At 47.9% G+C, this 287103-nt stretch overlaps 2 protein-coding genes across 2 annotated transcripts; both read left to right on the top strand.

Annotated features, from left to right (window-relative positions):
- The first annotated feature begins 99547 nt into the window (after nucleotides 1-99547).
- Nucleotides 99548-143740, top strand: si:dkey-43p13.5 (paired mesoderm homeobox protein 1). Its single transcript, XM_059981140.1, has 4 exons — nucleotides 99548-99559; nucleotides 99799-100063; nucleotides 125932-126089; nucleotides 143142-143740. Exons 1-4 carry the CDS (start codon nucleotides 99548-99550, stop codon nucleotides 143556-143558), a joined length of 852 nt encoding a protein of 283 aa, XP_059837123.1. The 3' UTR covers nucleotides 143559-143740.
- Nucleotides 143741-146441: 2701 nt separating this feature from the next.
- micall2a (mical-like 2a) lies at nucleotides 146442-260937 on the top strand. The gene is made up of 15 exons (XM_059979776.1): nucleotides 146442-146793; nucleotides 169314-169362; nucleotides 184737-184878; nucleotides 188654-188817; nucleotides 191691-191833; nucleotides 198889-199805; nucleotides 213036-213135; nucleotides 236642-237129; nucleotides 243317-243405; nucleotides 247594-247720; nucleotides 248836-248926; nucleotides 249777-249850; nucleotides 250409-250523; nucleotides 255033-255079; nucleotides 255540-260937. The coding sequence occupies exons 1-15, from the start codon at nucleotides 146651-146653 to the stop codon at nucleotides 255638-255640; spliced, it is 2790 nt and encodes a 929-aa protein (XP_059835759.1). The 5' UTR covers nucleotides 146442-146650; the 3' UTR covers nucleotides 255641-260937.
- The last annotated feature ends 26166 nt before the right edge of the window (nucleotides 260938-287103 follow it).

Genomic DNA, 287103 nt, shown 5'->3' with positions numbered 1-287103 from the left:
CATTGTCTGGGCCATGCTGGATTTCTTCTGGGCCATTGTCTGTGCCATGCTGGATTCCTTCTGGGCTGTTGTCTGGGCCATGCTGGATTCCTTCTGGGCCTTTGTCTAGGCCATGCTGGATTCCTTCTGGGCCATTGTCTGGGCCATGCTCGATTCCCTCTGGACCGTTGTCTGGGCCATGCTGGATTGCTTCTGGGCCGTTGTCTGGGTAGTGCTGCATTCCTTCTGGGCTGTTGTCTGTGTAGTGCTGGATTTCTTCTGGGCCATTGTCTGGGCCATGCTGGATTCCTTCTGGGCCGTTGTCTGGTTAGTGCTGGATTCCTTGTGGGCCGTTGTCTGGGCCATGCTGGATTCCTTCTGTGCCATTGTCTGGTTAGTGCTGGATACCTTCTGGGCCGTTGTCTGGGTAGTGCTGGATTTCTTCTGGGCCATTGACTGGGCCATGCTGGATTCCTTCAGGGCCGTTGTCTGGGCCAGGCTGGATTCCTTCTGGGCCGTTGTCTGGGCCATGCTGGATTCCATCTGTGCTTTTGTCTGGGCAATGCTGGATTCCTTCTGGGCCGTTGTCTGGGTAGTGCTGCATTCCTTCTGGGCCGTTGTCTGGGCCATGCTGGATTCCTTCTGGGCCGTTGTCTGGGTAGTGCTGGATTCCTTCTGGGCCGTTGTCTGGGCTATGCTGGATTCCTTCTGGGCCTTTGTCTGGTTAGTGCTGGATTCCTTCTGGGCTGTTGTCTGGGTAGTGCTGGATTCCTTCTGGGCTGTTGTCTGGGTAGTGCTGGTTTCCTTCTGGTCTGTAGTCTGGGCCATGCTGGATTCCTTCTGGGCCTTTGTCTGGGCCATGCTGGATTCCTTCTGGGCCGTTATCTGGGCCATGCAGGATTCTTTCTGGGTTTTTGTCTGGGCCATGCTGGATTCCTTCTGGGCCGTGGTCTGGGTAGTGCTGGATTCCTTCTGGGCCATTGTTTGGGTAGTGCTGGATTCCTTCTGGGCCGTTGTCTGGGTAGTGCTGGATTCCTTCTGGGCTGTTGTCTGGGTAGTGCTGGATTCCTTCTGGGCTGTTGTCTGGGCCATGCTGGATTCCTTCTGGGCTGTTGTCTGGGCCATGCTGGATTCCTCTTGGGCTGTTGTCTGGGTAGCGCTGGATTCCTTCTGTGCCGTTGTCTGGTTAGTTCTGGATTCCTTCTGGGCCGTTGTCTGGGCCATGCTGGATTCCTCTTGGGCTGTTGTCTGGGTAGCGCTGGATTCCTTCTGTGCCGTTGTCTGGTTAGTGCTGGATTCCTTCTGGGCCGTTGTCTGGGTAGTGCTGGATTTCTTCTGGGCCATTGACTGGGCCATGCTGGATTCCTTCAGGGCCGTTGTCTGGGCCATGCTGGATTCCTTCTGGGCCGTTGTCTGGGCCATGCTGGATTCCAACTGTGCCTTTGTCTGGGCAATGCTGGATTCCTTCAGGGCCGTTGTCTGGGTAGTGCTGCATTCCTTCTGGGCCGTTGTCTGGGCCATGCTGGATTCCTTCTGGGCCGTTGTCTGGGTAGTGCTGGATTCCTTCTGGGCCGTTGTCTGGGCTATGCTGGATTCCTTCTGGGCCTTTGTCTGGTTAGTGCTGGATTCCTTCTGGGCTGTTGTCTGGGTAGTGCTGGATTCCTTCTGGGCTGTTGTCTGGGTAGTACTGGTTTCCTTCTGGGCTGTAGTCTGGGCCATGCTGGATTCCTTCTGGGCCTTTGTCTGGGCCATGCTGGATTCCTTCTGGGCCGTTATCTGGGCCATGCTGGATTCTTTCTGGGTTTTTGTCTGGGCCATGCTGGATTCCTTCTGGGCCGTGGTCTGGGTAGTGCTGGATTCCTTCTGGGCCATTGTTTGGGTAGTGCTGGATTCCTTCTGGGCCGTTGTCTGGGTAGTGCTGGATTCCTTCTTGGCTGTTGTCTGGGTAGTGCTGGATTCCTTCTGGGCTGTTGTCTGGGCCATGCTGGATTCCTTCTGGGCTGTTGTCTGGGCCATGCTGGATTCCTTCTGGGCTGTTATCTGGGCCATGCTGGATTCCTCTTGGGCTGTTGTCTGGGTAGCGCTGGATTCCTTCTGTGCCGTTGTCTGGGCCATGCTGGAATCCTTCTGGGCCATTGTCTGGGCCATGCTGGATTCCTTCTGGGCCATTGTCTGTGCCATGCTGGATTCCTTCTGGGAGGTTGTCTGGGCCATGCTGGATTCCTTCTCGGCCGTTGTCTGTTTAGTGCTGGATTCCTTCTGGGCTGTTGTCTGGGTATTGCTGGATTTCTTCTGGGCCATTGTCTGGGCCATGCTGGATTCCTTCTGGGCTGTAGTCTGGGTCATGCTGGATTCCTTCTGGGCCGTTATCTAGGGCCATGCTGGATTCCTTCTGGGCCGTTGTCTGGGCCATGCTGGATTCCTTCTGGGCCGTTGTCTGGGTAGTGCTGCATTCCTTCTGGGCCGTTGTCTGGGCCATGCTGGATTCCTTCTGGGCCGTTGTATGGGCCATGCTGGATTCCTTCTGGGCCGTTGTCTGGGTAGTGCTGCATTCCTTCTGGGCCGTTTTCTGGGCCAAGCTGGATTCCTTCTGGGCCGTTGTCTGGTTAGTGCTGGATTCCTTCTGGGCTGTTGTCTGGGTAGTGCTGGATTTCTTCTGGGCCATTGACTGGGCCATGCTGGATTCCTTCTGGGCCGTTGTCTGGTTAGTGCTGGATTCCTTGTGGGCCGTTGTCTGGGCCATGCTGAATTCCTTCTGGGCCATTGTCTGGTTAGTGCTGGATTCCTTCTGGGCCGTTGTCTGGGTAGTGCTGGATTTCTTCTGGGCCATTGAATGGGCCATACTGTATTCCTTCAGGGCCCTTGTCTGGGCCATGCTGGATTCTTTCTGGGCCGTTGTCTGGGCCATGCTCGATTCCCCATGGACCGTTGTCTGGGCCATGCTGGATTCTTTCTGGGCCGTTGTCTGGGTAGTGCTGGATTTCTTCTGGGCCATTGACTGGGCCATGCTGGATTCCTTCAGGGACGTTGTCTGGGCCATGCTGGATTCCTTCTGGGCCGTTGTCTGGGCCATGCTGGATTCCTTCTGGGCCGTTGTCTGGGCCATGCTGGATTCCTTCTGGGCCGTTGTCTGGGTAGTGCTGCATTCCTTCTGGGCCGTTGTCTGGGCCATGCTGGATTCCTTCTGGGCCGTTGTATGGGCCATGCTGGATTCCTTCTGGGCCGTTGTCAGGGTAGTGCTGCATTCCTTCTGGGCCGTTGTCTGGGCTATGCTGGATTCCTTCTGTGCCTTTGTCTGGGCAAAGCTGGATTCCTTCTGGGACGTTGTCTGGGTAGTGCTGCATTCCTTCTGGGCCGTTGTCTGGGCCATGCTGGATTCCTTCTGGGCAGTTGTCTGGGTAGTGCTGGATTCCTTCTGGGCCGTTGTCTTGGCCATGCTGGATTCCTTCTGGGCCGTTGTCTGGTTAGTGCTGGATTCCTTCTGGGCTGTTGTCTGGGTAGTGCTGGATTTCTTCTGGGCCATTGTCTGGGCCATGCTGGATTCCTTCTGGGCCGTTGTTTGGGCCATGATGAATTCCTTCTGGGCCTTTGTCTGGGCCATGCTGGATTCCTTCTGGGCCGTTATCTGTGCCATGCTGGATTCTTTCTGGGTTTTTGTCTGTGCCATGCTGGATTCCTTCTGGGCCGTGGTCCGGGTAGTGCTGGATTCCTTCTGGGCCATTGTCTGGGTAGTGCTGGATTCCTTCTGGGCCGTTGTCTGGGTAGTGCAGGATTCCTTCTGGGTTGTTGTCTGGGCCATGCTGGATTCCTCTTGGGCTGTTGTCTGGGTAGTGCTGGATTCCTTCTGGGCCATTGTCTGGGCCATGCTGGTTTCCTTCTGGGCTGTTGTCTGGGACATTCTGGATTCCTTCTGGCCTGTTGTCTGGGCCATGCTGGATTCCTTCTGGGCTGTTGTCTGGGCCATGCTGGATTCCTCTTGGGCTGTTGTCTGGGTAGCGCTGGATTCCTTCTGTGCCGTTGTCTGGGCCATGCTGGATTCCTTCTGGGCCATTGTCTGGGCCATGCTGGATTTCTTCTGGGCCATTGTCTGTGCCATGCTGGATTCCTTCTGGGCTGTTGTCTGGGCCATGCTGGATTCCTTCTGGGCCTTTGTCTAGGCCATGCTGGATTCCTTCTGGGCCATTGTCTGGGCCATGCTCGATTCCCTCTGGACCGTTGTCTGGGCCATGCTGGATTCTTTCTGGGCCGTTATCTGGGCCATGCTGGATTCTTTCTGGGATTTTGTCTGGGCCATGCTGGATTCCTACTGTGCCATTGTCTGGTTAGTGCTGGATTCCTTCTGGGCCGTTGTCTGGGTAGTGCTGGATTTCTTCTGGGCCATTGTCTCGGCCATGCTGGATTCCTTCAGGGCCGTTGTCTGGGCCAGGCTGGATTCCTTCTGGGCCGTTGTCTGGGCCATGCTGGATTCCATCTGTGCCTTTGTCTGGGCAATGCTGGATTCCTTCTGGGCCGTTGTCTGGGTAGTGCTGCATTCCTTCTGGGCCGTTGTCTGGGCCATGCTGGATTCCTTCTGGGCCGTTGTCTGGGTAGTGCTGGATTCCTTCTGGGCCGTTGTCTGGGCTATGCTGGATTCCTTCTGGGCCTTTGTCTGGTTAGTGCTGGATTCCTTCTGGGCTGTTGTCTGGGTAGTGCTGGATTCCTTCTGGGCTGTTGTCTGGGTAGTGCTGGTTTCCTTCTGGGCTGTAGTCTGGGCCATGCTGGATTCCTTCTGGGCCTTTGTCTGGGCCATGCTGGATTCCTTCTGGGCCGTTATCTGGGCCATGCTGGATTCTTTCTGGGTTTTTGTCTGGGCCATGCTGGATTCCTTCTGGGCCGTGGTCTGGGTAGTGCTGGATTCCTTCTGGGCCATTGTTTGGGTAGTGCTGGATTCCTTCTGGGCTGTTGTCTGGGTAGTGCTGGATTCCTTCTGGGCTGTTGTCTGGGCCATGCTGGATTCCTTCTGGGCTGTTGTCTGGGCCATGCTGGATTCCTCTTGGGCTGTTGTCTGGGTAGCGCTGGATTCCTTCTGTGCCGTTGTCTGGTTAGTGCTGGATTCTTTCTGGGCCGTTGTCTGGGCCATGCTGGATTCCTCTTGGGCTGTTGTCTGGGTAGCGCTGGATTCCTTCTGTGCCGTTGTCTGGTTAGTGCTGGATTCCTTCTGGGCCGTTGTCTGGGTAGTGCTGGATTTCTTCTGGGCCATTGACTGGGCCATGCTGGATTCCTTCAGGGCCGTTGTCTGGGCCATGCTGGATTCCTTCTGGGCCGTTGTCTGGGCCATGCTGGATTCCATCTGTGCCTTTGTCTGGGCAATGCTGGATTCCTTCAGGGCCGTTGTCTGGGTAGTGCTGCATTCCTTCTGGGCCGTTGTCTGGGCCATGCTGGATTCCTTCTGGGCCGTTGTCTGGGTAGTGCTGGATTCCTTCTAGGCCGTTGTCTGGGCTATGCTGGATTACTTCTGGGCCTTTGTCTGGTTAGTGCTGGATTCGTTCTGGGCTGTTGTCTGGGTAGTGCTGGATTCCTTCTGGGCTGTTGTCTGGGTAGTGCTGGTTTCCTTCTGGGCTGTAGTCTGGGCCATGCTGGATTCCTTCTGGGCCTTTGTCTGGGCCATGCTGGATTCCTTCTGGGCCGTTATCTGGTCCATGCTGGATTCTTTCTGGGTTTTTGTCTGGGCCATGCTGGATTCCTTCTGGGCCGTGGTCTGGGTAGTGCTGGATTCCTTCTGGGCCATTGTTTGGGTAGTGCTGGATTCCTTCTGGGCCGTTGTCTGGGTAGTGCTGGATTCCTTCTGGGCTGTTGTCTGGGTAGTGCTGGATTCCTTCTGGGCTGTTGTCTGGGCCATGCTGGATTCCTTCTGGGCTGTTGTCTGGGCCATGCTGGATTCCTTCTGGGCTGTTATCTGGGCCATGCTGGATTCCTCTTGGGCTGTTGTCTGGGTAGCGCTGGATTCCTTCTGTGCCGTTGTCTGGGCCATGCTGGATTCCTTCTGGGCCACTGTCTGGGCCATGCTGGATTCCTTCTGGGCCATTGTCTGTGCCATGCTGGATTCCTTCTGGGAGGTTGTCTGGGCCATGCTGGATTCCTTCTCGGCCGTTGTCTGTTTAGTGCTGGATTCCTTCTGGGCTGTTGTCTGGGTAGTGCTGGATTTCTTCTGGGCCATTGTCTGGGCCATGCTGGATTCCTTCTGGGCCGTTGTCTGGGTAGTGCTGGATTCCTTCTGGGCTGTAGTCTGGGTCATGCTGGATTCCTTCTTTGCCGTTATCTGGGCCATGCTGGATTCCTTCTGGGCCGTTGTCTGGGCCATGCTGGATTCCTTCTGGGCCGTTGTCTGGGCCATGCTGGATTCCTTCTGGGCCATTGTCTGGGTAGTGCTGCATTCCTTCTGGGCCGTTGTCTGGGCCATGCTGGATTCCTTCTGGGCCGTTGTATGGGCCATGCTGGATTCCTTCTGGGCCGTTGTCTGGGTAGTGCTGCATTCCTTCTGGGCCGTTTTCTGGGCCAAGCTAGATTCCTTCTGGGCCGTTGTATGGGCCATGCTGGATTCCTTCTGGGCCGTTGTCTGGGTAGTGCTGCATTCCTTCTGGGCCGTTGTCTGGGCCATGCTGAATTCCTTCTGGGCCGTTGTCTGGGCCATGCTGGATTCCTTCTGGGCCGTTGTCTGGGCCATGCTGGATTCCTTCTGGGCCATTGTCTGGGTAGTGCTGCATTCCTTCTGGGCCGTTGTCTGGGCCATGCTGGATTCCTTCTGGGCCGTTGTATGGGCCATGCTGGATTCCTTCTGGGCCGTTGTCTGGGTAGTGCTGCATTCCTTCTGGGCCGTTTTCTGGGCCAAGCTAGATTCCTTCTGGGCCGTTGTATGGGCCATGCTGGATTCCTTCTGGGCCGTTGTCTGGGTAGTGCTGCATTCCTTCTGGGCCGTTGTCTGGGCCATGCTGAATTCCTTCTGGGCCATTGTCTGGTTAGTGCTGGATTCCTTCTGGGCCGTTGTCTGGGTAGTGCTGGATTTCTTCTGGGCCGTTGACTGGGCCATGCTGGATTCCTTCAGGGCCGTTGTCTGGGCCATGCTGGATTCCTTCTGGGCCGTTGTCTGGGCCATGCTGGATTCCTTCTGGGCCGTTGACTGGGCCATGCTGGATTCCTTCTGGGCCGTTGTCTGGGTAGTGCTGCATTCCTTCTGGGCCGTTGTCTGGGCCATGCTGGATTCCTTCTGGGCCGTTGTATGGGCCATGCTGGATTCCTTCTGGGCCGTTGTCAGGGTAGTGCTGCATTCCTTCTGGGCCGTTGTCTGGGCCATGCTGGATTCCTTCTGGGCCGTTGTATGGGCCATGCTGGATTCCTTCTGGGCCGTTGTCTGGGTTGTGCTGGATTCCTTCTGTGCCTTTGTCTGGGCCATGCTGGATTCCTTCTGGGCCGTTGTCTGGGTAGTGCTGTATTCCTTCTGGGCCGTTTTCTGGGCCGTTTTCTGGGCCATGCTGGATTCCTTCTGGGCCGCTGTCTGGTTAGTGCTGGATTCCTTCTGGGCTGTTGTCTGGGTGGTGCTGGATTTCTTCTGGGCCATTGACTGGGCCATGCTGGATTCCTTCTGGGCCGTTGTCTGGTTAGTGCTGGATTCCTTGTGGGCCTTTGTCTGGGCCATGCTGAATTCCTTCTGGGCCATTGTCTGGTTAGTGCTGGATTCCGTCTGGGCCGTTGTCTGGGTAGTGCTGGATTTCTTCTGGGCCATTGACTGGGCCATGCTGTATTCCTTCAGGGCCGATGTCTGGGCCATGCTGGATTCTTTCTGGGCCGTTGTCTGGGCCATGCTGGATTCCTTCTTTGCCTTTGTCTGGGCCATGCTGGATTCCTTCTGGGCCGTTGTCTGGGTAGTGCTGGATTTCTTCTGGGCCATTGACTGGGCCATGCTGGATTCCTTTTGGGCCGTTGTCTGGTTAGTGCCGGATTCCTTCTGGGCCGTTGTCTGGGTAGTGCTGGATTTCTTCTGGGCCATTGACAGGGCCATTCTGGATTCCTTCAGGGCCGTTGTCTGGGCCATGATGGATTCCTTCTGGGCCGCTGTCTGGGTAGTGCTGCATTCCTTCTGGGCCGTTGTCTGGGCCATGCTGGATTCCTTCAGGGCCGTTGTCTGGGTAGTGCTGGATTCCTTCTGGGCCGTTGTCTGGGCCATGCTGGATTCCTTCTGCGCCGTTGTCTGGTTAGTGCTGGATTCCTTCTGGGCCGTTGTCTGGGTAGTGCTGGATTTCTTCTGGGCCATTGTCTGGGCCATGCTGGATTCCTTCCGGGCCGTTGTCTGGGCCATGCTGGATTCCTTCTGGGCTGTTGTCTTTGCCATGCTGGATTCCTTCTGGGCCTTTGTCTGGGCCATGCTGGATTCCTTCTGGGCCGTTAACTGGTCCATGCTGGATTCTTTCTGGGGTTTTGTCTGGGCCATGCTGGATTCCTTCTGGGCCGTGGTCTGGTTAGTGCTGGATTCCTTCTGGGCCGTTGTCTGGGCCATGCTGGATTCCTTCTGGGCCGTTGTCTGGGTAGTGCTGGATTCCTTCTGGGCCGTTGTCTGGGCCATGCTGGATTCCTTCTGGGCCGTTGTCTGGGCCATGCTGGATTCCTTCTGGGCCGTTGTCTGGGCCATGCTTTATTCCTTCTGGGCCATTGTCTGGGCCATGCTGGATTCCTTCTGGGCTGTTGTCTGGGCCATGCTGGATTTCTTCTGGGCCATTGACTGGGCCATGCTGGATTCCTTCAGGGCCATTGTCTGGGCCATGCTGGATTCCTTCTGGGCCATTGTCTGGGTAGTGCTGGATTCCTTCTGGGCTGTAGTCTGGGTCATGCTGGATTCCTTCTGGGCCGTTATCTGGGCCGTGCTGGATTCCTTCTGGGCCGTTGTCTGGGCCATGCTGGATTCCTTCTGGGCCGTTGTCTGGGCCATGCTGGATTCCTTCTGGGCCGTTGTCTGGGTAGTGCTGCATTCCTTCTGGGCCGTTGTCTGGGCCATGCTGGATTCCTTCTGGGCCGTTGTATGGGCCATGCTGGATTCCTTCTGGGCCGTTGTCTGGGTAGTGCTGCATTCCTTCTGGGCCGTTTTCTGGGCCAAGCTGGATTCCTTCTGGGCCGTTGTCTGGTTAGTGCTGGATTCCTTCTGGGCTGTTGTCTGGGTAGTGCTGGATTTCTTCTGGGCCATTGACTGGGCCATGCTGGATTCCTTCTGGGCCGTTGTCTGGTTAGTGCTGGATTCCTTGTGGGCCGTTGTCTGGGCCATGCTGAATTCCTTCTGGGCCATTGTCTGGTTAGTGCTGGATTCCTTCTGGTCCGTTGTCTGGGTAGTGCTGGATTTCTTCTGGGCCATTGACTGGGCCATGCTGTATTCCTTCAGGGCCCTTGTCTGGGCCATGCTGGATTCTTTCTGGGCCGTTGTCTGGGCCATGCTCGATTCCCCATGGACCGTTGTCTGGGCCATGCTGGATTCTTTCTGGGCCGTTGTCTGGGTAGTGCTGGATTTCTTCTGGGCCGTTGACTGGGCCATGCTGGATTCCTTCAGGGCCGTTGTCTGGGCCATGCTGGATTCCTTCTGGGCCGTTGTCTGGGCCATGCTGGATTCCTTCTGGGCCGTTGACTGGGCCATGCTGGATTCCTTCTGGGCCGTTGTCTGGGTAGTGCTGCATTCCTTCTGGGCCGTTGTCTGGGCCATGCTGGATTCCTTCTGGGCCGTTGTATGGGCCATGCTGGATTCCTTCTGGGCCGTTGTCAGGGTAGTGCTGCATTCCTTCTGGGCCGTTGTCTGGGCCATGCTGGATTCCTTCTGGGCCGTTGTATGGGCCATGCTGGATTCCTTCTGGGCCGTTGTCTGGGTTGTGCTGGATTCCTTCTGTGCCTTTGTCTGGGCCATGCTGGATTCCTTCTGGGCCGTTGTCTGGGTAGTGCTGTATTCCTTCTGGGCCGTTTTCTGGGCCGTTTTCTGGGCCATGCTGGATTCCTTCTGGGCCGCTGTCTGGTTAGTGCTGGATTCCTTCTGGGCTGTTGTCTGGGTGGTGCTGGATTTCTTCTGGGCCATTGACTGGGCCATGCTGGATTCCTTCAGGGCCGTTGTCTGGTTAGTGCTGGATTCCTTGTGGGCCGTTGTCTGGGCCATGCTGAATTCCTTCTGGGCCGTTGTCTGGGCCATGCTGGATTCTTTCTGGGGTTTTGTCTGGGCCATGCTGGATTCCTTCTGGGCCGTGGTCTGGTTAGTGCTGGATTCCTTCTGGGCCGTTGTCTGGGCCATGCTGGATTCCTTCTGGGCCGTTGTCTGGGTAGTGCTGGATTCCTTCTGGGCCGTTGTCTGGGCCATGCTGGATTCCTTCTGGGCCGTTGTCTGGGCCATGCTGGATTCCTTCTGGGCCGTTGTCTGGGCCATGCTTTATTCCTTCTGGGCCATTGTCTGGGCCATGCTGGATTCCTTCTGGGCTGTTGTCTGGGCCATGCTGGATTTCTTCTGGGCCATTGACTGGGCCATGCTGGATTCCTTCAGGGCCATTGTCTGGGCCATGCTGGATTCCTTCTGGGCCATTGTCTGGGTAGTGCTGGATTCCTTCTGGGCTGTAGTCTGGGTCATGCTGGATTCCTTCTGGGCCGTTATCTGGGCCGTGCTGGATTCCTTCTGGGCCGTTGTCTGGGCCATGTTGCATTCTGTCTGGGCCATGCTGGATTCCTTCTGGGCCATTGTCTGGGCCATGCTGGATTCCTTCTGTGCCTTTGTCTGGGCCATGCTGGATTCCTTCTGGGCCGTTGTCTGGGTAGTGCTGTATTCCTTCTGGGCCGTTTTCTGGGCCGTTTTCTGGGCCATGCTGGATTCCTTCTGGGCCGCTGTCTGGTTAGTGCTGGATTCCTTCTGGGCTGTTGTCTGGGTGGTGCTGGATTTCTTCTGGGCCATTGACTGGGCCATGCTGGATTCCTTCAGGGCCGTTGTCTGGTTAGTGCTGGATTCCTTGTGGGCCGTTGTCTGGGCCATGCTGAATTCCTTCTGGGCCGTTGTCTGGGCCATGCTGGATTCTTTCTGGGGTTTTGTCTGGGCCATGCTGGATTCCTTCTGGGCCGTGGTCTGGTTAGTGCTGGATTCCTTCTGGGCCGTTGTCTGGGCCATGCTGGATTCCTTCTGGGCCGTTGTCTGGGTAGTGCTGGATTCCTTCTGGGCCGTTGTCTGGGCCATGCTGGATTCCTTCTGGGCCGTTGTCTGGGCCATGCTGGATTCCTTCTGGGCCGTTGTCTGGGCCATGCTTTATTCCTTCTGGGCCATTGTCTGGGCCATGCTGGATTCCTTCTGGGCTGTTGTCTGGGCCATGCTGGATTTCTTCTGGGCCATTGACTGGGCCATGCTGGATTCCTTCAGGGCCATTGTCTGGGCCATGCTGGATTCCTTCTGGGCCATTGTCTGGGTAGTGCTGGATTCCTTCTGGGCTGTAGTCTGGGTCATGCTGGATTCCTTCTGGGCCGTTATCTGGGCCGTGCTGGATTCCTTCTGGGCCGTTGTCTGGGCCATGCTGGATTCCTTCTGGGCCGTTGTCTGGGCCATGCTGGATTCCTTCTGGGCCGTTGTCTGGGTAGTACTGCATTCCTTCTGGGCCGTTGTCTGGGCCATGCTGGATTCCTTCTGGGCCGTTGTATGGGCCATGCTGGATTCCTTCTGGGCCGTTGTCTGGGTAGTGCTGCATTCCTTCTGGGCCGTTTTCTGGGCCAAGCTGGATTCCTTCTGGGCCGTTGTCTGGTTAGTGCTGGATTCCTTCTGGGCTGTTGTCTGGGTAGTGCTGGATTTCTTCTGGGCCATTGACTGGGCCATGCTGGATTCCTTCTGGGCCGTTGTCTGGTTAGTGCTGGATTCCTTGTGGGCCGTTGTCTGGGCCATGCTGAATTCCTTCTGGGCCATTGTCTGGTTAGTGCTGGATTCCTTCTGGTCCGTTGTCTGGGTAGTGCTGGATTTCTTCTGGGCCATTGACTGGGCCATGCTGTATTCCTTCAGGGCCCTTGTCTGGGCCATGCTGGATTCTTTCTGGGCCGTTGTCTGGGCCATGCTCGATTCCCCATGGACCGTTGTCTGGGCCATGCTGGATTCTTTCTGGGCCGTTGTCTGGGTAGTGCTGGATTTCTTCTGGGCCGTTGACTGGGCCATGCTGGATTCCTTCAGGGCCGTTGTCTGGGCCATGCTGGATTCCTTCTGGGCCGTTGTCTGGGCCATGCTGGATTCCTTCTGGGCCGTTGACTGGGCCATGCTGGATTCCTTCTGGGCCGTTGTCTGGGTAGTGCTGCATTCCTTCTGGGCCGTTGTCTGGGCCATGCTGGATTCCTTCTGGGCCGTTGTATGGGCCATGCTGGATTCCTTCTGGGCCGTTGTCAGGGTAGTGCTGCATTCCTTCTGGGCCGTTGTCTGGGCCATGCTGGATTCCTTCTGGGCCGTTGTATGGGCCATGCTGGATTCCTTCTGGGCCGTTGTCTGGGTTGTGCTGGATTCCTTCTGTGCCTTTGTCTGGGCCATGCTGGATTCCTTCTGGGCCGTTGTCTGGGTAGTGCTGTATTCCTTCTGGGCCGTTTTCTGGGCCGTTTTCTGGGCCATGCTGGATTCCTTCTGGGCCGCTGTCTGGTTAGTGCTGGATTCCTTCTGGGCTGTTGTCTGGGTGGTGCTGGATTTCTTCTGGGCCATTGACTGGGCCATGCTGGATTCCTTCTGGGCCGTTGTCTGGTTAGTGCTGGATTCCTTGTGGGCCGTTGTCTGGGCCATGCTGAATTCCTTCTGGGCCATTGTCTGGTTAGTGCTGGATTCCTTCTGGGCCGTTGTCTGGGTAGTGCTGGATTTCTTCTGGGCCATTGACTGGGCCATGCTGTATTCCTTCAGGGCCGATGTCTGGGCCATGCTGGATTCTTTCTGGGCCGTTGTCTGGGCCATGCTGGATTCCTTCTTTGCCTTTGTCTGGGCCATGCTGGATTCCTTCTGGGCCGTTGTCTGGGTAGTGCTGGATTTCTTCTGGGCCATTGACTGGGCCATGCTGGATTCCTTTTGGGCCGTTGTCTGGTTAGTGCCGGATTCCTTCTGGGCCGTTGTCTGGGTAGTGGTGGATTTCTTCTGGGCCATTGACAGGGCCATGCTGAATTCCTTCAGGGCCGTTGTCTGGGCCATGATGGATTCCTTCTGGGCCGCTGTCTGGGTAGTGCTGCATTCCTTCTGGGCCGTTGTCTGGGCCATGCTGGATTCCTTCAGGGCCGTTGTCTGGGTAGTGCTGGATTCCTTCTGGGCCGTTGTCTGGGCCATGCTGGATTCCTTCTGCGCCGTTGTCTGGTTAGTGCTGGATTCCTTCTGGGCCGTTGTCTGGGTAGTGCTGGATTTCTTCTGGGCCACTGTCTGGGCCATGCTGGATTCCTTCTGGGCCGTTGTCTGGGCCATGCTGGATTCCTTCTGGGCTGTTGTCTTTGCCATGCTGGATTCCTTCTGGGCCTTTGTCTGGGCCATGCTGGATTCCTTCTGGGCCGTTAACTGGTCCATGCTGGATTCTTTCTGGGGTTTTGTCTGGGCCATGCTGGATTCCTTCTGGGCCGTGGTCTGGTTAGTGCTGGATTCCTTCTGGGCCGTTGTCTGGGCCATGCTGGATTCCTTCTGGGCCGTTGTCTGGGTAGTGCTGGATTCCTTCTGGGCCGTTGTCTGGGCCATGCTGGATTCCTTCTGGGCCGTTGTCTGGGCCATGCTGGATTCCTTCTGGGCCATTTGTCTGGGCCAGGCTGGATTCCTTCTGGGCTGTTGTCTGGGCCATGCTGGATTTCTTCTGGGCCATTGACTGGGCCATGCTGGATTCCTTCAGGGCCGTTGTCTGGGCCATGCTGGATTCCTTCTGGGCCGTTGTCTGGGTAGTGCTGGATTCCTTCTGGGCCGTTGTCTGGGTAGTGCTGGATTCCTTCTGGGCCGTTGTCTGGGCCATGTTGGATTCTGTCTGGGCCATGCTGGATTCCTCCTGGGCCGTTATCTGGGCCATGCTGGATTCCTTCTGGGCCGTTGTCTGGGCCACGCTGGATTCCGTCAGGGCAGTTGTCTGGGCCATGCTGGATTCCTTCTGGGCCGTTGTCTGGGTAGTGCTGCATCCTTTCCGAGCCGTTGTCTGGGTAGTCCTGGATTCCTTCTGGGCCATTGTCTGGGCCATGCTGGATTCCTTCTGGCAGTTGTCTGGGTAGTGCTGGATTCCTTCTGGGCCGTTGTCTGGGCCATGCTGGATTCCTCTTGGGCCGTTGTCTGGGCCATGCTGGATTCCTTCCGGGCCGTTGTCTGGGTTGTGCTGGATTCCTTCTGGGCCGTTGTCTGGGTCATGCTGGATTCCTTCTGGGCCCTAGTCTGGGCCATGCTGGATTCCTTCTGGGCCGTTGTCTGGGCCATGCTGGATTCCTTCTGGGCCGTTGTCTGGTCCATGCTGGATTCCTTCTGGGCCGTTGTCTGTGCCATGCTGGATTCCTTCTGGGCCGTATTCTGGGCCGTGCTGGATTCCTTCTACGCCGTTGTCTGTGCGATGCTGGATTCCTTCAGGGCTGTTGTCTGGGCCATCCAGGATTCCTCTTGGGCCGTTGTCTGGGTAGTGCTGGATTTCTTCTGGGCCGTTGTCTTGGCCATGCTGGATTCCTTCTGGGCCATTGTCTGAGCCATGCTTCATTCCTTCTGGGCCGTTGTATGGGTAGTGCTGGATTTCTCTGCCGTTGTCTGGGCCATGCTGGATTCCTTCTGGGCCGTTGTCTGGGCCATGCAGGATTCCTTCTGGGCCATTGTCTGGGCCATGCTGGATTTCTTCTGGGCCATTGACTGGGCCATGCTGGATTCCTTCAGGGCCGTTGTCTGGGCCATGCTGGATTCCTTCTGGGCCGTTGTCTGGGTAGTGCTGGATTCCTTCAGGGCCGTTGTCTGGGTAGTGCTGGATTTCTTCTGGGCCGTTGTCTTGGCCATGCTGGATTCCTTCTGGGCCATTGTCTGAGCCATGCTTCATTCCTTCTGGGCCGTTGTATGGGTAGTGCTGGATTTCTCTGCCATTGTCTGGGCCATGCTGGATTCCTTCTGGGCCGTTATCTAGGCCATGCTGGATTCCTTCAGGGCCGTTGTCTGGGCCATGCTGGCTTCCTTCTGGGCCGTTGTCTGGCCATGCTGGATTCCTTCTAGGCCGTTGTCTGTGCGATGCTGGATTTTTTCAGGGCCGTTGTCTGGGTAGTGCTGGATTTCTTCTGGGCCATTGACTGGGCCATGCTGGATTCCTTCTGGGCCGTTGTCTGGGCCATGCTGGATTCCTTCTGGGCCGTTGTCTGGGCCATGCTGGATTCCTTCTTTGCCTTTGTCTGGGCCATGCTGGATTCCTTCTGGGCCGTTGTCTGGGTAGTGCTGGATTTCTTCTGGGCCATTGACTGGGCCATGCTGGATTCCTTCTGGGCCGTTGTCTGGGCCATGCTGGATTCCTTCTGGGCCGTTGTCTGGGCCATGCTGGATTCCTTCTTTGCCTTTGTCTGGGCCATGCTGGATTCCTTCTGGGCCGTTGTCTGGGTAGTGCTGGATTTCTGCTGGGCCATTGACTGGGCCATGCTGGATTCCTTCTGGGCCGTTGTCTGGTTACTGCCGGATTCCTTCTGGGCCGTTGTCTGGGTAGTGCTGGATTTCTTCTGGGCCATTGACAGGGCCATGCTGGATTCCTTCAGGGCCGTTGTCTGGGCCATGATGGATTCCTTCTGGGCCGTTGTCTGGGTAGTGCTGCATTCCTTCTGGGCCGTTGTCTGGGCCATGCTGGATTCCTTCAGGGCCGTTGTCTGGGTAGTGCTGGATTCCTTCTGGGCCGTTGTCTGGGCCATGCAGGATTCCTTCTGCGCCGTTGTCTGGTTAGTGCTGGTATCCTTCTGGGCCGTTGTTTGGGTAGTGCTGGATTTCTTCTGGGCCATTGTCTGGGCCATGCTGGATTCCTTCTGGGCCGTTGTCTGGGTTGTGCTGGATTCCTTCTGTGCCTTTGTCTGGGCCATGCTGGATTCCTTCTGGGCCGTTGTCTGGGTAGGGCTGCATTCCTTCTGGGCCGTTTTCTGGGCCATGTTGGATTCCTTCTGGGCCGTTGTCTGGTTAGTGCTGGATTCCTTCTGGGCTGTTGTCTGGGTAGTGCTGGATTACTTCTGGGCCATTGACTGGGCCATGCTGGATTCCTTCTGGGCCGTTGTCTGGTTAGTGCTGGATTCCTTGTGGGCCGTTGTCTGGGCCATGCTGAATTCCTTCTGGGCCATTGTCTGGTTAGTGCTGGATTCCTTCTGGGCCGTTGTCTGGGTAGTGCTGGATTTTTTCAGGGCCGTCGTCTGGGTAGTGCTGGATTTCTTCTGGGCCATTGACTGGGCCATGCTGGATTCCTTCTGGCCCGTTGTCTGGGTCATGCTGGATTCCTTCTGGGCCGTTGTCTGGGCCATGCTGGATTCCTTCTGTGCCTTTGTCTGGGCCATGCTGCATTCCTTCTGGGCCGTTGACTGGGCCATGCTGGATTCCTTCTGGGCCGTATTCTGGGCCGTGCTGGATTCCTTCTGGGCCGTTGTCTTGGCCATTCTGGATTCCTTCTGGGCCATTGTCTGGGCCATGATGCATTCCTTCTGGGCCGTTGTATTGGTAGTGCTGGATTTCTCTGCCATTGTCTGTGCCATGCTTGATTCCTTCTGGGCCGTTATCTGGACAATGCTGGATTCCTTCAGGGCCGTTGTCTGGGCCATGCTGGATTCCTTCTAGGCCGTTGTCTGTGCGATGCTGGATTTTTTCAGGGCCGTTGTCTGGGTAGTGCTGGATTCCTTCTGGGCTGTTGTTTGGGTAGTGCTGCATTCCTTCTGGGCCGTTGTCTGGGCCATGCTGGATTCCTTCTGGGCCGTTGTCTGGGTTGTGCTGGATTCCTTCTGTGCCTTTGTCTGGGCCATGCTGGATTCCTTCTGGGCCGTTGTCTGGGTAGGGCTGCATTCCTTCTGGGCCGTTTTCTGGGCCATGTTGGATTCCTTCTGGGCCGTTGTCTGGTTAGTGCTGGATTCCTTCTGGGCTGTTGTCTGGGTAGTGCTGGATTTCTTCTGGGCCATTGACTGGGCCATGCTGGATTCCTTCTGGGCCGTTGTCTGGTTAGTGCTGGATTCCTTGTGGGCCGTTGTCTGGGCCATGCTGAATTCCTTCTGGGCCATTGTCTGGTTAGTGCTGGATTCCTTCTGGGCCGTTGTCTGGGTAGTGCTGGATTTCTTCTGGGCCATTGAATGGGCCATGCTGTATTCCTTCAGGGCCGTTGTCTGGGCCATGCTGGATTCTTTCTGGGCCGTTGTCTGGGCCATGCACGATTCCCCATGGATCGTTGTCTGGGCCATGCTGGATTCTTTCTGGGCCGTTGTCTGGGTAGTGCTGGATTTCTTCTGGGCCATTGACTGGGCCATGCTGGATTCCTTCAGGGCCGTTGTCTGGGCCATGCTGGATTCCTTCTGGGCCGCTGTCTGGGCCATGCTGGATTCCTTCTGGGCCGTTGTCTGGGCCATGCTGGATTCCTTCTGGGCCGTTGTCTGGGCCATGCTGGATTCCTTCTGGGCCGTTGTATGGGCCATGCTGGATTCCTTCTGGGCCGTTGTCTGGGTAGTGCTGCATTCCTTCTGGGCCGTTGTCTGGGCCATGCTGGATTCCTTCTGGGCCGTTGTATGGGCCATGCTGGATTCCTTCTGGGCCGTTGTCTGGGTTGTGCTGGATTCCTTCTGTGCCATTGTCTGGGCCATGCTGGATTCCTTCTGGGCCGTTGTCTGGGTAGTGCTGCATTCCTTCTGGGCCGTTTTCTGGGCCATGCTGGATTCCTTCTTTGCCGTTGTCTGGTTAGTGCTGGATTCCTTCTGGGCAGTTGTCTGGGTAGTGCTGGATTTCTTCTGGGCCATTGACTGGGCCATGCTGGATTCCTTCTGGGCCGTTGTCTGGTTAGTGCTGGATTCCTTGTGGGCCGTTGTCTGGGCCATGCTGGATTCCTTCAGGGCCGTTGTCTGGGTAGTGCTGGATTCCTTCTGGGCCGTTGTCTGGGCCATGCTAGATTCCTTCTGGGCCGTTGTCTGGTTAGTGCTGGATTCCTTCTGGGCCGTTGTCTGGGTAGTGCTGGATTTCTTCTGGGCCATTGTCTGGGCCATGCTGGATTCCTTCTGGGCCGTTGTCTGGGCCATGCTGGATTCCTTCTGGGCTGTTGTCTTTGCCATGCTGGATTCCTTCTGGGCCGTTAACTGGTCCATGCTGGATTCTTTCTGGGATTTTGTCTGGGCCATGCTGGATTCCTTCTGGGCCGTGGTCTGGTTAGTGCTGGATTCCTTCTGGGCCGTTGTCTGGGCCATGCTGGATTCCTTCTGGGCCGTTGGCTGGTTAGTGCTGGATTCCTTCTTGGTCGTTGTCTGGGCCATGCTGGATTCCTCTTGGGCTGTTGTCTGGGTATTGCTGGATTCCTTCTGGGCCGTTGTCTGGGCCATGCTGGATTCCTTCTGGGCCGTTGTCTGGGCCATGCAGGATTCCTTCTGGGCCATTGTCTGGGCCATGCTGGATTTCTTCTGGGCCATTGACTGGGCCATGCTGGATTCCTTCAGGGCCGTTGTCTGGGCCATGCTGGATTCCTTCTGGGCCGTTGTCTGGGTAGTGCTGGATTCCTTCAGGGCCGTTGTCTGGGTAGTGCTGGATTTCTTCTGGGCCGTTGTCTTGGCCATGCTGGATTCCTTCTGGGCCATTGTCTGAGCCATGCTTCATTCCTTCTGGGCCGTTGTATGGGTAGTGCTGGATTTCTCTGCCATTGTCTGGGCCATGCTGGATTCCTTCTGGGCCGTTATCTAGGCCATGCTGGATTCCTTCAGGGCCGTTGTCTGGGCCATGCTGGCTTCCTTCTGGGCCGTTGTCTGGCCATGCTGGATTCCTTCTAGGCCGTTGTCTGTGCGATGCTGGATTTTTTCAGGGCCGTTGTCTGGGTAGTGCTGGATTTCTTCTGGGCCATTGACTGGGCCATGCTGGATTCCTTCTGGGCCGTTGTCTGGGCCATGCTGGATTCCTTCTGGGCCGTTGTCTGGGCCATGCTGGATTCCTTCTTTGCCTTTGTCTGGGCCATGCTGGATTCCTTCTGGGCCGTTGTCTGGGTAGTGCTGGATTTCTTCTGGGCCATTGACTGGGCCATGCTGGATTCCTTCTGGGCCGTTGTCTGGGCCATGCTGGATTCCTTCTGGGCCGTTGTCTGGGCCATGCTGGATTCCTTCTTTGCCTTTGTCTGGGCCATGCTGGATTCCTTCTGGGCCGTTGTCTGGGTAGTGCTGGATTTCTGCTGGGCCATTGACTGGGCCATGCTGGATTCCTTCTGGGCCGTTGTCTGGTTACTGCCGGATTCCTTCTGGGCCGTTGTCTGGGTAGTGCTGGATTTCTTCTGGGCCATTGACAGGGCCATGCTGGATTCCTTCAGGGCCGTTGTCTGGGCCATGATGGATTCCTTCTGGGCCGTTGTCTGGGTAGTGCTGCATTCCTTCTGGGCCGTTGTCTGGGCCATGCTGGATTCCTTCAGGGCCGTTGTCTGGGTAGTGCTGGATTCCTTCTGGGCCGTTGTCTGGGCCATGCAGGATTCCTTCTGCGCCGTTGTCTGGTTAGTGCTGGTATCCTTCTGGGCCGTTGTTTGGGTAGTGCTGGATTTCTTCTGGGCCATTGTCTGGGCCATGCTGGATTCCTTCTGGGCCGTTGTCTGGGCCATGCTGGATTCCTTCTGGGCTGTTGTCTTTGCCATGCTGGATTCCTTCTGGGCCTTTGTCTGGGCCATGCTGGATTCCTTCTGGGCCGTTAACTGGTCCATGCTGGATTCTTTTTGGGATTTTGTCTGGGCCATGCTGGATTCCTTCTGGGCCGTGGTCTGGTTAGTGCTGGATTCCTTCTGGCCGTTGTCTGGGTAGTGCTGGATTCCTTCTGGGACGTTGTCTGGGCCATGCTGGATTCCTCTTGGGCCGTTGTCTGGGCCATGCTGGATTCTTTCCGGGCCGTTGTCTGGGTTGTGCTGGATTCCTTCTGGGCCGTTGTCTGGGTCATGCTGGATTCCTTCTGGGCCATAGTCTGGGCCATGCTGGATTCCTTCTGGGCCGTTGTCTGGGCCATGCTGGATTCCTTCTGGGCCGTTGTCTGGTCCATGCTGGATTCCTTCTGGGCCGTTGTCTGTGCCATGCTGGATTCCTTCTGGGCCGTATTCTGGGCCGTGCTGGATTCCTTCTAGGCCATTGTCTGTGCGATGCTGGATTCCTTCAGGGCTGTTGTCTGGGTCATCCAGGATTCCTCTAGGGCCGTTGTCTGGGTAGTGCTGGATTTCTTCTGGGCCGTTGTCTTGGCCATGCTGGATTCCTTCTGGGCCATTGTCTGGGCCATGCTGCATTCCTTCTGGGCCGTTGTATGGGTAGTGCTGAATTTCTCTGCCATTGTCTGGGCCATGCTGGATTCCTTCTGGGCCGTTATCTGGGCCATGCTGGATTCCTTCAGGGCCGTTGTCTGGGCCATGCTGGCTTCCTTCTGGGCCGTTGTCTGGCCATGCTGGATTCCGTCTAGGCCGTTGTCTGTGCGATGCTGGATTTTTTCAGGGCCGTTGTCTGGGTAGTGCTGGATTTCTTCTGGGCCATTGACTGGGCCATGCTGGATTCCTTCTGGCCCGTTGTCTGGGTCATGCTGGATTCCTTCTGGGCCGTTGTCTGGGCCATGCTGGATTCCTTCTGTGCCTTTGTCTGGGCCATGCTGCATTCCTTCTGGGCCGTTGTCTGGGCCATGCTGGATTCCTTCTGGGCCGTATTCTGGGCCGTGCTGGATTCCTTCTGGGCCGTTGTCTTGGCCATTCTGGATTCCTTCTGGGCCATTGTCTGGGCCATGATGCATTCCTTCTGGGCCGTTGTATTGGTAGTGCTGGATTTCTCTGCCATTGTCTGTGCCATGCTGGATTCCTTCTGGGCCGTTATCTGGACAATGCTGGATTCCTTCAGGGCCGTTGTCTGGGCCATGCTGGATTCCTTCTAGGCCGTTGTCTGTGCGATGCTGGATTTTTTCAGGGCCGTTGTCTGGGTAGTGCTGGATTCCTTCTGGGCTGTTGTTTGGGTAGTGCTGCATTCCTTCTGGGCCGTTGTCTGGGCCATGCTGGATTCCTTCTGGGCCGTTGTCTGGGTTGTGCTGGATTCCTTCTGTGCCTTTGTCTGGGCCATGCTGGATTCCTTCTGGGCCGTTGTCTGGGTAGGGCTGCATTCCTTCTGGGCCGTTTTCTGGGCCATGTTGGATTCGTTCTGGGCCGTTGTCTGGTTAGTGCTGGATTCCTTCTGGGCTGTTGTCTGGGTAGTGCTGGATTTCTTCTGGGCCATTGACTGGGCCATGCTGGATTCCTTCTGGGCCGTTGTCTGGTTAGTGCTGGATTCCTTGTGGGCCGTTGTCTGGGCCATGCTGAATTCCTTCTGGGCCATTGTCTGGTTAGTGCTGGATTCCTTCTGGGCCGTTGTCTGGGTAGTGCTGGATTTTTTCAGGGCCGTTGTCTGGGTAGTGCTGGATTTCTTCTGGGCCATTGACTGGGCCATGCTGGATTCCTTCTGGCCCGTTGTCTGGGTCATGCTGGATTCCTTCTGGGCCGTTGTCTGGGCCATGCTGGATTCCTTCTGTGCCTTTGTCTGGGCCATGCTGCATTCCTTCTGGGCCGTTGTCTGGGCCATGCTGGATTCCTTCTGGGCCGTATTCTGGGCCGTGCTGGATTCCTTCTGGGCCGTTGTCTTGGCCATTCTGGATTCCTTCTGGGCCATTGTCTGGGCCATGATGCATTCCTTCTGGGCCGTTGTATTGGTAGAGCTGGATTTCTCTGCCATTGTCTGTGCCATGCTGGATTCCTTCTGGGCCGTTATCTGGTCAATGCTGGATTCCTTCAGGGCCGTTGTCTGGGCCATGCTGGATTCCTTCTAGGCCGTTGTCTGTGCGATGCTGGATTTTTTCAGGGCCGTTGTCTGGGTAGTGCTGGATTCCTTCTGGGCTGTTGTTTGGGTAGTGCTGCATTCCTTCTGGGCCGTTGTCTGGGCCATGCTGGATTCCTTCTGGGCCGTTGTCTGGGTTGTGCTGGATTCCTTCTGTGCCTTTGTCTGGGCCATGCTGGATTCCTTCTGGGCCGTTGTCTGGGTAGTGCTGCATTCCTTCTGGGCCGTTGTCTGGGTAGTGCTGGATTCCTTCTGGGCTGTTGTTTGGGTAGTGCTGCATTCCTTCTGGGCCGTTGTCTGGGCCATGCTGGATTCCTTCTGGGCCGTTGTCTGGGTTGTGCTGGATTCCTTCTGTGCCTTTGTCTGGGCCATGCTGGATTCCTTCTGGGCCGTTGTCTGGGTAGGGCTGCATTCCTTCTGGGCCGTTTTCTGGGCCATGTTGGATTCCTTCTGGGCCGTTGTCTGGTTAGTGCTGGATTCCTTCTGGGCTGTTGTCTGGGTAGTGCTGGATTACTTCTGGGCCATTGACTGGGCCATGCTGGATTCCTTCTGGGCCGTTGTCTGGTTAGTGCTGGATTCCTTGTGGGCCGTTGTCTGGGCCATGCTGAATTCCTTCTGGGCCATTGTCTGGTTAGTGCTGGATTCCTTCTGGGCCGTTGTCTGGGTAGTGCTGGATTTTTTCAGGGCCGTCGTCTGGGTAGTGCTGGATTTCTTCTGGGCCATTGACTGGGCCATGCTGGATTCCTTCTGGCCCGTTGTCTGGGTCATGCTGGATTCCTTCTGGGCCGTTGTCTGGGCCATGCTGGATTCCTTCTGTGCCTTTGTCTGGGCCATGCTGCATTCCTTCTGGGCCGTTGACTGGGCCATGCTGGATTCCTTCTGGGCCGTATTCTGGGCCGTGCTGGATTCCTTCTGGGCCGTTGTCTTGGCCATTCTGGATTCCTTCTGGGCCATTGTCTGGGCCATGATGCATTCCTTCTGGGCCGTTGTATTGGTAGTGCTGGATTTCTCTGCCATTGTCTGTGCCATGCTTGATTCCTTCTGGGCCGTTATCTGGACAATGCTGGATTCCTTCAGGGCCGTTGTCTGGGCCATGCTGGATTCCTTCTAGGCCGTTGTCTGTGCGATGCTGGATTTTTTCAGGGCCGTTGTCTGGGTAGTGCTGGATTCCTTCTGGGCTGTTGTTTGGGTAGTGCTGCATTCCTTCTGGGCCGTTGTCTGGGCCATGCTGGATTCCTTCTGGGCCGTTGTCTGGGTTGTGCTGGATTCCTTCTGTGCCTTTGTCTGGGCCATGCTGGATTCCTTCTGGGCCGTTGTCTGGGTAGGGCTGCATTCCTTCTGGGCCGTTTTCTGGGCCATGTTGGATTCCTTCTGGGCCGTTGTCTGGTTAGTGCTGGATTCCTTCTGGGCTGTTGTCTGGGTAGTGCTGGATTTCTTCTGGGCCATTGACTGGGCCATGCTGGATTCCTTCTGGGCCGTTGTCTGGTTAGTGCTGGATTCCTTGTGGGCCGTTGTCTGGGCCATGCTGAATTCCTTCTGGGCCATTGTCTGGTTAGTGCTGGATTCCTTCTGGGCCGTTGTCTGGGTAGTGCTGGATTTCTTCTGGGCCATTGAATGGGCCATGCTGTATTCCTTCAGGGCCGTTGTCTGGGCCATGCTGGATTCTTTCTGGGCCGTTGTCTGGGCCATGCACGATTCCCCATGGATCGTTGTCTGGGCCATGCTGGATTCTTTCTGGGCCGTTGTCTGGGTAGTGCTGGATTTCTTCTGGGCCATTGACTGGGCCATGCTGGATTCCTTCAGGGCCGTTGTCTGGGCCATGCTGGATTCCTTCTGGGCCGTTGTCTGGGCCATGCTGGATTCCTTCTGGGCCGTTGTCTGGGCCATGCTGGATTCCTTCTGGGCCGTTGTCTGGGCCATGCTGGATTCCTTCTGGGCCGTTGTATGGGCCATGCTGGATTCCTTCTGGGCCGTTGTCTGGGTAGTGCTGCATTCCTTCTGGGCCGTTGTCTGGGCCATGCTGGATTCCTTCTGGGCCGTTGTATGGGCCATGCTGGATTCCTTCTGGGCCGTTGTCTGGGTTGTGCTGGATTCCTTCTGTGCCATTGTCTGGGCCATGCTGCATTCCTTCTGGGCCGTTTTCTGGGCCATGCTGGATTCCTTCTTTGCCGTTGTCTGGTTAGTGCTGGATTCCTTCTGGGCAGTTGTCTGGGTAGTGCTGGATTTCTTCTGGGCCATTGACTGGGCCATGCTGGATTCCTTCTGGGCCGTTGTCTGGTTAGTGCTGGATTCCTTGTGGGCCGTTGTCTGGGCCATGCTGGATTCCTTCAGGGCCGTTGTCTGGGTAGTGCTGGATTCCTTCTGGGCCGTTGTCTGGGCCATGCTAGATTCCTTCTGGGCCGTTGTCTGGTTAGTGCTGGATTCCTTCTGGGCCGTTGTCTGGGTAGTGCTGGATTTCTTCTGGGCCATTGTCTGGGCCATGCTGGATTCCTTCTGGGCCGTTGTCTGGGCCATGCTGGATTCCTTCTGGGCTGTTGTCTTTGCCATGCTGGATTCCTTCTGGGCCGTTAACTGGTCCATGCTGGATTCTTTCTGGGATTTTGTCTGGGCCATGCTGGATTCCTTCTGGGCCGTGGTCTGGTTAGTGCTGGATTCCTTCTGGGCCGTTGTCTGGGCCATGCTGGATTCCTTCTGGGCCGTTGGCTGGTTAGTGCTGGATTCCTTCTTGGTCGTTGTCTGGGCCATGCTGGATTCCTCTTGGGCTGTTGTCTGGGTATTGCTGGATTCCTTCTGGGCCGTTGTCTGGGCCATGCTGGATTCCTTCTGGGCCGTTGTCTGGGCCATGCAGGATTCCTTCTGGGCCATTGTCTGGGCCATGCTGGATTTCTTCTGGGCCATTGACTGGGCCATGCTGGATTCCTTCAGGGCCGTTGTCTGGGCCATGCTGGATTCCTTCTGGGCCGTTGTCTGGTTAGTGCTGGATTCCTTCTGGGCCGTTGTCTGGGTAGTGCTGGATTTCTTCTGGGCCATTGTCTGGGCCATGCTGGATTCCTTCTGGGCCGTTGTCTGGGCCATGCTGGATTCCTTCTGGGCTGTTGTCTTTGCCATGCTGGATTCCTTCTGGGCCGTTAACTGGTCCATGCTGGATTCTTTCTGGGATTTTGTCTGGGCCATGCTGGATTCCTTCTGGGCCGTGGTCTGGTTAGTGCTGGATTCCTTCTGGGCCGTTGTCTGGGCCATGCTGGATTCCTTCTGGGCCGTTGGCTGGTTAGTGCTGGATTCCTTCTTGGTCGTTGTCTGGGCCATGCTGGATTCCTCTTGGGCTGTTGTCTGGGTATTGCTGGATTCCTTCTGGGCCGTTGTCTGGGCCATGCTGGATTCCTTCTGGGCCGTTGTCTGGGCCATGCAGGATTCCTTCTGGGCCATTGTCTGGGCCATGCTGGATTTCTTCTGGGCCATTGACTGGGCCATGCTGGATTCCTTCAGGGCCGTTGTCTGGGCCATGCTGGATTCCTTCTGGGCCGTTGTCTGGGTAGTGCTGGATTCCTTCAGGGCCGTTGTCTGGGTAGTGCTGGATTTCTTCTGGGCCGTTGTCTTGGCCATGCTGGATTCCTTCTGGGCCATTGTCTGAGCCATGCTTCATTCCTTCTGGGCCGTTGTATGGGTAGTGCTGGATTTCTCTGCCATTGTCTGGGCCATGCTGGATTCCTTCTGGGCCGTTATCTAGGCCATGCTGGATTCCTTCAGGGCCGTTGTCTGGGCCATGCTGGCTTCCTTCTGGGCCGTTGTCTGGCCATGCTGGATTCCTTCTAGGCCGTTGTCTGTGCGATGCTGGATTTTTTCAGGGCCGTTGTCTGGGTAGTGCTGGATTTCTTCTGGGCCATTGACTGGGCCATGCTGGATTCCTTCTGGGCCGTTGTCTGGGCCATGCTGGATTCCTTCTGGGCCGTTGTCTGGGCCATGCTGGATTCCTTCTTTGCCTTTGTCTGGGCCATGCTGGATTCCTTCTGGCCGTTGTCTGGGTAGTGCTGGATTCCTTCTGGGCCGTTGTCTGGGCCATGCTGGATTCCTCTTGGGCCGTTGTCTGGGCCATGCTGGATTCCTTCTGGGCCGTTGTCTGGGTTGTGCTGGATTCCTTCTGTGCCTTTGTCTGGGCCATGCTGGATTCCTTCTGGGCCGTTGTCTGGGTTGTGCTGGATTCCTTCTGTGCCTTTGTCTGGGCCATGCTGCATTCTTTCTGGGCCGTTTTCTGGGCCATGTTGGATTCCTTCTGGGCCGTTGTCTGGTTAGTGCTGGATTCCTTCTGGGCTGTTGTCTGGGTAGTGCTGGATTTCTTCTGGGCCATTGACTGGGCCATGCTGGATTCCTTCTGGGCCGTTGTCTGGTTAGTGCTGGATTCCTTGTGGGCCGTTGTTTGGGCCATGCTGAATTCCTTCTGGGCCATTGTCTGGTTAGTGCTGGATTCCTTCTGGACCGTTGTCTGGGCCATGCTGGATTCCTTCTGGGCCGTTGTCTGGGCCATGCTGGATTCCTTCTGGGCCGTTGTCTGGGTAGTGCTGCATTCCTTCTGGGCCGTTGTCTGGGCCATGCTGGATTCCTTCTGGGCCGTTGCATGGGCCATGCTGGATTCCTTCTGGGCCGTTGTCTGGGTAGTGCTGCATTCCTTCTGGGCCGTTGTCTGAGCCATGCTGGATTCCTTCTGGGCCGTTGTATGGGCCATGCTGGATTCCTTCTGGGCCGTTGTCTGGGTTGTGCTGGATTCCTTCTGTGCCTTTGTCTGGGCCATGCTGGATTCCTTCTGGGCCGTTGTCTGGGTAGTGCTGCATTCCTTCTGGGCCGTTTTCTGGGCCGTTTTCTGGGCCATGCTGGATTCCTTCTTTGCCGTTGTCTGGTTAGTGCTGGATTCCTTCTGGGCTGTTGTCTGGGTAGTGCTGGATTTCTTCTGGGCCATTGACTGGGCCATGCTGGATTCCTTCAGGGCCGTTGTCTGGTTAGTGCTGGATTCCTTGTGGGCCGTTGTCTGGGCCATGCTGGATTCCTTCAGGGCCGTTGTCTGGGTAGTGCTGGATTCCTTCTGGGCCGTTGTCTGGGCCATGCTGGATTCCTTCTGGGCCGTTGTCTGGTTAGTGCTGGATTCCTTCTGGGCCGTTGTCTGGGTAGTGCTGGATTTCTTCTGGGCCATTGTCTGGGCCATGCTGGATTCCTTCTGGGCCGTTGTCTGGGCCATGCTGGATTCCTTCTGGGCTGTTGTCTTTGCCATGCTGGATTCCTTCTGGGCCTTTGTCTGGGCCATGCTGGATTCCTTCTGGGCCGTTAACTGGTCCATGCTGGATTCTTTCTGGGATTTTGTCTGGGCCATGCTGGATTCCTTCTGGGCCGTGGTCTGGTTAGTGCTGGATTCCTTCTGGGCCGTTGTCTGGGCCATGCTGGATTCCTTCTGGGCCGTTGGCTGGTTAGTGCTGGATTCCTTCTTGATCGTTGTCTGGGCCATGCTGGATTCCTCTTGGGCTGTTGTCTGGGTATTGTTGGATTCCTTCTGGGCCGTTGTCTGGGCCATGCTGGATTCCTTCTGGGCCCTTGTCTGGGCCATGCTGGATTCCTTCTGGGCCATTGTCTGGGCCATGCTGGATTTCTTCTGGGCCATTGACTGGGCCATGCTGGATTCCTTCAGGGCCGTTGTCTGGGCCATGCTGGATTCCTTCTGGGCCGTTGTCTGGGCAGTGCTGGATTCCTTCTGGGCTGTTGTCTGGGTAGTGCTGGATTCCTTCTGGGCCGTTGTCTGGGCCTTGTTGGGTTTCTGTCTGGGCCATGCTGGATTCCTCCTGGGCCGTTATCTGGGCCATGCTGGATTCCTTCTGGGCCGTTGTCTGGGCCACGCTGGATTCCGTCAGGGCAGTTGTCTGGGCCATGCTGGATTCCTTCTGGGCCGTTGTCTGGGTAGTGCTGCCTCCTTTCTGGGCCGTTGTCTGGGTAGTGCTGGATTCCTTCTGGGCCATTGTTGGGCCATGCTGGATTCCTTCTGGGCCGTTGTCTGGGCCATTGTCTGGGCCATGCTGGATTCCTTCTGGCCGTTGTCTGGTTAGTGCTGCATTCCTTCTGGGCCGTTGTCTGGGCCATGCTGGATTCCTCTTGGGCCGTTGTCTGGGCCATGCTGGATTCCTTCTGGCCGTTGTCTGGGTAGTGCTGGATTCCTTCTGGGCCGTTCTCTGGGACATGCTGGATTCCTCTTGGGCCGTTGTCTGGGCCATGCTGGATTCCTTCTGGGCCGTTGTCTGGGCCATGCTGGATTCCTCTTGGGCCGTTGTCTGGGCCATGCTGGATTCCTTCCGGGCCGTTGTCTGGGTTGTGCTGGATTCCTTCTGGGCAGTTGTCTGGGTCATGCTGGATTCCTTCTGGGCCATAGTCTGGGCCATGCTGGATTCCTTCTGGGCCGTTGTCTGGGCCATGCTGGATTCCTTCTGGGCCGTTGTCTGGTCCATGCTGGATTCCTTCTGGGCAGTTGTCTGTGCCATGCTGGATTCCTTCTGGGCCGTTGTCTGGGCCATGTTGGATTCTGTCTGGGCCATGCTGGATTCCTCCTGGGCCGTTATCTGGGCCATGCTGGATTCCTTCTGGGCCGTTGTCTGGGCCACGCTGGATTCCGTCAGGGCAGTTGTCTGGGCCATGCTGGATTCCTTCTGGGCCGTTGTCTGGGTAGTGCTGCATCCTTTCTGGGCCGTTGTCTGGGTAGTGCTGGATTCCTTCTGGGCCATTGTTGGGCCATTCTGGATTCCTTCTGGGCCGTTGTCTGGGCCATTGTCTGGGCCATGCTGGATTCCTTCTGGCCGTTGTCTGGGTAGTGCTGGATTCCTTCTGGGCCGTTGTCTGGGCCATGCTGGATTCCTCTTGGGCCGTTGTCTGGGCCATGCTGGATTCCTTCCGGGCCGTTGTCTGGGTTGTGCTGGATTCCTTCTGGGCCGTTGTCTGGGTCATGCTGGATTCCTTCTGGGCCATAGTCTGGGCCATGCTGGATTCCTTCTGGGCCGTTGTCTGGGCCATGCTGGATTCCTTCTGGGCCGTTGTCTGGTCCATGCTGGATTCCTTCTGGGCAGTTGTCTGTGCCATGCTGGATTCCTTCTGGGCCGTATTCTGGGCCGTGCTGGATTCCTTCTAGGCCGTTGTCTGTGCGATGCTGGATTCCTTCAGGGCTGTTGTCTGGGGCATCCAGGATTCCTCTTGGGCCGTTGTCTGGGTAGTGCTGGATTTCTTCTGGGCCGTTGTCTTGGCCATGCTGGATTCCTACTGGGCCATTGTCTGGGCCATGTTGCATTCCTTCTGGGCCGTTGTATGGGTAGTGCTGGATTTCTCTGCCATTGTCTGGGCCATGCTGGATTATTTCTGGGCCGTTATCTGGGCCATGCTGGATTCCTTCAGGGCCGTTGTCTGGGCCATGCTGGCTTCCTTCTGGGCCGTTGTCTGGGCCATGCTGGATTCCTTCTAGGCCGTTGTCTGTGTGATGCTGGATTCCTTCTGGGCCGTTGTCTGGTTAGTGCTGGATTCTTTCTGGGCTGTTCTCTGGGTAGTGCTGGATTTCATCTGGGCCATTGACTGGGCCAAGCTGGATTCCTTCTGGGCCGTTGTCTGGTTAGTGCTGGATTCCTTCTGGGCCGTTGGCTGGGCCATGCTGGATTCCTTCAGGGCCGTTGTCTGGGCCATGCTGGATTCCTTCTGGGCCGTTGTCTGGGCCATGCTGGATTCCTTCTGGGCCTTTGTCTGGGCCATGCTGGATTCCTTCTGGGCTGTTGTCTTTGCCATGCTGGATTCCTTCTGGGCCTTTGTCTGGGCCATGCTGGATTCCTTCTGGGCCGTTAACTGGTCTATGCTGGATTCTTTCTGGGAATTTGTCTGGGCCATGCTGGATTCCTTTTGGGCTGTGGTCTGGGTCGTGCTGGATTCCTTCTGGGCCATTGTCTGGGTAGTGCTGGATTCCTTCTGGGCCATTGTCTGGGCCATGCTGGATTCCTTCTGGGCCATTGTCTGGGCCATGCTCGATTCCCCCTGGACCGTTGTCTGGGCCATGCTGGATTCTTTCTGGGCCGTTGTCTGGGTAGTGCTGGATTTCGTCTGGGCCATTGACTGGGCCATGCTGGATTCCTTCAGGGCCGTTGTCTGGGCCATGCTGGATTCCTTCTGGGCCGTTGTCTGGGCCATGCTGGATTCCTTCTGGGCCATTGTCTGGGTAGCGCTGGATTACTTCTGGGCCGTTGTCTGGGTAGTGCTGGATTCCTTCTGGGTCGTTGTCTGGGCCATGCTGGATTCCTCTTGGTCTGTTGTCTGGGTAGTGCTGGATTCCATCTGGGCCGTTGTCTGGGCCATGCTGGATTCCTCTTGGGCCGTTGTCTGGGCCATGCTGGATTCCTTCCGGGCCGTTGTCTGGGTTGTGCTGGATTTCTTCTGGGCCGTTGTCTGGGTCATGCTGGATTCCATCTTGGCCATTGTCTGGGCCATGCTGGATTCCTTCTGGGCCATTGTCTGGGCCATGCTGGATTCCTTCTGGGCCGTTGTCTGGGTCATGCTGGATTCCATCTTGGCCATTGTCTGGGCCATGCTGGATTCCTTCTGGGCCGTTGTCTGGGCCATGCTGGATTCCATCTGGGCCGTTGTCTGGTTAGTGCTGGATTCCTTCTGGGCTGTTGTCTGGGCAGTGCTGGATTCCTTCCGGGCCGTTGTCTGGGTTGTGCTGGATTTCTTCTGGGCCGTTGTCTGGGTCATGCTGGATTCCATCTTGGCCATTGTCTGGGCCATGCTGGATTCCTTCTGGGCCATTGTCTGGGCCATGCTGGATTCCTTCTGGGCCGTTGTCTGGGTCATGCTGGATTCCATCTTGGCCATTGTCTGGGCCATGCTGGATTCCTTCTGGGCCGTTGTCTGGGCCATGCTGGATTCCATCTGGGCCGTTGTCTGGTTAGTGCTGGATTCCTTCTGGGCTGTTGTCTGGGCAGTGCAGGATTTCTTCTGGGCCATTGACAGGGCCATGCTGGATTCCTTCTGGGCCGTTGTCTGGTTAGTGCTGGATTCCTTCTGGGCCGTTGTCTGGGTAGTGCTGGATTTCTTCTGGGCCGTTGCCTGGGCCATGCTGGATTCCTTCTGGGCTGTTGTCTTTGCCATGCTGGATTCCTTCTGGGCCTTTGTCTGGGCCATGCTGGATTCCTTCTGGACCGTTAACTGGTCCATGCTGGATTCTTTCTGGGATTTTGTCTGGGCCATGCTGGATTCCTTCTGGGCCGTTGTCTGGTTAGTGCTGGATTCCTTCTGGGCCGTGGTCTGGGTAGTGCTGGATTCCTTCTGGGCCATTGTCTGGGTAGTGCTGGATTCCTTCTGGGTCGTTGTCTGGGTAGTGCTGGATTCCTTCTGGGTTGTTGTCTGGGCCATGCTGGATTCCTCTTGGGCTGTTGTCTGGGCAGTGCTGGATTCCTTCTGGGCCGTTGTCTGGGCAGAGCTGGATTCCTTCTGGGCCGTTGTCTGGGCCATGCTGGATTCCTTCTGAGCCGTTGTCTGGGCCATGCTGGATTCCTTCTGGGCCATTGTCTGGGCCATGCTCGATTCCCCCTGGACCGTTGTCTGGGACATGTTGGATTCTTTCTGGGCCGTTGTCTGGGTAGTGCTGGATTTCTTCTGGGCCATTGACTGGGCCATGCTGGATTCCTTCAGGGCCGTTGTCTGGGCCATGCTGGATTCCTTCTGGGCCGTTGTCTGGGCCATGCTGGATTCCTTCTGGGCCATTGTCTGGGTAGTGCTGGATTACTTCTGGGCCGTTGTCTGGGTAGTGCTGGATTCCTTCTGGGTCGTTGTCTGGGCCATGCTGGATTCCTCTTGGTCTGTTGTCTGGGTAGTGCTGGATTCCTTCTGGGCCGTTGTCTGGGCCATGTTGGATTCTGTCTGGGCCATGGTGGATTCCTCCTGGGCCGTTATCTGGGCCATGCTGGATTCCTTCTGGGCCGTTGTCTGCGCCATGCTGGATTCCTTCTGTGCCTTTGTCTGGGCCATGCTGGATTCCTTCTGGCCCGTTGTCTGGGTAGTGCTGCATTCCTTCTGGGCCGTTGTCTGGGCCATGCTGGATTCCTTCTGGGCCGTATTCTGGGCCGTGCTGGATTCCTTCTAGGCCGTTGTCTGTGCGATGATGGACTCCTTCAGGGCTGTTGTCTGGGCCATCCAGGATTCCTCTTGGGCCGTTGTCTGGGTAGTGCTGGATTTCTTCTGGGCCGTTGTCTTGGCCATGCTGGATTCCTTCTGGGCCATTGTCTGGGCCATGCTGCATTCCTTCTGGGCCGTTGTATGGGTAGTGCTGGATTTCTCTGCCATTGTCTGGGCCATGCTGGATTCCTTCTGGGCCGTTATCTGGGCCATGCTGGATTCCTTCAGGGCCGTTGTCTGGGCCATGCTGGCTTCCTTCTGGGCCGTTGTCTGGGCCATGCTGGATTCCTTCTAGGCCGTTGTCTGTGTGATGCTGGATTCCTTCTGGGCCGTTGTCTGGTTAGTGCTGGATTCTTTCTGGGCTGTTCTCTGGGTAGTGCTGGATTTCATCTGGGCCATTGACTGGGCCAAGCTGGATTCCTTCTGGGCCGTTGTCTGGTTAGTGCTGGATTCCTTCTGGGCCGTTGGCTGGGCCATGCTGGATTCCTTCAGGGCCGTTGTCTGGGCCATGCTGGATTCCTTCTGGGCCGTTGTCTGGGCCATGCTGGATTCCTTCTGGGCCTTTGTCTGGGCCATGCTGGATTCCTTCTGGGCTGTTGTCTTTGCCATGCTGGATTCCTTCTGGGCCTTTGTCTGGGCCATGCTGGATTCCTTCTGGGCCGTTAACTGGTCTATGCTGGATTCTTTCTGGGAATTTGTCTGGGCCATGCTGGATTCCTTTTGGGCTGTGGTCTGGGTCGTGCTGGATTCCTTCTGGGCCATTGTCTGGGTAGTGCTGGATTCCTTCTGGGCCATTGTCTGGGCCATGCTGGATTCCTTCTGGGCCATTGTCTGGGCCAGGCTCGATTCCCCCTGGACCGTTGTCTGGGCCATGCTGGATTCTTTCTGGGCCGTTGTCTGGGTAGTGCTGGATTTCGTCTGGGCCATTGACTGGGCCATGCTGGATTCCTTCAGGGCCGTTGTCTGGGCCATGCTGGATTCCTTCTGGGCCGTTGTCTGGGTAGTGCTGGATTCCTTCTGGGCCGTTGTCTGGGCCATGCTGGATTCCTTCTGGGCCGTTGTCTGGTTAGTGCTGGATTCCTTCTGGGCCGTTGTCTGGGTAGTGCTGGATTTCTTCTGGGCCATTGTCTGGGCCATGCTGGATTCCTTCTGGGCCGTTGTCTGGGCCATGCTGGATTCCTTCTGGGCTGTTGTCTTTGCCATGCTGGATTCCTTCTGGGCCGTTAACTGGTCCATGCTGGATTCTTTCTGGGATTTTGTCTGGGCCATGCTGGATTCCTTCTGGGCCGTGGTCTGGTTAGTGCTGGATTCCTTCTGGGCCGTTGTCTGGGCCATGCTGGATTCCTTCTGGGCCGTTGGCTGGTTAGTGCTGGATTCCTTCTTGGTCGTTGTCTGGGCCATGCTGGATTCCTCTTGGGCTGTTGTCTGGGTATTGCTGGATTCCTTCTGGGCCGTTGTCTGGGCCATGCTGGATTCCTTCTGGGCCGTTGTCTGGGCCATGCTGGATTCCTTCTGGGCCATTGTCTGGGCCATGCTGGATTTCTTCTGGGCCATTGACTGGGCCATGCTGGATTCCTTCAGGGCCGTTGTCTGGGCCATGCTGGATTCCTTCTGGGCCGTTGTCTGGGTAGTGCTCGATTCCTTCTGGGCCGTTGTCTGGGTAGTGCTGGATTCCTTCTGGGCCGTTGTCTGGGCCATGTTGGATTCTGTCTGGGCCATGCTGGATTCCTCCTGGGCCGTTATCTGGGCCATGCTGGATTCCTTCTGGGCCGTTGTCTGGGCCACGCTGTATTCCGTCAGGGCAGTTGTCTGGGCCATGCTGGATTCCTTCTGGGCCGTTGTCTGGGTAGTGCTGCATCCTTTCTGGGCCGTTGTCTGGGTAGTGCTGGATTCCTTCTGGGCCATTGTTGGGCCATGCTAGATTCCTTCTGGGCTGTTGTCTGGGCCATTGTCTGGGCCATGCTGGATTCCTTCTGGCCGTTGTCTGGGTAGTGCTGGATTCCTTCTGGGCCGTTTTCTGGGCCATGCTGGATTCCTCTTGGGCCGTTGTCTGGGCCATGCTGGATTCCTTCTGGGCCGTTGTCTGGGTTGTGCTGGATTCCTTCTGTGCCTTTGTCTGGGCCATGCTGGATTCCTTCTGGGCCGTTGTCTGGGTAGGGCTGCATTCCTTCTGGGCCGTTTTCTGGGCCATGTTGGATTCCTTCTGGGCCGTTGTCTGGTTAGTGCTGGATTCCTTCTGGGCTGTTGTCTGGGTAGTGCTGGATTTCTTCTGGGCCATTGACTGGGCCATGCTGGATTCCTTCTGGGCCGTTGTCTGGTTAGTGCTGGATTCCTTGTGGGCCGTTGTTTGGGCCATGCTGAATTCCTTCTGGGCCATTGTCTGGTTAGTGCTGGATTCCTTCTGGAGCGTTGTCTGGGCCATGCTGGATTCCTTCTGGGCCGTTGTCTGGGCCATGCTGGATTCCTTCTGGGCCGTTGTCTGGGTAGTGCTGCATTCCTTCTGGGCCGTTGTCTGGGCCATGCTGGATTCCTTCTGGGCCGTTGCATGGGCCATGCTGGATTCCTTCTGGGCCGTTGTCTGGGTAGTGCTGCATTCCTTCTGGGCCGTTGTCTGAGCCATGCTGGATTCCTTCTGGGCCGTTGTATGGGCCATGCTGGATTCCTTCTGGGCCGTTGTCTGGGTTGTGCTGGATTCCTTCTGTGCCTTTGTCTGGGCCATGCTGGATTCCTTCTGGGCCGTTGTCTGGGTAGTGCTGCATTCCTTCTGGGCCGTTTTCTGGGCCGTTTTCTGGGCCATGCTGGATTCCTTCTTTGCCATTGTCTGGTTAGTGCTGGATTCCTTCTGGGCTGTTGTCTGGGTAGTGCTGGATTTCTTCTGGGCCATTGACTGGGCCATGCTGGATTCCTTCTGGGCCGTTGTCTGGTTAGTGCTGGATTCCTTGTGGGCCGTTGTCTGGGCCATGCTGGATTCCTTCAGGGCCGTTGTCTGGGTAGTGCTGGATTCCTTCTGGGCCGTTGTCTGGGCCATGCTGGATTCCTTCTGGGCCGTTGTCTGGTTAGTGCTGGATTCCTTCTGGGCCGTTGTCTGGGCCATGCTGGATTCCTTCTGGGCCGTTGGCTGGTTAGTGCTGGATTCCTTCTTGATCGTTGTCTGGGCCATGCTGGATTCCTCTTGGGCTGTTGTCTGGGTATTGTTGGATTCCTTCTGGGCCGTTGTCTGGGCCATGCTGGATTCCTTCTGGGCCCTTGTCTGGGCCATGCTGGATTCCTTCTGGGCCATTGTCTGGGCCATGCTGGATTTCTTCTGGGCCATTGACTGGGCCATGCTGGATTCCTTCAGGGCCGTTGTCTGGGCCATGCTGGATTCCTTCTGGGCCGTTGTCTGGGCAGTGCTGGATTCCTTCTGGGCCGTTGTCTGGGTAGTGCTGGATTCCTTCTGGGCCGTTGTCTGGGCCATGTTGGGTTTCTGTCTGGGCCATGCTGGATTCCTCCTGGGCCGTTATCTGGGCCATGCTGGATTCCTTCTGGGCCGTTGTCTGGTCCACGCTGGATTCCGTCAGGGCAGTTGTCTGGGCCATGCTGGATTCCTTCTGGGCCGTTGTCTGGGTAGTGCTGCATCCTTTCTGGGCCGTTGTCTGGGTAGTGCTGGATTCCTTCTGGGCCATTGTTGGGCCATGCTGGATTCCTTCTGGGCCGTTGTCTGGTTAGTGCTGGATTCCTTCTGGGCCGTTGGCTGGGCCATGCTGGATTCCTTCAGGGCCGTTGTCTGGGCCATGCTGGATTCCTTCTGGGCCGTTGTCTGGGCCATGCTGGATTCCTTCTGGGCCTTTGTCTGGGCCATGCTGGATTCCTTCTGGGCTGTTGTCTTTGCCATGCTGGATTCCTTCCGGGCCTTTGTCTGGGCCATGCTGGATTCCTTCTGGGCCGTTAACTGGTCTATGCTGGATTCTTTCTGGGAATTTGTCTGGGCCATGCTGGATTCCTTTTGGGCTGTGGTCTGGGTCGTGCTGGATTCCTTCTGGGCCATTGTCTGGGTAGTGCTGGATTCCTTCTGGGCCATTGTCTGGGCCATGCTGGATTCCTTCTGGGCCATTGTCTGGGCCATGCTCGATTCCCCCTGGACCGTTGTCTGGGCCATGCTGGATTCTTTCTGGGCCGTTGTCTGGGTAGTGCTGGATTTCGTCTGGGCCATTGACTGGGCCATGCTGGATTCCTTCAGGGCCGTTGTCTGGGCCATGCTGGATTCCTTCTGGGCCGTTGTCTGGGCCATGCTGGATTCCTTCTGGGCCATTGTCTGGGTAGTGCTGGATTACTTCTGGGCCGTTGTCTGGGTAGTGCTGGATTCCTTCTGGGTCGTTGTCTGGGCCATGCTGGATTCCTCTTGGTCTGTTGTCTGGGTAGTGCTGGATTCCATCTGGGCCGTTGTCTGGGCCATGCTGGATTCCTCTTGGGCCGTTGTCTGGGCCATGCTGGATTCCTTCCGGGCCGTTGTCTGGGTTGTGCTGGATTTCTTCTGGGCCGTTGTCTGGGTCATGCTGGATTCCATCTTGGCCATTGTCTGGGCCATGCTGGATTCCTTCTGGGCCATTGTCTGGGCCATGCTGGATTCCTTCTGGGCCGTTGTCTGGGTCATGCTGGATTCCATCTTGGCCATTGTCTGGGCCATGCTGGATTCCTTCTGGGCCGTTGTCTGGGCCATGCTGGATTCCATCTGGGCCGTTGTCTGGTTAGTGCTGGATTCCTTCTGGACTGTTGTCTGGGCAGTGCTGGATTTCTTCTGGGCCATTGACAGGGCCATGCTGGATTCCTTCTGGGCCGTTGTCTGGTTAGTGCTGGATTCCTTCTGGGCCGTTGTCTGGGTAGTGCTGGATTTCTTCTGGGCCATTGTCTGGGCCATGCTGGATTCCTTCTGGGCCGTTGCCTGGGCCATGCTGGATTCCTTCTGGGCTGTTGTCTTTGCCATGCTGGATTCCTTCTGGGCCTTTGTCTGGGCCATGCTGGATTCCTTCTGGACCGTTAACTGGTCCATGCTGGATTCTTTCTGGGATTTTGTCTGGGCCATGCTGGATTCCTTCTGGGCCGTTGTCTGGTTAGTGCTCGATTCCTTCTGGGCCGTGGTCTGGGTAGTGCTGGATTCCTTCTGGGTCGTTGTCTGGGTAGTGCTGGATTCCTTCTGGGTTGTTGTCTGGGCCATGCTGGATTCCTCTTGGGCTGTTGTCTGGGCAGTGCTGGATTCCTTCTGGGCCGTTGTCTGGGCAGAGCTGGATTCCTTCTGGGCCGTTGTCTGGGCCATGCTGGATTCCTTCTGAGCCGTTGTCTGGGCCATGCTGGATTCCTTCTGGGCCATTGTCTGGGCCATGCTCGATTCCCCCTGGACCGTTGTCTGGGACATGTTGGATTCTTTCTGGGCCGTTGTCTGGGTAGTGCTGGATTTCTTCTGGGCCATTGACTGGGCCATGCTGGATTCCTTCAGGGCCGTTGTCTGGGCCATGCTGGATTCCTTCTGGGCCGTTGTCTGGGCCATGCTGGATTCCTTCTGGGCCATTGTCTGGGTAGTGCTGGATTACTTCTGGGCCGTTGTCTGGGTAGTGCTGGATTCCTTCTGGGTCGTTGTCTGGGCCATGCTGGATTCCTCTTGGTCTGTTGTCTGGGTAGTGCTGGATTCCTTCTGGGCCGTTGTCTGGGCCATGTTGGATTCCTTCTGGGCCGTTGTCTGGTTAGTGCTGGATTCCTTCTGGGCCGTTGTCTGGGTAGTGCTGGATTTCTTCTGGGCCATTGACTGGGCCATGCTGGATTCCTTCTGGGCCGTTGTCTGGTTAGTGCTGGATTCCTTGTGGGCCGTTGTCTGGGCCATGCTGGATTCCTTCAGGGCCGTTGTCTGGGTAGTGCTGGATTCCTTCTGGGCCGTTGTCTGGGCCATGCTGGATTCCTTCTGGGCCGTTGTCTGGTTAGTGCTGGATTCCTTCTGGGCCGTTGTCTGGGTAGTGCTGGATTTCTTCTGGGCCATTGTCTGGGCCATGCTGGATTCCTTCTGGGCCGTTGTCTGGGCCATGCTGGATTCCTTCTGGGCCGTTGTCTGGGCCATGCTGGATTCCTTCTGGGCCGTTAACTGGTCCATGCTGGATTCTTTCTGGGATTTTGTCTGGGCCATGCTGGATTCCTTCTGGGCCGTGGTCTGGTTAGTGCTGGATTCCTTCTGGGCCGTTGTCTGGGCCATGCTGGATTCCTTCTGGGCCGTTGGCTGGTTAGTGCTGGATTCCTTCTTGATCGTTGTCTGGGCCATGCTGGATTCCTCTTGGGCTGTTGTCTGGGTATTGTTGGATTCCTTCTGGGCCGTTGTCTGGGCCATGCTGGATTCCTTCTGGGCCCTTGTCTGGGCCATGCTGGATTCCTTCTGGGCCATTGTCTGGGCCATGCTGGATTTCTTCTGGGCCATTGACTGGGCCATGCTGGATTCCTTCAGGGCCGTTGTCTGGGCCATGCTGGATTCCTTCTGGGCCGTTGTCTGGGCAGTGCTGGATTCCTTCTGGGCCGTTGTCTGGGTAGTGCTGGATTCCTTCTGGGCCGTTGTCTGGGCCATGTTGGGTTTCTGTCTGGGCCATGCTGGATTCCTCCTGGGCCGTTATCTGGGCCATGCTGGATTCCTTCTGGGCCGTTGTCTGGGCCACGCTGGATTCCGTCAGGGCAGTTGTCTGGGCCATGCTGGATTCCTTCTGGGCCGTTGTCTGGGTAGTGCTGCATCCTTTCTGGGCCGTTGTCTGGGTAGTGCTGGATTCCTTCTGGGCCATTGTTGGGCCATGCTGGATTCCTTCTGGGCCGTTGTCTGGTTAGTGCTGGATTCCTTCTGGGCCGTTGGCTGGGCCATGCTGGATTCCTTCAGGGCCGTTGTCTGGGCCATGCTGGATTCCTTCTGGGCCGTTGTCTGGGCCATGCTGGATTCCTTCTGGGCCTTTGTCTGGGCCATGCTGGATTCCTTCTGGGCTGTTGTCTTTGCCATGCTGGATTCCTTCCGGGCCTTTGTCTGGGCCATGCTGGATTCCTTCTGGGCCGTTAACTGGTCTATGCTGGATTCTTTCTGGGAATTTGTCTGGGCCATGCTGGATTCCTTTTGGGCTGTGGTCTGGGTCGTGCTGGATTCCTTCTGGGCCATTGTCTGGGTAGTGCTGGATTCCTTCTGGGCCATTGTCTGGGCCATGCTGGATTCCTTCTGGGCCATTGTCTGGGCCATGCTCGATTCCCCCTGGACCGTTGTCTGGGCCATGCTGGATTCTTTCTGGGCCGTTGTCTGGGTAGTGCTGGATTTCGTCTGGGCCATTGACTGGGCCATGCTGGATTCCTTCAGGGCCGTTGTCTGGGCCATGCTGGATTCCTTCTGGGCCGTTGTCTGGGCCATGCTGGATTCCTTCTGGGCCATTGTCTGGGTAGTGCTGGATTACTTCTGGGCCGTTGTCTGGGTAGTGCTGGATTCCTTCTGGGTCGTTGTCTGGGCCATGCTGGATTCCTCTTGGTCTGTTGTCTGGGTAGTGCTGGATTCCATCTGGGCCGTTGTCTGGGCCATGCTGGATTCCTCTTGGGCCGTTGTCTGGGCCATGCTGGATTCCTTCCGGGCCGTTGTCTGGGTTGTGCTGGATTTCTTCTGGGCCGTTGTCTGGGTCATGCTGGATTCCATCTTGGCCATTGTCTGGGCCATGCTGGATTCCTTCTGGGCCATTGTCTGGGCCATGCTGGATTCCTTCTGGGCCGTTGTCTGGGTCATGCTGGATTCCATCTTGGCCATTGTCTGGGCCATGCTGGATTCCTTCTGGGCCGTTGTCTGGGCCATGCTGGATTCCATCTGGGCCGTTGTCTGGGTCATGCTGGATTCCATCTTGGCCATTGTCTGGGCCATGCTGGATTCCTTCTGGGCCGTTGTCTGGGCCATGCTGGATTCCATCTGGGCCGTTGTCTGGTTAGTGCTGGATTCCTTCTGGGCTGTTGTCTGGGCAGTGCTGGATTTCTTCTGGGCCATTGACAGGGCCATGCTGGATTCCTTCTGGGCCGTTGTCTGGTTAGTGCTGGATTCCTTCTGGGCCGTTGTCTGGGTAGTGCTGGATTTCTTCTGGGCCATTGTCTGGGCCATGCTGGATTCCTTCTGGGCCGTTGCCTGGGCCATGCTGGATTCCTTCTGGGCTGTTGTCTTTGCCATGCTGGATTCCTTCTGGGCCTTTGTCTGGGCCATGCTGGATTCCTTCTGGACCGTTAACTGGTCCATGCTGGATTCTTTCTGGGATTTTGTCTGGGCCATGCTGGATTCCTTCTGGGCCGTTGTCTGGTTAGTGCTGGATTCCTTCTGGGCCGTGGTCTGGGTAGTGCTGGATTCCTTCTGGGTCGTTGTCTGGGTAGTGCTGGATTCCTTCTGGGTTGTTGTCTGGGCCATGCTGGATTCCTCTTGGGCTGTTGTCTGGGCAGTGCTGGATTCCTTCTGGGCCGTTGTCTGGGCAGAGCTGGATTCCTTCTGGGCCGTTGTCTGGGCCATGCTGGATTCCTTCTGAGCCGTTGTCTGGGCCATGCTGGATTCCTTCTGGGCCATTGTCTGGGCCATGCTCGATTCCCCCTGGACCGTTGTCTGGGACATGTTGGATTCTTTCTGGGCCGTTGTCTGGGTAGTGCTGGATTTCTTCTGGGCCATTGACTGGGCCATGCTGGATTCCTTCAGGGCCGTTGTCTGGGCCATGCTGGATTCCTTCTGGGCCGTTGTCTGGGCCATGCTGGATTCCTTCTGGGCCATTGTCTGGGTAGTGCTGGATTACTTCTGGGCCGTTGTCTGGGTAGTGCTGGATTCCTTCTGGGTCGTTGTCTGGGCCATGCTGGATTCCTCTTGGTCTGTTGTCTGGGTAGTGCTGGATTCCTTCTGGGCCGTTGTCTGGGCCATGTTGGATTCTGTCTGGGCCATGGTGGATTCCTCCTGGGCCGTTATCTGGGCCATGCTGGATTCCTTCTGGGCCGTTGTCTGCGCCATGCTGGATTCCTTCTGTGCCTTTGTCTGGGCCATGCTGGATTCCTTCTGGCCCGTTGTCTGGGTAGTGCTGCATTCCTTCTGGGCCGTTGTCTGGGCCATGCTGGATTCCTTCTGGGCCGTATTCTGGGCCGTGCTGGATTCCTTCTAGGCCGTTGTCTGTGCGATGATGGATTCCTTCAGGGCTGTTGTCTGGGCCATCCAGGATTCCTCTTGGGCCGTTGTCTGGGTAGTGCTGGATTTCTTCTGGGCCGTTGTCTTGGCCATGCTGGATTCCTTCTGGGCCATTGTCTGGGCCATGCTGCATTCCTTCTGGGCCGTTGTATGGGTAGTGCTGGATTTCTCTGCCATTGTCTGGGCCATGCTGGATTCCTTCTGGGCCGTTATCTGGGCCATGCTGGATTCCTTCAGGGCCGTTGTCTGGGCCATGCTAGCTTCCTTCTGGGCCGTTGTCTGGGTCATGCTGGATTCCTTCTAGGCCGTTGTCTGTGTGATGCTGGATTCCTTCTGGGCCGTTGTCTGGTTAGTGCTGGATTCTTTCTGGGCTGTTCTCTGGGTAGTGCTGGATTTCATCTGGGCCATTGACTGGGCCAAGCTGGATTCCTTCTGGGCCGTTGTCTGGTTAGTGCTGGATTCCTTCTGGGCCGTTGGCTGGGCCATGCTGGATTCCTTCAGGGCCGTTGTCTGGGCCATGCTGGATTCCTTCTGGGCCGTTGTCTGGGCCATGCTGGATTCCTTCTGGGCCTTTGTCTGGGCCATGCTGGATTCCTTCTGGGCTGTTGTCTTTGCCATGCTGGATTCCTTCTGGGCCTTTGTCTGGGCCATGCTGGATTCCTTCTGGGCCGTTAACTGGTCTATGCTGGATTCTTTCTGGGAATTTGTCTGGGCCATGCTGGATTCCTTTTGGGCTGTGGTCTGGGTCGTGCTGGATTCCTTCTGGGCCATTGTCTGGGTAGTGCTGGATTCCTTCTGGGCCATTGTCTGGGCCATGCTGGATTCCTTCTGGGCCATTGTCTGGGCCATGCTCGATTCCCCCTGGACCGTTGTCTGGGCCATGCTGGATTCTTTCTGGGCCGTTGTCTGGGTAGTGCTGGATTTCGTCTGGGCCATTGACTGGGCCATGCTGGATTCCTTCAGGGCCGTTGTCTGGGCCATGCTGGATTCCTTCTGGGCCGTTGTCTGGGCCATGCTGGATTCCTTCTGGGCCATTGTCTGGGTAGTGCTGGATTACTTCTGGGCCGTTGTCTGGGTAGTGCTGGATTCCTTCTGGGTCGTTGTCTGGGCTATGCTGGATTCCTCTTGGTCTGTTGTCTGGGTAGTGCTGGATTCCTTCTGGGCCGTTGTCTGGGCCATGCTGGATTCCTCTTGGGCCGTTGTCTGGGGCATGCTGGATTCCTTCCGGGCCGTTGTCTGGGTTGTGCTGGATTTCTTCTGGGCCGTTGTCTGGGTCATGCTGGATTCCATCTTGGCCATTGTCTGGGCCATGCTGGATTCCTTCTGGGCCGTTGTCTGGGCCATGCTGGATTCCTTCTGGGCCGTTGTCTGGTCCATGCTGGATTCCTTCTGGGCCGTTGTCTGTGCCATGCTGGATTCCTTCTGGGCCGTATTCTGGGCCGTGCTGGATTCCTTCTAGGCCGTTGTCTGTGCGATGCTGGATTCCTTCAGGGCTGTTGTCTGGGCCATCCAGGATTCCTCTTGGGCCGTTGTCTGGGTAGTGCTGGATTTCTTCTGGGCCGTTGTCTTGGCCATGCTGGATTCCTTCTGGGCCATTGTCCGGGCCATGCTGCATTCCTTCTGTGCCGTTGTATGGCTAGTGCTGGATTGCTCTGCCATTGTCTGGGCCATGCTGGATTCCTTCTGGGCCGTTATCTGGGCCATGCTGGATTCCTTCAGGGCCGTTGTCTGGGCCATGCTGGCTTCCTACTGGGCCGTTGTCTGGGCCATGCTGGATTCCTTCTAGGCCGTTGTCTGTGCGATGCTGGATTTCTTCAGGGCCGTTGTCTAGGTAGTGCTGGATTTCTTCTGGGCCATTGACTGGGCCATGCTGGATCCCTTCAGGGCCGTTGTCTGGGCCATGCTGGATTCCTTCTGGGCCGTTGTCTGGGCCATGCTGGATTCCTTCTGTGCCTTTGTCTGGGCCATGCTGGATTCCTTCTGGCCCGTTGTCTGGGTAGTGCTGCATTCCTTCTGGGCCGTTGTCTGGGCCATGCTGGATTCCTTCTGGGCCGTATTCTGGGCCGTGCTGGATTCCTTCAAGGCCGTTGTCTGTGCAATGCTGGATTCCTTCAGGGCTGTTGTCTGGGCCATCCAGGATTCCTCTTTGGCCGTTGTCTGGGCAGTGCTGGATTTCTTTTGGGCCGTTGTCTTGGCCATGCTGGATTCCTTCTGGGCCATTGTCTGGGCCATGCTGCATTCCTTCTGGGCCGTTGTATGGGTAGTGCAGGATTTCTCTGCCATTGTCTGGGCCATGCTGTATTCCTTGGGGGCCGTTATCTGGGCCATGCTGGATTTTTTCAGGGCCCGTTGTCTGGGTAGTGCTGGATTCCGCCTGGGCCGTTGTCTGGGCCATGCTGGATTCCTTCTGGGCTGTTGTCTGGGTAGTGCTGGATTCCTTCTGGGCCGTTGACTGGGCCATCCAGGATTCCTCTTGGGCCGTTCTCTGAGTAGTGCTGGATTTCTTCTGGGCCGTTGTCTTGGCCATGCTGGATTCCTTCTGGGCCATTGTCTGGGCCTTGCTGCATTCCTTCTGGGCCGTTGTATGGGTAGTGCTGGATTTCTGTGCCATTGTCTGGGCCATGCTGGATTCCTTCTGGGCCGTTATCTGGGCCATGCTGGATTCCTTCTGGGCCGTTGTCTGGGCCATGCTGGATTCCTTCTGGGCCGTTGTCTGGGCCATGCTGGATTCCTTCTGGGCCGTTGTCTGGGTAGTGCTGCATTCCTTCTGGGCCGTTGTCTGGGCCATGCTTGATTCCTTCTGTGCCGTTGTCTGGGTAGTGCTGGATTCCATCTGGGCCGTTGTCTGGGCCATGTTGGATTCCTTCTGGGCCGTTGTCTGGTTAGTGCTGGATCCCTTCTGGGCCGTTGTCTGGGCCATGCTGGATTCCTTCTGGGCCGTTGTCTGGTTAGTGCTGGATTCCTTCTGGGCTGTTGTCTGGGTAGTGCTGGATTTCTTCTGGGCCATTGACTGGGCCATGCTGGATTCCTTCAGGGCCGTTGTCTGGGCCATGCTGGATTCCTTCAGGGCCATTGTCTGGGCCATGCTGGATTCCTTCTGGGCCGTAATCTGGGCCATGCTGGATTCCTTCTGGGCCGTTGTCTGGGCCATGCTGGATTACTTCTGGGCCGTTGTCTGGTTAGTGCTGGATTCCTTCTGGGCCGTTGTCTGGGCCATGCTGGATTTCTTTTGGGCGGTTGTCTGGTTAGTGCTGAATTCCTTCTGGGCCGTTGTCTGGGTAGTGCTGGATTTCTTCTGGGCCATTGAGTGGGCCATGCTGGATTCCTTCAGGGCCGTTGTCTGGGCCATGCTGGATTCCTTCTGGGCCGTTGTCTGGGCCATGCTGGTTTCCTTCTGTGCCTTTGTCTGGGCCATGCTGTATTCCTTCTGGGCCATTGTCTGGGTAGTGCTGGATTCCTTCTGGGCCGTTGTCTGGGTAGTGCTGGATTCCTTCTGGGTCGTTGTCTGGGCCATGCTGTATTCCTCTTGGTCTGTTGTCTTGGTAGTGCTGGATTCCTTCTGGGCCGTTGTCTGGGCCATGCTGAATTCCTTCTGGGCCGTTGTCTGGGCCGTGCTGGATTCCTTCTGGGACGTTGTGTGTGCCATGCTGGATTCCTTCAGGGCCGTTGTCTGGGTAGTGCTGGATTTCTTCTGGGCCGTTGTCTGGGTAGTGCTGTAATCCTTCTGGGCCGTTGTCTGGGCCATGTTGGATTCTGTCTGGGCCATGCTGGATTCCTCTTGGGCTCTTATCTGGGCCATGCTGGATTCCTTCTGGGCCGTTGTCTGGGCCACGCTGGATTCCGTCAGGGCCGTTGTCTGGGCCATGCTGGAGTCCTTCTGGGCCGTTGTCTGGGTAGTGCTGCATCCCTTCTGGGCCGTTGTCTGGGTAGTGCTGGATTCCTTCTGGGCCACTGTCTGGGCCATGCTGGATTCCTTCTGGGCCGTTGTCTGGGCCATTGTCTGGGCCATGCTGGATTCCTTCTGGCCGTTGTCTGGGTAGTGCTGGATTCCTTCTGGGCCGTTGTCTGGGCCATGCTGGATTCCTTCTGGGCCGTATTCTGGGCCGTGCTGGATTCCTTCTAGGCCGTTGTCTGTGCGATGATGGATTCCTTCAGGGCTGTTGTCTGGGCCATCCAGGATTCCTCTTGGGCCGTTGTCTGGGTAGTGCTGGATTTCTTCTGGGCCGTTGTCTTGGCCATGCTGGATTCCTTCTGGGCCATTGTCTGGGCCATGCTGCATTCCTTCTGGGCCGTTGTATGGGTAGTGCTGGATTTCTCTGCCATTGTCTGGGCCATGCTGGATTCCTTCTGGGCCGTTATCTGGGCCATGCTGGATTCCTTCAGGGCCGTTGTCTGGGCCATGCTAGCTTCCTTCTGGGCCGTTGTCTGGGTCATGCTGGATTCCTTCTAGGCCGTTGTCTGTGTGATGCTGGATTCCTTCTGGGCCGTTGTCTGGTTAGTGCTGGATTCTTTCTGGGCTGTTCTCTGGGTAGTGCTGGATTTCATCTGGGCCATTGACTGGGCCAAGCTGGATTCCTTCTGGGCCGTTGTCTGGTTAGTGCTGGATTCCTTCTGGGCCGTTGGCTGGGCCATGCTGGATTCCTTCAGGGCCGTTGTCTGGGCCATGCTGGATTCCTTCTGGGCCGTTGTCTGGGCCATGCTGGATTCCTTCTGGGCCTTTGTCTGGGCCATGCTGGATTCCTTCTGGGCTGTTGTCTTTGCCATGCTGGATTCCTTCTGGGCCTTTGTCTGGGCCATGCTGGATTCCTTCTGGGCCGTTAACTGGTCTATGCTGGATTCTTTCTGGGAATTTGTCTGGGCCATGCTGGATTCCTTTTGGGCTGTGGTCTGGGTCGTGCTGGATTCCTTCTGGGCCATTGTCTGGGTAGTGCTGGATTCCTTCTGGGCCATTGTCTGGGCCATGCTGGATTCCTTCTGGGCCATTGTCTGGGCCATGCTCGATTCCCCCTGGACCGTTGTCTGGGCCATGCTGGATTCTTTCTGGGCCGTTGTCTGGGTAGTGCTGGATTTCGTCTGGGCCATTGACTGGGCCATGCTGGATTCCTTCAGGGCCGTTGTCTGGGCCATGCTGGATTCCTTCTGGGCCGTTGTCTGGGCCATGCTGGATTCCTTCTGGGCCATTGTCTGGGTAGTGCTGGATTACTTCTGGGCCGTTGTCTGGGTAGTGCTGGATTCCTTCTGGGTCGTTGTCTGGGCTATGCTGGATTCCTCTTGGTCTGTTGTCTGGGTAGTGCTGGATTCCTTCTGGGCCGTTGTCTGGGCCATGCTGGATTCCTCTTGGGCCGTTGTCTGGGGCATGCTGGATTCCTTCCGGGCCGTTGTCTGGGTTGTGCTGGATTTCTTCTGGGCCGTTGTCTGGGTCATGCTGGATTCCATCTTGGCCATTGTCTGGGCCATGCTGGATTCCTTCTGGGCCGTTGTCTGGGCCATGCTGGATTCCTTCTGGGCCGTTGTCTGGTCCATGCTGGATTCCTTCTGGGCCGTTGTCTGTGCCATGCTGGATTCCTTCTGGGCCGTATTCTGGGCCGTGCTGGATTCCTTCTAGGCCGTTGTCTGTGCGATGCTGGATTCCTTCAGGGCTGTTGTCTGGGCCATCCAGGATTCCTCTTGGGCCGTTGTCTGGGTAGTGCTGGATTTCTTCTGGGCCGTTGTCTTGGCCATGCTGGATTCCTTCTGGGCCATTGTCCGGGCCATGCTGCATTCCTTCTGTGCCGTTGTATGGCTAGTGCTGGATTGCTCTGCCATTGTCTGGGCCATGCTGGATTCCTTCTGGGCCGTTATCTGGGCCATGCTGGATTCCTTCAGGGCCGTTGTCTGGGCCATGCTGGCTTCCTACTGGGCCGTTGTCTGGGCCATGCTGGATTCCTTCTAGGCCGTTGTCTGTGCGATGCTGGATTTCTTCAGGGCCGTTGTCTAGGTAGTGCTGGATTTCTTCTGGGCCATTGACTGGGCCATGCTGGATCCCTTCAGGGCCGTTGTCTGGGCCATGCTGGATTCCTTCTGGGCCGTTGTCTGGGCCATGCTGGATTCCTTCTGTGCCTTTGTCTGGGCCATGCTGGATTCCTTCTGGCCCGTTGTCTGGGTAGTGCTGCATTCCTTCTGGGCCGTTGTCTGGGCCATGCTGGATTCCTTCTGGGCCGTATTCTGGGCCGTGCTGGATTCCTTCAAGGCCGTTGTCTGTGCAATGCTGGATTCCTTCAGGGCTGTTGTCTGGGCCATCCAGGATTCCTCTTTGGCCGTTGTCTGGGCAGTGCTGGATTTCTTCTGGGCCGTTGTCTTGGCCATGCTGGATTCCTTCTGGGCCATTGTCTGGGCCATGCTGCATTCCTTCTGGGCCGTTGTCTGGTTAGTGCTGGATCCCTTCTGGGCCGTTGTCTGGGCCATGCTGGATTCCTTCTGGGCCGTTGTCTGGTTAGTGCTGGATTCCTTCTGGGCTGTTGTCTGGGTAGTGCTGGATTTCTTCTGGGCCATTGACTGGGCCATGCTGGATTCCTTCAGGGCCGTTGTCTGGGCCATGCTGGATTCCTTCAGGGCCATTGTCTGGGCCATGCTGGATTCCTTCTGGGCCGTAATCTGGGCCATGCTGGATTCCTTCTGGGCCGTTGTCTGGGCCATGCTGGATTACTTCTGGGCCGTTGTCTGGTTAGTGCTGGATTCCTTCTGGGCCGTTGTCTGGGCCATGCTGGATTTCTTTTGGGCGGTTGTCTGGTTAGTGCTGAATTCCTTCTGGGCCGTTGTCTGGGTAGTGCTGGATTTCTTCTGGGCCATTGAGTGGGCCATGCTGGATTCCTTCAGGGCCGTTGTCTGGGCCATGCTGGATTCCTTCTGGGCCGTTGTCTGGGCCATGCTGGTTTCCTTCTGTGCCTTTGTCTGGGCCATGCTGTATTCCTTCTGGGCCATTGTCTGGGTAGTGCTGGATTCCTTCTGGGCCGTTGTCTGGGTAGTGCTGGATTCCTTCTGGGTCGTTGTCTGGGCCATGCTGTATTCCTCTTGGTCTGTTGTCTTGGTAGTGCTGGATTCCTTCTGGGCCGTTGTCTGGGCCATGCTGAATTCCTTCTGGGCCGTTGTCTGGGCCGTGCTGGATTCCTTCTGGGACGTTGTGTGTGCCATGCTGGATTCCTTCAGGGCCGTTGTCTGGGTAGTGCTGGATTTCTTCTGGGCCGTTGTCTGGGTAGTGCTGTAATCCTTCTGGGCCGTTGTCTGGGCCATGTTGGATTCTGTCTGGGCCATGCTGGATTCCTCTTGGGCTCTTATCTGGGCCATGCTGGATTCCTTCTGGGCCGTTGTCTGGGCCACGCTGGATTCCGTCAGGGCCGTTGTCTGGGCCATGCTGGAGTCCTTCTGGGCCGTTGTCTGGGTAGTGCTGCATCCCTTCTGGGCCGTTGTCTGGGTAGTGCTGGATTCCTTCTGGGCCACTGTCTGGGCCATGCTGGATTCCTTCTGGGCCGTTGTCTGGGCCATTGTCTGGGCCATGCTGGATTCCTTCTGGCCGTTGTCTGGGTAGTGCTGGATTCCTTCTGGGCCGTTGTCTGGGCCATGCTGGATTACTCTTGGGCCGTTGTCTGGGCCATGCTGGATTCCTTCCGGGCCGTTGTCTGGGTTGTGCTGGATTCCTTCTGGGCCGTTGTCTGGGTCATGATGGATTCCTTCTGGGCCATTGTCTGGGCCATGCTGGATTCCTTCTGGGCCGTTGTGTGGGCCATGCTGGATTCCTTCTGGGCCGTTGTCTGGTCCATGCTGGATTCCTTCTGGGCCGTTGTCTGTGCCATGCTGGATTCCTTCTGGGCCGTATTCTGGGCCGTGCTGGATTCCTTCTAGGCCGTTGTCTGTGCGATGCTGGATTCCTTCAGGGCTGTTGTCTGGGCCATCCAGGATTCCTCTTGGGCCGTTGTCTGGGTAGTGCTGGATTTCTTCTGGGCCGTTGTCTTGGCCATGCTGGATTCCTTCTGTGCCTTTGTCTGGGCCATGCTGTATTCCTTCTGGGCCATTGTCTGGGTAGTGCTGGATTCCTTCTGGGCCGTTGTCTGGGTAGTGCTGGATTCCTTCTGGGTCGTTGTCTGGGCCATGCTGTATTCCTCTTGGTCTGTTGTCTTGGTAGTGCTGGATTCCTTCTGGGCCGTTGTCTGGGCCATGCTGAATTCCTTCTGGGCCGTTGTCTGGGCCGTGCTGGATTCCTTCTGGGACGTTGTGTGTGCCATGCTGGATTCCTTCAGGGCCGTTGTCTGGGTAGTGCTGGATTTCTTCTGGGCCGTTGTCTGGGTAGTGCTGTAATCCTTCTGGGCCGTTGTCTGGGCCATGTTGGATTCTGTCTGGGCCATGCTGGATTCCTCTTGGGCTCTTATCTGGGCCATGCTGGATTCCTTCTGGGCCGTTGTCTGGGCCACGCTGGATTCCGTCAGGGCCGTTGTCTGGGCCATGCTGGAGTCCTTCTGGGCCGTTGTCTGGGTAGTGCTGCATCCCTTCTGGGCCGTTGTCTGGGTAGTGCTGGATTCCTTCTGGGCCACTGTCTGGGCCATGCTGGATTCCTTCTGGGCCGTTGTCTGGGCCATTGTCTGGGCCATGCTGGATTCCTTCTGGCCGTTGTCTGGGTAGTGCTGGATTCCTCTGGGCCGTTGTCTGGGCCATGCTGGATTACTCTTGGGCCGTTGTCTGGGCCATGCTGGATTCCTTCCGGGCCGTTGTCTGGGTTGTGCTGGATTCCTTCTGGGCCGTTGTCTGGGTCATGATGGATTCCTTCTGGGCCATTGTCTGGGCCATGCTGGATTCCTTCTGGGCCGTTGTGTGGGCCATGCTGGATTCCTTCTGGGCCGTTGTCTGGTCCATGCTGGATTCCTTCTGGGCCATTGTCTGTGCCATGCTGGATTCCTTCTGGGCCGTATTCTGGGCCGTGCTGGATTCCTTCTAGGCCGTTGTCTGGTCCATGCTGGATTCCTTCTGGGCCGTTGTCTGTGCCATGCTGGATTCCTTCTGGGCCGTATTCTGGGCCATGCTGGAGTCCTTCTGGGCCGTTGTCTGGGTAGTGCTGCATCCCTTCTGGGCCGTTGTCTGGGTAGTGCTGGATTTTTTCTGGGCCGTTGTCTTGGCCATGCTGGATTCCTTCTGGGCCATTGTCTGGGCCATGCTGCATTCCTTCTGGGCCGTTGTATGGGTAGTGCTGGATTTGTCTGCCATTGTCTGGGCCATGCTGGATTCCTTCTGTGCCGTTATCTGGGCCATGCTGGATTCCTTCAGGGCCATTGTCTGGGCCATGCTGCATTCCTTCTGGGCCGTTGTCTGGGTAGTGCTGGATTCCGCCTGGGCCGTTGTCTGGGCCATGCTGGATTCCTTCTGGGCTGTTGTCTGGGTAGTGCAGGATTCCTTCTGGGCCGTTGTCTGGGCCATCCAGGATTCCTCTTGGGCCGTTCTCTGGGTAGTGCTGGATTTCTTCTGTGCCGTTGTCTTGGCCATGCTGGATTCCTTCTGGGCCATTGTCTTGGCCATGCTGCATACTTTCTGGGCCGTTGTATGGGTAGTGCTGGGTTTCTGTGCCATTGTGTGGGCCATGCTGGATTCCTTCTGGGCCGTTATCTGGGCCATGCTGGATTCCTTCTGGGCCGTTGTCTGGGCCATGCTGGATTCCTTCTGGGCCGTTGTCTGGGCCATGCTGGATTCCTTCTGTGCCGTTGTCTGGTTAGTGATGGATCCCTTCTGGGCCGTTGTCTGGGCAATGCTGGATTCCTTCTGGGCCGTTGTCTGGGACATGCTGGATTCCTTCTGGGCCGTTGTCTGGTTAGTGCTGGATTCCTTCTGGGCCGTTGTCTGGGTAGTGCTGGATTTCTTCTGGGCCATTGACTGGGCCATGCTGGATTCCTTCATGGCCGTTGTCTGGGCCATGCTGGATTCCTTCTGGGCCGTTGTCTGGGCCATGCTGGATTCCTTCTGTGCCTTTGTCTGGGCCATGCTGCATTCCTTCTGGGCCGTTGTCTGGGCCATGCTGGATTCCTTCTGGGCCGTGGTCTGGGTAGTGCTGGATTCCTTCTGGGCCGTTGTCTGGGCCATGCTGGATTCCTTCTGTGCCGTTGTCTGGTTAGTGCTGGATTCCTTCTGGGCCGTTGTCTTGGCCATGCTGGATTCCTTCTGGGCCATTGTCTGGGCCTTGCTGCATTCCTGCTGGGCCGTTGTATGGGTAGTGCTGGATTTCTGTGCCATTGTCTGGGCCATGCTGGATTCCTTCTGGGCCGTTATCTGGGCCATGCTGGATTCCATCTGGGCCGTTGTCTGGGCCATGCTGGATTCCTTCTGCGCCGTTGTCTGGTCCATCCAGGATTCCTCTTGGGCCGTTCTCTGGGTAGTGCTGGATTTCTTCTGGGCCGTTGTCTTGGCCATGCTGGATTCCTTCTGGGCCATTGTCTGGGCCTTGCTGCATTCCTTCTGGGCCATTGTATGGGTCGTGCTGGATTTCTGTGCCATTGTCTGGGCCATGCTGGATTCCTTCTGGGCCGTTATCTGGGCCATGCTGGATTCCTTCTGGGCCGTTGTCTGGGCCATGCTGGATTCCTTCTGCGCCGTTGTCTGGGCCATGCTGGATTCCTTCTGGGCCGTTGTCTGGGTAGTGCTGCATTCCTTCTGGGCCGTTGTCTGGGCCATGCTGGATTCCTTCTGTGCCGTTGTCTGGGTAGTGCTGGATTTCATCTGGGCCGTTGTCTGGGCCATGCTGGATTCCTTCTGGGCCGTTGTCTGGTTAGTGCTGGATCCCTTCTGGGCCGTTGTCTGGGCCATGCTGGATTCCTTCTGGGCCATTGTCTGGTTAGTGCTGGATTCCTTCTGGGCTGTTGTCTGGGTAGTGCTGGATTTCTTCTGGGCCATTGACTGGGCCATGCTGGATTCCTTCAGGGCCGTTGACTGGGCCATGCTGGATTCCTTCTGTGCCTTTGTCTGGGCCATGCTGGTTTCCTTCTGGGCCATTGTCTGGGCCTTGCTGCATTCCTTCTGGGCCTTTGTATGGGTAGTGCTGGATTTCTGTGCCATTGTCTGGGCCATGCTGGATTCCTTCTGGGCCGTTGTCTGGGCCATGCTGGATTCCTTCTGGGCCGTTGTCTGGTTAGTGCTGGATTCTTTCTGGGCCGTTGTCTGGGCCATGCTGGATTCCTTCTGGGCCGTTGTCTGGGCCATGCTGGATTCCTTCTGTGCCGTTGTCTGGTTAGTGATGGATCCCTTCTGGGCCGTTGTCTGGGCAATGCTGGATTCCTTCTGGGCCGTTGTCTGGGACATGCTGGATTCCTTCTGGGCCGTTGTCTGGTTAGTGCTGGATTCCTTCTGGGCCGTTGTCTGGGTAGTGCTGGATTTCTTCTGGGCCATTGACTGGGCCATGCTGGATTCCTTCATGGCCGTTGTCTGGGCCATGCTGGATTCCTTCTGGGCCGTTGTCTGGGCCATGCTGGATTCCTTCTGTGCCTTTGTCTGGGCCATGCTGCATTCCTTCTGGGCCGTTGTCTGGGCCATGCTGGATTCCTTCTGGGCCGTTGTCTGGGTAGTGCTGGATTCCTTCTGGGCCGTTGTCTGGGCCATGCTGGATTCCTTCTGGGCCGTTGTCTGGTTAGTGCTGGATTCTTTCTGGGCCGTTGTCTGGGCCATGCTGGATTCCTTCTGGGCCGTTGTCTGGGCCATGCTGGATTCCTTCTGTGCCGTTGTCTGGTTAGTGATGGATCCCTTCTGGGCCGTTGTCTGGGCAATGCTGGATTCCTTCTGGGCCGTTGTCTGGGACATGCTGGATTCCTTCTGGGCCGTTGTCTGGTTAGTGCTGGATTCCTTCTGGGCCGTTGTCTGGGTAGTGCTGGATTTCTTCTGGGCCATTGACTGGGCCATGCTGGATTCCTTCATGGCCGTTGTCTGGGCCATGCTGGATTCCTTCTGGGCCGTTGTCTGGGCCATGCTGGATTCCTTCTGTGCCTTTGTCTGGGCCATGCTGCATTCCTTCTGGGCCGTTGTCTGGGCCATGCTGGATTCCTTCTGGGCCGTTGTCTGGGTAGTGCTGGATTCCTTCTGGGCCGTTGTCTGGGCCATGCTGGATTCCTTCTGGTCCGTTGTCTGGTTAGTGCTGGATTCCTTCTGGGCCGTTGTCTTGGCCATGCTGGATTCCTTCTGGGCCATTGTCTGGGCCTTGCTGCATTCCTGCTGGGCCGTTGTATGGGTAGTGCTGGATTTCTGTGCCATTGTCTGGGCCATGCTGGATTCCTTCTGGGCCGTTATCTGGGCCATGCTGGATTCCATCTGGGCCGTTGTCTGGGCCATGCTGGATTCCTTCTGCGCCGTTGTCTGGGCCATCCAGGATTCCTCTTGGGCCGTTCTCTGGGTAGTGCTGGATTTCTTCTGGGCCGTTGTCTTGGCCATGCTGGATTCCTTCTGGGCCATTGTCTGGGCCTTGCTGCATTCCTTCTGGGCCATTGTATGGGTGGTGCTGGATTTCTGTGCCATTGTCTGGGCCATGATGGATTCCTTCTGGGCCGTTATCTGGGCCATGCTGGATTCCTTCTGGGCCGTTGTCTGGGCCATGCTGGATTCCTTCTGCGCCGTTGTCTGGGCCATGCTGGATTCCTTCTGGGGCGTTGTCTGGGTAGTGCTGCATTCCTTCTGGGCCGTTGTCTGGGCCATGCTGGATTCCTTCTGTGCCGTTGTCTGGGTAGTGCTGGATTTCATCTGGGCCGTTGTCTGGGCCATGCTGGATTCCTTCTGGGCCGTTGTCTGGTTAGTGCTGGATCCCTTCTGGGCCGTTGTCTGGGCCATGCTGGATTCCTTCTGGGCCATTGTCTGGTTAGTGCTGGATTCCTTCTGGGCTGTTGTCTGGGTAGTGCTGGATTTTTTCTGGGCCATTGACTGGGCCATGCTGGATTCCTTCAGGGCCGTTGTCTGGGCCATGCTGGATTCCTTCTGTGCCTTTGTCTGGGCCATGCTGGTTTCCTTCTGGGCCATTGTCTGGGCCTTACTGCATTCCTTCTGGGCCTTTGTATGGGTAGTGCTGGATTTCTGTGCCATTGTCTGGGCCATGCTGGATTCCTTCTGGGCCGTTGTCTGGGCCATGCTGGATTCCTTCTGGGCCGTTGTCTGGTTAGTGCTGGATTATTTCTGGGCCGTTGTCTGGGCCATGCTGGATTTCTTCTGGGCCGTTGTCTGGTTAGTGCTGAATTCCTTCTGGGCCGTTGTCTGGGTAGTGCTGGATTTCTTCTGGGCCATTGACTGGGCCATGCTGGATTCCTTCAGGGCCGTTGTCTGGGCCATGCTGGATTCCTTCTGGGCCGTTGTCTGGGCCATGCTGGATTCCTTCTGTGCCTTTGTCTGGGCCATGCTGGATTCCTTCTGGGCCATTGTCTGGGTAGTGCTGGATTCCTTCTGGGCCGTTGTCTGGGCCATGCTGGATTCCTCTTGGTCTGTTGTCTTGGTAGTGCTGGATTCCTTCTGTGCCGTTGTCTGGGCCATGCTGGATTCCTTCTGGGCCGTTGTCTGGGCCGTGCTGGATTCCTTCTGGGACGTTGTGTGTGCCATGCTGGATTCCTTCAGGGCCGTTGTCTGGGTAGTGCTGGATTCCTTCTGGGCCGTTGTCTGGGTAGTGCTGTAATCCTTCTGGGCCGTTGTCTGGGCCATGTTGGATTCTGTCTGGGCCATGCTGGATTCCTCTTGGGCTCTTATCTGGGCCATGCTGGAAAAATTCTGGGCCGTTGTCTGGGTAGTGCTGCATCCCTTCTGGGCCGTTGTCTGGGTAGTGCTGGATTCCTTCTGGGCCACTGTCTGGGCCATGCTGGATTCCTTCTGGGCCGTTGTCTGGGCCATTGTCTGGGCCATGCTGGATTCCTTCTGGCCGTTGTCTGGGTAGTGCTGGATTCCTTCTGGGCCGTTGTCTGGGCCATGCTGTATTCCTCTTGGGCCGTTGTCTGGGCCATGCTGGATTCCTTCCGGGCCGTTGTCTGGGTTGTGCTGGATTCCTTCTGGGCCATTGTCTGGGTCATGATGGATTCCTTCTGGGCCATTGTCTGGGCCATGCTGGATTCCTTCTGGGCCGTTGTCTGGGCCATGCTGGATTCCTTCCGGGCCGTTGTCTGGGTTGTGCTGGATTCCTTCTGGGCCGTTGTCTGGGTCATGATGGATTCCTTCTGGGCCATTGTCTGGGCCATGCTGGATTCCTTCTGGGCCGTTGTGTGGGCCATGCTGGATTCCTTCTGGGCCGTTGTCTGGTTAGTGCTGGATCCCTTCTGGGCCGTTGTCTGGGCCATGCTGGATTCCTTCTGGGCCATTGTCTGGTTAGTGCTGGATTCCTTCTGGGCTGTTGTCTGGGTAGTGCTGGATTTCTTCTGGGCCATTGACTGGGCCATGCTGGATTCCTTCAGGGCCGTTGTCTGGGCCATGCTGGATTCCTTCTGTGCCTTTGTCTGGGCCATGCTGGTTTCCTTCTGGGCCATTGTCTGGGCCTTACTGCATTCCTTCTGGGCCTTTGTATGGGTAGTGCTGGATTTCAGTGCCATTGTCTGGGCCATGCTGGATTCCTTCTGGGCCGTTGTCTGGGCCATGCTGGATTCCTTCTGGGCCGTTGTCTGGTTAGTGCTGGATTATTTCTGGGCCGTTGTCTGGGCCATGCTGGATTCCTTCTGGGCCATTGTCTGGTTAGTGCTGGATTCCTTCTGGGCTGTTGTCTGGGTAGTGCTGGATTTCTTCTGGGCCATTGACTGGGCCATGCTGGATTCCTTCAGTGCCGTTGTCTGGTTAGTGCTGGATTATTTCTGGGCCGTTGTCTGGGCCATGCTGGATTCCTTCTGGGCCGTTGTCTGGTTAGTGCTGGATTATTTCTGGGCCGTTGTCTGGGCCATGCTGGATTTCTTCTGGGCCGTTGTCTGGTTAGTGCTGAATTCCTTCTGGGCCGTTGTCTGGGTAGTGCTGGATTTCTTCTGGGCCATTGACTGGGCCATGCTGGATTCCTTCTGGGCCGTTGTCTGGGCCATGCTGGATTCCTTCTGGGCCGTTGTCTGGTTAGTGCTGGATTATTTCTGGGCCGTTGTCTGGGCCATGCTGGATTCCTTCTGGGCCATTGTCTGGTTAGTGCTGGATTCCTTCTGGGCTGTTGTCTGGGTAGTGCTGGATTTCTTCTGGGCCATTGACTGGGCCATGCTGGATTCCTTCAGGGCCGTTGTCTGGGCCATGCTGGATTCCTTCTGTGCCTTTGTCTGGGCCATGCTGGTTTCCTTCTGGGCCATTGTCTGGGCCTTACTGCATTCCTTCTGGGCCTTTGTATGGGTAGTGCTGGATATCTGTGCCATTGTCTGGGCCATGCTGGATTCCTTCTGGGCCGTTGTCTGGGCCATGCTGGATTCCTTCTGGGCCGTTGTCTGGTTAGTGCTGGATTATTTCTGGGCCGTTGTCTGGGCCATGCTGGATTCCTTCTGGGCCATTGTCTGGTTAGTGCTGGATTCCTTCTGGGCCGTTGTCTGGTTAGTGCTGGATTATTTCTGGGCCGTTGTCTGGGCCATGCTGGATTTCTTCTGGGCCGTTGTCTGGTTAGTGCTGAATTCCTTCTGGGCCGTTGTCTGGGTAGTGCTGGATTCCTTCTAGGCCGTTGTCTGTGCGATGCTGGATTCCTTCAGGGCTGTTGTCTGGGCCATCCAGGATTCCTCTTGGGCCGTTGTCTGGGTAGTGCTGGATTTTTTCTGGGCCGTTGTCTTGGCCATGCTGGATTCCTTCTGGGCCATTGTCTGGGCCATGCTGCATTCCTTCTGGGCCGTTGTTTGGGTAGTGCTGGATTTGTCTGCCATTGTCTGGGCCATGCTGGATTCCTTCTGTGCCGTTATCTGGGCCATGCCGGATTCCTTCAGGGCCATTGTCTGGGCCATGCTGCATTCCTTCTGGGCCGTTGTCTGGGTAGTGCTGGATTCCGCCTGGGCCGTTGTCTGGGCCATGCTGGATTCCTTCTGGGCTGTTGTCTGGGTAGTGCAGGATTCCTTCTGTGCCGTTGTCTGGTTAGTGATGGATCCCTTCTGGGCCGTTGTCTGGGCAATGCTGGATTCCTTCTGGGCCGTTGTCTGGGCCATGCTGGATTCCTTCTGGGCCGTTGTCTGGTTAGTGCTGGATTCCTTCTGGGCCGTTGTCTGGGTAGTGCTGGATTTCTTCTGGGCCATTGACTGGGCCATGCTGGATTCCTTCATGGCCGTTGTCTGGGCCATGCTGGATTCCTTCTGGGCCGTTGTCTGAGCCATGCTGGATTCCTTCTGTGCCTTTGTCTGGGCCATGCTGGATTCCTTCTGGGCCGTTGTCTGGGTAGTGCTGCATTCCTTCTGGGCCGTTGTCTGGGTAGTGCTGGATTCCGCCTGGGCCGTTGTCTGGGCCATGCTGGATTCCTTCTGGGCTGTTGTCTGGGTAGTGCAGGATTCCTTCTGTGCCGTTGTCTGGTTAGTGATGGATCCCTTCTGGGCCGTTGTCTGGGCAATGCTGGATTCCTTCTGGGCCGTTGTCTGGGCCATGCTGGATTCCTTCTGGGCCGTTGTCTGGTTAGTGCTGGATTCCTTCTGGGCCGTTGTCTGGGTAGTGCTGGATTTCTTCTGGGCCATTGACTGGGCCATGCTGGATTCCTTCATGGCCGTTGTCTGGGCCATGCTGGATTCCTTCTGGGCCGTTGTCTGAGCCATGCTGGATTCCTTCTGTGCCTTTGTCTGGGCCATGCTGGATTCCTTCTGGGCCGTTGTCTGGGTAGTGCTGCATTCCTTCTGGGCCGTTGTCTGGGCCATGCTGGATTCCTTCTGGGCCGTTGTCTGGGTAGTGCTGGATTCCTTCTGGGCCGTTGTCTGGGCCATGCTGGATTCCTTCTGGGCCGTTGTCTGGTTAGTGCTGGATTCCTTCTGGGCCGTTGTCTTGGCCATGCTGGATTCCTTCTGTGCCTTTGTCTGGGCCATGCTGGATTCCTTCTGGGCCGTTATCTGGGCCATGCTGGATTCCTTCTGGGCCGTTGTCTGGGCCATGCTGGATTCCTTCTGGGCCGTTGTCTGGTTAGTGCTGGATTCTTTCTGGGCCGTTGTCTGGGCCATGCTGGATTTCTTCTGGGCCGTTGTCTGGTTAGTGCTGAATTCCTTCTGGGCCGTTGTCTGGGTAGTGCTGGATTTCTTCTGGGCCATTGACTGGGCCATGCTGGATTCCTTCAGGGCCGTTGTCTGGGCCATGCTGGATTCCTTCTGGGCCGTTGTCTGGGCCATGCTGGATTCCTTCTGTGCCTTTGTCTGGGCCATGCTGGATTCCTTCTGGGCCGTTGTCTGGGTAGTGCTGGATTCCTTCTGGGTCGTTGTCTGGGCCATGCTGGATTCCTCTTGGTCTGTTGTCTTGGTAGTGCTGGATTCCTTCTGGGCCGTTGTCTGGGCCATGCTGGATTCCTTCTGGGCCGTTGTCTGGGCCGTGCTGGATTCCTTCTGGGACGTTGTGTGTGCCATGCTGGATTCCTTCAGGGCCGTTGTCTGGGTAGTGCTGGATTCCTTCTGGGCCTTTGTCAGGGTAGTGCTGTAATCCTTCTGGGCCGTTGTCTGGGCCATGTTGGATTCTGTCTGGGCCATGCTGGATTCCTCTTGGGCTCTTATCTGGGCCATGCTGGATTCCTTCTGGGCCGTTGTCTGGGCCACGCTGGATTCCGTCAGGGCCGTTGTCTGGGCCATGCTGGAGTCCTTCTGGGCCGTTGTCTGGGTAGTGCTGCATCCCTTCTGGGCCGTTGTCTGGGTAGTGCTGGATTCCTTCTGGGCCACTGTCTGGGCCATGCTGGATTCCTTCTGGGCCGTTGTCTGGGCCATTGTCTGGGCCATGCTGGATTCCTTCTGGCCGTTGTCTGGGTAGTGCTGGATTCCTTCTGGGCCGTTGTCTGGGCCATGCTGGATTCCTCTTGGGCCGTTGTCTGGGCCATGCTGGATTCCTTCCGGGCCGTTGTCTGGGTTGTGCTGGATTCCTTCTGGGCCGTTGTCTGGGTCATGATGGATTCCTTCTGGGCCATTGTCTGGGCCATGCTGGATTCCTTCTGGGCCGTTGTCTGGGCCATGCTGGATTCCTTCTGGGCCGTTGTCTGTTCCATGCTGGATTCCTTCTGGGCCGTTGTCTGTGCCATGCTGGATTCCTTCTGGGCCGTAATCTGGGCCGTGCTGGATTCGTTCTAGGCCGTTGTCTAGGCGATGCTGGATTCCTTCAGGGCTGTTGTCTGGGCCATCCAGGATTCCTCTTGGGCCGTTGTCTGGGTAGTGCTGGATTTTTTCTGGGCCGTTGTCTTGGCCATGCTGGATTCCTTCTGGGCCATTGTCTGGGCCATGCTGTATTCCTTCTGTGCCGTTGTATGGGTAGTGCTGGATTTGTCTGCCATTGTCTGGGCCATGCTGGATTCCTTCTGGGCCGTTATCTGGGCCATGCTGGATTCCTTCTGGGCCGTTGTCTGGGCCATCCAGGATTCCTCTTGAGCCGTTCTCTGGGTAGTGCTGGATTTCTTCTGTGCCGTTGTCTTGGCCATGCTGGATTCCTTCTGGGCCATTGTCTTGGCCATGCTGCATTCCTTCTGGGCCGTTGTATGGGTAGTGCTGGATTTCTGTGCCATTGTGTGGGCCATGCTGGATTCCTTCTGGGCCGTTTTCTGGGCCATGCTGGATTCCTTCTGGGCCGTTGTCTGGGCCATGCTGGATTCCTTCTGGGCCGTTGTCTGGGCCATGCTGGATTCCTTCTGGGCCGTTGTCTGGTTAGTGATGGATACCTTCTGGGCCATTGACTGGGCCATGCTGGATTCCTTCATGGCCGTTGTCTGGGCCATGCTGGATTCCTTCTGGGCCGTTGTCTGGGCCATGCTGGATTCCTTCTGTGCCTTTGTCTGGGCCATGCTGGATTCCTTCTGGGCCGTTGTCTGGGTAGTGCTGCATTCCTTCTGGGCCGTTGTCTGGGCCATGCTGGATTCCTTCTGGTCCTTTGCCTGGGTAGTGCTGGATTCCTTCTGGGTCATTGTCTGGGCCATGCTGGATTCCTCTTGGGCTGTTTTCTGGGTAGTGCTGGATTCCTTCTGGGCCGTTGTCTGGGCCATGCTGGATTCCTTCTGGGCCATTGTCTGGGCCATGCTGGATTCCTTCTGGGCCATTGTCTGGGCCATGCTGGATTCCTTCTGGGCTGTTGTCTGGGCCATGCTGGATTCCTTCTGGGCCATTGTCTGGGCCATGCTTGATACCCCTGGACCGTTGTCTGGGCCATGCTGGATTCCTTCTGGGCCGTTGTCTGCGCCATGCTGGATTCCTTCTGGGCCGCTGTCTGGGTAGTGCTGCATTCCTTCTGGGCAGTTGTCTGGGCCATGCTGGATTCGTTCCGGGCCGCTGTCTGGGTAGTGCTGCATTCCTTCTGGGCCGTTGTCTGGGCCATGCTGGATTCCTTCTGGGCCGTTGTCTGGGCCATGCTGGATTCCTTCTGGGCTGTTGTCTGGGCCATGCTGGATTCCTTCTGGGCCGTTTTCTGGGCCATGCTGGATTCCTTCTGGGCCATTGTCTGGGCCATGCTCGATTCCTTCTGGGCCGCTGTCTGGGTAGTGCTGCATTCCTTCTGGGCCGTTGTCTGGGCCATGCTGGATTTTTTCTGGGCCGTTGTCTGGGTAGTGCTGGATTCCTTCTGGGCCGTTGTCTGGGCCATGCTGGATTCCTTCTGGGCCGTTGTCTGTTTAGTGCTGGATTCCTTCTGGGCCGTTGTCTGGGTAGTGCTGGATTTCTTCTGGGCCATTGTCTGGGCCATGCTGGATTCCTTCTGGGCTGTTGTCTGGGACATGCTGTATTCCTTCTGGGCCTTTGTCTGGGCCATGCTGGATTCCTTCTGGGATTTTGTCTGGGCCATGCTGGATTCCTTCTGGGCCAATGTCTGGGTAGCACTGGATTCCTTCTGGGACATTGTCTGGGTAGCGCTGGATTCCTTCTGGGCCATTGTCTGGGCCATGCTGGATTCCTTCTGGGCCGTTGTCTGGGCCATGCTGGATTCCTCTTGGGCTGTTGTCTGGGCCATGCTGGAATCCTTCTGGGCCGTTGTCTGGGTAGAGCTGGATTGCTTCTGGGCCGTTGTCTGGGCCATGCTGGATTCCTTCTGGGACGTTGTCTGGGCCATGCTAGATTCCTTCTGGGCTGTTGTCTGGGCCATGCTGGATTCCTTCTGGGCCATTGTCTGGGTAGTGCTGGATTCCTTCTGGTCCTTTGCCTGGGTAGTGCTGGATTCCTTCTGGGTCGTTGTCTGGGCCATGCTGGATTCCTCTTGGGCTGTTTTCTGGGTAGTGCTGGATTCCTTCTGGGCCGTTGTCTGGGCCATGCTGGATTCCTTCTGGGCCATTGTCTGGGCCATGCTGGATTCCTTCTGGGCCATTGTCTGGGCCATGGTGGATTCCTTCTGGGCTGTTGTCTGGGCCATGCTGGATTCCTTCTGGGCCATTGTCTGGGCCATGCTTGATTCCCCCTGGACCGTTGTCTGGGCCATGCTGGATTCCTTCTGGGCCGTTGTCTGCGCCATGCTGGATTCCTTCTGGGCCGCTGTCTGGGTAGTGCTGCATTCCTTCTGGGCAGTTGTCTGGGCCATGCTGGATTCCTTCCGGGCCGCTGTCTGGGTAGTGCTGCATTCCTTCTGGGCCGTTGTCTGGGCCATGCTGGATTCCTTCTGGGCCGTTGTCTGGGCCATGCTGGATTCCTTCTGGGCTGTTGTCTGGGCCATGCTGGATTCCTTCTGGGCCGTTTTCTGGGCCATGCTGGATTCCTTCTGGGCCATTGTCTGGGCCATGCTCGATTCCTTCTGGGCCGCTGTCTGGGTAGTGCTGCATTCCTTCTGGGCCGTTGTCTGGGCCATGCTGGATTTTTTCTGGGCCGTTGTCTGGGTAGTGCTGGATTCCTTCTGGGCCGTTGTCTGGGCCATGCTGGATTCCTTCTGGGCCGTTGTCTGTTTAGTGCTGGATTCCTTCTGGGCCGTTGTCTGGGTAGTGCTGGATTTCTTCTGGGCCATTGTCTGGGCCATGCTGGATTCCTTCTGGGCTGTTGTCTGGGACATGCTGGATTCCTTCTGGGCCTTTGTCTGGGCCATGCTGGATTCCTTCTGGGATTTTGTCTGGGCCATGCTGGATTCCTTCTGGGCCAATGTCTGGGTAGCACTGGATTCCTTCTGGGACATTGTCTGGGTAGCGCTGGATTCCTTCTGGGCCATTGTCTGGGCCATGCTGGATTCCTTCTGGGCCATTGTCTGGGCCATGCTGGATTCCTCTTGGGCTGTTGTCTGGGCCATGCTGGAATCCTTCTGGGCCGTTGTCTGGGTAGAGCTGGATTGCTTCTGGGCCGTTGTCTGGGTCATGCTGGATTCCTTCTGGGCCATTGTCTGGGCCATGCTGGATTCCTTCTGGGCCGTTGTCTGTGCCATGCTGGATTCCTTCTGGGCCGCTGTCTGGGTAGTGCTGCATTCCTTCTGGGCCGTTGTCTGGGCCATGCTGGATTTTTTCTGGGCCGTTGTCTGGGTAGTGCTGGATTCCTTCTGGGCCGTTGTCTGGGCCATGCTGGATTCCTTCTGGGCCGTTGTCTTTTTAGTGCTGGATTCCTTCTGGGCCGTTGTCTGGGTAGTGCTGGATTTCTTCTGGGCCATTGTCTGGGCCATGCTGGATTCCTTCTGGGCTGTTGTCTGGGACATGCTGGATTCCTTCTGGGCCTTTGTCTGGGCCATGCTGGATTCCTTCTGGGATTTTGTCTGGGCCATGCTGGATTCCTTCTGGGCCAATGTCTGGGTAGCACTGGATTCCTTCTGGGACATTGTCTGGGTAGCGCTGGATTCCTTCTGGGCCATTGTCTGGGCCATGCTGGATTCCTTCTGGGCCATTGTCTGGGCCATGCTGGATTCCTCTTGGGCTGTTGTCTGGGCCATGCTGGAATCCTTCTGGGCCGTTGTCTGGGTAGAGCTGGATTGCTTCTGGGCCGTTGTCTGGGTCATGCTGGATTCCTTCTGGGCCATTGTCTGGGCCATGCTGGATTCCTTCTGGGCCGTTGTCTGTGCCATGCTGGATTCCTTCTGGGCCGTTGTCTGGGTAGTGCTGGATTTTTTCTGGGCCATTGTCTGGTTAGTGCTGGATTCCTTCTGGGCCGTTGTCTGGGTAGTGCTGGATTTCTTCTGGGCCATTGACTGGGCCATGCTGGATTCCTTCTGTGCCTTTGTCTGGGCAATGCTGGATTCCTTCTGGGCCGTAATCTGGGCCGTGCTGGATTCCTTCTAGGCCGTTGTCTGGGCCATCCAGGATTCCTCTTGGGCCGTTGTCTGGGTAGTGCTGGATTTCTTCTGGGCCGTTGTCTTGGCCATGCTGGATTCCTTCTGGGCCTTTGTCTGGGCCATGCTGCATTCCTTCTGTGCCGTTGTATGGGTAGTGCTGGATTTGGCTGCCATTGTCTGGGCCATGCTGGATTCCTTCTGGGCCGTTATCTGGGCCATGCTGGATTCCTTCTGGGCCATTGTCTGGGCCATGCTGGATTCCTTCTGGACCGTTGTCTGGGCCATTGTCTGGGCCATGCTGGATTCCTTCTGGCCGTTGTCTTGGTAGTGCTGGATTCCTTCTGGGCAATTGTCTGGGCCATGCTGGATTCCTCTTGGGCCATTGTCTGGGTTGTGCTGGATTCCTTCTGGGCGGTTCCCTGGGTAGTGCTGGATTCTTTCTGGGCCGTTGTCTGGGCCATGCTGGATTCCTCTTGGGCCATTGTCTGGGCCATGCTGGATTCCTTCAGGGCCGTTGTCTGGTCCATGCTGGATTCCTTCTGTGCCTTTGTCTGTGCCATGCTGGATTCCTTCTGGGCCGTTGTCTGGGCCGTGCTGGATTCCTTCTGGGCCGTTGTCTGTGCCATGCTGGATTCCTTCTGGGCCGTTGTCTGGGTAGTGTTGGATTCCTACTGGGCCGTTGTCTGGGTAGTGCTGTATTCCTTCTGGGCCGTTGTCTGGGCCATGTTGGATTCCGCCTGGGCCGTTGTCTGGACCATGCTGGATTCCTTCCTGGCTGTTGTCTGGGTAGTGCTGGATTCCTTCTGGGCCATTGTCTGGGCCATCCAGGATTCCTCTTGGGCCGTTGTCTGGGTAGTGCTGGATTTCTTCTGGGCCATTGTCTGGGCCATGCTGGATTCCTTCTGGGCCATTGTCTGGGCCATGCTGCATTCCTTCTGGGCCGTTGTATGGGTAGTGCTGGATTTCTGGGCCATTGTCTGTGCCATGCTGGATTCCTTCTGGGCCGTTATCTGTGCCATGCTGGATTCCTTCTGGGCCGTTGTCTGGGCCAGGCTGGATTCCTTCTGGGCCGTTGTCTTGGCCATGCTGGATTCCTTCTGGGCCTTTGTCTGGGTAGTGCAGCATTCCTTCTGGGCCGTTGTCTGGGCAATGCTGGATTCCTTCTGGGCCGTTGTCTGGGTAGTGCTGGATTCCTTCTGGGCCGTTGTCTGTGCCATGCTGGATTCCTTCTGGGCCGTTGTCTGGGCCATGCTGGATTCCTTCTGGGCCGTTATCTGGGCCATGCTGGATTCTTTCTGGGATTTTGTCTGGGCCATGCTGGATTCCTTCTGGGCCAATGTCTGGGTAGCACTGGATTCCTTCTGGGACATTGTCTGGGTAGCGCTGGATTCCTTCCGGGCCGTTGTCTGGGCCATGCTGGATTCCTTCTGGGCCGTTGTCTGGGCCATGCTGGATTCCTCTTGGGCTGTTGTCTGGGCCATGCTGGAATCCTTCTGGGCCGTTGTCTGGGTAGAGCTGGATTCCTTCTGGGCCGTTGTCTGGGTCATGCTGTTTTCCTTCTGGGCCATTGTCTGGGCCATGCTGGATTCCTTCTGGGCCGTTGTCTGTGCCATGCTGGATTCCTTCTGGGCCGATGTCTGGGTAGTGCTGGATTTTTTCTGGACCATTGACTGCGCCATGCTGGATTCCTTTTGGGCTGTTGTCTGGACCTTGCTGGATTCCTTCTGGGCCGATGTCTGGGCCATGCTGGATTCCTTCTGGGCCGCTGTCTGGGTAGTGCTGGATTCCTTCTGGGCCATTGTCTGGGCCATGCTGGTTTCCTTCTGGGCCGTTGTCTGAGCCATGGTCTGGGCCATGCTGGATTACTTCTGGCCGTTGACTGGGTAGTGCTGGATTCCTTCTGGGCCATTGTCTGGGCCATGCTGGATTCCTTCTGGGCCGTTGTCTGGGTTGTGCTGGATTCCTTCTGTGCCGTTGTCTGGGTAATGCTGGATTCCTTCTGGGCCATTGTCTGGGCCATGCAGGATTACTTCTGCGCCAATGTCTGGGTCTTGCTGGATTCCTTCTGGGCCGTTGTCTGGTCCATGCTGGATTCCTTCTGGGCCGTTGTCTGTGCCATGCTGGATTCCTTCTGGGCCGTTGCCTGGACCGTGCTGGATTCTGTCTGGCCCGTTGACTGTGCCATGCTGGATTCCTTCAGGTCCGTTGTCTGGATAGAGCTGGATTCCTTCTGGGCCGTTGTCTGGGTAGTGCTGAATTCCTTCTGGGCCGTTGTCTGGGCCATGTTGGATTTTGTCTGGGCCGTTGACTAGGCCATCCAGGACTCCTCTTGGGCCGTTGCCTGGGTAGCGCTGGATTTCTTCTGGGCCGTTGTCTGGGCCATGCGGGATTCCTTCTGGGCCATTGTTTTAGCCATGCTGCATTCCTTCTGGGCCGTTGTATGGGAACTGCTGGATTTCTTCTGGGCCATTGTCTGGACCATGCAGGATTCCTTCTGGGCCGTTATCTGGGCCATGCTGGATTCCTTCTGGGCCGTTGTCTGGGGAGTGCTGCATTCCTTCTGGGCCGTTGTCTGGGTCGTGCTGGATTCATTCTGGGCCATTGTCTGGGCCATGCTGGATTCCTTCTGGACCGTTGTCTGGGCCATTGTCTGGGCCATGCTGGATTCCTTCTGGCCGTTGTCTGGGTAGTGCTGGATTCCTTCTGGGCCATTGTCTGGGCCATGCTGGATTCCTCTTGGGCCATTGTCTGGGTTGTGCTGGATTCCTTCTGGGCGGTTGCCTGGGTAGTGCTGGATTCTTTCTGGGCCGTTGTCTGGGCCATGCTGGATTCCTCTTGGGCCATTGTCTGGGCCATGCTGGATTCCTTCTGGGCCGTTGTCTGGTCCATGCTGGATTCCTTCTGTGCCTTTGTCTGTGCCATGCTGGATTCCTTCTGGGCCGTTGTCTGGGCCGTGCTGGATTCCTTCTGGGCCGTTGTCTGTGCCATGCTGGATTCCTTCTGGGCCGTTGTCTGGGTAGTGTTGGATTCCTTCTGGGCCGTTGTCTGGGTAGTGCTGTATTCCTTCTGGGCCGTTGTCTGGGCCATGTTGGATTCCGCCTGGGCCGTTGTCTGGGCCATGCTGGATTCCATCCTGGCTGTTGTCTGGGTAGTGCTGGATTCCTTCTGGGCCATTGTCTGGGCCATCCAGGATTCCTCTTGGGCCGTTGTCTGGGTAGTGCTGGATTTCTTCTGGGCCATTGTCTGGGCCATGCTGGATTCCTTCTGGGCCATTGTCTGGGCCATGCTGCATTCCTTCTGGGCCGTTGTATGGGTAGTGCTGGATTTCTGGGCTATTGTCTGGGCCATGCTGGATTCCTTCTGGGCCGTTATCTGTGCCATGCTGGATTCCTTCTGGGCCGTTGTCTGGGCCAGGCTGGATTCCTTCTGGGCCGTTGTCTTGGCCATGCTGGATTCCTTCTGGGCCTTTGTCTGGGTAGTGCTGCATTCCTTCTGGGCCGTTGTCTGGGCAATGCTGGATTCCTTCTGGGCCGTTGTCTGGGTAGTGCTGGATTCCTTCTGGGCCGTTGTCTGGGCCATGCTGGATTCCTTCTGGGCCGTTGTCTGGTTAGTGCTGGATTCCTTCTGGGCCGCTATCTGGGCCATGTTGCATTCTGTCTAGGCCATGCTGGATTCCTCCTGGGCTGTTATCTGGGCCATGCTGGATTCCGTCAGGGCCGTTGTCTGGGCCATGCTGGAGTCCTTCTGGGCCGTTGTCTGGGTAGTGCTGCATCCCTTCTGGGCCGTTGTCTGGGTAGTGCTGGATTCCTTCTGGGCCACTGTATGGGCCATGATGGATTCCTTCTGGCCGTTGTCTGGGTAGTGCTGGATTCCTTCTGGGCCGTTGTCTGGGCCATGCTGGATTCCACTTGTGCCGTTGTCTGGGCCATGCTGGATTCCGTCCGGGCCGTTGTCTGGGTTGTGCTGGATTCCTTCTGGGCCGTTGTCTGGGCCATGCTGGATTCCTTCTGGGCCATTGTCTGGGCCATGCTGGATTCCTTCTGGGCCGTTGTCTGGTCCATGCTGGATTCCTTCTGGGTCGTTGTCTGTGCCATGCAGGATTCCTTCTGGGCCGTATTCTGGGCCGTGCTGGATTCCTTCTAGGCCGTTGTCTGTGCGATGCTGGATTCCTTCAGGGCTGTTGTCTGGGCCATTCAGGATTCCTCTTGGGCCGTTGTCTGGGTAGTGCTGGATTTTTTCTGCGCCTTTGTCTTGGCCATGCTGGATTCCTTCTGAGCCATTGTCTGGGCCATGCTGCATTCCTTCTGGGCCGTTGTATGGGTAGTGCTGGATTTCTCTGCCATTGTCTGGGCCATGCTCGATTCCTTCTGGGCCGTTATCTGGGCCATGCTGGATTCCTTCAGGGCCGTTATCTGTGCCATGCTGGATTCCTTCTGGGCCAGGCTGGATTCCTTCTGGGCCGTTGTCTTGGCCATGCTGGATTCCTTCTGGGCCTTTGTCTGGGTAGTGCTGCATTCCTTCTGGGCCTTTGTCTGGGCAATGCTGGATTCCTTCTGGGCCGTTGTCTGGGTACTGCTGGATTCCTTCTGGGCCGTTGTCTGGGCCATGCTGGATTCCTTCTGGGCCGTTGTCTGGGCCATGCTGGATTCCTTCTGGGCCGTTATCTGGGCCATGCTGGATTCTTTCTGGGATTTTGTCTGGGCCATGCTGGATTCCTTCTGGGCCAATGTCTGGGTAGCACTGGATTCCTTCTGGGTCATTGTCTGGGTAGCGCTGGATTCCTTCTGGGCCGTTGTCTGGGCCATGCTAAATTCCTTCTGGGCCGTTGTCTGGGCCATGCTGGATTCCTCTTGGGCTGTTGTCTGGGCCATGCTGGAATCCTTCTGGGCCATTGTCTGGGTAGAGCTGGATTCCTTCTGGGCCGTTGTCTGGGTCATGCTGTTTTCCTTCTGGGCCATTGTCTGGGCCATGCTGGATTCCTTCTGGGCCGTTGTCTGTGCCATGCTGGATTCCTTCTGGGCCGTTGTCTGGGTAGTGCTGGATTTTTTCTGGACCATTGACTGCGCTATGCTGGATTCCTTTTGGGCTGTTGTCTGGACCTTGCTGGATTCCTTCTGGGCCGTTGTCTGGGCCATGCTGGATTCCTTCTGGGCCGTTGTCTGGGTAGTACTGGATTCCTTCTGGGCCATTGTCTGGGCCATGCTGGTTTCCTTCTGGGCCGTTGTCTGAGCCATGGTCTGGGCCATGCTGGATTACTTCTGGCCGTTGACTGTGTAGTGCTGGATTCCTTCTGGGCCATTGTCTGGGCCATGCTGGATTCCTTCTGTGCCGTTGTCTGGGTAATGCTGGATTCCTTCTGGGCCGTTGTCTGGTCCATGCTGGATTCCTTCTGGGTCGTTGTCTGTGCCATGCAGGATTCCTTCTGGGCCGTATTCTGGGCCGTGCTGGATTCCTTCTAGGCCGTTGTCTGTGCGATGCTGGATTCCTTCAGGGCTGTTGTCTGGGCCATTCAGGATTCCTCTTGGGCCGTTGTCTGGGTAGTGCTGGATTTTTTCTGCGCCGTTGTCTTGGCCATGCTGGATTCCTTCTGGGCCATTGTCTGGGCCATGCTGCATTCCTTCTGGGCCGTTGTATGGGTAGTGCTGGATTTCTCTGCCATTGTCTCGGCCATGCTCGATTCCTTCTGGGCCGTTATCTGGGACATGCTGGATTCCTTCTGGGCCGTTGTCTGGGCCATGCTGGATTCCTTCTGGGCCGTTGTCTGGGCCATGCTCTTTTCCTTCTGGGCCGTTGTCTGAGCCATGGTCTGGGCCATGCTGGATTACTTCTGGCCGTTGACTGGGTAGTGCTGGATTCCTTCTGGGCCATTGTCTGGGCCATGCTGGATTCCTTCTGGGCCGTTGTCTGGGTTGTGCTGGATTCCATCTGTGCCGTTGTCTGGGTAATGCTGGATTCCTTCTGGGCCATTGTCTGGGCCATGCAGGATTACTTCTGCGCCATTGTCTGGGTCTTGCTGGATTCCTTCTGGGCCGTTGTCTGGTCCATGCTGGATTCCTTCTGGGCCGTTGTCTGTGCCATGCTGGATTCCTTCTGGGCCGTTGCCTGGACCGTGCTGGATTCTGTCTGGCCCGTTGACTGTGCCATGCTGGATTCCTTCAGGTCCGTTGTCTGGATAGAGCTGGATTCCTTCTGGGCCGTTGCCTGGGTAGTGCTGGATTCCTTCTGGGCCGTTGTCTGGGCCATGTTGGATTTTGTCTGGGCCGTTGTCTGGGCCATGCTGGATTCCTTCTGGGCTGTTCTCTGGGTAGTGCTGGATTCCTTCTGGGCCATTGACTAGGCCATCCAGGACTCCTCTTGGGCCGTTGCCTGGGTAGCGCTGGACTTCTTCTGCTCCGTTGTCTGGGCCATGCTGGATTCCTTCTGGGCCGTTGTATGTGAAGTGCTGGATTTCTTCTGGGCCATTGTCTGGACCATGCAGGATTCCTTCTGGGCAGTTATCTGGGCCATGCTGGATTCCTTCTGGGCCATTGTCTGGGCCAGGCTGGATTCCTTCTGGGCCATTGTCTGGGCTATGCTGGATTCCTTCTGGGCCGTTGTCTGGGGAGTGCTGCATTCCTTCTGGGCCGTTGTCTGGGTCGTGCTGGATTCATTCTGGGCCATTGTCTGGGCCATGCTGGATTCCTTCTGGCCGTTGTCTGGGTCGTGCTGGATTCCTTCTGGACCGTTGTCTGGGCCATTGTCTGGGCCATGCTGGATTCCTTCTGGCCGTTGTCTGGGTAGTGCTGGATTCCTTCTGGGCCATTGTCTGGGCCATGCTGGATTCCTCTTGGGCCATTGTCTGGGTTGTGCTGGATTCCTTCTGGGCGGTTGCCTGGGTAGTGCTGGATTCTTTCTGGGCCGTTGTCTGGGCCATGCTGGATTCCTCTTGGGCCATTGTCTGGGCCATGCTGGATTCCTTCTGGGCCGTTCTCTGGTCCATGCTGGATTCCTTCTGTGCCTTTGTCTGTGCCATGCTGGATTCCTTCTGGGCCGTTGTCTGGGCCGTGCTGGATTCCTTCTGGGCCGTTGTCTGTGCCATGCTGGATTCCTTCTGGGCCGTTGTCTGGGTAGTGTTGGATTCCTTCTGGGCCGTTGTCTGGGTAGTGCTGTATTCCTTCTGGGCCGTTGTCTGGGCCATGTTGGATTCCGCCTGGGCCGTTGTCTGGGCCATGCTGGATTCCTTCCTGGCTGTTGTCTTGGTAGTGCTGGATTCCTTCTGGGCCATTGTCTGGGCCATCCAGGATTCCTCTTGGGCCGTTGTCTGGGTAGTGCTGGATTTCTTCTGGGCCATTGTCTGGGCCATGCTGCATTCCTTCTGGGCCGTTGTATGGGTAGTGCTGGATTTCTGGGCCATTGTCTGGGCCATGCTGGATTCCTTCTGGGCCGTTATCTGTGCCATGCTGGATTCCTTCTGGGCCGTTGTCTGGGCCAGGCTGGATTCCTTCTGGGCCGTTGTCTTGGCCATGCTGGATTCCTTCTGGGCCTTTGTCTGGGTAGTGCTGCATTCCTTCTGGGCCGTTGTCTGGGCAATGCTGGATTCCTTCTGGGCCGTTGTCTGGGTAGTGCTGGATTCCTTCTGGGCCGTTGTCTGGGCCATGCTGGATTCCTTCTGGGCCGTTGTCTGGTTAGTGCTGGATTCCTTCTGGGCCGCAGTCTGGGCCATGTTGCATTCTGTCTGGGCCATGCTGGATTCCTCCTGGGCTGTTATCTGGGCCATGATGGATTCCTTCTGGGCCGTTGTCTGGGCCACGCTGGATTCCGTCAGGGCCGTTGTCTGGTCCATGCTGGAGTCCTTCTGGGCCGTTGTCTGGGTAGTGCTGCATCCCTTCTGGGCCGTTGTCTGGGTAGTGCTGGATTCCTTCTGGGCCACTGTCTGGGCCATGCTGGATTCCTTCTGGGCCGTTGTCTGGGCCATTGTCTGGGCCATGCTGGATTCCTTCTGGCCGTTGTCTGGGTAGTGCTGGATTCCTTCTGGGCCGTTGTCTGGGCCATGCTGGATTCCTCTTGGGCCGTTGTCTGGGCCATGCTGGATTCCGTCCGGGCCGTTGTCTGGGTTGTGCTGGATTCCTCTTGGGCCGTTGTCTGGGCCATGCTGGATTCCTTCTGGGCCATTGTCTGGGCCATGCTGGATTCCTTCTGGGCCGTTGTCTGGTCCATGCTGGATTCCTTCTGGGTCGTTGTCTGTGCCATGCAGGATTCCTTCTGGGCCGTATTCTGGGCCGTGCTGGATTCCTTCTGGGCCGTTGTCTGGGTAGTGCTGGATTCCTTCTGGGCAGTTGTCTGGGCCATGCTGGATTCCTTCTGGGCCGTTGTCTGGTTAGTGCTGGATTCCTTCTGGGCCGCTGTCTGGGCCATGTTGCATTCTGTCTGGGCCATGCTGGATTCCTCCTGGGCTGTTATCTGGGCCATGCTGGATTCCTTCTGGGCCGTTGTCTGGGCCACGCTGGAGTCCTTCTGGGCCGTTGTCTGGGTAGTGCTGCATCCCTTCTGGGCCGTTGTCTGGGTAGTGCTGGATTCCTTCTGGGCCACTGTCTGGGCCATGCTGGATTCCTTCTGGGCCGTTGTCTGGGCCATTGTCTGGGCCATGATGGATTCCTTCTGGCCGTTGTCTGGGTAGTGCTGGATTCCTTCTGGGCCGTTGTCTGGGCCATGCTGGATTCCTCTTGGGCCGTTGTCTGGGCCATGCTGGATTCCATCCGGGCCGTTGTCTGGGTTGTGCTGGATTCCTCTTGGGCCGTTGTCTGGGCCATGCTGGATTCCTTCCGGGCCGTTGTCTGGGTTGTGCTGGATTCCTTCTGGGCCGTTGTCTGGGCCATGCTGGATTCCTTCTGGGCCATTGTCTGGGCCATGCTGGATTCCTTCTGGGCCATTGTCTGGGCCATCCAGGATTCCTCTTGGGCCGTTGTCTGGGTAGTGCTGGATTTTTTCTGCGCCGTTGTCTTGGCCATGCTGGATTCCTTCTGGGCCATTCTCTGGGCCATGCTGCATTCCTTCTGGGCCGTTGTATGGGTAGTGCTGGATTTCTCTGCCATTGTCAGGGCCATGCTGGATTCCTTCTGGGCCGTTATCTGGGCCATGCTGGATTCCTTCAGGGCGATTGTCTGGGCCATGCTGGATTCCTTCTGGGCTGTTGTCTGGGTAGTGCTGGACTCCTTCTGGGCCGTTTTCTGGGCCATCCAGGATTCCTTCTGGGCCGTTGTCTGGGTAGTGCTGGATTCCTTCTGGGCCACTGTCTGGGCCTTGCTGGATTACTTCTGGGCCTTTGTCTGGGCCATTCTGGATTCTTTCTGGGCCGTTGTCTGGGTAGTTCTGCATTCCTTCTGGGCCATTGTCTGGGCCATGCTGGATTCCTTCTGGGCCGTTGTCTGGGCCATGCTGGATTCCTTCTGGGCCGTTGTCTGGGTAGTGCTGGATTTCTTCTGGGCCATTGTCTGGGCCATGCTGGATTCCTTCTGGGCCGTTGTCTGGGCCATGCTGGATTCCTTCTGGGCCGTTGTCTGGGCCATGCTGGATTCCTTCTGGACCGTTATCTGGGCCATGCTGGATTCTTTCTGGGCCTTTGTCTGCGCCATGCTGGATTCCTTCTGGTCCGTTGTCTGGGTAGTGCTGGGTTCCTTCTGGGCCTTTGTCTGGGTAGTGCTGGATTCCTTCTGGGTCGTTGTCTGGGCCATGTTGGATTGCTCTTGGGCTGTTGTCTGGGTAGTGCTGGATTCCTTCTGGGCCATTGTCTGGGCCATGCTGGATTCCTTCTGGGCCATTGTTTTAGCCATGCTGCATTCCTTCTGGGCCGTTGTATGGGAAGTGCTGGATTTCTTCTGGGCCATTGTCTGGACCATGCAGGATTCCTTCTGGGCCGTTATCTGGGCCATGCTGGATTCCTTCTGGGCCATTGTCTGGGCCAGGCTGGATTCCTTCTGGGCCATTGTCTGGGCTATGCTGGATTCCTTCTGGGCCGTTGTCTGGGGAGTGCTGCATTCCTTCTGGGCCGTTGTCTGGGTCGTGCTGGATTCATTCTGGGCCGTTGTCTGGGCCATGCTGGATTCCTTCTGGACCGTTGTCTGGGCCATTGTCTGGGCCATGCTGGATTCCTTCTGGCCGTTGTCTGGGTAGTGCTGGATTCCTTCTGGGCCATTGTCTGGGCCATGCTGGATTCCTCTTGGGCCATTGTCTGGGTTGTGCTGGATTCCTTCTGGGCGGTTGCCTGGGTAGTGCTGGATTCTTTCTGGGCCGTTGTCTGGGCCATGCTGGATTCCTCTTGGGCCATTGTCTGGGCCATGCTGGATTCCTTCTGGGCCGTTGTCTGGTCCATGCTGGATTCCTTCTGTGCCTTTGTCTGTGCCATGCTGGATTCCTTCTGGGCCGTTGTCTGGGCCGTGCTGGATTCCTTCTGGGCCGTTGTCTGTGCCATGCTGGATTCCTTCTGGGCCGTTGTCTGGGTAGTGTTGGATTCCTTCTGGGCCGTTGTCTGGGTAGTGCTGTATTCCTTCTGGGCCGTTGTCTGTGCCATGTTGGATTCCGCCTGGGCCGTTGTCTGGGCCATGCTGGATTCCTTCCTGGCTGTTGTCTGGGTAGTGCTGGATTCCTTCTGGGCCATTGTCTGGGCCATCCAGGATTCCTCTTGGGCCGTTGTCTGGGTAGTGCTGGATTTCTTCTGGGCCATTGTCTGGGCCATGCTGGATTCCTTCTGGGCCATTGTCTGGGCCATGCTGCATTCCTTCTGGGCCGTTGTATGGGTAGTGCTGGATTTCTGGGCCATTGTCTGCGCCATGCTGGATTCCTTCTGGGCCGTTATCTGTGCCATGCTGGATTCCTTCTGGGCCGTTGTCTGGGCCAGGCTGGATTCCTTCTGGGCCGTTGTCTTGGCCATGCTGGATTCCTTCTGGGCCTTTGTCTGGGTAGTGCTGCATTCCTTCTGGGCCGTTGTCTGGGCAATGCTGGATTCCTTCTGGGCCGTTGTCTGGGTAGTGCTGGATTCCTTCTGGGCCGTTGTCTGGGGCATGCTGGATTCCTTCTGGGCCGTTGTCTGGTTAGTGCTGGATTCCTTCTGGGCCGCTGTCTGGGCCATGTTGCATTCTGTCTGGGCCATGCTGGATTCCTCCTGGGCTGTTATCTGGGCCATGCTGGATTCCTTCTGGGCCGTTGTCTGGGCCACGCTGGATTCCGTCAGGGCCGTTGTCTGGGCCATGCTGGAATCCTTCTGGGCCGTTGTCTGGGTAGTGCTGCATCCCTTTTGGGCCGTTGTCTGGGTAGTGCTGGATTCCTTCTGGGCCACTGTCTGGGCCATGCTGGATTCCTTCTGGGCCGTTGTCTGGGCCATTGTCTGGGCCATGCTGGATTCCTTCTGGCCGTTGTCTGGGTAGTGCTGGATTCCTTCTGGGCCGTTGTCTGGGCCATGCTGGTTTCCTCTTGGGCCGTTGTCTGGGCCATGCTGGATTCCGTCCGGGCCGTTGTCCGGGTTGTGCTGGATTCCTCTTGGGCCGTTGCCTGGGCCATGCTGGATTCCTTCCGGGCCGTTGTCTGGGTTGTGCTGGATTCCTTCTGGGCCGTTGTCTGGGCCATGCTGGATTCCTTCTGGGCCATTGTCTGGGCCATGCTGGATTCCTTCTGGGCCGTTGTCTGGTCCATGCTGGATTCCTTCTGGGTCGTTGTCTGTGCCATGCAGGATTCCTTCTGGGCCGTATTCTGGGCCGTGTTGGATTCCTTCTAGGCCGTTGTCTGTGCGATGCTGGATTCCTTCAGGGCTGTTGTCTGGGCCATCCAGGATTCCTCTTGGGCCGTTGTCTGGGTAGTGCTGGATTTTTTCTGCGCCGTTGTCTTGGCCATGCTGGATTCCTTCTGGGCCATTGTCTGGGCCATGCTGCATTCCTTCTGGGCCGTTGTATGGGTAGTGCTGGATTTCTCTGCCATTGTCTGGGCCATGCTGGATTCCTTCTGGGCCGTTGTCTGGGTAGTGCTGGATTCCTTCTGGGCCGTTTTCTGGGCCATCCAGGATTCCTTCTGGGCCTTTGTCTGGGTAGTGCTGGATTCCTTCTGGGCCGTTGTCTGGGCCACGCTGGATTCCGTCAGGGCCGTTGTCTGTGCCATGCTGGAGTCCTTCTGGGCCGTTGTCTGGTTAGTGCTGGATTCCTTCTGGGCCGCTGTATGGGCCATGTTGCATTCTGTCTGGGCCTTGCTGGATTACTTCTGGGCCTTTGTCTGGGCCATTCTGGATTCTTTCTGGGCCGTAGTCTGGGTAGTTCTGCATTCCTTCTGGGCCATTGTCTGGGCCATGCTGGATTCCTTCTGGGCCGTTGTCTGGGGCATGCTGGATTCCTTCTGGGCCGTTGTCTGGGTAGTGCTGGATTTCTTCTGGGCCATTGTCTGGGCCATGCTGGATTCCTTCTGGGCCGTTGTCTGGGCCATGCTGGATTCCTTCTGGGCCGTTGTCTGGGCCATGCTGGATTCCTTCTGGACCGTTATCTGGGCCATGCTGGATTCTTTCTGGGCCTTTGTCTGCGCCATGCTGGATTCCTTCTGGTCCGTTGTCTGGGTAGTGCTGGGTTCCTTCTGGGCCTTTGTCTTGGTAGTGCTGGATTCCTTCTGGGTCGTTGTCTGGGCCATGTTGGATTGCTCTTGGGCTGTTGTCTGGGTAGTGCTGGATTCCTTCTGGGCCATTGTCTGGGCCATGCTTGATTCCTTCTGGGCCATTGTCTGGGCCATGCTGGATTCCTTCTGGGCCGTTGTCTGGGCCATGCTGGATTCCTTCTGGGCCGCTGTCTGGGCCATGTTGCATTCTGTCTGGGCCATGCTGGATTCCTTCTGGGCCATTGTCTGGGCCATGCTGGATTCCTTCTGGGCCATTGTCTGGGCCATGCTGGATTCCTTCTGGGCCGTTGTCTGGTTAGTGCTGGATTCCTTCTGGGCCGCTGTATGGGCCATGTTGCATTCTGTCTGGGCCATGCTGGATTCCTCCTGGGCTGTTATCTGGGCCATGCTGGATTCCTTCTGGGCCGTTGTCTGGGCCACGCTGGATTCCGTCAGGGCCGTTGTCTGTGCCATGCTGGAGTCCTTCTGGGCCGTTGTCTGGGTAGTGCTGCATCCCTTCTGGCCGTTGTCTGGGTAGTGCTGGATTCCTTCTGGGCCGTTGTCTGGGCCATGCTGGATTCCTCTTGGGCCGTTGTCTGGGCCATGCTGGATTCCGTCCGGGCCGTTGTCCGGGTTGTGCTGGATTCCTCTTGGGCCGTTGTCTGGGCCATGCTGGATTCCTTCCGGGCCGTTGTCTGGGCCATGCTGGATTCCTTCTGGGCCGCTGTCTGGGCCATGTTGCATTCTGTCTGGGCCATGCTGGATTCCTCCTGGGCTGTTATCTGGGCCATGCTGGATTCCTTCTGGGCCGTTGTCTGGGCCACGCTGGATTCCGTCAGGGCCGTTGTCTGTGCCATGCTGGAGTCCTTCTGGGCCGTTGTCTGGTTAGTGCTGGATTCCTTCTGGGCCGCTGTATGGGCCATGTTGCATTCTGTCTGGGCCATGCTGGATTCCTCCTGGGCTGTTATCTGGGCCATGCTGGATTCCTTCTGGGCCGTTGTCTGGGCCACGCTGGATTCCGTCAGGGCCGTTGTCTGTGCCATGCTGGAGTCCTTCTGGGCCGTTGTCTGGGTAGTGCTGCATCCCTTCTGGCCGTTGTCTGGGTAGTGCTGGATTCCTTCTGGGCCGTTGTCTGGGCCATGCTGGATTCCTCTTGGGCCGTTGTCTGGGCCATGCTGGATTCCGTCCGGGCCGTTGTCCGGGTTGTGCTGGATTCCTCTTCGGCCGTTGTCTGGGCCATGCTGGATTCCTTCTGGGCCGTTGTCTGGGCCATGCTGGATTCCTTCTGGGCCGCTGTCTGGGCCATGTTGCATTCTGTCTGGGCCATGCTGGATTCCTTCTGGGCCATTGTCTGGGCCATGCTGGATTCCTTCTGGGCCATTGTCTGGGCCATGCTGGATTCCTTCTGGGCCGTTGTCTGGTTAGTGCTGGATTCCTTCTGGGCCGCTGTATGGGCCATGTTGCATTCTGTCTGGGCCATGCTGGATTCCTCCTGGGTTGTTATCTGGGCCATGCTGGATTCCTTCTGGGCCGTTGTCTGGGCCACGCTGGATTCCGTCAGGGCCGTTGTCTGTGCCATGCTGGAGTCCTTCTGGGCCGTTGTCTGGGTAGTGCTGCATCCCTTCTGGCCGTTGTCTGGGCCATGCTGGATTCCTCTTGGGCCGTTGTCTGGGCCATGCTGGATTCCGTCCGGGCCGTTGTCCGGGTTGTGCTGGATTCCTCTTGGGCCGTTGTCTGGGTCATGCTGGATTCCTTCCGGGCCGTTGTCTGGGTTGTGCTGGATTCCTTCTGGGCCGTTGTCTGGGCCATGCTGGATTCCTTCTGGGCCATTGTCTGGGCCATGCTGGATTCCTTCTGGGCCGTTGTCTGGTCCATGCTGGATTCCTTCTGGGTCGTTGTCTGTGCCATGCAGGATTCCTTCTGGGCCGTATTCTGGGCCGTGCTGGATTCCTTCTAGGCCGTTGTCTGTGCGATGCTGGATTCCTTCAGGGCTGTTGTCTGGGCCATCCAGGATTCCTCTTGGGCCGTTGTCTGGGTAGTGCTGGATTTTTTCTGCGCCGTTGTCTTGGCCATGCTGGATTCCTTCTGGGCCATTGTCTGGGCCATGCTGCATTCCTTCTGGGCCGTTGTATGGGTAGTGCTGGATTTCTCTGCCATTCTCTGGGCCATGCTGGATTCCTTCTGGGCCGTTGTCTGGGCCATGCTGGATTCCTTCTGGGCTGTTGTCTGGGTAGTGCTGGATTCCTTCTGGGCCGTTTTCTGGGCCATCCAGGATTCCTTCTGGGCCTTTGTCTGGGTAATGCTGGATTCCTTCTGGGCCGTTGTCTGGGCCTTGCTGGATTACTTCTGGGCCTTTGTCTGGGCCATTCTGGATTCTTTCTGGGCCGTTGTCTGGGTAGTTCTGCATTCCTTCTGGGCCATTGTCTGGGCCATGCTGGATTCCTTCTGGGCCGTTGTCTGGGGCATGCTGGATTCCTTCTGGGCCGTTGACTGGGTAGTGCTGGATTTCTTCTGGGCCATTGTCTGGGCCATGCTGGATTCCTTCTGGGCCGTTGTATGGGCCATGCTGGATTCCTTCTGGGCCGTTGTCTGGGCCATGCTGGATTCCTTCTGGACCGTTATCTGGGCCATGCTGGATTCTTTCTGGGCCTTTGTCTGCGCCATGCTGGATTCCTTCTGGTCCGTTGTCTGGGTAGTGCTGGGTTCCTTCTGGGCCTTTGTCTTGGTAGTGCTGGATTCCTTCTGGGTCGTTGTCTGGGCCATGTTGGATTGCTCTTGGGCTGTTGTCTGGGTAGTGCTGGATTCCTTCTGGGCCATTGTCTGGGCCATGCTTGATTCCTTCTGGGCCATTGTCTGGGCCATGCTGGATTCCTTCTGGGCCGTTGTCTGGGCCATGCTGGATTCCTTCTGGGCCGCTGTCTGGGCCATGTTGCATTCTGTCTGGGCCATGCTGGATTCCTTCTGGGCCATTGTCTGGGCCATGCTGGATTCCTTCTGGGCCATTGTCTGGGCCATGCTGGATTCCTTCTGGGCCGTTGTCTGGTTAGTGCTGGATTCCTTCTGGGCCGCTGTATGGGCCATGTTGCATTCTGTCTGGGCCATGCTGGATTCCTTCAGGGCTGTTGTCTGGGCCATCCAGGATTCCTCTTGGGCCGTTGTCTGGGTAGTGCTGGATTTTTTCTGCGCCGTTGTCTTGGCCATGCCTGATTCCTTCTGGGCCATTGTCTGGGCCATGCTGCATTCCTTCTGGGCCGTTGTATGGGTAGTGCTGGATTTCTCTGCCATTGTCTGGGCCATGCTGGATTCCTTCTGGGCCGTTGTCTGGGTAGTGCTGGATTCCTTCTGGGCCGTTTTCTGGGCCATGCTGGATTCCTTCTGGGCCATTGTCTGGGCCATGCTGGATTCCTTCTGGGCCGTTGTCTGGTCCATGCTGGATTCCTTCTGGGTCTTTGTCTGTGCCATGCAGGATTCCTTCTGGGCCGTATTCTGGGCCGTGCTGGATTCCTTCTAGGCCGTTGTCTGTGCGATGCTGGATTCCTTCAGGGCTGTTGTCTGGGCCATCCAGGATTCCTCTTGGGCCGTTGTCTGGGTAGTGCTGGATTTTTTCTGCGCCGTTGTCTTGGCCATGCTGGATTCCTTCTGGGCCATTGTCTGGGCCATGCTGCATTCCTTCTGGGCCGTTGTATGGGTAGTGCTGGATTTCTCTGCCATTGTCTGGGCCACGCTGGATTCCTTCTGGGCCGTTGTCTGGGTAGTGCTGGATTCCTTCTGGGCCGTTTTCTGGGCCATCCAGGATTCCTTCTGGGCCTTTGTCTGGGTAGTGCTGGATTCCTTCTGGGCCGTTGTCTGGGCCACGCTGGATTCCGTCAGGGCCGTTGTCTGTGCCATGCTGGAGTCCTTCTGGGCCGTTGTCTGGTTAGTGCTGGATTCCTTCTGGGCCGCTGTATGGGCCATGTTGCATTCTGTCTGGGCCTTGCTGGATTACTTCTGGTCCTTTGTCTGGGCCATTCTGGATTCTTTCTGGGCCGTTGTCTGGGTAGTTCTGCATTCCTTCTGGGCCATTGTCTGGGCCATGCTGGATTCCTTCTGGGCCGTTGTCTGGGGCATGCTGGATTCCTTCTGGGCCGTTGTCTGGGTAGTGCTGGATTTCTTCTGGGCCATTGTCTGGGCCATGCTGGATTCCTTCTGGGCCGTTGTCTGGGCCATGCTGGATTCCTTCTGGGCCGTTGTCTGGGCCATGCTGGATTCCTTCTGGACCGTTATCTGGGCCATGCTGGATTCTTTCTGGGCCTTTGTCTGCGCCATGCTGGATTCCTTCTGGTCCGTTGTCTGGGTAGTGCTGGGTTCCTTCTGGGCCTTTGTCTTGGTAGTGCTGGATTCCTTCTGGGTCGTTGTCTGGGCCATGTTGGATTGCTCTTGTGCTGTTGTCTGGGTAGTGCTGGATTCCTTCTGGGCCATTGTCTGGGCCATGCTTGATTCCTTCTGGGCCATTGTCTGGGCCATGCTGGATTCCTTCTGGGCCGTTGTCTGGGCCATGCTGGATTCCTTCTGGGCCGCTGTCTGGGCCATGTTGCATTCTGTCTGGGCCATGCTGGATTCCTTCTGGGCCATTGTCTGGGCCATGCTGGATTCCTTCTGGGCCATTGTCTGGGCCATGCTGGATTCCTTCTGGGCCGTTGTCTGGTTAGTGCTGGATTCCTTCTGGGCCGCTGTATGGGCCATGTTGCATTCTGTCTGGGCCATGCTGGATTCCTCCTGGGCTGTTATCTGGGCCATGCTGGATTCCTTCTGGGCCGTTGTCTGGGCCACGCTGGATTCCGTCAGGGCCGTTGTCTGTGCCATGCTGGAGTCCTTCTGGGCCGTTGTCTGGGTAGTGCTGCATCCCTTCTGGCCGTTGTCTGGGTAGTGCTGGATTCCTTCTGGGCCGTTGTCTGGGCCATGCTGGATTCCTCTTGGGCCGTTGTCTGGGCCATGCTGGATTCCGTCCGGGCCGTTGTCCGGGTTGTGCTGGATTCCTCTTGGGCCGTTGTCTGGGCCATGCTGGATTCCTTCCGGGCCGTTGTCTGGGCCATGCTGGATTCCTTCTGGGCCGCTGTCTGGGCCATGTTGCATTCTGTCTGGGCCATGCTGGATTCCTCCTGGGCTGTTATCTGGGCCATGCTGGATTCCTTCTGGGCCGTTGTCTGGGCCACGCTGGATTCCGTCAGGGCCGTTGTCTGTGCCATGCTGGAGTCCGTCTGGGCCGTTGTCTGGTTAGTGCTGGATTCCTTCTGGGCCGCTGTATGGGCCATGTTGCATTCTGTCTGGGCCATGCTGGATTCCTCCTGGGCTGTTATCTGGGCCATGCTGGATTCCTTCTGGGCCGTTGTCTGGGCCACGCTGGATTCCGTCAGGGCCGTTGTCTGTGCCATGCTGGAGTCCTTCTGGGCCGTTGTCTGGGTAGTGCTGCATCCCTTCTGGCCGTTGTCTGGGTAGTGCTGGATTCCTTCTGGGCCGTTGTCTGGGCCATGCTGGATTCCTCTTGGGCCGTTGTCTGGGCCATGCTGGATTCCGTCCGGGCCGTTGTCCGGGTTGTGCTGGATTCCTCTTCGGCCGTTGTCTGGGCCATGCTGGATTCCTTCTGGGCCGTTGTCTGGGCCATGCTGGATTCCTTCTGGGCCGCTGTCTGGGCCATGTTGCATTCTGTCTGGGCCATGCTGGATTCCTTCTGGGCCATTGTCTGGGCCATGCTGGATTCCTTCTGGGCCATTGTCTGGGCCATGCTGGATTCCTTCTGGGCCGTTGTCTGGTTAGTGCTGGATTCCTTCTGGGCCGCTGTATGGGCCATGTTGCATTCTGTCTGGGCCATGCTGGATTCCTCCTGGGTTGTTATCTGGGCCATGCTGGATTCCTTCTGGGCCGTTGTCTGGGCCACGCTGGATTCCGTCAGGGCCGTTGTCTGTGCCATGCTGGAGTCCTTCTGGGCCGTTGTCTGGGTAGTGCTGCATCCCTTCTGGCCGTTGTCTGGGCCATGCTGGATTCCTCTTGGGCCGTTGTCTGGGCCATGCTGGATTCCGTCCGGGCCGTTGTCCGGGTTGTGCTGGATTCCTCTTGGGCCGTTGTCTGGGTCATGCTGGATTCCTTCCGGGCCGTTGTCTGGGTTGTGCTGGATTCCTTCTGGGCCGTTGTCTGGGCCATGCTGGATTCCTTCTGGGCCATTGTCTGGGCCATGCTGGATTCCTTCTGGGCCGTTGTCTGGTCCATGCTGGATTCCTTCTGGGTCGTTGTCTGTGCCATGCAGGATTCCTTCTGGGCCGTATTCTGGGCCGTGCTGGATTCCTTCTAGGCCGTTGTCTGTGCGATGCTGGATTCCTTCAGGGCTGTTGTCTGGGCCATCCAGGATTCCTCTTGGGCCGTTGTCTGGGTAGTGCTGGATTTTTTCTGCGCCGTTGTCTTGGCCATGCTGGATTCCTTCTGGGCCATTGTCTGGGCCATGCTGCATTCCTTCTGGGCCGTTGTATGGGTAGTGCTGGATTTCTCTGCCATTCTCTGGGCCATGCTGGATTCCTTCTGGGCCGTTGTCTGGGCCATGCTGGATTCCTTCTGGGCTGTTGTCTGGGTAGTGCTGGATTCCTTCTGGGCCGTTTTCTGGGCCATCCAGGATTCCTTCTGGGCCTTTGTCTGGGTAGTGCTGGATTCCTTCTGGGCCGTTGTCTGGGCCATGCTGGATTCCTTCTGGGCCGTTGTCTGGGCCTTGCTGGATTACTTCTGGGCCTTTGTCTGGGCCATTCTGGATTCTTTCTGGGCCGTTGTCTGGGTAGTTCTGCATTCCTTCTGGGCCATTGTCTGGGCCATGCTGGATTCCTTCTGGGCCGTTGTCTGGGGCATGCTGGATTCCTTCTGGGCCGTTGACTGGGTAGTGCTGGATTTCTTCTGGGCCATTGTCTGGGCCATGCTGGATTCCTTCTGGGCCGTTGTCTGGGCCATGCTGGATTCCTTCTGGGCCGTTGTCTGGGCCATGCTGGATTCCTTCTGGACCGTTATCTGGGCCATGCTGGATTCTTTCTGGGCCTTTGTCTGCGCCATGCTGGATTCCTTCTGGTCCGTTGTCTGGGTAGTGCTGGGTTCCTTCTGGGCCTTTGTCTTGGTAGTGCTGGATTCCTTCTGGGTCGTTGTCTGGGCCATGTTGGATTGCTCTTGGGCTGTTGTCTGGGTAGTGCTGGATTCCTTCTGGGCCATTGTCTGGGCCATGCTTGATTCCTTCTGGGCCATTGTCTGGGCCATGCTGGATTCCTTCTGGGCCGTTGTCTGGGCCATGCTGGATTCCTTCTGGGCCGCTGTCTGGGCCATGTTGCATTCTGTCTGGGCCATGCTGGATTCCTTCTGGGCCATTGTCTGGGCCATGCTGGATTCCTTCTGGGCCATTGTCTGGGCCATGCTGGATTCCTTCTGGGCCGTTGTCTGGTTAGTGCTGGATTCCTTCTGGGCCGCTGTATGGGCCATGTTGCATTCTGTCTGGGCCATGCTGGATTCCTTCAGGGCTGTTGTCTGGGCCATCCAGGATTCCTCTTGGGCCGTTGTCTGGGTAGTGCTGGATTTTTTCTGCGCCGTTGTCTTGGCCATGCTGGATTCCTTCTGGGCCATTGTCTGGGCCATGCTGCATTCCTTCTGGGCCGTTGTATGGGTAGTGCTGGATTTCTCTGCCATTCTCTGGGCCATGCTGGATTCCTTCTGGGCCGTTGTCTGGGCCATGCTGGATTCCTTCTGGGCTGTTGTCTGGGTAGTGCTGGATTCCTTCTGGGCCGTTTTCTGGGCCATCCAGGATTCCTTCTGGGCCTTTGTCTGGGTAGTGCTGGATTCCTTCTGGGCCGTTGTCTGGGCCATGCTGGATTCCTTCTGGGCCGTTGTCTGGGCCTTGCTGGATTACTTCTGGGCCTTTGTCTGGGCCATTCTGGATTCTTTCTGGGCCGTTGTCTGGGTAGTTCTGCATTCCTTCTGGGCCATTGTCTGGGCCATGCTGGATTCCTTCTGGGCCGTTGTCTGGGGCATGCTGGATTCCTTCTGGGCCGTTGTCTGGGTAGTGCTGGATTTCTTCTGGGCCATTGTCTGGGCCATGCTGGATTCCTTCTGGGCCGTTGTCTGGGCCATGCTGGATTCCTTCTGGGCCGTTGTCTGGGCCATGCTGGATTCCTTCTGGACCGTTATCTGGGCCATGCTGGATTCTTTCTGGGCCTTTGTCTGCGCCATGCTGGATTCCTTCTGGTCCGTTGTCTGGGTAGTGCTGGGTTCCTTCTGGGCCTTTGTCTTGGTAGTGCTGGATTCCTTCTGGGTCGTTGTCTGGGCCATGTTGGATTGCTCTTGGGCTGTTGTCTGGGTAGTGCTGGATTCCTTCTGGGCCATTTTCTGGGCCATGCTTGATTCCTTCTGGGCCATTGTCTGGGCCATGCTGGATTCCTTCTGGGCCGTTGTCTGGGCCATGCTGGATTCCTTCTGGGCCGCTGTCTGGGCCATGTTGCATTCTGTCTGGGCCATGCTGGATTCCTTCTGGGCCATTGTCTGGGCCATGCTGAATTCCTTCTGGGCCATTGTCTGGGCCATGCTGGATTCCTTCTGGGCCGTTGTCTGGTTAGTGCTGGATTCCTTCTGGGCCGCTGTATGGGCCATGTTGCATTCTGTCTGGGCCATGCTGGATTCCTCCTGGGCTGTTATCTGGGCCATGCTGGATTCCTTCTGGGCCGTTGTCTGGGCCACGCTGGATTCCGTCAGGGCCGTTGTCTGTGCCATGCTGGAGTCCTTCTGGGCCGTTGTCTGGGTAGTGCTGCATCCCTTCTGGCCGTTGTCTGGGTAGTGCTGGATTCCTTCTGGGCCGTTGTCTGGGCCATGCTGGATTCCTCTTTGGCCGTTGTCTGGGCCATGCTGGATTCCGTCCGGGCCGTTGTCCGGGTTGTGCTGGATTCCTCTTGGGCCGTTGTCTGGGCCATGCTGGATTCCTTCCGGGCCGTTGTCTGGGTTGTGCTGGATTCCTTCTGGGCCGTTGTCTGGGCCATGCTGGATTCCTTCTGGGCCGTTGTCTGGGTAGTGCTGGATTTCTTCTGGGCCATTGTCTGGGCCATGCTGGATTCCTTCTGGGCCGTTGTCTGGGCCATGCTGGATTCCTTCTGGGCCGTTGTCTGGGCCATGCTGGATTCCTTCTGGACCGTTATCTGGGCCATGCTGGATTCTTTCTGGGCCTTTGTCTGCGCCATGCTGGATTCCTTCTGGTCCGTTGTCTGGGTAGTGCTGGGTTCCTTCTGGGCCTTTGTCTTGGTAGTGCTGGATTCCTTCTGGGTCGTTGTCTGGGCCATGTTGGATTGCTCTTGGGCTGTTGTCTGGGTAGTGCTGGATTCCTTCTGGGCCATTTTCTGGGCCATGCTTGATTCCTTCTGGGCCATTGTCTGGGCCATGCTGGATTCCTTCTGGGCCGTTGTCTGGGCCATGCTGGATTCCTTCTGGGCCGCTGTCTGGGCCATGTTGCATTCTGTCTGGGCCATGCTGGATTCCTTCTGGGCCATTGTCTGGGCCATGCTGAATTCCTTCTGGGCCATTGTCTGGGCCATGCTGGATTCCTTCTGGGCCGTTGTCTGGTTAGTGCTGGATTCCTTCTGGGCCGCTGTATGGGCCATGTTGCATTCTGTCTGGGCCATGCTGGATTCCTCCTGGGCTGTTATCTGGGCCATGCTGGATTCCTTCTGGGCCGTTGTCTGGGCCACGCTGGATTCCGTCAGGGCCGTTGTCTGTGCCATGCTGGAGTCCTTCTGGGCCGTTGTCTGGGTAGTGCTGCATCCCTTCTGGCCGTTGTCTGGGTAGTGCTGGATTCCTTCTGGGCCGTTGTCTGGGCCATGCTGGATTCCTCTTTGGCCGTTGTCTGGGCCATGCTGGATTCCGTCCGGGCCGTTGTCCGGGTTGTGCTGGATTCCTCTTGGGCCGTTGTCTGGGCCATGCTGGATTCCTTCCGGGCCGTTGTCTGGGTTGTGCTGGATTCCTTCTGGGCCGTTGTCTGGGCCATGCTGGATTCCTTCTGGGCCATTGTCTGGGCCATGCTGGATTCCTTCTGGGCCGTTGTCTGGTCCATGCTGGATTCCTTCTGGGTCGTTGTCTGTGCCATGCAGGATTCCTTCTGGGCCGTATTCTGGGCCGTGCTGGATTCCTTCTAGGCCGTTGTCTGTGCGATGCTGGATTCCTTCAGGGCTGTTGTCTGGGCCATCCAGGATTCCTCTTGGGCCGTTGTCTGGGTAGTGCTGGATTTTTTCTGCGCCGTTGTCTTGGCCATGCTGGATTCCTTCTGGGCCATTGTCTGGGCCATGCTGCATTCCTTCTGGGCCGTTGTATGGGTAGTGCTGAATTTCTCTGCCATTGTCTGGGCCATGCTGGATTCCTTCTGGGCCGTTATCTGGGCCATGCTGGATTCCTTCAGGGCCATTGTCTGGGCCATGCTGGATTCCTTCTGGGTTGTTGTCTGGGTAGTGCTGGATTCCTTCTGGGCCGTTTTCTGGGCCATCCAGGATTCCTTCTGGGCCTTTGTCTGGGTAGTGCTGGATTCCTTCTGGGCCGTTGTCTGGGCCATGCTGGATTCCTTCTGGGCCGTTGTCTGGGCCTTGCTGGATTACTTCTGGGCCTTTGTCTGGGCCATTCTGGATTCTTTCTGGGCCGTTGTCTGGGTAGTTCTGCATTCCTTCTGGGCCATTGTCTGGGCCATGCTGGATTCCTTCTGGGCCGTTGTCTGGGCCATGCTGGATTCCTTCTGGGCCGTTGTCTGGGTAGTGCTGGATTTCTTCTGGGCCATTGTCTGGGCCATGCTGGATTCCTTCTGGGCCGTTGTCTGGGGCATGCTGGATTCCTTCTGGGCCGTTGTCTGGGCCATGCTGGATTCCTTCTGGACCGTTATCTGGGCCATGCTGGATTCTTTCTGGGCCTTTGTCTGCGCCATGCTGGATTCCTTCTGGTCCGTTGTCTGGGTAGTGCTGGGTTCCTTCTGGGCCTTTGTCTTGGTAGTGCTGGATTCCTTCTGGGTCGTTGTCTGGGCCATGTTGGATTGCTCTTGGGCTGTTGTCTGGGTAGTGCTGGATTCCTTCTGGGCCATTGTCTGGGCCATGCTGGATTCCTTCTGGGCCGTTGTCTGGGCCATGCTGGATTCCTTCTGGGCCGTTGTCTGTGACATGCTGGATTCCTTCTGGGCCGTTGTCTGGGCCATGCTGGATTCCTTCTGGGCCGTTGTCTGGGCCATGCTGGATTCCTTCTGGGCCGTTATCTGGGCCATGCTGGATTCTTTCTGGGCCTTTGTCTGCGCCATGATGGATTCCTTCTGGGCCGTTGTCTGGGCCATGCTGGATTCCTTCTGGTCCGTTGTCTGGGTAGTGCTGGATTCCTTCTGGGCCTTTCTCTGGGTAGTGCTGGATTCCTTCTGGGTCGTTGTCTGGGCCATGTTGGATTGCTCTTGGTCTGTTGTCTGGGTAGTGCTGGATTCCTTCTGGGCCGTTGTCTGGGCCATGCTGGATTCCTTCTGGGCCATTGTCTGGGCCATGCTGGATTCCTTCTGGGCCGTTGTCTGGGCCATGCTGGATTCCTTCTGGGCCGTTGTCTGTGCCATGCTGGATTCCTTCTGGGCCGTTGTCTGGGACATGCTGGATTCCTTCTGGGCCGTTGTCTGTGCCATGCTGGATTTCTTCAGGGCCATTGTCTGGGCCATGCTGGATTCCTTCTGGGCCGTTGTCTGGGTAGTGCTGGATTCCTTCTAGGCCTTTGTCTGGGTAGTGCTGGATTCCTTCTGGGCCGTTGTCTGGGACATGCTGGATTCCGTCTGTGGGCCGTTGTCTGGGCCATGCTGGATTCCTTCTGGGCCGTTGTCTGGGTAGTGCTGGATTCCTTCTGGGCCGTTGTCTGGGCCATGCTGGATTCCTCTTGGGCCGTTGTCTGGGTGGTGCTGGATTCCTTCTGGGCCGTTGTGTGGGCCATGCTGGATTCCTTCTGGGCCGTTGTCTGTTTAGTGCTGGATTCCTCCTGGACAATGCTGCTGAAACCCTGCAGGTAGCACACAACGGTCTTCAGTGGTAGACAGCAAACTGACTGATGTCCTGCTGGCCAACTTCCAGCAGCCTCCAGCAGCAATCTTCCAGTTATACTGGAAGATGGGCACAGGGGACTTTGCAGCTTCATAGTACCATTTCTGGGCAGTTTCTCTCTTTGTCAGCTAATATTACACAAAATAAACCCAGAATTCAGTAGCTTCAGAAGGATGCGAAGCTGACTGCCATGCTGAGTGCTGAATCGTTCAATTTGATAAGTTAATGGGAGGAAAGAATAGAAGAGCGAAGTATGTCTGCACCGGTTCAGATTAACATCGTGTGAGTCCACGTGTGGAGCAGTCACTGGACGGTGCAGCCGGGCTGTATGGATTGTTCCTTCTGCACACACACACATACACACACACACACACACACACACACACACACACACACACATACACACACACACACACACACACACACACACACGCACACACACATACACACACTCACACATGCACACACACATACACAAACACACACACTCATTCACACACACACACTCATACACACACTCACGCATGCACACACTCATACACACACTCACAAATGCACACGCACATACGCAAACACACACACTCATACACACACATACACTCCTCTCACACACTCACTCATAAACACACACTTGAACACACATTCATATGCTCGTAAACATGAACTCTCTCTCTCAGACACACACTCTCAAATACACCCACAAACATGTACACTTGCATAAACAAAACTGCACCAAACTCTCTCACACACACACAATTCAGCTGATAACCTCTTGCCACTCTCTCAATAACCAGGCCAGAGATTTTTGTACCTTGGCTGCTGAGATGCTGTTGGTCAAGCACACAAAGTTTTTGGGTTGCCAGATAGTCTTTACAATTACTTGTGAACTTCATTCTTTTATTTCTCATACTTCAAATTCTTCCTTTTCCAGAGACATGGGAGTAAAACCCCAGGTCAATACTGGGTAGGGCTGGTTTTCAGATGACAGTTCAAACTGAGGAGTGATCCGATTTGTCAGACAGATGTCAAAGGTACCAGGGTAGTACTTGAAGGGAAAAATCCCTGGTCTTAATAAATAAATGATCATCTAATTAACACAGCTAAAGCAGTTCTTCTGGCAATCAAGGCAGTTTGCAGGCAAAAGTGTTCTCTTGAAGGTGGGGTGGTTGAAATATTTAAGCTGGGACTGGGGATGCAAAGGGAGCACTAAAGTAAGGAGGTGTGTGTTAGAAATTAGAGGTCAAAGTTCTTGCATTCCAGAGAGGGGTGACCAAGGAAAGGTTTGTATACAAGGTGGGTTAATTTGGCAGGAAGAGATGGCATTTAACATGAGTGTGACTCAGCACACAGTTACTTCGATACAAAACATTGGAGAGAGCTGCATCTGGAATATTGTGTGCATTTCTGGTTTGTCACAAAAGATGTGTGTACAGAAAAGATTCACAAGGATATCGCTGGGGCTGGAGGACTTGAGTTATGAGAGATTGGATAAGGTGGGATTGTGTTTTCTGGAGCAAGAGAGGCTGAGGGGTGACTGTAGAGGTTTAAAAAGTTTTAAAAAAAGGGCAAGAATTCTGTAGGAGAGGGAAATGAGGAATAGTTGTGTTCTGTATTTCATGGAGACGTGGCTGACTCTGAACATGACAAACTTGGTGATCAGACCAAAGGGCTTCTTGATACACAGCTGGAACTGAACTGTTGATTCAGAGAAGGTGAAAGGTGAGGGTTTGTGTTTTATGATAAACTCTCTATGGTACTTAGACTCAGCAGCCTTGGTCTTATTGTACTCTTGTTGTCCCGATCGTTAACATCTAACAATTTAATGCCAACCATTCTACTTCACAAGAAACTTCTCCTCCATGGTCCTAACCGCAGTATATATACCACCAAAAACCAATGTTAACCAGGCACTCCAGATACTGAATGCACTCATCACCCAACAAGAAACTGCTCACCCCGACAGATTTCAAATCATAGTTGGGGACTATCAGGCTTGTTTGAAGGAATCTCTGCCCGATTATCATTAGCATATAACCTGTAGCACCTGTAACCAGTTTCAACACACTTGACCACTGCTGTGCTATGATTAGGAATGCCTACCATTCCATGCCGAGACTGCATATCGGAAAATCTGACCATCTGGCTGTCCTCCTCCTACATGTGTAGAGGCAGAGGCTAAAGAGTTGGGATCCAGAGAAATGGACAACAGAGAGGGAGTCGTCTGAGGCAGAGGAGGGATTATGGGATTGCTTCAAGTCAGGGGACTGGTCTGTGTTCAAGGACTCATTGGAGGATCTGAATGAATTCACCACAGTGGTCATAGACTTAATTAAAGCAGTAGTGCATGAGTGTGTCTCCACAAAATCATTTACTGTCTTCCCCAACCAGAAGCCGTGGATGAAACATGAGATGAACATGTGCCAGATCAGTGACATTCAGGACTTATGAGATAGTAAGATACAAGAGGTCCAGGTACGATCTCCAGGAAGCCAACTTACATGCGAGGTGGCAATTCCAGATCAAACTTGTGTCATTGGAGGTTGCTTGACAGCCTGGCAGGGTTTGAATGTATTACCTCTTACAAAATGAATCCAAGTGACACAGGTGACAACAAGGCTTTGCTCCCAGATAAACTCAATGCCTCTTATGCTTGTTTTAACTGTCACCTGGAGGAGGAGCTTAGAAGAATTAATAGTGCCTACAGCGACTCCTTTGCTTCCATCTCCGGAAAAAGCTCTATTTTTCCCTTTCAGGGGTTCTTTTGAAGACCCTGACCTAGAGTTACACGCTGACTTCGGTTCTTTGCGGGAATGGGACCCGCTCTCGGGGTCTCACGACTGGCCGTTATTCGACGTGCCAAGGATGCGGCCTAAGAGGTCCGAGATCTGGTGGCTCTGGAGACGGGGGGATCGGAGGTTGCTGTCCGGGCAGGAGATCAGTGTGTTGTGGGAGATGGAAGATCTAAGGCTGTTTGCCTAGAGGCCTGAGATCTTTTGGCACAGAGCTTGTAAAAAGTGATGCAACAGACTTTTAACATCGTAAACCAGCAAGCTGTTTGTTATGTCTTCCCTCTCGCTGTGAAACGGAGACACCTCTTTCTCCCTTATTAGGGAAAAAGAGAGCCTGTGGTATGTCAAGTTACCAGGTGAACGAGTAGTCGTTGGGGTACTGCAAATCTGTGTCTTTGCTGTTGCTTTGCTCATGCCTGAGTGCTCAGTGGGGGGTGCCAATGCTTTTTTTACTGGTGGGGGGAGGGGGTAGTTGCTTGCTGCCGCTTACGTGTGGGAGGGAGGGGAGCTGGGGGGACTTTGGGGTTCTGACATTTAACTATCATTCATTTTTTGGGGGCACTCTGTTTTTCATGCATGGTTGTGAAGAAAAAGCATTTTGGATGTATATTGTATACATTTTTCTGACATTAAATGTACCTTAGAAACCTTTGAACTTCCACAGCCCCCGATGACTCTGTGATTTCAGTCTCTGGAGCCGACACGAGAGTACCCTTCATGAGGATGAACCCAGGTGGGTGCTGGAGTGCTCACCAATATCTTTAACCTCTCACCGGCAGTCTGAGGTACCCACCTGCTTCCAGCAGGCTTTAATTCTACCGGTGCCTAAGAAGAATGTGGTAACTTGCCTCTATCATCCAATATCACATACATCCACTGTGAGGAGGCTCTTTGAGAGGTTGCTGATGAAACATATCAACTCCTGCCCAAGAAGCAGCTTGGATCCACTCCATTTTGCCTACTGGCACAGCAGGTCCACAGCAGTTACCGTCTCACTGGCTCTCCACTCAACCCTGGTACATCTGGGCAGCAAACCTGGACATCAGATGCTCTCTATTGATCACAGCTTGGCATTCAGTACTATCATCCTCTGAAAACAAATCAGTAAGACATTGGCCTCAATACCTCCTTGTGCAACTGGATACCCGATTTCCTCACTTGCAGACCCCACTCAGTTCAGACTGGCAACAACATCTCCTCCAGAATCTCCATCAGCACGGGCGCACCAGGCTGGGTGCTTACCCTCCGGCTCTACTCTCTTTATGCTGATAACTGTGAGGCTAAATGCAGCTCCGATGCTGTAATGAAGTTTGCTGACAACACCCTTGTCACTATCGAAGGTGGTGATGAATCAGCATTAGGAGGGAGATGGAAAATCTGAGTGGTGCCTCAACACCAACCTCTCACTCAATGTCAGCAAGGCCAAGGAGATGATTATTGAGTTCAGGAACAGAAAACCAGAGGTCCATGAGCCAGTCCTCATTGGGGGATCAGAGGTGGAGAGGGTCAGCAGTTTTAAATTCCTTGGATTCCTTGAATCCTTCAGAGGATCTGTCTTAGGCCCAATACATAACTGCAATTAGATAGACACTTGATTGATCCCAAAGCAAACTACAGAGTCACAGTAGCATTACAGGTGCACAGATATATTAGAAGTAGAAAGAATAAAAAATAAGTTACCACAAACAGCCTAACAGGAGGGGACCATCACTTCCCTGGCTATAGGTTGACACATTATAGAGCCTAATAGCCGAGGGTAAGAATGACCTTGTATGCTGCTCTTTAGAGCAGCACGATTGTCTTTGTCTGTTACTAAAAGTGCTCCTACGTTCAGCCAAGGAGGCATGCAGAGGCTGGGAAACATTGTCCAGAATTGTCAGGATTTTCCATAAGGTCCTTTGTTCTACCACAGCCTCCAGTGTGTCCAGTTGGACTCCTATAACAGAGCCAGGCTTTCAAATCAGTTTACTGAGCCTTCTTCTTTTTCAATCTTTTTATTATTGTTATTAATATCAACAAAATACAATTGATACATAGATAATGGGATTACAAATGTACACATTTCAACTGTACATGAAAGAATACATAAGCAATGATTACAGTATAAATGAGTATTCTCAAATCATGAACGATACAATATATAAATAAACAAGGCAAATCTAGGTATATCCTAATAAGTAATTAAAAATAAACAGAAAAAAGAAAAAGAAAAAAATGCAAAAAAAACTAATCTAATAATCTAATAGCTAATAAGGAGAAAAAAATGGAAAAAAGAAAAAAAGAAAAACTGAAAAAAAAGGCTGTTTATAATGTCTCACAAAAATACAGAATCATCAGTGTCGTGAACTCGGATCCTCTCAACATATATAAAATCAAAACTGGAAAAACAAATAGGCTTGAAACAGGGTCATATTACATCATATGAAAATATTAAATAAATGGTCTCCATATCTTTTCAAATTTAATAGAAGTATCAAATACACTTACTGAGCCTTTTGGTGTCACAAAGAAAGCATGGCAACATCTCTACTTCCTTTGTGAAGACTCTAACACTTTGACAAACTTCTACAAATGTGTGATGGAGAGTATATTGACTGGTTGCTTCGCAGCCTGGTATGGAAACATCAATGTCCCTGAATGAAAAATCCTACAAAAAATAGTGGATAATGGCCATCATGGGTAAAGCCCTCCCACCACTGAGTACTTCCATATGGAGCACTGTCACATGAAAGCAACATCCATCATCAAGGACCCCCATCACCAAGGCCATGGGCAGGAAGAAGGTACAGGAACCTCAGGATTCACACCTCCTGGTTCAGGAACAGCTATTATCTTTCAACCAGCAGGTTCCTGAACCAGAGGGAATAACTTCACTTGCCCCATCACTCAACCTATGGACTCACTTTCAATGGCTCTTCCTCTCATGTTCTCAATATTTATTGCTTATTTATTTATTATTTTTCTTTTGTATTTGCCCTTTTTGGTGTCCTTTTCATGTTGGTTGTTTGCCTGTCTTGTTGGGGGCAGTATTTCATTGATTCTATTGTGTTTCTTCTATTTACTGCGTATGCCCACAAGAAAATCAATCTGAGGGTTGTTTATGTAGGTTAATAATAAATAATAAATAGGCTTTGTACTTTGTTTAAACCTAGAGAGGAAAGATTTAAAAATGTCTTGAGGAGAAAGTTTTTTTGCACAGAAGGTGCTATGTATATGGAGTGAGATGTCAGAGGTTGTGGAGTCAGGTACAATGAGAAGGCACATATGGTTAGAGGATGTTCAGAGGAATATAGGCAAATGAAACTAGATCACGGTCGACATGCTCAAGTCGGGTCGAAGCGCCTGTTTCTATGGCGCCTATTCTGAATGTCACCGGAATGACGCTCTGTGAACCGGGCCACAGGGAAGGAGGATTTCACTGGTCAGCACAATGCTTATTGTTGGAACCACACAAAGAGTTTTGCAAGGAAGACTCGTGTCGCATTTTGAGAGGGCGCCCTGGCCTTTAACGTGTTGCATTACCTAGAAACCGTCCTGTAAATCAAGTTCATTAAAAGCTAAATATAGGGTATGACAGATGAAATAATTTACTGCACATGATCTTCCCGCGACGCTACTTCACCCAATCAGAGTCTGATTCTGATTGATTACATCTAATAACTGTGTTAGGGTTCGGGACGATCCCGCTTCGAAAGTTAGGAGAGCGCGCTCCTCACCGAACTTCCAGCGTCGTTTGTTAGTAACACTGATTCAACTACTTCTCCAAAGTCACAGAACAGAGCGAATCCCCAAAAATAATCTGGTTAAAATGCACACTTCCTGAGCTCCAAGTAGTTAAAATTGTCAAAGTCTCGGCTTTTGAGAGTGGTGGCAGTCAAATGGATCTGCTTTATTTAATTTTACTCTCCAACTCGATAACACCTTCTCTCGCTTGACCATGTTTTTGGGTGGGGCTAAAGTGCATAAAAAGACGCGCAAAAATATAGCCGGGATTTGGGAGCCTGGTGATAGCTAACTGCACCGAACTCCAGCGAACCAACAGCGATCTGCGCCCCGATATGCATTTGAACGCAGAATTACAGTATACTTTTTAAAACTATTGCTTGAAGCATGCAGTTCATGCAATCGGATTTAAAACTACTGACTGAAATTGATAATGAGAGCTAAAGCCCTGTTACATCAGTCGAACCGTCTTGATCGTGAACTAATCAAACAATAGCAACGCTCTTAAGGTCTGAGTTTAAGATTGAGACTTAAATTCGAAATGGCAAAAGTTCAAAAAGCGGAGCCACAATTCCTCTTGAAGAGCAAAAAAACCAAGAGATTGGATACAAAACTAAAATCTGAATGCGGTTTTACGAATGTAATCTGATATATTTCAGCCGAATTCTTTGAAGACCTACACCTATGTCAAAACCTAACTTGTAATTAATAGCTTACAATCTGCTACATTGCCAATCCAATCCACGCTTGTAAATCTGCCACTGCATGATACAATATAACCCAGTTCATAAAACAAAACACGGCAGTTCAGAGGTCAGGGCAGTAAGATCATGATAAACTAAATTAAAGGGCAGCTGTAACACTGGTTCCTTGTCCCACACGGAAAGATTGAATAGGTTGCAAGTTTTATTACTTAGAACGTAGAATAGTGGAGATTATTTAATAGAGGTACACACAATTATGAGGTGTATAGGTAGGGAAAATACAAGCAGGCTTTTCCCACTGAGGCTGGGTTAAGGGTGAAAGGTGAAAGGTTTATGGGAACAGTGGGTCGTGAGAGTGTGGAACGAGCTGCCAACGCAAATGGTGAATGCGAGCTCGATTTCAACGTTTCAAAGAAAGAGGTCATGGATGCTAGCCGTATGGAGGTCTATGGTCCAGGTGCAGGTCAATGGGAGTGGCTCGGCTCGGACCATTCTCTTTTCCATAGATGCTGCCAGGCCTGCTGAGTTCCTCCAGTATTTTGTCTGCGCTGATTGGACTTCCAGCATCGGCAGATTCTCTCCTATTTGTGATGGGCCGAAGGGCCTGTTTCTGTGCTGTATTTTTCTATGACTCCCAGGGTGACCAAACCCAGCATAACTCCGGGTCAATGTAAACTCACCTTGAGATGCTATAACAATGGATTGGTATTTTCTATGTAATCAGGAGCACCTTCGATTATTTTACGATCACCCAGCGGCAGTAATGTAACAACTGTCCAGGGGGCAATCGACAGGGTTTCTCAGCCTAACGCCCAAGAGTAAGTTTGTTACAATGAGCGCTTTTAATGACCAGGGGATATTTTAGAAATGTAGTCAATCATTCAGTAAAGCAAGATCACAAACAGCGAGTTACGATAACTGTTCTTCTTTAATGGTGATAAGTAGCTGTACAGAATATCGAGAAGACACCGTGGGCCAGAAGATCCGTTTCCTTGCGAAATAACTTTCCGGCAATCTCCTCCTTCAAACTCCTTAGATAAACGACGGGCCTCCCACACAGCTGAATCGTTGCTGTAACCACCAGCTCACATCCCACTGAAACCTTGGCCGTGGGACCGGGTACCTTTAGGATTGAGATCCAGCGGTGGGAGTCCTACTGCTGAAGTGATTGCAACTTCAGAGAATACATTTGACGGTGATAAATACTTCAGGTACCACAAAAATAAAGGGGAAATGACAGCAAACAGTGGAAATCTGAAATAAGAACACAACACAGCAAGTCAGGCAGTGTTTGTGGGAGATTGTAATTTGGGAAGTTAGGACAGGGCAAGTTTTATATAGTGAGTGGTGGGGCTCTTGGGAGAGTTGCAGACAGAGAGACCTGGGGTGTCCTGAAAGTAGAGACGTCAGGGATGAAGAAGGCGTTTCCTCTCGCGTTCATCCTGCGGGTTATTGAGCGCAGGAGTCAGGATGTCAGGTTGTAACTGGACGAGTCGACGGCGTGTGCGGCGCGGGTCTTTAACCGTAAACCAGAAACGGCACAGGAAAAGGTTTACGAGGGTGTTACCTGGAATTGTGTGTGTGTGTGTGTGTGTGGGGGGGGGGGTGGCTTGAAAAGAAAAGAGACTGCATTGAATCAGAATCAGATTTAATACCACTGGCATATGTCGTGAAAATTGTTAACTTTGCGCCAGCAGTACAATGAAATATATGATAAATAAATACAGTTAAAATTGAATTGCAGCAAGTATTTATGTCTATTAAATAGTTAAGTTTAAATAAGCAATGTTAAAAACAGAAATAAATTAAAAAAGTAGTGAGGTACTGTTCATGGGTTCAGTGTCCATTTAGTTGGCAGAGGGGAAGAAGCTGTTCCTGAATCACTCAGTGTATGTCTTCAGGCTCCTGTACCTCCTTCCTGATAATAATGATGAAAAGAGGACATGTCCTGGGTGAGGGTGGTTGCCGCCTTACTAGGGCATCGCTTCTTGAAGATGTCTTGGATACTACGCGGCCGGTGCCAATGATGGAGCTGACTAATTTTACAAGTTTGTGCAACTTATTTCCATCCTGTGCAGTCGCCCCCCCCCCCCTACTCAACTATACCAGACGGTGATTCAGCCAGTCCGAATGGTCTCCGGGTACTGTACAATCGTGGGAGTTGTACACTTGCAGACTGGGACTTTTTCCCTGGACCACTGCAGGCTGAAAGGTGACCTTAGAGTGTTTTACTAAACAATGGTCACAGTCTTTTTCCAAGGGTAGGACAGTTTAAAACTAGAGGACATAGGTTTAAGGTGAGAAGGGTAAAAGTTAAAAGGGATCTGAAGGGCAGCGTTTTCACACAGAGGATGGTGGGTAAATGGAACGAGCTCCCTGCGGATGTGACTGCGATAGGTACAATTACAACGTGTAAAGGACATTTACGCAGATGCATTGATATGGGTTAAATGCAAGAAAATGGGAGGACGGTAGATTTGTATTTTGGTCGGCATGGGAGGGCTGGGATGAAGGACTTGTTTCCGGGCGCATAACTCTACAAGAGGAAAAATAACATTTCGAGCCGATGATTTGAAAGAAGTTAGAAATAGGGCAGATTTCAGTAACAGACAAGAGAAAATCTGAAGATGCCGGAAATCCCATCAACATATACAAGATGCTGGAGGAACTCAGCAGGCCAGGCAGCATCTATGGAGAAGAGTACAGTCGGCGTTTCGGGCTGAGGCCTTTCGGCAGGACTGGAGAGAAAAAAAAAGCCGAGGAGTCCTCAAAGCTCTCCGTTTGTTTCTGAAAACTAACTGATAGACCCACACTGGAGCAAAAACCTTAGCGAGATGAACCTGCCAGTGATAGAATGGGTTAGCCGAGTTGGATAATTTCTTCAACAGGGATTGTTCCAATATCGAGGATGGCGGGTGTGTGTGTGTGTGTGTGTGTGTGTGTGTGTGTGTGTGTGTGTGTGTGTGTGTGTGTGTGTGTCTGTGTGTGTCTGTGTGTGTGTGTGTGTGTGCGTGTGTCTGCGTGTGTGTGTGTCTGTGTGTGTGTCTGTGTGTGTCTGTGTGTGTGTGTCTGTGTGTGTGTGTGTGTGTGTGTCTGTGTGTGTCTGTGTGTGTGTGTCTGTGTGTGTGTCCGTGTGTGTGTGTGTGTGTGTGTGTCTGTGTGTGTGTGTGTGTGTCTGTATGTGTCTGTGTGTGTGTGTGTGTCTGTGTGTGTGTGTGTGTGTCTGTGTGTGTGTGTGTCTGTGTGTGTCTGTGTGTGTGTGTCTGTGTGTGTCTGTGTGTGTGTGTGTGTGTGTCTGTGTGTGTGTGTGTGTGTGTGTGTGTCTGTGTGTGTGTGTCTGTGTGTGTGTGTGTCTGTGTGTGTGTGTGTGTCTGTGTGTGTGTGTCTGTTTGTGTGTGTGTCTGTGTGTGTGTGTGTCTGTGTGTGTCTGTGTGTGTGTGTGTGTGTGTGTGTGTCTGTGTGTGTGTGTGTGTGTGTGTGTGTGTGTGTGTGTGTGTGTGTGTGTGTCTGTGTGTGTGTGTGTGTGTGTGTGTGTGTGTGTTGGTTGGTGGGGGGGATGGTTGCCCTCGCCGGCATTGTCTTGGGTGCAGAGCTCAGGATTAAACCCAGATTGAGTTGAGGATTCAAACAACACACACACACACACACACACACACACACAATATGCTGCAGGAATTCAGCAGGTCGGGCAGCACCTATGGAAAAGAGCAAACGGTCGACGTTTCGGGCCGAGACCTTCCATCACGACTGCAGATTCTCGCTCACATAGGTGGTGGCGAGCGGTCCCGACACGGGGCCGGGCCAGTGGAACCTCGTGGGAGCTGGTCCCTGTCTGAACGGGATGTTCAGCGACCCATTGACAAAGCTGGGCAGAGCACAGCCGGGATTGGTAGAAAACATCGACCATTGAACATCTTGGTAGTGACCAAGGTAACAAGGGCAAGTGGGTGAGGTGATGGGAAACAGGCGTGGAGCTGTGGGACGTTATTAAATCTAGCAGGGCGGGAGATTCGGGGCTGCTTTGACCTGGACAGGGGTTGGATGAGGTGGGGTACCGGGAGGGTTGGGGTGAACGCTATGGCGATGGCTGTGAGTGGATTCGGGGGAGAGGAGAGTTCGCCGGGGTCTTTGCAAAGACGGGAGATGGAGCTGGCGCTATTGACAAAGAAACCCAAGACTCTCAGTTGATTGAAGACTGCTTTGAAGTGTGTAGGAGCCGCGGACTCCGGGCATGACGTGTACCAGAGGGAGTTCACTCCCTGAAGTTAGTTTCAGGTGAATTTCAGTCCCGCCACCCGCTGTCTCCAACACATACCCACCTTGGGCAGGTGGAGCGCAGTCGCACCTCCAGCATGTTCCGTCCCGGACACTCACTGCCCCAGATTCCAGTCGGGATCTTCTCCCAGCACGCGGGGCACATCTGTCCCGTTTTCCCGACCCGAGTCGCCTCTTCCCTGTCGAACGTTCTCTTGCCGCCCGCTCCCATCTTCAGCTATGGGCTGCTCCAAGGCTGTGTACCGCCCGAGCCCTGCAAGCAGGCTCTTCTCCTCGCCACGCAGGCGGCGGGATTGGCCGGAATTACCGACTACCCCGGTAAGAGTGCGGGTTTATGAGAGAGAGGCAGAGGGAGGGGGAAAGAGAGAGAGAGAGAGACAGACAGACAGAGAAAAGGGAGGGGGAGGCAGGTGGGAAAGAGAGAGAGAGGCAGAGTGAAATAGAATCAGGGAGACTGCTAGGGACTATTGGAGTATGCATTTATTAGCATGTCGCTTTAGAGAGAGTGAGTGTTAATACGTGTTCGAGGAAGAAGGAGCGTTAGAGGGTGGATGAGCGCCTTGGAGTGTGACGAGAGTTTTGGGGAGAGTTTAATACAGTGTTTTTGAGTGTTACCGACTTAGAGCTCCTGAATGTTAGAGGGGGTGAAAATTAAAGGGTGTGTATCTTTGGGGGGGGGGGGGAAGGGAGAAGGAGGCTATGGGATTCGGAGAATTTAGGAGTGTGTGAGCTTTATAAATTGATAGAGTATTAGAGTGGTGAAAGAGGGAGTATGTATGTTAGAGAAGGAGGCTACATGAATTTTATAGAGAGACTGAAAGGGCATCGGGAAATATTTTGATAGTGTGCTGTTGAGAGGGGATGTACTGTAAATACCAGGAATCCGTGTTTGCGAATGTGGGTTTGAGAGAGAAGGCGTGAGAATGAGAACGAGAGAAAGGGAGGGAGGGGAGGGGAATGTGCTACCCTTACCCTGCGAATGAGAGACCCGTTTGTGCAAATGTGAAAAGTTGGAGAGATTGGATGAAATATGTGTGTAACTGAGGTGTTTGATGGAGGGGCGGAAATATGTATGTGTGTTTGTATGTATGTGTGTGTATGTGTGTTTGTATGTGAGTGTGTTTGTGTGTATATGTAGTGTGTGTTTGTGACTGTGTGCATTTCATTATGCATGTGTTTGTATGTCTGTATATGTGTGTGTGTGTGTGTGTGTGTGTGTGTGTGTGTGTGTTTGTTGGGTTGGGTGTATTTGTGTGACTATATGGACGTCTCTGTACACATGCATGTGTATGCGTGTGAGGCCGTGTGTTTGAATGTTTGTGACTCTCTGTGAGTGAATATGAGAAAATGTGCCTATGTGTAAATGTGTCAGTGTATATGTGTGAGAGAGAATGTGTAGGGGTGTTCAAATGAGCTTTAAGTGATCAGGGTGGGTAAAGAGATTGTGGGTGAGTGAGGGAGATGGGATATATGTGTGGACTAGTGAGGAGAGAGAGCACTGGAGTGGAAATATATGTGAACGAGAGGAAAATGTAGAGCAGGGATGTTAAGGAATCAGACAACACAAGACATTAACTGCAGAGACAAAGGAGAAAGTGTGGGATGTAGCAACAAAAGGTCAGGAGGTTTGAGAAACTAATGGCCCAGGCGGTGAAGTGTGGATCTCAAGGACGAAGGGCTGGAGTACAGGAGATGTAAAAACTGAAGCATAGAGAGAGAGAGAGAGAGAGAGAGAGAGAGAGAGAGAGAGAGAGAGAAGAAACAAACTTCAAATGACGAGGATGAATGATGAGCTATTGAGGGAGAGCAGAGTGAGTTTTGAGTGAGTGAACTGAGCAGAGAGTGGAGTGAGTTTTGAGTGAGTGAACTGAGCAGAAAGTGGAGTGAGTCTTGAGTGAGTGAACTGAGCAGAAAGTGGAGTGAGTTCTGAGTGAGGGAACTGAGCAGAGAGTGGAGTGAGTTCTGAGTGAGTGAACTGAGCAGAGAGAGGAGTGATTTCTGAGTGAGTGAACTGAGCAGAGAGTGGAGTGAGTTCTGAGTGAGTTTTGAGTGAGTGAACGGAGCAGACAGCAGAGTGAGTTCCGAGTGGGGGAACTGAGCAGAGAGTGGAGTGAGTTCCGAGTGGGGGAACTGAGCAGAGAGTGGAGTGAGTTCTGAGTGAGGGAACTGAGCAGAGAGTGGAGTGAGTTCTGAGTGTGTGAACTGAGAGAGAGTGGAGTGAGTTCTGATTGAGGGAACTGAGCAGAGAGTGGAGTGAGTTCTGAGTGAGGGAACTGAGCAGAGAGTGGAGTGAGTTCTGAGTGAGGGAACTGAGCAGAGAGTGGAGTAAGTTCTGAGTGAGGGAACTGAGTAGAGAGTGGAGTGAGTTCTGAGTGAGGGAACTGAGCCGAGAGTGGAGTGAGTTCTGAGTGAGTGAACTGAGCAGAGAGTGGAGTGAGTTCTGAGTGAGGGAACTGAGCCGAGAGTGGAGTGAGTTCTGAGTGAGTGAACTGAGCAGAGAGTGGAGTGAGTTCTGAGTGTGTGAACTGAGCCGAGAGTGGAGTGAGTTCTGAGTGAGTGAACTGAGCTGAGAGTGGAGTGAGTTCTGAGTGTGTGAACTGAGCCGAGAGTGGAGTGAGTTCTGATTGAGGGAACTGAGCAGAGAGTGGAGTGAGTTCTGAATGAGTGAACTGAGCAGAGAGTGGAGTGAGTTCTGAGTGAGTGAACTGAGCCGAGAGTGTTCTGATTGAGGGAACTGAGCAGAGAGTGGAGTGAGTTCTGAGTGAGGGAACTGAGCAGAGAGTGGAGTGAGTTCTGAGTGAGTGAACTGAGCCGAGAGTGGAGTGAGATCTGATTGAGGGAACTGAGCAGAGAGTGGAGTGAGTTCTGAGTGAGGGAACTGAGCAGAGAGTGGAGTGAGTTCTGAGTGAGGGAACTGAGCAGAGAGTGGAGTGAGTTCTGAGTGAGTGAACTGAGCCGAGAGTGTTCTGATTGAGGGAACTGAGCAGAGAGTGGAGTGAGTTCTGAGTGAGGGAACTGAGCCGAGAGTGGAGTGAGTTCTGAGTGAGTGAACTGAGCCGAGAGTGGAGTGAGTTCTGAGTGAGTGAACTGAGCCGAGAGTGGAGTGAGTTCTGAGTGAGTGAACTGAGCCGAGAGTGGAGTGAGTTCTGAGTGAGTGAACTGAGCCGAGAGTGGAGTGAGTTCTGATTGAGGGAACTGAGCAGAGAGTGGAGTGAGTTCTGAGTGAGGGAACTGAGCGGAGAGTGGAGTGATTTCCGAGTGAGTTCTGAGAGAGTGAACTGAGCAGAGAGTGGAGTGATTTCCGAGTGGGGGAACTGAGCAGAGAGTGGAGTGAGTTCTGATTGAGGGAACTGAGTAGAGAGTGGAGTGAGTTCTGATTGAGGGAACTGAGCAGAGAGTGGAGTGAGTTCTGAGTGAGGGAACTGAGCAGAGAGTGGAGTGAGTTCTGAGTGAGTGAACTGAGCAGAGAGTGGAGTGAGTTCTGAGTGAGTGTACTGAGCAGAGAGTGGAGTGAGTTCTGAATGAGTGAACTGAGCAGAGAGTGGAGTGAGTTCTGATTGAGGGAACTGAGCAGAGAGTGGAGTGAGTTCTGAGTGAGTGTACTGAGCAGAGAGTGGAGTGAGTTCTGAGTGAGTGAACTGAGCCGAGAGTGGAGTGAGTTCTGATTGAGGGAACTGAGCAGAGAGTGGAGTGAGTTCTGATTGAGGGAACTGAGCAGAGAGTGGAGTGAGTTCTGATTGAGGGAACTGAGCAGAGAGTGGAGTGAGTTCTGAGTGAGGGAACTGAGCAGAGAGTGGAGTGAGTTCTGATTGAGTGAACTGAGCAGAGAGTGGAGTGAGTTCTGAGTGTGTGAACTGAGCCGAGAGTGGAGTGAGTTCTGAGTGAGTGAACTGAGCTGAGAGTGGAGTGAGTTCTGAGTGTGTGAACTGAGAGAGAGTGGAGTGAGTTTTGAGTGAGTGAACTGAGCAGAGAGTGGAGTGAGTTCTGATTGAGGGAACTGAGCAGAGAGTGGAGTGAGTTCTGAGTGAGGGAACTGAGCAGAGAGTGGAGTGAGTTCTGAGTGAGTGAACTGAGCTGAGAGTGGAGTGAGTTCTGAGTGTGTGAACTGAGCCGAGAGTGTTCTGATTGAGGGAACTGAGCAGAGAGTGGAGTGAGTTCTGATTGAGGGAACGGAGCCGAGAGTGGAGTGAGTTCTGAGTGAGTGAACTGAGCCGAGAGTGTTCTGATTGAGGGAACTGAGCAGAGAGTGGAGTGAGTTCTGAGTGAGGGAACGGAGCCGAGAGTGGAGTGAGTTCTGAGTGAGTGAACTGAGCCGAGAGTGGAGTGAGTTCTGAGTGAGTGAACTGAGCCGAGAGTGGAGTGAGTTCTGATTGAGGGAACTGAGCAGAGAGTGGAGTGAGTTCTGAGTGAGGGAACTGAGCGGAGAGTGGAGTGATTTCCGAGTGAGTTCTGAGAGAGTGAACTGAGCAGAGAGTGGAGTGATTTCCGAGTGGGGGAACTGAGCAGAGAGTGGAGTGAGTTCTGATTGAGGGAACTGAGCAGAGAGTGGAGTGAGTTCTGATTGAGGGAACTGAGCAGAGAGTGGAGTGAGTTCTGATTGAGGGAACTGAGCAGAGAGTGGAGTGAGTTCTGATTGAGTGAACTGAGCAGAGAGTGGAGTGAGTTCTGATTGAGGGAACTGAGCAGAGAGTGGAGTGAGTTCTGAGTGAGGGAACTGAGCAGAGAGTGGAGTGAGTTCTGAGTGAGGGAACTGAGCAGAGAGTGGAGTGAGTTCTGAGTGAGGGAACTGAGCAGAGAGTGGAGTGAGTTCTGAGTGAGTGAACTGAGCAGAGAGTGGAGTGAGTTCTGAGTGAGGGAACTGAGCAGAGAGTGGAGTGAGTTCTGATTGAGGGAACTGAGCAGAGAGTGGAGTGAGTTCTGATTGAGGGAACTGAGCAGAGAGTGGAGTGAGTTCTGAGTGAGGGAACTGAGCAGAGAGTGGAGTGAGTTCTGAGTGAGTGAACTGAGCCGAGAGTGTTCTGATTGAGGGAACTGAGCAGAGAGTGGAGTGAGTTCTGAGTGAGGGAACTGAGCAGAGAGTGGAGTGAGTTCTGAGTGAGGGAACTGAGCAGAGAGTGGAGTGAGTTCTGAGTGAGTGAACTGAGCCGAGAGTGGAGTGAGTTCTGAGTGAGGGAACTGAGCAGAGAGCGGAGTGAGTTCTGAGTGAGTGTACTGAGCAGAGAGTGGAGTGAGTTCTGAGTGAGGGAACTGAGCAGAGAGTGGAGTGAGTTCTGAGTGAGGGAACTGAGCAGAGAGTGGAGTGAGTTCTGAGTGAGTGAACTGAGCCGAGAGTGGAGTGAGTTCTGAGTGAGGGAACTGAGCAGAAAGCGGAGTGAGTTCTGAGTGAGTGAACTGAGCAGAGAGTGGAGTGAGTTCTGAGTGAGTGAACTGAGCCGAGAGTGGAGTGAGTTCTGATTGAGGGAACTGAGCAGAGAGTGGAGTGAGTTCTGAGTGAGTGTACTGAGCAGAGAGTGGAGTGAGTTCTGATTGAGTGAACTGAGCAGAGAGTGGAGTGAGTTCTGAGTGAGTGAACTGAGCCGAGAGTGGAGTGAGTTCTGATTGAGGGAACTGAGCAGAGAGTGGAGTGAGTTCTGAGTGAGGGAACTGAGCAGAGAGTGGAGTGAGTTCTGAGTGAGTGAACTGAGCCGAGAGTGTTCTGAGTGAGTGAACTGAGCCGAGAGTGGAGTGAGTTCTGATTGAGGGAACTGAGCAGAGAGTGGAGTGAGTTCTGATTGAGGGAACTGAGCAGAGAGTGGAGTGAGTTCTGATTGAGGGAACTGAGCAGAGAGTGGAGTGAGTTCTGAGTGAGGGAACTGAGCAGAGAGTGGAGTGAGTTCTGAGTGAGTGAACTGAGCCGAGAGTGTTCTGATTGAGGGAACTGAGCAGAGAGTGGAGTGAGTTCTGAGTGAGGGAACTGAGCAGAGAGTGGAGTGAGTTCTGAGTGAGGGAACTGAGCAGAGAGTGGAGTGAGTTCTGAGTGAGTGAACTGAGCCGAGAGTGGAGTGAGTTCTGAGTGAGGGAACTGAGCAGAGAGTGGAGTGAGTTCTGAGTGAGTGAACTGAGCAGAGAGTGGAGTGAGTTCTGAGTGAGTGAACTGAGCCGAGAGTGGAGTGAGTTCTGAGTGAGTGAACTGAGCCGAGAGTGGAGTGATTTCCGAGTGAGTTCTGAGAGAGTGAACTGAGCCGAGAGTGGAGTGAGTTCTGAGTGGGGGAACTGAGCCGAGAGTGGAGTGAGTTCTGAGTGAGGGAACTGAGCAGAAAGCGGAGTGAGTTCTGAGTGAGTGAACTGAGCAGAGAGTGGAGTGAGTTCTGAGTGAGTGAACTGAGCCGAGAGTGGAGTGAGTTCTGAGTGAGTGAACTGAGCCGAGAGTGGAGTGAGTTCTGAGTGAGGGAACTGAGCAGAGAGTGGAGTGAGTTCTGAGTGAGGGAACTGAGCAGAGAGCGGAGTGAGTTCTGAGTGAGTGTACTGAGCAGAGAGCGGAGTGAGTTCTGAGTGAGTGAACTGAGCCGAGAGTGGAGTGAGTTCTGAGTGAGGGAACTGAGCAGAGAGCGGAGTGAGTTCTGAGTGAGTGTACTGAGCAGAGAGTGGAGTGAGTTCTGAGTGAGTGAACTGAGCCGAGAGTGGAGTGAGTTCTGAGTGAGGGAACTGAGCAGAGAGCGGAGTGAGTTCTGAGTGAGTGTACTGAGCAGAGAGCGGAGTGAGTTCTGAGTGAGGGAACTGAGCAGAGAGTGGAGTGAGTTCTGAGTGAGTGAACTGAGCCGAGAGAGGAGTGAGTTCTGAGTGAGTGAACTGAGCCGAGAGTGGAGTGAGTTCTGATTGAGGGAACTGAGCAGAGAGTGGAGTGAGTTCTGATTGAGGGAACTGAGTAGAGAGTGGAGTGAGTTCTGATTGAGGGAACTGAGTAGAGAGTGGAGTGAGTTCTGATTGAGGGAACTGAGCCGAGAGTGGAGTGAGTTCTGAGTGAGGGAACTGAGCCGAGAGTGGAGTGAGTTCTGAGTGAGGGAACTGAGCAGAGAGCGGAGTGAGTTCTGAGTGAGTGTACTGAGCAGAGAGCGGAGTGAGTTCTGAGTGAGGGAACTGAGCAGAGAGTGGAGTGAGTTCTGAGTGAGTGAACTGAGCCGAGAGAGGAGTGAGTTCTGAGTGAGTGAACTGAGCCGAGAGTGGAGTGAGTTCTGATTGAGGGAACTGAGCAGAGAGTGGAGTGAGTTCTGATTGAGGGAACTGAGTAGAGAGTGGAGTGAGTTCTGATTGAGGGAACTGAGCAGAAAGTGGAGTGAGTTCTGAGTGAGTTCTGAGAGAGTGAACTGAGCAGAGAGTGTGGTGAACGTCCTGTGGATAAACAGACAAGTCTTTACCCAGTGGGTGGTAGGTGCCAGGACCTGGCTGCCAAGGTTAGTGGTGGAAGCAGATGGATTAGAGGCTTTTAAGAGGGACTCGATGCTGCCGTGATTTGTGGGTATGTGATCTAAGGAAACATTGACAAACTTGAGTTGTTCTCCCTAGACCATTGGAGCCTGAGTGCAGACCTGATAGAGATCCATGAAATGCTGTGAGACTATAGAGAATCAGAATCTTTTCTGCAGGCCAGAAATATTTCTTGGTTGAGGGTAGGTGGAAGGTTAAAGATCAGAATCAGGTTTCATATTACTGGCATATGTCATAATATTTTTTGTTTTGTGGCAGAAAAACATTGCAGTACATAATAAAAACTGTAAAATTACATTATGTATATATAAAAAAATCCCATTAAATACATATTGCAAAAAGAGAGGGCAAAATACTGAGGTATTCAGATATTTGATGGCAGAGGGAAAGAAACTGTTTCTGAACCACTGATTGTGTGTCTTTAGGCCTCTGTTCCTTCTCCTTGATGGTATCAATGAGACGAGGACATGTCCCGATTGATAGGTGTCCTTAATGATCGATGCCACCTTTTTGAGGCATCACCTTTTGAAGATGTCCTCGAAGCTGGGGAGGCTGGTGCCCATGATAGAGCTGGCAGAGTTTACAACTTTCTATAGCCTTTTCTGATCCTCTGTAATGGGCCTTCCTTACCAGAGGGTGTTACGGCCTGTTAGAATAACCCTCCACAGTACACCTGTCAAAATTTGCAAGTGTCTTCAGTGATAAACCAGTTCTCCACAAGTTCCTAATGAAATATAGCTGCTGTCACACCTTCTTTGTAATTGCATTGATATGTTGGGCCCAGGATAGACCCTCAGAAATGTTGACACACAAGAACTTGAAACTACTGATCCTTTCCTCTTCTGATCCATCAATGAGGGCTGGTGTCTATTCCCTTGATTTCTCCTTCCTGGAGTCCACTATCACTCCTTGGTCTTACTGACATTGACTGCAAGGTTGTTTCTGTGATCTATCCCACTCCTTCTCATCACCATCAAAAATTCTGCCAACTATAGCTGTGTCATTGGAATATTTATAGATGGCATTTGAGCTGTGCCCAGCCACACAATCACGAGGTGGGCCAGTGTTGATTGTCATTAATGAGGAGATGTTGTTTCTGATCTGAACTGACTGTTCTCCCAGTGAGGAAGTCAAGGAACTGTTTGCAGAGGGAGGTACAGATGCCCAGGTTTTGGAACTTGTTGGTTAGAACTAAGGGTATGATTGTGTTGAACACTGAGCTGTAATCAATAAAGAGCAGCCTGATGTAAGAATTACTACTGTCCAGGTGATCCAAAGCTGAGTGGAGAGCCAGTGAGATTGCATCCGCTGTAGACCTAGGTAAATTGTAGCTGATCCATGTCCTTACTTAGGCAGGAGTTGGTTCTATCCATGGCCAAGCTCTCCAAGTGTTTCAAAGCAGAGGGTATGAGAGCCACTGGGTGATAGTCATTGAGGCAGCTCACCCTGCTCTTCTTGGGCACTGGTATGATTGTCAGTCTTTTAAAGAGGGTGGGAACCTCCAACTGCAGTAGTGAGAAACTGAAGATGTCCTTGAACACTCCTGCCGGTTGGTTGGCACATCTTTTCAGTGCCCTAACAGGTACATACATCATTGGGGCCTGATGCCTTGTGAGGCTTCACCTTCTTGAAAGATGTTCTGACGTCGACCTCCATGACAGAGATCACAGGTCACCAAATGCTGCAGGGATCCTCATAGCTGTAGTTTTATTTTCCCTTTCAAAGTGTAAATAAAAGGCTTTGAGCTCATTTCGGAGTGAAGCATCATAGCCATTCACAATGTTTGGTTTTGCTTTGTAGGAAGTAATGGCCTGCAAACCCTAGCAGAGCCGACATACATCGATCCTGTCTCTAACCTCAATTGGAACTGTTTTCTCGCCCTTAAAATAGACTTCCTTAGGTCATACCTGGACTTCTTGTACAGTTCCGGATCACCAGTCTTGAATGCCGTAGATCAAGCCCTCAGCAGACTGCAAATCTCCTCGCTCAACCATGGCTTTTGGTTTGGGTATGTCCAGTATGTTCTCGAAGGCACGGATTCATCCACACAGGTCTTGATATTGGTGAAGTCAGTGACAACTGTGGTGTATTCATTCTGACTAGAAGCTGACTAGCCAATAATATAAAGCAGGATACCAAAAGTTTTTTTTTCAGTTATATATAAAGTAAAAGGGAGGTGAGAGTTGATATTGGACCACTGGAAAATGATGCTGGTGAGATAGTAACGGCGGATGAAGACATGGCAGATGAACTTAATGGGTACTTTAGATCTGTCTTCACTGTGGAAGACACTAGCAGTGTGCTAGAGGTCCGTGATTGTCGGGGAGCAGGAGTGAGTGCCATTACTATTACAAAGGAAAATGTGCTAGGCAAATTCCAAGGTCTTAAGGTGGATAAGTCATCTGGACCAGATGGACTACATACCAGGATCCTGAGAATGGTTACTGAAGAGATAACAGATGCATTCGTCATGATATTTCAAGAATTGCTTGATTCTGGCATGGTCCTGGAAGACTGGAAGATTACAAGTATCACTCCACTCTTTAAGAAGGCAAAAGAAAGGAAATTATAGGCTAATTAGCCTAACCACAGAGGTTGGGAAAGTGTTGGAGACTATTATTAAGGATGAGGTTTTGAGGTACTTGGAGACTAATGATAAAATAAGTCAAAGTCAGCATGGTTTCTGTGAAGGGAAATCTTGCCTGACAAATCTGTTGGAGTTCTTTGAGGACGTAACAAGCAGAATGGACAAAGGAGAGGTAGTGGATGCCATTTACTTGGATTTTCAGAAGGCATTTGATAAGGTGCCACACGAGGCTGCTTAACAAGATAAAATCCTATCATGTTACAGGAAAGATGCTGGCATGGATAGTAGACTGGCTGATGAGCAGGAGGCAGCAAGTGGGAATAAAGGGGACCTTTTCTGGTTGGCTGTCGGTGACTAGTGGTGTTCGTCGGGGGTTAGCTTTTCACCTTGTTTTTTTCACCAATTCAGAGAATGGAATTGATGACTTTGTGGTAAGGTTTGCCTATGATATGAAGACAGGTGGAGGGGTAGGTAGTGCTGACGAAGCAATGCAATTGCAGCAGGACTTAGACAAATTGGAAGAATGGGCAAAAAGGTGTCAGCTGTTTTGGGCCTCATATCTCAGGACATGTTGTCATTGGAGAGAGTCCAGAGGAGCCTCACGATGATGATTGCAAAAATGAAGGGGTTAACAATGAGGAGTGTTTGGTAGCTTTGCGTGGCTGTGGGGGTATCCAGAACAAGAGGGCACAGCCTCAAAATTGAGGGGTGACCCTCTTGATCAGAGGTAAGGAGGAATTTTTTTAGCCAGAGGGTAGTAAATGTGTGGAATGCTATGGCACAGACTGTGGTGGAGGCCAAGTCTGTGTGCATTTTTAAGGCGGAAGTTGATCGCTTCCTGATCGGTTGGGGCATCAAAACAAATGACAAGAAACAGGTGTATGGGGTTGAGCGGGATCCGGGATCAGCCATTGCAGACTCAATGGGCTGAATGGCCTAATTCTGCCTTTATGCCTTATGGTCTTATAATGGGTAGGGCAAGCTTTTATTTTGCAAAGATGGGTGGGTGTCTGAAATGGGTTTCCGGGGTAGTAGTGGAAGAAGGCATTTTAGGTGGAGTTTAAGAGGCTTTGAGAAGGACACATGAAGATGAAGGGATTGGAGGGATATGGATGATACACGGGTTAGTATAAATTGTCATCAAGGTAGGCACAATATCGTGGGCTGAAGGGTCTGTTCAGAGCTGCTCTGTTCTATGTTCAGTGTAGAACGAGGGAATGAAGGTACAGTATAGGGATCATGTATCGGCAGAAGAGACTTAGCTGAATTTGATATTGTTTGGCACAGTCATTGTGAGCTGAAGGGTCGTACGGTTCTACATTCTACCAGTGTAGAGAACAGCAGGGGACAGGAAAGAGGGAACAGGAAGCGGGTGAACCAAGTGAACAAATAGCAGAAAGGGAATGGAGTGAGACAACAGAGAATACAATGCGGAGAAAGAGAGTCAATAGGTGGGGTGAAATTGATGGAGGCTGGAGTGGTAGGAGTCAGGTGAACGCAAAATTACGTGAAAATAGAGTTGAAAGGACAGAAAGTAAGGATGTGGCCATTAGGAGAGAGCTCAGTGAACAGACATGGGTAAACAGAGAGAAGAACAAAGAAAGAGGGTACTGAACGATGAAGGGGGTGAATGGAGAGGGCATGGAAATGGAGTGAGAAAAAGGTTAGTGAGTGGAGGGTGGTCAGAATGGTTGGGATTTTAGAATGAGCAAAACCAGGAGTGAGCAGAACAGGGTGTGAGCAGAGAGGGGACTGGGCAGAAAGAGGATACAGATTGTGTATTGAACGGAGAACAGAGTGAACCCAAAGTATGCGAATGAAGCTGTGTGTGAATACCGAGGAGAATAAATAGTGAATGGAATGAGAGGGAAAAGAGTGGAGAATGGAGAAATTAGTTTATTGTCTGCAGACACCAGTTCTTCTCGAGCAGGGGTTCCCAACCCTTTTTGTGCCGTGGACCCTCACCATTATCCGAGGAGTCTGTGGACCCCATCCTAGACCTTTAAAGACTTCTGTTATCCAGAATTATGATAGGTGTGCGAATGAAATACGGCAAATCATTTACTGTGAGCTCTTTCCCTTAATGACTACTGATATAATTTTGTACCATTTCAAATCCATTTCCAAAACGTTTCAGGTCAACAGCATTTTATTAGAACTTTATACCCCTGTCTGATGTTTTCTTTTCCTTTGGCTTCAATGGAAAATAAAATTGGGCCAGTAATAAATGGGCTTTCCATTTGCTGTTGTGTGTTGTGCATTACCAGACAAAGAAAAACTTACAGTGTCTGGTTTAAGCAGTGCAGACTCTTCTCTGTCTGTTTTATTTTCTTTTATGCTCATTTTTCATTTTTTGCACCTTATCTGTTGTGTATCCTATCTCTGTACTTTACATTTTAATAATAGTTTTCTTTTAAGTATGGTTTATATTTTGTTTCCAGTGCTTTTCACCTTTGATCAGTTTAATTTCTGCTGGAGAATGTAAGTGTTTTTATTTGTTGTGATAAAGTCAGAATTTTCTGCAAGTTTCAGTTCAGTATGTTAAGCAGCATCTGTGGAGAGAGAGGCAGAATTAACATTTGGATCTGACCCAAAATGTTAACTCTTTCTTTCTCTACAGATGCTACTTGACCTGCCGAGTGTTTCAAGCATTTTCTGCTTTTTTTATTAGGTTTCTGTTATACGCATTTTTTACTTTAGATTTATTTCCGAAAGTGAGTTCGTATCTGTTTGAAGTTTCATGCGTTGCCTGCCTCATGTTTACATCTCTTGGTCCATTTGGTCTAATGCATTTTATTGGATGTTTCATTCTTCACGAACCTGTAATATATTTCATTCAGTATATATCTCTTCTATCTTTTCACTTTAATCTTACTTACTGTTCTCTCTGTTTATTTCTTGCAGCTGATCGACTATATTTTACTTCCTTTTTTATTCAATCAATTCTCCACTTCATCAGCTCCATATTATTTTGATCACTATATTATAACTAATTCATACAATACCTGAATCTGATATTTTATCACAGTTTATATTTCCTTTTTTTTAACACTTTAGTCTTAAAATATATCGCTTGATGAGTGTTATATGAATTATATTTTGCATTTTGATCATTGTGTTTGAATGTTTTATCTTTTGTATTAAAGAATATAGAACATTACAACAGAGTACAGTCCCTTCAGCCCATGATGTTGTACCAAACTTTTAACCTATTCTAAGATTAATCTAACCTTTCTTTCATCTAAGTGCCAGTCTGAGAATATGTTAAAGTCCCTAATCTATCTGCCTCTACCACCATGCCCAACAGTGTGTTCCTTGCACCCACCACTCTCTATGTAAAAACTCTACCTCTGACATCCCCATTATACTTTCTTCCAATCACCTTGAAACACCTTAACCGCCTTGTATTAGCCATTTCTACTCCTGGGAAAACATCTCTAGATGTCCACTTTACCTTTGCCTCTTATCATCTTGTGCACCTCCATCAAGCCATCTTTCATTCAACTTTTCTCCAAGGGGAAAAGCCTTAGGTCATTCAACCTACACTCACAAGACATGCTCTTTAATCCAGGCAACCTCCTGGTAAATCTCCTCTGCATCTACATCCTACTATAATGAGGCAACCAGAAATGAACCACAGTTTGATAGATCTGCAACTTTACTTCCTGGCTCTTGAACTCAATCCCCCCAACTAATGAAGGCCAACACACTATATGCCTTCTTAAGCACCCTCTCATCTTTGTGGGACAACCTTGAGGAATCTATGGACATGGATCCCAAGATCTATCTGTTCCTCCATACTGTTAGAATCCTATCTGTAACACTTAACCAACAGGCTGGTATATGTCTAGGGGAAAAGGAGATCCAGCCACACACCAATCCCACCTCCCATACACGCAGGTGCTGTGAGAATCAAGTTTATGTCTCGTGCCCGCACACAGTATCAAATTCACACCAGATACCATTATGAAATACACTTTAAAGAGTTTACTAAAACTAAAAGAGTACTAGGCAATACAATATATAGGAAAAAAAAGAAAAAGCAAAAGGCGCCAACTTATCAAAGTTCAGTCAGTTTAGTGCACATTGTTGGAGCACAACCATCGAACCATTCGACCCCTCGTCGCTTGCCTCCGACCTCCAAGTCTTCGCACCCGGGACCACCCCTGGTGGTCAACCAAGCAGTGCAGCGCACGTCCACCTTCCTCGGCGTCTTCCTCTTGACTCTCTCGAAAACCTGCGAAACCCCCCCCCAAGTTCCCAGCCTCACAAGACAAAATAACATTCCCCATTGGTTAACAAATGAATACAATCCCCATATCAGCAAGTCTAAAGCTAAACAACTGCGAGAGAAACACTTATCAGACAAAGAAGCATTCCTACTCATAACAAACCAAAGAAGCCATTTTGAGTCACATACACAAGACATTGTACATATCATTAAGCTTTTAAAATGTGTCACATCACATGTCTCCAGTGTGAACTCCATCTGTAAATTTTCAACCCAATTCTGCATCCTATCAATGTTCCGTTGTATCCTACGACAACCAGAGGTTCCCGTGGTCACTGATCTCCAGGCAGAATAATCTCCATCTACTACACATTCTACCTTATATGGGCAAGCCAATGCCAAATCCATATAGTTAAGTTTCCCTGTATGATATTCTCTTGATTTTCTTATGAGCTCTCATGGCAAACCTTATCAAAAGCCTTACCAAAGTCCATACACACCACATCCACTGCTCTAGCTTCATCAATTTGTTTTGTTGCTTCTTCAAAGTATTCAATCAGGCTGCCTCTCACAAAGCCATGCTGGCTAACCCTCATCACACTATGCTTCTCTAAATGCTTGTAAATTCTTTCCAATAGCTTTCCCACCAATGAAATAAGACTCATTGTCTATAATTCCCAAGGTTATCAGTATTATCTTCCTGAACAAAGGAATAATATTTGGAATTACTCTTGTGGCCAGTGAGGACGCAAAGATTAATACCAAAGGTGCAGCAGTCTCACACAGCAACCTGGAGTACATGCCATTCGGCCCCAGGGCTATCCTAATGCTTCTCGAGCACATCCTCCTTTCTGCTGGGACTGGGACAAACAGTCCATGAGCGGGGTGGGTGGGATCTTTCATGATAATGCTAGCCTTTTTCTGTACGCATGCCCTTGATGGTGCCTAGATTGGTATTGGTGATGTGCCGGGCAGTTCTGGCAGCCTGTTGCGGAGCTTTCCTATCCGCTGCATGCGTTATGGTTCTACACAGCGATGCAGGATGTTCAGATGCTCTGTGTATATATAGAAAGATATAAGTATTGCTTTGCATACTCCAGCTCTCTTCTGCTTCCTCAGAAAGTAGAGGCGTTGGTGACATTTTTTGATTGTGTAGGACATAGAACATAGAACATAAAACATGGAAATTTACAGCACATCACAGGCCCTTCGGCCCATAATGTTGTGCCAGCCATGTAACCTACTCACGAAGCTGCCTAGAATTTTCCATCTTCTGGGACCACGAGAGGTTGTGCGCGATGTGCACTCCCAGGAGTTTGAAACTGTTCACAGTTTCCTCTGCAGTACCACTGATGTAAAGAGGGGTAGGAGTGGAGCGGGTTCTCCTGAATTTGATATCCATCTCCTTTGTCTTGTTGACTTTGAGGAAGAGCTGATCAGCCTGGCGCCAGGCCTCGAAATCTTCCACCTCACCTCCTTTGGCCTTCTCATCGTTGGTGATGACCCCACCACTGTCGTGTCATCAGCAAACTCGGCAGTACAATTACTCAGCTGCTTGGCTGTTTGGCCGTGCAGTCATGTGTGAGCAGGGTGTGCAGCAATGGGCTCAGCAAACAGCCCGGGGGGGGGGCAGCCATGCTGAGGATCATGGGGAGGGAGGAGCTGTTGCTAGAAAGTCCAACACCCAGCTGTGCAGTGGAGAGGAGTTTGTTCACCAAGCTTTGTTTGTCCAATAGTTTTGAATGCTGAACTGAAATCCAGAATCAGCATTCTGACCAAAGAGTACTTGTTTTCTCAGTGTGTCAGATCCAGGTGTATGACAAATGCTATAACATCTGTTGTAGAGTGGTTCTGTTGGTAAGCAAGTTGATGAGCGTCCATTGCTGCAGGAAAGGAGTTTTTGATGTGTGTCATTACCAGCTGTTGAAAGCACTTCCTGATGACTGGCATCAATGCCACTGGGCAGCAGTTGGCAGGTTCTGAAGGTGTCGGGTTCCTTGGTACAGGGATGGTTGTGGCTGATTTAAAACAGGTGGGTACAGCAGTCTGGATGAGTGAAGTGTTGAAGATGTCAGTGAGCTGGTTTGCACACTCAGCCTGGGAAGTTGTCTGGCCTGGCAGCCTTACTGGGGTTGAATCTCTGCAGAGTCATTCTACAGAGGGGGCAGCTTTTGTGGCCAGCGTTGTGTTGCATGCCTCAAAGTGTGCATAAAGGATGTTTGGAGTGACAGGGAGGGAGGCGTCGCTGATGCAGTTAACACTGTTTCTCCTTGCATAGTCAGTCGTGTCCTTGATCCCCAGCCACAAACGCCTGGGGTCATGTGTTCTAGAACTTGTTGTGCGTAGGGAATCTTTGCCCTCGAAAGGCCTAAGATGAGGCTTTGCCTGGGTGCTCTGAGAGCTGTTCTGTCTCCAAACTTGAAGGCAGTGTCCCAGGCTTTTAGTAAGGAGCACACCTCTGTTCTTGAGGTATTGACATAGTCCACACACTTACCAGTGTAGCTGATGACAGATAGGGCGTATTCCTCAAGGTCTATGTCTTTTCCATTTGTGGCGGCCTCCTTGTACATCTACCGGTTAGTCCATTCAAACAGTCCTGAAACACAGACGTGGCCTCATTAGGCCATAAGCAATGGCCCTCTTGACTGGTTTCTCCATTTTCAGCACGTTGGTATGCTGGGATTAACATTATGGAGATGTGGTCAGAGCGGCCAAGGTGAGGACATGGGATGGCTTTGTAAGTATCATGTCTGTTTGTATAAACGTGGTACAGTTTGTTTGTTCCCCAGTAACCATGGCGACATGCTGGTGGAATTCGGATAAAATACCTTGCAGGTTAACATGATCGAAATCTCCTGTAATTCTGAACAGACCATCCGGATGTTTGATTTGTAGAGGGCTGATGATATTGTAAAACTTTCCCAGTGGATCCTTGGTATTCGTATTCTACCCTCACTCTAGTAAACATCCTGTTCTTCACATTCATATAGAACACCTTGGAGTTTTCGTTAATCCTGCTCACCAAGGACTTCTCATGTCCTCTCCTAGCTTTCCTAAACCCATTCTTAAGCTCCTTTGTGACTACCTTGTAACTCCCTAGAGCCTTTCTATCTTCCTCTAGATAGTTGTTCTACATCTCTTCTCAACACCTATTCAGCCTGCCGTGCTCCTTAAACAATCTCCACATTTCTGTTTTGCATTTCCCTGAGTAAATTTGTTCCCAATTTATACTCCCAAATTCCTGCCTCATTCCTGCATCATTCATCCTCCCCCAGTTAAATACTTCCACATACTGTCTGTTTCTACCCCTGTCTGAGGCTATAGTAAAGGAACTGTGGTTGCCGTCTCTGAAATGCTCTCTCACTAGGAGATCTGTCATCTGACCAGGTTCATTGCCCCGTACCTGATCTAGTATGGCTTCTCCTCTAGTCAGCCTGTCAGAAAGGTCATGTCAGGAATCCTTTCTGGACACACCTAACAAATTCTGTCCTCACTCTAAGGAGGTATCAATCAATATCTGGAAAACTGAAGTCACCCATGACAACAACCCTGTTATTTTTGTACCTTTCCACAATCTGCCTCCTGCTCTGCTCCCGAGTGTCGGTTACTATTGGAGGTGTCTAGAGAACACTCCCAATAGTGTGATTACTCCCTTCCTGTTCCTGACTTCCATCCATACTGACTCAGTAGTCAATCCCTCCACTACTTGCTGCAGTTGTGATACTATCTCTGATTAGCAATGCTACTCCTCATCTTGTTTTCCTCTTACTCTGTCCCTTTAGAAACACCTTAAATTTAGAACATCTAGCAACTATTCCTGCCCTTCTGACAGCCAAGTCTTTGTAAAGGCCACAGCGTCATAGTTCTATGCACTGATCCATGCTCTAGGTTTATCACCCTTGTTCCTGATACTTGTCACATTAAAATGGATAGGTTGCAACCCATCCAACTGACTGTAAGGAAGTCCAATCCACTGTCCTCCGTCCCTCACAGTCACTTTACATGCTGCAACTACCTTTACACCAACTGCTCCGTTCTGTAACCATCACTCAGATTCCCATCCCCCTATCAAATAAACCCTCCCTAAAAGCTCTATCAAACCAGACCACAACGATATTGAGCTCCTTCAAGTTTAGGTGTAACCTGCCCCTTTTGTACAGATCACACCTTCCCCAGTAGAGATCCCAGTGATCCACAAATTTGAAACCCTGCTCCATGCACCAATTCCTCAGCCACACATATCATATTATTCCTGCCCTCACTGGCTCATGGCACAGGAAGTAATCTGGCGAGTACCATCCTTGAGGTCCTGCTTTTCTGCGTCCTACCTCACTCTCCATATTATCTCCTGAGGAACTCTTCCCTTTTCCTATCTATGTTGTTGGTCTCAACATGTACCATGACTTCCAGTTGCTCATCCCCCCACTTTGGAATGCTTTGCACCTGACCTGAAACGTCTCTGACCCTGGGACCTGAGAGAATGCAACTTAAAATCTGTGTTTTATACTTTATTTTCTCTGTATTTATTTACTCTGTTTTTGTTGCTTTATATTTTTGGTACAACATATATTTGATATGTTGACATTTCATGTGTTTACTGTTTCGACATTTATTTCTTATGCTGAAGCTACTTAACGGTGAAAAATCAGAATGCTGCAGATGCTGAAAACCTGAGTTAAAAATCAGAAAGTGCTGGAAACACTCAACAAGTCAAGTAGCACTGGTGGAAAATGAATGGTTAACATTTCAGGTCTAAGATCCTTTGTCTGAAGTAGGAAAGAAAGTAGTTACTTTTTATTTGCAGAGCAGATGATGAGGGATGGATAGGACAAAGGGAATATCTGTGATAGTAATGGTTGCCTCTCGGGGTCCGAGGAAGACTACATTGTGTAGGGTGGCAGTGTTTTTTACAAGGCTGAGTTGCGAGCTTGACATCAACCTGGCACGGATGGAGAGCTTACTCGGGGGCAGCCTGTCACTGGATCGAACTCGGGAACCTCTGTTCTTCAGCCTGGTGCTGATCTCACTGCGCCACCAGCAGACCTCTTTGCACAATGTAATCAGTGTGTGAAAGATATTAAAGTGGAAAAGCCCCATATAGAGGTGCTACCCCTCCCATGCACCCCATGCACCCCATATCCATGATAAAATGGGACTAAATGGGTTAGTGTGGCAGATTGAGGCAGATTATACTTCTTTGTCAGCAGTACCTGTCAAATTTAGCAAGCATGTGGGACATACCAAGCAAGTCAGGCTGTACTCATTGATAGAGAAAATGGATCCAAGATCACAGATGGATGTCGGGTGGAATTGATAGACAAATGGAAATAAAAAAAGAGCAAAGTTTGAGAATTTGATATTGAGCCTGAAAGGCAGTGAAATGCCCAGATACAAAAAGTGGTAATGTCCCACAAGCTTGGGCTAGGTCTAGCTGTGCCTCTGCAGATTGCAATAGACAGCTAGGTCAGAGTGGGAGTTGGATGGAGAATTAAAGTGACATGAAATAGTCTCATTGTCACTCTTGTGACCCTTGTGAACGCAGAGCAATGATGCAATCTACCTTTGATTTCTCCAGTGCAGAGGAGTTAATGCTGAATTTAGTACACCTGATTGGAAGAAGTACAGCCCAATCATGATTCACCCAGAGTAACTGCTGTGAATCTGAATAGTGGGAAGGGAAAAGCTGAAAGATCTGGTGTTGCCACTCCTTTTATGCAGAATCAGAATCAGAATCAGGTTTATTATCACCGGCATGTGACGCGAAATTTGTTAACTTAGCAGCAGCAGTTCCTTGAAATACATAATAGAGAAAAAAGAGAGAAAACATATAAAAAAAAGTAAATCCATTACAGTATGCATATATTGAATAAATTGAAAAACATTCAAAAATAGAAATAGTATGTCACCAGGTTCGGATATGGCCCAAGTGCGGAGCGAGAGAAATTGAGGCGGGTCGATAGTTCACACACTTTAATGCGATCCCTGTTAGAGGGAAAATAAAACAATAAACACTAAGCCAAGGGCCGTTAACTAAAACTCTCAAATGGAAAATGAAGCTGACACTGCTGAGAAGAGAACAACTAAGAATAGAACAAATACCACTCGTCTTCAGAGTCAGTTGACTTGACAGTCCAATTTCTCAGGCAAGGCAGAATGCAAGCAGGCAGCGAAGCGTTGCTGTGTCCAAGTCTTGACAAACACTATGATGGAATGAATGGAGTTAAATATTATCACAATGAAATAATAATTAGCTGGCACATGTATATTCACGAGTGTGATTTCCATATCTACTGAGCTATCGAATCTGTGGTTGTGACATACTGTATTTTAAAAATAGTGAGGTAGTGTTCACGGGTTCAATGTCCATTTAGGAATCGGATGGCAGAGGGGAAGAAGCTGATCCTGACTCACTGAATGTGTGCCTTCAGGCTTCTGTACCTACTACCTGACGGATCAGAGAGAAAAGAGCATGCCCTGGGTGCTGGAGGACCTTAATAATGGATGCTGCCTTTCTAAGACCCTGCTACTCGAAGATACTTTGTAGGCGAGTAACCAAGATGGAGTCGACTAAATTTATAACCCTCTGTAACTTCTTTCAGTCCTGTGCAGTAGCCCCTCCCCATATCAGACAGCGATGCAGCCTGTCAGAATGCTCTCCACGGTACAGCTATCGAAGTTTTTGAGTGTATTTGTTGACGTACCAAATCTCTTCAAACTCTTAATGAAGTATAGCCACTGTCTTGCCTTCTTTATAACTACATCAATATGCTGGGACCAGGTTAGATCCTCAGAGATTTTGACATCAAGGAACTTGAAACTCCTCACTCTCTCCACTTCTGATCCCTCTCTAAGGATTGGTATGTGTTCCTTCATTTTACCCTTCCTGAAGTTCACAATCAGCTCTTTTGTCTTACTGACATTGAGCGCCAGGTTGTTGCTGCAGCACTACTCCACTAGTTGGCATTTCTCAATCCTGTACACCCGCTCATCACCACCTGAGATTCTACCAACAATGGTTGTATCATTAGCAAATTTATAGACGGTATTTGAGCCATGCCTAGCCACACAGTCATGTGTATATAGAGAGCAGAACAGTGGGCTAAGCACACACCCTCGAGGTGTGCCAGTGTTGATTGTCAGCGAAGGGGATATGTTATCACCGATCTGCACAGATTGTGGTCTTCCAGTTAAGAAGTTGAGGATCCAATTGCAGAGGGAGGTACAGAGGCCCAGGTTCTGCAACTTCTCAAACAGGATTGTGGGAATGCTGGTATTAAATGCAGAGCTACAGTTGATGAACAGTATCCTGACATAGGTGCTTGTGTTGTCCAGGTGGTCTAAAACTGTGTGGAGAGCCACTGAGATTGTATAGGTCATTGACCTGTTGTGACAGGAGTTCAGTCTAGTCATAACCAACCTCTCAAAGCATTTCATCACTGTCGATGTGAGTGCTACTGGGTGATAGTCATTAAGGCAGCTCACATTATTCTTCTTAGGCATTGGTATAATTGTTGCCTTTTTGAAGCAAATGGGAACTTCTGCCCATAGTAGTGAGAGGTTGAAAATGTCCTTGAATACTCCTGCTAGTTGGCTTGCCACAGGTTTTCAGAGCCTTACCAGGTACTCCATCGGGACCTTCTGCCTTGCAAGAGTTCACTCTCTTTAAAAACAGCCTAACATCGGCCTCTGAGACAGAGATCACAGAAATCACAAGTGATTTTTTCAGACTGGCCTGGTTAAAATCTCCCAAAACAATGGTAAAGGTGTTAGGATGTGCTGTTTTATGCATGTTGTTCCCATTGCTTAGATCATCTAAAGCATGTGAAGGGCCGATAAGACTGGAAGCGTTTGATAGGGACTGAATTGTGGACCAGGGACTCATAAAGGGAATGCTCCCTTTGAAATGGTGAAGGTGATGGGAGTGAAATATCTGTCTGGTAATGAAATCTTTAAGTCAGTGGAACTTGTGAAGGAAACCCTACTTATTATCTGTTTGAACTTTCATACATTCACTCTGTACTATTACTGCACTTTTCCTGTTAATTATTTTCTGTTTATATGGTTACATGGCGGTATGCTTTATATTTTAATTTAGTTTTCCCTTCTCTGTTTATATTGGTTGCTTGTTCTGCATACTCTGCAATTTGTCATACTATTTTAGTTTAATTTTTCCATTAATTTATTTTATGTTTTATCTGTTTGAGGGTATTTTAAAATTCATGTTTAATTTATTGTTCTATGTATAAAATGTATTTTCCCATGTGCATTATCAACTTGATACTTCATAATTATGCCTGCTTCATATTTAATTTCCTTGTCTAACTGTTGGATTAGTTTTATACTTTATTGATGTCTGTGTTTTAACTGTTTTATATTTTTAATGTTATTCTTTTATGCAATTAATATTTCACTTCTTCAATATTTCCACATTATTTTTGTTTCCTGATCACTTTCTTCAATGTGTCTAAATTTTATTTATATTTCTCTCTCCGTATTTATTCTTTGTTTTGCAATTTAGTTTTGGTCATGTTGGATTAGCTTTTAACTTGTTGGAGAGTTAAATTTTTTTTACATCTAATATGGTTTGGTTTATGTGGTTCATAATTAATTTATTTTTAGGGTACTTATTCTTCACTTTCATTGGATCTTTCAAGGGTTTATTATATTAATTGTTATCTATGCTCTTTAAACCTATTTAATTCTAGCAGGGTTTCTCTTTAACAGTGATGGCAGGGTTGTTGAGGCCAGCAGATTTATCTTCTCTATATCTTACAACAATAATGGCAGAGGCTGATCTGGCCATCGGATACTTACCAGCCCTCAAAGAACAATCCCATTAGCTCTTTATTCCCTCTGTTTTCCTCATATCCCTGTAACACATCCTCTCTCATATCCCATATTTTATCCTAATTCTCCTGACACTCACCTACACTGAGAGTAATTTAATCTTTCAGACGGCATGTTTTTGGAATGTAGAAGCAAGCCCTGAGCAGCCGGGGAGAGCAGGCAAGCCCCAGAGTTCAGTACCGTACCCTCACTTGGTCTCTTCTGTATTTACTTTGGGAAGGTTCTGGACAGTCCCAACCAACAGATAATAAAAAAATATGATTCAAGAAAAAAAATGATAAATTGGATCCAAAATTTGTAACTTGTAGCAGAAAGCACAATTCCAAATGATGGATGAATTAGTGACTTGGAACATGGAAGTGAGCAGTTGTTTTCATGCTAAGTCCATTGCTTAACATGGGATAGATCTACACTTAGTGCCCACTGTATTAGGTACACCTGCTCGTTAATGCAAATATCTAATCAGCCAATCATGTAGCACCAATTCAATACATAAAAGCATGCAGACATGGCCAAGAGGTCCGGTTATTGTTCAGACTAAACATCAGAATGGGGAAGAAATGCGACCGAAGTGTGGAATAATTGTTGATACCAGATGGGGTGGTTAATTTTCACACACAACAGTCTCTAGCGTTTACAGAGAATGGTGCAAAAACCAGAAAAAACATCCAGTGGGCGGCAGTTCTGTAGGTGGAGACTCCTTGTTAATGAGAGTAATCAGAGGAGAATGGCTGGACTGGTTCAAGCTGACAGGGAAGTGTAAGTAACACAAATAACCACACGTTACGACAGAAGAGCATCTCTGAGTGCACAGCCCGATGACCCACGGAGTGCAGCAGAAGACCATGAACGTACACTCAGTGGCCACTTTGTTCGGTATAGGAGGTACCGAATAATGCAGCCACTGTGTGTATGATTTTAACTAAAGTGTGGTAGTTGGGATTAATTGGCATCAGCATGGTACATATCTGGTGAACACAGCAGAATTCAGAGCAATTCTCTCCAGGGAACTGTGAGTTGATGGACTTGGGCATGTAGGGGTCAAACAGGTAAGGGAATATAGGATAAACAATGCATGACTGAGACACCTAGATGAGACCTAGTATCAGTGAGAACATGCAGATGACACAGTTAAGATGTTTGGATGCACTTTTATTAAATCTCAAACCAGGGCAACTCTGTAGTTCGGTGATAAGGGCTGCTACCTCACAGGTCCATTGACCTGGGTTCAATCCTGGAGTTTGCACTTTCTCCCCATGACCATGTGGGTTACCTCCGGGAGATCCTCCCTCTCTCTCTCCACCTCCTCCCTCCCTTTCCTTCTCCCTCCACCTCCCTTTCCCTCTTCCTCCCTCGCCTTCTCCTTCTCCTCCTCCCTCTCCCTAAGGCACATGGGTTGCTAAACTAATTGGCCTCTGTAAGTTTCCCCGAGAGTGTAGAATTTGAGGAGAATTGATGGGAATGTGGGGGATTATAAAAGGATGAAGTAATTGGGTGGTTGATGGTCTGAAAGGCCTGTTTCTGAGCTGCATGTTCGATAACTCTATAACTGTATAAAACATTAGCCTGGCACTGTTGCCGGACTACTGGTCACAACTCCACATGAAATACGTGACAGATCCCTGTGTGGAGATGAAGACATGTATGAAGATGCAAGAGTCTCCCAATTCTGGAATATGGAGCAACGCAAATTACTGGAGGAACTCAACAAGTCAGGCAGCATCTGTAGAGAGAATTGGGCAGTCATCCTTTCATCTGGACTGAAATGAGAGGGGAGATAGGTGGTACGATAAGGGAGGAAAGGAGCAAGAGCCGGCTGGTGATCGATGGAAGAGACAGAGGGCTGAAGATGACGAAATCTGATAGGAGAGGAAGGTGAGCATGGATGGAAACCTGTGGGAGGAGTTGTGGGTGATGGGCAGATGGAACGGATCGGGATAGGGATCAGGAGCAGAGAGAAAAGGGAGGGAGAGGAGGGAGCACTTGCTGGAAGTTGGGGAATTCAGTGTTTATGCTGTCCAGTTGTAGGCCACCCAGGCGGAGTCTGAGGCACTGTTCCTCTCTGATTTATGGAGATGATGGCAATGTTGGAAAATTTTACTGATTCTAGTCTGGGATTATTTTCTCTGGAAAATGCAAGGCCCCATCAAGTGTGATTTAATCAGGATGTATACAATTACTTAAGGTCTAGATAACTAGACAAGATACATTTCCCTCAGCAGGGAGGTCCATGACTGAGGGACACCAGTTAGTTGTAGGACTGGAGGGAGCTCTGAGTATCATTTCCTCTGAGGATGCTGGTATTCTGGAACTCTTTGCCCAAAGTGGTGGTGGTGGAAGAACCAGAGGATAAGCATCGGAGGAGCCAAACCTTCACGACTAGCAGTAGTGTAGTAGGAAAGTGGGATTAGCCATTGTTTTTGGCTGGAATTGAGACGATGGGCCGAATAGTCTCCTCCTTCACTCTGAATGTATAAAAGTTCCTGAATTCCCATAGCAGGTTTTGATTGTTTTCTGTTTTACTTTTTGCTCGTCTCTAAAGGCAGGTTTATGTGTTTTCATGCCCTGACTAGTCCGTCATCCCTCTGCACGTGTCCTGGGGAAACAGTTTCATCCTTGGGCACAGGGTCTCAACACACTTGTTGCTGCAGCTCCCCTATTGGCGCTCAATCCCGTGGGCTTTAGTGTAGGCGGTTTGGGGTAAGGAGGTGCAGTGAGGGGCTGCCATTGTGTGCATCGTACTTATAGCCAAACTCTCTCCTAGCCAAGGTCAAATTCTTTTCCCAGTTAGGGGTGTATTTATGTCAAATAGAGTTGACACTTCAGTGAAGTTGCTGCGATTAGCTGTATGGTCAGACAAGCTACCCTTGTCGTTAAACCATCTCCATGTCTAAAACATTCCCCTGATAGCACTGGCCTTGTTCCCGTATGCACAGTGTTACAGTTCCTCTGCATTGAAGACTTGTCAGATTGAGTATCCTCTGCAGGGAGCTACAAAGGTGCATCTTTATAATCTGAGTGTGTGGACAGAAGCCTCTTGTTGCTCTCCCTATGCAGATGAGTCAAAGCCGGTGAAGCAGAGGCGAGCACGGGCTAACTACAGCAGTTGGCAGCTGGAAGAGCTGGAGAAAGCGTTCAAGGCTACACAGTACCCAGACGTCTTCATGAGAGAGGCCCTGGCGCTCAGATTGGACCTGATCGAGGCCAGGGTACAGGTAGGCTACTGCGGGTGTTCCGAGGCACTGTACGTGCTTGTGTGTCTCCGTCTGTTTTCTGTACAAACTCTGTGTATGTAGGCTTGAATGATGAATGTTGAGGTGTTTGTGTGTCTGTTTCTGTATGAACTGAGGATATGCAATTATGAGAATTGCTTGTTTACTGTACATACACAGGTGGGGTTTCTGTATATACATGTTGTGTATGTGCTGTTCATCTGTGTCTTATCTGTGCTATGTCTACTTTATTTTGTATACTGGATTATGTATATAGTGTTTTCTTTGTGTGTGCTGTGTGTGTATGTATGTGTGCTTGAATGAGTGTTAGTATTAATTAGGCCAATTAGCCCAACCTCTGTCATTGGGGAAATGCTGGAGCTGAATATTTAGGAAGCAACAGCAGGGCATTAAAAAATAGCACTTTTAAGCAAATGGTTTGATGGAAAGAAAATTGTGTTTGACCAATTTGTTAGCGTTCTCTAGAAATGTATCAAACAGAGTGGCTAAAGGGTAACAAGTAGATGCGATGTATCCAACGATACACTGTGTATTGAAAATACAGGCAGGTAGACAGAGGGGGTAGTGTGGCTCTGTTGGAAAAAATGAAATCAAATCCTTAGAAAGAGGTGACATAGGATCAGAAGACGTAGAATCCACGTGGGTAGAGTTAAGAAACTGCAATGGTAAAAATGACCTTGATGGGAGTTATATCCAGGCCTCCGAACAGTAGCCAGGATGTGGACTACAAATTACAATGGGAGATAGAGAAAGCAAGTCAAAAGGACAATGTTATGATAGACATGTGGTATTTCAATATGCTGGTAGATTGGGAAAATCAGGTTGGTGCAGGATCCCTAGAGATAGAATCTGTAGTTTGCCTATAAATTCCATAGCTTTTTAGAGCAGCTTGCGATTGAACCTATTAGGGAAAAGGCTAATCTGCACTGGGTGTATAATGAACTAGATTTGATTAGGGAGCTAAAGATAAAGGAACACTTAGGATGCAGTGCTTCGAGGGAGATGCTAAAGTCAAATATATCATAATTACAGTGAAGTAAAGGAAATTACAAAGGCATGAGAAAGGAGCTGGCCAAAGTTGATTGGAAGGGGTCACTAACAGGGATGATGGCAGAACAACAATGGCTGGAGTTTCTGGGAGGAATTCAGAATGCCTAGGATAGATACACCCCAAAGAAGAAGTATTCTAAAGGGTGGATGAGGCAACTGTGGCTGACAAGTCAAGTCAAAGCCAACATAAAAGCAAAAGAGAGGGCATATAATAGATCAAAAATTAATAGGATATTAGAGAGTTGGAAACTTTTAAAAACAATCAGAAGGCAACTAAAAATTGCATAGGGAGGGAAAAAATGAAATATGAAGGTAAACTAGCTAATAATATAAACAAGGATACTAAAAGCTTTTTCAGATATATAAAGAGGCAAGAGGAGATATGCAACCACTGGAAAATTTTGCAGGAGAGGTCGTAACGGGAGACGAACTGAGTAAGTACATGTGTATCAGCCTCACAGTGGAAGACACTAGCAGTGTGCCGGAAGTTTGAGAGTTTCAGGGGGCAGAAGTGAGTGTAGTTCTTAGTACTTGGGAGAAAGTACTTGGGAAACTGAAAGGTTTGAATGTAGATAGGCCACCTGCACCTTGATGAACAGCACCCCATGGTTCTAAAAGATATGGCTGAAGTGATTGAGGAGGCATGAGTAATGATCTTTCAAGAATCACTAGATTCTGGCATTGTTCTGGAGAAATGGAAAATTGCAAAAATCTTCTAGAAGGGAGAGAGGCAGAAGAAAAGAAATGATGGGCCAGTTGGCCTGATGTCAGCGGTTGGGAAGATGTTGGAGTTGATTGTTAAGACAGTGGCGAGGAAGCAGAAGTGCTGCAGACGGACTGAGACTGATTAAGAGAATGGGCAAAGAGGTAGCAGATGGAATATAGTGTCAGGAAGTGTATCTACTAAATGGCAGAAAATTCAAAGATCTAAGGTGGAAAGGAACTTGGGAGTCCTTGTGCAGGATTCTCTAAAGGTTAACTTGCAAGCTGAGTCATTGGTGAGGAGGACAAATGCAAAATTAACATTCATTTTGAGAGGATTATAATATAAGATCAGGGATGTAATGATGAGGCTTTATAAGGTACTGGTGAGGCTTCACTTGGACTATTGTGAACAGATTTGGACTCTTTATCTTAGAAGGGATGTGCTGACATTGGAGATGGTTCCGAGGAGGCTTGTGAGAATGATTCCGGGAATGAGAGGGTGTTTGTTGGCTCTGGGCCTGTACCTGTTGGAAATTAGAAGAATGAGGATGGGAGGATCCCACTGGAACTTATTGAATGGTGAAAGGCCTAGATAGAGAGGATGTGGCGAGGATATTTCCTTTCATGGGGGAGTCTAAGATCAGAGGGCACAGCCTCAGAATAGAGGGACATCCATTTAGAACAGAGATGAGAGGAATATCTTCAGCTAGAGAGTGGTGAATCTGTGGAATTCTTTGCCACAGGTCATTGGGTATATTTAAGGCAAAAGATGATAGCTTCTTGATTAGTCAGGGCATAAAAGGCTGGATAAAGGGGTTGAGAGGAAAACTGGATCAGCCATGATGAAATGGTGGAGCAGACTCGATAGGCCAAATGGACAGATTAAACTTCTATGTCTTGTAGTTTTATGTAACTGGTTCCAGAAACCATTCAGTAATCAGAATCAGAATCAGGTTTATTACCACTGGCATGTGTCATGAAATTTGCTAACTCAGTAGCAACATTTCAATGTAATACATGGTAATGTAGAAGGAAAAGATAATAAAGTAATTCAATAAAGTAAATATGTATATATGTATATTTAAATTAAAAATAGTGCAAAACTGAAATAATATATAGAAAAAGTGAAGTAGTGTTCATGGGTTCAAAGTCCATTTGGGAATCGGATGGCAGAGGGGAAGAAGCTGATCCTGAGTCACTGAGTGTGTGTCTTCAGCCTTCTGTACCTCCTTCCTGATGGTAATAATGAAAAGAGGGCTTGTGCTGTATGATGGGGGTCCTTAACAATGGACATCACCTTTGTGGGGCAATGCTCCTTGAAGATGTCTTCAAAACCACAGAGGCTAGTACCCAAGATGGAGCTGACTTATTTTACAACTTCCCATAGCTACTTTTGGTCCTGTGCATTAGCAACCTCTGCACCCCCTCCCCTTACCAGTCAGTGATGTAGTCTGTTAGAATGCTCCCCATGGTACATCTATAGAAGTTTTCAAGTGTTTTAGGTGACAAACCAAACCTCTTCAAACTCCTAATGAAATATAGCCACTGTCTTGCCTTCTTCATAGCTGCATCAAAATGTTGGGACCAGGTTAGATCCTCAAAGATCTTGACACCAAGGAGCTTGAAATAAGGTGGTAGATATAAGGTTACTGCACAAGATGAGGTTAGGGATAAATAAATAGGCAGGTAAGAATTCCATTCCCAAGATCTGACCATAAACCAATATTTTTTTCAATATGAAAGTTAGAAATGAACAATTTCAATAAGGGTAAATTAACATGAACACTTGAAGTCCTGTATCTGTAAGATTAGCATATGAGATTACATATAAAGACCTTTTTATTGAAGATTGATTGTCCTTTGAAATAAGAAGCCATCATCCCTGTTCTAGAACTCCTAAAGATGCTTGCATTTCTTTAACTAACTTTCCCGTCTTGAAAAATGCTTTAAAATTTAGGGGAGAATTTGCATGAAGTCAGATTTCCATTTGTGAGATCTATAAATTAGGGAGCATGATATGAGAGTGATTAATAAAGAGTTTGGATCAGTTTTAGATTGACATTCAATAAGTACAGGGTGCCACAGGGTTTGATTGTTTACAACATACACTGATTATTCATGATAGGGGGTGTGTAGGGGGTGTGAGTGTCCCTCTGGCTGGGTCACTGAGTGTGTAGGGGGTGTGAGTGTAGGGAGCATGATATGAGAGTGATTAATAAAGAGTTTGGATCATTTTTAGATTGACGTTCAATAAGTACAGGGGTGCCACAGGGTTCGATTGTTAACAACATACACTGATGATTCGGATGAAGGGATTGTGTGTTCTGGGGCAATAGTTGCTGTTTTTACAAAGATAAGTAGGTTAGCAAGTTGTGAGGAAGGCACATAGAGCCAGCTGAGGGATATGAATAGGTTCAGTGCGTGATAAAGAAATTGGCAGAATGGTATATAATATAGAAAGTGAGATTGATATCCATTTTGCAAGGAAAAATGAAATGCAAAATTTCTAAATGGTTTGAGACTGCACAATGTTGTGGTGCAAAGGGTTCTGCTCAAAAAGTCTGTATGAGGTACAGCAATTAATTAAGACTGAGATATGGGGCCTCCTGTACAGCAGGAAAGTTTTGACTAACACTTACAGTGAGCTTATGAGGTCACAGCTGGAGTTCTGTGTATAGCTTTGGTCTCCGTATTTAAGACAGAATATACTTCCACTTCCTTTGGAATCATAGCAGAGAAAGTTCATTTGGCCATTTCCTAAGGGGGGGGGGGGGTGTGTGTGTGTGTGTGTGTGTGTGTGTGTGTGTGTGTGTGTGTGTGTGTGTGTGTGTGTGTGTGTGTGTGTGTTGTGCTAGCTGCAGCAAGACAAAGGGTTCAGGTAATATACAGGCAAGGGTAGTTTACTGATAGTGTGTAGTCAGCCCAGGCAGGAAAGATGTTTGCAGAGCATAGTTTCACTCTGCACAGTAGGGGACCAGATCCAATTGGGCATACCGAGACAAGATAAAGATGCAAACATAGGATTGTAGGAGAACACTTAATATTGCTTAGTTATTTTATTAAATCTGAAATATTATTAGCCTTTAATGCATAGATTCTATTAGTCATTAGTACACGATTTGCCACGGTGGTGATTAGTGACTGATTATGCAATTAAGGAATTTGAACACGCATAAGGTAACCAATTGTTCAATATCTGTATTTGCTGGTCAATGTCAGTATAAAAATGGCATTTCTTTGTTCAAACTTCAGAACAGTTTGGTGTTGGGGACCACACCGTTCTCCTTGTGCACAATAAAGTTTGAGGAACTGCTGTCCTGCAGACCATGGGTTTGTGCTAGGTTTAAAGTCTTGATCTTCAACATCTTGATCCTCAATCTGACACAAAAGCGGTGCTGGCATATCAAAGATGATTATGAATATCAAACCATTGTTAATGTCAACTTTCCTTGAGATTATCTCCTGAGAGTTTGGAAGTAGTCTGCAAGAACCTTTATTGTTAGAAGCTAGTGTTATACAGTCCAGGCAGGCTGGTAGTGTTTTGTTTGTTATTGAGGGATATTGCAGAGCACACCAGGATGCCAGTGTGCAGGATACACGACTGAGCTTCATCGTTTGTACAGTATGTGAACTCCTCCCTGGTGGGAGTGGCTGACTGAGTGACACACGAATAACACCATTAACTAGCACTACATCTCCCCTTCTTGATAAAAAAGGAAAAATTAGGTAAGCACCTCTTGTTTAGAGAACTCCATTGAAATTATCGTAACTGAAATTGAGCGATTCAGTTCACTTTACCCATAACCTGTAAATTATGCTCCTTATATAAACATATAAATAATTGTCAACTTTATGACTGTCTTTCTCTTTCTTTGTATAAAAAAGAATTGCCAACACCATAACTGTCCTTTTCTCTTTTTGTTTCCCTCCTCTTTTCTCCACAATTAACTTTTTTAAGAACAGCTCTCATTTTGTGAAATGGTTTCAACATTAGAACTCTTTTTAAGAAACACTAATTCTAATGCACATCAGGGAAGATACCTGAATACTCCAGCAAAATGAAAGTATTACTCTGACCCTTTAGTCACTTGTCCAAAGGTATTAGGCTATGGAGTATATCTCGGCGGTGTGACAGATAAACGACCGATCTAGCATAGGTTCCTGGATGTGTTGGAGTGAATGGAGATTCTTGGACAGGTGCATCCACTTCCGGTAGGTGATCCTCATTATAAGGCTTAGGCCACTCTATTTCTTTCTCTACCTTTCATGGATTTCGAAGGCACATGAACACACACCCATGCTGCCAGATTTCACCTGGCGATGTGCTGATCAGAAACGATCGTGGTGCATGCTGATGGACTGCTGTTCCTTCGCTGAATGGGTCTGAAACCCAAACAGCTTCACCATTCCTGGGTGACAACAAAGTTTTTGCTCTGTGTCTGAGATCATGCATGCTCTTCATTTTCTCACACTGTTGTCTCAAAATTCCTCACTTTGTCTAAGTCTGGTAAGTGAGGTGGAGAAGGGAAGGAGGAACAGACAGGCTTGTTCTCAGTCTCTGGCCCATTGACAGCTCTGATGGACTGTAGCCGTCGTAAGAGGTGAAGAGCGATAGCTAGCAGTGCTTTGTAGGGGTCTTTTTCCTTCGGTAGGAGACTTTTAACAGTTTGCACAGCTCTTTCCACTTCCCCGTTGGCCTGTAGGTAAGGTGGGCTGCCTGTCTGGTGTTTGAACTCATGGTTCCAATCAAAGGCTTTCAATTCTGAATTGCTGAATTGTGGACTATTGTCAGTCACAAGTGTCCCTGGTATTCCATGGTGAGTGAATACAACTTTCAGGTGCCGTGTAACTGCTGCTGAGTTTGTAGATGACGGCTCGGACACCTCAACATCCCATGAGTAGCAATTCACAGTGGGAAGATATTTGTCTCTTTTCAGCTCAATAATGCCTGAGCTTGCAATTTGCCTTGGGAAGTCTGGGAGTTCTGTGGGACAGAGAGACTCAGCGTGATTTTGTGCAGTTTCCTGGATTGATTTACATCATCTCTGAGCTGTGTGCTCAGACCAGGCCACCACAAGGATGCTGGTTTCAATGCTTTGACTTCCTGGTGGATTTGGTGAGCATAGAAGCAGAAATGATGAGTCTGTCGCCCTTTAGCAGCAAATGATGAAGCCAGTAAGGTCTGAGTTCATGAGCTCCTTTTGAACAGCTGTCCATCCAAGCTCACAGTATTGCATTACCTCGCTGCAGATTTGATCCCTTTTCAATTCAGTGTGAATTTACTCTGTGAGGCAGGAAAGCTTTCAGATACTGTTCCTGAGCTAAGTAGATGCTGGTGTCTTCCATGAGGTGGAATCAGCTTCCGTCCACTCACATTTGTGTGGCATCCTTGACAGAGTGTCTGGTGTTGTGAAAGATTTGCCAGGGACATGCTCAATGTCATAGTAATATTGCATAACCCTCATTCTGAATCTTTGCAGACGCAGAGGTAAGTCATCCAAGTGTTTTGAGCTGAGGAGGCTGACAAGTGGCTTCTGGTCTGTTTCAAGTAGGAATTTGGTGTCTATCAAGTAGCATCTGAAGAACAACGAAGCCACACGACAGCCACCATCTCCTTTTCAATTTGGGCGTGATGCTGTTCAGTGGGAGTCAGTGCTCTTGATACATATGCCACCGGTTTCCATACCCCACTGCAGTGTCGCATGAGCACTCCCCCAGGCCAAAGGAAGAGGTATCTGCTGAGACCTTGGTTGCTTTGTTCCGATCAAAGAATGCCAATATTGGTGGACAGATAAGCTGTGCTTTAAGTGATGAGAATGACTTCTCCTGTGGTGTTGTCCCAGACATTTCTCTCAGAGAGGATGTCTCTAGGTGGTTTTGATTTCTCTGTCAAATCTGGAATGTACTTTCCCAGCTGGCTTACTATGCCAAGGAAACTGTGGATCATGGCTTCTTCCATGTTCTGAACTCCTGCCAGTTTGTCTGAATCTGGTTGCATCCCTCCAAATTTGCAAATCTGCGTTTCTTTTTGTTCAAAGGTTCAAAGATTCAAAGGTCCAATTTAATGTCAGAGAAATGTATGCAATGTACATCCTGAAATGGTTTTGCAAACATCCACAAAAACAGAGAGGAGGTTTGAACCCCAAAGAATGAACAACAGTTAAACTTGAGAACCCCAAAGTCTCCCCCAGCTTTCCCTCCCGCGCGTAAGCGGCAGCGGGCAACGACCCCCTTTTCCCTTGCCGGCAAAAAATAGCATCACATTCCAACATCAGCAAAGTGACAGCAAAGACACAGACCCGCAGTTACCCCAAAGACTTGGCGTTTCACACCAGCATTCGACACACCACAGATTCTCTCTCTCCCTAAAAAAGGTGTTTCCGTTTTCCCAGTGAGTGGGGAGACATAACAAACAACTCACTGGTCTATGATGTTAAAAGTCCGTTACATTGAATTTTTCGAGCTCTGTGCCTGAAGATTGCAAAGATCCCAGGTCTTTGGGCCCACAGCAGATATCCCGACTCCCCCCTATGACACACAGGTCTCTGGCTGTAACACCAACCCTTGATCCGCTCATTTCTAGAGCTCCGAGATCTTAGGCTTCCAAATACGAGCCAGACTTTCAGATCTGCCGAACAACAGCCAGTCCTAAAACCCTGGGACCCAGTCCCATTTCCACAAAGAACCGAAGTCAGCGTGTAACTCCAGGTCAGGGTCTTCAAAAGAACCTTGGAAAGGAAGAATAAAGATATTAAAGATGGAAATAGAGCTGTTTCCGAAGATGCAAGCAAAGGAGTTGCCGTTTAGTGCCATCTTTATTCTGCCTCCATCTCCAGGTTCTGGGTGATTCCCTCCTGTTTCAGTTTCTCCAAGGCACCTTCCCTCTTTGACGTCTTCCTCACTTGAACCTCCAGAGATGAATATATTGTTCAGTCTACTCCTTCCAGTCCCTCCAAAATTTGGTTCATCGTCTTCTGAAACAATTCAGAGATACCAAAAGGGAGTAATTGAAGGCATAGCGTTGATATGGTGTGATAAAGATTGTGAGCTTCTGTGACTCAGGAGCTGAACAGATCTGCCGGAACCCTGAGTTTGCATCTATTTTGGTGAAGGCCTTTGCTCCACCCAGCATACTAAGTGTGTGATCAATAGAGGGCAGAATAAACTCCTCTCACCCAGTGCATTATTCAATTTTGTTAGATCAATACAGATCCTCACCGTACCATCTGGCTTAGGAACAGGAATAATGTCAGCACACTAGTTAGTAGGTCCATTCACTTGAGTTATGAGGTCAAGTGCCTCTGTTGTCTCAAGTTCACCTTTGACCCCTTTGTTCATCAATGGGACTGGTATACATCTCACTGTGGGCAGAGAGTAGGGCATCACTCCTGGCCTCAGTTGAATAAGGTACTCTGCTTTCAGTATCCCCAGGCCTGTGAACAACTCCGGGTACTTCTCCTGCCACTGAACATTGTTCAGTGAATCCAACCTTGCGATGAGGTTCAGCTTCGCAATGGTCTGCCGTCCCAGTAGTGACGAGAAGAGATTCTGAATAACATAGAGTTCCTCTTTTAACTGTTTCTTATTTTTACAGATGGAATTAGTAAACATTCCTTTCATACTGGGCTTGTGTTTCACTGGCCCCGTGAGCATTCTCTTTGTTGGATTTAGCATAACGCCTGATTCCTTTGCCAATTTTGTAACATACATTCATGGATGGCTGTGATATCTGCCCCAGTGTCCATCTTGAATGTCACTGCCTCATTTTACAACTGAACTGTAGTGCTCCAGTCTTGTCTATTTGCAACTAGAGCCCCAAGAAAACTCTCTCTTTGAATCATGGTCTTCTTTGACCTCCTGAAGAACTGTTTTCAAAGGTTGAAAGGTCCAATTTAATGTTAGAGAAATTTATACAATATACATCCTGAAATGCTTTATCTTTGCAACCATCGACAAAAACAGAGGAGTGCCTCAAAGAATGAATGACAGTTAAATGTTAGAACCCCAAATTCCCCCCCAGCTCCCCTCTCTCCCGTGCATAAGTGGCAGCAAGCAACAATTCCCCCAACCTTCACCAGCAAAAAAAAGCATCGACACCCGTCACCCGTCACCAAGAACTCAGGCATAAGCAAAGCAACAGCAAAGACACAGACTTGCAGTTACTCCAAAGACTTCTTGTTTCATTCGGTTTATGAAATATCACAGATTCTCTCTCTCCCTGATAAGGGAGAAAGAGATGTCTCTGTTTTCCCAGTGAATGGGGAGACATAACAAACAACTCACTGGTTTACAATGTTAAAAGCCCATTACATCGCTTTTCGAGCTCTGTGCCAGAAGATCTCAAAGATCTTGGGTCTCCCAGTCCACAGCAGATATCCCAACTCCCCTGACGACACACAGGTCTTCTGCCATGACACCAACCCTCCATCTGCCCATCTCCTCAGCCCTGAGATCCTAGGCTTCTGAATCTGAGATGGACTCTTAGGCTGAGCCGTTGGGCATGCTGAACAACAATGTCAGTTATGAGACCCCGAGAGCAGGTTTCTGAAGAAGCAATCACCGTTTATCGCCATCATTACTCCGCTCCACCTCTTGGCTTTTGAGCGACACTGGCTTTTATAATGGCCAACTCTATTCCATGGTCGCATTTCACTTCTTTTGCTGGACAGAGCTCTTTGATATGGAATGGAGACTTGCTGCCTCTCCTGAAGTTGGCCATTTTACCTGCTCTTAGTTTTTGCTTATCTGTTTTGTTTGAGCTCAGCTCTAGCTGTCACCTCTTTCTGTAGTCTTTCTGACTGCACCTCGTTTGTAAACTTCTTTTTGTACGGTTTCTAGCTTTACGTCAGTGTCGGTTCATGCGTGAGTTCTGCCTGTTGCTGATGAACATTCTCACTCTGCCTGACCATAGTAATGGCTTCTTCTAGTGTGAGATTTGCCTACACTTGAAGTTTTGCTGACAATTTGGTGTGTAGTAGCCTGGGCACAATCCTGTTTCTAATGAACTCATTGCTCAGATTTCCATATGCACAGTAGTCTGACTTTCACTTTCCTTTGAAATATTCTTTGAATTTGTCCACAGTGTTTAGTATTCCTTTTTCTGAGCATCTGTCAGTCCTAATCCACCCATGATGTCATCTGCTTTGTCACCTATGCAGTATATCAGTGTGCTTACTTGATGCTCCTCTGAAGCTGAGTGAGATAGCTTAAATCTCTCAAAGTGTCTGAGCCATCTCTAAAGTACCCTGGTTTAGAGGAATCAAATGTCTTGGGGGGCATTATTAGATATGTAGGTTCTGCAGATATTTGCTCCATTTTCCTGTTTGTTTATTTATTGTTTTATTTATTTAGACTACAAAAGTCTTCTTTTCTCACCCTGAGAGTTTGACTGAGTTCTCTGCTGTCTCTGTGTCTCGGTGCACTTCCCCAGGCTAGTGGCCTACGGGTTATTACCGTACATCCACTTTTGGGTGTTGCTCGAAGGCGTTGCCTAGTTACCCTGGTCTTTCTCAGCTCATCTCTCAAGGTTAGCAAACTGGCATAGACAGTTTAGGTTGAAGTCTTTGGATATTTGTCATAGATATATGCCAACAAGGACATTCTTACTGAAAATTGTCTTGTTGGGGATCCCACTTGGTTTGTAGCATCAATTCATTGACGATCAACCACTTCCGACACCATGTTGTATTTGTTATTGAGGGATGGTGCAGACCACACCAGGACAGCAGCATGCAGGATATTTGACTGAACTTCATTGATATCTTTGCTTGTACAGGATGTGAACTCCTCCCATATGGGAGTGGCTAGCTGAGTGGCACAGGAATAACACTATTAACTACCACTACAGGTAGACATCACTTGCATTTTAGAAATTGAGTACCCTCTTGTATTCTTCAACAAATGTGTCCGAAGGAACTTGGAATCAGTGTGTGGTCATAAATGTCACCTGTGTACTGCAGCTGGACTGTTGAGCTTAGGCTGATTTTGGCCCTGTAGTGAAGGCAGTAGCTGTTGAACAGTTTCCCACTGTCCTGTGGAGGTTTGTTGGAGATGAGGTGTAGCACTGCAGTAAGAAAAATTGAGATAAACATTGGGGCAATGATGTAACCTCAGGTGGTATCTGCCTATACTGTGATTGTCTCTTGTGTAAAATATCCAGGCAACAGACAGTGATCTCTAGATACTTCATCTGAGATTCCAACAATACTCACCATGTAATACACACAAAATGCTGGTGGAACTCAGCAGGCCAGGCAGCATCTAGGAAAAGAGTACAGTCAATGTTTCGGGCCAAAATGTGTGTGTTGCTTGGATTTCCAGCATCTGCATATCTTCTCTTTTTTATGATTGAATATTCACTAAGATTTCTTGTTCCTGGCTATGTTTCCTGCTTTAATTTCTTTTGAGCCTGATTCTAAATAACTCTCCATGGATGATGCTTGACCTGCTAAGTACTTCCCAAGTTCTCAATTTTTTTTGACTGTCTCTCCTTTTTCTAATTGCAGTGGATCCTGCAGTCTAACTTCATATTTCATTCCTCATATTCTCTTTCTCTCCTATTCACAATTTATTTGTTATCCTTTGCAAATTTAAAAACCCTCCCAATGTCCTGGTTTTAGAAACATTGGCTCTTTGAATCTAGTATTAAATATTTCTAATTAAGTATGGATGTAACATCTCCTCTGTGAAATCGTTAGCTCTCAAGGGAATGTTGAGAATAATGAATCATTTCTTTCAATGTTAACTTATTAATTTCCCGGTCTTCCTTAGAATCAAAAGTTTCAATTTGAATCCAGCTTCAAAGTTTGCCATATCGCTTCCAAATTTGCAAATGTGAGATGTTCCCATTTTGTAATGAGTTTTCTGCTAATTATCCTTTGCTACAACATTCCTAATTCACCTTTCATTGTTACACAAAACTCCTTGTCCAATTTTGTTCCTCAGCATATTGTTCTAAATTGGAGTTCCTCATGATTATTACTCAATACACATTAAATATTGTCCAATTTATTGATTTATTTTGTGCCGAATACTCCTTCACTATTATAGTGGCCGTAAGCCACACCCAGTAGTAATTTTTTTGATTACACCCCACCCCACCCATCCCAGCTCTCATCCGTGCTGCGCCTTTACCATTCCCTCCAACCTTCAACTCTCTGAGGCAGAGCGCTCTGTCCTCATTAAGGGCCTCACCTTTGTCCCCCTTTGCCCACACCTCAGCGAGTTCCGCATACGCCATGATGCCGAACTCTTCTTCTGTCGGCTCCGTCTTCGAGCTTACTTCTTTGGCAAGGACTCTCCCTCCCCCACCGATGACCTCTTCTCCCATCTTCAACCCTCCTCCTCTTCATGGACACCCCGCTCTGGTCTTCTGCCTGCTCTGGATCTCTTTATTGCTAACTGCCAAAGGGACATCAACTGTCTCGACATCAGCACACCTTGTTCCAATTCCAATCTAACTCCTTCTGAACACTCTGCTCTCCGCTCCCTCTGCACCAATCCCAACCTCACTATAAAATCTGCTGATAAGGGGGGGGGGGGCACTGTCTGGCATACTGACCTCCACCTTGCCGAGGCATAGAGACAACTCTCTGATACCTTCTCTTATTTACCATTTGATCATGAACCCACTAAGGAGCACCAGGCCATCGTCTCCCACACCATCATCAACCTTATCAGCTCTGGGGATCTCCCATCCACTGCCACCAACCTCATAGTTCCCACACCCCGCACTTCCCGTTTCTACCTCCTACCCAAGATCCACAAACCTGCCTGCCCATGTAGACCGATTGTCTCAGCTTGCTCCTGCCCCACCAAACTCATTTCTGAATACCTTGACACTGTTTTATCCCCCCCTTGATCAATCCCTTCCCACCTATGTTCATGACTCTTCTCATGCTTTGAATTTTTTCAATGATTTTAAGTTCCCTGCCCCAACCGCCTAACTTTCACCATGGACGTCCAGTCCCTATATACCTCCATCCCCCACCAGGATGGTCTCAAAGCTCTTTGCTTCTTTTTGGATTCCAGACCTAACCAATTCCCCTCTACCACCACTCTCCTCCGTCTAGCTGAATTAGTCCTTACTCTCAATAATTTATTCTTTGGCTCCTCCCACTTCCTTCAAACCAAGGGTGTAGCCATGGGCACCCGTATGGGTCCCAGTTATGCCTGCCTTTTTGTTGGCTTTGTGGAACAGTCCATGTTCCAAGCCTATACGGGTATCCGTCCCCCACTTTTCCTTTGCCTCATTGACGACTACATTGGCGCTGCTTTCTGCACACATGCTGAGCTCGTTGATTTCATTAACTTTGCCTCCAACTTTCACCCTGCCCTCAAATTTACCTGGTCCATTTCCGACACCTCCCTCCCCTTTCTTGATCTTTCTGTCTCCATCTCTGGGGACGGCCTATCTACTGATATCTACTATAAGCCTACAGACTCTCACAGCTACCTGGACTATTCCTCTTCCCACCCTGTCTCTTGCAAATATGCCATCCCCTTCTCACAATTCCTCCGTCTCCGCCGCATCTGCTCTCAGGATGAGGCTTTTCATTCCAGGACGAAGGAGATGTCTTCCTTTTTTAAACAAAGGGGCTTCCCTTCGTCCGCCATCAACTCTGCTCTCAAACGCATCTCTCCCATTTCCCGCACATCTGCTCTCACCCCATCTGCCCACCACCCAACTCAGGATAGGATTCCCCTTGTCCTCACCTACCTCCGGGTCCAACGTATAACTCTCCGTAACTTCTGCCACCTCCAACGGGATCCCACTACCAAGTACATCTTTTCCTCCTCCCCCTTTCTGCTTTCCACAGGGATCACTCCCTATGCGACTCCCTTGTCCATTCATCCTCCCCATCCCTTCCCACCGATCTCCCTCCTGGCACTTATGCTTGTAATTGGAACAAGTGCTACACCTGCCCTTACACTTCCTCCCTCACCACCATTCAGGGCCCCAGATGGTCCTTCCAGGTGAGGCAACACTTCACCTGTGAGTCGGCTGGTGTGGTATACTGCGCCCGGTGCTCCCAGTGTGGCCTTTTGTATATTGGTGAGACCTGACGCAGACTGGGAGACTGTTTCGCTGAACACCTACGCCCGGTCCGCCAGAGAAAGCAGGATCTCCCAGTGGCCACACATTTTAATTGCACGTCCCATTCCCATTCTGATATGTCTATCCATGGCCTCCTCTACTGTCAAGATGAAGCCACCGTCAGGTTAAAGGAACAACACCTGATATTCCGGCTGGGTAGCCTCCAACCTGATGGCATGAACATTGATCTCCCTAACTTCCGTTAATGCCCCTCCTCCCCTTCTTACCCCATCCCTGATTTATTTATTTCCCCCCCTCCTTTTTTTCTCTCTCTCTCTTTGCCCATCACTTAGCCTGTTCTCCATCTCCCTCTGGTGCTCCCCTCCCCCTTTCTTTCTTCCTAGGCCTCCCGTCCCATGATCCTTTCCCTTCTCCAGCTCTGTATCCCTTTTGCCAATCACCTTTCCAGCTCTTAGCTTCACCCCACCCCCTCTGGTCTTCTCCTATCATTTCACATTTCCCCCTACCCCTCCTACTTCCAAATCTCTTACTATCTTTCCTTTCAGTTAGTCCTGACGAAAGCTCTCAGCCCGAAATGTCAACAGTGCTTCTCCCTATAGATGCTGCCTGGCCTGCTGTGTTCCACCAGCACTTTGTGTGTGTTGCTTGAATTTCCAGCATCTGCAGATTTCCTCATGTTTGAGTAATTTTTTGTATTCCGTGTGGAACGATCTTCCAGTAGAAGTGGTAGAGGTAGGTTTGGTATTGTCATTTAAAGTAAAATTGGATAGGTATATAGACAGGAAAGGAATGGAGGGTTATGGGCTGAGTGCGGGTTAGTGGGACTAGATGAGAGTAAGCGTCGGCACGGACTAGAAGGGCTGAGATGGTCTATTTCTGTGCTGCAATTGTTATATGGTTATAATTTGTAGACTTGCTGCTCCTACTAATTTCTCACTGTACCTGTGTACTTGTACAAAAACTCATCTTTGACTTTAATCACTTTGATTTGAGCCCTAATTTCAAGAAAAGATCCTTTCTCCTTGCTGCTTATCACATCGTTTATGAAACACTTCTTGGGTTGCAACATTTCTGGTCACCACACTTCAGAAAGGATGTGAAAGACCTGGAGAAGGAACAGAACGGATCTATGAGGATGGTTTCAGGGGATGAGGGATTTCAGCTAGATGGTTAGATGAGATGCTGAGGTTATTCTTGGAGCAAAGAAGTCTGTGGAGAGATGTGGACAAGATGTGAGTGATTTAGACAAGATAAAAATTGTAGGGCTAATCCCATTAGTGAACGGTTCAAGGACTGGAGGTGCAAACTCAAAGTAATGAGTTGAAGTTACAGGGTGGGTTAGGCAATAAGGACTATTGACTGTAGAAAGTAGCAAGCATCTGGAACTACTTAGCTGCTGAGAGGGGCAGAGATGGGTAATAAGCCATTCAGGCCTTGAGAGGAGAATTAGATAGACACTTCAGCAGAAGTAATTTGCTGGACTAGAGGGGAATGTGACTGATTAAAAGTCAAGTGTTTGGAACATTTGATCAGACTAGAAATAATGCTTTAGTAATGGTTCCAGATCAATCCTTCTTTCTAGGTGGCAATTGATTTCATTCATCATCCCGACTTCCCTCCTTTCTCTGATAGGGGCAACACAACACAGCAACCACATGGAAAGCAGAAGGTGATCTAAATAGACCAGTGGTCCTTTACTGACTCTACACCATATCATAAGGCTAATTCACTAGTTGACTACTGTAAGTTGCCCTAATGTGGGTGTTTGTATGTGGGGAATTGATGGGACTATGGGGAGAAAATAAATTAGAAAGAGATAGTGATGGACAGGATTGTTGTGAGAGCTGAAATAACTCAATGGGACAAATAGACTCTGCCTTCTCAGGAAGAACTAAAAAAAATCTTATCTCTTGTAACAGCAGAGAAAGAGGAAGAAAAAGTCATATCTGTGGAGAGAGGGAGAAAGGGTGGTGATGATTCTTATTTTAATAATGTTGGTCCAGGAATAAATACTGGGCTGGACACAGCAGAGAACTCCCCTGTTCCTCTTTAAAGTAGAGAGTTGCTATTTTATGTCCTCTTGACCAGGCAGCTAGACTTGGTTTAACACCCCACCTGCAGCTCATTGCCTCTGACAGTGCAGTATTCTATGGGAAACTTAGGGCAGTTAAGTACAATGTAATGAGATTATTCCACAATTAACTGAGGGATTTATTCTGCAGGTTTGGTTCCAGAACCGCAGGGCTAAGATGAGGAGGCAGTTAAAGCTGCAGAGCAGATCCTCGGAGAAGAGCAGAGCCCACGAGGCAAGCAGCAGTGCAGAGGAGGAGAAATGCGGCCGTCTGAATGTTGATGTGGTCACTGACAAGATGGAGAAAGCCACCCTCTCCTGGCCTGAATCCCAGGTACACCGAAGAGAACACCTAATTGCTCCCCCGTTCCAGACAGTGGTCCAGGGCATCAGAGACAGTTCCAGGCCAAGCCCCAATCCAAAGGAGATTCGCAGCTGCAGCATTTCCACACTCCGAGCAAAGGCGAGGAAACATGAGGCCGAGATACACAGTGGGGCCGCCCAACTGCTTCCTGTCTCTGCAGGGACTCAAGAGACAATTGATGAGGTCAACAATAATGATTTGTAACTGAGTCGCCAGACCGCAAGACATCCAGCACTGGTGTCAGAGACTGGTTGCACCGTGCACCATTCTCAGAGGGTCTTGCAACAGAGACTGTGCAATGGATGGACATACAGTGTTGAGTACACAGAGAGAGAGACTGCACAAAATGTCCAACACAACCAGAGAATGTGCATGGAGGCCCTGTAACACAAAGACACTATATTATAGAAAGGGATTGTGTAACATCCAGACCAGATATTAGCTCACTAGGAGATTGCAGAAAACTAGGGAGAGCATGAGCAATGGTAAGCCACACCTACACAATGAAGTTGAGGGACTGGATTTCACCAGGGCTGAGAGAGGATGACATGTTTAATTCTTTGGCAGGACATTGCTTGAGGTTTAATTGAACAACGTCACAACAACTCCTGCGGATAGCAGAAGTGGCTTTAGCAGATGCGCTCTTCGAGAAGTGACTCTATGCAACGGATACAGAACTGTGCATGTGTTATGACAAATACTAATTGTGTGGAGGGTATCCAACATGTTAAACATAAATGTAAAACTGTGTGGCATTAGACTAAAAGAGACTGTGGTGATGTACTAAATAGAGGAGCCCATTTAATGCATGCGCCAGTCAATCTCAAACTTGCAGTAGATTAATTCATTCTGAGGGAACAGCACCATCTAATGGATCCCATGCACTGGCTCCAGGGTCACCTGGTTAACAATTCCTTTAATAATTTTAAAATACCTTCAATTGCCAAGAAACAGAATGCGGCCATTCGGCACCACAGGGCTGTTCTAACTCCGTGACTCACCCGTTTCCTTGCCTTAATGTCACTTACCAAATACAACTTTGTTAACCTTGGTCTTGAAGTTCCCAAAGGACCTACACTGGAATCCAAAGACTTTTGAAGCACAGAGCTGGTGGTTTCTTGTATTACAAAGTATGTTTGCAGTTTGCTCTTGAAGGGTGTAGGTTTAATTTTAATAGTTGTGGTAACTTTGGTATTCCTCCCCAAACCAATATTTAACCTAACAATAGCGATCTAGTGTTCTGAAACACTCTAGAAATCAGGATGCATCTGAGGAGACAGAACAGAATTAAAGGTCACAAACACATAATGTTGACTGTTTCTCTTTCACAAATGCTGTCTGACTTGCTGAGTTTTTTCCTCCAAAATTCTCTGTTTTTTGTTTCAATTTCATGGCATTTACAGTTTTAAAAATATCACTTAATGCTCCATTCAATAACCTTACATCTGTGATGAGAGTTCATCTGATGAAAGGGTTGTTGTTATGAACTGCTCTTCTCACTGTTCCCTACTTTGAATTTTCATACTTCCAGTTTTCTCAGTGACAAGTTAAACATTGTGACCAGTTTACTTTAAACTTGCAAGCTATTCTTGTAATTAATTAGGTTGTAATCCAATCTTTAATTGGTGATATTACTACAAGTTTGGAACAGAAAGTTGCATAATTCAGTTCAGGTTGCTTGACACTATTGATTCTACAAAGTGAAACAAATCAATATTGAAACATCTGGAAGTAATTTCTCTTCTTAATTATGTAAATCTGGACCACAGTGTACAATACCATGGTAAATGCTATCAGGGTGAGTAGTCCTAGAGCACATATTTGTGCACAAAGTCCTTCAATAAGGTGCTGAGAGAGTGCTACACCATCAGGTGCCATCCTTCAATTTGTGTGTAAACCTATATTCATCAGGGAATTCTTTAAGCAATCTCTGGGCACTCTTGAGAAGGAAATTAGCAGTTCATCATCTCACTGGACCTCCCTCTGTGTAAGTGAGACTTGCAGTTCCTCTGTTATAAAAGTGACTATGTTTCAAAAGGACTTCACTGGCTGAAAGACACTTTGCAACATCCTGAGACCATGAAAGGTGTGATATGTGCAAGTCCTTATTTAATAACTTCCACTGACAGAACAATTAAGCCGTAAAATTCTCAAAATGGAAAATACTCATTTGAGGTGGAAACCATTAATGGAAAGGAAAGATACAAGTCTTTCACTGTCCAAGGGCAGGGAAGTCGGTCGGTTCAGCATTACGCAGCAAGCTAATGACCCAGTCCAACAAAATGGCTGACACATATACCTCAACTACAAGCTGATCCCTTCTCCCACTTCTTGAATCTGAAGGTGCTGAGGGGTTGATGAGGCACTGTTGAGATTGGAGAGAATAGTGCAGGAGGAGACAGTGATAGTTGGGTAGCAAGTGTGAAGGGCAAGGAGGAAGGATGTTATGGTAAGTGAGACTAGTAGTGGGAGATAAACAGGATAGTGTATAGAGAGTCAGGAAGGGAAATGGGGGGAGGGTTGGTATGAGAGAATAGTGGAAAGTGTAGGTGCAGAGGGAGATACAGGTTGGTAGGCAGAGGAAGGATTGATAACTGGTTGCCATCACTAGCTGCCCAACTCAAACGTGGGAAGGACTAACATGATGATGGAAGTGTAAAAGGTGCTTTGCAACATGGGCGCAATGGGCCAAATGGCCCGTTTCCTTGCTGTGTTACTTTATGGTTAAATATAGGAAGGGCTTTAGTTATAACAGTGAAGGGGCAGATCTTCCCTCAGTATGGGAGGGCTAAGATTATTTAATTGCGAGAGTGTCCGTTTCTTTGGAGTAGGAGGACCTATCCCAGGATAGGCGGAGTCAAATAGCGTGGGAGAGACTATCAGCCAGAGTGGGAGGGGCTGTCGTTATATCAGGGTGACGGGCTAATTTTTATAGGTGGCAGTGTTGATCTTATCCCGAATGTGGGGAATTCTTGGTGTGCGTGTTTTGGGTCTGACCGGAGTTGCTGTGTGTGGTCCTGTGCATCAGGCAGCCTATGGGGATGTGGCCAGACCCACTCACCCCCTCTCCACGGTTGTACCCTGCTGTCTGCCGCTGACACCTTCTCCGAGCGTTTGTTCCGGTACAGCCGGCTCGGCGTTGTCTTTTCCCTGCCAGTCTCCGTCTCCAAGTTCCTCCTTGCCTCCCTCATTCTCGCCTGTCTCCTCCCACTTTCTCTTACTCACTCGCGTTCCCTCTCACTCCGGCAGCTCCCGGATTTGCCGGTCATTTGATCTCGGTGCTCCCTCGTTTCCACATGGCTGCGATTAAAGCCTTGCAGCAGTGGTGTAAGAAACAGTGCGAGGGATATCGCGATGTGGAGATCACTAACATGACGACCTCTTGGCGGGATGGGCTGGCTTTCTGTGCCATCCTACACCACTTCAGACCCGAGCTTATGTGAGTTAGTCACGAACACCGGTCTTTATCCCGGATCTGGAGAGAGAAAACTATAAGAATGTGTTTCTGTGTTGGAGGAATGAGAGAGCGAGTCGCGGCTTGTTCGGCAGTGAATCCGGGGCCGGGCTGGTTGTAGACCGAGTCAGTTCCCTGTCTGTGTGTCAGTTCTGTGTGTGTGCGTGAGAGAGAGAGACCGGCGTTTTCTTGCTCAACGCCGCAACTCGTAGGTAATGGGATCAGTCGGAACGGCTATTCTCTTACAAGTGAAGAGAAGTGTGCGTGTTGGCTACTGTAGCCGAGTTTGATTTGTGACTGGCGCTGCCCGGCCCACAGATGTTTCTGATATATTTTTGTTTTAAAGGATTATGTTTAGCGCCAGTTGTGTGGCTAATGACAAACAGCTGCACGGATTTTCCCGCGAGGTTCGGCTGCTGAAGTTTCCGAAATTGCCTAATAGCTGTAAATCAGCATTTAAAAAGGCTACATTCCGTCGTCTGAATTAATCCAATCGGCCCACCCCCACAACCCCTCCCAAATGTGAAGTTTCACCCCGTGAGATCAGTAGCCAGGTGGAGTGAGCGTTCCCCGGACAGTTCTGGAAAGTGTCGAATCTCACACCCAGCCATGGAAACGCTGTGGGGGTCAAGGTCGGGATATGTGCACAAAGTATGTGCCCATAGCTGGGGTCTTGGCATCTGTGATGGAGTCTAGGGTTAAGATTCGGGTTGTTTGGAAAGGGGCTTACACTTTGTCCCACTGTTGAAACTATCCAAGGCTAAAATCGGGGGGCAATGGCGCTTGGGATTGGTCACTGGAAGGGAGGAATATTCCCAGCTTCGTACAGAGTTGAAAACCAGAAATTCGAGTCTCGCTCCACTGGCCTGCAGAGGGGGTATTGCACTGTTGGAAGTGCCCTCTTTCAGATGAAGCATGAACACTGTGTGTGAGCGCTACTATTGAAAAGTAGAATAATGAGTTATTTCTGATGTCCTAGCCAATGTTATTTCTTGCCCAGTGTTATTACAACGGACATCTGGTTGTTATCAGCGTGGTTTTCCATGGAACTCACTTGGCATAAATTAGCTATCATAGTCTTAAGAGATAGAAGGAATCGCAGATGCTGGAATCTGGAGCAAGAAAGCGGATGAGCTTAGAGCGTGGATTGGTGATATGATGTGATGGCCATTACAGAGACTTGGATGGCTCAGGGACAGGATTGGTTACTTCAAGTGACAGTTTTAGATGTTTATGAAAGGACAGGGAGGGAGGCAAAAGAGGTGTGGGAGTGGCACTGTTGATCAGAGATAGTGTCACGGTTGCAGAAAAGGTGGACGCCATGGAGGGAATGTCTCTGTGGGTGGAGGTTAGGAACAGGAAGGGATCAATAACTACTGGGTGTTCTTTTATAGTCCATCCAATAGTAACAGGGATATCGAGGAGCAGATAGGGAAACAGATTCTGGAAAGGTGTAATAATAACAGTTGTCTCGATGGGAGATTTTAATTTCCCAAATATCAATTGGCATCTCCCAAAGCAAGGGGTTTAGATGGGATGGAGTTTGTTAGGTGTGTTCAGGAAGGTTTCTTGACACAATATGTAGATAAGCCTACACAGAGGAAAGACTGTACTTGATTTGGTATTGGAAAATGAACCTGGTGTCAGATCTCTCAGTGGGAGAGCATTTTGGAGATAGTGATCATAATTCTATCTCCTTTACAATAGCATTGGAGAGAGATAGGAACAGACAAGTTAGAAAAGTGTTTAATTGGAGTAAGGGGAATTATGAGGCTATCAGGCAGGAAATTGGAAGCTTAAATTGAGAACAGATGTTCTCAGGGAAACATAATGGAAGAAGTGTGGAAAATGTTCAGGGGATATTTGTGTAGAGTTCTGCATAGGTATGTTCTAATGAGACAGGGAAGTTATGGTAGGGTACTGGAACCATGGTGTACAAAGGTTGTAAAAATCTAGTCAAGAAAAGAAAAGCTTACAAAAGGTTCAGAGAGTTAGGTAATGTTAGGGATCTAGAAGATTATAAAGTGACTAGGAAGGAGCTTAAGAAGGAAATTAGGAGAGCTAGAAGGGACCAGGAGAAAGCCTTGGTGGGCAGGATTAAGGAAAACCCCAAGGCATTCTACATGTATGTGAAGAGCAAGAGGATAAGATGTAAAAGAATAGGACCTATCAAGTGCTACAGTGGGAAAGTGTGTATGGAACCGGAGGAAATAGCAGAGGTACTTAATGAATACTTCAGTATTCACTATGGAAAAGGATCTTGGTGATTGTAGGGATGACTTGCAGCAGACTGAAAAGCTTGAGCATGTAGATATTAAGAAAGAGGATGTGCTGGAGCTTTTGGAAAGTATCAAGTTGGACAAGTCACCAGGACTGGATGAGATGTACCCCAGGCAACTGTGGGAGGTGAGGGAGGAGATTGCTGTGCTGTGCAATAATCTTTGAATCATCAATGGGGATGGAAGAGTTTCTGGAGGATTGGAGGGTTGCGGATGTGGTTCCTTTATTCAAGAATGTGAGCAGAGATAGCCCAGGAAATTATAGACCAGTGAGTCTTACCTCAGTGGTTGGTAAGTTGATAGAGAAGATCCTGAGAGGTAGGATTTATGAACATTTGGAGAGGTATAATATGATTAGGAATAGCCAGCATGGCTTTGTCAAGGGCAGATTGTGCCTTATGAGCCTGATTGAATTTTTTGAGGATGTGACTAAACATATTGATGAAGGTGGAGTAGTAGATGTATATGGATTTCAGCAAAGCTTTTGATAAAGTACCCCATGCAAGGCTTATTGAGAAAGTAAGGAGGCATGGGATCCAAGGGGACATTGCTTTGTGGATCCAGAAGTGGCTTGCCCACAGAAGGCAAAGAGTGGTTGTAGACAGGTCATATTCTGCATGGAGGATGGTGACCAGTCATGTGCCTCAGGGATCTGTTCTGGGACTCTTAATCTTTGTGATCTTTATAAATAACCTGAATGAGGAAGTGAAAGGATGGGTTAGTAAGTTTTCTCTTGACACAAAGTTTGGAGGTATTGTGGATAGTGTGGAGGACTGTCAGTAGTTATAGTGGGACATTGATAGGATGCAAAACTGGGCTGAGAAGTGGCAGATGGAGTTCAACCCAGATAAGTGTGAGGTGATACATTTTGGTGGGTCAACTATGATGGCAGAATATAGTATTAATGGTAAGACTCTTGGCAATGTGGAAGATCAGAGGGATCTTGGGGTCCAAGTCCATAGAACACTCAAAACAGCTGCACAGGTTATCTCTGCGGTTAAGAAGGCATACAGTGTATTGGCCATTAATCGTGGAATTGAATTCAGGAGCCGAAAGGTAATGTTGCAGGTATATAGGACCCTGGTCAGACCTCACTTGGAATACTGTGCTCAATTCTGGTCACCTCATTATAGGAAGGATGTGGAAACCATAGAAAGGGTGCAGAGAAGATTTACAAGGATGTTGTCTGGATTGGGGAGCTTGCCTTATGAAAAGAGGTTGAGTGAACTCGGCCTTTCCTCCTTGGAGCGATAGAGGTGACCTGATAGAGGTGTATAAGATGATGAGAGGCATTGATTGTGTGGATAGTCAGAGGCTTTTTCCCGGGGCTGAAATGGTTGCCACAAGAAGACACAGGTTTAAGGTGCAGGGGAGTAGGTACAGAGGAAATGTCAAGGGTAAGTTTTTTACGCAGACAGTGGTGAGTGCATGGAATGGGCTGCCGGCAACGGTGGTGGAGGTGGATATGATAGGGTCTTTTAAGAGACTTTTTAGATGGGTACATGGAGCTTAGAAAAATAGAAGGCTATGGGGAAGTCTGGTAATTTCTAGGGTAGGGACATGTTCGGCACAACTTTATGGGCTGAAGGGCCTGTATTGTGCTGTAGGTTTTCTATGTTTCTAACAAAAAAGCCTCTGTTGGAACTCAGCAGGTCAGGCAGCATCTATGGAGGGAAATGCACAGTCAATGTTTCTGATCCAGACCTTTTAACTGGGATGTAAAAACAGAGGGGAAATAACCAGTCTAAAGAGAGTAGCGAGGGGATGAAAACAGGCAAGTGATGGATGGATGCAGGTGAGGAGGGATCGACTCATTCTTTATAGTTGGGAAGTACTAATTGACTCAACTAACATGGGACGTCCTTGAAAAGGACAACAGGGGTGTCATGTCTTTACAAGTTGCTTTTTTAAAAAAAATATGGTTAGCTTTTTCTCCTTGAAGTAGTCATTACAAAAATGCTTTGAGGGAGACTGTGTTACAGGGTCACAGGTAAAGTAGCGGAGTCACGAAGAAGGGTCTCGGCCTGAAACAACGACTGTCTGTTCATCTCCATCGTTGCTGTCCCCTCCAACGTTTTGTGTGTGCTGCAGAGGGAGAGCCCTGTTGTATCAGTCTTGGGTTTATGACCACATGTTTGTCCTTTTGCTAAAGTGGAGAAGGGATTTTAGAAGATATACTTTATAAAGCTAGGCTATATTGATTTGAGGAAAGTTGGCCAGAGTTTGATTTCCTGCTGAACTTTGTATTTGCTTGGATTCAGAGGAAGAGGAAGGAAAGTATTGTATTTTTCTTCTGCTTGCCTCAGCCTTTACTTTTAAAACTTAAATACAGAATGCTGGGAATACTCAGCAGGTCAGGCAGCATCTGTGATGAGAGAAACAGTTTTTAAGTTCTTGAAGTGTCCTCAGTGTTCTAGTGTAGTGGTCCCCAACCACTGGGTGATGGACCGATACCGGGCTGCAAAACATAAGCTACTGGGCTGCGAGGAAACAATATGATTTGGTGATATGAAACCATATGAGTTAGCTGCATCTTTTCTCATTCCCTGTCACACCCACTGTTGAACTTGAACGCACACGAGGTCATTACCCACGCGAGGTCATCAGTCACCTAAATGCATTGATACCCTCGCGCCAGGGATCACTGGTTGGCCTTGGGTAACCAGCTGCCTCGTGCGACAGGTGAGAAGTGCTGTTGCTACTGGCCTAGAGCGCGGACAGATGGGCACCTCTAAACCTGTTTAGCACACCAAATGTTCATGGGGAACCCAGTGCTAAAATGACCTAATTCTGGCTCAAGGTTTCGTAAGTAGCAGAGCAGCTACCTTGCTGTGATCTACTGAAAGTCATCCCTCGATCCAGACTTTTGACGGCCGATAGGTTCTACCTACCTACAAGGAGGGCAGGCACACGCCCTGTCGCACTCCTTACTCGGTCGGTTGTTCTCTCTGGACTGCGACTGCCGTGGCCCTGGCAATATTACTTTGTCCTCTCACCCCACCCACGACCAGCCGCACTTGGCCAAGGTGTCTTGCTGCGGGCAGGCGGGAGGCTGGAGTTCAGGTCTAGAGGCTGTCTAATGAAGCCCTCAAAACTGCTTCAGCACCTGGAGTCCAAGAACCCTGCACTTAAAGACAAAACTGTTGAGTTTTTTGAGCAGAAAAAACATGAGCAAGCGGGGCTGAAGCGAGTACTGAGAGCCACGAAAGCTAAATTGCGGAATAGACTGGACATCGTTGTCTCCCATCACCCCTCGATGGGACCATCTTGTTGCAGGGAAACAAGCCCAGGGCTCTCACTGATTCAGCGATACAGTATTGGTGTGTTGCAATGATTTTATATGTCCATATGAGGAAAATATGTGCTGTGTGTTTAATAAATTCATTAGATAAACCCTTTTCGAAACAAAATTGAGTGTATTAGCCACTTATAGTTGACATCACCTATACCCCCACCCCACCCTGGGTCGGTCGGTCTGCAGGAATATTGTCAATATTAAACCGGTCCGTGGTGCAAAAAAGTTTGGTGACCCCTCTTCTAGTGTAGGAAGTGCTGCACTCAATTTACAAAAGGCAAAAGTAGTGAAGTTATTATAATCTGATTTATTGATGTTGATTTAGCAGAGTTCAGAAGGAGTTCAAACCCTGGCTCGTTCTCCTCAACCCAGGAGACACTGCTGGAATCTGATACAAAAAAAGGCTGGAGGAACTCAGAGGGTCAGGCAGCATCTGTGGAGAGAAATGGACATTTACAGTTTTTGCATTGAGACCCTTCATCTGCACTTGATTCCAGATGAAGCAACTCAATCTGAAACATTGATTGTCCACTTCTCGCGACAGATGTCACCTGACCCACTGAGGTCCTCTAGCAGTTAGTCTTTTTTCAAACTCCTGTGTAAAAGACATTTGTTCAAATACTTTTAATTTCAGGATAAATGTTCACCAGGACACCAAGAGTAATCTCATTATCCTTCAGTTCAATGCCTTATCTGAATTATGACATCTTATTTATTTAGTGAGATGCAAAATGGAATAGCCCCATCTGGCCCTTTGAGCTGTGTTGCCCAGAACCCCCAATTTAACCCTAGCCTAATCATGGGACAATTTATAATGACTAATTAACCTACTGTGTTGGCGCGTGTCCTAGTGGACAAGGCATCGGACTAGTAACCTGAAGGTCACTGGTTCGAACCTCAGCTGAGGCAGCATGTTTGTGTCCTTGAGCAAGGCACTTAACAACACATTGCTCTGTGACGTCACCGGTGCCAAGCTGCTTGGGTCCTAGTGCCCTTCCCTTGGACAACATCGGTGGCGTGGAGAGGGGAAGGCCTGCAGCTTGGGCAACTGCCCGTCTCATGAGACTAACGGATGCCTATAAACCTATTAACTGGCATGTCTTTGGAGGAATCAAAAGCATCCAGATGAAGCCCACATGGTCTCGAGGAGAAATTACAAACTCCTTACTGAAAGAGGTGGCAATTGAACCCAGGTCGCTGGTACTGTAAAGCATTGTGCTGCTGTGCAACCTGAGAATAGAACTCTCGACGTCTGACTTCTCTGTCCGTGCTGGGCTGGAACATCATGCTGGGTACCTGGAATGGGATGGAATCCAAGCCTCCTTCCTCTCAGGCTGTAACTGTCAGCACAGCGAAGGAACAGGAGCTGGTGAGACTCCATCCTCCATTAACTGTGGTTTATTTAAGATGTTGAGAAAGGATAAAGACCATAAGAAAAGCAGATTACAATCAGATTAAGGCTGCCGTACAGTACCTGACAGAAACTGAAGTTACGTCAGTTCCAGACCTTAGCCAGTCCTCGAGGGAAATTGAGTTGAACTGAGTTTATTCCGTCCTGCCCTATTGGATCATATGCTTGAGATATGAATGGAAGCCTTGGGGGGGGGGGGGGGGGGAAACAAACATGCACAATCCACTGGAGGGAAAAATAAATAGATTACAACCGTCAGTTATTACAGATAGCACAGAAGACAGTTTCAAAGATACATTGATATCCTCTGTGCTCTGACAGGATTCCACGCTCTAAGCATATTTATGCTGTGGTACAGGAGGGCTGTATGCCATGTTTCAGCTTTCATCCTCTGCTTTGCTGCCTGTATCCAAAGACATTCACCATTACTCCCTGTCCTTACAGACTAACGTTGTTTCTTGATCATTTGACACACTAAAAGTATCTGCTGGAGGAACCAATCTTGATTCTCCACACCCCCTCCCCTCCTGTGTTTCCTGAGCACTAGCAGTGAAGTTTGCACAGTTTGCTTGTTTTGGCATCTGGGGCAGCCTGGTCAGTGTGGCTGGTCTCTTTGCCACTATCCCTTAAGCCTACACCACCCCTCGATACAGGTGACCTAAAGTTAAATCAGAAGTGACTTTTTGCAGAGCTATTGAAAAGTGCAGCAAAGAATGGGCCCTTTTACCTAGTCTGCACTGACCACCTACGTCGGGGGGGGGTTCCCAACCTGTGATCTAGAGGTTAATGGTAAGGTTCCATGGCACAATAAAAGTTTGGGAACTCCTGATTTACACTAATCCCAATAACTTAGTCTCCCTAAATTCCCATCAACTCTCCCCAGATTCTACCACTTACCTACACATTAGTGGAAATATACAGTGGCCATCTACCCGACCAACACACACACCTTTGTGATGCAGAGCACCTGGAGGAAACTCTCAGTCACGGGAGGACATACAAACTCCACAGAGGTACCATCCAAGCTCAGGATTGACGTTGGATTGCTGGCACTATGAGGCAGCAGGTTTATTTGCTGCACCACTTTTTTTGTGGGGAGAAGGGCAGCACAGTGGTGAGGCTGCTGCTTTCTGCTCCAGCAATCTGGATTAAATCCTGACCTCGTCTGCTGTCTGTGCGGAGTTCGCACATTTTCATTGTGACCATGTTGGGTTTCCTTCAGATGCTGTTTTTTTTATCCCCACATCCCAAAGACGTGTTGGGTGGTTAAGTGACCACTGTGAGTTGTCCCTGGTGTGTAGGTAAGAATCTTGTGGGTGCAGGAATGTTGGAGGAATAATAGGATTAGTGTATAGTTGATGGTTGGAATGGACTCAGTGGGCTGGAGGGCCTATTTCTATGCTGCCTATACAGGTAGACATTTTTCAGGATGTTTTAGTGGTGGAACTGAACACAGGTCGTTAGTGCTGTAGTGATGTTAAACTAACTTGTGCTATCATGCCACCTCACTGCTCTCCTTTCTCCTCCTAGGCAATGATTACATTAATGTGGAAAATGTTGTCTCTTTGGATCCTAACTGGTTATATCACAGCTTGGTGCTCAGGAATGGAAAGGTCTACAGAAAGTGGGGCAGGTTATGTTTGCCTAACTTGATTGAGTAACAAAAGTGATTGACAAAAGTAGAATTGTGGATGTTGTGTACATGGATTTTAGTCCGCCATTTGACAAGGTCCATCCTGGGAGGCTTACCCAGAAGATGAAGATGCATGGAGTCTACGGTGACTTAACCATGTTGATTAAGAATTTGGCATGCCCTTAGAAGACAGAGGCCGGTGGTCAGTGTGACTTATTCTGACGAAGTGCATATTACTAGTGGTGTTCTGCAGGGACCTCTGCTGTTGGTGATATATATAAATGATCTGGATAAAAACGTAGGAGGATGTGTTAATAACTTTGAAAACAATGTAAAGATTGGTGATGTGGATAGTTTAGAAGACTGCTAAGGGATAGTGTGGCATGTAGATCAATTGCACATATAGGCAGAGAAACAGCAGATGGAAATTAACCCAGCCAAATTTGAAGTATTGCACTTTCGGAGATCAAATGTAAAAGGACAGCCCACTGTTAATGGAAGGACCCTTAACAGCATTAGTATACAGAGAGGTTTTGGAATCTGTCCTTAGCTTCCTGAAAGTGGCTGCACAGTTTGAAAGTGTTTGTAAAGAATAGATACGGCATGCTTACCTTTTGTTGATCGAGGCATTGAGTTTAAGGGTTGGAAAATTATCTTGCTGACTTGGCTACATATGGAGTACTACATTCAGTTCTGGTCCTCCCTTACAGGAAGGATGTGGAAGCTGTAATGAGGGTGCAGAAGAGGTTAACTAGGATGCTGCCTGGATTGAGGGCAGGTGCTCCAAGGAGCATTTGGGAAAAAACTTGGGTTGTTTTCGCTGGACCTGTGAAGGTTGAGGTGGAGACCTGTCAGAAGTTAATAAGATTATGACAGTCATAGATGGAGTAGACATTTGGTATCCCTTTCCCATGATGGCAATGGCTAACACTGTAGGGCATGCATTTAAAGTGGGAGGGAGTGAATTTGTGGGGCATGTTTTCACATAAAGGGTGGTAGAGACCTAGGATGCGCATCCAGGGGTGGCAGTGGAGGCAAATGTGAGAGATGTTTGAATACATCTTGAATGATGCCCTTCGATGGGCACACAAATGAGCAGGCAATCTTGGGATATTTACTTGTGCAGCAGAAGGGTTTAATTGCTATATTCATTAGTTTGGGACAAAGGGTTTGTTCCTGTGTTGCGTTCTATGTTCTATCTTTGCTGTTCTATGCTGTGATCAAACTGTCAGGACTAAAATTTAGGTACATAAAGGAAAGGAGGAGAAATGGAGCCTCAGCACTGTTAGGCATGACAATACTGAAGACTGAATGGCCTGCTGTAGGAAAGTCATGCTCCACATTGACTGATGTTACAGTGGAAAGTCATTTCCTGAAAGTGAGAAGTAGGAAGCTCTTAAGGCAGCAGAAGCATTGCTGCATCCATTTAATTCTTCTTATCCAGTTTTTAAACTCCCAGATGGCGACGGGTTGCTCTGAGCCAGCTTTCATCCGATGTGCAATCTGTGGTTTGCAATTAAAATTCATCATTCTCCGCATTCCCTGAATTTGCATGGCTCTTCCTGTGGGCAAGTTGAGAAACTTTCTGAGATTGTTTACTTAATTGCATTTTTGGAATTGTTGCATGAAAGGTCTGCTGTAAAAATGGGTAATCACAAAATCACAGGAAATTTATGAGAGGGAAGAAGGCCATTTGGCCCATCTCTTCCATGCTATGACTTAAAAAGAATGGGTTCTTCAATACCTTGTGCAACTCCAGTTTAAGCAAAACACTTTGTAATCAACAAGCCACTTCTCTGAAGTGTTGCCATTACTGCAGGGAGCACACAGCTAATCTGTGCAGAGCAAGCTCCCAGAAATTGCAATGTCCTCTCCGTTTCTCAAAGTTCAAAAATTACATTTATTATCAAAGTATATAGACATTATACACTCTGGGCTAAGTATCAACTTAGGCTGCAGGAGAACTCCAGCAGAGGTTAGATATCAGAAATAAAAGCAACAAATGCTGGAAATACTCAGGAGGTCAGGTAGGACAGAGAGAGTGAGAGAAACAGTTGATAGTTCTGGTTAAAGACCTCCGTTGCTCTTCTTTGGAGGGTGATGCTGAAGAATACAAGACCACTCTGTATCGTTTATTTCAGTCTTGAGTTGCCATGGTTACATAATCTACCGTGTCAGGGTTTTCTGATTGTAGCTCTGTAACTGAGCGCAACAATATGAAGTTTGATAAGCCTTTGTTTTTCATTGTTTTGCACTTATTCCCAGTTGTGTAAATACATTTAATGTTAAGCATTAAGTATACAGAAAGCACACTAAAGTGTTTGGAACATAGAGATAAACATCTCTGACATGTGGAAATTCATTTGCTGCAATTCTTTTAGATGAGCTTAACTGCTGTGCACAGCAAGATCTCACTCTGAAAATGACACCAAGGTCTATTTGTAGTTGGTCACATGATGGTAGGAGTGGTTTATGGAGGTGCCAGCTCATTTAGGCAAAAGGACCATAATTTCCATCTGAAAGGTGACAAGAATGATTAACTCTGGAGTGCAGCACGGAATCAAGCCTTTTGACCCATCATATCTATCACTGGAAACTTAATTTCCAATTCCCCTTATCCTTCTGGTCATACCCAACACCCCACAGCCATTAGCTCTGCACAGTGTCTATTGGTCACATGATTTTCTTGTCACTACACTCCTCGCCCCTGCCCCCCCCACCCCATACAGCGAAGTGAATAGTCTCTTTATTAACTGCTTGGACCATTGAGGAACACTTATATTATCTAGTCAAGTTGCAACAGCATAATACTTTGGTTAGTCTGCATCTGGAGTATTGTGTACAGTTCAGGTTGCCTCATTTCAGGAAGAAAGTGGAAGTTCTGAAGAGGGTTCAGAAGAGTGTTAGCTATAAGGAAATACTAGCATAATTTGTGCAGTTTTCTCGAAAGGGTTGGAGGCTGAGTGGAGACCAGATAGAGGTTTATAATATTATGAAAAGTATAGATAGGGTAAATAGTCAGTTTTTTTCCAGAGGGTGGAAATGCCAAATACTAGATGGCATAGGTTCATGGTTTAAGTGCAATGTCTGAAGGGATACGCAGGACAAAGTTTTTAAAAAGAGTATATATGCCTGGAACACACTGCCAAGAGTAGTAGTGGTTGAGCAGTAGTAATTGAGTTTAAGAAGCATTTAGACATGAAAGTAATCAGGAAGGGAATTGAGAAATATGGACCTGGTACAGGCAGGTAGGTTTTAGTTTAATTTGGCATCGTGGCTGGCACAGCCATTGTGGGTGAAGGGCCTGTTCCTACACTGTACCGATGTATCTTCAGTCCAGAGAATTAAGGAGAATGAATACAAAATGAAAATAAACCCATTAAATGTTCATGCTAGTGCCCATGTTCAGTTACAAAGTGGTAAAGTATAGGGCATGGTATTTTAGTCCAGTCAGATGAAACAATTTCAGCCCCACCCATGTAATGATGGACCTGTCTCCAGCCAGAGTCTTGTCCAGAGGGATCACGCCAGCTTGTACATATATTTCTGCAAATTGAGGAAAGAGGTCCATCTTGGAAGCACGTTCTAAAACTGGCAGGGTGGGAATGGGTGTCTTTGTGCAAACAGGGGCCAAACAACTTTATGCTATTGCGCCAAGCTCTCTTGCTGCACGCTTCCAACTAACTTCACCCTGCAGTAGGGTTAATCTACAGGACAAATGGGCAAAAGATTCACCCTGGATTGCCTCTGCTCTGGAACTAAGGCCACCCGAACATCAACCATCAAGCTGCACTACATAGGTGATGCTTGCCCTTTTAGTAGAACATAGAGCAATGCAGCACAGTATAGGCCCTTCGGCCCACAATGTTGTGCTGACTCTTAAACTCTGCCTCCCATATAACCCTCCACTTTAAATTCTTCCATATACCTGTCTAGTAGTCTCTTAAATTTCACTAGTGTATCTGCCTCCACCACAGACTCAGGCAGTGCATTCCATGCACTAACCACTCTGAATAAAAAACCTTCCTCTAATATCCCCCTTGAACTTCCCACCCCTTACCTTAAAGCCATATCCTCTTGTATTGAGCAGTGGTGCCCTGGGGAAGAGATGCTGGCAGTCCACTCTATCTATTCCTCTTAATATCTTGTATACCTCTATCATGTCTCCTCTCATCCTTCTCTCCAAAGAGTAAAGCCTAAGCTCCCTTAATCTCTGATCATAATGTTTTCTCTCTAAACCAGGCAGCATCCTGGTAAATCTCCTCTGTACCCTTTCCAGTGCTTCCACATCCTTCCTATACTGAGGCGACCAGAACTGGACACAGTACTCCACGTGTGGCCTAACCAGAGTTTTATAGAGCTGCATCATTACATCGTGACTCTTAAACTCTATACCTCAATTTATGAAAGCTAACACTGCATAAGCTTTCTTAACTACCCTATCTACCTGTGAGGCAACTTTCAGGGATCCGTGGACATGTACCCCAGATCCCTCTGCTCCTCCACACTACCAAGTATTCTGCCATTTACTTTGTACTCTGCCCTGGAGTTTGTCCTTCCAAAGTGTACCACCTCACACTTCTCCGGGTTGAACTCCATCTGCCATTTCTCAGCCCACTTCTGCATCCATTCAATGTCTGTCTGCAATCTTCGACAATCGTCTACACTATCTACACCACCACCAACTTTTGTGTCGTCTGCAAACTTGCCAACCCACCCTTCTACCCCCACATCCAGGTCGTTAATAAAAATCACGAAAAGTAGAGGTCCCAGAACTGATCCTTGTGGGACTCCACTAGTCACAACCCTCCAATCTGAATGTACTCCCTCCACCACAACCCTCTACTTTCTGCAGGCAAGCCAATTCTGAATCCACCAAACTTCCCTGGATCCCATGCCTTCTGACTTTCTGAATAAGCCTACCGTGTGGAACATTGTCAAATGCCTTACTAAAATCCATGTAGATCACATCCACTGCACTACCCTTGTCTATGTGCCTGGTCACCCCAAAGAACTTTATCAGGCTTGTTAGACATGATCTGCCCTTCAAAGTCATGCTGACTGTCCCTGATCAGACCATGATTCTCTAAATGCCCATAGATTCTATCTCTAAGGATCTTTTCCAACAACTTTCCCACCACAGACGTAAGGCTCACTGGTCTATAATTACCTGGACTATCCCTACTACCTTTTTTGAACAAGGGGACAGCATTTGCCTTCCTCCAGTACCATTCCCGTGGACAATGAGGACATAAAGATCCTAGCCATAGGCTCAGCAATCTCTTCCCTTGCCTCGTGGAGCAGCCTGGGGAATATTCTGTCAGGCCCTGGGGACTTTTGCACAATTGGATGCTAAATTCCAGCTACTTGTTAATTCAGATGAGAGGATGCATAAAGCATTCCCAAAACAAAGGTTCAATACCAATTTCTCCCCACAGTTCAACAATAAAGGTTCACAATGGGATCCTTGAAAGTGCGGACCATGTCCCACAACTTGGCAGCTTTCCCTCGGTCATGTGGAAATCCATAACAAAAATTACCACTACATTCAAATAAGTGGAGTTTTTGGAGATCAAGAAGTCAAACCCATTTTCTGTCTTTTTGTGACTAAGAGTACCTATAGTAGGCTTGTCAAAGCACTGGAGAGAAACCTCAACTCTTCATTCACAAAATCTTTCAAATCTTAGGCAGAATTGATAAGCTCATGTCAGCTTTCTCTCCCGGTCAGGGTTGCCAGTTTTGGGGCTCTAAGTACGATTCAAGTTTTCTTGAAGAAATATAACGCCCTTATTGACTCCTGAGAATCTGTGGAGAAGGGACATGTCAGAGGTATGAAGAATTGTGCGACAGAAGAGGCTGTACACAGAGGACAGGCTTAAGAGGCAGATGGAGCACTCTAACCCATGAAGCCGGTTCGCTGTCAGCGAACCTCTGCCAAATTTGTGGTAGAGTCTGCCGTTCCCACATTGGCCCCATCGAGCACACAGAAAATCAGGGGAAGAATATCTCCATCAGTCTATCAGGAAGGTGAAGCAAGTCAAACTCTGTGTTGAGGAAACTGCAGACAAATTAAGGATGAGGTTTCAGAGTTCTTAGAGGCACATGACAAAATGGTTTAAAGGAAATCTTGCCTGACAAATCTGTTGGAATTCTTTGAGGAAATAACAGGCAGGATAGACAAAGGAGAGTCAGTGGATGTTGTTTACTTGACCTTTCAGAAGGCCTTTGACAAAGTGCCACACACGAGGCTGGTAAGCAACATAAGAGCCTGTGGTATTACAGGAAATATGTTAGCATAGATAGAAGACTGACTGGCAGAAGGCAAAGAATGGGAATGAAGGATTTTTTTCTGGTTGGCTGCCAGTGACTAGTGGTGTTGTGCAGGGACTGGAGATGGAATGCTTCTTTTCACATTATATATCAATTATTTGGATGACAGAATTGATGGCTTTGTGGCCAAGTTTGCAGACAATACAAAGTTGGTGGAGCAGCCAGTACTGTTGAAGTAGGGAGGCTGCAGAAGGACTTGGATCAGGAAAATGGGCAAAGAGTGGCAGATGGACATAGTATAGTGTAGGGAAATATATAGTCATGCACTTTGGTAGTAGGAATAAAGACATAGGCTAAATGGATAGAAAATTCAGAAATTAGAGCTGCAAAAGGGACTTGTAAGTCCTCCTGCAAGATTTCCCAAAGGTTTAATTCCAGGTTGAGTCGGTGGCGAGGAAGGTAACTGCAATGTTAGCATTCATTTTGAGAGGCCTAGAATATACAAGCAAGGATATAATACTGAAGCATTATAAGGTGTTGGTCAGACCATATTGAAGTATTGTGAGCAGATATGGGCTAAGAAAGGATGTGTTTGCATAGGAGAGGGTCCAGTGGAGGTCACGAGAATGATCCCGGGTGTGAAAGGATTAACTTATGAGGAGCATTTGATGGTCCTGGGCCAGTACTCACTGGAGTTTAGAATAATGAGGGGGAGAAGATTTCATTGAAACCTATTGAATATTGAAAGGTCGAGATAGAGTGGATATGGAGAGGATGTTTCTTATAGTAGCAAAGTCTAGGATCAGAGGACAAAGCTTCAGAATAGAAGGACGTCTCTTGGGTGAACTGCTTTAGCCAGAGGTAGTAAAGGTTTTTGGATTCATTGTCAGAGACAGCTGTGGAGGCAAAAACACTGTGTTTATTTAAAATGAGGTTGATAAGTTATTGATTAGTAAGGCATCAAATGTTACAGGGAGAATAAAGTTGAGATGCATAATAAATGGCCAGGAAGCCCGCTTGGCATGGTAACCTGTAGGGGGCACAGACATGGCACTGGAATCTCTGTAGGGTGTGTGCTGGATCCCATTGACTCTATTGCCCCTGTGCCTGTTGCTCCAGCTCTGGGCCTCACTCCCAATGCTGCCACACTTGACCTGCTCCTTCAGCCGCTCGGGGGTGTGACGTGACCCTAGCTCCTGATTCCCATGCCTGCTGCCACCCCCAGTGAGCCACTGAAGAGCAGCGTTAGTCATGGAGAGGTTCTGTCCAGCCTTCAGTGCATTCAATGTTTAGTGTTCTTTGTTTCAAGCTGTGTTTTACATGGGCAGCTGGGGAATCTACCACAGCATGTGCTTATACTGAGCACCGTAAAATCTCATGTATCAGATGATTTTCTCCAGATGTACATCAGTGAATCATTGCACATTTTATGGAGCTAAAGGTGACGACAACAATGAGCTCATCTGCCATGTGATGTTAGATCATCCCACAAAATGCTGGAGGAACTCAACAGGTCAGGCAGCATCCATGGAAAAGAATAAACATTCGAAGTTTTGGGCTGAGACCCTTCTTCAGGACTGGAAAGGAAGGGGGAAGATGCCAGAATAGAAAGGAAGGGGGAGGGGTAGAAGGATAGCTAGAAGGTGATAGATGAAGCCAGGTAGGAGGGAAAGGTCAAGGGCTGGAGAAGAAGGAATCTGATAGGAGAGGAGAGTCGACCATAGGAGAAAAAGATGGAGGTGGGGACCCAGAGGGAGGTGGTAGGCAGGTGAGAAGAGGGAAGAGTAGGGAATAGAAATGGGGGGGGGGGAGGTGAACAGTTTTATTTAGTGGAAGGACAAATCTGTATCCCTGCCATCAGGTTGGAGGCTACCCAGATGGAGTATAAAGTGTTGCTTCTCCACCCTGACGGTGGCCTCATCTTGACACACATTGGAATGGGAATGGGAATCAAAATTAAAATATTTGGCCACCGGGAAGTTTTGCTTGTAGCGGATGGAGTGGAGGTTTTCGATGAAGCGGACCCCAATTTGTGAGGGATCTCACCAATTTAGAGGGGGCTGCATTGGGAGCACCAGCTGTCCCCAGTAGATTTGCAGGTTAAGTGTGGTCTCACACTGAAAGACTGTTTGGGGCCCTGAATGGAGGTGAGCGAGGAGGTGAATGGGCAAGTTTAGCAATTAGGCCACTTGCAGGGGTAAGTGCCAGGAGGGAGATTAGTGGGGAAGTAGGAATGTCTGGAAAATTTCTCCTGTTTATTTTAGACCGTACTATCTTCCCTCCCAATCCCGCCCACCATCTTCCCTCCCGGCCCCGCCCCCTTCCCCTCTCCTTCATCTCACACGTCCTACTTGACTTCCATCTCCTATCTCCTCTGCCCCCCCTCTGAGACCCACCTGATCCTCTCTCACTGTTTCCTACCATTCCCTCTACCCCCCCATCTGCCACCTCCTCCTGTGCCCATATCTCAGAATGGCCCTTCCACTCCCCTTTTCAGAGTAAGCTCACTTCTCCCACTGTCCTCCTGACCTCTCCTGTCCCACCACCTCAGTGCTGAAGTGCTGTGATGTTCCTCTTTCAAGCTTTACGTACACCGTGACCTGTATGTCCTGCTCCCAGCCTGGTCACTGTTTGCAACGTGGGCAACTCTCTCTCACATTAAACTCTCAAAAGGTGCTCAGGACTTTTCTTGAAAATTGTTTTCCTACGATTGAAGTCCTCAACGTCAGTGGTGGCAGGGTGCAGAGGCATAAACACAATTGTGATTTAATCATCATTTGGGTAGGAACTGTGTGGTTTGAACCCCAAGTGCAGTTAAAGGAGCACAGAGAGCTCTAAAGGTCTGCAGTTATTCCATATTTAACGTTCCACATGTGTACTCCAGGATGTAGACTATGTTGCTTGCTCTTTTCCAAGTAAGAGGAAGAGTGAAACAATTTAACTAAGTTTCTAACCAATTAACTGGATTTTGAATTCCTCCCGCCCTTCATAACTTGCTAGGTAGAGCCTGTGTCAATCTTGGACAGTCAGCACATGATGCTGATGTGGCATCCAACTGTGGACTCCCCAGAGGAGTCACTACTTGATTCTCTTCAGCCACCATCCCTCACCAGATTCATCCCCTTGCCCCCCCCATTTCATGTACAGTTCTCAGTCCCTCCTCTATCTAGTTCTATTTGTCCTTCACCTCTCCTCTAAAGGTTCCCACTGTTACCTTATTTAACTATCAGATTCCAGCCTTTGTGTTCATGCTAATCACCTTCCCAGGTCTCCACCTTTACCCTCCACCCCAACCTGACTCCTTATTTCTTTGTCTGTTTCCTTCTATCATCCTGCCTTCCACCCCCTCCCCTCCCCTCCCCGGTTTGATCTGCCTGTCCTCCTTCACCAGCCTCATTTCCCAGCTTCTCTATACCCTGGCCTTCTCTCAGTCCTGATGTAGGCTTTCAATCCAAAATGTCAATAATTCTTTTCCTCCCACAGATATTGCTCAACCCACTGAGTGCTTCCAGCAGATTGTTGATGCAGATTCCAGAATCTGCAGTTATTTCTGTCTCCTTTTGATTCTGTTTCACATTCTTCTTTATTTCCCCTTTTTTTAGCTTCTAGAGACCATTCAAACTCCCACTTTTCCTCAATACAATAATTCTCGGAACCTTATTTTCTAACGTATTTCTATCATCCCAGTTACTCGTCTCAGACAAACCAGACAATATAACCCCAACCTTTTTCTGCATGGAGTGTGTTATGATGTTTGCTTCGTTTCAGTGTCTTTCTTCCATCTCCTCTCCCAGTTCATTTCAACCAAACCCAAGCTTGTCCCAACTATCCTATGGACCAGAACTCCGACAGGATTGGAAAACGTTATCTTTAGCTCAAAATGTGTGAAATGTTGCAACACACTAAATGCTGGAGGAACGCAGCAGGTCCGGCAGAACTGTGATGGGAAATAGTCAGTCAATAGAGCAGGCTGAGACCCATAACCAAGACCTGAAATGTCAACTATCCATTTCCCTCCTGAGGCGCTGCCTGACCTGCCGACTTTTTCTAGCATTTAATTGTAACTCCAGGTTCAGGTGCCTGCAGATTCTTGTTTCTCCGTGTGTGAACGGATGCTGAATGCAATCTGAGAGGAGACATATGATGAGGTGTGTTTATGATGGCTCAGCAGGTAGAGCTTTTGCCTCACAGATCTGGTGATCCAAGTCCAATCTGCATGGAGTTTGTATGATTTCCATATGCCTGCATGGGCGGCCCTGGCCTACTCTGGTTTCTTTGCACGTCTCAAAGACCTGCACTCCCCACTGTGGTGCCCAGCTTGACCCTCACCAACCCAGTTCTGAGCTTGCCAAGTGGAGCCATGCACCCTCCAGGCTGCCTTTCTCCTTGCTGCCACTGCCCTGGTAAAATGGTGGCTGTCTTTGTCTGTACAAAGGCTTACCGGTGTTCCATTGTTGTAGCTGGAGGCTCACTGGGCAGCAGTGCCTCTGATATGGAATGGTGGGAGAACATCTGCTGCTGGTGGAGATGACAGTCCAGGAGGTGCATCATATGTCTTGGTGACTGGAGTTTGGGCTGATTGGATACAGAGTAGCCTGGGGCAGCAGTGGGAGGAGGCTTGGTGGGTTGTTGGGGGGTGGGGAGGTTATAGGGAATTTTTTCTTGTAATTGCAGCTATGATTGTTTCAACCAAATAGGAGCAGTTTGTTACCTTTAGTATGGGAGGTTAGTTTGTACTTCCTGGAAAAGCTGGGGTGTTCGTGGAAGACTGGTGACCTAATGTTTTTTTTCCACTGGAGCTGTGACTCACTCCTGGTTTAAGCATCCAGAGTAGATCTGCCCTCAGTTGTTGGAGTGAGGCCTGAAATGAACAACTTCCTCGCTCAAGATGCTGAGAGGAAGCCACTTTAGCTAACAGCCTGAATGTTGCTCCTCATTAGGCACTGACTGAAACTATTAACCCAGGCATTGTGAAGGCAAACCAACCAGGGTCCTCCTGGTCCAAACTCTGACTCAGTGACCACTAATCAGAAGTGGGGCGGGGTGGGGGGGGGTAGATTTAGAGTATCATGGAGCACAAGAGACTGCAGATACTGGAATCTGGAGCAACAAACAAAACACTGGAAGAGTTCAATGGGTCACGCAGCATCTATGGAGTGAAATGGACAGTCAATATTTCAGGTCAAGACCCTTCATCTTCTCTCCTCCCTACTTCCCTTCTCTTACTCCCTGCTCTGCCTTGCTCTTACATCAGATTTCATCATCTTAAGCTCTTCGGCGCTTCTACCTATCGCCCCCCACCTGTGATACCGTTCACAAACTTTCACCTCCCCAACCGCCTATCACCCTTCCTCACCTGGACCCACCTATCACCTCGCAGCTCTTGATACTGGCTACCTGACTGAACTTCCAGTCCAGAGCGAGGAAATTGACTTTAAACATTGACTGTCCAATTTTTTCCATGAATTTGGAGTATCAGCTGAGGTAATCTTATATCCAAGGCCCTGCTTTGTTACAGAGGGCCAGTTGGTAAATTAAATCTAACTCATTTATACCAGTGAAGGTGTGTGAAAGGTCCCACTCCTGTGTAGAGATCATTTAGATCCACAGTTCTGGGATGCAGGTAGACGGGGCAGAGTGGCAGTAACCGCAGTGCAGTTGTGCTGGGAAATAATGATGAATTTTCCTTAATTATCACCTCTAAGGCAGGGCTCCTGTGATCAGCTTATCATATTTCTCCCAGGAGAAATAGTGGTATGTACATCTGGAGTTGTCAATGTGCAGTGGCTTACAGCTTAAAACAATGAATTTGCTATAAATGGCTGCCTGCAGAGCATCATGAATTGGGTGATATTTCCTGCCATTGAATCATGTCAATTGTACAATTCCTGCATCTTGACATAGTCTGCTATGTGATTTTTTTCGATCGCTGGTTAATGGTTCTCTGACTCTCCATTAAGTTAAACTCGATGTAGTTAGCAGATTGTCTGATGTACCTCTGATCCCCTGATTTAATCTGCATCTGAAGGAAGGAGGACAAATGCTAACCAGGGTAATTTTGCTTCTGTAAGATACACAAGACTAGTGTGAATGGCTATACAGGCTCTCAATTCTGCCCCTGGCTCTGGTCAGCTCAATGTTTTAACTGAAGTCCAGTGTAGATGTGTGAAAGATCCTATTCCTGTGTGAAGGTCATTTAGATCCATGATTCTGGGATGGAGGTAGACTGAGTACAGTGCCAGTAACCACAGTGCGATTGTGCTGGTATATTTGGGTGATGAATTAAGGGTCTTGCAATGCTGTTTAGTGGTTGTGGTGGGTTTACTCCAAGACAAAGAATTTACATTTAAGTTTTACCTTTGGAGATCCTAGGACATCGCTGTTCTAGGAATAGGAACATGCCAGCTCAGTTGTGCATAGCAGTGAGCTCAGAAAGACCTGATTAAGAGAGAAATCTTGCCCAGGGACCTGGGAACATGGCTCTCCTCTCTCATTGATAATGCTCTGGGATGTTCCACACCTGCTTCTTTGACAGATGTGACTTTAGCCGCATCTTGAAAAGGTCATCAGTCAATTGAACTTTTGACCAGAAGTCAATTCATTGCCTAGACCTCCAGACTGAGGCTCAGATGCTTCAATTCACCAGTGATACCAATATCCCACTTGGATTTTCTATTGGTTTGTGAGAAAGTGACTTCCATCTTGGTGTCTGCCTCTTTCCCCTGCAGAGTGATGCTGGAGTTTGTGTTGAACAGTTCATGATGGGCCAGTGTCTCCAGATACTGGAGTCAGTTGACAGGATGCCCATAGGTCATGACTGGTTGGGATGGTATTGGTGTAGGAATAAGGAGCTACTCAATGATTAGCAATTGGGTTCAGAATGTAGATGCTGGGATCTGGAGCAATACCAAAAGCTGGAGAAATTGAGGCAGCAGCAGGAAGGAAATACATAGTTGAGAACCTGCATCTGGTCAAATATAGAATGGAGAAGGTCAATATAAAAAGATGGGAGGAAAGGGTGAAGCAAGACCAGGCAGATGATAGGTGGAGGGATCCATGTGAAAAGGATGATAGGCAGGTGGGGGGTGTGAAGTGGAATGACATCTGAAGACCGTTGCTTAACTATGGTTCGCTTGGGGGCAATTGCAGTCTGCCACCTGTACTGTATAAAGAATTGAGTGTATTGCTTGATCAATCTGGGTATTAACCACTGTTCTCAGGATTCAGTTAATTCTGTTGTGAATTGTTCCTGTCCTGTTTCCCAATCAAACTTGTGTTTGTTAACCTAGACAGACTTAGTACCATCTCAATTTCAAACTCTGATCCTCCATGGTCATGTAATCTGCCCCATGTTCCTAGATCTCCCATTCCAAGCCTGTGGTCACTAGTAATTCTCACAGCTTCATCACTGGTGGCTGTCCTTACAACCAACCAAGGCCTGAACTACACTTGCCTGTTCTTAAAGATGCTCAGGAGAGGCCATTTTCTTGACTGTGCAAATGTGAGCCCTGTAAAATGTCCTGAAGCAATTTCTAAGCATTGTTAATATCTTGTATAAAGGCACATTCAGTTTAAGGTGTGGCAGTGACATTGAATCCTATTCTCTTTCAATTGCAGAAACTTTGATTCGCTTAAGAAAGAAAATGTTTATGAAAACAATAAGTTGGTAAGTAGCACATGCTGTCTGAAAGACTGAGATTTTCTTGTTAAATTTCTTCAGTTTGAAAGCAAAATTATTGCTGAAGTAAGGCAAGGTGAAATACGAAATATCCAGGAGTCAACAAGGGAGAGAGAGATGATATTCTACTCCATCATTCTTCATCAGAATTAGAATCATTCTGGATGAAAAAAATTTTAAATTCAGAAAATGGAAGGGAAAAAATAGAAGATTGATGTTATGCACAAGTCTTATGTTCCAAGCCTACACTTGGATCACCCCCCCCCCCCCCCCATCTTTTCCCATGTTACATCGACGGGTGCATTGGTGCTGCTTCCTGCACCCATGCAGAGCTCATCGACTTCATCAGCTCTTCCTCCATCTTCCACCCTGCCCTCCAATTTATCTGGTCCATTTCTGATACCCCTCTCCCCCTTCTCGATCTCTCTATCTTTATCTCAGGAGACAGCTTATCTACTGATGTCTATTGTAAACCCACGGACTCTCACAACTACCTGAATTATACCCCTTCCTGCCCTGTTACTTGTAAATATGCCATCCTCTTCTCTCAATTCCTCCGTCTCTGCTCTCAGGATGAAGCTTTACATTCCAGAACGAAGGAGATGTCCTCCTTCAAAGTAAGGGGCTTCCCTTCTTCTATCATCAATACTGCTCTTAATTGCACCTCTTTCATTTCGTGCATGTCCACCCTCACCCCATCCTCCTGCTACCCCACTGGGGGTAGGTTTCCTCTTGTCTTCACCTACCACCTCACCAGCCTCCACGTTCAACACATAATACTACATGACCCACCATCTCCAATGGGTTCCCACCACCAAGCACATCTTCCATTCCACCCCCCCCCACTTTCCACAGGGTTTGCTCCCTATGCGACTCCTTTATCCTTCATCCCTCCCCACTGATCTCCCTCCTGGCACTTATCCTTGCGATCAGAGTAGGTGCTGCACCTGCCCCTACACCACCTCTCTCAGGGCATCAAATTGTCCTTCTAGGTGAATTGACACTTCATCTGTGAGTCTGTTGGGGTCACCTACTGTATCGGATGTTCGCAGTGTGGCTTCCTGTATATCAGTGGGACTCAACGTAAGTTGGGAGACTGCTTTGACGAGCACCTACGCTCTGTCTGCCAGACAAAGCAGGATGTCCCAGTGGCCAGCCATTTTAATTCCACTTCCCATTTCATTCTGACATGTCAGTCCATAGTCTCCTCTACTGTCGTGATGGAGCAACACCTTATGTTCTGTCTAGGTAGCCTCCAGCCTGATGGCATGAACATCCATTTCTCAAACTTTTGGTAATGGCTCCTCCTCTCCTTCACCATTCCCCATTGCCTTTCTCATCTCTTTCTCTCACCTTATCTCCTTACCTGTCCATCACCTTCCTCTGGTGCTCCCTCCCCTTCCCTTTCTTCTATGGCCTTCTGTCCCCATATGGTATTTTTATCTCCCCTCCCTTACCTTCTTAATCTGACTTCTGATATTTTCTCCTGTCCTGTTGAAGGGTCTCGGCTGAAACTTTGGCCGTTTCCTCTTTTCCAGAGATGCTGCCTGGCCTGCTGAGTTCCTCCAGCATCTTGTGTGTTGCTTGACTCCTATGTCTTTACTCAACTCCAGCAATTAATTCTACATTGTGACTGTAAAACCCAATTTCAAAATTATCTGTGCATCTTTGATTAATGTTCTGTCTTGCATTTAAATTAGTGGGGTTGGGAAAGGGTGAGATGCAACATTCTAGTAGAGGGGTGATGGAATGCAGATCCCTACATTCACAGTATTAAGGCAGCATGACTTGCTCCATCACACAGTTCTGCCAATTCTGGTTGAACTTTGATCTTATTGCGTGTTGCTGAGCAAATAAATAACTGCAGTCTGTTTGTTACTGTGCTCTCTTCCAGTCCATAATGGCAGGAAGTCATTTCAACTCCTGTACAGCTACAGATTCTGGGCCCAAGAATCTGACTTTTTGGAAAATGAGTGTACATAGCCTGAGTGACTCAAGTTTGGTTGAGACCTCAGTTTCTCCCTGCAAGGAGTTTACACATCATCCTGTGACCGTGTAGCTTTTCCCCAGTCAATCCAGTTTCCTCCATCTTCCCGAGGTTCATGAGTCAATTAGCCACTGTAAATTACTCCACAGCACATAATGGTGGTGATGATGATGATGAAATTGCCCCAAATGTGTTTGAGTGGTAGAATCCAGGGCTGTTATGGGCATATGGGAAGAAGAGTGACCAAGGAAAGTGAAGGGCAAATTGATGTGACCTTACAGAAGTATATAAGATCATGATGCACAGGGTGAAGCATAATCTTTTTCCCAGGGAAGGGTTGCTAAAAATGAAATGACATAGGTTTAAGATTGGAGATGAGGCATTTAAAAGGGACATAAGGGGCTGCTTCTGCGTTCAAAGGATATATGGAACGAACTGTTAAAAACTGTAGTTGAGACAGGCGTGTTAACACCATATAAAATTAATCTAGATACGTACATGGATAGGAGAGGCTCAGAGGCTGTGGGCCAAACACAGGCAGATGAAAATAGCTCAGTGGGCAACACAATTGGAATGGGCAAATTAGACCAAAGGGTTTGTTTTCATCTGTATACCTCTGTGAATCTGTGTCTATAATGGGCCAAATGTCCTTTTGTGTAATGATGATGTGTAGGATCATGCAAAAAGCGCAGGGACTAGGAAGCAGCCTTTTCATGCAAGACATAAATTCTCCACAAATACTGTACAGCTACACTGATGACGGGAACCTTTGTTTGAAGAGCAGCTTTCAACACTCATGGAGGTGTGAGGGAGAGGAAGACAGGAACAATCCTGGAAACTACAGTGTGGAACAAGCTGCCTGAGCAAGTGGTGATGCCATTTTAATTTCAACGTTTAAGAGAAGTTTGATTGGTACATGGATGGGAGAGATGTACGGCTATGGTCTGGGTACAGGTTGATGGGACAAAGCAGTTTAAATGTTTCTGCATGGACAGGATGGGCCGAAGGGCCTGTTTCTGTGACTCTGTTGGCCAAAAGGGGGGAAATGAATAGACCAAGTCATTGTGGAGGAGGTCAGTGGAGGAAAAATAATCACAAAAGAAACAAAGGAATGTGTAACTAATCAGTTAACACCAATCAACACCACAATCAGGGCTGAGCCACTATTTGACCAACTTTTGAAAAGTTAACATGGAGAGTCTTGCTAGCAGGATGATAACAGGCAGTTGTGTATTTGATGTAGTCTACATGACCTTTAGTTGGGCTTTCCACAAGATCCCAAGACCTGGGCCTCTGTACCTCACTCCACAACTAGATGTTTGATGTGCACCTCAAGGCTGTGTGTTTAGCCGCCTGCTCTATTCTCTATGCACTCATGACTGTGTGGTTAAGCACAGCTCCAATGCCATGTTCAAATTCAACTACGACTTTACTTTTGTTGGACGAATCACGGATGGCGAAGATGGGTCATCCATTTGAGTGGTGCCACTGTGTGCTGTCACACCTGGAAATGGGGTCTCATATGCCAGGCTATTGTTTATAGACTTCACTTCAGCATTTAACACCATCGTACGCTGGAAACTGTGGTCACTGGGTGTCAATGCCTCTGTCTGTGATGGGATCCTGGTCATAGTCTGTCTGCACATACACGACTCCTCCATAGAGAGAGTCAAGTGCACCAAGTTCCTGGCAGTTCATATCAAAGATAACCTCATCTGGTCCCTTAATATAACCTCCCTGAATAAGAAGGCATAGCAGTACCTCGACTTCCTGAGGAGATTGAGGCATGTGAGGCTTCTCTCCTCCCTACCTTAACTGAATCTTCCATTGGGAGTGTCCTGACAAGCTGTAACTCCATCTGGTACGGGAGCAGCTGAGCACAGGATTGGAAGTCCTTACAAAGGACTGTGAGAATGGCCAAGAGGATCATAGGAGACTCCCTACCATCCATGGGGAACATTTATCAAGAGCACTGCATACGAATGGCCCTTAGTGTTATTAAGGATCCCACCCGTCCATCCAGCATCCTCTGACTTTCTACTGTCAGGCAGGAGATTCTGATGCATAAAGACAAGAACGGTCAGGATGGGAAACAGCTTCTTCCCTCAGGCCATTAGGCTTTTGAACTCCCTGGAAAGATCCAGAGCAGGCAGAAGACCAGAGCAGAGTGTCCAGGAAGAGGAGGAGGGTTGAAGATGGGAGAAGAAGTCATTATGCAGGGTGGACTATCAATGCCAAAGAAGTAGGCTCTGAGATGGAGGTGGAGTAAGAAAAGCTCAGCGTCATGGCGGGCGCAGAACTCACTGAGGTGTGGACGCAAGAGGACAAAGGTGAAGCCTTTACTGAGGACAGAACATTTTTCCTCAGAGAGGGGAAGGTAAGCGGGAATGGTAAAGACCCAGCGCAGATGAGAGCTGGGATTGGAGGGAGGAATGTAGTTGGTAGTGTCAGAGGAGAGGAAAGGAGAGGGTTGCAATGTTCCGGGAAGGTGGGGTTGAAAGGAAGATGGAATCTCCGATGACCCATGAGCTGGCGGTGGGACCTGAGAGACATGGGATTGCAAAGTGGTGGTGGGGGTAGGGGTTTCGGGGGTTCCAGCGGCACCACGTAAAAACCCGACCTGGAGGTCAAGGCTGGAGTTGGAGTTAGAGTTGGAGGTTGCTCAGTCGGCAGTTTGAAGGCGTCCGAGGCCGTTGGAACCCCCATTGATGGTTCTGAATCTGAGTCCGGGTTCTGAATCTGCTCGGGGTCGTTAGACCTGGAGGTCAAGGCTGGAGTCGGAGTCGGAGTTGGAGGTTGCTCAGTCGGCAGTTTGAAGGTGTCCGAGGCCGTTGGAACCCCCATTGATGGCGGTGAAGTCCGGGTTCTGAATCTGCTCGGGGTCGATAGAACCGTTGAGGTCGGCAGCTGGGGTTGGGGTCTGGAGATGTCCATACCTGCTGGAGATGGCGAGTTCTGTAGTCTGTAGATGGGTGATCTTCTGATCCTTAGAGAACGTGAAAAAGTTGAAGAACCAGTGACTGAAAGTGTGAATCCTGTGGAGGATAAAGTACCAGACAGGCCTGTAGACAGGCATTCTTCTGATCATAGCAGCCAATTTAGGCCATTTGGCCCATTGAGTTTTTTCCTTCATTTGATCATGGCCAGTTTATTTTCCCTCTCAACACCATTCTCCTGCCTTCTCCCCATAACCTGTGATGCCTTCAACTAATTACGTAGTTATCAACTTATGCTTTAAATATACCTAATGGCATGGCCTCCACAAACACAGGTGGCAATGAATTGCACAGATTCACCACCCTTTGGCAAAAGAAATTCCTCCTGATCTCTATTACAATGGGATGTCCTACTTTTTTGAGGCTCTGCCCTCTCATCCAAGGCTCTCCCATTATTGGAAACACCTTCTATCTAGGCCTTTCAATATTTGGTAGGCTTCAATAAGATTCCCCCTCATTCTTCTGAACTCCAGGGCCATCAAACACTTCCAATACGCTAACCTTTTCATTCCTGGGATGATTATCGTAAACCTGCTCTGGACCCTCTGCAATGCCAACAATGAATCCCAAAGGAGTTGATTTGAGCAGATCTTTCATATTACTGCGCCTAGTCACATTAATCCACTTCTTCACACACGACTCCTCCTAACCTGTGCTCAGTTTGGAGTGTCTTGTGACTGAAAGCCCAAAGTAAAATGTATTTGGCATTCAGCAGAAATATATTTTGTGCAAATGAGCAGGGAGTTTCCAAAGCTGACGGTTATTCGTGATAATCAAAGCAATAACTCCAAATGCCTCAAATTTCTGCAACATGTGATGTAAATTTGACTTAATCAACTTTATATATTTCCGAAAAAGATCTAAGTCTAAATTCTTGGAACTGAAAGTTAAGATATTAAACTCTGATCAGTGTGCAAATAATGCCTTCTGAAGAGAATAAAGAAATAACCTTCTATTCAGTCCACACAATATTCAGATCTCGAGGATAAATCTGACTTTATTCTTTTCCAATTCCATCCAAGCCCAAAAGAGCAAAGGGGCCAAGGTGAAGCTGGATGACCTTTGCTATGAGTTCAGCAAGGGCCAGGAACAATAACAACCATTTTTAGAATAACAGTAAATGCTATTTGTGTCTTGCCTTATATTAAACCTTTCAGACTACTGGCATTTGCCCAGGTTAAAAGAAGCCCTCCCCTACTCTGTCAGAATACCCTTTCACTGCTTTCTCCCTCATGTACTCACCTAGCTTTCCATGTATTTACATGGTTAAGGAAGTACAGGGTTAAGTAAAAAGCCAAATAAAACCTGTAGATGCTGAAAATCTGAGTTAAACAGAGAAAATGTTGGGGATACACAGTTGGTCAGGTAGCATCGATGGGGAGAGAAAGGTTTTGGGTTCAATGGGGGAGGCTTGATGTTTGTCATGTGGATGAGTTCAGTTGCAAATGGTCTGGAACATAATACATTGTGGGAGTCTACGTCTTTGGGGTACTTGTGGTAGATGAGCCGTGGTTTGCAGGGAGAGTCATCCTCTCAGGTCGTGGTGTTGACCATCTCTGCCTTATCATTGGTAGCTGTTCATCTGGCTGTCCAAATCTTAAACTCTTCCTTCACCTTCTCACCTCTTCTCTTTTAAAGTTCTTCTTAAAATGTACCTCTTTGCCCAATCTTCTGGTCATCTGTCCTAGAGTTTCTTTGCTTTTAACTTGCAAAATTGTGTTTTTGTAGGTCTGGACTTACAAACTGTTCCAACTTTTCAACATTGCATTAAGTCCTCAGGGGATTATGAATAAGTGATTGCTTACATTAAGTGCCGATTAGTCCAAAAGACACATGTTGTTCAAGTCAAGCATCTGGATGTGTGGGTGGATGAAGGGCCAAGCTGTCTTTAAAATCCTGATGTGTAAATCAGGAGGCTTTGTTGTATGATTGGCATCGACTAGTCTGTGGTATAATACTGCAAGATAAAAGCTGAGAAAAAGATGATCCTTTACATGCTAGAAGTGCCTCATGCACTGGCTTACTTGCAGGCAGCAATTCCTGACTCTTCTCTCTGCTCCAGTCAGCACAGAAGGAGTAAGGAATGGAAATAAGGAATAGGCGTTGCCACTCTGTCTCTCAATAACAGTATAGAAGATCTTTTACCTTAGTGCCACCTTCGTACAGGAATCCCTTATCACTCCATATCTGACCCGTCATGATATTCAGTAACAAAGCCTCCACATCCCTTTTCAATAGAGAATTCCAAAGATTTGCTCCCTCTGTCTGAAGATAATTGTCTGGGAAAGCTGACTCTGTATTTGGAGGCTGTGAACTCTTGGATCCAGGCACTCCAGCCACAGCAATAGTCAACTCCCAGCTATGAACTTTGTACCTATCAATAAGAGATTAAGTCCTTCTAAACTCAAACAAAGACTGCTCAGACTGCTTTATCCATCCATCCTAGGAATCAGTTTCCCAATGTTTGGAAGTCTAGGACAAACTTCAGGATAGAGGGGCATCTATTTAAAACAGAGATGCAGGGAAATTACTTTAGCCAGATGGTGGTGATGTTGTGGAATTTGTTACCATGGGCAGCTGTGGAGGTCAGGTATTTAAGGCAGAGCTTGGTAGGTTCCTGATTGGACATGGCATCAAAGGTTATGGGGAGAAGGCCAGGGAGTGGGGCTGAGGAGGGGAGAAAAGATGAGTCATGATTGAATGGTGGAGCAGACTCAATGGGCCAAATGGCCTAACTCTGCTCCTATATCTTATTGTCGTATGATCTTATAATGTGGTCTTACCAGGGTCCTATACAATTGAAACAACCCATCTCTGCAGTTGTACACAAACCGTCTGCAGTAAAGGCAAATATTTACTTGCTGCATGTTTTTATTGTGTACAAAGGCACACAGATTTGTCAAAACCAGCACTTTTTAATTTTATAAAAATATCCTATAGTACTTTGCATGTGGATGACCTCACTTTTTCCACTTTATCTTTCATCTACCATGGACTTGCTCATTCACCTAACTTTCACCTTTATCTAATCTTTTCCCTATGCATATTAGGTGAGCTTTTACAGTCCATGTTTATACATCTCACTTGATACCTGTTTTGTGCTATCACTTTCCTTTGCAATGGCTTGTTGCTTTTTTGCCGAATTCAGAGCTGTGCTTGATCCTCCAGCTTGCCTACAATCTAAGATATTTATTTTGATCCAATACTATCTAATGTTTGCAGTTGATTTGTTATGTTGTGATACTGTGGAAAAACTTTGTTTTTCAAACCACCCATACAGATATTTAAAAATATAAGATTATTGAGGTAGAACAAAGGGTAAGGCAACAACAGGATAAGAGTATTGTGTCAGCACAGTGCAATGTACTGAGGTACAAGGGTCATGACAAGGTGGATTGTGCTTCATCCTCAGATTGCTATATCCTCAGAATCACCAAAAATTCATGCCACAGAGAGTATGCCATTGATCCATAGGACTGTAACGTCCAGGAGCAGAATTAGGCCATTTGGCCCATCGAGTCTGCTCTGCCATTTCATCATGGCTCATCCAATTTTCCTCTCAGTTCCAATCTCCTGCCTTCTCCCTGTATCCCTTCAAGACTTGAACAATCAAGTACCTATCAATCTTTGTCTTAAGTATACATAAAGGCTTGGCCTCCACAGCTGCCTGTTGCAATGTATTCCACGGATTCACCACTCTCTGGCTAAAAAAAATTCCTCCTCATCTCTGTTCTAAAAGGATGGTCCTCTGTTCTGAGCTGTCTCCATTGGTCTTAGACTCTCCCACTACAGGATCCATCTCATTCATACAGTCCAAAAAGCAACAATTTGGGATAATCTCGCTTGCCTGCTTTCAGCCTGTGGCCTTGTAGATCATGGGTTTTTAGTTGTTCACCAACATGCATTTTAAATATGGGTCCTGCCTCTGCACTCACTCACACAATGGCTACCATACACTGATAATCTTCTGGTGGAATGTAAATGTTTCCTCAACTCCTCTCTAATACTTTTTACCACAGCATTAATTCTTCACCCCGCATCATCAGCATTACTGCTGAGGAAAGTAGGTCCTCGAGGTCAAGTCCCAATCTTATATAGCTTGGTTAAATCTTTCCACAATCTCCTTTCTTCTGAATAATCAACCTCAGCCTGGCCAGCCCCTCTTTCATGTTAATAATCTCCAGTCCTGGCAGCACGTTGCACATCTCCTCCTCACCCTCTCTGGGGCTGACACTCCTTTTGTGTGGTGCATCAGCGGTGGCCTAATCAGTGCTTCATATCCACATCCATATGACAACTCTACTCTTGCATTCTGTGCCATAGAGTTACTCTACCCAGAAGGCAGCTCTTTGGTCCACACCATCCATGTCTTTTTGCCCATCCACACTCAGCCGATGTGTTGCAAAAGGTTTGTATCTTTCCTTCCTTTGCCTATTTAATTGCCAATCTAAATGATTTTAAAGCATAGTGATTGCATTTGATTTCATCCCCTTCTCTGGTAGTAAGTTGCAGATATAAACTCTCACATTCTTGTTTTTGATCCCTGTACTAAATACCTACCCACCTGTACCTCTCATAATTTAGTATACCTCATGTCCGTCTATCTGAGCCCCTTGCATTAAGGAATCTCTGTAATGAGAAAGTTAAATTTCCCCATTACTGTAATCCTATTGCTTTAACTTCTTTCTACAATTTGCTTATATATTTAGTCCAATAATTCCTGCAGACTATTGGGAGGCTAACAGCAGAACCCCAGCAAAGTGATTGCCCTCTCTTATTCCTGAGTTCTAATCACATGGTTTAATGGGCAAATAACTTCAGGATATCCTCTCTAAGTAATACACCACCACCCCGCTCCCCCAAATCACTTCTGTAACTTCTATGCCCTATGACACACTAAGATGCCATTCCTGCCCTTCCCTCAATCACATTTCTGTGACATCATCATTCCAAGTACTGATCCATGTTCTCAGCTTATTGGACTTATCTGTGAGGTTCCTTCTATTAAACTGCAGCTAAGCCTGCCAGCTGTCCCATGCCTCTGTCTGTTTTGCCCACTGGACTTGCTTGATTTAATCTTCACGTTTTCTTCCCACCTGCTGCATTGCTGCTGTGCTTTACACCCTTCCCTGATAAATCCTTCTGAGTAGAATGAGCAAACAGCCCTGCAAGGATATTGGTCCCTTCAAGTTTATAGACAACTGGAACTCTTTGTACAGGCCCCTCATGACATAAGTAACCCCAGTGATCCAAATACTCAAAGCCCTCCATCCTGCAACAGCTCACTAGACAAGCAAATACCTGTCCTATTCTCCTATTGTACAAGGAATAATCTTTGTATGGTGACCTGAGAGTTCTTGCTTAAGTTTCTGCCTAACTCCCTAAATTCATTTTGCAGGACCTCATTCCTCTTTCCACTTCAGCTGTTGGTCACATGCTCTCTAGCTGTTCTTCCTCCCCAATCAGACTTTCTGTACCTGATTGGAGATGTATTTGATCCCGGCACTGAGGAGGCAACAGATAATTTTTGACTTGCTTTCATCCACAGAGTTGCCTATCTGTTCCTCCATTAATGCATCCCCTAGCTCTACTGCTTGGATTGGCTGCTGTGCATTAGAGCCAACAGTGGGGCTACAAACTTGGCTGCTACTTTCATCTGAGCTTAATTTCCTAATGGTATTGAAAACTATATCACTGTTTAAGTGGGACATGACCACAGGGGACTCTTGTGCTATCTGCATGCCCTTCTTCCTTTTTGAACCTGTAGTGTGACTGACTTACTGAAAATACTATCTGTGACATTTTCTGCATTCTGGATTTGCCATAGCATATCTGGGCCAATAAAAGGTAGGCTTATAGTGTGTTTAACCAGTCTCTTTACCTTTTCTTTTCTGTCAGAGGTTGTCGACATGGAATCCCTTGTTTCCCTTACATATTCTCCTGTATTCTCGCTCCTTGTTTTCCCTCCCTCAATGTGTTCCCCTCTCATTCTTCTCCCATTTGAGTCCCATTTTTATGTCTACTAAAGAAATCCACTAATATCTACACGCACAAAATGCTGGAGCAACTCAGTAAATCAGGCAACATCTACGGGACCAAGACCATTCATCAGGACTGGAAAGGAAGGGGGCAGAGGCCATAATAAGAAGTTGCAGGGAGGGGAAGGAGTACAAACTGGCAGTTGATAGGTAAATCCAGGTGACGAGGAAGGTGGGTGGTTGGGGGAAGGGAGGGATTGAAATAAGAAGCTGGGAGGGGATAAATGAAAGAGGTAAAGTGCTGATGAAGGAAGAATCTGATAGGAGAGGGCAGTGGACCATGGATGATAGGGAAGGAGGAGGGGAAAAGAGGGCGGGTGAGGAGAAGAGAAAGGCTGAGAGGGTAACCAGAATGGGGAATGGAAAAAAAGCTTGAGAATTAGGGTTGGTGGAAGAAATTAACAGCAGTGAGAGAAATTGATATTCATGTCATCAGGTTGGAGGCTATCCAAGTGGAATATGACATGCTCTTCCAACCTGAGTTTGGCCTCATTGTGGCAGTAGAGGAAGCATGGACAGATATGTCAGAATGGGAAGGGGAAGTCAGACTGAAATGGGTAACCATCGGGAGATTCTGCAGAGGACAGAGTGAAGGTGCTTAACGTTCTGATATCTCCCTCAATTGGAAAGTTCATTCCTCCCTATCAACCACATTGCCAACACTGGAAAACTTCTTAATCACAGTCCCTCCATAATCACCAGGTCAGTTCTCTAGTCCAAATGGAGGGGTCTGCTTCTGAATCCCGTGAACTCCCACTGGATGCAATGTACTCCAATCACTGAAACACCCGCACAGAGACCAATTCCCCAGGGTTCAAGTTCACATCCTGCTCCTTTTCCCATCCTGAACTTTGTGGAGGAACGTGGGTATCATAAGCACGTGGCAAATTCACTTTCTGACTGAGCTTTATCTGTTTGTCTCTGCACGCAGATGGGCAGGGTTGTATTATTTAGAAATAATCCACAGACAGTTCAGATTCCACCACTGTCAATGGGTCAAAATTCAACTCATTAAAATGGATAATTCAGTTGATAAAATACTGAATTAAACTGTTTGCGTTGGCAATTGTGTCCATGAAACTTATTTTTCTTTAAAACAACACGTGATTTTTCAAGTGTAGTTTTAAGGCGACACGTCTCCTGTAAGTCTGCTTGGTCACTTATTGTATCCAGTGCTCCTGGTGCGGCCTCCTGTATATCGGACAAACTCCGATGTAGATTGGGAGTCTTCATTGCCGAGCACCTACACTCTGTCTGCCAGAAAAGTGGAATCTCGCTGTAGCCACCCAATCCCATTCCCATTCCCATTCCGATTTGTCAATCTGTGGCCTCCTCTACTGCTGCAATGAAGCAACACTTTGTATCTTGTCTGGGTAGCCTCTAACCTGATTGCATGAACATCGATTACTCAAATTTCCAGTAACTGCCCCTTCTCCTTCACCATTCCTCATTCCTCATTCTTGCTTCCCTCTCCTTACCTACCCATCAGCTCCCTCTTGTGCTCCTTCCCCTTCCCTTTCTTCGATGGCTTTCTACTCTATCTTATCAGATTCCCCCTCCTCCAGCCCTTTATCTGTTTCACCTATCGACTTCCTAGCTCTTTACTTCAAACCCCACCTCCCGATCTCACCTATCACCTGGCATCTTCCTCCCTTCCCCCCCACCTTCTTACTCTGACTTCTCCTTTTCCAGTCCTGAAAAGGGTCTCGGCCTGAAATGTCGACTCTTCACTCTTTTCCATAGGTGCTGTTTGGTCTGCTGAGTTCCTTCAGCATTTTGTGTGTGTCAGGTGATTTTCAAAGAAGGACATCAAGAAGCAGCCCAGAGAACCACTGGGCTGTATGAAAATCTTTAGGTGATGTGGGAGCATCCTTGACCACACCAAGTGAAACATTCCATCCACATTTCCCTGTAGCTTTCCAGAGGGCAGTGAGAGATCACTGATGGACGATGGGTTTGTTTGGGTCCAACGCCTTTCCAACTGCTATACTTGAAGATGCTGTGCCAGAAATTGTACCCTTGCACTTCATATCTTACTAAACAGAAAGCAGGTCATTGATACATTGCAATGTTTACTTTTTAATATTACAGAATTTTCAGATTAAGTTTTGGGAAAAATAATAAAAGATAGTGTTATATGTTAAGTTGGAGCACACACTAGGAAGGAATTAAATTTGATCAGCAAATCATATAGATTTCTCCTTTCATAATTATTTTTCATAAGCAGAAAGTGAATGGTTGTCAAATGATGAATTCTATCATTATAAATGTGCTTTGGATAATCCCGATATTAATAATATTGGATCGTCCTAATATTAATTAAATTCTGCATCAAAGCAGATAGTTTTGTTATTAATTGTATATCGGACAAGTGGTCATGGTTACTATGATTTCATCAGTACCCAGTCTAAAGATGTTAGATATACGACAGGGAAGGAACACCTCTATATCTGGCACCGTTTTCCAACGGGCTTCATAAATCAATTAACTGTGTTCTTTTTTTCTCTGTTTTTAAATAATGCACCAATTTCGGAATGAAATTGCCAAACTGTAATTGTTAGTGGCTTCTTTGCCCTGGAGTCATTAGTTAAAATATAATAGGACATGCGAATTGGTCTATGTAAATATCAATTATTTTGAGCAATAAATCTTTGGGAATAGTGCTTCAATGTCTCAGCTGGTGAACATGGTGGGGAAATACGGACCAAGGAGCAAGGCTCAACCTCGGCTTAAATAATGAGCTGGTTGTCAAGTGTGGGGAGTCTGCTTTTAACCTACAGTAGAACATGGAACAATGCAGCACAGTGCAGGCACTTCGGCCCATGGTATTGTGCTGAGCCTTTGACAATAAGATCAATGCCTAAGATCAATGTACTCTTCCCATCTACATAGCCAATCAGTTTTTATCATCCACTTGCCTGTCTAAAAGTTTCTTAAACATCCTCAATGTATCTGCCTTTACTATTGCCTCTGGCAGAATGTTCCATGCACCCACAGCTCTCCGTAAAAAAAACAACTTACTTTTGACATCCCCAAATACTTTCCTACAATCATCATAAAACTATTCCTCCTTGCATTAGCCATTTCCGCCCAGGGAAAAGTCTCTGGCTGTTCACTTGACCTATGCCTCTTATCATCTTGCACCTGTTTATCATCTCCTCCTCCACTCCTAAGAGAAATGCTTAGCTCACACAACCTACCCTCATTAGATGTACTCTCTGATCTAGGCAGCATCCTGGTGAACACACATAAAATGACAGAATTTATGGATAGGAATAAAGGGCCAAAACCCTTTGCCAGCATCCTGCTACATCTCCTCTCCACTCTCTCTAAAGCTTCTACATCCTTCCTATAGTGAGGTGACCAGAACAGAACACAATATTCCAAATGTGGTCTAACCGGGGTTTACAGAGCTGGAAAGTTAGCTCAAATTCTTGAACCCATTCCCTGACTAGTGAAGGCCAAGACATCATACACTTTCATAACAACCTTGAGGTAACTTTGAGGGGTCTATGGACATGGGCCCCAAAAACCCCCGTTCCTCCACACTGCTAAGAAACCTGTAATTGACCCTTTAATTGACCTTCCAAAATGAATCACTGGTGTATGGTTCATGATTTGGAGATGAATACTTTGGAAGTTCTGCTTTTCAGTTTCCTATCAAGCTCCCAATATTCACTCTTCAGGAACTCACTCCTTTTCCTACCTACGTTATTGGTATCAATATGTGCCATGACTTCTGGCTACTTACCCTCACCCATTAGAATGCTGTGGATCTGATATGAGACATCCCTGACCCTGGCCCCAGGGAGGCAACAAACCATCCAGGAGTCTTTTTCATGTCAGCATAATCGCCTGTCTGCTCCCCGAACTATTGAATCCCCTATCACCACCACTTCCCGTCTTCCCCTTTCCCTTCTGAGCCACAGAGTTCCTCAAGACGCGGATAGTTGATGATACCCAGTGACTAGTGTTTGATACTTGTGAAGCTCTGCAGAAATACAAGACTGTATCTGTGGTGGTGTGTGGAAATCCAGTTATTCTTTTAAAGCAATCAAACCTGATTTTAAAAGCTAATGTAGCTTGTTTTACAATCATGGACTGTGCACTTACAGGTGGGTAAACCATGTATGTGATTTGCCTAATGTTCTGGACAGTTCAGATTTAACATTTCTAGTCATGCTTACAGGGAGAGTGCCCAGTTAGTGTGGCTTTGATCACACACAGATGAGCAACTGGAACAATCCGTTTGGCTGACACAAAAACAAGAGCTTCTCACTGGACAATAATAAACCAATTACCCTACAAAGGTGCTTGCTAAAGTCTTGCTCACTTTTCCAGGCTTTCCGCGTGGCGGAGGAGGAGCTGGGCATCCCGGCACTGTTGGATGCAGAAGATATGGTGGCGCTGAGAGTCCCCGACAGGCTGAGCATCCTGACCTACGTCTCGCAGTACTATAATTTCTTCACAGGCCGGTCACCCAGTGAGTATCCGCCCCCTGTGACAACAGTGGTGCTGCTCACTGCACCCGGGGTGAGTGGGTCCGCAGCCCATGGTGCTTCTGCAGGTATATGAGGAAGGGAGGGGCTGGATTTAGAACCAGCAACAGCGAAGGAGCAATGATTTGTTTCCAAATCTGGATGATATGACTTGGATGTGACATTGGTCGCACTTACGGGTGGTGAGGAGGCGGCAATCTTGCTCCACATATCTGTCCTCCCATTGTGTCAATTCTGCTGTTTAATTTGAACCTGGTTGAATCATCTTATCTTTGCTCCATTATCCCTCAAATCCCTCCCAACAGTCTTCTGCTTTTGAAATTTGAATATCTTTCTCTGGAGCCATGGATGCTGCCTGGCCTGCTGAGTTCCTCCAGCATTTTGTGTGTGCTGCTTGGATTTCCAGCATCTGCAAACTTTTCTCTTGTTAATATTTTGAAGCTTGGTTAAGGGAGGGTCATACTTGTAATAACAGCAGTTCAGAGAGTTTCATCAGGTTGACTCATGAGATTGGTTTGTCATTGTCACAGTTATTGAGGGACAGCAAAAACTTGTCTTGCATAGAACTCATACAGATCAGTTCATTACAACATCTCATTGAGGTAGTAAGAGGGAGAATGGTAAAACATTGTGGAATAAAATGCAGTGCAGATAGACAATAAGGTGCAAGGTCATAGCGAGATAGATTGTGAGGTCAAGAGTCCATCTTATCGTACTAGGGAAGCTGGTTTTAGAATAGCCTGGTGTTAGGTGCCTGATGGGAGATGGGGGAAGAGTGAATGTGGTGGGTGGGGTCTTTGATTATCTTTGATTATGCTGGCTGCTTTACCAAGGCAGCAGGAAATGTAGAAAGAATCCACGTAGGTGGAGATTGGTTTCTGTGGTGCTGAGTTGTGTCCACAACTCTCCGTGGTCACGGGCAGAATGGTAACCATACCAAGTTGTGATGCATCCAAACAGGATGCTTTCTATGTTGCATCAGTAAAAGTTGGTGAGGGTGAAAGGGGACATGCTAAATCTTTTTAGCCTTCTTCTTTAGCCAAGTCATCAATATAGTTGGACCAGCGTAGGTTGTTGGTACTGTCCACCCATTGAACTCAGCATCATTGGTGTAAAGAGAAGCATGTGCCCACTTCATGAAGTCAATGACCAGTTTCATTGTTTTGCAGGTATTGAGGGAAAGGCTGGTATCTGGGCAAGATGTCACCAGGCTCTGCATCTCCTTCCTGTACTCAGACTTACCATGTTTTGAGATGGAGCCTGCTATGGTACTATCAACTGCGAACTCTGGGGATGGGGTTAGGGTAGAATCAACTGCGACAGGGTCGAGTAGGGGTTGAGGCTTGTGAAGACATCAGTGCTGGAGGTGTTGCATTTATCCTTACTGATTGTGTCCCATCGTTCAGGAGGTCAAGGATTCAAAGTTCACAAAGCATCTATTATCAAAGTACCAATACAATATTCAACCTTGAGAATTGTCTCCTTACAGAATCAGAATCAAAATCAGGTTTACTATCGTGAAATTTGTTAATTTAGCAGCAGCAGTTCAATGCTATACATAATATAGAAGAAGAAAAATAATAATAATAAATATGTCAATCAATTACAGTATATGATTATTGAATAGATTAAAATTGTGCAAAAAACAATGTATATAATTAAAAAGTGAGGTCGTGTTCATGGGTTCAGTATCCACTTATGAATCGGATGGCAGAGGGGTAGAAGCTGTTCCTGAATCACTGAGTGTGTGCCTTCAGGCTCCTGTACCTCCTACTTGATGGTAACAGTGAGAAAAGGGCATGCCCTGGGTGCTGGAGGTCCTTAATATTGGACGCTGCCTTTCTGAGACACTGCTCCTTGAAGACGTCCTGGGTACTTTGTAAGCTAGTATTCAAGATGGAGCAGACTAAATTTATAACCCTCTGCAGCTTTTTACAGTCTTGTGCAGTAGTCTCCCCCCATACCAGACAGTGATGCAGCCACAAAGCAAGGATACCCTTCTGATAGGGGGATTGAAAGTTGTGGATATGGCTTTAGACTAAGGAACTGCCATTTGAAATAGAAATGATTTCTGTGTCAATGTCTTTGGAATTCTGTACCCCAGTGGAGACTGAATTACTGAGTATATTCAGGGCTAAAACGTGCCGATCTTTGATTTGTTTGGGGACTGCAGGCTTTGGGGATCATACAGGAACATGAAACTGAAGTCAGGATCAGAGTAGCCACAATCTTGCTGAACACTGATCATTCGAGGATTTGAACATCCTTGTGAACATCCCTGATGTTTTGAAGTCAACATTATAGCAAAGCATCAGATAATATCCATGCCTGGATGTGGCCACAGCCCTTATTGTGAGTTGCATGAATACAGGCACCAGTTAACATGATTTTCTCTGGATTACTGAGAGTAAGAATGGCAATGAGCACTGAGAATCGGCCCCAGTCAGGTTGAAGCCACTGACTTTTTGTTACAGCTCCTTCTGGGGCACAGTCTCTGCGAGAGAACATCTGTCAATGTCAAGAGAACAGCAGAAAGAACAGCTACTTGGTTGAACGAGACTCTTCTGCATGTTACTTTCGGTTTCTTTCCAGTTCTCAACATTCAAGCTGGTCGTGTTTGAGCATGCAGTTGTCGTGTGATCCAACTAGATTGTTAAGCTGTTTTATTTAATCTTGCACCTATTTATTTAATCTTTTATTTAATCAGCAAGAAGGCTGGCATTTATTTACCTGTGTAATGACTGATTTGCGGGGGTATTTCAAAGCTTAAGCGATATTGCAGGCCAGGCTTCAGTGTGAACCATTTACAAAATGCATTGCAGTAATTGGCCCAGGTTCTGCTGACAGCACACCCCCAACATGCGACCTCTCCCGGCAAGAAGGTCAGCAGAGCAGCAGGTTCCCCTCCAAGTCGCACGTCATCCAGATTTGGAAGTACATAATTTGTTCTTCAATGTCACTGGATAAATTCTGGAACTCCTTTCCCCAACAGCACTGCTGGAGCACCTTTGCAGAAGGACTTCTGTGATTCAAGCAGGCAACTCACCACCACCTTCTCCAGGATATTTAGGGATGGGCAATAAATGCTGTCTTTCCCAGCCACACCCACATTCCAGAGATAAAAGATAATCCGTTTCCAATTCTGTAGCTCATCAGTGACCTAACTGGAAATTCATTTCCACATATAATTTAACATCTGTTTCCTCGGGATCTCTTTCTGTATCTCTGGGGTCGATTGATTGGCAGGGGGCCAAATGGATATGGGGAGAAGGCAGGAAAATGGGGTTAAAAAATCAGCCATAATTGAATGCTAGAGCAGCTCGATGGCCAAATGGCCTAATTCTGCTCCTTTATCTTCTCTTCTTTCATGTTATATTAGTTTTATTTGTCACACGTATATTGAAACACACAGTGAATGAGTTGTTTGTGCCAACGACCAACACAGTGCAACTGTGTCAGGGACAGCCTACAAGTATTGCCATGCTTCAGGATCAGCATAGCATGTCCACAACTTAGTAACCCTGACCCTAGCCTGTACATCTTTGGAAAGTGGGTGTAAATGGAAAGCCAAACCATAATGGGGAGAACGTACAGATGGTGGTGGGAACTGAACCCCGATTGATGATTGTTGGCACTGTAGAGAGTTGAACTAGCTGCTATTCTACCATGCTACACCTGGATAGCACACGAAACTGAAGCCCAAACTATATAAGTTTTTATTTTACTTTCTGCCTTTAACGTCGCTCTTCTCTCTTGCAGTTGGTGGTATGGCTCACATTAAAAGACCTGCAACTGACTCGAGTGAGGAGCCAGCGCAGAAGAGGCTGACTCCTGAGAGTAAGCCAAAACACCCTAAGAATACACGGACTGACAACCATGAGCCAGTGCCTCATGCTGCGGCAACATGCCGGGTCGCCACGCCGGTGAGTGCTGTTACAGTTAATCTGGGAGCTTCACTAACTTGCCAGATCAGGGTGCATTACTTTGGAGGCCAGGCACTTGAAACGTATCTGCGCATTGTGCAAGCAGGATCCACTAACTGGAAGACTAGGGAAGAGAGCTTCATGAGTAGATGTTGGGATTGTTCTTGGAGAAGTCTTGGGGGAGAGTTAATGGAGATCTTGAATTGGTTTATGAAAACAATGATGGTTGCTGCAAATCTGATATAAGATCAGAAACTGTGGCATCCAAGTTGGCCAGTGTCTGTGGTGAGAGAACTGGAGTTTGTTTTTCAAGGTGAAGGTGAAGTTGAGATGAGGGAATTAGACTATGAGAAGACATTGAGTCACCTGGGACTGTACTCGTTGGAATTCAGAGGAATGAGAGGTGATCTTATAGAAACATATAAAATTGTGAAAGGGGTACATTCGATAGAGGCAGGAAAGTTGTGTCCACTGATAGGTGAGATTAGAACTAGGGAACATATATGCAGGGGTGTAGATTCGGGATGGAGATGAGGAGGAACTGCTTTTCCCAGAGAGTGGTGAATCTGTGGAATTCCCTGCCCAATGAAGCAGTGGAGGCTACCTCAGTAAATATATTTAAGACAGGGTCGGATAGATTTTTGCATAGTAGGAGAATTACGTGTTAAGGGGAAAAGGCAGGGAAGTAGAGATGAGTCCATGGCCAGATCAGCCATGATCTTATTGAATGGTGGAGCAGCCTTGATGGGCCAGATGGCTTACTCCTGCTTCTATTTCTTATATTCTTTATTAATGTCACATGCATCGAGATACAGTGGAAAAACTTTTGTGTACGTGCCATCCAAACAGTTAATTTGATGCATAAGTATATCAAGGTAGTAAAGAGGGGGAAAACACTGCAGAATATAGTGTTACAGTTACAGGGAGAGTATAGTGCAAGTAGATAATAAGGTGCAAGGGCCATGGTGAAGTAGATAGAGAGATCAGTAGTTCAGAGTCACATTCACAACTTGAATCACGTTTAACATTACCGGCAGAAATTTGTTATTATGCTGCAGCAGTACATAGCAATACATAATAAAATCTGTGAATTACTGTAAGTATATATATTTAATTTAACTATACAGTTGAAGTCAGAAGTTTATATACAACTTAGCCAAATACATTTAAACTCAGTTTTTCACAATTCCTGACACTTAATCCTAGAAAACATTCCCTGTCTTAGGTCAGTTAGGATTACTATTTTATTTTAAGAATGTGAAATGTCAGAATAATAATAGAGAGAATGATTTATTTCAGCTTTTATTTCTTTCATCACTTTCCCATTGGGTCAGAAGTTTACATACACGTTGTTAGTATTTGGTAGCATTGCCTTGAAATTGTTTAGCTTGGGTCAAACGTTTTGGCCAGCCTTCCACAAGCTCCTCACAGTAAGCTGCTGGAATTTTGTTCCACTCCTTCAGACAGAACTGGTGTAACTGAGTCAGGTTTGTAGGCCTCCTTGCTTGCACACGTTTTTTCAGTTCTGCCCACAAATTAGAAGCTTGTAGAAGGTAGCGTTCATGGGTTCAATATCCACTCAGAATTCTGATGGCAGAGGAGAAGAAGCTGTACCTGAGTCACTGAGTGTGTCTTCAGGCTCCTGTACTTCCTTCCTGATAGTAACAATGAGAAGAGGTCATGTCCTGGGTGATGGGGAGTTCATAAGAGGCCCATTCAAATCTCTGATAACAGTAGGGTCGAAGCTGTCCTTGAGCCTGGTGGTACACACACTCAAGCTTTTCTACCTTCCTCCTGATGGGAGAAGAGTAAAGAGAAAATGAGCGGGGTGGAAGGGGTCTTTCATTATGTTGGGTGCTTTCCTGAGGCAGTGGAAAGTGTAGACGGAATCAAAGGAAAGGAGGGTGGTTTTCTTGGTTGACTGGGCTGTGTTCACAATGCTCTGCAATTTCTTGATGTCTGCAGCAGAGCAGTTGCCACACCAAGTTGGACAGGATGCTTTTCATAACATAATGAGGGATGCCTCCCACCCCAGTCATTGTCCCTTCTCCCCCTCCCATCAAGCCAAAGATACTAAAACTTGTGAACATGTGCCACCTGGGTCAAGGGCGACTACTATCCTCCTGAGCAGTCCTTTTATATGATAAAGCTGAACTTTTCATGTCTTAATCTACCACTTATTGTTGACCTGCACTGCACTTCCTCCGTAAATTATATTCTGCATTCTGTTTTCTCTTGTACTACCTCACTGTGCTCATGTATGGATAATAAGTATAGCCAGATATTGACTTGCAGATGCTTTTAATTATATCACAGGGTATGTGACATTAACAAACTAATTAGCAACTAACTCTCAGCTACCCGTTTATCGTTTACCGCTGGTCTGGGTGTCTCGGTGGGAGAGGCTGCCCGTAGTTGGTGAAGAGGGTCAGAGACAAAAAACTTTGCCTTTGTGATGTTACAAACTAAATGGAGTTGAAGTTCCATTTTATCAGTCTGTTGCTATCAAATTTTTCTTAAATTATTCTGTGGATTTCAGTTTTACTTCTCTCCCACAATTACCACAATGCATAGTTCTGCTGCGAGGTAAATTTCTCCCAGATCGGCTGAGGGTTTCATAGTCACTTTCTGTTTCAATTCCATCGCTCTGCATGAACTTCCTATAGCCTCTATTGGCAGTGTGAACTGCCTCTGAGTTGTTGGTTCTTTGGTTGTGCTTCTGTCAGCAATGTAAACCGTGCACTGAGCAGCACCGTTTCAGGTCAACTATCTCTCATCCTCAAAGCAGTCAAATTGTGGGAAGACTGTGGAGGGTCTTGTGACTGACACTTGGAGAAATTAATGTGCAATGTGGACATTTCCCCTCTCTTTAGAACAAGGTTCCAGCTCGTGATGCAGGAGACAGATCAAGCAAGTCAGGGACCCTAACCAGTAGCTGTGGCATCTGCAAAAAAAATGTTCTCTTGGTTCAACGGTACTTGGTCGATGGAAAACTTTATCACAGAAACTGCTTCAGGTAAGAAGTGGGCCCAGATCTGTTGCTTGTCTCATTAACTGAATAGGCTCCCAGCTCTGGAATTCACAACATTCACCTCCCTCCCTCATTCTCCTTTGAAGTCCTCCTGTAAACTCTTTGATCATTTGTGTTTACATTAGTGAGGTGAATGCAGAGATATGTCAAATTGTAGCCCAGAGTTGACCAGGGTGTAGAGGGCAATGGTTGATTAGACCAGAGTGAGACAAAACTGACCTTTGCATGCACTATACATAGGATCAGAGCAGTGGGCTAAACGTTGTCCTTTGTCTTCGGAAGCACAGTTTGAAATCAGCTTTTCCCTTTGTTCTTCTCTTCCATGCAACCAGCCTTCACATTGAGCAGATTATCCTTTGTCATTTCTGCCACCTTCAATGGGATTCTACCATGGGAATAACTCCCCTTTCAGAACTCTATCGTAACTATTTCCCTCATGACTCCTCGATCCGATTTTCCATCTTCACCAACCAGTCTCTTTCTCACATCACCGTCCCATTTGAATGCAGGAAGTGCAACACCTGTCCTTGCTCCTCATCCCTTCCCAAGCGGTCCTTCTAGCTGAAGCAGCAATTCATTTACATTTCTCCCAACCCGGTCATCTGTATTCAGTCTGTATTAACTCTGGCCACACGCCACAAACCCGCAGCCACTGCACTACCTCATCCACCAGAACCACCGGGTTTGTGGCGGTGTGGCCATCTGATGTCCCCTACACTGGAGCAACCCAATACAGACTGGGAGATTGCTTTCCAAGAACACCTGTATTCAGTGTACAAGCATGTATGAGCTTCCAGTTGCTTGGAACATGAATTCTCTCCCATTCCCTTCCTGACTTCTACCTTCAAACTCCTATGTTGTTCTGATATTGACCAATGTAAGTCCAAGGAACAGATCCACCTTCCATCTAGACACAACACATTGCAAACTCTCTGTGTTGCAAGCCACTGCCACATTTTGTTTTTGTGAGATATTTCAGTTCCACTTAATTTTTCTGCTTCCTCTCTCTGTCTCTAACTTTTGGCTTTTAAAATAATTGTTACTTTTGGTCACCCTATCACAGAATCTCCCTCTTCTCCTCTCACCCTTTCCCACCTTGCGACATAAAACACACTTGTTCTTCACTTTTCTTGTGGTTGTTCCTCTACGCGCCTTGTGATGCATCAGGTGGCAACCTTGCTGTTTCTTTGGCATTTGCCTGTTTTTATGAGGCTGAGTTGCTAGCCTAGTTGCAAGGAGCTGGCCGGATTTGAACACAGAACCAATCGCTTCGAAGTCCGGTGTGGATACCACTGCACCACCAGCTGGCTCTTCACCTAAAACATTGACTCAGTTTCTCTCTCCAATGATGCTTGTATTCTTTGTGTTTTTGTCTGGGTTTCCAGTATCTGCAATCCTCTGCTGCATTTCATACTGAATGGGACATCTTGTAACAGCTTCAGTAGAGCTCAGCATGTTGTTAAACACCATCAGCATCATAATGTGCCATGCTGTTTTAAGAAGGTGATCATGGTCTCATGACCATGACTGCACTTGGCAAATTTTTCTACAGAAGTGGTTTGCCATTGCCTTCTTATGGACAGTGTCTTTACAAGATGGTGACCGCAGCCATTATCAATTCTGTTCAGAGATTGTCTGCCTGGCGTTCAGTGGTTGCATGACCCGGGTGTGATTTGCACCAGCTGCTCATAGGACCATCCACCACCTGCTCCCATGGCTTCACATGACCCTGATCAATGTGTGGGGGGGGTGGGATAAGCAGGTTCTACACTTTGCCCAAGGGTGACCTGCAGGCTAGCGGAGGGAAGGAGTGCCTTATACCTCCTTTGGTAGAGATGCATCTCCACCCCCTGTACCCATGCTGTTAAACACTTTAATAACACCTTGATCTCTACTGAATCTAGCCCTTGCTGTCTTAGATTCTGGTTGATGTGTACCATAAATCCATCTACTTGCCTTGTTCCAGTATCCACTGAGTCTACATTTAACACTCTCTGGATGTGACCTTTCCCAATACCAGGATTTATTTGATGTGGTGACGCAGTGGTGTGCAGGTGAATGGGATGTAATCAACAATGACTCCACGAAGTTTCAAATATGGGCAAAAAAGTTCATAAAAATTAAAATTACAAACGTATATAAAAACATCACTTACAATTCACTGATGTAAATTGGTTGTATTGATTAAAATAATTTATATTAATTAAGATAGAGTTTAATAGAAGTGAATCACATGTCTTCATTTACCTTTTTTGTCCCATCCATGTGTGAACTGCCTCTAGATTCAATGATGGGCTCAGGTACAGAGTACATGTTTAGGTGGCCTGCATCTGATCTCCAGTATTTTCTGTACTGCCACATTGCAGCATCCTGCCGTGGGAAGTCTTGAATGCTGTTGCACGCATTGCAGAACTGCCCTACAGCCATTAAAGCCCAATTCAACTAATTGCAAAGCTTAGTGGAATATTGGTCCTTAGATCTTCAATACAAGAGGCAAGAAGTTATGTTGCAGCTATACAAAGCCCTATACTGGAGTTCCCTCCCTTTTTTATGCCATGGACCAATACCATTAAGCAAAGGGTCTGTGGACCCTGGGTTGGGAACCCCTGCCCTATATGGATAATGTGAGTAGTTGTAAGAAGGAAGTTGTAGATGTAGAGAGTATTTCTCTGCTATAATGTGCAGTGTGGAGATTTGAAAAACAATGAAGCGTGCAATGTGCATTGATTACTAGATTGATACCTGGTCCAAGGGTTAAACTTCAAAGAGAAACTGCATTAATCAGGGTTGTACCCCTGAGATGTAGAAGGTTAAAGGGTGATTTGATCAATGCCTTCAAGACATTAAGAGGAACTGATGGGTGAATGAAGACATGTGCAGACAGAAAATTGAGAAACATTTTCACCGAGAGGTTAGTGGAAATTTAGAGTCAGCCTGCAAACAGGAATCAATACGGTGTCAGATGTTAATTTCAAGTTGAACACATCATTGATGAAAGAAATTTGGTAAAAGCTGTACTGACCCTATTGAATAGTAGGGCAGGCTGGGGGTTTTCTCGCTGTTCCTTTTTCTCAGTTCCTAATGCCCTTGCCTCGCAATAAAAAATTACAACCTTTAAAATTTTCAATTGCGTTTCCTGGCGCAGCAGGTAAGGGCATTCCTTCTTGTGGAGTGCCTTCAAATGGCACAGCCCTGATCATAAGGTGAATGGATAATTACTTTATACATTTCCACCACCAAATGAAGGAGCAGTTACCATTTCACTCATCTTAAACCGCTGATGTAAAACAACCCTCAACATCAGTACTCCAGGCCTAGGAAAGAAGAGGAGAAGCATAGACTCACGAGGCTCTGCAGGTGCTTGAAGTCCAGAGTAACATGCACAAAATGCTGGAGGGATTCAACGGGCCAGGCAGCATCTATGGTGGCAAATGAAAGGTCAATGTTTCAGGCTGAGACCCTTCATCAGGACTGGAAAGTAAGGAATCTGAATAAGAAGGTGGGGGAAGGGGAGGTGTACAAGCTGGCAGGTGATTGGTGAAGCCAGTGAGGGGCAAGGCTGGAGGGTGGGGGAGGGAATGAAGTGAGCAACATGGAAGTGATAGGTGGAAAAGGTGAAGGGGCTGAAGACGAAGCAATCTGACAGGAGAGGAGAGTGGACCATGGGAGAAAGGGAAGGTGGGCACCAGAGATGGAGCGATAGACAGATGAGGAGAAGACGGGAGCCATAATGGAGAATGGAAATGGAGAGAAGGGGGAGGGAAAGAAATAATCAGAAGTTGGAGAAATCGATTTTCATGTTATTATGTTGGAGGCTACCCAAATGGGATGTGAGGTGTTGATCTCCAATCTGAGAGGGGCCTCATTGTGGCAGTAGAGGAGACCATGGACTGACATGTCAGAATGGAAATGTGGAGTGGAATTGAGATGGTGGTCATCTGGAAATCCTCCCTGTTTTGGACAGAGTGAAGGTGCTCGACAAAGTGGTCCCCCGGTCTATGTCGGGTCTCACCAATGTAGAGGAGGCTGCAGCAGGAAGACTGGATAACCCTGACAGACTTGCAGGTGAAGTGTTGCCTCATCAGGAAGGACTGTTTGGGTCCTTGAATGGAGGGGTAGCACATGTTTTGCTTGCATGGGTATGTCCCAGGAGGGAAGTCAGTGGGAGGGAAGAATGGACAAGGGAATCACAGAGAGTGGAACATGGATAGAGGTGGGGAGGCAAAGATGTGTTTGGTGATAGGATCCTGTTGAAGATGGTGGAAGCTATGTAGAACTATGTGCTGGATGCAGAGGCTCCTGGAGCAGTAGGAAGAGAACACCATAAATACAATTTGTAACTGGAATGACGGAGAGACCATCCCTCTTCTGATCTGCTCTGTCATCTGAACAGTAACAGGCACCCAGTGATCTGAGCTCCTATGGTCCAGGGTGCAGTTTCAACACTGGGGGGTCAAGCTGCCTCCATGTGGGAAAGGAATTATTGACATTTTGTGTCTTAGACCCTGCATCAGGGCTAAGAGTTGAGAGGGAAGATGACCGGTATAAAGAGGAGGGTGGAATGGTGAGGCAGGAGACTATAGGTGATTGGTGAACTGAGGAGAGTGAAGGACAAATGGCAAATAGAGCCTGCTGGCCCTTACCTTGTGAACCCCTGAACATTGGCACTCTATTGATAGGGAGGTTGGGCTTGCAAAGAATCCAAGATTAGAAGCAGGACCTCACATTCCACCTGAATTGTCTACAGGCTGATAACATGAACACAGAAATATCCAAATTCCAGCAAACTGCCCCCTTTAACCATAGGACCATAGAACATTACAACACAGTACAGGCCCTTTAGCCCTCCATGTTGTGTAATTCTTTAAAAAAAGTACTAAACCCACACTACCCCATAACCCTCTTTTTCCTTCATCCATGTGCCTGTCCAAGAGACTCTTAAATACCCCTAATGTTTTAGCCTCCACCACCATCCCTGGCAAGTCATTCCAGGCACTCACAACCCTCTGTGTAAAATAACTTACCCCTGATGTCTCCCCTAAACTTCCCTCCCTTAATTTTGTACATATGCCCTCTGGTGTTTGCTATTGGTGCCCTGGGAAACAGGTACTGAACTATCCACCCTACCTATGCCTCTCATAATCTTGTAGACCTATACTAAGTGCCCTCTCATTCTTCTACGCTCCAAAGAGAAAAGTCCCAGTTCTGCTAACCTTGCTTCATATGACTTGTTCTCCAAACCAGGCAACATCCTGGTAAATCTCCTCTGCACCCTCTCCATAGCTTCCACATCCTTCCTATAATGAGGTGACCGGAATTGAACATAATACTGTATGTGTGGTCTCACCAGAGATTTGTAGATTTGCAACATGACCTCTCTACTCTTGAACTCAATCCCCCTATTAATGAAGCCTAGCATCCCATAGGCCTTCTTAACTACCCTATCAACCTGCGCAGTGATCTTGAGGATTTGAACTCCAAGGTCCCTTTGTTCATCCACACTCTTAAGTAACTGACCACTAATCCTGTACTCAGTCTTCCGGTTTGTCCTTCCAAAATGCATCACCTCACACTTGTCCGGATTGAACTCCATCTGCCATTTTTCTGCCCAACTCTGCAGTCTGTCTATGTCCTCTTGTAACCTTCGACAACCTGCAGCTCCATCCACAACTCCTCCAATTTTCTGTTCTGATTTACCCAGTTCTTCCTACATTCACCCCCCAGACCACAACACCCTGTTTCATTCCCCTCCTCCACCCACTCTACCCTCCTCCACACTCCTCCCTTACTGTTTCAATCTTCTCCTCCCACCATCCTCCCTCTATTCCATGTGACACCTTCCTCTCCCATCAGATTTCACCACCCCCAGCCATTTGTCATTACTGCCTTTCACCTCCCAGATTCTGTTGCTATTTCCACCTACCCCTCCTCCATCTACCTGCCACCTGGATCCACCTATTACCTGCCAGCTCTTGCTCCATCTCTATATTGACTATCTCCCCTGTATGTTTCAGTCTATGTGGAAAAGTTGGCAGTTATTGTCATGTGTACAGGTGCTTGCATGCACGAGTTGCATGCAACTTGCATGCACATAGCAGCAAATGCACAACATCCTCAAGAAACATAAATTGTACATGTTAGAAAGAACACAGTTAGAATATAAAAAAAAATGTGTGAAGTGGTTGTGGTGTTTCTCTGCTGGGGCAGTGATTAGGGTTGTGTAGGTTGGTTCAAGAACTGAATGGTTAAAGGAAAGTCAGAGTTCTTGAACCAGGTGGCGTGTGAATTCAGGGTTCTATACTTTCTGCCCAATAGCAGCTGCAAGGAGACAGCAAGGCCTAGAGGGTGGGGATCTTTGATGAAAGGTGGTGTCTTGAAGCTTCCCAACTCACATCAACTAGCCATTTACCTCGATAGAAGCTGCCTGACCCGAGTTCACTGAAGCTGTTTCAGCTGCTTCCACTTGACAAACAGTACCACAGCATTAAGGCCAGGACCAACAGGCTGTGGGACAGCTTCTTTCACCAGACCATCAGATTTATCAACACACACTGATCTGATTGTGTATCTGACTGTACATTGATCTGATTGTGTATCTGACTGTATATTGATCTGATTGTGTATCTGACTGTACACTGATCTGATTGTATATCTGACTGTACACTGATCTGATTGTGTATCTGACTGTACACTGATCTGATTGTATATCTGACTGTACACTGATCTGATTGTGTATCTGACTGTACACTGATCTGATTGTGTATCTGACTGTACACTGATCTGATTGTGTTTCTGACTATATACATGTGTACTAAACAATGGTGTATGCAATCTTAGTGTCCTCAAAAGCTTCCCCGACTTGTTGCTTGTACATAGTGATGGAGACGCAACATGAAGATTTTTACTCCTTCAAGTTGTGAGATGGAATTAAGAAATAAAATTCTAATTCTATTCCTCCTGTGTGTTGCAAACGAGCTCCAAAGTTGTGTTCCCTCACTTACACTGTGTCCGCTCTCTCTCCACCCCATCACCCTCTGCAGATGCACGCAGTGTGCCACCATGCTCATGGCTGGAGCCTACAAGGCGGGGCCTACGCCGGGGACTTTCATCTGCATCACCCACTCAGCCAACGACCGTGAGAAGAGCAGTCCCCAATACACCATCCCCTCTAAGCAGCTGGACAGCAGAACCCATGAGCCAGCCCCAGCCATCCACGGCCCTGTGTTCAGCCATGTGAGCACATCTGCGGCAGTGACACCCAACAGCAAGCAGCCTGAGCACCCTCTGGCAACTTTCAGGCCAGGGGGCGGTTTGGCTGAAGGGACCCAAGCTGCAAAGCAGCGCTTCCTGAGCTCGGTGACGCCTGAGAGGGGAACCACAGTCAGCCCTCACCAGTCTCAGGACGCTGGACGGAGGTGGCAGGGTTCAACAGAAATCACGGGCCAGAAACCGCGGTCACCTGCAAAGCAGGAGCAAGCCAGTGCAGTAGCGAAGAGTCCCACTCCAGCCATCAAAACAAGCACTGAGGCAGACAAGGAGAAAGCTCGTGCTGTTTTCCAAAGGATTTTGCCTTTCGACAAAAACAACAATTGTAGTCAAGACTCCACCTCGACCCCACTGTTCAGTGCAGAGAGATCTCCAGACAAGCCACACACCAGCTATCACACCACCAAGTCCATAACGCTGAGTGCAGACAGCTCGCAAAGTGGCAAGGAAGCAGCCAGGATCTCGGACCGACTGAAGGATCAGGACTCGGGGCGAGGTGGGCAGGCCAGGGACACCAAATGGAGGCCAGTCTCGAGCTGTGAGCCTGCAGTCAGCAGAGGAAGTGCCAGTTCTGCGGTGGTCCACCCGGCAGCAACAAACCTAACACCATGGTCTTCATTGAACAGAACCTCCAACATGAATGAAGCAACCAGTCGTACACCAGTCCCAGCCCAGAAGGCAAACAATAAAGGTTAGTTGTCCCTCCAGTTAGCCGAACTGGTGATCCATCTTGCTGTTGAAGCTCAAACACCTCTCTCTCACCCCTTGGGGCCAGTCTGACATTTGCAGAGCTCATCCCTGGCACTGGTTTAAGTTTATTGGTGTCATTTGTACCAAGGTACAGTTAGAAGCTTTTGTGTGCCGTCCGGACAGGTTGTTCTGCACGTAATTACACTGAGATAGTAAAAAGAAAACTGATTGATATATCCCATTTTCCAGCTGGGTGGATCGGAGGAGCTCAGAAGGAATTCTGGACTGGTGCCATCTTTCAAAGTTTAAAGGAGATTTATTACAAGTTATTACACAGAAAATTATGGGTGTCCGGAATGCACTGCCTGCAGTGGTAGTGGAGGCAAATACAACAGAGGATTCTAAATAGGCACATAAATTTGCAGAGATTGGAGGGAGATGTACATTGTAAAGGCAACGAGAATTATTCCTCTAGGGTTTCAATTACCAGTTGAGTTCGTTCAGCACAATATAACGGGCCAAAGGTCCTGTTCTATGTTCAGATTATGTATTAACCAGAGATGTCCTCCACCGGCACTTATCGCCAGCACTTCTTCCAGCCACAGGTACTGCACTGAAAGTTCACAATGCGGTGGCCTCTGCATTGGAGAAATCAGTCACCGGTTGGGTGGAATGCTTTGTAGAGCACCTGTGCTCAGTTCAATCGGATGATCCTGAACATTCAATTGCCTGTCACTTCATTTTCCATTCTACTCCCACTCTGATCTTTCTATCTGTGGCCTCTTGCACTGTAATTATGAGGCACGGTGCAAACTTCAGGGACAATACCTCTTTCTGTCTGAGCACAGAGCAACCACAAGGTTCAATGTCGAAATCTCCAAATTTAGGTAACTTACTTTCTCTTTCTGTTTCAGAACTGGCCAGTTCTGCCCGTCATCATGTGGCTTGTTGTTTTCTGTTACTACAGTCTGGCCTGTGGGGTTTTTCCTAAATAACAGAGACAAAGAAGCACCATCTAATTCTACTGTCCACACTTACTTGGTCTGAATCAAAGTCAGCTATATTATCAGTGACGTATGTTGTGAAATTTGTTGTCTTTGTGGGAGCAGTAGAATGCAAGGGATAAAACTATTCCATAAGTTGCGATAGAAGCAGATTTAAATATAACCATATAACCATATAACAATCACAGCACAGAAACAGGCCATCTTGGCCCTCCTAGTCCGTGCCGAACCCTTAATCTCACCTAGTCCCACCTACCAGCACTCAGCCCATAACCCTCCACTCCTTTCCTGTCCATATACCTGTCCAATTTTACCTTAAATGACACAACTGAACTGGCCTCTACTACTTCTACAGGAAGCTCATTCCACACAGCTATCACACTTTGAGTAAAGAAATACCCCCTTGTGTTTCCCTTAAACTTCTGCCCCCTAACTCTCAAATCATGTCCTCTAGTTTGAATCTCCCCTACTCTCAATGGAAACAGCCTGTTCACGTCAACTCTATCTATCCCTCTCAAAATTTTAAATACCTCGATCAAATCCCCCCTCAATCTTCTAGGTAGAGTTCATGAGTTCATTGGCCATTTAGAAATCTGATGGAGGAGGGAAAGCTGCTGTTTCTAAAACTTTCAGGCTTCTGTACCTCCTCCACAATGGTAGTAATGAGAATAGGGCATTTCCTGGATGGTGAATGATAGATGCCACCTTTTGGAGACATTTTTTGTGCCCATGATGGAGCTGACTGAGCTGAGATGCTCTGCAGCTCTTTTACGATCTGCCCATCGAAGCTTCGGTACCAGCCGCAGATGCAACCAGTTAGAGTGCTCTCCACGGTACGTCTGTGGAAATTTCCTAGAGCCTTTGGTGACGTACCAAATCTCAGATTCAGATTCAGATTCAGTTTATTGTCATTTTTAAACCACAAATGCAATGCAGTTAAAAATGAGACAATGTTCTCTGGAATGATATTACGAAAAAGCACACAGACCACACAAGAAAAACCACATAACATTTGGTAATCCCCAATCCAGAGTCCGGAGAAGCTGTTGCGTATTGATATCGCGCTACCGATAATCTCCTCAAACTTCCAATGAAGTGTAGCTCTGGCATGCCTTTTTCCTGGTTGCATCAATACATTGGGCCTTGGATAGACCTCCTGGGATGTTTGCACCCAGAAGCTTGGAACTGCTCACACTTTCCACTGCTGACCCCTCCATCTCGAATGGTGTGTGTTCTCCCAACTTCCCTTTCCTGAAGTCCACAATTAATTCTTTGGTCTTGATGCCGTTGAGTGTACAGTTGTTATTGTGACACCGCTCAGCCAGCTCATCGATCTCACTCCTGTACACCTCCTTGTCACCATCTAAGATTCTGTGAACAAGTGGTGTAGTTGGCACATTTAAAGTTGGCGTTTGAGCTGTGCCTGGCCACACAATCATGAGTAAGGGTACAGAAACAGTAGTACAGTGGGTTAAGTACCCTGAGGTAAGCCTGTGTTGATTGTCAGCAAGGACGAGATGTTATTACCCATCCACACTAATCATGGTCTCTGGGTGAGGAAGTCAAGGATCAAGGTACAGAGGTTCAGATTTTGAATCTTGTTCATTCGAAGTGAGGGGATGATGCTGTTGAGCACCAAGTTGTAATCAATAAACAGCAGCCTGATGGAGGTATGCTGTTTTTCAGGTGGGCCAAGGCCGAGTGAAGAGCCAGTGAAGTTGCTTCCACTGTAGACTTGTTGTGGCAGCAGGCAAATTGCATTGGGTCTAGGATCATGTTCCAGCCTATCACAGCTATTCCCTCTGTTGTACCCATCTCTGCCCACCCTGTTTGCAACTGAAAACCAACTCACATTCTCTCTTTTGTAGTTCTGAAGGAAAGCTAACTCTCTTTCTCTTTCATGTATACCTTCTTCTCAGAAGCTCGTTGTATAAGTGCTTGGGCAGTGCTAGGGGCAGGTTGTCTATGAATGATGCCTGACTGAACAGCGAGAGGAGGTTTGTATAACTTCCACAAACCATGAAGTGGCTGAACTTGTGTGGCATTTAGTGGAAGGAGTAAATGTCCTTCATGCTTGTTGTGTCCTGCGTGGGAATGGTTGCAAAATAGTTGACTCTTTCCAGCTGCCATTGGCTTTGTGCCCAACCCATAATTTCCCTGAAAGAATGACTCAGATCTCATAATACACTCTGGCTGCATGTTAACACTTGTATGTGTCCACACCCCTGCATCCCATACTAGGTAGTCAGGTGATCAATAGAAGTATTAAATGCAGACATTGAATTCACTGCTGTCCTAACGATTTCAATCATCATTCACTTTGGGAAGAGAATGAAGGGCTACAGGGAGAAGGGGAGGGAACGGTGTTGAAAAATCATTCATGATTCAATGGTGGAGCTAAGTCTATGAACTGGACTAACTCTGCTTCTACACCTTATGATATTTATTGACACAACGCTCTCAAGCCCTTCAAGCTGTGCTGCCCAGCATTCCCCCTATTTAATCCTAGCTTAATCACAGGACAATTTGCAATGACCAATTGACCTACTGACTGTAGGAGGAAACCAGAACACCCCGAGGAAACACGTGCAGTCACGGGGAGAACATATAAACTCCTCACAGGCAACGATGGGAATTGAACCTGGGTTAGTGGTACTGTAAGGTGTGCTAACCACTACGCTACCCGACGCTGCCTAACACAACCAAAAAAAGCCAAGTAAACAAACTCCACTCTTCTTTTATCTCCCACAAATGGAAATCCAAACTTTCAATCAAGGAGAGGGTGTGTAGGTTGCAACTGCCAATTTTCTCAGGAATTGGAAGTTAATCTCCCTCAAAACCCACAAAAACATCATGGGGCATAAATGCTTCCTTAGGAAATCTTTGGATCCTTGGGTTATTGGTTGTAAAAACACTCAAATGGGAACAAAGATTCTTTGATTAACAGTCACGGTAAACTAATTGCAGACTGGGGAGCTTATTCAGTTTCCAGTTACCATGGGAAGGTGGGATATTGTGATGATAAATATGTGGAGTCATCACTGACCGTGTGAGATAGGTTAGTTGGAGGCAGCAGCAAAGACAAACACAGGCAATACCTCTGTCAAGTGCACGCAGATAACTAGTGCCTTGGTTAATTAATTTGCATACTTCAGTCCTAACTCGACCAAAGGTCTTCCTGTTGCTTCCTGAATCCTTGCCAGCATGGGCCTGGCATCTAGCAGCTCACGCTGTTACCCTGAAAGCTGATCACTGGACATTTCTTTAAAAACAATGCCACTTGATTATGCAGTGAAGCTCTTGTTACCTCTGGGTATCAAACAATGACTGAAGTGTTCGTCTCTTGCAGCTTGGATCCTGAAATGCAAAGCATATCAAACATTATATTGAACAAATTATTCTCGTTTCCAATTGTTAAATTGTTTTAAGATTGTGAGGTTAAGCTCATTTGATGTGTGGTACTCACAGAGTCCTAGATTCACAGAATTGTGCAGCATGGAAGAATGCCATTCAGCCCAACTTGACCATGCTGACTTCTGCATGAAACTCATCTCCCAGCAACTGGTTCATAGCCCAACGTTCCAGGCAGTTCAAGCCCTCATTTAGATACTTCGTAAAACTGCCAGTAATCCAGCTTCTGACAGTGCTTTTCAGGTAGCTACCACTCCTCATTTCCCTTTCTAAATTTCTTAACTCTTTGCTTAAACTTCTGTCCTGGAGATGTTCCTATCTCTCATGGGGGAATCATTTCCAACAGTCTCCCCTTTCTGAAGCACTCGTTATTTTATATTTGTCAATAATGTTCCTTCTTAGCCTCCTCCGCTCAAGGAAAAACAGACCTACCTTTTCCAGTGTCTCCTCAACAATAATTGCTCCATTCCAGACAACAACCAGGAGAATCTCCTCTCTACACTCTCCAGCACTTTGAGCATATTGACCAGTATTGTCTCTTCTGAGTCTTAACGCTTTGTGATCTAAAGAGCATCGGAGGCTGGTTAGGAGGGAGTGCTGCACTGTAAAAGGAGGTGGAAGAGTGTAAGGAGTTGTTCACCATCTCCGGCTGATAAAACAGATCTGATGGCCCTGTTGTGAAGAAGAGCAAGGTCTTCGTCTTGGTCTTCTGGTCAGGGTTAATGACTTAACTCAACTAAAATTGGCATAATTTAAATGTGTTTGACAATTTTTATTTTTAAACTTATCCGGAGTCATTTTGAATGTGAGAGTTCTAGGGGCAGGGGACTGTGAAGGTTTATCCCAATCTGTTTATTATCATCTGACTGTTCTTGGGATCTTGCTGTGTGCAGTTTGGCTCCTATGCGTTCAGTGAGATAGCAGTGACTTTAGTTCAAGGTCTTTCTGTGGAACAGTAGAATACTGGTTTGGTTATTTTATTAGATGAATGTGTTAGATATTCTGGGAACTGTCCTGTTTTAGTTTATAATTCCTATTTATCCCATATTTAATGGATTTCAGCTGCTTTGTAACCGACTCTGTGATTGTCTCAACATAGTAAGAAATTCTTTGTGACACAGTCACTTTCTAATCCTAATTTCACAGTTTGCTGTGTGCTTGTCTGGGTATAACTGTGCAGTCAATTCCTCCTGTTATTTAGGACGCTGACCATCAAATGACCTCCATACACCTTTGAGCTCTAAACATAGCAGACTGGCAGAAGTACAACTTCTAATAACCTTACCTTACTTCAGCATAGCCCAAAACTTTTTACGGCAGTTCCCCAGGGTCGGGGGTGACTTTCCTCTGTTCCAGATCTGTGGGTTCTGAGGTGTCTGATGAGGCAAGTGTGGGAACTGATTGGATAGATGGGTGAGTGGTTTGGGGAATGATGCATTCTTTCCACCTTTCTTGTACACTGACGTAAAGTTCTCAATACCCTCCTGAATGTTCCTTCTGCACTCTTATGTTCTCATTGCCCAGAGATTCCCAGGAGACAGTGCACATGTTGAATTTTGCCAGAGAGGATTTGAGTGCATCCTTGAATGCTTTCCTCTGTCAGACTGGTAATTCCTTCATACACAGAACTTGGACCATAGAGTCGGTTGTCAGAGACCGTTGCTGGGTATAGGAGTGACGTAGCCTGCTCAATATGCTAAGAAGGGCCTGAATACTGGGGTTATTGTCCTGGGTGTGCTTTGCTTGTACTTCCAGTGAATTGGAGCATTTAACTGAGACAGAATTGGCAATACTTTTCCCTTTCCTGCTGTATGTAGTCCAGGTCAAGGAAGAATATAGGAGGGCAGGGATCACCGTTGCCTGGTACATGGGAAGTGATAGTGAATTTCATTGTCTTTACTAGGAGACAGTTTAAAAGGAAGCAAGAGTCTACGGAATGACTTGGACAGATTAGAAGAAAGCGCAGATAAGTGGCAGATGGATTATAGTATAAGGAAGTTTATGATCCTGTACTTTGGTAGAAGGAACAAAGGCGCTGAAAATTTTCTAAACAGAAATGGGAGGAGCAAGAAGAGTTGGGACACAAGTTAGGAACTCACTCAATATGTTGGAGGAACTAGAGTATAGATAAAAGTACGGGTGATGTTTTGAGCCAAGACCATTTTGAATCGTTCAAGTCCTGATGAAGGGTCTTGGCCTGAAATGTCGACTGTACTCTTTTCCATAGATGCTGCCTGGCCTGCTGAGTTCCTCCAGCATTTTGTGTGTGTTGCTCAGATTTCCAGCATCTGCAGATTTTCTCTTGCTGGAGATAACTTAGGGTTACCTTGCAGGTTGGGTTGGTAATAAGGAAGGCAGATGCAATGTTAGCATTCATTTCAACAGGATTAGAGAATAGAAGCAAGGGTGTAACAATGAAGCTTTGTAAGACACTAGTCAGACCACATTTGAAGTATTGTGAGCAGTTTTGGGTCTCATATCTGAGAAGGGATGTGCTGACATTGGAGAGGGTTAATATATGAGGAATGTTTGAGGCCTGTACTCGCTGCAGTTGAGTAGAATGAGGGGGGACTCACTGAACCCTGTATATTGCAAGCCCTGGACAGAGTGGATGTGGGAAAGATCTTTCCAATAGTGGGAGTCTAGGATCCGAGGGCACAGACTCAGAATAGAAGGATGTCCCTTTAGAACAGAGGAATTTCTTTAGCCAGACAGTGGTAATTGTGTGGAATTCATTGCCACAGATGGCTGTGCAGGCCCAGTCATTGGAAGGATTTAAGGTGGAGTTCTATAGGTCTTAATTAGTAAAGGTGTTAAAAGTTACAAGTAGAAAACAGTAGAGTGAGGTTGAGAGGGAAAATAAATCAGGCATGATCAAATGACAGAGTACACTCAATGGGCTGAATGGCCTAATTCTGCTTATATGTCTTATGGTTGTTGAGTTCAAGAGGGGAGGAACAACTCCTGTTTTATCTTTACGCTTGACAGAAACAGTCTATTATAATATTCAGCCTCAAGTAATATCTTAAATCTTTCAAAGTCAAAGTAAAATTTATATACATTCAGTGATGCTCAACTTAAAGCAATGCCTTTTCTGAGGGATATATTGAGAATGTAGTGTCTGGTGATCAAGTGAGTGATATAGTGTGATTTAGTGTATGGTACACAATGAGTGGTACAGTATTTACAGTGCCTGTAGCATGAGTGATACAGTTCAAGGATACAAATATAATTCCTTTTTTATTGTATAGCAATTTGACAATCATGATTAAATGATATTACTTTTTTAACAAAACATATAATTTTTTACTTTGATATATTTAAGCTTATCTCAAATTTTGGACATCTATTCTCGATATTCCTTAGGCAGTTAAATATTTTGTTGGTCAATTTGTATTCACGTTCATGCATTGGAAGCAGCTCAGAGAAGATTTGCTGGAACAATGGTTGGGTGGACTTGTGAGAGTAGATTATCAGAGCAGGCTTGGGTCTGTTCAAATGAATGAGAGGACACTTGAAGCTTATCATCTGGTAATTAATTATTTCCTCCACCCATCCTGTTCCATTCCCATTCTGGTTACCCTCTCACCTTTGCCTTCTCCTCACTTAACCATTACATCCTTCTGTTGCCCTTCTTTCCTTTCATAGATTGTCCACTATCTTCTTCTAAAAGATTCTTCTTTTTCAGCTCTTTACCTCTTCCACCTATCACCTCGCTGCTTCTTACTTCATGCCTCTCCCTCACCTACTGGTCTTCCCCTGGTCTCATCAATCACCTGCCAGCTTGTACTCCTACCCACCCCCTCACCTCGTTATTCTGATGTTTCTCCCCTTCCTTTCCAGCCCTGATGAAGGGTCTCAGCAACTCCCCTCCACAGATGCCACCTTACTTGTTGAGTTCCTCCAGCATTTTGTGTGTGCTGCTCAAGGCTTCTTGCATCTCTTGTGTTTATGCATCTGGATATGTTGTTTCCTGTTGACATTGGCTAAGGGCAGAAGCTGTCCTTGAGCCTTCAGGCTTTTGTACGTTCTGCCAGACGGGAGAAGAAAGTATATCTGGAGTGCGTGGGGTCTTTGATTATGCTGACTATTTTATTAAGGCTGTAAGAAGTGGTAGAGGCAGGTTCGGTATTGTCTTTTAAAGTAAAATTGGATAGGTATATGGACAGGAAGGGAATGGAAGGTTATGGGCTGAGTGTGGGCCAGTGGGACTAGGTGAGAGTAAGTGTTCGACACGGACTAGAAGGGCCAAGATGGCCTTTTTCTGTGCTGTAATTGTTATATGGTTATAAGGATAGATAGCCTATAGAGGAGAGACTGGTTTCTGTGGGTGTGCTGAGCTGTGTGCACAGCTTTGCAGTTTCATGCGGTCATGTGTAGAGCAGTTGCCACATCAAGCCATTTCGCATCCAAGTAATATTGGGCCTAGTCATTTTTTTGTCCTCTCACCTTAAACTAGTGCCATCTAGTTCTAACAACACACACAGAATGCTGGAGGAGCTTGGCAGACCAGGTAGCATCTAAGAAAAAGAATACAGTCGACATTTCGGGCCAAGACCCTTTGGCAGTACTCAGGTCCTGGCCCGAAACATTGACTGTACTCTTTTCCATAGATATTGCCTGGCCTGCTAAGTTCTTCCAGCATTTTTTGCGTGTTGCTTGGATTTCCATTTTCTGCAGATTTTCTCTTGTTTGCCATCTAGCTTTAGATGCCCCTAAACTGGGAAAAACACTGTGATCATCTACCTGACTGATTCTGCTCATAATTCTATAAACCTCCATAAGGTCACCCCTCAGCCTCCATTGCTCCGAGGAAAACAATTCCGACCTATCTTGCCTCTCCTCATAACTTAAGCCCTCCAGTCCTAGCAACGTATGTACAAAGCTGGAGACATGAAGGAAGGAACTCTAATGAAATGGAGAATGGCTAATGTTATCCCACTTTTTAAGAAAGGAGGGAGGGAGAAAACAGAACTATCGTCCTGTCAGCCTAACATCAGTAGTGGGGAAGATGCTGGAGTCCATTATTAAAGATGCAATATTGGCATATCTAGATAGCAGTGATAGGATTGGGCAGAGCCAGCATGGATTTACCAAGGGCAAATCATGCTTGACTAATCTATTTGAGTTTTTTGAGGATGTAACCAGGAAGTTAGACAAGGGAGATCCAGTGGATGTAGTTTACCTCGATTTTCAGAAGGCATTTGATAAGGTCCCACATAGGAGATTGGTGGGTAAAATCAGAACTCATGGCATTGGGGGGAAGATATTGACATGGATAGAAAACTGGTTGGCAGATAGAAAGCAAAGGGTAGTGGTGAATGGGTGTTTCTCAGAATGGCAGGTGGTGACTAGTGGGGTGCCACAGGGCTCGGTATTGGGACCACAGCTGTTTACGACTTACATCAACGATTTAGATGAAGGCATTAAGAATAACATCAGCAAGTTTGCTGATGATACTAAGCTGGGTGGCAGTGTGACATGTGATGAGTATGTTAGGAGAATTCAGGGTGACTTGGATAGGCTGAGTGACTGGGCAGATACTTGGCAGATGATGTTTAATATGAATAAGTGTGAGGTTATCTACTTTGGGAGTAAGAACAGGAAGGCAGATTATTATCTGAACAGTGTAGAGTTAGGTAAGGGAGAAATACAAAGAGATCTAGGAGTCTTTGTTCATCAGTCACTGAAGGTGAATGAGCAAGTGTAGCAGGCAGTGAAGAAGGCTAATGGAATGTTGGCCTTTAATACAAAGGGAATTGAGTACAAGAGCAAGGAAATCCTTTTACATTTGTACAGGGCCCTGGTGAGACCACATCTGGAGTATTGTGTACAGTTTTGGTCTCCAGGGTTAAGGAAGGACATCCTGGCTGTAGAGGAAGTGCAGTGTGGATTCACAAGGTTAATTCCTGGGATGTCTGGACTGTCTTATGCAGAGAGGTTAGAGAGACTGGGCTTGTACACACTGGAATTAAGGAGATTGAGAGGGGATCTGATTGCAACATATAAGATTATTAAGAGATTGGACAAGATCGAGGCAGAAAATATGTTCCAGATGCTGGGAGAGTCCAGTACCAGAGGGCATGGTTTGAGAATAAGGGGTAGGTCATTTAGGACAGAGTTAAGGAAAAACTTCTCCCAGAGAGTTGTGGGGGTCTGGAATGCACTGCCTCGGTAGGCAGTGGAGGCCAATTCTCTGGATGCTTTCAAGAAGGAGCTAGATAGGTATCTTATGGATAGGGGAATCAAGGGATATAGGGACAAGGCAGGAACCGGGTATTGATAGTAGATGATCAGCCATGATCTCAGAATGGCGGTGCAGGCTCAAAGGGCCGAATGGTCTACTTCTGCACCTATTGTCTATTGAAATAAAGGAAACATGGAGAACTTTAGAGAGTTATTTACTATTTTTAAATGAATAGAAGTAATGTTTCAGTTTCAAGTTGAGTGGGCAGAAATATGGAGATATTCTCCATAGAAACACTACACCTACAGAAATATCAGACATTCCATCATTATCACTGGGTTACAGCACTGGATCTCTTGATTATTCTTTATTAACCACACACTAGAGCAGTGAGTATCTTCTCCCTAAAGTGCAGCAGTTTGTTGGTCAGAAAGAACTACAATCTTCAAATCAGTGAACAGGAATGAGGTCGGGCCGGTGGAAATAGTCAAAGCAAACATATTTGTTCTTGCCATGTGATGGCAGGAATGAAGGCAGTCATTTTGTGAGACTATCCTTGCAGCTGCCATTTTGTGAACTGTTTGGTGAATTGATTTTTGCTTCGGGATAACTTAATCAGAACAGTTGACTGAGGACATAAGGAATTTATGTAAATGATCTGCTAAACCTGAGACCATTCTCAAATAAGAAGCTGTTCATCATGTAAAATGGCAGACTTGCAGATACTTGTGTATATTTAAAGCCTGTGATCTGGTTGGCGAGGCCCAGTGTTTGGGTGAGTTGGTTGGACTGGTTTGAACCAGTCTGATTTGGAGAAAAGCAAAGGAGATCACCTAAGGCACAAGGTGAGAGGAAAGGCCATAAAGCAATGCTACTTGTAGCATTTGGGCCACATCCAATGAGAAATTGATGCACTCAGTCAGGTGACCTCGAGCCAACAAAATGGAAACATTATGGATTGATAAGGAAAAGAATTGAATGGAGCATTTCAGGAATACAAGCAGTAACAACTCTCGTCAGACCAACCATTGAAGATGGCTCCATATTGGGCACATGGCAACCAGATAGGGACCATGAGCAATGCCTGCCCAGTGTAGGCTCCCTTTCCTGGATATTACTTCTCTTATTTAACTGTCCATGAAGGGCCAGGGAAACCTAGTGATTGTGCACATGGGTATTCAGATGTGTAAATTCACGTGCTTGAGAACAGAGCCAATAAAGATAAATATACATCCTCTCTGTGCCCAACTGATCATTATTGTTGAGAGGTAATACTTGAGTGTTAATCTTTGTAATGAGTTGAAATGGGGTTATAATGTGATTGGACACTAAATTTCAATCCTGGCAGCAATATCCGCATTCCAAGAACTCAATAAAAAGGAAAGATACAAGTAGCAGAAAGTAATTCCAAGGCCAATCTTCAAAGGCTGTGATCGAGAGAATGGTCTTTGGATTAGTGAACGTAGGCAAATATCAGATGTGGATGTGGAAAGGATGTTTCCAACAGTGCAGAAGTCTAGAATCAGGGGGCATTACTTCAGAATGGAAGGATATCCCTTTAGAACAAAGATGAGGAGAAATTTGTTTAGGTAGAGAGTGGTGAATCTGTAGAATTCATTGTCACAGACTGCTTTGGAGGGCAAGTTATTGTGTATACTTAAAGCTGAGGTTGATAGCTTCTTGATTAGTAAGGTGTCAGATGTTATGGGGAGAGGCAGGAGAAAAGGGTTAAGAGGGATAATAAATCAGTTGTGATTGAATGGTGGAGCAGACTTGATGGCTTAATGCACTAATTCTGCTCCTATGTCTTATGGAGGTTTAATAGAGTGATCAATCTGAAGAGCATATTAATTACTGCTATTGACTCATGATTTGTGAAGAGAAAGTATGGTGGCTGTGGAATGTGATCTAGGAAACTGAAGTCAAGGACAAGATTGAAGTCAAGTTTATTGTTATATTCACAAGAATATAAGTGTGTACTGATGCAATGAAAATATATTTGCACAAAAATTATACAAGGAAGAACAAAATTAAGACAAAAAGTCCATTGTAGTACAAAGTTGCTCTATTGAGGTTGTGAAGGTTGGTTCAGAAACTGAATGGTTGAAGGGGCATTACTGTTCTTAAATGCGGTGATGTGGGTCTTTAGACTTCTGTACCTCCTGACCAATTGTATCTGCAAAAGATGTGTGGGCTAGGTGGTGGAGTCTTTGTTGATACGTATTGTCCCCTTGAGGCAGTGTCTTGTGTAGATTCTTTTGATGGTCGGGAGAGATAGTCCCATGATGCACTACTGTCAGTGGCTTCTTACATCCTGCACATTTAAGTTAAGAATGGAAGTACAGTGTAAATTCTGAATAAAAATGTACTCTTATGATATTTATGAGATCAAATGTAACTAAGTAAAGAAAAATGTGAACCATCCAACAAATATTGTCAAGGGTTGTAACCCTTTGTAATGTGTGCAGTAAATGGATGAGAGATATGGAAAATATTTTGTGATGTAGGAGTGATGGAAACGGCTGGACGAAATGTTCCCTTTGCCACTCTCCTTGGATCAGTGGGCAGAGAACATGGCGCCCTCAAACACTGTTAGTTCATGTTGCACTATTTCTCATTTCTCCTGCAGGGAACTACTCCTATAGTCCACAGATCATTACCGGGGCTCAGGATGAGGAATCTCCATCTGACTGGAGGCTGAAACTGAAGCCTGTCCAGAAGCATCACAGGTGAGTGTTCATTGCATCTTAAGCATCAGGCTTAGCAAAAGGGTAGTCTTGATTTAGTTTAGCATATTTGCTAATTCTTTCAAACAACAGTGGTGGAGATAAAGTTTACTTTTTTGAAAATATTACCAAATCTCCCAAAGACTGACATGATGAGAAATTGATTAGTTCTATGTCCACTTTCTCAACATTTGGTGTTGGGGTCAGAGGCTGTCCATGTTTGTCTTGCTGGCTGAAGGTACTGTCTATACAATTGGTAAAGGCTCCATCTGGATGTCCAGAATGTTTGCACTTTATAACTGAGTCCTGCCAATGGCTTTTCAGGAAGTGGTCAATTTGCCCAGTAGCTAATCAGCTGGTAAAATGCGTACTGGACAAAGTTTGTCTTAACTTAGTGTTATTTTAGAACCAAGAGGAAAATCTGCTGGACTTACGATAAAGTAAGTTCCACAAATCCACCACCCTCTGGCTGAAGAAATTCCCCCTCATCTCAGTTTTAAAGGGGCATCCCTTTATTCTAAGGCTATGCCTTGCATCCTAGACTTTCTAACTAATAGGAGCATCCTCTCCATGTCCACTCTATCCAGATCTTTTGGTGTTCTATAGTTTTTAATGATATTCCCCCGATAGGTATGAGTGTGGAACTCAGGCCACCAAATACAGAATTTATAATTCATTGTTCAATAAAGACTTCTTTATCAGAAATTTTGAAATATGGAACTTGCTGTCTAGAGGGAAGCAGCTGTCCATAAATTAAGAATGGGGATTAGTATTAAGCTCTAACATTAGTTGTTACATTTGTGTATCGTTACTGTTACCGCTTCCTTTTGAACATGAGGTATGAGAAGGAGAAATAGAAAAAGTAATTCAAGCCCCAGTACCTGCCTTACCATTTCATAACGTCCTGACTGATCTGCCTCACCACTTTATCTACAGTACACCCTCACACTGTGGTCCTAGAAAACCACATGTTGCCTTTTCTGTAACACTAACTCTTGACAGAAGTTGACAACATTTGTTATTTCTTTCATATTTTCTGTTTATTTTGATATTTTTAAATCATAAATTCCATAAGAACAAGTTTTTATTCGGTATCTGAAAGCTTTTTGGTAGTGTTTTGTGAAACAATTTTGTAATGGACAATTTCTATTGCTTGAACTGCTGTAACTTAGGGATTCCTGTGCTATTCCTCTGTTCTTCAGCTCTTCTGAACTATTTATTGATCTTATCCTTGAAATTACTAAGCAACTCTGCAGCCCACCTGGGTGGAGAATTACAAAGATTTATCACCTCCTGCACTCTAATTTTGAGACTGTCATCCCTGTTTTTGGACAGCCCAGCCATGGGAAACACCATCCCTGTCAAGCCCTTTAAGAAAACTGTGAATACAAGCTCATCCCTCATTCATCCAAGCTCAAAGGATGATTGTTTTACAGTGCAGAGAGAGGCAACATTACCTGCAAAAACTGTGATACTTCTAACAATTTTGCTAAGTGGCTTCATAGCCTCAAACAGTAAAAGGACTAATTTTCTAAATACTCATTTAAAGTGGGTTTTGAAATTTGCTCCTAAGAGGCACTTGTTGTAAGTGTTGTTCTGATTCTGGGATCCAATGGCCTGAGCCATTTGGGATCTAAAGAGCTGTAAGAAGCAACAGATTCAAGCTTGAACTCCATTGTTCTCCAGTCATCTGTACTCGATAATCTTGCAGCTGTTAAAATCAGCTGACATACAGTGGCTGCTAATTACCTCTCTCAGACAATTGTGTTTGTCTGGATGCCTGTACACATTGTTTGGAATTGTAGGAGTGGTCATTGTGTGAGTGGATAATGTTAGAGTGGTCAGGCTTTGGCTCAACCGGCCTCTGTGAGAACAGACAGATGCTCTAAGTAAGCTATAATTATTTTTCTCTCTTTCTTTGGCTATTAGTGAGCAGCTAGTGCATGAGAATGAGTCCAGGGTTAGTGATGTGCTCTTTGTGTGAGAGGTGGGAACTCTGGGAGCCTTTCAGTCTTCCTGATAGCTACATCTACATAAAGTGCACCGAGCTGCAGCTCCTTTGGGACCATATTAAGTAAGTGGAGTTGCAGGTCAATACCCTTTTGGCTTATATGGGAAAATGAGGAGGTGAAAATTAGGGACTACAGAGAGGTAGTAATTTCAAAGTTTCTGGAGGCAGATACCTGGTGACTGTCAAAAGAGGAAAAGGAAATCGGTAGCCAGTGCAGAATACTCCTGTGGCTGTTCCCCTCAATAATAAGTATTCAGCTTTGGATACTGTTGTGTGGGGGTGGGGACGACCTATCAGAGATGCAGCGACTGTGTCTCTGGCACTACCTCTGCCTCCGTGGTTCAGAAGGCAGAGGAGAAGAAGAGTGTAGTAGTGGTAGACAATCTCAGGACTCTTTGGAATTGGTTTATTATTGTTTCGTACATTGACATAATGTGAAAAAGATCCATTATGATGATGTTGAAATACAAGTTCGTCAGGGGAGTGCAAAAGAAAAACAATACCAGAATGTAGAACACACTGCTGCCATTTCAATTATAGAGAAAGTGCAGTGCAGGTGGACATTATGATGCATGGGCCTTAATGAGGTAGATTGTAAGGTTAGGAGTTCATCTTACTCCTCAAGTGGTCTGTTCAAGAGTGGGATTGAAGCTGTCCTTTAGCTTCTTGATATGTTACTTTCAAGTTTGGTATCTTCTGCCTGATTATGCTGCTGTTCTGACTGATGGGATCAGTTAGTTCAGGAACCTTATGGAAGATCAACATTGATTGTTGCTTCATGGTTCAGACATATTTATCATGGTATTTATACCTAGGGACTTTACTCCTCATCTGATTCTGAGGGAACTTGATGTAAGCTTGAAGCCTTATAAAGTTGCACCCCATGTGACCTTAATTATGTTTTCTACAGGATAATTGTGTATGTCACTTGTATTATACTCTTATAAAATACTTTGTGCACTCCAGAATCACAAATGACTCTGCAGAAGCACAACCCCTTCTAACATTTTCCTGCCTTAAATCAGCTCAGTCTGTACAGTCACATTGATCTCCAGCAGTCTCATGTAAAAGTTGTTCCTCTGCTCATTTTCATTTGGTGGTTTGTGGGAACTTGTCAAATACAAATTGGCTAAATCGTTTCCCACTTTGTGAAAGTGACCATGTTTTGAAAGTTCATTATGAACTGTAATGTCCAGAAATTGTGAAAACTGTTCTGTAAATGCAAATCTTTTGTCTCCTTGCTGAATATCTTTTCTAAGGTGGGAAGAATTGGCTTGTGTTCTTCTATAGTCAGCTCAGCTGGGGAATGATGTGAGGGCTCACTGTGAGCAGCTGATGTTTGGTTGGTTCTATTAGGAGCCTTGTTATTTTGAGGGACTCCTAGCTATTTATTTCATTGATTGCATGCATTTTCCCTCCTACACTTATTTTGATGTAAAGTGGATTCAATGAGAAGCACGAGACCTGTTGACCATGGAAGTTGCGCCTTAGCAGTCTACATGGTACGCAAGCCAGAACAGTACGATATGGAGAGCAAGCTGATGCCCATGCAGCAGAAACCTTCTCTCCACGCAGCTGATTAATCCAAAGGAATGGCAGAGATCAGTACAGTTTGGCACCAGAGATGCCAGTCAGCATTGAACTCAACGTAAGTCTGCCCTTAGGGTTTCCAGCTTCAGGTTTTTCTTGGGGTCTGCTCCTGAAGCCTTCCAGATGAGTGGGTACAGCTACAAGGCAGTGGAAGTTTGAGATCAGTTTTCCTTCTCCAAGATGAGCTGCCAACCAAGGCTGATGAGCCCCATCTGCCCAAAGCAACTGGTTTTAAGGCACCAGTAACCCACCTTTGCCCCTTCTCCTGTCAGTAGAAATGGATCTGCCAGGCTTGGCAGCTAAGCCACACATGAAGGCCAAGAGCTTGAACTGGTTGTCAGAGGCTATTTGAGATACGCACTATTGGGAGCATTTAATAGGTAGAGGGAGATGAACGTATGGCTGAGGAACTGACACAGGGGGCAGGGTTTCAGACTTATTGATCATTGGGATTTCTTCTAGGGAAGGTACAGCCTGTACAAAAGGAGCGGGTTATACTTGAACCTGAGGGGGACCAATATCAAGTCAGTTCAAGTCCAGTTTATTGTAATTGAGCTATATACATGTATACTGTGAAATGAGACAATGTTTCTCCAGCTGTTCTCACAGTCCTTTGTAGGGATTCCGGTCCAATTCTTAACTGCTTTCAATGATGCTCCAATAACATTAAGTAAAAATGGGGCGGGGGGTCACTTGCCTCAATCTCCTTCAGAAGTGGAGGCACTGCAATGCCTTCTTGTTCACAAAGGTGGTATTAAGGGCTAAGATGAAGTCATCCATGACGTGAACTCCCAGGAACTTGGTGCACTTAACTTTCTCTACAGAGGAGCTGTGTACTCGCAGAGCAGGTCCCTGCGGGCAGGTTTGCCAAAGCTGTTTGTGAGTTTTTAAGCTCATTTGGCAGGAGGATGGGAACTGGAGTGATTGAGCTGAGGATGAGGTAGCTGGTTTACAAACAGAGGCAGTGTGGAGTGAGACTGCGAGCAAGGAGAGGCTAATGATAGGGCAAAATTGCAGTCAAGAGGATGAGCTGCATTGTAAAAGGAGGACAAAATTGAAAAGGGTGAACACAGGACTGAAGGTGTTATATATATTTGAATGTGCACAGTACACTGAATAAGCTGGATGAACTTGTAGCACAGTTACAATTTGGCATGTATGATGTTGTAGACATCACTGAATCGTGGCTGAAAGAAGATTATAGCTGGGAGCTTGATGTCCAAAGTATGTTGTATCAAAAGGACAGGAAGGTAGACAGAGCGGGTGGCATGACTCTGTTGGTTAACAAAAGAAATCAAGTCATTAGAAGATGGTGACATAGGGTCAAAAGGTGTTGAATCATTGTGGGTAGAACTAAGGAACTACAAGGGTAAAAAGACCCTGATGGGAATTATGTACAGACCCCCAAACAGAGGTAGAGATGTGATCTACAAATTACAATGGGAGGTAGAAAATTCATACCAAAAGGGTAATGCTACGATAGTCATGGGGACTTCAATATGCAGGTAGATTGGGAAAATCATGTTGCTGCTGGATTGCAAGAGGAGGAATTTGTAGAATGCCTATGAGATGGCTTTTTAGAGCAGTTTGTGGCTGAGCCCACTGGGGATCAGCTATTCTGGATTGGGTATTGTGCAATGAACTGGAACTGATTGGTGAATTTAAGGCAAAGGAACCCTTAGGGACAAATCACCATAATATAAGATATTCACCCTGAAATTTGAGGAGAGGCTGCAGTCAGTATTACAGTGGCATAAGTGGAATTACAGAGACATGAGAGTGAAACTGGCCAAAATTGATCGGAAAAGTACACTGGCAAGGATGATAGCAGAACAGCAATAGCTAGAATTACTGGGATCAATAAAATATATACATCCCAAAAAGAAAGAAGTATCCCAAATGCAGGATGACATTTTCGTGGCTGACAAGAGAAGTCAAAGCCAATGTAATAGTCAGAGAGGGCATATAATAGAGCAAAAATTAGTGGGAAGTTGGAAAAATGGGAGGCTCTTCAAAACCAACAAAAGGCAACTAAAAAGTCATAAAGAAGGAAAAGATCGTATATGAAAGTAAGCTAGCCAATAATATTAAAGAGGATACTAGAAGTTACTTTTGATGAACAGCATGTGAAAGAGAGGGAGAGTAGATATTGGACCGCTGGAAAAATGATGCCGGAGAGGTAGTAATGGGGGACAAGGAAATTGTGGAAGAACTGAATAAATATTTTGTATAATTTTTCACTGTGCAGCAGGCCAGAAGTTTGAGAGTGGCAGGGGTTAGAAGTGTGTGATGTTTCCATTACCAGGGAGAAGGTTCATGGGAAACTGAAAGGTCTGAAGGTAGATAAGTCACCTGGGCCAGATGGTGTACACCCCAGGGTTTTGAAAGAAGTCACTGAAGAGAACATGGACGCATTAGTATTGATCCTTCAATTTTGAATTGAATTCATTGATCCTGAATTCAATTGATTCTGGCATGGTTCTGGAGGAATGGAAAATTGCAAATGTTACTCCACTCTTCAAAAACAGAGAGAGGCAGAAGACAGGAAATTATAGGTCTGTTAGTCTGACCTCAGTGGTTGGTTAAATGGTTACAGGGTACTTGGAGGCACAGGATAAAATAGGTCAAAGTCAGAATGGTTTCCTTAAGGGAAAATTTTCCCTGACAAATCTTTTGGAACAAGGAGGATAGACAAAGGGGAATCAGTGGATGTGGTGTACTTGGATTTTCAGAAGGCCTTTGACAAGGTGCCACACATGAGGCTGTTTAACGTTAAGAGCCTATGGCATTACAGTAAAGATACTGTACCTATAATAAAGATAATATACTTATATCAGGATGCTGTACATTGACTATAGCTCAGCATTTAACACCACCATTCTCACTCTCCTGATTGAAAAGCTACAGAACCTGGTCCACCGTACCTCCCTCTGCAAGTGGATCCACCTTGCCCAACACTGGTGCTCCTCAAGGATGTGTGCTTAGTCCACTGCTCTACTCTCTCTTTATCCATGGCTGTGTGGCTAGGCATAGCTCAAATGCCATCTATAAATTTGCTGATCATTGGTAGAATCTCAGATGGTGACGAGTGGGTGTACAGGAACAAGATATACCTGCTAGTTGAGTGGTGTCACAGCAACAACTCTGTACTCAATGTGAGTAAGACCAAAGAGTTGACTGTGGACTTCAGGAAGGGTAAGTTGAGGTAACATGAATCAATCCTCATAGAGAGATCAGAAGTGGAGAGAGTGAGCAGTTTCAAGCTCCTGGGTGTGAATAACTCTGAGGACCTAACCTGGTCCCAACATATCGATGCAACTGTAAAGAAGGCAAGACAGCAGGTATATTGCATTAGGAGTTTATGGAGATTCAATTTATCACCTAAAACACTTGAAAACTTCTACAGATGTTTTGTAGAGAGCATTCTGACCATCTGTTATGGGGGTGGGGGGGGTGGAATCTACTGCACAGGATCAAAGTAGACTGCAGAAAGTTGTAAACTTAGTCAGCTCTGTCATAGGTACTTGCCTCTGTAGTATCCAAGACATCTTTAAGGAGTGGTCCCTCTGAAAGGTGGGGTGTCTATCATTATGGACGCCTACCACTCAGGACATACCGCCTTCTCATTGTTACCATCAGGAAGGAGGTACAGTAGCTTGAAGGCACCCAGTCAGTGATTCAGGAACAGCTTCTTCCCTTCAGCCATTTGATTTCTGAATGGGCTTTGAACCCATGAGTACCACCTCATTACTTTTTTTATTTCTGCTTGTGCACTCCTTATTTTAATTTAACAATTTAATATGCATAAGTCTATAAGACCATAAGATATAGGAGTACTCCACACAGTACTCCAAGTGTGATCTCACGAGTGCCCTATAGAGCCTCAACATCACATCCCTGCTCTTATATTCTATACCTCTAGAAATGAATACCAACATTGCATACACCTTCTTCACAACCGATTCAACCTGGAAGTTAACCATTAGGGTATCCTGCACAAGGATTCCCAAGTCCCTTTGTATCTCTGCATTTTGAATTCTCTCCCCATCTAAATAATAGTCTGCCCATTTATTTCTTCCACTGAAGTGCATGACCATACACTTTCCAACATTGTATTTCATTTTCTACTTCTTTGCTCATTCCCCTAAACTATCTAGTCTCTCTGCATGCTCTCTGTTTCCTCAACACTACCTGCTCCTCCACCTATCTTTGATTCATTGGCAAATTTAGTCACAAATCCATTAATCCCATAGTCTAATAATTCATTCACATACATCGTAAAAAGCAGTGGTCCCAACACCGACTCCTGTGGAACTCCACTGGTAACCGACAGCCAGCCAGAATAGGATCCCTCTCTGTTTTCTGCTGATCAGCCAATGCTCCACCCTTGCTAGTAACTCCTCTGTAATTCTATGGACTCTTATCTTGCTAAGCAGCCTCATGTGCAGCATCTTGTCAAGGGCCTTCTGAAAATCCAAGTATGCCACATCTACTGCATCTTCTTTGTCTACCCTGGTTGTAATTTCCTCAAAGAATTGAAGTATGTTTGTCAGACAGAATTTTCCTTTCAGGAAGCCATGCTGGCTTTGGCCTATCTTGTCATGTGCCTTCAGGTATTCCATAATCTCATCCCTAACACTCGATTCCAACAACTTTCCAACCACTGATGTCAGGCTAACAGGTCTATAGGTTCCTTTCTGCTGCCTGCCACCGTTCTTAAATAGCAGAGTTACATTTGCAATTTTCTAGTCACCCAGTACAATGCCAGAATCTAGCAATTCTTAAAAGATCATTGTTAATGTCTCCACAATCTCTCCAGTTACTTCCTTCAGAACCCAATGGTGCATTCCATCAGATCCAGGAAATTTATCCACCATTAAGCTTCCTGAGCACCTTCTCAGTTGTAATTTTTACTGTACATACTTCACTTCCCTGACACTCTTGAATACACTGAAGATGTCTTCCACTGTGAAGACCGATGCAAAATACGCATTCAGTTCCTCTGCCATCTCTGCATCTTTCATTACAATATCTCCAGCATCATTTTCTATTGACTGTCCCTTGACTGTCATTTACCCTTTATATACTTAAAAAAGCATTTAGTATCTTCCTTGATGTTAGTCTCTAGCTTCCTCTCATAATTCATCTTTTCTTTCCCAATGACCTTCTTAGTTTCCTTTTGCAAGTTTTTAAAAGCTTCCCAATCCTCTATCTTCCCACTAGCTTTGGATTCCTTGTATACCCTCTCTTTTGTTTTCATTTTAGCTCTGACTTTACTTGTCAGCTACGGTAGTGTCCTTCTTCCATTCGAATATTTCTTCTTATTTGGAATATATCTGTCTTGCACTTCCCTCATTTTTTGCAGAAACTCCAGCCTTTGCTACTCTGCTGTCCTTCCTGCTAGTGTCCCCTTCCAGTCAACCTTGGCCAGTTCCCCTCTCATACCATTGTAATTTCCTTTGTTCCACTGAAATACTGACACATTGGAATTTAGTTTCTCCTTCTCAAATTTCAAGGTGAACTCAATCATATTGGAATCACTGATCCCTAAGGGTTCCTTAACCTTAAAGCTTTCTTATTGCCTCCAGATTATTGCACAACACCCAATGCAAATATATATATGTACTTACTGTAATTCAGTTTTTTCTGTATTTATCATATATTGCATTGTACTGCTGCTGTAAAGTTAACAAATTTCATTACATACGTTGGTGATATTAAATCTAATTCTGAGATACTAGTGTGGATAGAACATTGGCTGATTAGCAGGAGACGAAGAGTGGGAACAAAGGGAGCCTTTTCTGGCTGGCTGCTGGTGACTAGTGGTGTTCCATAGGGGTCTGTGCTTTGACCCATTCTTTTCACATTATATGTCAATGATTTGGATAACAGATGGTTTTGTTTCATAGTTTGCTGATGATACAAGGTAGGTGGAGGGGCAGGAGGTTTTGAGGAAGTAGAGAGGCTACAGAAGGACTTAGACAGATTAAGAGAATGGTTAAAGAAGTGGCAGATGGAATAGAGTGTTGGGAAGTGTATGGCTCTGCACTTGGGTAGAAGAAACAAAAGGATTGACTATTTTCTAAATGAAGATGAAATTCAAAACTCTGAAGTGCAAAGGGACGTGGTAGCCCTCCTGCAGGATTCCCCAATTTGTACGTTGAGTTGGTGATGAGGAAGCAAATGCGATGTTCACTTTCATTTCTAGAGAACTAAAATATAAAAGCAAGAATGTACACTGGCAAGACCTCACTTGGAGTGTTGTGAGCAGTTTTGGGTCCCTTATCTATTATGTGCTGACATTGGAGAGGGTTCAAAGGAAGTTAGTGAGAATGATTCTGGGAATGAAGAGCTTGTCATATTAAGATTTTTGTTGGCTCTGGGCCTGTACTTGCTGAAATTGAGCAGTAAGTAAGTGGGGGGGGGGGATTTTATTGAAACTTATTGAATGCTGAAAGGCCTAGATAGAGTGAACATGGAGAGGATATTTCCTCTAGTGGGTGAGTCTAGGACCCAAGAGCACAGCCTCAGAATAGAGGGAGGTCTATCTAGAACAGAGAAGAGGAGGAATTTATTTAGACAGAGAGTAGCGAATCTGTGGAAGTAGGCTGTGGAGGCAAGACATTGGGTATATTTAAGGCAGAAATTGATAGATTTTTGATTAGTCAGGGCATGAGGGGATATGTGGAGGAGGCAGGAGATTGGGGCTGAGAGGGAAATGGATTGGACATGCTAAAATGGTGAAGCAGAGTCGATGGGCCAAATTCTCCTATATCGTATGGTCTTGTGGAGCTTATCCCCACTACCTCCTGTGGCTTTGACGATTTTAAGGACACTCAATAAGAAAGAATAGTGAACAAAGAACACTATTGAATCAAAAGGCTGGAATTCTTTTTAGTCAAACACTCAAGAGAAAATTTCCATACTGATCTGAGAACACAGTAAGCCTTTGTGAATTCATTATTAGAAAAAAAATAGACTTGGTTTTCAAGTTTGCTTGGGTAATAAGTCACGGCACCAAGATTAATTTTTGAAGTTATTGAATGATAATGGAATGGCTCAAGAGGATAATGATATTGCTATGGCCTTTAATTGTGACTTTAATTGTTATGAGTTTAAGTTAATAAAGAAGCGTTTGTTTGGAACAGAAGAATGATCACAAGATTGTAAACATGTTCTGTGTTGAATCAATGCTTGTCGATTAACTTGATTTCAGAAACAAAGCAGTTTTAGGTTTGATGGGAGATGCTCCATCAAAAGTATGACTCAAAGTTAGATCACAGCTGATCTAATTGTATTTCTAAGTGTACCACTTTATCTTGCTTTCTGTTATTGTTTTCCCTTGAACTAATTCAAACTGTTGTGATGAAATTATCGATATGGATGCCATACAGAGGTTTGTCACTGCGCTTTGGCACACATGACAATAATAAAAGAAAATATCAATTTTCCAGATCTGCAACTCAACCCCTTGTAACCTTTCACCCCATTTTATATTCAGAATCCTCTATTTTTGCCTTAAAAATATTAAAAGACTTTGCCCCTTGAAGAAGAGCATTCTAAGGACTGCTGACAGAAACAAGAACACAAGGAAATCTGCAGATGCTGGAAATTCAAACAACTCACACAAAATGCTGGTGGAACACAGCAGGCCAGGCAGCATCTATAAGGAGAAGCACTGTCGACGTTTCAGGCCGAGACCCTTCGTCAGAAACAAAAACAGTTCATTCTAACTGAAATGGCAATGTTTACTTTTAGACCATGACTCTTTCGTTCTAGGTTTCCCCACGGAAGAAATATTATGGTTCCCCAGTGTACGCAGCTGAGAAATCATGGCAAGGGGGCAGAAGCTGTCTGCAAGTGTGCACAAGTTCTCCCAATATACAGTAGACCCCACAAAATGCAAAATAAAATTCAGTCTTTAAAAATAATGGCAGGGTAGCATATAGTTCATTCGTGGTTCTTGCATTGATACGTCTTTAAGAGGGAAATTGGGGTGTGCTGAACAATGTACCTGTGGGTGGTCTTTGACTGTCATGTAAGTGTGATCGACTTCCAGCAAGTACCCTGAGAAACTGAACACAACTCATTATCACAGCACACACAAAGTGCTGGAAGAACTCAGCAGGCCAGACAGCATCTATGAAAAAGAGTGAACAGTCAACGTTTCAGGCTGAGATCCTTCAGCAGGGCTGGAAAAGATGTTAGAGGAAGATGGTGGGGGAGGAAGGAAGAAGCACAGGTGGGAGGTGACAGGTGAAACTGAGAGAGGGGTGAAGTAACGAGCTGGAGGTTGGTTGGTGAAAGAGATAAAGGGCTGGAGAAGGGGGAATCTGACAGGAGAGGACTGAAGATCATGGAAGAAAGGAAAGGGTGATGGGCACCAGAGGGAGGCGATGGGCAGGTTAGGAGATAAGGTGAGAGAGGGAAACAGGAATGGTGAAGGGGAGGAGGGGAGAGGAAATTTACCGGAAGTTAGAGAAATTGATGTTCACACCATTAGGTTGGAGGTGTTGCTCTTCTAGCTTAAGTGTGGCTTCATCATGGCGATAGAAGAGGCCATGGACTGACATGCTGGAATGGGAATGGAAATTAGAATTAAATGTATGGCCACCAGGAAATCCCACTTTTTGTGGTGGACGGAGTGAAGGTGCTTGTCGAAATGTTCTCCCAATTTATATTAGGTCTCACTGATCTACAGGAGGCCACAGTGGGAGTGCCAAATGCAGTAGATGAACCCAACAGATTCATTAGTGTAGAGTCGCCTCTCCCAGACAGACTGTTCGTGGCCCTGAGGTAAGGGAGGAGGTGAAGAGGTAGGTATGGCACTTGTCCCGCATACAAGGATAAGTACCAGGTGGGACATCATTCAGGAGGGATTTTTGAGTCACGTAGAGAGTGTTTCCTGCGGAAAGCAGGAAGTGAGAGAGGTTCAAGGGAAAGATGTGCTTGGTGGTGCAACCCTGTTGGAAATGGTGGAAGTAATGGAGAATTATGTGTTGGAAGCGGAGGCTAATGGGTTGGTAGGTGAGGACAACAGGAACCTTATCTGTTGTATGTCACAAAGATTATGGCCATCCAGATCTAAGGGAATGATCTGCAGATGGATTTGTTTTCTTTTCTAACACTAGCAAAGTACACCAATTCCTGTCTTTATCCCAAGGATTTGTAAAACAGCCCTTCTGTCTTCCAGTTATTGAATACTGAATCTGATCCTCATAAAAAGATAATGCCACCTGTTGGATGGAAGTTTTGACTGATACATAGTAAAGTGTTAAGTGATTGAATCCAAAAACAGTGCAGGACAGAAGGAAGTGATTAGAATCTTTTAAAAGGATCTGCTCAGGTAGTCCCATACATGAAGGGAAGATAAGGGTGAACAGGTAGATATGATATATTTGGATTTCAGAGATTTTTGATTAGGTGCTACATGAGAGGTTTGGAACAAAATTAGACAGCATGAGAGGTTTTGGTGGGAATGGAGTGTTAGTTATTTGATAGAAAACAGGCTCTGATCAAGGGTTTGACGTGGGGAATGGGACAATATGCTTTCTGTATTAGTAATTTGAATGAGGGAGTCATGCGCCTCTGCTTCATCTTGGGCAATCCCAAGAGTTTGCTTCCATTCTGGCTGTGTAGATCATGTGGTGACTGATGATTTGGTTGTCAGAACTACAGGCTCTTCCACAGATTGGGCAGCAGGTGGCTGATAGGATGGTCATGTGGATACTTTGCATTGTTATTCTAAATGCTCCTTCTCCACTCAAGCAGTCATAGGTCTGAGATTTCCAGGAATTGGTGGGCATGGCTGCATTTTATCAAGGAGGTTTCAAGCATCTTCTTGAATCTTTTCCTCTGCCCGTTAAGATCTTCCCATGCCAGAGTTGGCTGTTAGCTGACTTGAAGATTGGCTGCCATAGGTGTTGGCACAGACAGAGTGATTGGCGCACAAAGGAGCTGGAGAAACAGCAGGTCAGGCAGCCTCTGTGGTGGGAAATGAACAGTCACGTTCCGGGTTGAGAGTGATTGATGTTTTTTTTTGACCAATAAGAATGCTTAGTGGCTGTCAGCTGACCTGGAAGTGGACAGACACAGGCATAGCTTCAGCCAGAGTGATTGAAAGAAGGGATGAGGGTTTCCTGCCCACTGACCTGGTAACAGTGTTGTTGTCTTTGGAGTGATTGGTGGTTATTTGACCATTGGGAATGCTAGGTTGCTGTCAGCTGCTGATACAGAATTGGACAGCTGTGTAGTTTGAGATAAGGATGCAAAGGCTTTAAGGCAATATAGATAGATAGTGAATGGGAGAGAGAATTTAATGTGGGAGTGGTACAGAAGTAAAAGGGCAAAGTATTTTTAAATGGTGAGAGATGACTGGTGTTGATGTATAGAGGGACCTAACTGTTCTTGTACATGGATCACTGGAAGTGAATATAAAAATACTGAAAGCAATTAGGAAGGTTATGTTGGTCTTTATTGTAAGAGAATTTGAGTATAAGGTCAAGGATGGCATCTCCATTATACAGGACCCAGGTGTGACTGCCTGTGGAGGACAATATACTGGTCTGCACTCCTGATCTGTGACAGAGGAAGTGCAATGAAAATTCACCAAGTTGGTTTATTCAATGCATGTTTGCAAATGAGGAGAGATTAAGCAGATTGGGCAAGAATTTAGGCAATCTCATTGGAAGATACAAAATCCTGATGAGGTTTGAGAGGATGGAGGTGCCAATCTTTGGAATTCTCTGTGCAAGAGGTCACTGGAGACTCAGTCACTTAGTATATTTAAGAAAGTGTGACTGATTTTGAATATTCAGAGAACCAAGTGAATTGGAGTTAGTGCAATATTATGGAATTGAGCTGAAAGATCATTCATACTATCTTTGAATAGTAATGTGGGCAGAGGGGATGAATGGTCTAGAGCTACTGTATGTCTATCACTTACTTTCTTATTTCCCTAAATAATATTGATAAATAAGTTTGTTATTGCCCCATTACCGATGTACAGTGACAAACTTTGCAAGACATTTACATAGATCATTTCATCAAGTTAGTACAATGAAGTAACACAGGGGAAAACTAATAACAGAATGGAGAATATACTGTTCCTGTACAAAGCAGGCAGGCAAGACAGCTGACCTTAATACACAAGAGTCCGAACAACAGTGGGACTGTCCTTGAGTTGGTGCTACATGCTTTCTGTTGAAGTCAAGTTAAAGTTTATTGTCATTCAGCTGTATACAATGTATACACTCAGATCCCACTTAATGCTGAGGATGTATTCCTCGGAGGTGGAGCACTATGTAAATCAGCACTCTGTGGGGGCAATATAGCACTACATAAATGGGCATGTGTTCTTGATTAAAAAATCAAATCTGTGATATATATCATTTTATGTACCTCAGTAGTTTGTGGAGTAACAACCACACAAATAGTCCGAACCTGTACGTCAACGGAGCAGCAACACATCGCAGCAGCGGAGGGAAGCGGGCTGTGGTTACACTTTAGAGGAGGGACCAGCCTGTGGGTCCTTCTCTAACTTCGGGTTCTTCTTCACGTAGACATCGAGATTTGACTGCCTTTTCTTAATTTTCCCCTCATGAAGCAGTTCTTGGTGGCAGGAAATCATGTTGAGAACTCCTCTCTTTGCCTTATTGCTTCGCTCCCATTCAGAGTCATAATCGATGAACTGGTCCATGATTTGTGTGATTGTGGTGATGCCATGCTGAGGAATTTTGTGGTGAGGTTTCTTGCTGGTGTTTCCTCTTCTCCAGCCGTATCCTCAGATTCACCCAGGATGCGTTGTTCTGCAAATTTTTGAAGCTCTTCATTGCTAAGACTCTCACCATGAGAATACAGTATCTCTTCAACATTGCCATCATGAACATCTTTGCATATCACTTGCAGCTTAACATCCATGCCGATGTTTATCCTAGACATCTTTCATGTACTATGTTCACTGGAAGTTGCAGGCCATTTTCCAGACATTATGGGTGAAAAAATGGAATAAATTGGTGAGGGACCAAGAATGTTTACATTGGTGGTGGAGGCAGAGCGTGAACTAACACATGATTGGCTGTGAGTGACTCAGCATATATAAAGCACTCTCATTGGCTGATTGAATGCTTACAGTAATAGGGGCCACTCTAGAAGCTTTAAGTGTTGCTTAGAATAAATTTTTGTCATTTTTAATAATTTCAATGAAGAACTGAATAACTGCTTTGTAATGAATCAGTGCTACTTGGGGTAGAGTTATGCAGTCTGAGTGTACAGCCAAACGAAACAATGTTCCTCCAGAGTCTAGACCAAGGTGCACAACCCAGTACATATATCTCGCACACAACACATAAAGTAATATCACCACAAATAATAAATTGTATTTCAGAAGACTGACATTTAGCATAAGGTGTATTTATGACACAAGTTAAAAAGTAAACAGTATTACACTTCATACGTGATGAGACCTGGGTGGTGGCAGGTAGTCCAGTAGTCTCCTGGTCTGGGGGAAGAAGCTGTTTCCCATCCGAGCAGTCCTTGTCCTAATGCCATGGAATCTGTCGCCTGGTAATAGGGGGCCAAAGAGATTGTAGGGTGGATAGGAGTTACCCTTGACAATTCTAAGGGCTCTGTATACTCAGTGCTCCTGTCAAATATCTTGGATGGGTGGAAGAGAGACCCCAATGATCCTCTCAGCAGTTCTCGGAATCCTTTGTGGGGTTTTGTGGTCAGATGTCTTGCAATTCCTGTACCAGACAGTGATGCAGCTGGTTAGAACACTTTCAATGTCGTTCCTGTAAAAATTGGTTAGAATGAATGGGGGGGGGGGGGCCTCACTTGCCTCAGTCCCCTCAGGAAATGGAGATGCTGTTGTGCTTTCTTGGCTAAAGAGGTGAACAGGTGCATCACCGTCCAGAATGGGAGATTCTGGTTTTGTATCTTTTGCCCGATGGGAGGAGGGAGAAGAGAGAATGTCCAGGGTGAGTGTGGTCTTCAATTATTTTGGTTGTTTTACCAAAACAGCGAGAAGTGTAGATAGAGTCCATGGAGGGAAGGTTGGTTTTCTTGATGTGTTGAGCTGTGTTCACAACTCGCTGTAGTTTCTTGCAGAGTAGTTACCATACCAAGCTGTTGTGCACCCAGATAGGATGCTTTGTATGGTGCATCAGAAATAATTGGTGAGGGTCAAAAGGGACATACCAAATTTCTTTAGCCACTGAGGAAGTAGAGAGACTGGTGAACTTTATTCACCATTGAGTCTAGGTGGTTTGACCAGTAAAGGCTATTGATAATGTTCACTCATAGGAATAGGAACTTCTCAATCTGATCATTGTTAACATAAGCAGGAATGTGCGCACTGTCTCCCAGTGACCAGTTCTTTTGTTTTGCTGACATTGAGGGACAGATAGTTGCTATGACACCATGGCACTGGGGTTTTATCTCCTCTGACTCATTGTTGTTTGAAATGAATGCCACCTCATCTGCAGACCTGTAGATGGCGTTAGAACAGAATCTGACCACACAGTTCTGAGTAGCAGAGGTGGCAAACTGGGGGATGAGGGCACAGTCTGGTAGGGCGCCAGTGTTGAGAAAAATTTGTGGCGATGTCACTGCCTGTCCTTACTTATTGCAATTGGTTGGTTAGGAAGTCAAGGATACAGTTGCAAAAGGATGTGATGAGTCCCAGGTCTATTATCCAGATGCTCCAGAGATGAACTTTTTGGACAGGGACCTGCTGTAGACCTGTTTGGCAGTGTTGTGACTGGCAATGAATGCCACCAGAGAGACACGATACTGGTAGTGCAGAAGTCTTTATTCGGCACAAACAAGCTAACAGCCTTTAGAGTCAGTCTGGACAGAGGCTCTCTGACCCAATATTATATCATAGTTTTATATATTAAAGAAGAATGATAACAACAGGACAATTTTTATAATTACAGGCATTCATAATGCTTCCTTTGCATTGCACAGAGTTTTCAAACATCTAGATCTTCATACCAACACACCCAAAATGAGTGTTAATCACTGCTGTGTCTGACCTGCATTCATGCATATGCAGACATCTCAGGTAAATGAGATGTTTCCCAGTTTGCAATCAAGCCAAGTCTGTAGCTCCATGAAGAATATTACTCTGAGCTGCATTTTAAATTCAGTCTACAGTCCACTGAATTCTCCAGACAACTGGAGACTTCAATGAGCTGAAGTTCCTCAGATGTTGGAGATGGTGTGCTATGGCCAGCTTCTCAAAGCACCACATAATGGTGGATGACAGAGCCACTGGCAGCAGTCATGAAAGCATGTTACCTGATCTTTGCCTTGATACTGGAATAATAGTGGTCTTCTTAAAGAAGGTGAGAACTTCAAGTTGATGTAGGAAGAAGTTACAAATATCTTCAAATACCCCTGGCAGCTGATCGAGGTTGCTGGATCTGATATTGCCATCCATTCATAAGACCATAAGACATAAGAGCAGAATTAGGCCAGTCAATCCATCGAGTCTGCTCTGCCATTCCATCATGGCTAACTTATTATCCCTCTCAACCCCATTCTCCTGCCTTCTCCCTGTAATCTTTGATAACCTGACTAATCAAATACCCATCAACCACTTTAAATGACTTGTCTTCCACAGCCATCTGTGAAAATGAATTCCATAGATTCACTGCCATCTGGCTAAAGAAATTCCTTCTCATCTGTGTTTTAAATGAATGTCCCTCTATTCTAAGGTTGTGTCCTCTGGTCTTAGACTCTCCCACTACAGGAAACATTCTTTCCACATCCATTCTATCCAGGCCTTTCAATATTTGATAGGTTCCAATGAGATCTTCTAAACTGTAGTGAATACAAGCCTAGAGTCATCAAATGTTCCTCATACATTAACCCTTTCATTCCTAGAATCATTCTCATAATCCTTCTCTGGACCTTCTCCAATGCCAGCACATCTTTTCTTAGATCAGGGGCCCAAAACTGCTCACAGTACTCCAAGTGCAGTGTGATCAACGCCTTATAAAACTTCAGCATTACATCCTAGCTTTTCGGATTCAGATTCAGATTCAGTTTACTGTCATTTAAAAACCACAAATGCAATGCAGTTAAAAAATGAGACAACGTTCCTCCAGAATGATATCACAAAAACACATGATAAAACAGACTACACCAGAAAATCCACATAACGTTTAGCAATCCCCAATCCAGAGTCCGGAGAGGCTGCTGCGTTTTAATATCGCGCTACCTTCTTAGCGCATTCCCCGGAAAGGAGCTCCAAATCCACCAGACAAACAAGACCAAAAACTAAAGCTACAAGATCTGCACAAAACCACATATTTACAACATATAGTTACAACAGTGCAAACAATAGCATAATTGATAAAAAAAAAACAGACCATGGGCACAGTAAAAATAGTCCAAAGATGTTAAAAGACTATAAGTTCGAAAGAAACCACCACACAGTTTCCACAAGTCCTCAGGGTCCCAATAGACTCGTCGTCTCATGCCGACGGCAGAAGGGAATACCCCTGCTATGGACTTCCATGGTGCCGCGCAACTTAGCCTGGCAGATGCAGCACACACTGAAAGCGACCTGACCGCAGTGGACTCCGAGTCCGTCGAACCTCCGAGCCTCCGATCATCCCCTCCGGCACAGCTTCTCCGAGCGCCATCCTCTGCTGAGCTTATTAAGATGCCCCTGCCAATGGCCATCGGCAACGCGACCCTGAGGACTGGGGGCCTGTTCTTCTCAGCAGAGACCTGGACCTCACAGCAGCAGCAGCAATGGAGAAGGTCTTCCTAGAGATTTTCAGATGTTCCTCCGTGCTCACACGTCTGTTTTTCATCCAATTATGATTGTGCACAGCACCCCGCTTCACAAATAACAGATAATCAGCTCCGGAGTGGCTGCTGCAAGCTGCGTCGTGCCACCATCTTGGTTTCAAGATTGTGATCAATGCCTTATAAAACTTCAACATTACATCCTAGCTTTTATACTCTAGACCTCTCAAAATGAATTCTAACATTGCATTTGCCTTCCTTACCACTGACTCAACCTGATAATTAACCTTTAGGGAATCTTGCATGAGGACCCTTTGCACCACAAATTTTTGAATTTTCTCTCCATTCAGAAAATAGACTACACTTTTATTTCTTCTACTAAAGCGTGTGACCATACACTTTACATCCTGACGAAGGGTCTCAGCCCGAAACATCGACAGTGCTTCTCCCTATAGATGCTGCCTGGCCTGCTGTGTTCCACCAGCATTTTGTGTGTGTTGTTGACCATACACTTCTTGGCATTGTATTCCATTTGCTACTTCTTTGACCACTCCTAATCTAAGTCCTTCTGCAGCCTCTCTGTTTTCTCAACACTACCTGTATCTCCAATATCTTCATATTGTCTGCCAGCTTGGCCACAAAGTAATCAATTCCGTCATTAATATTGTTGACAGATAGCATAAAAAGCTGTCCCAACACAGGCCCCTATGGAACACCACTAGTTTCTGGCAGTCAACTAGAAAGGCTCCCTTTATTCCCACTCTTTGCCTCCTGCCATTCAGTGAATTTTCCATCCATGCTCGTATTTTTTTCTGTAATACCTTGAGCTCTTATCTTGTTAAGAAGCCTCATGTGTGGCACCTTGTCAAAGGCCTTGTCAACATCCAAGTAAATGATATGCACTGATTCTCCTTTGTCCATTCTGTTTGTTACTGCCTCAAAGAATTCCAATGGATTTGTCAGGCAAGATTTTCCCTTGAGGAAACCATGCTGACTTTGGCCTATTTTATCATGTGCCTCCTAGGACCCTGAAATCTCATCCTAAATAATGGACTCAAACATCAACACTACTAATGCCTCCACAACCTCCTCAGCTACCACTTTCAGAATGCTGGAGTGTAGTCCATCTGGTTCAGGTGATTTATCTAATTTCAGATCTTTCAGCTTCCCAGGCACTTTCTACTTAGCAATAGTAACTGCAGTCACTTATGCCTGTTAACACTCTCACATTTTTGGCACACACTGCTGGTGTCTTCCATAATGAAGACTGACACAAAATATGTATTAAGTTCAACTGCCATTTGTTTGTCCCTCATTACTACGTGTCATGGATCACTTTCCTGCAGTTTGATATCCACTTTCAGGCAGTGCGTCCCAGTTCAGCTCACTTCACTCTAGAAATATGATTGATTTATGTAGGGTAATAAGGACCAGAAATTATCTGCTGGATCATTAGGTTAGTTGGCCACTCACCTATGTCACTTGCATAACTGACTTAATCAGTGGAATTTCCCTGCTGCTGTAACTCACCAGCTTGGGCAGTAGCCCGATGTGAACACAGAATCAAGCAAGATTAACCTGATCTTTCTCAGCTGCGGTGCACTGGGGTAAGAGTAGCCCAGCCTCTGACAAGAGAAGTGCTGGACAGTAACTGGGTCAATTGGCACCATACTTTGCACACTGTCTGATTTGACGTCAATAAACAAGATAACAATTAAAGAGTAGCTTTATTTGTCAGATGTATGTCAAAACATCAAAACATACAGTGAAATGTGCTATTTGCATCAACAACCAACGCAGTCCGAGGATGTGCTGGGGTGGGGGGAGTACAGCTCAAATGTGTCACCATAGAATGCCCACAGTTTACTAACCCTAACCTGTACGTCTTTGGAATGTGGGAGGAAGCCGGAACACGCTGAGGAATCCCACGCGGTCACAGGGAGAATGTCCATGCTCATAGACAGTGCAGGAATTGAATCATGATTGTGATCACTGGCACCAATAAGCACTATACTGACTGATTCACTATCATTCTGCCCATTGAGGAACCATTTACAAAGGGAAAACGTAGATGTTTGGGACACCTGTTATCATTGTGGACTTCTGGAAGTCCCACAAAACCAGGGACTTCTGGGAATTCTAAATAAACAACCCTTTTCCATTTGGTCTACATCTTTCGGATGTATTAACCCAGGGATGAATGTGATGTGATGGATAATATCCCATAGGTGGATGTGGGGAGTAACATTTAGTGTTGCTTCCTCAGTCCTGCATACTATCTATGGACATCCCCACATCTATGGACACATAGCTGTAGCTCTTGGATGGTAGTGACCACTCACCTACCCTGATTCAGATCCTTTGTAGTTACAAAACATACCCATTGTGTCAGAGCCCCATCCCCACCACTGAACTACTGACCATCATGGATCTACTGCATGATTGTCCCCACCCAACTATTGATCTACTCTCACCAATATACTACCAACCTTCAGCCTTGGGCATGAATCACTGCCCACTGCAATCCCTCACTTTTGACCTCTGTTGTTGTCCTTAGTCTCACCTTCCCTGCTAAGCTGCAGCTACCACTCAAGTACAATCTCCAGCTCTCCAGCTGATCCTGTGCTAGTTCCCTGGCCCTGATCTCCACCCACACCCCAATGGTACCTTGTCACATCCTGCCATCTGGAGAACAGACAGGAAAAGTGCCCGTCACTGTGTGCAGTAGTATGTAAGGACCTAGGCCCCACACAGTACTGAAGTAAGCCTGTGTGAGCTTCCATCAACGCTCGCCTCCCAGTACCTCTTCCATTTCAAACTGAGACCTTGAAGAGCAACTTGGCCGAGCATAACTCAGAGATCACCAGCAAGTTACAGGACAAGAGCAAAATGCCACGCACAAACAAAAAGCAGCAGTCAATACTCGTCCAATTTCTACTGTTTCTGCACTGTGCTGGGTGTGCAGGCCTAGAGAGAGATGGAGCCCAAAGGGTTCTTGACTCCCAGTAAGCATTGCCCCGTGAGTTATGGCTAATGTTTAACCTCAGCATGATTTCAACAGGGCCCAGGTAATCACTGCAGCTGAATAATTGCTAATTCTGAAAGGGTAATTCAATAGTATCTATTAAAATGGAGTTTTACTTTGAACTGATCTTCTGCCATCAAGTTGTAACATTTCCTGAGAGAGCCTTACTGATGTGCAAGCACTGGCTCATTGATCCTAACTACTGAAACCATTGCAAAGAAAAGCTTCGCTCCCTTTGCAAACTGTAAAACCTTCCATACAAAGCTGCACTTTGGTCTGTAAGTTTGAATACATTATACTGTAAAGATATATAATATTTGCTCTGTGCAAATCAGGAAATTCAATCCAACCTCACATTTCACCTGGGCTGCTCTGCCTGTAGTTTAGTTCACATAGAACTTTGCAGCCACTACTGATACACTGTTAAAGAGGTGACTGAGGATCCTGACTTAAGAGAAGGGCATGGTACCTCCCTAGCACAGATCACCGGCTGAAATAGAAAAAGAGATCACAGACTCCCTGTAGATTCAGGGAATGTAATAATAGCCTGCCTCTGAGAACTCAAATGTTAATGTGAATCACAAGGCTTATCACTCTCTGTAGGTGCAACATGAGGCAACATTTCTCATGATCAATGTCCAATATCTCCTTCAATATCCACCGTATATCACACTGACCACTTTGCCTAGAAGGTAGAGACTTCAGGCAAGGGCTAATTGTACTTTCTGTGCTTCTAACTGCTGTCTTTGTCTTAGTCAGCACCTTTACAATACCAGCCACAGGATCCTAATGTCATCCAATGTGAGAGGAATCTTCCACACTTCCCAGTTGGGAAGAATTATCTCCCAGGTCCCCAAGAAGTCCTGTATGGGGATTGGAAATGATCTCTTGCTAACTCCATGGAATTTATTGCATGTTTTCAGACATGATCCACAGTGGAATGAGGGGTATAAGTGGGGAGGGGGAGTCACAAGTGGGTGTTCAGATCCATATTGGCTGTAATTTGATTGAATGAGTGAAGGACTGCATGCACAATTCCTTCTTTTAATCCCTGTAACTAAGGGCACTGGATGTGGAATGAACATAACCACGATTGAAAACGGAATGTTTTCTGCTTTTAGCCTTGGACCCTCAGATGTCAAGCAAATTCACAGTTCACCTGTAAACCGGAATATAAAGAAGCCAGCAGAATTTGGCAATGTACCGAGCACTGCCAGCACACAGAAAACAACACCAAGTGTGAGTGCAACTCGGGGGAACACTAGCACTCCTGCTGGACACACTGTAGAGGTGACCTTCTCTCTCCAAGATCCAAGTAATGTCTCAATTTCCACATCACCTGCCTCTCCCAACAAGCAGTCAAGTGCAGAGACTGTGCCCTCTCAGTCAACATATCAGAAGAAAGTACTCAAACCAGACCCACAGCTATTGTTGAGGATCGGGGATGCCTTCCAGTCTCCAACCACTGCTGACAAGCACGTCGTCACGGTGACTCCCTCTAAGAACGAAGGAAGTGGCTCTCATACTCCAGCAATCATCTATCAACCACCTTTGGATAAGGTAACAGAGGAACCTCCACACAAGCAAGGCAAATCAAGTATGGCTGCAGGTCAGTACATCCTTGCAAATCATTCCACTGCCAACAACATACCTCTTCATTCTCCCAGTTATAAGCTCCTTCTATTTTGCAATAACTAATGATAGAAACTTGGTTTGATAACAAAATAGAATGTTCATGAAAACTTATATACTTCTGGAAATTTCTGTTAAATCTAAATTTTTGATACATTTGATGTTCAGTAAGAGAATCATTAACAAATCTAATTTTCATAATTGAACCTTCCTTTCAGTGAATGCAGTTCAAATTTCATAGATGTCTGGTGTTTATATTGTAATTAAGAGATCATAATTGGGCTACATATTTAACTTAAAGCAATGTTCTGCTACTGGATTATAGGAGAATTAGCAGGGCCTGATTGCTTTTGTGTTATGACTATTGTTAAAAGCAAATCAAGTTGAACGTTTGGTTTCCAAGGAAACCTCAGCATCAGCAAAATACATAGGCTCTCACAGTAACATGCGTTTATATAATGCCCTCAGTATGGTGAAGCTTCCCAAGATCGGAGCTTTCCTCAAGTGAATTTGCTAATAATCCATCAATAGAGCCTGATAGGACAGCTGAGTAAGACCAGGGTCAAAGAGGTGGGGGTAGTACATTGTTTAAGTTATTGGATGAGCTGAGAGTCAATCTCCAGATGTGAATGTAACTCCATCATGGCAGCTGGAGAATTTAAATTCAATTAATTAAATTAATCTGGATTGACATCAAACTCTGAAATTGAATCACAAAGATCCTGGGTTATTATATAAAAAATTTAACTCATTAATATTGTAGGAATGAAATCTGCCATCTTCATCTGGTCTGGGCCTAAATGTGACTCCAGACCTGCCAGTGATACAGACTCCGAACTGCCTATTGAAATCTAGGCCACTCAAAGATAACCAATAATTGCAAGCATTTTTGGATACGTCTATATCCTGTGAACAGGCAAATATTAAATAAAGTCAGAAAAAATGTAAGAAATTAGGAGCAGCCTCACTATGCAACGTGATTGTGGTTGTTCTACCCCAGGTCTCTTCTCTTCCGTGCTGGTTCTCCATAGCCTTCAATTTTCTGATCTTTCAAAAATATAATTACTTACTCTTTAAATAAACACAAGTGATTCTGCCAACACTGGAAATCCAGAGTATAGGTAGCTGTGAGAGTCTGTAAGAAAAAAGGAAAAAAACAATACCTTATCTCCTGCCTCGGTAGCCTCCTACCTGCCGGCATGAACATTCAACTCACAGACCTCCGTTGATACCCCTGCCCCCCCCCCCCTTACCCCATCCCTATCTATAGTTTTAGTCTGGTTCTCTTTCTCTCTCTTTTTCCACCCTCACTATAATCTCCCCAAAGCCCTACCTTTCTTTCTCTTTTATTTCCCATAATTCTCCACCTTCCCCCTAGCCCATTTCCCTTCAGCCTATCACTTCCCAGCTGTCTACTTCATCCCACCCCCCCACTTCTTAACCCCCTCGAGCATCCCATGTTACTTCACTCCTGATGAAGGGTTTCGGCCCGAAACGTCGTCACTACCTCCTCCCATAGATGCTGTCTGGCCTGCTGAGTTCTGCCAGCATTTTGTGTTTTTAATATACACAAGATGCTGGAGGACCTTAGCAGGTCAGGCAGCATCTAACATGAGAAATACAGAGCTGACCCTTCCCTGAAATAAAGAGTCGACATTAAATGCCCTCAGTCTTCCAGTCACAAATTTCTGTGGATTACTGCCTTCTGTGTGAAAAGATTCCTATGTACCTCAGTTTTAAATTACTGGCCCCTTATCTTGTGACACCATCTCCTTATTCAAGGCACTCCCACATGTGAAAGCATCTCGATATCAACTCTTTTGTGCCCCCTCTAAAATCTTTTATATATCATGAAGTTCACCACTTATTCTTCAAAGAATATAGATCTAATTACTATAGCCACCAGTGACAAAACAATCCTCTCTTTCCAGAAATTAGCCAAAGGGAGTGAATCCCTTTTTGACTACCTTCAATGTCAATATGGGATGTATTAAATAACAAGACCAAAACTGTGAAAAATAATTCAAATCTAACATCACCTGTACAATTGTACCAATACTTTCCAATGTCTGAACTTCATTCAGTAAAAGCTGATACACTACAAACAACACATACAAAATCCTGCAGGAACTCAGCAGGCCAGGCAGCATCTGTAGAAAAGCGTGAACAGTTGACGTTTCAAGCCGAGACCCTTCAGCAGGATCTGCTTTCTTAATATTTCTGCAACCTCTTGTGATACATATCTGAGAACTGATATATCCCTCTAAATCTCACTCACTTGCAGTCTCTCTCCATATAGATCATAATCTGCCTTTTACTCCACATAGAAAGTGCATGGTCTCACATACTGTATTATAATGCATTTGCCATATTTTCACCTGCTTAATCAACCTATCAGCTTCACAGTCCAAATACAGTTATCACAACAATCTCTCCCTCATAGTTTCATGTCATCAGCAAACTTAGACACCTTACATCCTGACCCTCCTCCAAATCATCAACATTGTTGGTAAATAACTGGGGCTAGGAACTGATCTTTGGTGCACTCCACTGGTTATACCCCTCCTGTTTGCAATAGACCCACTTACACTGACACCCCACCTTCTGTGTAATAGCTTGTTTTCATTAATATTGACACACTTTCCTTTACAACACAAACTCTTAGCTTCTGCACCAGGAGAGTTGTTATCAAAGAGTCAGAGATGCATAGGACAGAGTCCCACAGCTTAGGGCTTAGGTGGCTGGAGACAGAACCTTATCAGAAGCAGAACCCAATTGATGCAGAGCTCCACTGACCATCAAGCCCCCAAGTTGTTGTGAGGGAATTCTGAGAAGTGCCGGAGGTTTGCTGTGGGGGGGAAGATCTCAAAGTGTTGGGAGGTTGAAGGAGATGACAGAAATATGAATGACCAACACTAATTAAGAGGTTGAAAATGACTTTGATAATCTTGAAAATCAACACAGCCTTAACTTTTTTAAAACCAGGACCAATGTTGGAAGTGAGAATTTGTAAGTTGAAAGGATATGTGCGAGTCAAGTTTTTGCAGAGTGGTGGGTGTCTGGGATGCACTGCCAGAGGTGGTAGAGGAGGAAAATCATGGAGGTCTTAAGACACTTGTACCGTGGGAATAAGTTTCTATTTATCTACACCTCAAGTAATTTTTGCACACCTTGTTTTCCCCAAGGAAAACAAATCCAGTCCATCTAGTCTCTCCACATAACTGAAGTATTCGATTCCAGGCAACATCCTAGGGAATCCCCTCTGCATTCTCTCCAGTCCAATCACATCCTTCCTTTAATATGATGACCAGAACTGGCCAGTATTTCAGCTGAAGCCTGACTAATGTATTATAAATTTATATCAAGACCTCCTTGATCTTATACTCTATTATATCTAATGAAGATAAGCATCCTGTTTGCTTTTCGTCACCACCTTGTCTGTCTGTGCTGCCATCTTCAGGAATCTCAGAATAATACACCTAGCTCACTTTCCTTGCTTCTCTGTTGGGCCATACGTTCATGGTACAGATCCTACCCTTATTAGTCCTCCCACAATTCGCAATGTAATCTACCAGCTTACCAGCTCAATATCATTCTGGGGCCTCCTTGCTATCAGCAATAACACCACCACTTTTCATGACACATGCACGCTTACCAATAATGCCTTCTACCTTCACATCAAACTCATTGATATGTGCGATATACAGGAAGAGCCCTGGTACATGAGAAAATTAAGAAGACATTCCACAAACCCCTCCGGCCAATGACGTACTTTCATTATAATAACAGGAACCCCCATTTTCTCCCAGCTCCAGTCCCTGGACAGTGCTGTGGTGAATGAGACTAATGAGCCAGATATTGAGGAATGTGGGGGCAGAGGCTAAACCAGCACAGCTCATCCAACCCAAAACTCTGCCACGTGAGGCAGCAGCACAGTTATCCACTGGACGGGACTGTTTATAATGGGAGTCCTTCATATAGACTGCTGCTAAGCTGGCTTGCAGTTAACTTGGACCTCCACGGGTCTTGCATAGGTGCTTACCATCAATTCTGAATTCCCACCCACCCAAGTGACTGAATCACTATCCAGTTTATGTGAGGGATAGATGTTGGGAAGAACACAAGGGAGGAGTCTCCGGCTTTTCAAAGCAATCATCCTTTCACTCACCTGAGAGGGCAGCTGGGCCTCATTCTTCCATCCTGTTTGTAAGATCACACCTCTGACAGTGCAGCACTCCCAGTGCACTGCACTGATACTGTAGGACAGTTTAGTGTCGTGAAAGCCCAGAGAAATAGTGAGATTAATTACTTGTAACCGGTGATGTTGACCACTGGTTAGTAGTTCTTGATTTACTTTATCTCTTTCCTTAACCTCCTTCAAACTTCGGTGAACATCACCCTCTCATCAATAGTTTGGTGCAGGGTTGGGCTTCGAATGTCTCCAGTCTGTAGGGGGAAAGGAGAGAACCTAGAGATCTCCACAGTTCAGGGAAGGAAATCAGTGTTTGTCGACCTACACAGTATTGTCCCTGAGCTACTGGGAAGGCTCACAGAGTAATATGTTCCTGTACTCAATGAGATCATGACTGACCCTGATGCTGTGAAATGTGGGTCTGAGCTGTAGGAAAAGTTCAGGAGATTAGACTGTGACAATGAAGTGAGAATGTTTATACAGTATTATATTCAGATGACCTGCAGCAGAATTGGCCAGTTCTGATACAGAGAAACTGAGCTGCCTGAAGACTTTGAACTCTATATTGGGTATCAAAGGCTGCCATGAAGATGAAGCATTGTTCCTCAGGCTCTCATTATAACAGTGTTGGAAGCCACAGGCAGGTAGATCAGTATGGGAATGGGAAGGAGATTAAAGGGGGCAGGTACAGGAAACTCGGGGTAGTTCCTGTGGGATGAATACAAGTGAAGTACAAAGTAGTCACACTATCAGTGCATGGTTTCCCCGATACAGGATGGCTCAGTTATCTAGTGGTTAGAGGAGCTATCTCAAAGTCGGAAGTACCCTGGTTCAATCCTGGCCTTTGGTTCTGTCTGTGTGGAGCTTATACTTTCTCCTTGTGACTGGGTGGACTTTCACGGGTGCTGTAGTTTCTTCTCACACCAGTTGTACAGTTATATAGAGGCACTAGATAATTTGTAGCAGAGGTTGCTGTTGGAAGAATCGGGAGAATTGCTGGACAGGTGAAAGAGGTCAGGGGTAAGTGGGGAAATGGGACTGCAGGGGTAAGTGGGGATATGGGACTGAACAGTTTGCTGCGAGATGGGGTTACTTTGACTCAATGGGCTGAATATGTTGTATGGAATTATGAGAAGAGTGAGGATAAAGTGATAGAAGATAAAATTCTGAGGGGTTTCACAAGCTGGACATGGAGATAATGTTTACCCTTGTGGGAGAATCTAGAACTAGGAATCTTCATTTAAGAGAACAATAGGTAGTTTTTTTGCTTGTATTGTTGACCAACTGTCCTGAAATAGTTGGATTCATAAGAAATAGTTAGTAGTAGAGCCGTTGCCTCGCAGTGTCAGACAGCTGTGCTCAGTCTTGACCTTGGTGCAGTCTGCGTGGCGTTTCCATGCTCTCCCTGCGACTTGCGTGGGTTTCCTCCGGGTGTCCCGGTTCCCTCCCACATCCCAAACGCATGCTGGTTTGGCAGCTTAACTGGACGCTGTAAATTTCCATGGAGAGAATAAACGGTGTGGCTGTAAGTTTACTGTCAATGGGTGCTTGATGGTTTGTGTGAACTCAGTGTGATAAGGGGTCTCGGGTTCTATGAAATGGAAGTAGGAGGTCCTCATGGCCCTCCCTACCTTTTCAACCATTTCATAAGCATTCATCTCAAGCCACCTTCCTGCATGAACTGCATAGTCCTTCAGATCTTTAGTATCCAGAAATATATTGATCTTGCACTGAGGAGACTCTGTTGCGATTCAATCTCATGGGTAGAGGAGACTGAGTTCTTCATGAACAAATACTTATCATGTTCAGCATGAAGAAATCTTTTCTCATGTCAGTGCTGAATGGCTGACTCTTACTTTCAGGCTGACCCCTGCTTATAGACACCCCAGACAGGGGAAACAACCCCCATGCATTTGTGAAGTCCCCTATGAACTCTGTATGTTTTGTAATCTATATGTTCCTTTCTTTACAGCAAGAGAAGAATTTTTTAAAGATGTTTACATAAGTGGCAATGACAAGGAGAGCAATGATCTGGCAAAACCTACTGAAACATCACAAGAGGTGAGCACTGGAGAAAAAGGAAGGAAAAGCCATTACACGTTAATGACAAAGATATAGAGAATAACGGTAAACTGAGGGTGCACGTGATGCCAGCAGAGAATTCGATTAATCTCCTCTGCACATCTGTACACTTACACTCAGTGGCCACTGATAAAGTGGCTGCTGAGTGAATGTTCATGGTTTCCTTTGTATCCCTTTGAGGTTCGACACTCTGTGCGGTCAGAGATGCTCTCCTGCATGCCACTGTTGTAACACTTGGTTACCTGAGTTACTGCTGCTTTCCTATCAGCTTGAACCAGTCTGGCCATTCTCCTCTGACTCTCTAATTACAAGGGTTTTCACCCACAGAACTGCTGCTCATTGAATTTTTTTATTTGCTTTTCACACCGTTCTTTGTAGACCAGAGATTGTTGTGTGTGAAAATCCCAGGAGACCAGCTGTGTCTGAGGTACTCTAACTACCCCGTCTGGCACCAACAATCCTTCCACAGTCAAAGTCACTTAGATTACATTTCGTTCCCATTCTGATGTTTGGTCTGAACAGCTAAACCTCTTGACCATGTCTGCATGCTTTTGTACATTGAGCTGCTGCCACATGATTGGCCAAATAGATATTTGTATTAGCAAGCTGGTGTACAGGTATACCTAATGAAATAGCAAACAAGTGTATATTTGTGCTGAATGTTCCGTTCTGTTACAGAACAGGCTGTTTGCATGTAAAGTGTGTGTGTGTGTGTGTGTGTGTATTTATTTATGTATATGAGTTTGTGTGTAACTTTTCTGTGGATGTGTGTGTGGATAGGTATGTGCAGGACTGTTTGTCGTTCTGTGCATGGATTTGTGTGAAATTTTGCATGTGTACATGTGCATTTTTATGTGTGTCTGTATGTACATGTATGTATGTGTAGGTGTGATATTATGTATGGTAAGGGGTATGAGTTGGGGTTGTGTGTGTGGTAATGTGTTGTGTGTTTGTGAGAATGTGTACATGTATGGGTTAGTTTCAGGGTGAGTTAGATATCTTGGGTTTGAGGACACTATTGAAACTTCTCCATCTATAGCTGTTGTTCTATAACAGTGTTTCTCCATTTGCACTGTGGCATGATGAAGATCTAGAATTTAGTATTTTTAAAATCTTACATCCATCCCACAACATGAGTGAATAAATATCTTTGCATTATGAATCCATCGCAATGTATAGACACGTGAATTTATAGGTCTAATGGCATATAGGAAGAAGTTGTTCCATAGCCTGTTGGTCGTGGCTATAATGCCATGGTACTATTTGCCAGGCGGAAGCAAGCTGAAACAGTTTTTGTTTGGGGTGACTGGTGTCCATGATGATATTCCAGACCTTCTTTATGCACCTGCTGCTGTAAATGTCCTCAGTGGAGGGAAGTTCACATCCACAGATGTGTTGGGTTTTCAGTACCACTCTCTGCAGTGCCCAGTGATCAGGGTTGGTGCAGTTCACATACCAGGCAGTGGTACAGCTGAATACTGGTGTGGAGTCCCTCCAGCCAACGAGCCACTAGTCTTGGTATTCCTAGGTGTGTTGAGCATCAACCAGGCCAGGCTCTGCTGCTGGGTACGGTACACACCAGAGTGACAAAGCAGTGGCAGTGACCAAGGTAGCAGTAGATTGAGGGATAAGCACCTATTGGAGGAAGCCCCTCTTCTCTTTGAAATAGCACCATAGGGCTTTTTGTTAGGAGGAAGTGGTGCAGTGATTAAATTACCAGGTAGATAATTCCAAGACCTGGATTGTCAACTAGAGTCCTGAGTTCAAATCCTACTGGAACTTAAAATCATTTGATAATCTTGAATTTAGGAAAATAATTTCTTATTAATACCAACCATGAATCTACTGTGCTGTTCAAAGTGAGAAATCTGCCTTTCCTTCCCCCTCTGGGCTGTGTGTGACTCCTGATCCATCGATAAGATTGACCTCTCTGAAGCAGCTGAGGAAAGTCAAGGGCATTTGGGGATGGGCCATAAACGTTGACCCTGTCAGTGACCCTTACACTCCAACACAATCTTGAGGGACTTTGCTTAACATCTCATGCAAAGCACAGCACTGCGGACAATACTGCATTCCCTGGGGGCAATCTGGAAGGCGCAGGTTAGATACATCCCAAAGGTGAAGTTTTCAGAGGGAAGATGGGGCAACGGTAGCTGGAAAAAGAAGTCAAAGAAAAGGCATTTAATATAACAAAAAATACTGAGAAGTTAGAGAACTGGGAAGTTTTAAAAAACAGCAGAAGCCAACTAAAAAACCATAAGAAGGGGAAAGATGAAATATGAAGGTAAGCTACCCAATAATAACAAAGAGGATACCAAAGGTTTTTCCATATATATATAAAAAGAGTAAAAGGGAGGCAAGAGCGGATATTGGACTACTGGAGAGGTAATAATGAGAGGGTAAAGAAATGGTTGATGAACTTAGTAAGTTTTTTGTGTCAGTCTTCATTGTGGAAGACACTAGCAGTATGCCAGAAATTTGAGAGTGTCGGGGGCAGAAGTGAGTGTACTCGCTATTGTTAAGGAGAAGTTGAATCAGTATCAGAAACAGAATCAGGTCTCATATCACTGGCATATGTTGTGTTAGGATTGGAAAGTCGCAGTGACACTCTACTCTAAGAAGGGATGGAGGCAGAGGAAAGGAAATCATAGACTAGTTAGCTGGTCTTCAGTGGTTGGGAAAATGTTGAAGTCAATTATTAAGGATGAGGTTTTGGGTACTTGGAGATTAATGATAAAGTAGTCCAAAAGTCAGCCTGGAATCCTTTGAAATTCTTAGAAGAAATAAAGAACAGGCAGGATAGACAAAGGAGAGTCAGTGGAAGTTGTTTACTTGGATTTTCAAATGCCACACTTGAAGCTGCTTAGCAAAATAAGAGCTCGGGGTATTACAGGAAAGATGCTAACGTGGATAGAAGATTGGTTGACTGGCAGGAGGCAAAAGGTGGTATCATAGGTGGTCTGCTGTGGTTTACTGCCAGTGACTAGTGGTGTTCCGCAGGGGTCAGTGTTGGGACTGCTTGTTTTCACTTTATATGTCAACAATTTGGATGACAGAATTGTTGGTTTTGTGGCCAACTTTGCAGAGGATTCAAAGATAGGTGGAAGGCCAGGCAGCATTGAGGAAGCAGGGGGTCTGCAGGGGAGAGAATGGGCAAAGAAGTGGCAGATGGAATATAGTGTAGGGAAGTGTATGTCCATGCACTTTGGTTGAAGAAATAAGGATGTCGACTATATTTTAAAAAGGAAAAAAATTCAAAAAATAGAGGTACAAAGGGACTTTGGAATCATTGTGCAGGATTTCTTAAGGGTTAACTTGCAAGATGAGTTGGTGATAAGGAAACCAAATGCAATGTTAGTATTCATTTTGAGTGAACTAGAATATAAGAGCAAGAATGTGATGCTAAAGTTTTATAAGGCATTGGTCAGAACACACTTGGAGTATTGTGAGCAGTTTTAGCCCGTTATGTAAGAAAAGCTGTGATGGCATTGAAGAGAATCTGGAAGAGGTTCATGAGAATGATTCTGGGAATGAAAGGGTGAGTAGCTCTTGGCCTATACTAGCTGGAGTTTAGAAAAATGACGGAGGATCTCATTGAAACTTATTGAATATTGAAAAGGATATAGTGGATCTGGAGAGTGTGTTTCCTGTAGTTGGTGAGTCTAGGGCCAGAGGACACAGCCTCAGAATAGAGGGATGTCTATTTAGAACAGAGACGAGGAGGAATTTCTTTAGCCAGAGAGTGGTGAATCTGTGGAATTCATTACCATGGTCGGCTCTGGAGGCCAAGTCACTGAGTGCATTGAAAGCAGAGGTTTGTAGGTCCTTGGTAGTTAGAGTGTCAAAGGTTTTGGGGAGAAGGCATGAGAATGGAGTTATGGAGCTGAGAGGGATAATAAATCTGCCATGATAGAATGGTGGAGCAGCCTTGATGGGCCAAGTGGCCTAATTCTGCTCCTATGTCTTATGGTTCTTTGGTCTTATAATACTGCACTTAAAGAGTCAGTAGGAAATTAGGTGCTGAACCCACAGGCCCTGACTCACGGACTGCTGGGCACCAGCTCCGCATCAGGTTTCTCATTTCAGAGGGCAAGAATATCCAAACTCAGCTCCATGTGTCTGCCCACCTGCTTGTGTTCTATTTAAACCCCACATTTCTCATTCCAGACTCCATCCAGTTGCCGGATGTCGGAGCAGGAAATTCAGAGGGAATTGAAAAGTATTGAGAAGGAGCTGGATGCTTTAGAACAGAAGGGGGTGGAGCTAGAGCCTCAGCTCCGGACCTGTGAAGGAGGTGAGTGAGCCCCGCTGCATTGCGCCTGGCAGCGAAGGGGTTGGAGCGCAGGGACTGTCTTGGGACAATGGAGATCTGTGTTGGTTTGAATGATTGCTGGGAAGGCAAACAGGGTGGGTAGGTGGAACTAAGATATTGACCCTGATCATCTAAATCAGAGAACCTTGTCTATTCTGAGCATGCACACCCTCCTGCCCAGATCGTTCTATCACCGAGGATTTATATCTAACCCCTGAAAAGCAATTTTTCATAATTTTGTTTTTTTTAAATTTAATGTTGATAAACTGTCTTTTGGCTCACGTCAGCTCCTCAATACCTAATTTATTTGGGTTTAAAGTGCATTGATACTTGAACTGTGTTTATTTCCCTAGTTTATAAAGGGATGCAGCAGAACTGCAAAAAATCCTGCAGACACTAGAAATCCAAAACAAAATCAGGGAATGCTGGAAACACTCCAGATCAGGTGGCATCTATGGTGATTTTAGATCTGCTTCCAGCTTTCTCTGCTTTTGTTGAGATAGTTGTCCTGATTGTAAGAATGAGCAGTTTAAGAGACCCATGAAGAGAATGGGAAGAGCATTGATCTAACCACTTTAGAACTTCTAGATCACTATCTTCCCTTCAGTCTTGGAATGGTCTGTATTAATCATCCTGATCCCAAGATGATTCTCCCTCATCCCTTCTCAGAGATCTTTTGCACATTCCCAGGGACAAATACATCACAATCTGAGCTTCACATAATCAAAATTAATGGTGGATAAACCAAAGGAGAAGATAAAGATTTGGATACTGAATGAATGTGAAAATGTTGGGAATGAATAATACAGAGGCTGGAAAAAGAAGGTAAATTATGAGTTTTATAAATAGTAGAACAGGGTTGAAGGGCTGAATGGTTTTCTGTACTGATTCCTTGCATTTCATGCTGGAGCTTGCTGACTGTGGGGCAAGCTTGATATTCCTACACTTCAGTTTGATTTATCAGAAGATGACCATTGTGGAATGTGGAGACTCAGACCCAATGCCAGTGTGTTGGAGCAGGACCTTTGCATTAACTGGCTTTCAACCGTTTAACTTAACGAAACACTAAACACTTCTTGTATTTACATTAAAAACAGATGACCAAGAAGATGACCTGATGGTGGAGTGGTTCAAACTGATCCACGAGAAGCAGTTGCTGATGAGGAGGGAGTCTGAACTTGTTTACATGTAAGTAGAATCTGAGCAGGATGGAGCAAGAGAGGGTATTGTGATCTCCAACATCTCCTCTCTCCAACACCAAGCCTATCCTGCCTCTGCCATCCATCACTCCCGTCCTCCCACACTCAATCTTCACACTGCTGCAAAACAGAGACTGTTGTTAGCACCTAGAAGATTACAGGACTGAGATTCTTGCAAGTGGGATGGATTACAGTCTGCTTGCAGTGTATGAGGACCATAGAGTAAAGCCACACAAGGAGAGGTAACTCACTGTATTCAGAATAGAGAATGTAGATCTCATGCTTATGAGGCTATGGACCGCAGAGTCCAGCTTAAGTAGGAGGTAGACTGATGTGGGGAGTAAAAAAGTCATCAATAGCTTTGCAATGTTGTCACCCTTTAGACAAATCAGGGACTGGTTGAGAAAAATATTCTGAATTCATGAAGATTTTGCAGGCTATTACATCCTACAAAATGAAATCTAGCATCATGGATGGCTGCGATGCTTCACTCCCAGATGAGCTCAACACCTTTATGCTCGTTTTGAAAGGGCAAATAGATCTACAGCTATGAGAATCCTTTCCGCACCCCATGACCCTGTAATATTGGTCTCAGAGGCTGACGTCAGAATGTCTTTCGAAAGGGTAAACACTTGCAAGGCGACAGACCCTGATGGAGTACCTGTGTCAACCAACTGGCGGGTGCGTTCAAAGACATTTTCAATTTCTTTACCTTGCTCCTCCTCCCCAAGGCACATTGCCAAACAGAATGTCTCAAGCCTTTGATTTTTCCATGTAGCTCCCACTCCTGAATCCGAGTCTTAATGATGTAAATCCACCACCTTTGTTTTTGTTGTCAGATCAAAGCAACAGATTCTTGAGGATCGCCAGCGTCTGATTGACCAGGAACTGCGAACGTTAATGAGTAAAGAAGGTGAGTGGCCAAAGCTTAGTTGAAAAGAGCAATCAGCACTGGACATGAGATTTTGAACGCTGTAGAATTAGTCTTTGATATTGTTGCAATAAAACTCATGACAAATGTGCTTTTTATTTCCAATAATGTCTCTGCTGATAATATCCACTTCTCTTCCTGACCTGTCCTCTGTCCTATTTATTCCTCTCCTGCCTTTGCATCTTTAATTACTCGCGCCCTCCATCCTGCCACAAACCCTTTACTTCTCTTCAGACCCCATTCTACTTTCCCACCTTCTTACCTATTACCTTTACAATTTCTAAATTCCTGCAGTTCTCATGAGCTGAAAAGAGCTAAAAAAAAAATGCAAGGAATTGAGGAATATCAGGCAAAGACTAGGAGGAATATTGCTGGCTGTTTGATTCCAACAGTGGTCACGGTGCAGATGATGCACAATCATACCAAATGTGGGGAGCAAATCAAAACCAAGCAATGATCAGCCATCCTATTGTCTAAACTGCTTATAATAATGTGCAGGTGGCTAGAGGCTTCCTGATTTCCAATGTGTAACTGTTGCAGAGGACCAAAAAACTGACCATGACCGGGCTCGTGAACAGGAGCTGATGGAGGAGCTGGTGAAAACAGTGGAGGACAGGAACAACATCATCGACAGACTGGATGAGGATCGAGTGAGGTAAGAGGTAGCCCAAGGCACTTACTAAGGGAGACGTGTAAGGAAATCACTGACTTTTCCATTTATGAATGCCAATGGAGTAATTTTGGAATCAAAAACAAGACTATCAGATCCAGTGAACCTGCTTCTATGGACTGACCTCAACTCCACTAATTCACTTGCTCACAACACCCCTTCTCTCCCTTCCCTTTCTTCTCCCTCTACCACCGACCCAGGTGATGCTTTAATTATATTTATACACCTTTTCTCATCACTCTGTGGCATTCTGGTGAAAAGTGTTGGGTGTTTAACCAACGGATAGCTGAAAGGGGATACTCCTGTTTCTGACAGCTATGGATTTTATCGTGTGACTAGGATGAAGAAGCCGCAGCAGGAGAGCCAAGCAGATAATCCTGCCCGGCTTCCTCCTGAGCTCCATGCATCAAAGAAGCCAGTCCCTAGCCAGTGCAATACACTTACTGTCTTATCATGATAATGGATAGAGCAAAAGCAAAGGGCCCAGAGAACTTCCCGGCTGCGGTGCTGGAAACCTGTGCTGCCGCTCTGGCTGAGCTATTTCAGCGTGCCTCCTATAACGACATCACCAACAATTCAGTTGGCACCTACCTACTGCACGCGATACGACTGGCGCTTACCACCTGCAAAGCTCTCCTCCCACTGCTCCTCACAAAGAGGGAAAGAAAGAGACTGTCGAAGACTTGCAGCTTCAACTTGGCAAAACGTCCAAAGCTGAGAGTGCATTTTCAAACAAAACTTAATACCACCTTTATAAACACTTCCCAGTGCAGGTGCACAAAAGTTCAGTCAAAGATGGGGTGATGATGTACTTTAATACACATCCCTAAGCATTAGGGGGAGGAGAAGACTCAGGGAGGGATTTCCAGGGTTTAGCGCCTTACTAAGTGAATGTACAGACACCAGTGATGGAGTAGTCATGACATGGGGTAAGCAAGTGGTTAGGATGATCAGCTGAAGAACATGGTGGGCTGATTGAATGCACCTGCAACATCCATGGCCCCACTTTCACCCCCACCCCACTCCTTCCAGGAGCGCACGCACTTCCTTGAATCAATGATCCCTGACTGCATGTGTATCTCTCCATAAGCAGGATGAGAGTGAGCTACATTACTGGGTGAAAGCCCCTCTCCATCTCTGCATCTCCATGCAATGAGACTCGGGGATTAGGGGCCGACCCCCAAGCCCTGTGGAACTTAATGGCACCAGGAAAGGTGCTGTATCAGCTTATTTGGCATCCTCAGAGAAAGTGTGAAAGTTGCTTTGCTTCTTTCAACTCTAAGCCGAAGATAAGATGATATATTGTAATTCACACAGAATCACCTGGAATTAACAGTATTTTAGGGACGGTGGAACTGTGTAGTGTTGACTAAACTGTTAAAAGTACAGTATTTTACATCCGACTCTGCTGACCAATCACAGAGAGCTGAAGAGAGGCTCAGGATGTACGGTCTGCCAGTCTGCCTTTCACATTGGCTGACAGCTGTCCGTGGCACCGAACATTCACTGCTGCCTGGAAGTGCACAGTTTATTTTAGTGTGTAAGTGGGAGGTAGAGTCCTGTGAAGTACATTCTCAGCAGGTACCCTGTCTACCCCATGCAGTAACTGCACTGAATTGGTTGCGCTGCCCATTTGCCTGGTCTCTGGTTCACTCATTCCTCACTAGTTCTTTATTGGCATTACTGAACAGCTGTTTTTAAGACAATGTTACACTGTTTAGGGGGTTTAAAATTCTTTGAAACATTATCAGACAGTGAACTTTTGAAGGAAATAGGTCAGGTAAACAAAAAAGGATGTTTGGACAGGTATCTACCTATCATTCTATACCTCTCTACATCTATCTATTTATATGTGCTATCATTCATTCTATGGGGTCTCCTATATAACCATATAATAATTACAGCACGGAAACAGGCCATCTTGGCTGTTCTAGTCCATGCCGAACACTTGCTCTCATCTAGTCCCACTGACCTCAGCCCATAACCCTCCATTCCTTTCCTGTCCATATACTTATCCAATTTTTTTTTAAATGACAATATCGAACCTTTCTCTACCACCTCTACTGGAAGCTCGTTCCACACAACTACCACTCACTGAGTAAAGAAGTTCCCCCTCGTGTTACCCCTAAACTATTGCCCCCTAACTCTCAACTCATGTCCTCTTGTTTGAATCTCCCCTACTCTCAATGGAAAAAGCCTGTCCACATCAACTATCTATCTCCCTCAAAATTTTAAATACCTCTATCAAGTCCCCCCTCAACCTTCTGTGCTCCAAAGAATAAAGACCTAACTTGTTCAACCTTTCTCTGTAACTTAGGTGCTGAAACCCAGGTAACATTCTAGTAAATCTTCTCTGTACTCTCTCTATTTTGTTGACATCTTTCCTGTAATTCGGTGACCAGAACTGTACACAATACTCCAAACTGTACTCCAAAGTTGGCCTCACCAGTGCCTTGTACAATTTTAACATTACATCCCAATTCTTATACTCAATGCTCTGATTTATAAAGGCCAGCATACCAAAAGCTTTCTTCACCACCCTATCCACATGAGATTCCACCTTCAGGGGACAATGCACCATTATTCCTAGAACACTCTGTTCTACTGCATTCTTCAATGCCCTACCATTTACCATGTATGTCCTATTTGGATTATTCCTACCAAAAAATAGAACCTCACACTTATCAGCATTAAACTCCAACTGCCATCTTTTAGCCCACTCTTCTAACTGGCCTAAATCACTCTGTAAGCTTTGAAAACCTACTTCGTTATTCACTATCTTAGTATCATCTGCATAGTTTCTAATCCAATTTACCACCCCATCATCCAGATCATTAATGTATATGACAAACAACACTGGACCCAGTACAGATCCCTGAGGCACACCACTAGTTACTGGTCTCCAACCTGACAAACAGTTATCCATCACTACTCTCTGACATCTCCCATCCAGCCACTGTTGAATCCATTTTACTACTTCAATATTAATACCTAACAATTGAACCTTCCTAACTAACCTTCCAAGTGGAACCTTGTCAAAGGCTTTACTGGTCCATATAGACAACATCCACTGCTTTGCCCTCGTCAACTTTCCTCGTAACCTCTTCAAAAAATTCAATAAGATTTGTCAAACATGACCTTCCACGCACAAATCCATGTTGACTGTTCCTAATCAGACTCTATCTATCCAGATAATTATATATAGCATCTCTAAGAATACTTCCCATGAATTTGCCCATCACTGACATTAAACTTACAGGCCGATAATTGCTAAGTTTACTCTTAGAACCCTTATTAAACAATGGAACCACATGAACAATATGCCAATCCTCCAGCACCATCCCCGTTTCTAATGACCTCAGAACCATAGAACACTACAGCACAGTACAGGCCCTTCAGCCCTCCATGTTGTGCCGACCCATATAGTCCTTAAAAAAAAAGTACTAAACCCACACTACCCAATAACCCTCCATTTTTCTTTCATCCATGTGCCTGTCCAAGAGGCTCTTAAATACCCTAATGTTTCAGCCTCCACTACCATCCCTAGCAAGTCATTCCAGGCACTCACAACCCTCTATGTAAAAAAAAATTACTCCTGATGTCTCCCCTAAACTTCCCTCCCTTAATTTTGTACATATGTCCTCTGGTGTTAGCTTTTGGTGCCCTGGGAAACAGGTACTGACTATCCACCCTATCTATGCCTCTCATAATCTTGTAGACCTCTATGAAGTCCCCTCTCATTCTTCTAGGCTCCAAAGAGAAAAGTCCCAGCTCTGCTAACCTTGCTTCATATGACTTGTTCTCCAAACTAGGCAACTTCCTGGCAAATCTCCTCTGCACCCCCTCCATAGCTTCCACATCCTTCCTATAATGAGGTGACCAGACCAGATGTTTGAAATATTTCTGTCAGAACCCCTTCTATTTCTACACTAACTTCCGTCAAGGTCCTAGGGAACATCCTATCAGAACCTGGAGACTTATCCACTTTTATATTCTTTAAGAGCACCAATACTTGCTCTCCTGTTTTATGGATGTCTGTGAAGAGTGCAAATTTCAGGTTATATACTATATACATTCTCTGATATTAAAGGAACCTAAATCCTAGGTGCATGGATAGGGAAGTTTTAGAGGGATATGGGTAAATGCAGGCAAATGGGACTAGCTTTGATGGGCATGGATATCTTGGGTTGTTTTATTGTTTGCATGTTGTACTCAATGGCTCTTATCAAAATGTTATGTCTTACGTAGTGAAGGCAAATGTTTGTGATGTTAAGCATGTCAGACCTTGTCAACGACTGTGAATGAATGATTTAAGTTCCAGGTATTTATGGAGTTGTTCATTCTCTTTCTGGGTGGGACTGTACAAGGGAGCATCTACTGCCATTGTTGCTGTTGATTCCAAAGGCTGGTACCTGGGGCAGTACCAGAAGGCTTGAGCAGGGTTGGCTGATCAGGAAGCAATAAGTCACCCTGTTTCACTTGCTCTTATTGCAGAGAAATGGAAGAGGATCTCATGATGGAAGCTATGATCAACAAAATTGGTGAGGAGTAAGAACATTTCATTCAAATTCAGCTTTTGGTTTTTGAATATAAAATAACCTTTCTTATCCTTTGTATTTTCTCTTTCCTTTTACATTGTGTTCTGTTCCATTCCACTGTATTGGCCCCTCCTTTCTCCTCTCTTTCCCACCTTTCCACTTCTCACTCTTCCTGTTTAACCTGCTCCTTCCCCATTCCCTCTCCTCTCCACTTTCCCCTCACTATTTAACCTCCCTCCTTTTTCCTATCCCATTTTTCCATTCCGATTTTCTTCCTTTCCCTCTCTTTCTCATGCACTTTTTAACTTTTCTCCTTCACCTCCTTTGTTCTGCCCCCTTCCTTTTCCCCAACCTCACCGCCTTCTTGCCTCCATTTCTTATCCCACTTCCCCTATATTTCCTCTCTCTGCCTCTCCCCCTCCCTCCACTTCTCTTCTGTTACCACTTCCCTTCACTCTGGCAGACATCAACAAGGACATGGAACCTGATCCGAAGAAGAAAAACAAGTTCAGTCCCTTTAAGTTCATGAGGCGATTCGGTGGCAAGTCAAAGGGAAAGGAGTAGTGTGTTGACCCAGAACAATATCCTGAGAAACCTGCTTTGTACTCATGTTCCAGTCTCAGTACCAACCTCCTGCTGACCAAGTCTGAGAGTCAAACACAGTACAGAAACAGGTCTTTTGACCTACCAAGTACCTGATAACCATCAGTCACCCGTTTGCACGTCCTATTTTGTTCTCCCCACATTCCCATCAACTTGACCTTAGATTCTACCATTCACCTACACACCAGACGGCCAGTTAACCTACCAATCCACCCTATATGGAGGGAAACTGGAGAACCTGGAGGAAACCCCTGTGGTCAGAGGGAGAACTTGCAAACTCCACAATGGCAGTACAGTAGTCAGGATTAAAACCAAACCATTGGAACATTGTTGGGTGAAATCACAAAGGAGCTTATCACACAAGTGGCTAATGTGGTGTAACTGGACCGCTACACCATCTGATTGTCTCTCTTTGAGACCATATCTCAACATCATTTTATTACCCATGTGGACTCTATGTGCTGTTACGGATTCTCAAGGATATTGAGATTGTAAGATGGAATAACTCTGCTGCTCAGGAAGTTAATAGTCCTTCTGTCATTGGAGGGTACTTCCATTATTTTCCTACCATTTGTTTACCTGGTGTTTTTTAGCTGTATTCTCAACAGATCTGCTACAGAGAATCAGAATGCTTGGCTAAAGGAAACTCTGGTGTTGTTGATCTTTCTCCCCAACCCTTAGGATATGGCCAGCACTTGTGTCTCTAATTGGCTGCCAGTGACTAGTGGTGCCCCGCAGGGAGTTAAGAGGGATAATAAATCATCCATGATGAAATGGCGGAGCAGACTTGATGGGCCAAATGCTCTTATGGTCTCCCCGAGATAACATTGACCATTGTGGCATTTAAAGCATTTATCCTGACCTTGGCATTGAGTGTAGTGTTGCAAGAGCCATTCACCGCCATGGAACTGGGCTTGGGAGTGCTGAGGTTGTAGGTCTTGCTTTCAAATGTTGATTAGTCCCTTTGATTCTGATTCGATTAAAGAGGAGGACCTGGTGGCTATGTGAACTGTTGTGTATTGAGGCAAAGAGCGTGTGAAAGCTCAAGTGTTGCTTTGTGATAATAGGTCTTCAACTCTTCAAACTTTAATACAAGTAGTGTTGATGTTTGATTCTGAGCTTTGCCAGATTTCCTTTGAGCTACTTTGAGGATTATCTTATCCCTAGGTACCAATATAGGAAGCAGGAGAGGACCTTTGATCCATTTGAGGTTGATTTGGTTGGAATGAGTCGTTGGGTAAATTGGCTGCTTTGTATAAAGATAATGTTAGTGATTCTTTTCAGTTTCCTTTGCTTTTGGAATCTTGTATGATTTCCTGTATCTCTTGATATTGTACCACTTGGCAATGTTGGCTATAATTAAGGAAGACTTGATTCCAAGATATTCTAAAATGTGTGGTACTTAGTGAAACTTACTGATGTTTAATCAAAGTGGTAGTTTGGGAAGTGCAACAGCAAGTCATGCACAGCAAGATTCCATAATGTTTTGTAGGAGTGAGCAGATGATCCTTTGGTGATGTTGGTTGACTGATAAATATTGGTCAGGACACCAAGGAGAATTGTCCAGTTCTTTGAGACGTTGCTGCGGGAGTTTACATATTACCCTGAGAGGACAGATGTGACTAACTTTGTTCCAATTTCTCATCTGCAAGTTGGAAACTGGCTCCAGGAGACTGTATAGCAACAAAAACCATGTGGTTGTGCTGGTGTTTTGCGGTATTAATAAAAACAGCAACATCTTCACCAAAGGGAGAGGTTTTAGATGGAAAACTAAAGAAAGAGAGAGAAGCAACACAGAATGGTAGCTGTGTGGAACAAGCTTCCAGTAGAAGTGGTAGAGGCAGGTTCGATTTTGTCATTTAAAAAAAAATGGATAGGTATATGGATAGGAAAGGAATGGAGGGTTATGGGCTGAGTGCAGGTAGGGACGATGTGGGAGTAAGCATTTGGCACGGACTAGAAGGGCCTAGATGGCCTGTTTCCATGCTGTAATGGTTATATGTTATCAAGTAGACATTTCAGGCTGAGACCCTTCAGCAGGACTGGAGAAAAAAAAGATGAAAGAGAGAGAAGAAAGGGTTTCAAGAAGTGATCCGAAAGTTTTGGGGCCAGATAGTTGAAGCCGCAACTGCTATTGGTTGGGTGAAGGATATCAAGGGGTGAGCACACAGACTGAGGGAAGATCAGCAATATTACAGAAAGTTGCAAAGGTGCAGAAGATTTTAGAAGTCTTGCATTTGAGGGATTTAAGTATGCTGTATTTTTGAGATGCCCTGGGTGGCACATATTGATAGGAAATCAGGATATTGGAGATAAATGTTAATTGGATGCAGCAAGCTCCTTGGATGTTTGTGACAATGGAAGTGGTGTGGCAGTGTGAGAGTCACGGCATAGGAGAAGAGCCTAATGGCATTAAATACCTTTGCAGGCTGGGGTTTGTCATCGAGATCTCTTGGTTCTCACCTCTGAGGGACTAATATGGTTATAGTGTGGAGGTGTCAGTATTGTTACTCTAAATACAATGGATTAATTACTGAGGAAAAAGATACTCTTTTATGAATGTGCATTACTGCAGATAAATCTGATTTTAAAATGCGAGATAATTTTTTAAAGTTTTTGATAAATAAATATTTTTGACATTTTTAAATGATTTGCTTTTAACAATTGACTGCAGTGCCTTATATTTACTTGTTGATCCAATGTACATATACAGTGTCTATAAAAAGTATTCACCCCCCCCTTGGAAGTTTTCATGTTTTATTGTTCTACAACATTGAATCACAATGGATTTAATATGGCTTTTTTGAAAGTGGTCAACAGAAAAAGACTTTTTTGTGTCAAAGTGAAACTACAAAGTGTTTACCCAAAACTACAAATTGATTTAAATTAATTACAATGTTAAAACACAAAATAATTGATTGGGTAAGTATTCAACCCCTCCCTTTAATATGATACACCAAATCATCACAGGTGCAGCCAATTGGTTTTAGAAGTCACGTAATTAATTAAATAGAGATCACTAGTGTACAGTCAATGTGTTTCAAATGATTGTAGTAAAATTACACCTGTATCTAGAAGGTCCAACTTCTGGTGATCCAGTATTCTGGCAAAAAATACACCATGAAAACAAAAGAACACTGCAAGCAACTTTGCGAAAAGCTTATTGAAAAGAACAAGTCAGGAGATGGATATAAGAATTTTTTTTAAGTCACTGAATATCCCTTGGAGTACAGTTAAGTCAATCATCAAGAAAGGGAATATGACACGGCTGTAAATATGCCTAGAGCAGGCTGTCCTCAAAAACTGAGTGATTGTGCCAAAAAGGGGGACGTGAGAGAAGCCAGCAACAGACCAATGACAACTCTGGAGGAGTTACAAGCTTCAGTGGCTGAGATGGGAGAGACTGCACAAACAACTGTTGCCTGGGTGCTTCACTAGCCACAGCTTTATGGGAGAGTGGCAAAGAGAAAGCCACTGTTGAAAAAAAATCACATGAAATCTCAGCCAGAAGATATGTGGGAGTCTCTGAAGTTAGCCGGAAGAAGGTTCTCTGGTCTCATGAAACCTTAATTGAACTTTTTGCCCATCGTCAAAAACACACCATCCCTACTATGAAGCTTTGTGATGGCTGCATCACGCTGTGGGGATGCTTCACCTTAGCAGGCCCTGGAAGGCTTGTGAAGGTAGAGGGTAAAATGAATGCAGCAAAATACAGGGAAATCCTGGAGGAAAACCTGATGCAGTCTGCAAGAGAACTACGATTAGGGAGAAGATTTGTTCTCCAGGAAGACAATGACCCCAAGCATAAAGCCAAAGCTACACAAAGCTACAATGGCTTAAAAACAAAAAGTTGATGTCCTGGAGTGGCCAAGTGTGTCCAGACCTTGATCCAATTGAGAATTTATTGCTGGACTTGAGAAGGGCTGTTCACTCGTAATCCCAATGCAATCTGACAGAGTTTGAGCAGTTTTGTAAAGAAGAATGGGGGAGAATTATAGTATCCAGGTGTGCAAAGGTAATAAAGACCTATCCACACAAACTCGGCTGTAATTGCTGCAAAAGGTGCATCTACTAAATACTGACTTGAAGGGGGTGAGGAATTATCAATCAATTATTTTGTGTTTAATAATTGTAATAAATTGAGACTAATTTGTAGAAATTTATTTTCACTGTGACAGAAGAGTCTTCTCTGTTGACAAGTGTCAAAGAAGGTCAAATCAAATTTACTGTGATTCAATGTTGTAAAACAACAAAACATGAAACCTTCCAAGGGGGTGAATACTTTTTATAGGCACTGTAACCAGCACTGCTCAGGGAATTGCTCTGTGACCACTAATCAGCAGGAGCTCCCACATTACTCTGAAGTAAATCTTTTTCACATTTGTATCAATCAAGTCCAGCCTGCAGTTTGAGAACTAACCTAAATTCTAGGCTGGACCTTTAAGCTTAAAATTACGCAATGGATCTGAAGAGCCCTGTTATATGTTCACAAGGTAATCCTTCCCTTCCTGGCTTCGCTGAACTAAGGCTATCAAGAACTTTGATTTACTTTCCTCTTAGCAAGACTCAGAGCTGAACAAACAGAACATGATGGGAATTTCATGAATCAGTCTTCTGTCTTACTACATTGAAACAAAATTTGGAGGACCCTCTTGCATGAAAGTCATGTATGATTGGTGAAATACTGTTAAAACTTATGTAGAATTACCTTGGAGGAAACTAAACCAAATTTGTAAGAAATGAAATGGTGTGTTTTTAATGTGGAGAGTCCACCGAATGAAGTCCTGAAGTAAGCAAAAAATTATTGCCTAGGAAATAGAGGGAGAATATCCACACTATGTAATGCTTGTAGCTACATGGTCTGGGAGTGGACGCTTGGTGTTACTGGCTTGGTTCAGATATATTCCTGCTGGTTTTAATTCAATGCCCTCTCACGATTCCAATTTTCACTATAAGTGATAAATTAAGGTGTTCAAAGAAACTGACAAACACACTTATTTTAATTCTCCAGGGGATTAATCCTAATTCCTGGAGACTCCTGGATCAATGATGAATTTATTGATGGTTATAGATTGGTCCTACTTGCCTGCAGATGTTTCCACTGCTCTGTCTCTTTCCTGTGGTGATGTAAACCCAAGTTGTGGTCAAAGATTTTCCAGCTACAGGATTTTAACACAAAGGACTCAATGAATTCCCTTCTTGAACTCTTTAAGCTGAAAGAACTTATATTTTTGGTGAAAACAGTACACTTTTCTCTTAACGTGATTATGACATTGATAGTTGATGTGACACGAATATTTTGGCAATGGTGTGAGGTGGGAGGGTGCTGCTTTGGGGAAAACTAACAAACAATTTGTTATATTAGTAACAGCTGGACATACAATTTGAAAGGGGATGAGAGGGCCGATGGGCTGAATTGTTCCTTTATCAATGAGTGGACGTGGCTGCTGGGAGTGACTGATGTCAATGAAGATCAATGGGGGGGCGGGGATGGTGAAGGAAATTAAAACAACTCTTCCAGGGGGCATAATATTTGATTCAATTTCTGGCCAGTTTTGGACTCTGCTGAATCCAAGTTTCACCACCAGATGGAGACAGTGACCTATGTCTGCCAAACTCAAAGCATCCAGACAGAGAGCTACTCAAACCCTTTGAGACATTGCAGCAGGGGAGAGGGGCGCATCACTTGCTGGTTGCATAGTCACGGCAATGAACCAACCAGGGTGAGCAGAGTGAAGAACTGTGGGCAATATCACAGCTGCACTCAAAGGGGATGGCTCAGCTCATCCACAGTCTATATGGGTAGAACTCAGATATAAGGAAGGTATAATGACTCTGATTGATTATGTTATAATCCAACTCCACCCCCTCCCCAGGAGTGTTTAACACATTGAGGAACAGATACACAGGCAAATTAGGGAGAGTTGTACAAACAATAGGGTTGTTGTGGGTGACTCAAGTTTCTTATATAGACTGGGATCTTAAGTGCAAGAATTTGCTAGTTGCATCCAGGAGGGTTTCTTAAACTAATATGTCTATAGTTCAGCAAGAAGAGGGGCCATAGTTGACCTGGATAGATGGCTGGTCTGTCAGTGGGAGAAAAGTCAGGGAGCAGTGAAGACAACTCCTTAAGATAGCTGTGTTAAGGACAAATACTGATCTTTCAGGGGAGTACTAAATTGGAGCAAGGCAAATTACATGAGTATTGGGCAGGAATGAGGGAGAGTTGATTGGGAGCAGTTGGTTTTGAACAAATCCACCTCTGACTTGTGGAGGGTGTTTAAAGATTAACTGCACAGAGTACAGGACAGGAATGTTCCAGTCAGAAGGAAGGACATGGATGGCAAAGTAGTAGAACCTGGGAAAAGATGTGGTGCATTTACTGAAGAAGAAAAAGGAAATGTATGTAAGATACAGAACAGACTCAATGGGCCAAATGGTCTAATTCTACTCCTATACATTATGGTCTTTATGAAGCTAAAATCAGTCAGAGCCTGTGAGTATTTTAGGAAAGCCAGAAAAGAATTGAATAAAGGAAATGGAAGAGCCAGGAGGGGCCATGAAAAGGCCTTGACAAGTAGGATTGAAGAGAATCCCAAGGAATTCCATATATACATCAAAAGCAAAGGCTAACGAGGGAAAGGGTGGGATCACTCAACGATAAATGAGGGAATGTGTGCTTGGATGCAGAGGATGTGGTTGAAGTCCTAAATGAGAACTTTGCATCAATATTTGCCAAGGAGAAGGATGTGGGGAATAGGGCGATCAGTGTGGAGTGTGCTAATATGCTAGGGCATTTCAGTTTAAAGAAGGGGGTAGCAGTGTGTCTCTAAAAGGACATTAAGGTGAATAAGTTCCCAGACCTTGATGAAATATACTCCAGGTTATTAAGGGAAGCAAGCAATGTGATTGCTGGGGCCTTGACCAATATCTTCTTGTCCTCTCTAGCCACAGGCACAGGAGGACTAGTGACTGCTAATGCTATTCCATTAATTAAGAAGGGAAATAAGGGTAATCCTGGAAACTACAGACCAGTAAGTCTCACGTCAGTCATGCAGAAGTTACTGGAGAGGATTCTTAGGGATGGGATTAATGAGCATTGCCTAATTAATGACAGTCAGCATGGCTTTGTGAGTGGCACATCGTGTCTTAATAACTTGATTAAATTTGTTGAGGAGGTGATGGAGGTGATTGATGAAGACAGCTGTGGATGTTTGCATGAATTTTAGTAAGGCGTTTAACAAGGTCTCTCATAGAAAGCTCATACAAAAGATTAAGATGCATGGAATTTGCAGAAGAGGTTTACCAGGATGCTGCCTTGATTAGAGGGCATGCGTTAAAAGGAAAGTTTGGACAACCTGAGTTGCTTTCCCTAAAGCAGTCTGGAGGCTGAGGGGTTTGTAAGACTATGAGAGGCATGGATAGAGTAGACCGGGAGTCTCCTTTTCCCAGGATAGAAATGTCCAATACCAGAGGGCATGTGTTTAACGTGAGAGGGGTTAAGTTCAAAGTAAGTGCATTGGGCAAGATTTTGAATCTGAGAGTGGTGGGTGATTGGAATGCGCTGCCTGGGGTGGTGAAGACAAATGTGACAGAGGCATTCAAGCCACTCTTAGATAGGCACATGAGTGTGATTTCAAAGTCCAAAGTGGATTTATTACCAAAGTACATATGTGCCACCATATACAACCCTGAGATTCACTTTCTTGCAGGCATACACAGTAAATCCAAGAAACGTAATAGAATTAATGAGAGGCCACAGCCAACAGGATGGACAAACAACCAATGTGTAAAGGACAACAAACTGTGCAAATACGAAAGAGAAAAAGAATAAATAATAAGTATTAAGAACATGAGATGAAGAGTCCTATAGGTTGTTGGAACAGTTCAATGATGGAGTAAGTGAAATTGAATGAAGTTAACCCCCCTCATTCAAGAGCCTGATAGTTGAGGGGTAATAACTGTTCTTGAACCTGGCAGTGTGGGTCCTGAGCTCATGTAGAGGGCAGCAGTGAGAAGAGAAAATGGCCTTGGTGATGGAAGTCTTTGATGATGGATGCTGCTTTCCTGTGTCAGAGCTCTGTGTCGATGTGCTCAATAGAGGGGAAGATTTTACCTGTGATGCACTGGACCATAACCATTACGTTTTGTAGGAATTTCCATTGGTGTTTCCATACCAGAAGGTGATGCAACCAGTCAGTAAACTCTCCACCACACATCTATAAAGTCTATCGAAGTGTTAGATATCATACTGAATCTTCACAATCTTCTAAGGAAGTAGAGGTGGTGGTGTGCTTTCTTCATAATTGCACTTATGTTCTGGGCCAGGACAGATCCTCTGAAATTCCTCTGAAACATTGAGGAAGTTAAGATTGATGATCCTCTTCACCTTTGATCCCCCAATGTGGACTGACTCATGGACCTCTGATTTCCTCCTCCTGAAGTCAACTTGGTCAGCTCCTTGGTCTTGGTGAGATTGAGTGAGAGAGTCACCACTCGACCAGATTTTCAGTCTGATTTGTCATCACCTTTGACTCGGCCAACAGCAGTGGTGTTGTCGGCAAACTTGAATATGGCATTGGAGCTGTGCTTAGCCTGACTGCCATAAAAATAAAGTGAGTACACAAGGCTAAGTACACAGCTTTGTGGTGCTCCTGTGCTGCTGGTGATTGTAGAAGAGATGTTTTTGCCAGTCCAAACTGATTGGGGTCTGCAGGTGAGGAAATCATGGATCCAATTACACCAGCAGGTATTAAGGCCAAGGTCTTGAAGTTTATTGATTAGTTTTGAGGGGATGATTGCATTGAACCTAAAGCTGTAGTTGATAAAGAGCTTCCTGATGTATGCATCTTTGCTGACCAGATGTTCCAGGGTTGAGTGAAGAGCTAATGAAATGACATCTGCTGTGGAGCTGTACTCAGCCAGGTAACCCGTCTGAGCCAGGTAACCCGTCTGGGCCAGGTACTCTCTGTGGGTGCATCCCCTTAAAGGAGGCTTTCACATTGGCCTCAGAGACTGACATTACAAGGTCATTGGGAGTTCATGAAGATGCCTCTAATTTTTGATGGCCAAGGTGAGCATAAAAGGCACTGAGCTTATCTGGAAACGAAGCCTTGTTGCAACTATGTCACTTAGTTTCATTTTGTAAGAGGTAACAGCATTCAAGCCCTGCCAAGATTTCGAGCATCCTCCAGTGATTCAAGTTTGGTCCAGAATTCCCGCTTCATATGTGAGATGGCTTTCTGGAGATCATACCTGGACCTCTCCTACCTTACTTGGTTGCCAGACCTGAACGCCGCTGACCTGGCCCTCAGCTGATTGTGGATCTCATGGTTCATCCAGGGTTTCTGGCTGGGGAAGACTCGGAATGGTTTTGTGGGGACACACTTGTCTATGATTGTTTTTATGAAGTCCGTGACTACTGTGGTGTCTTCATTGAGATCCTTTGATGAGTCCTTGAACGCGGTCCAGTCGACTGGCTTGAAGCAAACTCATAGCCACTCCTCTGGATGTGGACTCTGTGGAGCCAGATGGCTTTAGTTTAGTTGGGTATTTAATTATGTTTAGTTAGTTCAGCACAGCATTGTGGGCTGAAGGGCCTGAGACAGTGCTGTTCTCTATGTTCTGTGACAGGACAGGTGCTGGAAGGCTGTGTTCTTTGATCAGGTGACCTCAACCAGAGAGCTGTCATTTAGGATGGGATGAGGAGAATTCTTGTTACTGGGTGATGTGAGTCTTTGGAATTGCTTTCTCCAAGGGCTGTTGATACTTATGGTTGAGCATATTCAAGATTGAGGTCAATAAATCTTTGAATACCCAAGAAATATAGGGATGAGGTCAAGGCAGAGTCTGAGCTGTTATCTGATTGGTGGAAGAGGCTTGCGGGTTTGGCAAGCTAATCCTGCTCCTGTCTCTTCGGACAGGCTGAAGCAAAAGAACTTGGTGGGTTCCTACCTACCTTCAAGCCGCTCCATGTTTAATAAGAAGGGTACCTTCTTTTAGGTCCCCAAGCTAACAAAATATTTCTGGAGGGTGGACAGTGCTACAATGATGTAACACCGCAGTCAATGCATAGGAAACTCCCATTGTCACAACAGGATAGCGATCAGTTTTCAGTGATGGAGAAACCAGATACGGCAAGCTGGAATCTGGAGCATTGAACGAGGTGGATCATGGTGGAGGAACTTGGTGGATCGAGTTGTGTGTATGGAAGGAAAGGAACTGTTGACATTTCAGACTGAAACCTTCTATGAGTCCTGATGCAGGGTTTGGTAATGGGTTTATTGTTGTTACATGTACTGAGATACAATGAAAATCTGATAACCATGAGATTTTGCAGGTTGGAAATCCAAAGTAACACACAAAAACTGCTAGCGGGACTCAGTAGGTCAGGCAGCATCTATGGAGAGGAATAAGCAGTCAATACCCCGGGCCAAGAACCTTCACCTGTCCAATTTCAGTATCCTATCAGCACTGCCCCAGTGAGGCAGCCTACATTTTTATGCTCAGGTTTCGGGAGCAAGATATGCCCCAGAAGCTTCTGACTTGAAGGCATGCATGCAGTACACTGATGCTGAGAACTTGACCATTGCCAAATGGCAGACACATGGGGCAACGTCAGGCACTTAATCTAAAGACTTACAAATGAGGCTGATCGCAAAATACTGAAGCCAATGAACTGGTGCTGAGACTAAAATCAGACACTAAGACCAAAAACCCGGCACTGATGCCAAAGGTCAAGCACTTAGAGTAACTATCTGACCCAATGAGGAATGATTTGGCACTGAGTCCAGGCAGGGAAGCCAAAAACAGGGCCCGGAGGAGAGTTGACTGAGGCTAATAGAATTGATATTGAATCTAATGATCACTGAGAAAAATGTAAAAGTGCCCAGATGCTGAGGCCAGTGACCAGCACTGACACCAATTATAGACACTGACTTCAGTGTACTAGTCTTTACACAGTGTCCCAGCCCTGATGCCAATAATATGACAATGAGCCGTGGTCTGGCACTAAAGCCAATGGCTCATCACAAAGCCATTGTTCAGGGACTGATGTTAAAGGTCAGCATTTGGGCAAAAGTTCAGGCATGAAACCCAGATGTTAGACATTGAGGTGCAAGTTATGTCAGTGTCATGAATGATGTCAAAACCCCCATCTGGTGCTAATAACTGAGTTCTGAGCCCAGGGACTAGACATAGAGGGCAAAGATTGACACTGACAAACACTAGGCATTGAGGTCAAAAACTGACACTGAGATCAAAGATCAGGCAGTGAGGACAAAGATTAGCCACTGAGACCTAAAACTAGGCACCACCAAGGACAAGCACTGAGGACTAAAACCTGTCACCATCCCAAGGCCAATAGCGAGGTTTAGAGGCCAATGCCATAGACTTGAATCCAACTCCAGCCACAGTTCAAGGACAGGTAGTGAGAATAATACCTGACCATTTGTCCAGTGATCTGATACTGAGGGCCGTGCAGAGAAGCCAGAAGGAAAACCAATGAGAAAGCACATAATAGAACAAAGATTAGTGGGAAGTTAGAGGATTGGAAAGCTTTTAAAACCTAACAGCAGTCAATTAAAAAAGCAACATAAAGAAGGAAAAGGTGGAATATTTAGGTAGGTCAGCCTATTAAAGAAGAAACCAAAAATTTCTTTAGATACATAAAAGAGGGGCTAGAATGGATATTGGACTGCTAGAAAATAATGCTGGAGAAGTAGTAATGGAGAAATGGCAGATAAACTGAATAAGTATTTTGCATCAGTCTTCACTGTGGAAGACACTAGCAGTTCGGTGGAAGTTCAAGTGTGTTGGGTGGCAGAAGCGTGTGAAGTTACCATTACTAGGGAGATGTCTGTTGGGGAAACTGAAAGGTCTGAAGGAAGGTAAGTCACCTGGATGTGATGGTGCACACCCCAGGATTCTGAAAGAGGTGGCTGAAGAGATTGTGGAGGCATTAGTAATGATCTTTCAAGAGTCATTTGATTCTGACATAGTTCTGGAGAAAAGAAAAATTGCAAATGTCACTCCACTATTCAGGAAGGGAGAGAGGCAGAAGAAAGGAAATTATAGGTTAGGGTTGGGAAGATGTTGGAGTCGATTGTTAAGGATGTGGTTTTGGAGTACTTGGAGTCACATAGTGGGAACGAACCAATCACTGAGAGAAAGGGACGATCACTGGGGGGGGGGGTAAGAACCAATCACTGGAGTTAAGAACTGGTCACTGAGGGCAAGGATTTGGCCTGTGTGGCCAAAGTCTGGGTATTGAGAGCAAGGTCCAGCACTGAGACCCAAAGAACTGTTTTGCTGAGAAGTACAGTGTAGAACCAAAGTTTTATGAGACTAAGTTTATTATTTCAGAGAAATGAAATGTCCAGACAAGACTTCAGTTATTGATGTAAAATGACATCTCGTGTCACTTTCCCTAGAAGCATGGAACTCTCACTGTATCTCCCCACAAAAACATAATTTAAGTAGTTATCTGATTGTTATGACATTGATGTTTGCCGGCCTTTGTGTGCAAACTCAGTGCTCTGTTCCAGTTACTTGCCCAGGTTACTGTGAGAGCACCTTCAAAACCTGCCACCCAGTCTGATAAGGCAGGGGTGCATTGGAACTCCGCCATCTGCGTTGTGCACCACACTGACTTGGAATTAGATTGCAGCACAAGAAGGACTGCAGATGCTGTGAGTATGGAGCACAAACAAAATGCTGGAGTAACTCAGCTGATCAGGCAGTCGCTGTGGAGGGAAATGAATAGCTGATCTATACATTGCCAATACTTCATTGTTGCTGGGCCTAAACCCCCTCACAATGCAGAGTACCTTCACTGTCATTCAAATGACAGCTTCCTGCTAACTTCTCAAGTACAGTTCGTGATGGGCAAGAAATGCTGCTATTGTCAGATCCGGAAAACTGAAGGCATTTTTTTTAAAAGGCAGAAAACAATGGAAACCGTCAGCAAGCCAGGCTGCATCTTTGGAATGAGGTACAGTTAATGGTTCAGGTTGAAGACCCACCATCAGATTTCAAGCACCTCTAGTTTTTATTTTAATTATTGAATAAAAATGTGGCTGGCTGCAGCACTGCCTGAGTTACAGCCATGACAAAACTGCATAGACCAACCTGAAAGCAAGAAGACCTAGAGCAGGGGTCAGCCACTGAAAGAGCCACTGAAAGAGCCACTTGGACCCGTTTCCCACAGAAAAGAAAACACTGGGAGCCGCAAAACCCGTTTGACATTTAAAATGAAATAACACTGCATACAACGTTTTGTTTTGCCTTTATGCTATGTATAAACAAACTATAATGTGTTGCATTTATGAAATTGATGAACTCCTGCAGAGAAAACGAAATTACATTTCTGCATGCAACAAAAACATTTTGACCTCCGAAAAAAAAGACGTTGGGTTGAAGGTTACTTTTAAGTAAAATACTCAACGTCTATTTGAGTCCTTCTTGTATTTATGAAAAACGCCAAACTTAAATTTGCCGCCAGCAGCAAACCAAAAATAACGTCAGCCAGCTGTCAACCTGAAAAATAAAAGGACTATTTCACTGAACAATGAAAACATATGAATATACGTAAAATAATAGGCAATTAAAATATTTATCATACTTGGTCAGGTTGACTCACACCTGACAATGCAGTCGTATTCAGTAGGGATGGATCGATGCTTAGGGGAGTGACGGGGAAGGATAATGTGTTTTTTTTCCTCTCTGAACTCGCAGAAGCGTTTCCCAAACGATGTTTGCATTGCGATGATTGCAGAATGTAAATACTCCGAATTTATCATGTCGTGACCTTTTTTGAACTCTCTCAAATTGGGGAAGTGAGACAATGTGCCTTTCTGTAAATCTCTGGCAAGCACTGTCAACTTGCGCTTGAATGCCAAAACATCCTCCAACATGTGCAGGGCTGTACGTCCTTACCCCTGAAGAGCTGTGTTCAGCGTGTTCAGGTGCGCTGTCATGTCTACCATGAAGTGTAGCTTTTCCAGCCACTCTGGCTGTTCCAGCTCAGGAAAGGTGAGCCCTTTGCTGCCCAGGAAAGTTTTCACTTCTTCCAGACACGCGACAAAGCGTTTCAGCACCTCCCCTCTGGACAGCCAGCGATAAAAACACGTTGTAGCGGTGTGCTACACGCAGTCAGTAAACTGCAGTCAAAGATAGCTTTATTTGAACTAAACAGCCTTGCTTTTAAGCCTCCCTCAACCCGCCCCCCCATGGGCGCAGATGCTGCAAAAGACACGTACTCACAAACCCCCGTAGGCTATCTCCCTTAGCCTGAACGCTGGCTAATTGTGAGCCGGTTCGGATGTGTCAGGAAATGGGTCGCCACAAAGTCTTATTTAGATTGTACAAGATCACCATAATCTTCAAATTTAGATTTACATTTCAAAAACTAACAAACTAACATAAAATACATTTTAATTAAATACTGACCATGTAGCGGTGTGCTACACGCAGCGCTAAAATTACGACACGGAGTCGGTAACTGCAGTCGAAGGAAAAAACTTTATTCGAAATCTTCAGCCTCACTTTTAAACCTCCCTCAACCTGCCCCCCATGGCGCAGAGGCTCCAAAGCTCTGTGCTCGCAAACCCCCGTAGGCTATCTAATTGTGAGTCGGTTCGGATGTGCCAGGAAAAGGGTCGCCACAACCAATTATTTCCCAAAGCAACAGGGAGCCGCAGCACAGACGTAAAAGAGCCACATGCGGCTCCGGAGCCGCGGGTTGCCGACCCCCGACCTAGAGGAATACTGTACAAACCTTTTCTTTCACCTTATCTATCCGGGCTGACAACACACAGTCCATAGAAGGAACCTTTCATTATCATTGTTCCTGTTAAACATTAGGAGATAGCCGAACTGAATATCAGTGTGAAACCCTTCTACCTTTCACTTTATTTCTCCTCCTTGCCTTTCTCATTTACCCTTCGTGATGGAGCTCCAAACTGGTTAACTCTGGCAGGTAATCATCCAGTTAAAGGGGTGGTGCGCTGCTCATGGGAATGAATGCACCAATCCAGCCCAAGGCAGCAAAGGCAGACTCCCCCTGTCCCTTTAAGCTAACTATCTGCGGCAGCTAATTAACACTGAAATTAAATTTGCAACATTAACCCTCCCGTGGTCACTAATTGCCCTCCCCCATCTGCCGGCCAGCATTACCCAGCCCTGTCTCTCTCTGTGCAAATTAATAACAAAGAGACAATGCAGCGATATGCGAACTGTGGGCACAGATTAACATCATGCTTTGATTTGTCTTCAGATATTAAGGAAAGATCAAATGTACCTCAAAAGCCACATCTGTTCACCTGCTCAGTCAAAGGGAGATGAACTTCCTTTGCTCTAGCCAAATTTCATGTAGATGGATTCAGAGCAGGGAGAGAAAAAGCATTCAGCTCATTGAAAGAGTCCTCAAATTTGGTTCACCCCCTTTCCCATCTCCCCCATGACACTGCTTCCAGTCAGCATTTATGGCCCCACATCTTTGTACGGTGTCAAACATTAATCCGCCCTTCTGAAAGTGTGTAACAGAGCACAGGAAGATTTGCGAGAATGCTGTCAGGACTCAAGGACCCGAGTTACAGGAAGGAACTAGACGGGCTAGGAACTTATTCCTTGGAGAATAGGAGACTGGACGACGAGCATATACTGTAGATATGTATGAAATCAAAAGCTAGATGGCATAGGTTTAAAGTGAGAAGGGAAGGATCTGAAAGGGGCAATTCCTTCATGGAAAGGATGATGTGCATATGTGATCGAGCTGCCAGAGGTAATGGAGGAGTCAGATACAATAACAATGTTTAAAAGACATTTGGATAAGTTCATAGATAGGAGAGTTTAAGAAGGACCTGGGACAAAGGTAGCTTAGACTGACACCTTGCTGAGCATGGATGAATTCAATCAAAGGACCTGCTTCATGTTTTATAACTTTCACTCTATAAGTTTTTGCACTATTGATGATTTCACTATTTTAAAACTGTGTCTTTCAGTTGACAACCCTGGAGCCAGTGGAAAGAAAACATTCTAGGATATACAATGCTCTTAATGCAGCAAAACATTCTCAAACAGGTTCACAGGGGCACAGAATAAACTCCAAGTCACTCAGATGCTACAGCTTATGCTCAAGGAACATAAAAAGGGTGAGTGGGGCAACGAGGTTCAAGGGGGGAGTTCTTGATACTATTAGCTGAAATAAGGCCAGAACTTGGGGAACAAAGTGATCTCAGAGAGCTGTAAAATAAGGTTATTTTTAAGATCAGCTTGTCACAAGTACATCAGAACATCAAATCATACAGTGAAATGTGTTGTTTGTGTCAACAATCGAGGCAGTTTGAGGATGTGTTGAGAGCATCCTGCAGGTGTTACCATTCTAACAGCGCTGATGTAGCATTCCCGCAATTTGCTAACTCTTAACTCATGGAATGTGGGAGGAAACTGAAGCACCTGGAAAAACCCTCGCCGCTGTGCTGCCCGAGGTCCGGTTGCTATATAATTCCCTCTACACAGAGCCTATGCATGGGCTGATTACTGTTACAACTATTTATTACCGGGCACTTTCTGTTTTCCAAAGCTTCTGACACTCAGCCCAGACTTGGCTCTGCATGAATAATTCCTTCAAGCTGAACAATTAATGGACTGGCACTAGAGGGAGCCCATGTCTTTAAACTCCAGGGTAGATTAGCTCCAAGAGAAATGGGCTCTTCAGTGCTGTGTTCAGGAGTTGAGAGAAATTTGGCAAGAGTTTATTTTAATCTGAGCAGATTGATGAAAATGGTCTGATAGATGATCTCTTTTGAAAGGAAAGGCACTAAATCAAAGTTGAAGGAAAAGCAGTGTGCAGAGAGTGGGACTGTGGATTTCCCCATCCAGAACTTGAGAGCAGAGGATAACAAGGTAGTATTTCTTTCAGAAGGATGAAGGGCTATTAAAAGCTGAAACGAAGTCTATAAGATAACTGGCCTTTTTTAAATCTGTTTTTGATTTTGCTTTTCATAATGGTTATTTTTATTTAAAGGAGGAGTTAAAATAAGCAGGAGTGACCTCAGTTTGCAGTCAGAATGTGGAACAACTGTGACAGTCACTTACTGTAATTATGATCCCAGTAGAAATTCTGTATGCTCATTAACACCTGTCTGGTAAACAAGCTGCCTGTTTTTAATTATTGACTAGCCAGGCATAAGACAGTCCTCGAACAAATCCACAGCTTCCTGGTGTTCAAGAGGGGTTAGTGGGGAGTGGGGGTTGGGGTGGCAGGAACGGTAATGAAATTGGTGTCAACAGGAGTCTGCCAGTGAAAGCAAACAATAAAGGGCAAAAAAAAATTAAATATATCAATTTTCAAATGCCCGATTAAAGGACCAGTAAATGGGAGTCTGGAGCTCCAGTGAATAGATGTGAGCTTTAAGGATTTAATGCGGTGCACTAGGGTGTCCACACCACTGAGCAATCTGTTATATACTGCTGAGGGTAAGTGCAGAATGAAGAGACCCAGAGAATACTGAACACACATCTCCCAACTCTAACACTGTATCTTCAAAGTACACATCTCCCAGTTATAACAATATATATGTGCACTAACCATGTGTCTCCTAGCTATAGTACTACATATATGTGCAATGAAACATAGACATGCATCTTTGAATTAAAACACTGTGTGTACGTCTCTGAGCTAAAAGCACTGGCACATTGAGGCATAGCTACATATCTAAAATTTCTGCCATGGTGCTTTGGTTTTCCCCCGCATCACGAAACTGCAGGTTGATAAGTCAATTAACCACCACAAATTGCACTTTGCACGTGGTTGAGTGGCAGAATCTCCGAGTTCAAAGTACATTCATTATCAATGGATACCATATAGAACCTTAAGATTTATCTTCTTGCAGACAGCCACAAAACAAAGAAAGAAACTCAATAGAATCCACAATAAACCCCATACCACAAAGGTATCGAAATATCCAACGTGCAAACGAAAAGGACAAATTGTACAAACGGTAAACAAACAGTATACAGAGCATGAACTACAGAGTCCCCGAAAGGGAGTCCACAAGCACAGAACCAGTTCAGCACTGCAGCTGGTCCAGGAGCCCGATGGCTACAGGCCACAGCCGTGGAGCCAGTTCAGCATGGAAGCTGGTCCAGGAGCCCGATGGCTACAGGCCACAGCTGTGGAGCCAGTTCAGCATGGAAGCTGGTCCAGGAGCCCGATGGCTACAGGCCACAGCCGTGGAGCCAGTTCAGCATGGAAGCTGGTCCATGAGCCCGATGGCTACAGGCCACAGCCGTGGAGCCAGTTCAGCATGGAAGCTGGTCCAGGAGCCCGATGGCTACAGGCCACAGCTGTGGAGCCAGTTCAACATGGAAGCTGGTCCAGAAGCCCGATGGCTACAGGCCATAGCTGTGGAGCCAGTTCAGCATGGAAGCTGGTCCAGGAGCCCGATGGCTACAGGCCACAGCTGTGGAGCCAGTTCAGCATGGAAGCTGGTCCAGGAGCCCGATGGCTACAGGCCACAGCCGTGGAGCCAGTTCAGCATGGAAGCTGGTCCAGGAGCCCGATGGCTACAGGCCACAGCCGTGGAGCCAGTTCAGCATGGAAGCTGGTCCAGGAGCCCGATGGCTACAGGCCACAGCTGTGGAGCCAGTTCAACATGGAAGCTGGTCCAGAAGCCCGATGGCTACAGGCCATAGCTGTGGAGCCAGTTCAGCATGGAAGCTGGTCCAGGAGCCCGATGGCTACAGGCCACAGCCGTGGAGCCAGTTCAGCATGGAAGCTGGTCCAGGAGCCCGATGGCTACAGGCCACAGCCGTGGAGCCAGTTCAGCATGGAAGCTGGTCCAGGAGCCCGATGGCTACAGGCCACAGCTGTGGAGCCAGTTCAACATGGAAGCTGGTCCAGAAGCCCGATGGCTACAGGCCACAGCCGTGGAGCCAGTTCAGCTCTGCAGCCGGTTCAGGAGCCAGTTCAGCACCGCAGCCGGTTCAGGAGCCCGATGGCTACAGGCCACAGCTGTGGAGCCAGTTCAACATGGAAGCTGGTCCAGAAGCCCGATGGCTACAGGCCACAGCTGTGGAGCCAGTTCAACATGGAAGCTGGTCCAGGAGCCCGATGGCTACAGGCCACAGCCGTGGAGCCAGTTCAGCATGGAAGCTGGTCCATGAGCCCGATGGCTACAGGCCACAGCCGTGGAGCCAGTTCAGCATGGAAGCTGGTCCAGGAGCCCGATGGCTACAGGCCACAGCCGTGGAGCCAGTTCAGCATGGAAGCTGGTCCAGGAGCCCGATGGCTACAGGCCACAGCTGTGGAGCCAGTTCAACATGGAAGCTGGTCCAGAAGCCCGATGGCTACAGGCCACAGCCGTGGAGCCAGTTCAGCTCTGCAGCCGGTTCAGGAGCCAGTTCAGCACCGCAGCCGGTTCAGGAGCCCGATGACTACAGGCCACAGCCATGGAGCCAGTTGAGCATCGAGGCCAGTAAAATTCATGGTGGAATGAGCTAAACACCAATTTGTCCTTTATCGCTCGGAGTTGATAGGACTACAGGAGAATAAAATTGAGACTGATGTAAGATTTGCATGAGTGGGGAAGAAGTGTTAACAATATTGAAAGTCAGAAAGGTGACCACATCTCCAGGGCCTGACCAGGAATACGCTAGGATATTGTGTGAAGCAAAGAAAGAAATTGCCTAGGCCTTGGAAGAGATTGTTGTGTCTCTGCTTTCCACAGGTGAGCTATCTGAAGACTGGAAGGTGGCAGACATGCATTTATTAAAGATGAGCAGCCAGGACAACCCACTGAATGCCAGGGAGATTAACATCAGTTATGGGAGAATGTCTGGAAGGAATTCTAAAGAGCAGAATCTTTGCATTTAGAAAGGCAAGAACTAATCAGTTAGTCAGCATGACTTTAAAGTCATAGAGAAGTACAGCTCAAAAATAGGCCATTCAGCCTACTTCCATTGACTTGCACTGGGACCATAGCCCTCCACACCCCTACCATCCATGTACCTATCCAAGCTTCTCTTGAATGTTGAAATCGAGCTCACATGCACCATTTGTGCTGGTAGTTTATTCCATACTCCCACGATTCTCTGAGTGAAGCAGCTTCCCCTCATGTTTCCCTTAAATTTTTGACCTTTCACCCTTAACCCACAACCTCTGGTTGTAGTCACACCCAACCTCACTGGAAAGAGCCTGCTTGCATTTACCCGATCTAGACCCCTCATAATTTTGTATATTTGTATAGACTTCGTTGATGGGAGATCATGTTTCATGAATTTCTTCTTCTTTCTTTATTACTCTTTTTATTAATTAAAAAAAATACCTATATATAAACAAGAGGAAAATTATCTCAAATATCTATATCGATAACAATTCATATAAAAGGTAAAATAAACATTATCAAAATCATGCATAGTATTAATCTAATAGTATATAATAAAAATTAAAATAATCAATTCTCCTCTTATCATTCCATGAAAAGAAGAAAAAAGATGAATAAACTTATAATTTTTATATACATTAAAAAAACCCATTAAACAAAAAAAAAGAGATAAAAAAAGGGACTGGGCAGCCCATACTGAGAGTAAAAGCAAGAAAAAAGAGAAACTTTCTGATCAAATCCAAAGTTTTGAGGAAATAACTGTAAGAATCATGAAGTTTTTTTGAGGAGCTTGATGAGGTACTTTTTGCCTTTATGGATTTTGCATGTTCTGTATGATTCAGACATTTGGACCACATGAGCCATATGGGATCCAACATGAGCCAATCAATTGGATACAAAATTCGTTTGGTGTTAGGATGGTTGTTTTTCACATCAGAGACCTGTCTCCACTGGTGTACGATAAGGATTAGTCTCTTCCACAGGTTCATCTGTGAGGTGTTGTTCACCGGGTTTGCATTTGACCTCTGTGTGGCAGTGGAGAAGTTCAAAGGCAGACTGGTCGGTGTGGCAACAGAGAGTGAAGTTCAAATGTGAAACCTAACATCACAAATGACTGTGATGCTTCACTCCCAAGAGAGTTCAACACCTTTTATCTACGCTTTAAAAGGAGAATTAAACTGCATCTATGCAAATCCCTGCAGCATCCGGTGACCCTGTGATTGCTGTCTCGGAAGCTGGCATCAGTACATCTTTCAGGAGGGTGAACCATTGCAAGGTGTCAGGCTCTGATGGTGTACCTGGTAGGTCTTTGAAAACCTGTGCCAATCAACTAGTGAGAGTGTTCCAAGAACATCTTCAATCCTTCACTGCTGTAGCCAGAGTTTCCCATCTGCTTCAGAAGGGCAACAATCATATCAGTGCCTAAGAAGAACAGGGTGAGCTGCCTCAATGACTGTCACCCAGTGGCACTCACATCTATTGTGATGAAGTACTTTGAGAGGTTGGTCATGGTCAGAATCAACTGCTGGTTAAGCAAGGACTTCGACCCACTGCAATTTACTTATCACCACATCAAGTCTACAACAGATGCAATCTCACTGGCTCTCCACTTGACCTTGAATCATCTAAATGATACTAATGATAAATGATACTGCTGTTTATTGATTATACTTCTACATTCAACACAATCATATCCTCGGTTTTAATCAAAAGGCCCTAATACCTGGGCCTCTGTACCACCTTCTGCAACTGGATTCCTAACTCCCTCACTAGGAGGCCACAGTCTGCATGGATCAGGGATAACAGTTCATTCTCACTCCTGTGCTCGTCCCCTTGCTCCTGCTGCTCCTTAAGGATGCATGCTAAGCCCAGGTATTTTACTCTACTCTCTCAAAACCCGCGACTGTGTGGCTAGGCATACCTCAAACACCATCTGTAAATCTGTTAATCACACGACCATTATTGTTAGAATTTCAGATGGCGATGAGGAGGTGTATAGGAGTGAGGTGGATCAGTGGGTGTCGTAGCAACAACCCTCAACATCAGTAAGATCAAGGAATTGATTGTGGACTTCAGAAATGGTAAGTCAAGGGAACGCACTCCAGTCCTCATCAACGGATCAGGAGAGGAAAGAGTGAGCGGTTTCAAGTTCCTTTGTGTCAACATCTCTGAAGGTTTATCCTGGGCCCAACATATCAATGCAGTTACAAAGAATGCATGACAATGGCTATACTCCATTAGGAGTTTGTGGAAAATTGGTATGCCACCAAAGAAAATCTTAAGTTTCTACAGATGTACCATAGGGAGCAGTACTAACTGATTGCATCACTGTTTGTTATGGAGGGGCCACTGCCCAGGATCGGAAAAAGCTGCAGAAAGTTGTAGACTTGGCCACCTTCACCATGGGCACTAGCCTCCCCAGCATCCAGTGTGCCTTCAAAAGACAATGCCTTAAAAAGGTGACATTCATCAGTTAGGACCCCCATCACCCAGGACATGCATCCCCTCATGGCTACCATCAAGGAGAAGGTACTGGAGCATGAAGTCACACACTCAACTGTTTAGGAACATTTTCTTCCCCTCTACCAACAGATTTCTGAACAGACAATGAACACTCCCTCACTATTCCTCCTCCTTTTTCAATACTTATTTAATTATTTTTATATACATTATACCTCTTATTGTAATTTACAGTTTTTTGTTACTAAGCACTGTACTGCTGTCATAAAACAACCCATTTTATGACATATGCCAGTAATATTAAATCTGAATGTGATTCTGAAGTGATATGTAACCAGGAGGTCAAGATGGCCCCTTTGAACAGAGCACGTGTACTCTGTAAAATGGTCACCTAGTTTATACCTGGCCTTGCTAATAATGAAGGCCACATTGCTAGCACTAAATATATCAGGCAAGGTTGGAGGAGGTGTACTTGAATCTCTGCCTCGTCAGGAAGGATTGTTTATGTTCCTAGATGATGGCAGGGAGGAGATGTAGTCATAGGCGTTGCACCTCCTATGGACAGTGGCAGGGAATGGGGATGGGCAGACCACGTATTCATAGAACGAGTGGTCCCTGTGGAAAGCAGAAAGGGGGATAAGATGGGAAGACGTGACTAGTGGTGTGATCCTGTTAGAGTTAGTGGAAGTAGCAAAGGACACTATACTGGATACAGAAGTTAGCAGGGTGAAAGGTGAGGACCAAAGGTATTTTATTTCTGCTCTCTGGGGAAGTGGAGGGTGGGGCGTAGGAGCAGATGTGTGGAATATGGAGGAAATGCACGTGAGGGCTCCATCACATACAAGGTCTTGTGTCCTGAAGAATGAGTACATTTCAGAAATCCTTGGTTAGAAAGCTCAAGCATGAGAACGTATGTGGCGGAGATGGAGAAAGTGAGCGTGGGGGGCAGCGTTCTTACGGAAGATTGAGTGGGAGAAGGTGTTGTCAAGGTAGCTCCGGGGTCTGCAGGTTTATGTTAGATATAGGTGGATTACTTATCTCCTGAGATGGAGAAACCCAGATATGACAGAGAAGTGCCAATAGTCCAGGTGAGTTTGAGGGAGGGGTGGAAGCTGTTATGATGATGAGCACCAAATGCAGCACCAGTGCCATTATTGGAGATTCCATACTGATCTGGATGTAGCTGATGAGGACAACATAGGAACCCAGATATTTCCATGGGTGGGGTAGGTGATGGTCAACAGGACATGCACGTACATTGTTTCACTATTCATGAAGGAATGCCAGAGTAATTTTGAAACAAGGACCATTCTGAGTAGCAAAGAGACAGGCATAGAGGGGGTCTGTGTGAGTTTGCATGACAACACCTTTAATCTGTAGAAAGTAGGATAAATTGAAGGTTAACGCTGGACCACACAGATTTTGCTTCCTGAATACTTCTACGTGTATCTTATGGATTTTGCACTGCTGATCATGAAAATCACCATGAAATTTCCCTATCATTTAAAAAAAACCTATATTTGTTATTTCAATTCATAACTTAAGTCAGAATAACTGATGCCAAGATTATGGAAAGCATTATTGTTGGTCCATAAATCAAACAGATCATCAATAATGGGCAATATGAAGAACCTCTAGTGGGACCAGAGAAAATCGCGTGGAAGGCATACAAGGATGTCGCTGAAAATTTTCTTATCAATTACAGAGCACCAAACTACATGCATGTGGTTGACAATTTGCTTCAAGCATACAAAACCTGAAGTGCAACATGTCACTAAAGAGTCATTTTCTGCATTCCCATTTAGACTTCTTCCCTGCAAACCTTGGCTCCTTCAGTGACGAGCATGGTGAAAGATTTCACCAGGACTTCTTGGTCATGGAGAAATGGTATCAGGGCAACTGGAATCCAGCAATGCTGGCTGATTATTATTGGACACTCAAGTGAGAAGCCTCAGACACTGAGTACAAATGAAAGTTATCAACAAATAATTTTTTAGCTCAGTTTAATGATTATGAAGTGTCAGCACCGTTATGCAATTAAATGCATTATATTCAATAAAATTTCTTGTTTCTCCAAATTCCTACATGATACAAGTAGTCTGAAATCATATTTTGTTCAGCTTCAAATGGTCCATCATAACCAGATGAAGTTTCTGAGGAAGTAACACTTTCGAAAAACTTTGTGTAAGTGGTGATGCTGAGGGACCAGGTAAGGTTCTCAGTAATGTGCACATTAAGAAACTTGATGCTGTTGACTCTGTCCATGGGACAAGCTGTTGATATGCATTAGGGAGTGGTCAGTCTGCACCTCCCTGAAGACCACAATCATCTCTTCAGTCTTTTCCACCTTGAGACTCAGGTTGTTGAGATTACACTGATTCACAAACTCTCTACATCTGAATGCTGCTTTATCATTGTGTTGCTGAGGCCAACCATTGTAATGTCATCAGCAAACATAATGATGTATTTCTCCATTCAAATCATCCTTCCAAAGAGAACAGTGTCCCACTTCCCCACATTATGTTTCATTCACCCTCTTTTGGCCACTCACACAATCCATCAATATCTCTCTATAAATAGTTTACCCTCTTCGCAGATTGCTTCCCCCACCCACTTTAGAACCAAGTCAAGTCAAGTCAAGCTTATTGATATTTTGACCATAAACTGCTGGTACAGTATACAGTAAAAACAAAACAACATTCTCCAAGACCCTGGTGCTACATGAAACAACACAAAACTACACTAGACTATGTGAGACAGCACAAGACTACACTAGAATACGTAAAACAATATAAAAACCGCACTAGACTACAGACCTGCACAGGGCTACATAAAGTGCACAAAACAGTGCAGGGCAGTGTAATAATTAATAAACAAGACAATAGGCACAATAGAGGACAAATTGCAATATAATAATAAATGATGTAGATGTCAGACTAGACTCTGGGTATTGAGGAGTCTGATGGCTTGGAGGAAGAAACTGTTGCACAGTCTGGTCGTGAGAGCCCAAATGCTTCGGTACCTTTTGCCAGATGGTAGGAGGGAGAAGAGTTTATGTGAGGGGTGCGTGGGGTCCTTCACAATATTGTCAGCTTTGCGGGTGCAGCGTGTGGTGTAATTGTCTGTAATAGCGGGAAGAGAGACCCCGATGATCTTCTCAGCTGACCTCACTATCCGCTGCTCAGGATGTTCTCGATACACCCTCTGTAGAATGTGGTGAGGATGGGGGGGGGGGGGTGGGAGATGGACTTTTCTCAGCCTTTGCAGAAAGTAAAGACGCTGGGGGCTTTCTTGGCTGTGGATCTGGTGTTGAGGGACCAGGTGAGATTCTCTGCCAGGTGAACACCAAGAAATTTGGTGCTCTTAACGATCTCTACTGAGGAGCTGTCGATGTTCAGCGGGGAGTGGTCGTTCCGTGCCCTCCTGAAGTCAACAACCATCTCTTTGGTTTTGTTCACGTTCAGAGACAGGTTGTTGGCTCTGCACCAGTCCGTTAGCCGCTGCACTTTATGAACTTGATGATGTGGTTCGAGCTGTGTGTTGCTGCACAGTCGTGGGTCAGCAGAGTGAACAGCAGTGGACTGAGCACACAGCCCTGGGGGGCCATAATGCTCAGTGTGATGGTGTTGCCGATCCAGACTGACTGAGGTCTCCCAGTCAGGAAGTCTAGGATCCAGTTGCAGAGGGAGGTGTTCAGGCCCAGCAGTTTCAGCTTTCCAATCAGGTGCTGAGGAATGATTGTGTTGAATGCTGACCTGAAGTCTATAGTTCAAACGTATGTGTCTTTTTTGTCCAGGTGGGTGAGGCCAAGTGAAGGGTAGTGACGATGGCATCATCTGTTGAGCAGTTGGGACAAAGCGTGAACTTTAGGGGGTCCAGTGAGGGGGGCAGCAGGGTCTTGACGTGCCTCATGGTGAGCCTCTCAAAACACTTCACTTCATGAAGGACAGTAGTCATTTAGGCAGGACACTGAAGACTTCTTTGGCACGGGGACGATGGTGGCGGCCTTGAAGCACGTTGGAATGGTGGCGCTGCTCAGGGAGATGCTGAAGACGTCAGTGAGAACATCTGCTAGCTGGTCTGCACATCCTCTGAGCACTCTGCCAGGAATATTGTCTGGTCCAGCAGCCTTCCATGGGTTGACCCTGCACAGGGTTCTCCTCACATTGGACACCGTGAGGCACAGCACCTGGTCATTGGGAGGAGGAGTGGTCTTCCTCGCCACCACGTCATTTTCCATTCACAGATCTGGCTTCAGTGCATTTTCTTCTTTCCTCTAAACCATTAATTTATGTTGTATACAGCGGTAAATGCCCATTTGATTTCTGTGGGACCCCACTGGTACCAGTTTGCCACCTTGAATTGTGTTTTAAAATTTGCCACCTGTTTATTCCTTCTGATTGATTCCTGTAGTTAGCCCATCCATGCCAATATATCACCCTGAACATCATGCACTCTGTTCTTGCAAAGTAATCTTCTGTTGAAATTTTCATGAATGCCTTTTGACACCCAAATATACTATACTTCTGGTTCCCCAGTATCTACTCTGCTGGTACTTCCTAAAAGAACTTGAATAAATTTGACAAACGTAATTTCTCCTTCATAAAGCTGTGATAATCCTGCTCAATCAGATTATGTCCTTCCAAATGTTCTGCTGTAGCTCCTTAATAATTAATCCAAACTGTTTATCCAATAAAAAATTTTACAGACATTAGGCAAACTGGCCAATGGTTTGACATTGACTTCTGCTGCTTTTTAATAAGGTTTCCATCCAGAATCTATGGATTTTGGATGATTACAACCACTTCATCCACCACATCTGAAGACATTTTGTTTTGAGTTCTGCATGCAAACCATCAGATGCAGTGTTCTTATCAATCTTAAGCCCTGTTAGTTTGCCTCAAGTTACTGTTTTTAGTGATGGTGATGATATATAATCCCTTTCCCATATTTTCTGGTACTAATATTTGTAGTGTCATAAAATATACCATTTTAGTGTAAAAACTTTAAGTATTTACCTCTGCTACTATTTATTTTCCCCAACTATTTTCAAATCCTCTTTCTCTAAAGGTCCTTTGACCTTTCTCTTATTTACTTAAAAAGCTCATATTGTCAATTTTTATATTTTGCCTTATGGGTTATTTTGATTGTTTTTATTACTTTTTGTCCCATGACATACCTAATAGCATTCCTAATGTGTCTTCTCCACTTTAATTGATCATGGGACAGGAATTTCAAGGAGTTCATGGTGATGATGTAACTTTTCAGAAAGTTTTTGAGCCCATCTTTGAATGCTTTCCCTGTAGTTCTGGTAATCTCCCTCTTTAACAAGAATTGGAATAGAACTGTTTGCTTCAGACGTTGGGTATGTGGATGAACTGATTGTGATTAGTCTCAAGGCTGTAGATATTGGCTTGTGAGAGGACACTAATGTATGTCCTCTTATTCTTTCAGTGCATTTGGAGGATTTTGTTGGCAAGGTTTTGGTGGTATCTCACATGGTCATTCAGGAGCCTGTTGTAGGTAGCCTATGTCTCAGAAGTATACAGGAGAGCAGGGGGTCACCGTTGCACCACAAGAAATTTTGTGCTAGGTATGAGGTCTTGATCATCAACTTTTCTTCAATTCATAAAACTGGCGGTAGCACACATTGTAGCCATATACTATAAATTCAAATGTCTGCCTTTGAGCACTAACAATTTACATGTGGGCATTTAATCAGAAGGTTCTGGGTTATAACTCTGTATATGAACTTTGATACATTTGAAGTTTTAGCAGAGAGACTGAAAGCACAATGTTCTGGGCTGTAACACAGTGTATAAGCACAAAGCACACATGGTCCTTGGCTGTAATTGTACAGAAACATTGAATACATTCTGTGTGGGCATTGAGCATATCACTGGTATATAACACTTCATGCACATGGTTCTGAGTTACACTATTTTATACTGATATTGACTATCTAGAGCAGTGAGTTATACCATCTTACATGGGATTTGATTGCACATCGTTATGGCACATTTTACCTGCAAGGAAAATACATGGGTCTGAGCCATAACATTTTATTTCGACATTCAATGTGCATGAGGACAATTATGAGAGGCATAGAGATAGACAGCCATGATATTTCATCAGGATTAAAATGCATTTAATCTGAGAAGGGGAGGGGCAGTAGGGAGGAGAAGTACAAAGGAGATGTGTGGGGATATTATCTTTCACAAACAGAGTGGGAAGTGCCTGGAATGCACTGCCAGAGGAGGTAGTGGAGGAGGATGAAATAATGATGCTTAAAAGACACATGCACATACAGAGAATGAAAGGATATGGACATGGTGTAGATAGCTTAATTAGTTCAATACAACATTGTGGGCTGAAGAGCCTGTTCCTGAGTTCCACTGTTCTACATGCGACACCCTGGGAAAGGCTTCACTGCTAGTGTAATGCTTGTTCTGTAGTAGCAGTGCTTGGGTTATGATGAAAGGTGACGGGAGCTTTGGAATGTGCCACCCAATGAAGGGAGTATTCTTTTCTTCTTGTGTGCCTGAAAGCGAGTTGTTCTAGGGCTTTTGTTTGGAGGAAGATGAAGAGAGAAGATGCCCGAAAGGAGTGGACTTGGAGTGGGGCCGGAAGTCGATGAAACCTGGGGGAAATCAATGGAGGGCCATTGGAAGGGAATCTGTGAGCTCAAACATGCGCATTAGACTGTTTCATTAAAATGGGTCCTTTAATTTCAATTTCAGTTAAATGGGTCCTTTCCTATTTGTTTTTCTTAACTAACTTTCAAGTCAAACTAAGAATTATAAAGCTAAATCGTTTAATTGCATATGGTGTACTGTCTATTATTTTGTGGTACAAGGTAACACGTCACACAGCATCCACACAAACAAGAGGTTTTGCACCCCAGATTTCACACGTTTGGCAGAGACAGAGACTGTCTTCCCCAGACTAATGCCACCAGCCAAACCTGAGGGTTACATACATCCTGTGAGTTTGAGTTGTTAGATTTTATACAGACATTGAACATCTACAAGTCTATGACACAGTATTTTATATAGGCATTGTATACATTCAGCTCTGTGACGTGTTGTTTCATTAAGGTAATGAATGCATACGGATCTGAGTTATGGCAGTTTTTACTGAACTTACTTTGAATACACATGTACAGCTATGACAGGGAATATTTCATGAGCGATTTAATGACAGAGACATAGAGTTGTAGATACACACACAGAAATTGCCCTTCAATGCACATGCCCATGTCCTCATGTAAGACTCCCAGAAGGTTAATTTACAGGTTAAGTCTATGATTAAGAAGGCAAATATAGCACTTACATCAAGGGGGATAGAATATAAAAGCAAGGAGATAATGCTGAGCCTTTATTAGACACTAGTCAGGCCGCACTTGGGAGTATTGTCAACAGTTTTGGGCCCCATATCTCAGAAAGCATGTGTTGTCATTGGAGAGAGTCATGAGGATGATTCCTGGAATTAAGGAGTTAACTTATGAGGAGTGTTTGGCAGGTTTGGGCCTGTACTCACTGGAATTTAGAATAATGCGTGAGATCTCATCGAAAAAACCTACTGTTATGGTCGGGTCTGAAGTCCGCATTCCGGTTCTTGATCCGGTCCTCAGACTCTGGACTTCGACTGCCCCTCGTTTCCAAGATCTCTCTGATCTCTAAGGTCATCTCTGAACGCCACAGTCTCCACGAACGCTACGGTCTGTACGAACGCCACACCTTGTCCTATCCTTTAGCTTGTCCTGTCCTGCCCCCAGTACTTCAGTGCCTGCGTCCTGCATTTGGGTCCAGTCTCACATCACTTATGACATCTACTGAATGTTGAAAGGACTAGATAGGGTGGATATGGAGAGGATGTTTCCTATGGTGGGGGTATCCAGAACTAGAGGGCACAGACTCAAAACTCAGGGCAACCTTTTACAATAGAAGTAAGGAGGAATTTTTTTTTAGCCAGAGAGTAACTAAACTGTGGAATACTCTGTCACAGACTGTGGTGGAGGCCAAGTCCGTGCATTTATCTAAGATGGAAGTTGACCATTTCCTGATCAGTCAGGGCATCAACAGATATGGTGAGAAGGCAGGTGTATGGGGTTGAGTGGGATCTGGGATCAGCCATGATGAAATGGCGGAGTAGGCGCAATAGGCTGAATGACCTAATTCTGCTCCTATGTCTTATGGCCTTATGGTCTGATCTCTGCCCAATGTGGTGAACTACATTTACCTGTCTGGACACACCCCCACGGCTGACTGCTCCTGTGGCTCCTCCCACGGACCCCGGTATAAAGGCGATTGGAGACACCGACCCGGCCTCAGTCTCCTGGATGCAGTGTGGTGGTCAATTGCTGCTTGTTCTTTCTTCCAGCCAATAAAAGCCTATATCTCGCCTCACATCTCCAAGAGTTATTGATGGTGCATCACCCATCTAAATCAATCTCTTTTTCCCACATTAGGTCCACATACTCCTATGCCTTGCCTACTTAAGTATCTTCCTAGATGCCTCCCAAAAGTTGTGATTGTATCTTATTCTACCGCCCTCTGATGCACTACAATTTGCCAACGCTGCAGCAGGTCTATAGTGTACATGATCTCAGTGGCTTCCCCACTCTGCTTTGGAGACAACAGCAAACCATGTGTTAGGCTGGTGTTTACCGATTACAGGTCAGCATTCAATACCATAAACCATTCAGTATTAATCACCCTGCTTTTAAACCTAGGCTTCTGTACCTCGTCCTGTAGCTAACTCCTCATCTTCTTCATCGGGAGAGCACAGTCAGTGTGGATCAGTAATAGCATCTCCTCCTCACTAACAAACAACACCCTTCACCTCTGCAATGCCCTGCTTATCCCACTGCTCTAATCTGTATACACTGAAATCTGTGCGGCTAAGCACAGCTCAAACAATATTTTCTAAATTCAGAGATGAAACTACCAAATCTTTTAGACACTGAATACAAAACATCTCCATTATATATTTATACAAACATTGAATGTAGTCCAGCCTCCCCACCTTTAGATTTCAACATAAATTTGAGGAACAACACTTCATCTTATGAATGGC

The sequence above is a fragment of the Hypanus sabinus genome, chromosome 9 (assembly GCF_030144855.1).
Source record: "Hypanus sabinus isolate sHypSab1 chromosome 9, sHypSab1.hap1, whole genome shotgun sequence".
In the NCBI taxonomy this organism is placed as follows: domain Eukaryota; kingdom Metazoa; phylum Chordata; class Chondrichthyes; order Myliobatiformes; family Dasyatidae; genus Hypanus; species Hypanus sabinus.
Note: the sequence above shows the minus strand (reverse complement) of the source record. Positions and strands in the feature narration are given on the sequence as shown.

Coding starts and splice junctions, on each gene's coding strand:
- si:dkey-43p13.5 (XM_059981140.1), top strand. Junction 100,064..125,931: donor CGGAATTACCGACTACCCCG/GTAAGAGTGCGG, acceptor CTCCCTATGCAG/ATGAGTCAAAGCCGGTGAAG. Junction 126,090..143,141: donor TGATCGAGGCCAGGGTACAG/GTAGGCTACTGC, acceptor TTTATTCTGCAG/GTTTGGTTCCAGAACCGCAG.
- micall2a (XM_059979776.1), top strand. CDS start 146,651: ATGGCTGCGATTAAAGCCTTGCAGCAGTGGTGTAAGAAACAGTGCGAG. Junction 146,794..169,313: donor CACTTCAGACCCGAGCTTAT/GTGAGTTAGTCA, acceptor TTTCAATTGCAG/AAACTTTGATTCGCTTAAGA. Junction 248,927..249,776: donor GAGTCTGAACTTGTTTACAT/GTAAGTAGAATC, acceptor TTTTGTTGTCAG/ATCAAAGCAACAGATTCTTG.